This window comes from Monodelphis domestica, chromosome 1 (genome assembly GCF_027887165.1).
Source record: "Monodelphis domestica isolate mMonDom1 chromosome 1, mMonDom1.pri, whole genome shotgun sequence".
Classification (NCBI taxonomy): Eukaryota; Metazoa; Chordata; class Mammalia; order Didelphimorphia; family Didelphidae; genus Monodelphis; species Monodelphis domestica.
The window spans coordinates 63,784,840-64,073,197 of record NC_077227.1 but is presented as its reverse complement, the minus strand read 5'-3'; the positions used below and the strand labels follow the sequence as shown (position 1 = coordinate 64,073,197).

The 288,358-nt window shown below is 37.3% G+C and overlaps 2 long non-coding RNA genes across 4 annotated transcripts; one reads left to right on the top strand and one right to left on the bottom strand.

The window, feature by feature from the left end:
- Positions 1–75,652: 75,652 nt before the first annotated feature.
- On the top strand, positions 75,653–148,674 carry LOC103095017 (uncharacterized). Of its 3 annotated transcripts, XR_008912379.1 has the most exons (5): positions 75,653–75,849; positions 91,895–92,103; positions 93,213–93,359; positions 102,128–102,284; positions 133,660–148,674. It is a non-coding gene; the product is annotated as an uncharacterized LOC103095017 (long non-coding RNA). The 3 variants fall into 3 exon arrangements; XR_008912384.1 differs by lacking the exon at positions 91,895–92,103; XR_008912383.1 differs by lacking the exons at positions 75,653–75,849; positions 91,895–92,103; positions 93,213–93,359 and adding an exon at positions 101,443–101,976.
- On the bottom strand, positions 142,685–194,805 carry LOC103094766 (uncharacterized). Its single transcript, XR_001626599.2, has 2 exons — positions 194,470–194,805; positions 142,685–143,098 (listed from the first exon to the last, which is right to left on the bottom strand). It is a non-coding gene; the product is annotated as an uncharacterized LOC103094766 (long non-coding RNA).
- Positions 194,806–288,358: the final 93,553 nt, after the last annotated feature.

Here is a 288,358-nt window from a genome sequence, read left to right as displayed (position 1 = left end):
GATATAAATACAATAAATGAAAAAAATCACATTTACAAGGAACTCAGGTTGAAATGGGAGACACAAAATCATATATAATTATATGCAGAATAAATACAAACTAGATGAGTATGGGGGGAATTGCTGACTTAAAGCTAGAAAGGATCTTAGAAGTCACAAAGTCCAACATCCTTGTTTTACAGATGAGGAAACTGAGATTAGGGAGATTAAATGGCTTGCCCAGGATAACACATTTTTTGTTCTTGTTTTTGAGTCATTTCAGTCATATCCACTCTTGGTGACTCCATTTGGGGTTTTCTTAGCAAAGATACTAGAGTTGTTTGCCATTTCCTTCTCAAGCTCATTTTATAGATAAAGTAACTGAGGTAAACAGGATGAAGTGACTTGCTGAGGGTCACACAGCTAATTAAATGTTTGTAGTTGGATTTGAACTCATCTTCTTGACTCTAGCCAAGCAGGAAAGCTTCCAATATGAGCCAGCCAATAAACTCCAAACCCATTGTTGCAGACCCAGCCTAGCCATCTTCAGAGAGAAGCTCATCACCAGAGAACTAGCCTCAAGGTATGAAAATCCTCTCCCCCCATCCCAGGCAGGCTAAACAAGCACAGAGGGATTGTGAATTACTAGTGAAGTGTCCACATTGATGAAATCTCAGATGCTCCCGTATTGATTTTTTGTTTTTTTTTTTTCCCAACTGGGCTGTGAAGATATTGCTACCCATGCAGAGTGGCATTTTCTCTGCAACTTATATAGCTTTGAGAGTTGCCTGAAGCCCCTGAGAAATGATCTGCTCAGGATCACAAGTCAATATGCATGCTTTAAAATAGATTTTTTATTCAATTCAAAAAATATTTACTAAATTACTACAATGTACGAGACAGTATGCAAAGCACTTCTTGCCTTCAAGGAGTTTAGAACTGACTGGAGGAGCCAACATGTAAACAAATATATACAAAGCAAACCATATTTTATACACACACTTATATGTACACAAACATATATGATAAATAAGAAATAATTAACAGAGAGAAGGTACTTGAACTAAGAAGGGTCGGGGAAAGTTTCTTGTAGAAGAAAAGATTTTATTTGGGATGAAAAGGGTGTCAAGGAAGTCAATAGTGTGAGTAGAAGAGGGTGATCATTCCAGACATGGGGCCAGCCAGAGAATATGCTTGGAGCCAAGAGACAGAGTATTTTGTTCCCAGAACAGCCAGGAGGCCAGTCTTGCTGGATCAAAGAGTATGTGTTGGGGGAGTAAGGTGTAAAACGACTGAGGTAGGAGTGGATTAGATCATTAAAGGCTTTAAGTGCTAAATCGAGTATTTTGTGTTTGCTACTGCAGGCAATAGAGAACTATTGGAGTTTATTGAGTGTGTGCCTATGAGGGGGAGTTGGCATGATCAGATCTGAATTTTAGGAGCATTACATTAGTGATTAAATGGAGGATGGATTGAAGTAGGGAAAGACTTGAGGCAGGCAGACATACCACCAAGCTATTATAACAATCAAGGCATGAGGTAATAAGGGTCTATGTCAGAGTGGTGGCAGTGTCAGAGGAAAGAAGAGGGCAAAAAACAGAGAGAAATGACCCCAAAGTGAAATTGACAGGCCTTGGCAACAGCTTGGGTCAATAGTTGTAGAGAATATCCCAAATATGGAGGACAGCAAGAGAAAATGAGTTGAACTCACTATTAACGGACACTAAAGCTTGCTTTCTAATCATCATGTTATGCTACTTTTTAAAATATTAAATAATTAAAGCAAAACATTGATAGTAACAATAATTATATCAGTGAAAAAGATCAGACATACACAAACAATAATAATAGATTATAGTAATCTTCCATTTGACAAAAGTATAGATCCAAGTTTTTAGTGTAATAATTCACTATTTTTTAAAATTTGCTGGGACAGTCAGAAAGTAGTTTGGGAAAGACTAGATATAGATCAACATCTTACATTTTTTGCTCAGATAAGATGAAAATGGATACATGAACTAGATATAAAAGGAGATAACATAAACAAATCAGAAGAACAGGGAACATACTACCTATCCGATTTATGGATAGGCAAAGAATTTATGAGTAAATGAGGTGGACCATATCGTAAGATATTTTAAAAAGGATAATTTATATTACATTAAATTAAAATGTTTCAGTTCAAGTAAAACCAATATGGTTAAGATTATAAGGAAAGCTGAAGCTTAGGGGGAAAATTTTGTAGACAATTCCTCAGATAGAGGTTGTTACAAGGGAATCACTTTAAAAGACTGATATATATTAATTTAAGGTCGCCAAGGAATCAGCTATGTAATTCCTAAATGAAAAACTCAAGTCAGCCGTCAGCCTTTTTTGGAGTTTAATTACAATAGGAGCAAGAAAGGAATTAGAGATATATATAGAGAGAGAAAGGGGAGAGAAGGGAATAGGGCTTAAATACCCCTTCTGTTTAGGCTGGGCCAAAAGGCCCAAGCCCTTAGATAGCTGGGGCAAAGAAAAGAGATCAGTCCCTTTCACTCACGTGTCCAAAATGGAGAAACAGTCTCAGAGGCCCCCACCTTCAGCTTCCTTCAGAGCAAGCTTCCTCCGAGACCAGGAACCACCGACCAAAAACTCAATCCTCCCCTCGAGTCTCCAGACCCTCCTATCTTTAAGGAAACCATCCAAGTTGCCTCCCCTCCGTCCTCACATCTACCAATCACTCTTCATCAATTTCCCTGTCAATGGAGGCTCTCGCTTAACCCAGGACCGCCCAGAGGTTTCTGGCTTTTGCACATGTCTGTTGAAGGTCATATTTTCAAATGATTAAATCTATACTCCTTTGCTACAGCCCTTTCTAAATCCTGTTAACTTGAGTATGGTAGAGATTGGAATAATTAAATTTTGATCTAGGCTGCAGCCCTTACTCAATCCTATTAGGACTGAATAGGGTGGAGTATCTCCATTGTATCAATTCTAAAATCAATCAAGACTCAAAGAAATTCCTGTTCTATGCTTAAGCATAGATCAAAGTCCTTTCCATTGTTCAGCAAAGGGTCTCTGTCCTAAAGTAATCTTAAGAAGGGAAGAGAAAGAACCTCCCATGCCAATGGGGTTCCCATTCCAATAGACTATCAGTAAGAAATTTTCCAAGTATGAAATATCCCAATGGTGAAATTTTCAACAATTATAAGTCTAAGGAAATTTGAGGTTTACAATTCCCCCTGATGATCATTGGGAGACTAGTCTCCCCATTGATCATTTAACATAATCATTTTGTAGTTCTAAATTCACTTCTAACTAAAGATATACACAATATTCAATTTTCTAAGAGAAATTAGAATAGTGAGAGAGGAAATAGAAAAGAAAAGAAAGCAAAACCAATGTTTGCTAGGCGCATTGACAGAAAGCCAAATTAGGGGCAGTCCCTTTTGGCATAAATGTTACAATAAATGTTCAATCAAAAGTTCAGTCCAATCAATCACATCGAAAGTTCATTCTTAATCTTCTTGATGAAGTGTAGGTTTTTGGCATCTTTCTGCAACAGTTCATTCTCTGGATATAAAAGTTTCAAGCTTCTTTCTTGAAGATCTTTTCTCGAACAAAAAAAAATTTTTTTTTTATAACAGTAAAATCTTAAACAAAAGTCTTGGATTTTTATAAAAATACAATCTCAAACAAAAAAAAATTCAAAAATTCTTAGATTTTAAATTAAAATACAATCCCCCCTGAAGTAAGTATTTAAATATATATATATATATATATCAAGTTTAGCTCAGAATGCAATGTTCAGTTATGGGGGTGTATGTGTCAATTATCAAAAGAATAGAAAAATAATCAAAAACATAAGAAAAATTCAAAATAGGCCTTGTATAGGTCCAGTTTAAAGTAATTTCTATCCCACAAGTATGTAGGACAGAATACAGTAATATTTCACTTAGCCATTTGTAGCCAAGACTACAGGAAGTTGCCATAATATAAGAAGGAAAGAATTAGAATTCTATTTTGATGGGGAAATGTCATTCCCTTGTCTGATTTTTTCCTCAGGGATATAGGGAGCCAGCATGATAGTCAAGCTTTGTACTTGTTTGAGTATTTTGAAAGGAGTGTAGATACAAGGAAGTCCTACGACTTAAACATAAGTTAAGCGTCGCAACCTTGAGTCTCACTTTAATATTTCATGTGTGCTCTATTGGCACTATTCAGGTTTAGTCTGTGCTCCTTGTTTTTATCCCTTTTCCTGGAATCAGACACAAACATTAATCACAGTCCTATAATATTTTATCAATAAATGGCAGGTTCCCATAGTTTAAAGCTTTTAGGCATATATTGATATTATAGCAAGAGTATATATATTAACATGTATTACTGCAGGGAAAAAAATAATATTAATATTAATTATGTGTACCTTCAGTACAAAAATGAGAAAAAAATCAAATATTCTGATAAAAAATAAAAGAAAAGAAATAAGAAAAAATAAGAAAAAAATCAGTAATTCAATATATTCTTGAAAAAAAAATATCCATTTGTCTATGGATTATTATCTCCAATTCTTATGATAAGATAGAGTCACAATTCATATGATAGGATAGAGTCAATCAGTCTCAGCAGAAGATGCTTTCTTCACATGTGAGCAGTGAATCCAAGAGTCTCTTTCTCCAATCTTTATAGATGTTGGAGTAGTTAATAATATTTGGAATGGTCCTTCCCATGAAGGTTCAGTTGCTCCAGTTCGCTTGAAATTCTTGATATAAACTTTATCTCCTGGGTTCAGGTCATGCAGAGAAAAGTCTAATGGTCCAGCTTGTACTGCAGCTCCGGATTCATGAAGTTCACGTAGTTTGTGCTGTAACTCCTGTATATAGGAAGCAATAGTAATATCTCCCCCTAATAGCGATGTATAAGCCGGGGAGAAAGGCTTAGCCTGTATAGGCGGATGTCCAAAAAGCATCTCAAATGGTGAAATATGTAAGTCTCCTCTAGGCCTGCTTCTAAGATAAAATAGGGCCAGAGGGAGAATTTCAGGCCATTTTAAATGGGTCTCGTTCTTTATTCATCTTTCCTACTATTTGGAGAGGAGAAAAAAAACTGAAAAAGGTTAATTAATATCAACAAAATCAATACAATCTAAGAAGAATCATCTTTATTATACTGGGAAGTTCCCTGGGCACCCTCCTGAAGGGCACCTCTCTGAGGATCATTAGCACCTCGAGTATTTTTTGGACGAGCTCCATTTCTCATATATTGTTGTTGTTCATTTTCATTATAATTTTCTTTAATTGGAACATTGTCATTAAATTCCCAATTCCTATTTCTATAATTCTGGTTTCTAAAGTTCTTATTTCTATATTCATTATAGTTATTTCCATAGTCATTATTATAATTTCTAGAATTCTGGTTTCTATAACCATTATCATAATTTCTATAGTTATTATTTCTAAAACCATTATTAAACTGTGTATTCCTTCCAAACATCTTAAGAAAGGTTCTACATTCCATCATTTTGTGGCCCTTCTTCTCACAGAAGTGGCAAGTAATGGATTGATAATTGGATTTCTGGAGAGGGGCAATTGTCGTTGGTTCATTATCATGCCCACTTTCTAATTTAGTTATCCTATCTATTACACATCTCATTTTTTTCTTCATTTCCTCCATGTCATCATTATTCTCTTTCTCCTTTTCTTCGTTTCCCTTAAAAACATATATAGCTGTTTTTCGCAATTCTTCAAGGTCCATATCTGACCATCTTGGGCATTGTGTTTTAAAATAATTTTTAATTACTTTGCAAGAATTATTTACAAAGATTCTTCTAACTTGTCTTAAACTATTCTCTTTATTTAAGTCCCAATCTAAGTATCTGTCCCCAAACTCGATAATTCTGTCCATAAATCTGGAGGGTGTTTCGTTTTCCTTTTGCTTAATTTTTTCCAGTTCCATCCACTTATCTGTACTGTCCGCACATTCCTTCATGGCCGTGAGGATGGCCTCTCTACAACGGTATAGTTGTAGATAGTCCTCAGGATTATTATAGTCCCATTCGGGATCCTGAGATGGCCAATGTGCTGCATTACGCCCCCGGGTTTTGTTGACATGAGCAATTATTTTATTTTTTTCACGTTCACTTAAAAAAGCCTGTAGTAAGCTCTCAACGTCCTTGTAAGACGGATTATATTGAAAAAATATGTCTCCCATCTTTTTTGTTACTAGAAAAGGATCTTGTTCATATGTGGGGATATTTCGTGTAAATTCATTTATTTCTTGGGGAGTAAACGGTATCCTATGTCTTAAAGTCACCACATCCCCATTTCGTCCTATTTCAGGTACTTCTCTTAGAGGAAACAGGCCTCTAGTTGAATTTTGCACCTGTGGGTCAGTTTGACAAGGACAGGTTTCTCTAGGAGGACAAGATCTCCCTTGCATTGGAATTTGGTTTTCTGTAGGAGAAGGAACATGAGAAGCTGGGATTGCAGGGGAAGGGTTTTGGGGATTAAATTCAGACAAGATTTGCACTGCACGAGAGAAGCAGTCTGTTAACTGGGCTATAGGGAAGGTGTTTTCCATCTCTATTTCAGGGAAGGAAATTTCCTCATTCAAAGGTTCAGAAACAGGTCTGTTTCTGGTAGAGTGGGTGTTTGCCCATTGATCCTGTAAGAAACATTTTAGATCTTCTAATTGGGCTTGCATTTTTTCCTCAATTTTTCCTATTTTATCTTCCATATCTCCCATTTTATCCTCAATATTTCCTATTTTATTCTCAATATTTCCTATTTTATCCTCAAGTTTTTCTATTTTATTCTCAATATTTCCTATTTTATCCTCAATTTTTTCTATTGTATCCTCAATTTTTTCTATTGTATCCTCAATTTTTTCTATTTTATCCTCAATATTTTCTATTTTATCCTCAATATTTTCTATTTTATCCTCATTTTTTTCTATTTTATCCTCAACATTTTCTATTTTATCCTCAATATTTTCTATTTTATCCTCATTTTGTTTTATTTTATCCTCATTTTGTTTTATTTTATCCTCATTTTGTTTTATTTTATCCTCAATATTTTTTATTTTTTCATCTCTAAATATAGTATTGAGGAGTACAAAAATGACAGTACCTATTAATATAAAAATTTGGAGGTATCCTTCATTCCTCAATGCCCCTACTTCTTCAGCTGCCATATAATTGTCAAAGAATGTAGTACTCATTTTTATATGTATATTTTGTAATTTCACAAAACACGTGGGGAGCAGGGCAAAGCAACAAACTTTCCACAGGGTTTTTTTTTTTTTAATCCAGGAAGTTGTTCCTTAAGGGAAAGGATATTTAGAAACAGTTCTTCCAGCCAGGACTTTAGAGTCCTGTTGCTGAGATTTAAAAACAGCTGTTTTCTGTCTATCAGAGTCACACAGCTGGGAAGTATCTGAGGTCCGATTTGAACCCAGGACCTTCTGCCTCTAGGGCTGGCTCTCAATCCGCTGAGCTACCCAGCTGTCCCTTAAGATTAAAGGGAAGAAAAAGAAAAAACTGCTGATTCCAATTTAACTTAAGGAGAAAAGAGAAAAAGTTTTTTATACTCACGTGTTCTAGCAGCTGTGTCTTTAAGCCAAGTTTTTTTTTTTTTTAAAAAAAAGGACTAAGTGGTGAAACAGTATAGTAAAAAGGCAAGGAAAAAGTTTTATTGAGAGGATTCTTTAGACTCCCGTGTGGTCAGCCACAATGTTACAAGGGAATCACTTTAAAAGACTGATATATATTAATTTAAGGTCGCCAAGGAATCAGCTATGTAATTCCTAAATGAAAAACTCAAGTCAGCCGTCAGCCTTTTTTGGAGTTTAATTACAATAGGAGCAAGAAAGGAATTAGAGATATATAGAGAGAGAGAAAGGGGAGAGAAGGGAATAGGGCTTAAATACCCCTTCTGTTTAGGCTGGGCCAAAAGGCCCAAGCCCTTAGATAGCTGGGGCAAAGAAAAGAGATCAGTCCCTTTCACTCACGTGTCCAAAATGGAGAAACAGTCTCAGAGGCCCCCACCTTCAGCTTCCTTCAGAGCAAGCTTCCTCCGAGACCAGGAACCACCGACCAAAAACTCAATCCTCCCCTCGAGTCTCCAGACCCTCCTATCTTTAAGGAAACCATCCAAGTTGCCTCCCCTCCATCCTCACATCTACCAATCACTCTTCATCAATTTCCCTGTCAATGGAGGCTCTCGCTTAACCCAGGACCGCCCAGAGGTTTCTGGCTTTTGCACATGTCTGTTGAAGGTCATATTTTCAAATGATTAAATCTATACTCCTTTGCTACAGCCCTTTCTAAATCCTGTTAACTTGAGTATGGTAGAGATTGGAATAATTAAATTTTGATCTAGGCTGCAGCCCTTACTCAATCCTATTAGGACTGAATAGGGTGGAGTATCTCCATTGTATCAATTCTAAAATCAATCAAGACTCAAAGAAATTCCTGTTCTATGCTTAAGCATAGATCAAAGTCCTTTCCATTGTTCAGCAAAGGGTCTCTGTCCTAAAGTAATCTTAAGAAGGGAAGAGAAAGAACCTCCCATGCCAATGGGGTTCCCATTCCAATAGACTATCAGTAAGAAATTTTCCAAGTATGAAATATCCCAATGGTGAAATTTTCAACAATTATAAGTCTAAGGAAATTTGAGGTTTACAAGGTCTCATATTTAAATATATATAAAGAATTATTTTGGATTTATAAAAATAATAGCTATCCCCTTGATTGATAAATGGGAAAAAGATATGAAGAGATAGTCTTTTGTATAAAGAAATCAAAACCATATATAAGTATATGAAAAAATGATCTAAACCACTATTGATTAAGGAAATGCAAATTAATTTGGAAATATCATCTCATATCTATCACATTGGCTAAAATGACAAATAAGTAAAATGATAAATGTTGGAGGGGATGTAGAAAAATGAAGACACTAACTATTGATAGAGCTGTTAAATGATCCAACCATTTTGGAGAACAATTTGAAATTATGTCCAGAGAGCTATATACATAAGAGTGTATATCCTTAAACCCAGTAATACCATTGCTGGCATTAGTTTATTTGTGTTTTTACCTTAGGGTTTTCATTTTATATGAGTATTCTCTTAAAACAATGACAAAATAGAAGTATATTTTGCATGATAATACATACATGATACAGATAAAATTCCTTACCATCTCAGTTAGGAGAAAAGGAAGGGAGGGAGACAATTTGGATCTTATAATTTTAGGAAATGTATATTGAAAATTGTTATTACATGTGACTGGGAAAATATCTTTTAAAAATACTATTTCTTACCACTACTGGGTTTGTATCCCAAAGAGATAAAAAAAAAAACCCTGGGCAAGGACTTGTTTGTACAAAACATTTAAAGCTGCTCTCTTTTTGGTAGCAAAAATTTGGAAAATGAAGGGGTGTCTCATGATTGGGGAATGGCTGAATAAATTGTGGTATATGATAGTGACAGCATACTATTGTGCTATAAAGATGATGCATTGATGGATTTCTATAGGAACTGAAAAGACCTACATGAACTGTTGCACAGTCAAATGAGCAGAACCAGAAGAACATTACACAGAGACTGAAACATTGCGGGACAATCAAAGGTGAGTAACTTTGCTGCTAAAAGCAATGTAATAACCCAGGACAATTCTGAGGGACTTATGAAAAAGAATGTTATCCATATCTAAAGAAAGAACTGTGGGAGAAGAACTCCAGAAGAAAATATCTGATTTATGACTTGTTTAAATGGGTACATGATTTAGGGTTTTTGTTTTTGTTACTCTTTTACAAAAATGAATAATATATAAATAGGTTTAAGTGATTAAATATATATATATGTATATATATATATATGTATGTATGTATACATAACCCAGTGGAATTGCTTGTCAACTCTGGGAGAGGGGGAGGGCTGAGGGGAGGGAGAAAACATGGGTCATATAACCACTGAAATTTTTAAGAATTAAAATTAAAAACTAAAAATAAATACCATTGCTGGCTCTGTTTCCCAAAGAGATCATGTTAAAAAAGGAAAAGAATCTATATGTTCCAAGAGATTTATAGAAGCTGTTCTTTATGGTGACAGAGAATTAGAAATTGAGGGATGACTATCATTTGGAGAATGGTTAAACAAATTGAACCATATTGCTATGATGGAATACTACTGTGCCATAAGAAATGTTGAACAGATTAATTCTAAAAAAAACTTATAAAGAACTACATGAGATAATGAAGAGTGAAATTAGTAAAACCAAGAGAATGTTATATATAGCCATCTAACTGATATTTGGAGAATATTTGTGAATATTCACTTCCAGATAAAGAACTGTAAAATAGAAACACAAAAGACTATATATATATATATATATATATATATATATATATATATATATATATATATACACATATACGTATATTTTTGTCTTTTTGTTTGATGTTACTTTCTGTGGTGTGGGGAAGGGAGAGAGGGGCTAAGATACCCTTGAAAAAATTCAATGAAATAAAAATTTTAAATCCAATAATGATAATTGTGAATAATATATAATACATTACAAAATGATTACTAAAATGTGTGCTCTGTATTTTACAGGTTGTGGGAATTTAGGGCTTATATGTGATTTGTGTACATTTCTGCCTCCACATCCCTTCAGTTTCTAACTTTGTTTTCAGGTCTTGCCTCTTCATTATCAATTGGATAATCTTTGTTGTTGTTTCATCACATTTCAGTCATGTGGCCTCTTTGTGATCCCATCTTTTTTTTGGCAAAGATACTTGAGTGGTTTGCCATTTCCATTTCTAGTTCATTTGACAGGTGAGGAAACTGAGGCAAATGGTGTTAAATGACTTGCCCAGGGTCACAAGACTAGTGAGTGTCTCCAGTCAGATTTGAATTCGGGAAAATAAGTCTTTCTGACTCCAGGCTTAGCACTCTATCCACTGTGCCATCTAACTGGCCTTGACTATTTTAATTGCTAATCTGTGAAGGTCCTGTTTTCTTTTTCTCACCATTTCTCTCCTTCTTATCAGTCCATTCTTATATAAGGCTAAGTCTCCTTTCAGAGCAATACACACTGACTGCCTTTAATACTCAACCTATGTGTGCTTTTCTTTTAGTTCCATATCACTTCGGTTCTTTGTAAAATTCTCCACGTTTCTTTCACAATTTGGTTACTGGGTCATAGGACGGAAATTCCCTTCTGATGCTCCTAACTCCATTTTTCAATTTAGTCTCTCCCTCACAGGATGGCCCTTTCTCTCTCTACCCATTTGTATTCCTTTTTTTTCTGTTCAAATGTCTTTACCTGATTCCCACAAGAGACTGGACATAACTAACTTCAATCCAATACATAATTCAATCCAACCAAATCATTCTTTTGTGTTTCCTCATATGGTCAGGCAAGTTAAATTTTCCAACACTAAATTTAAATGAATGACCAAAATTCACAACCCTGTCCAGGTTTCTACTGTTAAAAAGGTAAATCCACATGTAGCTTTAAATAGGAGAGACAGACACAAAGAGTCACAGACAGAGGTAGAGATACACAGAGAAACAGAGAAATGGGAAAGAGGAGGAAGAGACAGACAACAAGGCAGAGACAGAGAAAGAAAGAGACATACATAGAGAGGGAAACAGAGACAGGGAGGCAGACATAGAGAGAGAGAGAGCAACAGAGGGAGAGAAATAAAGACAGGACAGAGAGAGATAGCTACAGAGAGAAGGAAGAAAAAAAGAGAGAAAAAGAGATAAAGAAAGACAGAGAGGGATAGAGAGAGACAGACAAAGACAGAGACAAAGACAGAGAGAGACAGAGTAAAGAGGGGCAGAGAGAAAAAGACTGAGAGACTGAGAGACAGAGACAAAAACTTCTTTTCATTTCAGGGATAGTTTCAAAACCACAAAATATCTATAGCCACTTCCTGGCTAATCACTTACCAAGAAAAATAAAACCAAAATGAAGGTCAAGAAGTAATTAGGTACTGAAAGGCAACTTGGTACAATAACCTCAGGGTTGCCTCTGAAATGGTAGAATCTGAGTTTGGGTCCTGTCTTTGCCATTTGCTCTCTCTAGGATCATAGATTTAAATTTAGGAAAAATCTTTGAGACCTTCTAGTCCAATGCCTTCATTTTGTGGAGGATAAAACCAAAGCCTAAAGAAGTTGTGACTTACCCAAGGTTACAAAGTTACTAACTAGAAGAGTTGGAGACTTGAATTCTCATCCTTTTCTGCCAAGTCAGTAGAATTTCTATCATATTACTCTCCCTCCCTCCATGTCCCCTTGAGCAATCAATCAGTTCATTTAGAAGCACTTTTTAAGTGCCTTCTGTGTGCCAAGCATTATGCTAGGAGGCTTGATGGACACAAAGGTGAGGGGAGACAAAAATGAAGTAGTCAGCTTCCAAAGAGCTTACATTCTATTGAAAGACATGTCCATATATAACATATATAAATATGTGCAAGATAAATAGAAAATTAATATCAGGTAGTTAAATGCAAAGTAGTTAGGGAAGGAGGGCACTAGTAACTGGGGGATCAGAAAAGATCTCAAGTAGGATCTAAAGGAAGAGGGAGATTTTATGAAGTGAAGGTAAGGAGAGAATGTATTCCAGTTATAGGCAAAAGCCCAAAGAGACAGGAACAGAAGATAAGAGTCAGTTGAGAAAACTCACAAAGGCTGGGTTGGACTATATGAAGTTGAAAAGATAGACTGAAAAGGTTTTAAAAACAGAGGAACTAATTTTTTTTTTATCCTGGGGGCAAAAGGGAGTTTATTGAGCAGTGCAGTGACCTCTCATTTCTAGTACATAAATCAGTAATTCATATCTAGGGAAAACTCATTTGCATTTGAGTTTGCCTCAGTAATTCTAGCACTACTATTCTTTCTAGGAACCTTTGATATTTCCTTCTTGGAATGACCTTTAATAAATGTTATAGTCTTCTCTTTGGTCACATCCTGGTAAAACCACTCAGAAAATGGGCTAAATCAGTTCAGAGTAACCAATAGGTATCAAAACTATGAGTGAGTTAGAGAGTATTTACCTCAAACAAAATACTTACCCCTGTGGAATGGGGGAATGAGAATGATTTGTTTCAATGACCAAGAAGGCAGAAGTACTGTGTAGTACTTAGAGCTTAGTTAGACACCAAAGAAACTGAGCTCATCCACTGCATCACCAGTCTTCCCTACTTTTGTCTGGCCACTGGACTTTGATGACTATGGAAGAAAGAGTGAAGGTGATGAATTTGGGCAACTCTGCCTCACTGAAATCCAATTCACGTGCAAGTCAAGACATCACCCTGAGATGTCATTGGTCCTTTTCCAAAACAAAGGATGAACAAGTAGTCTCTTTGGTGTTCTGCACACCTGAATGCTCCATCTCTGTACCTTTAGGTTGACTGTGCTCCGGACTTGAAATTCACTTCTTCCTCCCATTTGCCCTTTAAAATCTCTGGTTTCCTTCAGGACTCAGCTCAAGCATCAGTTTTTATGGAGCCTTTCCCAGGCCCCCAGAGCTCCTAGAGCATACATTCCCCAAACTACCCTGTAAACATTTCACATGTATCCCATATATAGGAACATATATAATTGTTGTGCTTCCTACTTGAATGTAAGCTCCTTGAGGGAAGGGATTTTCATTTTTGTTTTTGTATCCCTAATGTCAGCTCACTCTCTTTCAAACCATGGGTACCTCATCAATGCTTGTCTGTTTTCTTGCTTGCTTGATAACTTTCAAAAGGCTCTTGAAATTTTAGCCAACTACTCTCCAGTATATGAAGTAGAAACTTCCTTCGTTTTCCCAGAGGTTCCAAAATCATTTTTCTTCAAGACAAAACAGAATCAAGGGAGGCTCAGCCTAGCAAAAGGCATTGGACAAACACAATGTCACTGGAGAGCTGACAAAGGGCAGAAGTAAGTGTAATGAATGAAAATTACATAAAGGCAGATTTCAGCTTTAGGTAAGGAAAATCTTCCTAGTGATATTAGCTATCTAGAAGTTGCAGGGCCCTCTCAGTAGAGGTCTCTAGTCAAAAATAAAAAATGATGTCCTGGTGAGAATGGCATTCTAGGACAGTTTGGCCAAAATGTGCTCAACCAACCTTCCCAACTTTGAGATTCTGTGATTCCATGGGATTATCTGGATATGTTGCTTTTGCCTTATCCACCAGATTTGTTAACAACAGTGCTCTAGGCAGTGATTTGGAGGAGAAGGGGCCATGATTAGCTCCCAGTTCCCTCAGAGTAACTCTTTGGATCTTTGAATTTAGGAAAATAGGACAGGAGGCTGACTGAACCCCATTGGATGAGCAGAAAAACTTTGCTCAACTGAGAGGGGGGTGGTTAATGAGAATTTTTTAGCATATGAACCTTAGCTAGAACACATTAGAAACAATATTTATAAAGCCCACATTTTAATACTATATTCCCTTGATGATATATACTATGACAGTGAATCATGTATTCTTATGATCTCCGAAAAATTAAATTTTTGAATGACTCAAAGGGCAATGTATTCATTCAGCAAAGACTTGTTAAGTGCCTACCATGTTCCAGGAACCAAACTAATGCAAAGACAAAAATCAGAATTTCTACCCTAAAGGAGCTCATTTTCCAGTAAGAGGATGATGATGACAATGATGATTATACAGAGATATCTGATGAATATAGGTAAACTATCATGTGTCATTAATGCCTGGAGCACAAGAAATAAAGTACAAAAATTAGAAAAGGAGGCAGGCTGGTCATATAGCAAAACTGAGGGATAATATACAAACACCCAGAGTAGTAATTGGTATACACTGTGAGAATTTGTTTTTCATATGCTGTTTTCATTTTTATATTAAAGCCCTGAAGTAGAAAGGACCCAATCTCTATATATTAGAGAGAATTACTGAATCAAAGTCTTGGACCTCACACATCATCCTGGCTACAGATGTTTGCATTTTCTTTATGCTCAGGAATGTGTTCTTTTCACAAAGTCTGGCTAACAGAAATATTTTATAGTGATTCTTTCCCTGTCTATGTGTTCCCCAGCACATGGGAACAAGGAAGGGCTGAGGGTATGATGGGCCACTACCTAATTAGTTATTTGCCAATTAGAGATTTCTTGGTATGTTCAATAGTGAGTTCCCCAAAGTCCATACGGGTACAAGATCCAGGACCTTTGAGGTCTCTGATTGTTGAGAGGGCCATTGATCTATCACTTTGTTGGTTATAATGCTGACCTAATCAATAAATTGATATTCTTACCCAAAATCAGTTTCCTAAAATAATTTTAGTTATAAAAGCATAAAACATTAAAAGACCTAAAAGAATAACTTCATCATCATATTGGAAAGATTCTACTTGAAGGATCTTTTTAAAGGTTTAGACAAGAGTTGCACAGTATGTGATGTCTTGAATGTTTTGTAATCAATACTATGGAAAGAAATGCCCATATCAGTAAGAAAAGGAATCCATCAAATTTATTGAGATAATTCTTAATAACAATCTTAAAGACACAGACATGCAAATACTATTGAAAATAGTACAGAATTAGATTACCTTTCTGGGATCCAGTTGTGCCCACTTTGATTTGAGATCATGCAGAAATCCCTGCTTAAAAAGCATTGGGTGGGGAAGGGAATGGGGTTGGGGAAGAGGAACAGAGACAGGAAAAAGAAAGAGAGAGGGAGAGAAAGAAACATACTTCCATATTCTCCTTTAGTCACCTTGTCTACTCATATAACATTATCTTCCTTTATTTTAGAATTTCTACTGCCTACTCCTTAGTATTCCTGGAGATTTAGAGGCAAAAGTAAATCTTTTGAGCTCTAAATGCTATGCCAGATCTGAGGACCATTGAGAGGGACTGCTACCTCTTAAGTGATACATTAATTTTGAGTCAACAGAGCCAAATCCTTTACAAAGTCATATGTTGCATTGTTGGCCTCACTGAAGATCCATATTGTTCTTTCTGGCTAAATCTGAGTGGGAAGAGACCATTCCAAATGTCTAGAAGGTAATGAGATGTCCATGACAAATGGATAGGGCTAAGGATAAGTCAGTAGGCAGGTCCCTATCAGTGTGAGCATTTAAGTGAGGGGACATAAAAATTCAGAACCTTGACAGCTCTGCTTGAGTACTATAAGATGAAAAGAGAAATAGGAAAGAGAGCAGAAGCTAAAACTGATTAAGGAACAAAAAAGGTTAAGGGAGGACAGTGTAGGTCCTACACACATAGTTACTACATTTTTATTTAAATGGTATGTAACAGACACTGAAATCAAGGCCTGCCTGGATTTCAAACTAGTCATCAGGCTCATGGACCAAGACATCAATTTAAACCAAGCTTAATCTTGCTCGGGTCTATTTTCTGAAGTCCTGATCTGGAAAGAGGATAATGAGAGCAAGGCTGATCAATTCAAGGTTACTCAGAAAGAAGACCTAGTTTCAGTGTGTTGAGAGCCTCAGTGTTCCATAGAATAATCTTAGCCAGTACCTGGGTATTGTAATGATTAAAATAGTGGAAGACATAAATTGTGGCAGATACAAGAGTTGGAGAGTAAATTGTGACCGCAGAAAATATGGTTTCAAGACAGTGTCTTGTTTTTTATCAAATATAAGGTGGTAGCCAGGGGAAAAAATCCCAATTATTAAATATACCCAAGTCAGCTGGGTTTTATAGAGATTTTAATTAATACAAATGAGGAATTGAGAGAGAGAGAAAGAGAGAAAAAAGGGAATAATGAAAAAAGGATAAGCTGGCCCAGGCCAGCCCTGGCCAACCCAGGCCCAAGCCCTAAGAGAAAGATCAGTCAGTCCTTTATCCACTCACCACAAGATTTGTCCCAAGCAAGATTCTAGTGTTCAGAGAGGCACCAGGCCAGCTCCATCTCAGCTGACTCCACCAGCTGAATGTCCTCCAGCTGTTTCACAGCTCAAAGATCCCCAGCTCTATCTGAGCTCCTATTTAAAGGGAATTTTCTCCTATGTCACCTCCCCTAAGTTCTCATATCTACCAATCACAGTAGACGTTTTCCAAAGGACAGACCATTCTTAATTCACACCTAAGAATGCTTAAATTTTTTATTAAGTTCACACCAGAAAACCTCTGAGTAAGTTTCTCACCTCTTTGCTCCTTGTAAATTCATAAGTTGACTGACCTTTATAGGTACTTAGCACCCTTTTGTATTAGATCTAAAAATAGGCACAGCTTAAGAACTTTTGTTTTACTATAAGTATGGGTTTAAGTATTTTTCATTGTTCAGCAAGGAGTTTCTTCCCCTAAAGCAGACTTAAGTAGGGGTGGAGTAGAGGTCTTCACATTCCTGATCTAAGTTCCTTCATTGTTTAAAATGGGGAATGGTCTTAACCCAACCTTATAAAGTAGGGTCTGAGAATTTTTAAGGTTCACAGTCTCCAGGCAGAATATTACAAGATTGTGGTTGCAATATAGAGAAGGAAAAGACAGTGAAAGCTAAAGAATCACATAATTTCAGCATTGAGAAAGACCTCAGGTATCAATCCAGTCCAACCAATGCATGAAAAATAATCCCTCCTACACCTAGGCAGACAAGCAATGAAGCAATGTTTTCTGGAATACCTTTGTGGAATAAAGCCCCTTTATGAACCTCCTTAGGCAGCCTTCCACTTTGGGCTAGTATTAATTGAGAAAACATCAAGTCTAAAGTGGTCTCTTTGCAACCTCTATTCAATGCTCCAAATTCTATTCCTAGGGGCCAAACAGAGCAAAAACCTAACATTTCTCCAGACTAAATATTCTGAGTTCCCCTTTTTGGTTTAAACCCTTTCTTTCTGTCTTAGTAGCAACTCTAAGACAAATGCACAAAGGCAACACACTCAGACTAAATTGATTTGCCTAGGATCACACAGCTAGGAAGTATCTGAAGCCAAATTTGAACCCAAGTTCTTCCAAATCTGGTGTTCTATCCACTGTGCTACCTAGCTGCCCCTTAACCTCAGTTCCTTTAGACAATCCTTTGCTTTAAGTTGAGATCCTTCAACAACTTGATCACCTTCCTCTGGATTGGTCAAAAATCAATTGAATCAACCATATGCAAGGCACTGTATTAGTTTCTGAGGCAGTGTGCCCATATTATTGGGACTGATAACCAGGTATCTTGAACTCCCCATTTCCTTTATTTTTTTCATATTTACTATACTATATAAAACTTGGAACCTGTCAGAATTAGTGCCTATAATAATAATAATAACTACACCACATGAAGCTTAAAACTTGTCAGAACTGGTGCTTATAAATAACAATAACAACAGGTCATGCTATAAAAGCACTTGAAGGTTTTCAAATTATTTTCCTCACAACAACCCCTTTGAGTTAGGTGGGGAAAGTAATTTTTTTTTGTAACAACCAAGTTGGCTTTCCCTAAGAGTTTACCTGTACAGAAAATGGAATTCTGAGGGGAATTCTTAGAAAAGAACCAGGAGAGAAGAAAGAAAAGGTCGCAGTTGTCCCATAGTGGCTGGTATCTGAGAAACCTGAAGTTCCATTCCTCAAGATCATGATTGGAGACTCCTAAAGGGACAATTGGAAGGGTGTTCTTTCATGCGTGTGTGTTTTAATCAAGGATGCTTACTTCGATAGCCAGAGCTCCTGGAGAGAAAAACAGCCATAAGGAAGAAATCTTTGTCCTAACTAACCCTGCGTTACTTACACTCCATTGTGTTTTTTTAAATTCTGTTAAAATACCTTCAATGGATTTAATATTATTTCTCATAAACATCCATGGCCAGTCTTGCCTTTATGTTGCTTGATGTCCTTTTGTTTATGGCCTGAGAGAGTGATGGGAGTCACACAGGGGAGTGACCTTTGTAGTGCAGGGCTCAGATCTCATCTTCTTTTTCCTAGTTACTGGTAGAGAATTTTGCTTTCTAACTGGGGGCATATCATGGGTCATTTCATAACCACATTTCTAAGGGGAAGAGTATTATGAACACAGGCTTTTTCTTATAGATCTACTCTGTAGACAAGAGCCTAAGAATAAATGGATATCACATTTTCATTTTCCAGTTATGGAAACAGATATTCTGATGGCCAAAGTGGCTGCTATTAAAGATTATCCAGCTAATGTCTGAGGAGAGATCCAAACTCTGGTCAATCTACTCCAGGCCAGCAAGAAGTGTTTAGATGATTTTATGAGCATCATATTTTTTTTAAATGAGTAATTAAGGAAAATCATACTATTTAGCTATATTATAGAAACTTTCTTGAAAGTAGCTTGGTGTAGGAGTAAGAGCTCCAGTTCTGCAATCAGATGACTGTGACTTCAAATCCCAATTCTTCCACTTTCTCCCTCCCTATGTAACCTTGGGTAGATTGCTTGACCTTCCTGAGCCCCATTTTTCTCATTTGTAATATAAAGGGGTTAGACTACACAAGCTCTATCTAGTTCCTTTTGGTTGTAAACCTATGATCCAATTAATATAGCTTTTAATTCCTTGCAATAAACAGAGCCCAGTAATAGATGGACTATGGGGGGGCAAACCAGGGGAACAATGCTAAGGTATTTATGATGGGATTTCTCTCTGATTTATCACATTTTGTGGGTAGGCTGGCTGCAATGAATTCACAGATTGGACCTTCTTGTCATGTGCAATTTGGTTACACGTGAGGAAGTTGAACCAAGAGGATTGAGAACTGTTAAGATACAAAGGGAGACCTGGTCCTTGACCCACCTACTAGCATCATATCTGATTTCACCCTAGTGACAGCCCTGCTGTTGAACATTAGAATAGTTTCCCTTCCTCCATGCCCCAAAGTAATGAATATTGGGAAAAGATCAGCAACTAAATTGGATGAAGAAGTTGGAGAGTTTGGGGTATGGGGAGACCATCTGCCCACTTCAGGTTACTGTTCCCATCTCCAGAACTATAATTACCTTCTACTCAAAAAGATCTTTCCTGCTCTTACCGAGTTAAAACCTAAATCCAGTTTCCTTGAATTAAAAAGAAAAACAAAAACAAAAATAATTCCCAGCCCTACAACAACAATAAAAAACCTAAAGCTGAGAATTTCTGTCCCAGAAAGCAGAGTCCAAAATCTCTGCAGCAAGAGTCTAAAGATTTCGTTTACAATGGCAAGCCGATGGTACTTATAAAATAGAGTTAATTTAAAATGGTGATAAAACAAAAATGAATCAGGCTAGTGACCTGGAGCAGTTCCAGGCCACCTGGTTGTTCTACTGAGGAAGGGCTGGTGCTTCCTCCAGCAGCAGAGGTTGGGAACTTTAGTGCATTTTGCCAATCCTCTTCCCTCCCAGGAATGACTAGGAGCAGAATGAATCCTTTTCATGGCTTCAGTTTCAACAAGAGCCTTTAATTGTCCGTGACTTATGGCTCTTCCATCTGCCAGGTGCCCAGAGAAACCCCATTATGTAAGAACAGGTCAAAGAACAGTGACCTGCCAGTGATCTTGATGAATAGCCAGAGGACAATAGGAACAGGAGAGAGGAAGAAAATGATGCTTCAATATATTCCTGAGAAATAGATCATGTATAGCTAGGTAGTACAGTGGATAGAGTGCAGAGTTTGAAGTCAAGAATAGTCATCTTCCTGAGTTCACATCCAGCTTCAGGAATTTCCTGCTTGTGTAGGTAGTAGGTAGACCCTGGGCAAGTAACTTAAATCTAATTGCCTAGCCCTTGCTGATGAAAGAAAGAAAGAATGAAAGAAAGAAAGAAAGAAAGAAAGAAAGAAAGAAAGAAAGAAAGAAAGAAAGAAAGAAAGAAAGAAAGAAAGAAAGAAAGAAAGAAAGAAAGAAAGAAAGAAAGAAAGAAAGAAAGAAAGAAAGAAAGAAAAAGAAAGGAAGGAAGGAAGGAAGGAAGGAAGGAAGGAAGGAAGGAAGGAAGGAAGGAAGGAAGGAAGGAAGGAAGGAAGGAAGGAAGGAAGAATTCTGACTTTTTTAGTTCTGTGGATGTTTAGGGCTATCAGGGATCTTAGAGGAATCTAACCTAATCCCCTCATTTTATACAAGTAGAAACTGATACTTAGACCTACAAGAGAACTTGGCCAAAGTCATAGAGCTTCTAAGTAGGGGAGTCAGGATTTGAACCCAGATCATCTGGTACTAAGTCTAGTTCCCTGAAGATATGGGTTATATTATTTCTGGTTTTGTTTCCACAATGCCTAACACATTGCTTGGCATATAATACATGCTTATTAAATGGCTACTTGCTTGATTTCTGCTATATGATGCAGCATGTCCTATTGTCAGATATAGTCCAATTACTGACTTATAGGGACTTTATCAATTCCTGATATAGCAAGCCAGATTCCTGTCTGGGAAAATGGTTTATTTTATTCTGTAATAGCATTTTCTCCTTTATCTAGTAAATCCTACAATGGAAATAAATGTTCTTTTTAAAATGAACAACATAATTTCTATTCTAGCCAACAGAAGATGGATACTACTGGTATAACTTTGTAGATTCAGAACCAATTGAATGACTAGAATCAAAATGGTTATGGTTTGATATCAGCTTGGAAACACGTCTCTAGTGTGTGCCTAAGATTCATGAACTTTATAATGTGTTTACCAATGATTTGGATAAAGACATCCATGTTATATTCATTAGCATATGACATATTTGAAGATGACACAGAGCTGGAAGGGATAACTAGTAGAATGATAGGATTTAGGGAGATATCAACACATTAGCACACTGGATTTAAACAAATAAAATTAAAATTATAAAAATACACAAAGTCATACTTGGGTTCAACCAATTATCTTTGCAATCTTATAGTTTGAAAAATAGTTTAACAGTCACTCATCTCAAAAAGTCCTCAGGGTTTCATCTGATTGTAAGTTCAACATGAGTACAAAATATGATATGGAAGCCAAGAACTCAAATGTGATATTAGATAGTATTAAGAGGATAGTCAGGAATAAGGAGGCAATAGTTCCACTGTACTCTGTACTGGTAAGATCACTTTCATGAGTAGGTTCTACATTTTAGAGAGGGATATTGATAAAATGGGTAGTGTTCAAAGGAAAGCTATTGGCAATTCTTGAGTTTATTGCATATGAGAATTAGCTGAAGGAACTGAAGATGAAAAGACTCAGAGGGCAATAAGAGTTGCCTTCAAGTATTTGAAGGGTTATTCATGTGGAAGAATATTTTGATTTCATAGAATTATAGATTTAGAGATGGAAGGGACCTCAAGTGTCATTTAGTATAATCCACTAATTTGATATGCTAGGTGAGGAAACTGAAGTGTTGAAGTAAAATGATTTGTCCACAGCTTAGAAGTATTACGTGCAGAATCTGAAGTCAGGTCCTTTGACTTAAATAGTCTTTTCACTATGCCATCCGTCTTGTTCTACTTTACCCTCAAAGGTAAAAGAAGGAACTGTGGGTAGACATTTAAATTAGTCACTCACTGAAGTTATTAAAATGAGAGCTGTATACTGACAGATATTAACAACTGGCTCTCTGAGGGAAAATATATGCAGAACATATTTTTAAGGGAATCTGCAATGTTTAAATTTTATCCATCACTTTCCTATGTATAGGAATTTTTTTTTTAAAAAGTGTAAATCAAGCCCTGATTGATAGTTTGTTCTCCATGGTATAAATGCTCACACTGAAAATTTAATCACTGGCTCTCTATAGCAAGTATATGCTGGCTTCAATACACTCCAAACACTCTCTGTTAATTTGAGGAGTTGTAAAAAGGGATCATTTGATCAGTTTTTACTACTCATTTCAACTCCTATGTTTTGCATCAAATTCCTCTTCAAGTGTGATAACCTCAAATTCACAAATTATAGGGAAAAAGGAGAAAATCTAAACACAAGATTCTTATATCCCAAAAAGATGTACTGGAGGATATTCTTTATTGCTGAGTGGAGATGGGAAAGAGAGGGAAGGAGGAAGTGAGGGAGGGAGGAAGAGAAAGAGAGAGAGAGAGACAGAGAGACAGAGACAGAGAGACAGAGAGAGAGAGACAGAGAGACAGAGAGTCAGAGAGAAAGAGAGAGAATTTGTGTGTGCTGCTACTGTCTAAGTATTTACGTGTTGCATGTTGCATGGAATAAGGGAGATATGAAGTCAACTCGAGATTGAATTATTAACTTACTGTGTGTGATCCTGGACAACTCACTTAACTTCTATCTTCCTCATCTGTAAAATGGGGATAAAAATAATATATACTTCACAGAGTGTTGTGAGGATCAGAAAAGATATTTGTAAAATTCTTAGCGCAGTACCTGGAACATAACAGGCACTTAATAAATGCTTATTTCCTTCCTTCTTTCCTTCCTTCCTTCCTTCTTTCCTTCCTTCCTTCCTTCCTTCCTTCCTTCCTTCCTTCCTTCCTTCCTTCCTTCCTTCCTTCCTTCCTTCCTTCCTTCCTTCCTTCCTTCCTTCCTTCTTGTAATAATTTAATGGCAGAGCAGCCCTTTCAAAGACGATTTCCCAGATTTCCATTTTTCTATGAGAAAAATTTCCCTTATCTGACATGTATTTGCATTGCTCTTTCCTTTTTTGGAAGTTCCTGGACTGTGATTGGAGGGGATCAAATTGTTACCTGCTACTTCTGCTTCCAGATCTATGCCTTTTCATCTTTGAAAGCTGTAATTGATCAAGGTGGCCAGCTGAACAATTGCTCAAGGGCTGATTTCCAAGAGAGGTATAGAAGATCCTATTTCTAATTCCAGTGCTAAGGGCTGTTTGAACCCCTAAAGACTAATCTATGAAGTTCTTTGATTTCTTGAGTGAAAACAAATAATAATACATTAACAGTTGAAATTCCCTAGATACACAGGATAGTAGATCATTATTAATAGGAACATGGCTCTTTCCAGAAATTCTACCTCTTTAGGTACCTGGCCAGTGCTAGAAAAGGATCTATGGATCAAAACCCTTATGGAAGTATGTATGACTTTTCTCCTGAGATTCTACATGGAAGTGCTCACTGAGATTCTATAGAAGCATACCTAGCAAGCAAACTTCTAATATACAAAGATCTCAACAAGGGAAAAGTTCTTAATTATTAATATAGTTATGCATGAATGTGTTTACATATATATGTCTTCTAGCTAGCATTCTCAAGTCATTTACATTCCTCTCACTTTGGGAAATGATATTACACAATTCCCTTGCAGTTATAAAATTCTAAACAACAAGCATCCTTCCACATAAGTAAGATGGGCCATAGAAAGCAGAAAGTAGACACTAAATAGTGAATAATGCTGGTCTTCATTTAACAGTTTGTAATAGTAAAGTTGCAAATTTAGACTTGATATAAGAACATCCTAACATTATAAGACTATTCAATAATGGAATGGGCTGCTTTGGGAGATGGTGGGATCTCTCTGATGACCTTTTGTCAGGTGGATGGTTGAGGGAATTATTTTTCAGGCATGGGGTGGTCTGGATAATCATTGATGTTTTTTCTAATGTTCTTTCCTTGGGAGCCCCACGGAATTGGTGATGCTCCAAAATTTACATAGACAAAGGAGAAACAATTATCAATAAACTCCTTTATCTCATTTCTTCCCACACCATGCCCATTAACCATCTCTTCTCCATAGTGGCACTCCCTAATCATTCAGTCCTCAACAAATCTCTAGCCAGGAGGAAAGCCATATTGTCATCAACTCATAAATCCATCCTTTGCCAAAAGAAGTTAACTACAGCTATCCTTGGGCTTAACCCTGTTTGCCTCAGTTTCTCATATGTAAAATGAGCTGGAGAAGGAAATGGGAAATAACTAAAGTATCTTTGCCAAGAAAATCCTATGAAGAGTTTGATGATTGAATTGAACAACTGGTTGACCTTTGGGTTATCCAAGCCTCTAAGACCTTAACTTAATTCCTATAACTTCCTGTTTGGTGTACCATTAAACCCCAATGGCCAATTGCTTTGGTCAAACAAAGGCCTTATTGAGTAATAGAATGGGAGTAGGTTTCTTGGTTTTCCTAATTAGTGTCATTTGTCCCTAGAGATGGCCATAGTGATTCACAGCTCCTCCTACTATCTCCCTACAGTTTCTCTAAGTCTTTCACATATCTTGTCAGGGGTACGCTACCTGTTTTCATATATGTCTGCCTCTGAGTATTACAGTAGATTTTAATGCCACAGTAAGTGGTTTAGGTCTGGAGATGCTCCCCAGGACTCTGAATAGCAATTTTTGCTCCCAGAACAAATGACCCCAAACATGCCCAGACTGAAATCAACTTCTTATGCCAAATTCAATTGACAGGAAAAAGCTTTTTCTGTTGAGAGATCATCATAGAGTGGGAAAGATGATGATACTTTAATTTTTCTTACTAACTAAGTAGCAAAATAGGATGGATTTGAATTACTGAGGAACTGCAAGTATTCATAGCACTATCTATAGTTTGGCATTCTAGGACAAAGTCCTAGTTACCCAACCATAGCTATGTTTCTGTTGCTAAGTAGGAATTAACTGGGAACTTTTCATTTATGTTTGTTTATTCAAACTAACATTTGGAGGCAGCAGGAAGGAAAGGACAGCTGATAATCCCAAGAGAACAATTCGGTGACCAAAATAATTAAAACAGGTTTTCATTTAGAGTTTTAAGGTTTCCAGGGCATTGTGTATTCATATACCATATCTTCTGAGCATTCCATCTACCTTACAGGTAGTTACTATCTGTATTAGCATCTCAGTTTTACAGATAGGCAAAACGGGGTTCAGAGAGAGTGAATATGCTGCCCAGAGTCACATATCTAGTGTCAGGAATGAGATCCAAACCAAGGCTTTCTTTCCTAACTCTAAACTCAGGCATTTTATCCACCACCTCTCTCTGCCTTCTAGTGGGATAAAGGTTTGATGCCTTTCCAAAAGGTCTTTTTGGAAAATCATTATGTGTGATTTTGGCCCTGAGAGAAGCAATAAAAAAAAGGCAACTTTTTTTTTTAAACAGCTCAGGATGATGTTAAAAATCCAAGGCAAGAGAGAGGCAGTCAGTATCTCCTATCAGGCTTCTAATCACTCTCTCTTCACATCCATCTCCTGCTCCCTGATGGCCCCATCAGAATACAGACATTGATTGAGTGCAAAGTTAATTTTTCACATATCAATAAATAACAACACTGAAGCCAGCAGTCTCCCAACAGTGTTCAGAACAGAACTGAAAATAGAATACAGATCTGCTCTCAGAGGGGGGGAAATGCCCAGGGATTGTTTTTCCCTCCCCCTTGAAAGGTAATTTTGAACAACAGCTCTTTCAAAAGTACATTCCATCATAATGCTTATTGTTAACAGTGCCCCCAGAAGAAGGGAGTGGAGAAACTGGGAGGGCACAGTAATGCAGTCAGCCCTCCAGACAATGGGTTTCGAAATCTTTTCAGGAACAGAATGTAAAAAGCCTTGAGGCTAGTTAAAAATAAATAAATAAACTAACCAATCCGGAAAAAAAAAAAAAAAACAGGATACCAAGCCCTCCCCCTCAACCAAAACAAAACAGGCAGAATTCATCATAAACTTGGCCTCTTGGATCCATAGGGGATAGGGTTGAGAGGGTTCCTTTTCATTTATTTATTCCAACACTGAAGAAAAGACCCTAGAGATATCTGTTCCCTATTAGACTTTATTAACTTCTCTCAAGGGAGTTGTTCATTGAGTCAATCAGTCAACAAGTGGTTTATTAAGTGCTTACAATGTGCCTAGAACTGGGGGGAAAGCTGGGGAAACACATAAAAAGCAAAATCACCTCACATTCTAATATGGAAAACAAGATGTTAATAATTAGCTCTATCTCAGAGAGAGACAGATTGAATAAAAGTTGAGTTTTATCTTAGTAGTCTTTTTTTGAAAATTTTATTTAATTAAATGATTTAGAATATTTTTCCATGGTTACAAGACTCATGTTCTTGCCCTCCCCTCCGCCCAAGCCCCCTTAGTTCTTCTTAAATTCCCACTAGAAGGTGATTTGTGGAATGGGAAGGAAGTTGAAGAAGAAATCACATGCAAATCCTTCTTTTCTTTGAAGATTGGGCCCTCATAGTCCTTGATATATATAGTCTTCCAGGAAAATAGAAAGAGAAAACATAGGCATTATCTTGAAGGCTTCAATAAAATCAGCAAGTTAGAATTTACTGAGTATTTGTTGTGTGCCTCAACTGTGATAAGTGCCATTGGGAGTGTAAGAAACCATCCCAGTCTTTGAGATGACAACTTTGTCTTCAACTAATCCCCAGAATGACTCTTTTCCAAAAGAACTCAAAAGATAGCTTGGTAAATCTTTCTTTTTCAGAGGAGTCTGGGTGGTAAACCCATATGAAATTATTTTGTATGTGGTTAGTGCTTAGAAATACTTTCTCTTTCATTCATTTATTCAGACCCACCACAAATCCTGCTCCCAAATTCAATTACTCACTAAGTTCTCAGTCATTTGGGTTTCTCAGGTACTTGCTTTTCTATATGGGACAGCTTGGCCCAATCAGATATTCACACTCCAGGTAGTTATCATCATAGTCCCCCAAATGCTAATATCACACCACAGGACCAGTATCTGATCTAGGACTTTGAGGCACTAAGGAGAGCCTGTGAATTTCTGTCTAATCGCTGCACTCATTCTCTCTGCACTCCCAGACTTACCATGGAGATAGATGCACCTGAAGTCTTATTAAAAATCCTCAAAGTGTTCAGGATTAGGAAAAAAAAAAGAAAATCTTTATTCACATACTGGCTGGTACCATCACACTAACTTATAATGGCATGATTTGTATACACGTTAATGACATGGTTTTCATTTTCTCTTTTCCTATACTCAGGTCACATTAAGTTCATTATAATGCATTAGGGACCAGCTTTGAAACAGGGCTACTTCCCCAAAGGCCAGCCTCGGGAGATGCCCTGATATTTTCATATAACCTGAGGTGGGGAGGGAGGAGGTGGAAAGTCATCAATTGTATTATAGGCATCTCTTGAAATAAAGTACCTTTTAGGATGCCAAAAAAAAAAAGAAAGAAAAAAAGGAAAAAACCTCTACACTCTACCTTGTTAAGGAATTATTTGCCTTTCAAAGTAGCTAGGTTGGTACTATGCTGGGTGAGGAATGAACAAGCAATTCAAGTCAGAAAGACTTAAGTTCAAATCTTTCCTCAGATACTCACTAGCTGTGTGACCTAGGCAAGTGACTTAAACCTGTTTGCCTCAGTTTCCTCATCTGTAAAATGAGCTGGAGAAGGAAATGGCATTATCTTTGCCAAGAAAATCCCAAATATGATCAGAAAGAGTCAGACAATAACAACAACAATAAAAGTGGGATGTACTGTTTAACTGGTTCTTCCTCAGTGTAGGCCCTCAGGAGGAGTCTGGATAATCAATTCTCAGGGATATTTGTACTAGGGATTCCCATAGAGGTATAGTTTGAATTAGATCATTTCTAAAATCCCTTTAACTGATTATGAAGCAAGGTGACATGACTGTCACGCATCCATATGGAATGTATGTATTCTTCTTCAGTTTTTAAGCCATCTACACTCTCTCACTTTGGGATCAGTATCATGCATTTGTAAGATGATTAACTGGGAGCAGGATGGATTTTTTTTCCTATGCAGACCTGCAAGGTGGTGTCATTGGCACTAGATTTCAATCATTGGAGTTCAGACCCTTAATGAGAGAAAACCATCCTATAACATCTGTGGCTCCTGACTTGACTCTTTGCTCATGAAACATCTGGATTCTCTGGACAGAAGAGCAAGGCAGTCCACATCTGCTTCTTCTTCTACCCCTTTGGATAGAGAGCACTGGCAGCCAGCAGCCAGCAGCCAGCTTTAAAGGGCTTTTTAGCCCCTTGAAGGCAGCATTTCATTAAACACTATAATCCTCAGCCCCACAGGAGTTAGCCTGACCTCTCAGCTGCCTTGCTACAGTCTGCAAAAGAGCCCAAACTCCTCAGAAGAGATTGGCAGCCAGCATTAAGGTAAAATTAATTCTGAGGAAAGCATTGGGGCGTTCAAGTGGACATATTTTTAATATTCTCCCATAAGATTGCATAATGTTATGTATGACTCACAAGGACCACATGGCTTCCTGAAAAGGACAGGTCCCCAGGATGTGGGCTCTGGTGGAGAACTTGAAAACTCCCTCAGGTTCCTGTGGCCTTTCCCACAAAGACTGGGGCACTTTCCCTACCCCCAAAGCAAGAAAATAAGAACAAAGCTGAATTGTGGCTTGAAGAAGACCAGTTCAGCTGCTATATTTGTATGTGTTCTGGCTGATAGGCATTCCAAAATGCCTGCAGGAAAAGCAGCATTCTGTTTATTTCCTGGGCTCCCTACACCACATCTTGGACCCAGAGCAAGGTGTATTCCAGGAGATAATAAGCCTGAGAGTTATCTTCCCCGGCTGTCTCCACTTGAATTCCAGAGCAGAACAGCAGGGGATCCATGCATATCCACTGGGCACCAGGGGAAATTAGATGCATGTGCTTTCCTCATGGAAGATGTCTGAGGGGGGGCCAGGCAACCCAAGCTTAGAGGGGCTCAGAGGAAGAAACAAGCAGCAGCAAATTACCCTTAAAAGTGCCAATGACTGATTGGTGTCCCTTTTGCTCCTTTTTCTTAAAAGCACAGCACCTCAGAGACAGTTTTTGATGCTGGAGAAGTCAAAGCTTTGCTTTCTTCATTTCCCCAAGAACTCAAGTGTGGTTATGAGGTATAATGACAAGAGAGCTGAATTCAGTGTCAGATCTCAGAATAACAACAACAATGACAAAAGCTAGCACTTATTTAGAACTTTAAGGTTTAGAGATCACTTTTTAAAAAACCCTTATCTTGTGGCTTAGAACCCATTAGTAGGTGATGGTTCCAAAGTAGAAGAATGATATGGGATGGACATTTGGAGTTAAGTGACTTGCCTAAGGTCACATAGCTAGGAAGTATCTGAGGTCAGATTTGGATCCTGGACTTCCCATTTCAAAGAGAAATCATTTTTTACAAATATTATCTCATTTGATCTGATGACAATAAGGGATATACAATTATTATACTCTTATCACAAATGAGAAAACAGAATAAGAATGGTTAAGTGACTTCACATGGTCACACAGTTAGCACCTATATGAGGCAGTATTTAAACTCAGATTTTCCTAGCTCCAAATCAAATGCTCTACATTCTTGACACCACCTAGCTGTTGTTTGCTACCTTTGTGACTTTGGACAACTTCTAGTTTGGGACAGTAAGAAAGATGTCCTGATTTGGAATTAGATGAGCTGTGTTCAAATTCTGTCCATTATGGGAACAACATAAGAAAATTAGGGGCTTCCATTCCAGCAAGGTTGTGGAATGTCCAATGCACCCCAGTTTGCAAGATCTCTGGGAAACCATGCATGACTCTTACTATCTGTGTATACTTGGAGCAAGCAATTATTTTTTATAACCCCTTGCATCCATCTTAGGATCAATACCATGTATTGGCTCCAAGGCATGAGTGATGAGGGTTAAGCATTTGAGGTTAAGTGACTAGTCCAGGGTCACATAGCTAGGAAGTATCTGAGGTTACATTTGAACCCAGGATCTCCTATCTCTACACCTGGCTTTTCAATCCACTGAGCCACCTACTTCAGCAAGGACAAGTTATTTTAACCTCCCTGGTCTTTAGTTTCCTGATCTTTAACTGATGAGATTAGCTGGTCTTGGAGTTTCCTTCAGGGTCTAGATCCTTTGATTTTTAAAACTTTTTTAAGCCTCACTTTTATCATCTATAAAATGAGGACAGTTGGACTAAGTGGCATCTAAGATTCCTCCCAGCTCTAAATTTATAAATATAATTGATACTGAATTTAGCTTCACAACTTTTATAATACATGGTGAGAAGGAAGATTTGCCTCATCAGTCAGAATACTTCAGAGAATATCTCAAATATTCTGAAGATAGCATTATATAAGACAATCAGTCTTGTCCCTTAATTGTGCCTTGAAACCTCTGTTAAATACAGGACAGACAAACTAGAGGGTTTGTTGGCTGTGGTCTTACTGATGTCTTCACATTCATACCACTGGGCTGGTCTTTTCTCTGCTGAATTTATTCCTACTCTATTTATAGCTATTTAACTTGTTCTGCCAGGGTTGAAAACCTGTACTGTGACTGTCCTTAGCAGTCAAGAAGGTAGGTCTAATTAGTTCTTTAGCTACAAATATCTATAGCTATACACATACATATATTCATATAAATGTACCTGCATAAAGTATATTATATCCATAGGCACACATATATGTATATGCATGTTGGTATAGTCTGCTCCAGCTTCCCATCCTCACTGTCTCATTCATGTTATACTTATTCAGAGTTCTCTGCTTCTTCTCTTGTTACCACCAAAAAGATATCTGACCCCAAACAAAAAAAGAAGAAAGGATCTCATCCAAGAATCCATCCAAATGTAAGCTGACCATTTATATCCTTCATAATAGCAACTTTGATTCACTTCAGTCCAATTCTTCCACAAATCATATGGATGTCCTTGGTCTTCTATGAAAACCAAGGCTGAACATGGAAAAGTCATGGAATGGTTAAATGCCTTTGAGCTCTTCTCACAGAAGGGCATGAATCATTTCCCCCTAAATTTCTCATCCTCCCTTCTCCCTTTTTCCCAACTCTTCCTTTTCTTCCCCACCATTTGTTTCCCTTATGGGAAGCCCATATGGGAATTACCTTATGGTATCCCAAGGAAGCTGCTTGGGGAATTGCTCATCACACTGTCACAGGTAGAAATGGTCATATTCTATTCTTTACCCAGTTCACATCCATTCATCACTCAAAAGTCTATTGGTATGAAAAGCTGAAAATTTGGGGGAGCAAGTTCCTTTAGATAGTTAAAAATTATTCACAGGTTAATTAAAAAACCAAATGGAGGACTTCCGGGTTAACATGGCTGCAATCTAGACGCGAATTGCTTCCTCTCCCTAACACCGAACGAAATAGACTACCTCAAAAGAGCATAAATATCACCTTTGGAAGAACAGAGAGACTCTCCAGTACCCCACAGAAACGAAGGTACTTGGAGCTTAAACATTTCCACACTATAAGGAGGAGGAAAAGCTTGCACAAAAACGTGAACTGAGCCGCCCCTCCCCCCACCCCACCAGAGTAAGGTATCAGAGTTCTCACTGGGACAGTGAGTGAGTGAGGAGCATCTCTGTCTGGGGGGGCACACCAGGGTCCTTGGGATCTAAAGACTGCAAGGAAACGACCTCTCAGGGCGGTTTCATGGGAAAATCCTGCACTGAGCAAAATGGCGGCCGCACTGAGAGGCTGCGCTGAGCAAAGGGGCAGCCATGCTGAGCAAAGGGGCCGGCGCTCTAAGAAACCTCAGAGGCTGGGAAGAACTAGTCTGAGGCAACCTAAATTCACAGAAAACCCGCCCATATCATCCAGACCCCAGACCAAAAAGGAAAGGGGAATAAAACCACCAAAGGGATGGCTCACATGGCCCAAAATCAAGCCTCCAGGAAGAAAGGGAAAAAGGTGACTATTGAAAACTTTTATGGTGGGAGTACCCAAGGAAAAAAAGAAAATGAGGATAAAACCCAAACAAAATCAAAACATGCCTTACAAAATGGAAATTATCCACAAGCTCTGGAAGAACTCAAACTGGGGCTTACCCAAAAGATGGAAACCTTCTGGAAAGAAAAATGGGAGAAAGAGATTAGCAGTCTGATAGAAAAGACTTCACAATTGGAGAAAGAGCTAGAAGCATTTAATAGAAGGGCAGACAAAGCTGAAAAGCAAAATCAGTCCCTAACAACCAGAATTAAACAACTGGAGGACAGTGTGCGTGCAAAACAGCAAGAATTAATAAAGCAAAGCCAAAAAATTAATGAATTAGAAGAAAACACAAAATATCTCACTGAAAAGGTCACAGACCTGGAAAACACAGGAAGAAGAGACAATGTAAGAATTATTGGTATGCCCGAAAAACCAGAGATAAACAAAAATCTAGATGCTATACTACAGGAGATTATAGAAGAAAATTGCCCAGATGTTCTGGAGCAAGGGGGCAAAATAGAAATAGAAAGGGTTCATAGTACACCCTTTATACTAAATCCCCAAAAGACAACCCCCAGGAATGTAATTGCCAAATTCAAGAGCTTCCAAGAAAAGGATAAAATCCTACAAGAAGCCAAGAAGAGGAGCTTCAGATATAGGGGGCTCCCATAAGGATCACACACAACTTAGCGGCTAACACACTAAGAGCCCGCAAAGCATGGAACATGATATTTAGAAAAGCAAGAGAGCTGGGTCTCCAACCAAGAAACAACTACCCAGCAAAACTGACTATATACTTCCAGGGGAAAGTATGAGCATTCAACAAAATAGAAATGAGTAGAACCATGAGAACATTATATACAATAACAGAAATATTGTTTGAAGAATGACTTGTCCACCTCTAGAGAAAGAATTGATAAATAGAAATAAGCAAAACATAGTTTATATATACATTTATCTTTTTGTCAAATGAGGCCTTCCTTAATGCGGATGGGCAGGACAAAGATAATTTCCTGGGTATTTTAATGTAAAAAATAAATAAATTTAAATTTAAAAATTATTCACAAGAATCCAAACATAAGGGAAACATATGGTGGGGAAGGAAAGGAAGAGAAAAAGAGGGAGAAGGGGTAAAGATAAGTAATATCTAGGAAATTGATTCAAATTCCCTTCTTCATGAAGAGTTGTAAGTCATTTAACCCTTCCAGGATTTTTCTGAGTTGTTCATCCTTTGTTTACAAAGACAAATGACATCATCATGTCTTGACTTGTGGAAGGTTTGGATTTAAGTGAGGCAGAATTGCACAAAGTTACCAACCTCATTCTTTCTTCTATAGTTATCAAAGTCCAGTGGCAAGTCAGGATGACTGACAATGGCCTAAGGACTTTTTGAGCAGAGGGCAAATTAGATTTTAGCCCAGGGTACTGACATCTTTGGGGTTCTCTGCATCCTTAAGGATGGGGTGCCCCTCCCTGTGGTAACTGTTGTTCTCATGCTGGGCTATCTCTGAGTTCTTTCTCAGCATACACTGCCCTGTCACACAACCTCTGGGTTATATAGCTGTATCCAAGACTTGTTTTCTTCCATGATTCCAACAACCTTCACGAAGACTCTAGATGAGTTATTCCCTCTTATAACATCGGACCTCTCCCTCCTCTGCCTTTCAATTCAAGTTAAAGAAAATTCTCAGTTTTATCTCATGGGATGCAGGTAGGGATTCTTGGTGGATCTGCAGTGTATTGCAGGATACAGGGGCTGTGTTGGAGACATTTGCATCTTGGGCATAAGAATGTCCCACTGACTATTCATAGGTAGCATAGAAAATAGTAGTAAATAATATCTTTGGTCTTTGATCAAATTTAACTGAATTCAGTTAAGTCTAATTCAATATAACAAATTAAGTAAGATCCTACACAGAAAGTACCATGCTAGGCCCTGTGGGGAATGCAAATAAGTATAAAATTAAATCCCAATCCCCATAAAGCTTTTGATCTAGTAGGAGGGATAATATCTATAAACAAATAACTAGACTAGAAAGAATAATGTGAAAGTATGGTAAAAGTACCATGGTTAACAAGAGCAGTGGCATCAAACTCAAAAAGAGGCAGTATCACTCAACCATACATAAGGATTCCTGCAGGAATATATTGACTTTGAAAACCACATATTGACATTATCCATGGTGGATTTTTTTGTATTTTTGTTTATTTTCTTAAATATTTCTCAATTACATTTTTAACACTTACCTGCTATCTTAGAATTGATACTAATCATTGGTTCCAAGGCAGAAGTAAGGGCGAGGCAATTGAGGTTAAGTGATTTGCCTAGGGTCATACTGCTAGGAAGTGTCTGAAGCCACATTTGAACCCAGAACTCCTGTCTGCAGGCTCTAGCTCTCCACTGAGCCACCTAGGTGCTCCTCAGTTACATTTTAATCTGGGTTGGACTGGGCTTGAAATGAATGTGGGCCATGAGGTTTAGACCCCTTTGTTCTAGCAGAAAACACAAATGGCTTCCAAGCTCAGGGAATAAAGTTTCATGGAAGAAGCTGAATTTGAATTGAGACTTGAAGTCTAGTTTAGTATAAAAAATACAGAAAAAGGATAGGAAGAGCTAAGGGTGATGGAAAGGTCATTTAAAAGGTAAGGAGGCTATGTCATATTTAGTTTAAGCAAATAGTCTAGTTCAACTAGACTGTAGAAATAAGTAAGGGAGTAGGGACAAATAAGATTGGAAAAGTTGATTGGAGTTAAATCATGGAACTTTATAGGTTTTATTCAGCAGTGTAAACCTCAAATTTCCTTAGACTTATAATTGTTGAAAATTTCACCATTGGGATATTTCATACTTGGAAAATTTCTTACTGATAGTCTATTGGAATGGGAACTCCATTGGCATGGGAGGTTCCTTCTCTTCCCTTCTTAAGAGTACTTTAGGACAGAAACCTTTTGCTGAACAATGGAAAGGACTTTGACCTATGCTTAAGCATAGAACAGGAATTTCTTTGAGTCTTGATTGATTTTAGAATTGATACAATGGAGATACTCCACCCTATTCAGTCCTAATAGGATTGAGTAAGGGCTGCAGCCTAGATCAAAATTTAATTATTCCAATCTCTACCATACTCAAGTTAACAGGATTTAGAAAGGGCTGTAGCAAAGGAGTATAGATTTAATCATTTGAAAATATGACCTTCAACAGACATGTGCAAAGCCTCTGAGCGGTCCTGGGTTAAGCGAGAGCCTCCATTGGCACAGGGAAATTGATGAAGAGTGATTGGTAGATGTGAGGACTGAGGGGAGGCAACTTGGATGGTGTCCTTAAAGATAGGAGGGTCTGGAGACTAAAGGGGAGAGAATTGAGTTTTTGGTCGGTGTGGTTGCTGGGCTCGGAGGAAGCTTGCTCTGGAGGAAGCTGAAGGTGGGGGCCTCTGAGACTGTTTCTCCATTTTGGACACGTGAGTGAAAGGGACTGATCTCTTTTCTGTATGAAATAACCTTATTAAATAGTGAAAATATTACCTTGAAACGCTGTTCAACTCTTAACCCTGCCACCTTGCTTCCAGATTTACCCACTTCAGGAGAACCACTACATAACTGTGAAACATTAGTGTCCATGGCAGAAAAGCCTCGAGATAATCTCTTGGACACTCCCTTAGAAAATGCAGATCTGATTTTATTTACCGATGGTTCCTCTTTTATGAGGGATGGCATACGTTACACTGGAGCTGCCGTAGTCTCAGAATTTGCCACTGAATGGTCAGCTTCACTACCTTCTAACATTAGCGCTCAAGGAGCAGAACTCATAGCTCTAAAACAAGCTTGTATAATTGCCAAGGATAAAAAGGCAACAATTTATACGGATTCTAGATATGCTTTCGGCATTTGTCACTCAGTCGGGATGCTATGGCTCCAAAGAGGATTTTTAACCTCAGCTGGAAAATCCATAGCTAATGCAGAAATTATTAATGAAGTTCTTTCTGCTCTCAAACTGCCTAAAGCCCTAGCTGTAGTTCATTGCTCTGCCCATACAGGTGGCTCTGACCCTGTCTCTAGAGGAAATGACTGAGCAGATGCCGCTGCAAAACTAGCAGCCATAGAAGGACCTGGATTAATTTTAACATTAACAACCACTGATAATTTAAATTTATCACTCTCCTATAATGAAAAGGAAGTGGAAAAATGGAAACAAAAATTTAAAGCAAAACAAATTAATGGAGTATGGGTGTCACCTGAAGGAAAACCCCTGCTCCCTAGAAGTTTCTATAACCAAATTTGCCAATCTATTCATAAAAATGGTCATTTTGGCACCCAGGGCATCGTGGACTCTGTCAAGAGAGTATGGATAGCCCCTGGTATAACTACTGTAGCCTCTAAAGTATGTTCAGCCTGCCCTATTTGCCAGGCATATAACCAACATGCATATCGTGGAAAAGCCTTTGGGGGACGTCCTCTGGCTTACACACCTTTTGAACATCTACAGATAGATTTCATTACAATGCCAAAAGCTGGACGTTATAAATTTTGTCTAGTAATTGTAGATCAACTAACCAGATGGCCGGAAGCATTTCCTACGACCCGAGCCACAGCAGATTTTGTTGCAAAGATACTTTTAAAAGAAATTATTCCTCGTTTTGGCCTACCAGCACGTATTGACTCCGATAGAGGGAGTCATTTTACCGATTCTGTCTTAAATCAAATATATTCTTGCTTGGGGATAACTCCAAAATTCCATGTTCCATATCACCCCCAGAGCTCAGGCCAAGTGGAGAGGATGAATAAAGAACTTAAGACTATGATTGGCAAATTATGCACTGAGACCCATTTAAAATGGCCTGAAATTCTCCCTCTGGCCCTATTTTATCTTAGAAGCAGGCCTAGAGGAGACTTACATATTTCACCATTTGAGATGCTTTTTGGACACCCGCCTATACAGGCTAAGCCTTTCTCCCCGGCTTATACATCGCTATTAGGGGGAGATATTACTATTGCTTCCTATATACAGGAGTTACAGCACAAACTACGTGAACTTCATGAATCCGGAGCTGCAGTACAAGCTGGACCATTAGACTTTTCTCTGCATGACCTGAACCCAGGAGATAAAGTTTATATCAAGAATTTCAAGCGAACTGGAGCAACTGAACCTTCATGGGAAGGACCATTCCAAATATTATTAACTACTCCAACATCTATAAAGATTGGAGAAAGAGACTCTTGGATTCACTGCTCACATGTGAAGAAAGCATCTTCTGCTGAGACTGATTGACTCTATCCTATCATATAAATTGTGACTCTATCTTATCATAAGAATTGGAGATAATAATCCATAGACAAATGGATGCTGTTTTTCTTTCAAGAATATATTGAATTACTGATTTTTTTTCTTATTTTTTCTTATTTCTTTTCTTTTATTTTTTATCAGAATATTTGATTTTTTCTCATGTTTTGTACTGAAGGTACACATAATTAATATTAATATTTTTTCCCTGCAGTAATACAAGTTAATATATATACTCTTGCTATAATATCAATATATGCCTAAAAGCTTTAAACTATGGGAACCTGCCATTTATTGATAAAATATTATAGGACTGTGATTAATGTTTGTGTCTGATTCCAGGAAAAGGGATAAAAACAAGGAGCACAGACTAAACCTGAATAGTGCCAATAGAGCACACATGAAATATTAAAGTGAGACTCAAGGTTGCGACGCTTAACTTATGTTTAAGTCGTAGGACTTCCTTGTATCTACACTCGTTTTGAAGTACTCAAACAAGTACAAAGCTTGACTATCATGCTGGCTCCCTATATCTCTGAAGAAAAAAAAAATCAGACAAGGGAATGACATTTCCCCATCAAAATAGAATTCTAATTCTTTTCTTCTTATATTATGGCAACTTCCTGTAGTCTTGGCTACAAATGGCTAAGTGAAATATTACTGCATTCTGTCCTACATACTTGTGGGATAGAAATTACTTTAAACTGGACCTATACAAGGCCTATTTTGAATTTTTCTTATGTTTTTGATTATTTTTCTATTCTTTTGATAATTGACACATATACCCCCATAACTGAACATTGCATTCTGAGCTAAACTTGATATTTTTTTTTTAATACTTACTTCAGGGGGGATTGTATTTTAATTTAAAATCTAAGAATTTTTGAATTTTTTTTGTTTGAGATTTTATTTTTATAAAAATCCAAGACTTTTGTTTAAGATTTTACTTTTATAAAAAATTCAAAGATTTTGATTTTGTTCAAGAAAAGATCTTCAAGAAAGAAGCTTGAAACTTTTATATCCAGAGAATGAACTGTTGCAGAAAGATGCCGAAAACCTACACTTCATCAAGAAGATCAAGAATGAACTTTGGATGTGATTGATTGGACTGAACTTTTGATTGAACATTTATTGTAACATTTATGCCAAAAGGGACTGCCCCTAATTTGGCTTTCTGTCAATGCGCCTAGCAAACACTGGTTTTGCTTTCTTTTCTTTTCTATTTCCTCTCTCACTATTCTAATTTCTCTTAGAAAATTGAATATTGTGTAAATCTTTAGTTAGAAGTGAATTTAGAACTACAAAATGATTATGTTAAATGATCAATGGGGAGACTAGTCTCCCAATGATCATCAGGGGGGATTGTAAACCTCAAATTTCCTTAGACTTATAATTGTTGAAAATTTCACCATTGGGATATTTCATACTTGGAAAATTTCTTACTGATAGTCTATTGGAATGGGAACTCCATTGGCATGGGAGGTTCCTTCTCTTCCCTTCTTAAGAGTACTTTAGGACAGAAACCTTTTGCTGAACAATGGAAAGGACTTTGACCTATGCTTAAGCATAGAACAGGAATTTCTTTGAGTCTTGATTGATTTTAGAATTGATACAATGGAGATACTCCACCCTATTCAGTCCTAATAGGATTGAGTAAGGGCTGCAGCCTAGATCAAAATTTAATTATTCCAATCTCTACCATACTCAAGTTAACAGGATTTAGAAAGGGCTGTAGCAAAGGAGTATAGATTTAATCATTTGAAAATATGACCTTCAACAGACATGTGCAAAGCCTCTGAGCGGTCCTGGGTTAAGCGAGAGCCTCCATTGGCACAGGGAAATTGATGAAGAGTGATTGGTAGATGTGAGGACTGAGGGGAGGCAACTTGGATGGTGTCCTTAAAGATAGGAGGGTCTGGAGACTAAAGGGGAGAGAATTGAGTTTTTGGTCGGTGTGGTTGCTGGGCTCGGAGGAAGCTTGCTCTGGAGGAAGCTGAAGGTGGGGGCCTCTGAGACTGTTTCTCCATTTTGGACACGTGAGTGAAAGGGACTGATCTCTTTTCTTTGCCCCAGCTATCTAAGGGCTTGGGCCTTTTGGCCCAGCCTAAACAGAAGGGGTATTTAAGCCCTATTCCCTTCTCTCCCCTTTCTCTCTCTCTATATATCTCTAATTCCTTTCTTGCTCCTATTGTAATTAAACTCCAAAAAAGGCTGACGGCTGACTTGAGTTTTTCATTTAGGAATTACATAGCTGATTCCTTGGCGACCTTAAATTAATATATATCAGTCTTTTAAAGTGATTCACTTGTAACAGCAGGCACTGGGGAGTCATTGAAAGCTTTTGTGGAAGAGAGTCACAAAATCAGAACTTTGTCTTAAGTAGCAGAATATAGGATGATTGAAGAGCAAAGAGGTCCAAGGAAGATCAGAGGTTAATATGTGGAAACCTTAGGAGTATGACATAGAATTAGTTCTATGGTCCATTGATCTAGTCTTTGACAGAAGTTCCAAGGCACAACTTGGGGATAGGAATAATCATTCTTCGTCTTGAAATGTTTTCTTCCCATTTTTCTTTTTAAAAAACATTCTTTCTTTTATAAGGTAGCTCCTAGGGTGAGAGGAGAAGAGGTAATTTAAGTTTTGTAAAAATAAAATTATATTAAAATAAAAGTGAATATGACCAACAAAGAAATATTAGGGACTCCTTATGAGGAGATCATGGTTAAGGTACAAAGAAGGAATATAAGCACTCAAAGTTTCATGAGTCAGGTAATTTATTACCTCTCAGACACACAAGAAACAAGAATAGGCATCTCTATTGTTTTCCTGTGCCGCCAAGGGATATTTAATTCTGTCTAGAGGAGAAGATAGAAGGAAGGGGGCTAGAGGCTAACTATTCTGCTCTCCTCAGAAAAGAAACCAGTCTAAAATTATTTTACATATACATATATATTTATTCCTTTTAATATTATTAGTATAAGGTAAATCATTTTAAGGTTCAAGCTAAACCCCTGATCGATATTCATTAATGGGAAAGGGAGACCCCAAGCATCATATTTAAGACTTGATTCCCTTCTCAACAAATACCACTTCCACAATGAATACCCATTTTTTTACAAATCAAAGGCAAATTATAAATTAGGGAAAGCATTCTATAAAAAATATATTAGACAATCTAGATTGAAACATTTCTCTCATTGGATTAAAAGGATATGGTTACCCATATAAATGACATAAACTATATCATCATTTATTTTGCTATGGAATCCTAAAGACCATGGTTCCTTTTGTATGACTTGCAGCTGAAACCTCTTATATATGTTGTCTTTCTCATTAGAATGAGAACTCCTTGAGAGCAGGAACTGTCTTGCTATTCTATTTATATCCCTAGCACTTAGCATAGTGCTTTTCCCATGGTAAGTCCTTAATAAATGCATTTTCATTCCATCATTTATAATTTCCATGGATAATTCTATTCCACTGAGTGCCACATCATCATTTATGCTCTGAAATCCTTAGTTCACTTAGCTCCTTCTGCCTCTCATCTTTTGCTTTGCTAATTTAATTTTTTTTCTTTTAGTCCTTCAGTGTTTTTATTATCTACTTTATTGCAGCTTGAGAAAATTCTAACTTTGCTATTTGTGTGGTTTCAATATCTTTTTCTTCTTCTAAGAAATCCATATATATATATATATGTGTATATATATATATATATACACATATATGTGTATATGTATATGTGTGTATATTTTCTTTTTTTCTCAGTTATTTTATTGGTTCATTTCTTTGAATAATTTTTAAATTTTAGGGATGTTTGGCAATTTCCTTTTAGAATTCCTTTTATTGTTTTTAAAAGGATATTGAGGATATAGTGAGTCATAATAGAAGTAAAGAAGGATTCTAATCTTATCTTGTCACATTCTAGTCATGTGGGAGTGTATAGGGTATAAAGGGTGGAGTAGCATCTTTTGTGTGATGGCTTTTTTAGGGCCCCTTATCTACTTTGGTGTCCACCTGTCATCCAATTCTAACCTGTGGCCCCAAGAAGCCAATAAACCATCTCAGCAGATGGGCTAAGTCATATTGAGGGTAACCAGCAGGCTTCAAACCTACCAGTGATATAGGGAGGTATATACCTCAAGCATGTGAAGACTTCCTCTTGTTAGATTTAAAATAGTTTGGAGCGTTAAATTGTTGTAGATAAGAGAGTGGGAGCCATGAACTGTGATAATTAAAATGTTTGGGAGCAAGGGAAATATATATAACAATTATGACCACTGAAATATGTTTTCTACAGTCTCTTGGTTTTATCAATATAAGATGGTCGCCAGGGAATATATTCCCAATTTATGAATATGCCCAAGCCAACTGGGTTTTATAGAGAAATTTAATTTATAATACACTGATTAATCAATAGAAAAAGAGAGAAAGGAAGAAAGGAATAAGAATGAAGGCCTCAAGCCAATAAGGCCTAGACCTCAGTCCTAAGAGATAAATCAGTCAGTTGGTTTTATCACTCACCCAAGATCTCTCTAGGTAAGGCTTCTCATGCCAACCTCAGGCTCCACCTTCAAGAGAGCCTCCTTTCAAGAAATGTTTTCAGAGAATTCTCCTCCTGACTCCTCCTGAGTTCTCCTTCCACCACCTCCTTCAAGACCTCTCCAGGAGCTCTCCCTCCAGGACCTCTCTCCTCTCAGACCTCCTTCAGAGCAAGCCCCCTCTCAGACCTCCTTCAGAGCAAAACCTCCTCCCAGTCCTCAGACCCCGCTATCTTTTAGGAAACAAACTAAGTTCCCTCCCCTCAGTTCTCACATCTACCAATCACTGTCAATGTCTCCCCTGTGCCAATGGTGGCTCTAGCTTAACCCAGGACCGCCCAGAGGTCTGTCCCCTTTGCACATGTCTGTTGAAGGTCATACTCTTAAATAATTAAATCTTGATCTTTGCTGCAGCCCTTCCTAAATCCTGTTACTCTGAGTAGGGTGGAGATTGCAGTTTCCAAGACCTGGTTCTATCATTCCAAGTATCTCTATTGTATCAATTCTGAAATCAATCATGACTCAAAGAACTTCCTGCTCTATGCTTAAGCATAGGTCAAAGCCCTTTCCATTGTTTAGCAAAAGGTTTCTGTCCTAAAGTAGTCTTAAGTAGGGAGGAGAAGGATCCTCCCATGCCAAGGAGTTTCATATTCCAATAGAGTTCTTACTATCAGTAGGAAATTTTTTTCAAGTATGAAATTTCCCAATGGAGGAAATTTCCAACATTCATAAGTCTAAGAAATTTTAAGGTTTACACTCTAGAGGAATGAGCAGATAAGAACAATTTGTTCCAACAGCTGTGAAAGTGGGTGTAGAAGCAGATGCTGTGGAGAGCTTGGAATATGGTCAGACATCAAGGACACCAAGGTCATCCACTGCATCCTAGGCCATTGTCATCATCTTGACTTTCATCTTACCACTCGACTTCTTGATTCTGGAAGAGAGAATGACACTAATGATTTCATGTAACTCTTTCTCACTTAAAACTAATTAACTCCCAAGTCAAGACATCATCTTGTGATGTCATTGGGTCTTTTCAAATTGAAGGGTAAACAATAATAATTGTTTTGTGGTTCTGTGTAGCCTTAAGTAAATCACTGAATCTCTAAGTCTCAGTATCTTCATCTGTAAAATGGGAGAGTAGGATTCAATAACTTCTAAGGCCTCTTACAGTTCTAAATCTATGATTCTATGGTCCTTTCAGTTCCTTAGGCAATCAAGTCTATAAGTTGCAAGAATAGAGGTTGATATGCTTAGGTAGAATTCTCTACATCAATGAAATCATGGGTCTAGCCAAAAAAAAAAAGAAAGAAAGAAGAGGTGAAGTCATAATCTTTTATTATAATATCTCAGAAGTCCCTTCCTTCTTTTTTATAAATTTAATCAATAATAAAATTATGTTACAGAATATAAAGCATAAAATTTTAGCCTAATATAAAATATAGAAATACACACGGGACACATATATACAGATGAAATACAATAGTAAATATGCTTTCAATATGAGGAAGTTATGATAGTTCCTTCATTAGTCATAAAATTGACTGGAAACCTGCTATTAAAAAGAACTACTCTGGGTTTTTATGATGGGGCTTCTTGCGGAAGAAGGAAGAGGGCTATTTAAATTGAGAGAAAGGCTGGTGTTTTAGATCGAAAAAAAAATAACATATTGATTGGACTTGAATTTAATTAAATCTGATGGGAGTATCAGAAAAAGTGTGTGTCTGTGTATGTTAGTCCAGTTGTTTATAGAATTCAACCCTAATTTTATCTAGTAAGAATAATCAAGATTAGAATTTTCATACTTCCAGTAGAAAATCCCTGGTCATTTTTGCCACATTTAATGTCAGGGTCAAGAGATACATGTATACCTTCAGGCTCTAAACCCATTGGCATAGGAGTTTCCCTTATTGATGGAGATCAATATCTCATACTTGTGTGAGGGGTAGGGCACACTTGGCAAGAACAAAAATCAGTGGAGATCTTCACTTTTCTTTGAGTCCCCAAGTTTCTTCAGATTTCAGGCACTATTGGCTTCTAAATTCAAGAGAGAAGATAAAAGATGCCAAAGGAAAAGATGCTGGGAAAAAGGCAACATGAGATGAGTATATGCCCATTCCAACTAGAGAACTCTGGGAATTTCCCTTTGGTTTAGAAGAGCTAAATGATCTAATTTCCAATAGGAGAGCTCTTTCACTGTGTGTTGTCTAGTCTATATTCTCCTATGCATATTTTCCTATTTATTTTCCTTGACTTAAGCCTTGACACTATTTCTTGAGAGATGACAGATACCTTCAGTTCTCCTTAACACACATTGGTACTGAAGGAGACAGGTATTGTTTTGGGAAATCTCACCATGGTAAATCCAATCCATACAGTCATTAAATATGAGGAGAAACTAAAAATGATCTAGTCACTTTAATCTGAAAAGACAAAAGATTTGTCAGAAGTAGTAATAAAGTCAATAAAGACTTGGAAGTTATACTCAGTCTTAACTTAGTCTGGTTCACCAACTTCACATTTGCAAATAATCCTCCAACTAAGCCTCTTGGAGGAGATGGTTTAATAGAATCTAAACTCTGAGAGGATAGGAATCATTTTTTTGGTTTTAGTTTTGTATTGGTATTGCTGTTACCAAGTACAATACATTGGAGTAGAGGAAGAGTATAGGTAGTGAGAGAAGGGGAGCATAAGTGGTTCAAACTTCTGATTTCAATGATTATATGGAACTTCTGCTGTGGAATCTCCATTCACACATTTGGATTGACAATGCCCCTATAATTTATTAACTTAGATTGGCCTAGAGTACTGAGAAGTGAAGGGACTTAACAGTATGTGTCAGAAGCCAAACATGATCTCAGGCCTTTTTTTCCCTTTTAACCCTTACCTTCTGTCTTAGAACCAATGCTGTATATTAGTTCCAAGGCAGAAGAGCCATGAGGGCTAAGCAATGGGAGTGAAATGACTTGCCCAAGGTAATAAAGCTATTAAGTGTCTGAGACCAGATTTGAACCTAGGTCCTCCAGACTCCATGCCTGGCTCTCAATCCATTGAGCCACATAACTACCCTCAAACTCAGATCTACTTTTAAAATTTTATTTTTATTTTTATTTTTATTTTTTCCATTTTTATTGCCATGCAAAACATGATTCCATATTGGTCATTATTGTATGAGCAAACTCATCCATAACCAAAACCCCAAAATAAACTGATAAATATACTGATGTGAAAGAGGACTCCAACATGAACTCAGACCTTCTTGACCATAACACCTCTCAATACTGCCTCTTCCTTTGTTCATGGTAGGCATTTATAATTGTTTATTGAATGGATATTTGGAGTGGGGTGATGAAAGATAGGTTCAGTTTACCTGAAGTATAGAGATCTCAGAGGGAATGAAAGAGATGAGGTCAGAATGGGGACAGTTGAATTTCTTCCTTAAGAAATGTTAAGCAAGAATTTAAGGATATGTGAGGTATGGTTCCTAGTCTCTGAAAATGGGATCAGGGAGCAGCTAGGTGGCACAGTAGATGGAGTATCATATCAGGAATTGAATTCAAATTTGGCCTCAGGCATTTCCTAGCCATGTGACCTGGTGAAATAATTTAAATCTTTTTGTGTATCCCTTGTCCTTCTGTCTTAGAGGGGTTTTCCCCCCCTAGGACAGAAGATCAGTTAAAAAAATAAATGGTATTAGAAAAAGCAGTTCTGAAAGTTTCTATATTATTCCTTTGGACACCAACAGAGGCAGACTCCAGGGCTGGAGGAATCATATGGTGGACCCAAGGGGTCTATTTCTAATATATTCCCCCATCAAATCTGTAAAAAATACCTAAAGCCTGAGGCTAGACCACCTTGCCTGACACTCTGATGTGCTTTGGGTACCATACTCGATGCTTCAGTGTAATTTCTTTTTTGCAAATTCACAGTCTGGGAACTGAACTTAGCATCCCTCAGCTAATACAGCTCCTTCCCATATGGTCTCAATTATCCTCTATTTTACAAGGATTCTACTAACCTTTGGTGTGTTTCCAAAGGAACACATGGATGCTGTGGCAAGAGACTTTATCAAAATATTGTATTTTTCCATCCAAAATCTCACCATGGCTACTTTCACCGGTCCCCAATGAGTGGCTCTGCAGGGTACAGGTTGGGGGAGTGTAGTCTGCTAGACTCTGACTAATAAAATAAAAAAGCAACCTTTAAAGACAGTTCTCCCCCTCTAAAATCACTTATCTTAAACTTCAGGCAAACAATGCATTTCAATAACTGGGCAGAGCTGCTGAGCTTCCCTTCTCAGACCTGCCATGGGCTTCCTGGCTTCTAACCTTGGCTGCATGAGACTCTGGGGGAAGGGATACCAAATCAAATCAAATGCACTCAAAGTGCTATTCTTTTCCAGACGCCTAAACAAATGAGAATATTAATAGCATGAGACATCCCTGGGTAGGAGTAATTTTGGTTGCATGGAGACCATCATTTTTTTAAAAATAAGGTTTTGAGCTCCCTTGAAATTTAAAAGCAATCAGTAGAAGTTTAGCAGTGTCAATGACTAAGTGCAATACCACTAGTGATTGCCTTACTTCTTTCTTTTGTTATTAATGTCTTGGGTTTGGGATTTGTAAACACAATTTTTCAAGGTGTTATTGAGCAAAAATATGATGTCACTTAGAGAATTGCATTTGCAGATGATTTCATAAGTGCAGAGAAAGAAAAGATGTCTCTGGTGAGAAGAATGTTGGTTTTTTTTTTTAATTAAGAAGAATGTAAAGCTCTACAAGGAAAATGGACAGAGCCAAGACCAGCCACAGAATGGGGGTTGGAACCTGTCATTTACATTTAGACATTCAAAGGAGTGATATGCCCATGCCTCTCTATGGAGAAGTCTAGTCCTAAAAGAAAATGGGTTCAGTGCCCTTTGGTCCCCACTCAATAAATGTTTTATTAGTATCTACTGTGTGCCTATATTTTGCTAGATGATATTATGAATAAAAAGGAAGAAGCCATAGTCACCATATGACTTCAAGTCCTTAGGATCTTAAAGGTTGTATTCAGCTCTAGGAAAGGATGAAGTATGTTAGATAGACCTTAGAAGTTTCAGAGGTAAGGTGGGTATTTAACTGGGCTCTGAAAGATAGAAAAAATTCAGATGAGCAAAAATAATGGGAGAGGACATATGGAGAAATGATAGAACCTCTGGAGCAAAAGAGAAGGAAGGATCAAGGTAATCAATTATGTGAGAAGAGGGATGTAAATAATTTATTTTAAAATGTTATAAAGGATGGTTAATGAATGACTTCTCTTTCAAAGAGGAGTCTGGGTGTAGCCAGGACCCACTGTCAGTTTTGCTTGGATGCATGGTATTAACAGGGATTGTTGTCTATTCAAAACCATAACTCTAAGCCCCCACCAATATATGTCCTTTTTCTAGATCAAGTCAGATGACATAGGAGGGAATGGAATTCTCACAAGGAAGCCCTGAAGGGAGAGGTCAAGGACAGGAGCAAGAGGTCATTGGAATGCTGAAAGAGGGGGCAGTTGGAATTTTTCCTAACAGCTCTGGAAGACTCTTGTCTTGGACTAGAGTGAGCAGAGCTCCCTGAGAGACTCACAAGAGACAAGAGATCCTTTCAGCCATGGTCCTCAACTAATGAAAGAAGCCATTTCCTGATCAACCTGTCATCTTGTACCTGAGGAAAACAGAGAATTGGATTATCAGCCAGTTATCTCAAAGGGATCTCTGGAAGAGAAACTAGGCTTAACCAAAGAACCTTCTCCATCTGTTCCAGCCATTCTAGAGACTAAAACATGTATTTGATTAGCCTAGGGTAGCCTTTAAGATCAGAACAGATAGGGAGGGTCAGACCAGCTCAGCTAAGCAATGGCTGAGAGAAACATTCACAGAGGGTTCAACCACCACGAGTTAGGGGCCTCCTATTTCCCTCTTTCCCAAATAACCTGTTCAATAAATATTTCATCATTTGAGTAAAGCAGTCAGATAAATCTCAAGGAAGCAAAAGGAAGAAGGGAGGGTGGAGGATTCTGAAGGGACAGTTCTAATAGATTCAGGTTAATGTAAAGCCTGAATCAAAAGCCATTACTGTCTCTCTAACAGGAGTCCTGATGAAAGGACATTGAGGGGTGCTAGGCACTTTGTAAAGACCTAGCAACACACTTATACTCAACCCCAGTGGTATTTCTATCCATTTACAGACTCCTGTTTCCTCTGTTCCTTCAAGTTTCCTATCTACGATCTTATGAGTAACCCTTGACCCCCTGTTAAGGAAGGGAGAGTCACTCTAGCTAGTTGGCTCACAAACACAGGACCTGACTAGCCAGTTATTTGATGTCCTTGGGAGTTTCCCTGTTTCCCCTTTTCTTCCTTTTAACACATATACATTTAAAGCAAAAGTCATTGAATGAAATAGAAAGGCAAGACCAATTTTAAAAATCATATTTGAAATATTCTCTGCACCCATTTCCTGCTTGCCTACCTACAGTGTTGATTCAATCTCCCCATAACAGTGCAGGGAATCAAATAAGAAAATAATTTTAAAGCATTTAGTATATAGCTTGGCACATAGTAATACTAACAAATGTTAGCTAGCATTATCATTGTTATCTTGTGAAACTACTGCCTGGAATATTCTCCAAAGAGCAATCAGTTCTGTGATAGAATTGTGGGCAAACTAAAACCATACTGGAAAACATCTACTAAGAAAATGCTTATTAAAGACACAGGTAAATTCTGTTCCTCTGTCCATGGCACAATTCAGCAGCAATAGAGCAGATGCTCTGAGTGTCAGGAGGGAAAAAGCACTTGGAAAAGCCCGGAGCATCTTTCTGCATGTTAGGGTGCCTCTGCTAAAACGATTTATTGTTACCCTGTTGGCCAGGAAGTTTATGGCATTTCTCTTTGGGACCTGTGGAGTCCCTCAGACCTTACTACAATTTCACTTCATCATGGGTGGCCTGAGCATGAGATAATATGAAGCAAACGGAAAACTGCTGGTGATTATAGGGTAGAAAAGACTGGAAAATTGTCAGTTTAGCCAAAGCTGATCCTTTTCTTCCAAAATCAATCACGTCACATATGTACTCGTACCATTTTCCCTTTTATTAGATATGTATCAGAAAGAATATTGGATAGAATAACCTCTCTGTTTCATCGGTAAAAATGAGGACTTTGGACTGAATAATTCTTAAGAGGGTTTCCAGTGCTAATACAATATGATTCTGAGCTGGATTCTAGCACCAATTATGCCATTAACTCACTGAATGACTCTGGGGAAGTCTCTGATTTTCAATTTCATCATCTTTAAAATGGGGTGGAGACAGTAGAGCCATTGGACTAAAAGATCTCTAAGGATCCATCTAGCTTGAATATTCTTTGCTTCTCTAATTTAGTTTGTGTACAAAGTTACAATGTATACATTGCTTCCTGGGAGTGGATAGAGCTCTAGACCTGGAGGTAAGACTACCAAGTTCAGATCCAGGCTCAGAAGAAACTTAGTAACTAAAATGTTCTAGTCACTCCACTTGTCTGTCTCAGTTTCCTGGTCTGTAAAATTGTGACAATAACACTACCTATCTCTCAGTGTTGTTGGGAGGATAAAATGAGATGCTTGTAAAGTGCTTTGCATATTTTAAAGGACTATATAAATATTCTTCTTATTATTAAACTGTCTAGGGAACCATAAACTTTTAGATTTGGAAACCTTACCAGCTTAGAAGAAATTTAGTCTCTCTCATTTTAAAGATGGGGAATTAGAGGTTCTGAAAAGTAAAGAGTCTAAGGTCATGAAACTAGTTATGAGAAGAGAACCAGCACCCAAGAATCCCACAGCTAATCTAGTCCTCACTTTCTACTATACTAGACCGACATGGGGAAGGAACCTTTCCTTTTCTATCTTCTTCCTTCTTTCTCTGACCCTCTTTCTACTTTCTGCATGTGCATAAAACAGACAGAAGTATAAATATATTTGTCTCTGTCTCTCACTCAGTCTCTGTCTCAGTCTTGCTCTCTGGGTCTGTCTACTTCAATATTTGTCTCTCTGCTTCTATATAGATCTCTGTCAGTCTCCCTCTCTCAGTTCCTATCTGCCTGCCTGTCTGCCTGCCTGTCTATCTGTCTGTCTCTCTCCGTCTCCTTGTTATATGAACATGGAGGGAAAAAATTAAATGCCATTGACCTACATTTTAGATAACATGGATTCGAAGAATACACATGAATAACTCAGTGAAGAATAGATGATTTGGGGAATGACTAACAGATTCTAAAGTCCACAGCCCTGAAATACTAATGAGTAAGAATAAATCAAGTGGCTGATGGAAGCAGGAAATATTCAATGGCATGTGAAGATTGGACTGGGCATGCATAGAGAGCTATCTGTAATCATGCTCTGTTTGAGATCAGGACAGGCATGAAGATGTGCAATCCCACAGCAGCCCCTGGGGAATTCACTGTGCATCTCGCAATTCCAGGCAGGTGTCACTGCCTCTGAGGCAGGTAAAGCAGACTAATTAGTGGCTGAAAAATTCTGCTTAGAAAACAGTCTTCCGAAGGGAAACTACTTAGAGAAAGAACTCTAAGTCCTGAAGAGGAATTCCAAACTCTTCTTCAAAATCACCTTTGGTAGTTTGGGAAATCTGTAGATGCTTTCTCCAAAAAATGCTTACATATAATATACATATTATATATGTATGTCTATATTTATATATATATATATATATACATATATTCTATATCTATATGAAATTAAGAATTAGAAAAGAAACCCAAGGTTAGTGGAGGGGGAAAAAGATCTAATTTTCCCCCCATCCAAGTTTATGGAACCTTTGAGGGTCCAGGCATCCCAGGATACCAGAGAATGAATGTTTGCTCCAGGGTGTTTCAATTGAAATTGATAGGTTGAGTTCAAATCTCTTTCTCTGTTTCTCTGAATTTCTGATATTAATAGTTTCTGAGAAAAAGAAAAAAGAACTAGGAAAGTCAACCAAGTAATGAGTAAAATAATGTAAAAGTAAATGTAAATAAAAACAACTTTAAAAGTCAAATTTTGATTGAATGAACCAACCAACCAACACTTCCTTTTTCTCATAAAACTAGGTGATAGAATACAGTTGCAGAAAGTTACATAACAGGAAAATTGGCTATTGTGTCCATTGGTTAGAAATGTTTTTCTTTGTTATGAGGAAGGCTGGGTTTGGGTTTATTTGTTTTGGGTTTAACTTGTTTTGAAGCAATGTGGGACTAGGAAGTGAAAACACTGTAAAAAAAACAGTAATTAACACACAAAAAAGACACAGGCTGACTGGTGTATCAAAGTCAATCTTTGTTCATCTATTCATTCTATCTTTCAACTAAGAGTTTACAATCAATCACTCAAGAGACATTTATTGAGCACATACTTATCTTGAGCCCAACACTGTGCTAAATAGAGGTGATAACAAAGAAAGACAAAAAAAATCCCGGGTTTCAAGGAGCTAATCGTTTAATGGAGGAGACAATACAAAAACAATTATGTACAAACATGTTGTTCAGTCATTTTTCAGTCACGCCCAGTGCTTTCTTGACCGCTCATAGGGTTTTCTTTGCAAAGATACTGGAGTGGTTTGCCATTTCCTTTTCCATCTTAGCTTACAGATGAGGAAATTGAGGCAAATAGAATTAAGTAACTTGCCAAGGGTTTCAGAGATAGTAAATTTCTAAGACCTTATTTAAACTCATAATCTTCCTAACTTCAGGCTAGAAACTATTTATTGTATCACCCAGCTGCTCATAACCATGAGATACATAGTATGAATTAGAGAGTAGACACTTGAATTTCGGGGGTATCAAGAAAGGCTTTTTGTAGAAGAAAGGAATTAAGGAAGTATGAAAACTGGGAGATAGAGATGAGGAAGTAAAGAATTCCAGACCTGGGGTGAGCCAGTGAAAATGTTAAGTAGGGTGTCTTATTGCTGAATAAGTTGGTGAGAGCCAGGTATAAGAACATTGGAAAGGGCTGGGTTGTGAATGAGAGAATGGTAGTTCCCTCAATAGTAACAGGGAAGTTAGAAAGGGAGAAGAAAAATGAGTCAGTTTTGGATGTGATGAAGATGTTTACAGAGCATCCAGTTTGAGATGGCACTTGGAGATGCTCCTAGTGTGCCAGGTTCTGGGTTAGAAACTATGATAGAAAAATCATCAGCATGTGTCCCTTGTCATCATGGGATTTCTGTTTGTTTGTTTGTTTTTTTGTAATTAGTTAATTAATTAATTTAGAATATTTTCCCATGATTCATGTTCTTTCCCTCCCTTCCTACCTCCCCCCTCCCAGAGCTAATGAGCAATTTCCCTGGGTTATACATACATCATTGTTCAAAACCTATTTCCATATTATCAATATTTGCAATAGAGAGATCATTTAAAGCCAAAATCCTCAATAATATCCCCATTGAACCATGTGATCAAACATGTGCTATTCTTCTGAACTTCTACTACTACAGTTCTTTGATTCCTAGTTTTAAGAGTCATTTTTGACTTGAAAAAAATCACTAGATTGCACAGATTGGGCTTCTGTTTAAATTTCTTCAAATCAAGGTTCACTTGATTGGTTTGAAGACTCCATCCTATACTAAAATCTAAGCATCACTAGAAAGTACAATGCACAGATCATTTTTAGTCACTATCAACTTGGTGCGAGGAGTTTTTCAGATCCATTCTAGAGCCTGTTTTGATAGTCTAGGAAGAGATTTTTGAGGGAATCATGTCTGAAGGAAGACAGGAAGAAATGTGCAGAGAGGCAAGACTTTAGCCACCTTTTGCCAGCTTCACAGCTCCAATGAAGGCTAAGTCTTAAAACCAGCTAAAAAGAAGCAGCACTGGGCATGTGCTATATGTGAAATCAGCACTGTGCAAAAGTTATAACTCAGCTTTCCTCTTTCCTGTGCCCAAACCACTTCACTTTGGGGATCTTCCCATTGGGAAGTGGTTGTTTTCTTACTGCAATGATGAGATGAGGGCTGCTACTGCTAGGATCATGCTACGCTTATTTCTGGCAATAAGGCAACTAAATTTGGGGGCAATGTCTTTGTGACAATGACCAGATACTTTTTCTAAACCCACAAGAGAACTTGCAGTGAGGTACCTTATTTTATTGATGGGTCTAGACTATTTTAAAATGCACAATTTCCAAGAGGAGCTAGGGGGAATAAGAATTAAGTGACTCTGAGGACCACACACCCATGGTGTGTCTGAGGCAGGACTGGACCCTAACACAAAAAATAGCACTTTATTCACTTCTCCACACAGACAGCACTCACTGGAAAAGACCCTGCTGTTGGGAGAAGGGGACAGCAGAGGATGAGATGGAGAGATAGCATCATGAAAATAACAAACATGAACTTGAATGGACTTTGGGAGATAATGGAAGTGTAACAGAGGGAGTAAAGGGGGGGGGGAGATTTATGACAAAGGAAGAAAGAGTAAAAAGGGAATAGTGTCTTTCTTCTAGGCAAGGACAGAGTGAGAGGTGATGTTGAAAAGCCAAGGGAGAGGCACTCTCTGACAACCCCCCACACACACACACTATGACTGCCTTCAACTCTTAACTGCTGGGTTTAATTTTATTTGAAGAGGCTTTAATGATAAGCCTCTTCTTTTCTGGGGAGAGAAATATCACTTCTCTCCCCCTCAATCTCAAGCTTCCCTCTAGTAAATGTTTGAGTCAGTTTCTGGGTCCTATTAACTGAATTGATTTGAGGGAAACAGAAAGGGAACAGGCAGATGGAGGGTATGGAATTGAGGTTCAAGAAAGAAGGAGGGAGAAGGGGTCCTTATCTAACTACTACCCTTCCCCCTAACGTCAGGCAGAACAGGTTTTGGGTCACCTGACCCACTTGGGGTCAGAGTAAAGAAACTCTGGTTCTTGGCTACACAATGAGTGTCACCAAGTTCAAAATTCAAGGAGGTAGATGGAAATCTTTTTTTCTTTAGTGCACAGCTTGTGTTTCAAAGTCCTGTCCAATTGGCTTGTCTTCTTGTGAGGATCTGGGGTCAGGGATCACAGGGAAAGAAATCAATGGATCAGAGAATTAGCCAGAGCCAACCTCTCTGGTGTGTGATTCCTGATAGAAGTCCATTTTCATCTCCTGGATCAGGTCACTACCCTTTCTCTTTCCAAAGTTCTCTGTTCCTTTTTGCTGATCCCCCATTGCTGTAGAAGCCTTCAGATCTTCTAAGTTCATTTTCCTTCCAAGATCTCAAACCTTCTCTTACAGAAGATAGAAAGGCCATTGGGTTACAAAAAGTTGGACATGACTGAACAACAACAAAGACACTGGCTATGGTAGGAAACAATGAAAGGCTAGGCAGTGGGGGTTGCAGCATGCTCAGGGTCACACAGCTAGAAAGTATCCAAGGCCAGATTTGAACCCAGACCTCTCATCTCTAAGCCTGGCTCTCAACCCATTGAGCCACCTTACTGACCCAGGTAGGTAATATAATAAAGAATCAGTCATTTTAATTTGTCTAGTATCATATAACTAGCATTTGGAAACCTCAAACCTAGACCTTGGAATTCTGATCCCAGGACTCTTTCCTCTTTTAACCTTTCTCAGTCTCAGTTTCCTCATCTGTAAAATAGGGACAAAAATAGCACCTATCTCATGAGATTGTTGTGAAGACTTGATGAGACAATATCTGTAAAATTTTTGCAAACCTTAAAGTGCTATACAGTATAGATATTGTTATTTATTATCATTCTTATGATGTCCAATACTCTGAAGCAGAAGGCCAATTTTTCAGACATTAGATAAAGTGGCATACAGTGGTAAATAAAGGATTATTTAGGGGGAGAATGGTGTATATTTGGCATCTGAAATACTTTGGTCATTATAAATTAAAATAAAATTAGGATATCTTTTGATTTTAAATCAGAAATACCAAGCTAATATCTGTCCTAAATCAATCAAGCAATAATCATTTATTAAGAGCCACAAGCCATTCTACTAAGCACTCAGTATATATAGACAAAAATGTAATGGTCTCTCCCTGCCCTCAGAGTTCTGGCATTAAATTTCTTTTTAATTATACATTTTTTTCAGATTACATGTACATAAAATTTTAATAATTGTTTTGATATTTTGTGATCCATATTCTCTCCCTCCCTCCCTCTCTTCCCCCCAACCTGAGATGGCAGGTATTATAATATAGATTATACATATGCTATCATGCAATATATATTTCCATTTTCATCATGGGAGCTGACATTCCATGTGGGAAAAAAGAACCAAATCATTTCCCTATAGATGATATTAATACCTAGAACCCCAATTATCTCAGGTGAAACTTTACTGGAGGCTGACTGCTTTTGCTAAAATATATTTCTGAAAATTAATTTTTGAGATGTTGGCAGTTAGGTGTCTCAGTGGATGGAGCATTGGGCCATCTAGCTGCCAACATCTGAAGATGGTGCCTGGTGTTAAGGATATCTGAGTTCAAATTTGTCTTTAGATAACTTAGGAGCTATATGCCTCTGGCCAAGACTTTTGGATGTGTTAAATTTAAGGTTGGGCTGAATATTTAATTGGTTGCCAGGGATTTAAATTCTAAATCCCAAAAATGAATTACTAAAGTAAAATGGAATTTATGGTAGTTTCCATAAATTTCACAGCTTCCTCTGAGTCAGGTAGAAATTCTAAGGCCCCAGCCAGGAGAAAGGAGTCTTAAGACAATGGGCCTTTCCCAGGGGTTCACACCTCCTGAAAGGGCAAGGAAGGAAGTCAGCCTTTACACTCTCTACATTGTCAGTTCAACCAGCAGATCCTTTTATCAGCCTCAACTCCAGCAGGCTCCACTCCAAGTATGTCTCTTTCAAACTCCCAGAAGACCAACCACCAACAATTCCCAGAAGACCAACAACCAATCAAAAGACCAACCTTCAACCACCCACCTTCTTCAGGCCCTTGTCTCTTTCTTTTAAAGACCCTTTTTCTTGTGTCACTTCCCCTCATTCCATGTCTACCAATCACAGCTGATGCTTTGTTCTAGGATTGCCCAGAAGGCAATTGGTCAATTCTATTTTGTTACCCCTATCCCACATGTGTGTCACAGACCTCCCACCTTATGATTAAGTGGGAGATTTACACCCTTGGTAATCAGATCTAACATGGGCAGATCTTCCCACTCAACTTCAAGTACTGTGCTTACATTTCTGGGGATTAAATCAACAAATAAACAGGGGATTACAATTCAATCTTCAAAATCAAGGAAGAGCTAAATACCTTCATTGTTACAGTCAGGGGAGAGCCAAATCCAATCTTCACAGATGACTAAGAAACCATAAATAAAACTATAGAAGGAAACAGTTAGCTCAGCAGTATTTAATTCTAATATCAATTAAATACCAATACCACCTCTGTCTACCTCCATTTGTTTATCTGTAAAATGGAAATAATAATAAGCATCTACAGTGTGAGGATCAAATGATAGGTTCCTGGCATGTAGTAGGTTCTTCATTAAGTGCTTGTTTCCTCCCTTTCCCCTTGCTACTCTGTTATCATGGAGCAAAATTTAACACAGCAGGCCCCATACATAATCTAAATAATTGATACTTTAATTTATAAAGCTGAAGATTGGAAACAGTTTAGTCAGATTGTTGCAAAGACCAACCAACTGAAAGAAGGCAGTCCTGCTATGAGAAAAGGACATCATCCCTTCAGAGACCATAAGGCATACAAGCCTTAAAGCAGAAGCAGAAGATGCTGGTGAGTGTTGGGAGCCAGATTTACTAGCTCCTTCTGGGATTTCTGACCACGTGAACCAGAAAACAAGCAAACGAAGGAAACTAAGCATCATACCCAAAAGATACGAGCTAAGACAAACATTAGACTTGGAACTAAGCCTTAGAATGACACTGGAAGGGAGACAACAGACCTAAGGAAAAAGGAAAAACTTGACCCCACAATAATCTAGGTCAAAATCATGGAGTCAAATAGTAACCGAGAAAATAGATTACTCTCTGCTGAGACAAATTGTCCAGGGGTAGAGTGGGATGTAATGGTCCTCGAGTCTTTTAGGTTCAGTATGTCAATGCCTGTTCTAATAGATTTAAGAGATCTGTAACTCATTGGTGTTGGATCCTAACAAATAAAATTTAAGATAATGACTGGTTCCAATAGTTTTCACCTAAGCAAAATTATGGGGGAGCTAGGTGGTATAGTATGTAGAGCTGAGCCTGGAGTCAGGAAGACCTGAGTTCAAATCTAGCCTCAGATACTTACTAGGTATGTGACCTGGCCAATCCTGTTTGCCTCAGTTTTCCTCATCTGGAAAATGACCTAGCATCCAAAGGAACTGGCAAACCACTCCATTATTTTTGCTAAGAAAACACCAAATGGGATCATGGAGAACCAGACTGAAAGAAATGAACAACTACAACAACTAAACAAGAACAAAACAAAAATATACCTCTAGTGAAGGACCAGAGTTCAATTAGATAGAGAATAAAGCAGAAAGACTCCAGACACTCATATGGTCACACAAAACATCGAGCTTGGAAATCATTTCATTCAGATGTCTAGGAAGCCCATAAATAAAACTATAGAAGGAAGCAGTCAGCTCAGCAGTGTTTAATTTTAATATCAATAGGCATATTCGGATTGAACTTGCCATGCCCACAATTTCCAAGTGAAGCATTGAATTAGCTGTTCCGCTGATGGGGAAGCGCTGACAGCTAATGAAGACTAACACTTTACTGTGCAGTATCTGCCACTATATATTATCCCCCTATTACCCAACTATAGAACTTAAGTTGACGTTAGGGACAGACTGATTTAATTTCAGTTTAAGGAGAGAATATGTAATTTTAATTCCATTTACTTATGTAGTGTCTGTTAACTCAAATCTGCCAGAAAGGAAGTCAGGCATTTGGACAAATGAGGTGGGTTGATTGAATATTGATAAGCCAATTTTTAATTTATCAAGGTTATAGAGGCTCCCCATGCTTCCCCTGCATGCTAATGAGCAGCCATGGCTTGTCAGGTGGATTTGAGTACAGCCAAACAGCTCTTGGGTCAGGTTTGGAAAGTGTAGGACTGGCAATGTTTAGACTTTATGAAAATGAGGTCCCTTGGATTCTGAATGTGAAGCAGGGAAGAGAGACAAAAAAGACGGGCTCAGAAAGCATCTCAGATGGGGAAGTAGGCAGTTTTGCAAATCATATCAGGAGAGCTGGAGTGAAGACAGACAGAGAGCCCATTTTAGACCCTGTAAAATACTTCTTTCTTCCCATACTCCATCTATGCCCCGCCCCTTGCCCCCGCCTTGTTCTTTCTAGAAATCAATGCTATGACTAAATCCAGACCACCAGGTTGGGTACTATTTTGTAGATTTCAATAAGGAGGCATAGCTAAGAAAGGAAACCCTACAAGTTCAAAGAAAAGGAGGTGGTATATATTTAGCAAAATTTTTCTAAATATATACCACCTCCTTTTCTTTGTTCCTTTCTTGTTCCTCAGGAACAAGAGGACACTGGCTGTACCTTTGGTCATTCTTACAATCGATGTTCAAGAATCTGAGAGTCTATGGATTAAAAACGTCAGGCCACTATGGGGTTCCAATTCTTCCTCTCCCCCTCCCCCAGCTTCAGGTTGAGTGAAGTAACACTTATCCTAAGGACATGCCAGTCAGTCAGGGGATGCTAACTGTTAAATTTCAATCTGGGTGAAGCTCATTTCCAAATAGAAGCCCAGGGCAATGGACCCTTTAATTCCTCTCCATTGGCATCTCTCATGCCATCTCTTTCTAAACTCCTTGTTTCCTTTGCCCGGGCTGCATCCCATAAATTATAAACAAGGCCTGGAAACATTTGGGCAGTGTGGACCCACTCTGTTTAATTTCCTCTGGGTATTTGTCCCCTCCACCAATAAGACTATGTCAGTTTTCATCAAGCTTAGAAAGAGTCGGACAGAATTAAGGAGGTGTCTCCACAGGAGGAGATGGAGGGTTTGAGTGATCCAGTCTATGTCAGGCACCATTAGGACTCGAAGACAATCATTTGTATGACTAGTAATGAGAAATCCGTATCCTAAAGAGATGGCAACTCCTATCCTCTAGAAAGCACATTATTCAAAGCAGAAATTACCCTGCAGTGGGACAAAGTTATCTGCAAAGTTATCTTATGGAACATAGAGACATCCAGGCTGTTTCTCTTAATCAGCTGGTCTTGGATTGTGTGACACTATATATCTATATATAAACATGCCTATACATACAACATACAGATCAGATCTCACTGAACTTAATTGTTCTGAAACACAATAGATTGGAAATTACCCCATGATGATTTGACACTTCTGCCACCCTTAAAAAAAAAAATCAAAAGCGGAGGAAAGGGCCAGAAATTCATTTCATTTCATCAATCCAATCTTCTAATAATAAATGAGCCATTGACTTGTTACGCCACAGATCCAGTTTGCCGGAATTCTCCTACCACAGACTTTGCAGCTGCCAAATCAGGGTCAAAATTGAAAAATGAACTATTACACCATGTAATTTTTCTTCCCCTTAAGGAGACAGCTTCAAAAGCACCAGGAGCGGTTAATTTGCATCACAATTCAGGTTTTAAATTCACCTCCCCACCTGGCTCAGGCACATTTGAAGTTAATTTGCCATTTCTTGCTTCCTGGAGGAATTGGCCCTTGGAAAATATATACTTGGCTGATCCAAAACCTGAGAATGGATGCAGACCCACAAAGGCGGAAAGATCATTGGTTTAAAAAGAATATATAAAAAAAAAATGGAGCCTTTCTTCTTATCCTTTAAAGAGACTCCCCAGCCTTTCCCCAACTACTGAGCTCTAGGAATTTGTGCAATTCCAATAGTAAGAGAATGAATTCCAAATAGTGAGATTTCTATTCTGGGGAATGGGACTGAATTAATGTGTGATAATGAATGTTATGGGCTATTTAATTACACCTTTCTGAAAACACCGATGATGTTGATATGCTGAAAAAATTCTTTGTTAGGGCTTCACCCTAAAGAAATCAGGCAGACTAAGGAAAAAATGTAGCAGAAGGAATCTATTATTACATAGAAGGCAAACACTTTGATGGGCCTGGCCTCAAGACAAACTTTCCTAGAAAAAGGAACCAGCTCAGAGAAGATAAAGGTAAAGAAGGGAAAGAGAGAGTATTGCATTGCAACTCAGGCAGAAGCCTCTTGTCACTCACTTGACTTGTGGCTGGAGAGGATTGCCACATTTATTTGTGCAGCCCAATTCTAAAGGGAATGGAAATTATGAGTACCCTTGGATTTACTGGTGGTAGTAGAGAAATTCTTTAAAAAAGAGTTAACATTAATATAATGCTTTGTTTTGCAAAGCACTTTACAGATATCTTATTTGACTTGATGACTTATTTTTGATGAAAATGTTATGGAAGTGTCTTAAAAGACACACTTCCAGCTATGACAGATAGGTTCATTAAGGACAGAGGCTAAAAATCCCAACATCAGGGAAAACTGGAGTAGGTCTCCATTTAGATACAGAGCTTACATTAACAAGAAGTACCTCCATCCAGGTAAATAATACCAAAAGGTGACCTACAAGGAAAATGAAATAAATAATATTCCTGGAAGCAATTCAGGCCAAGGAACTGTACTACAATTTCCTGAATGAATGAATGAATAGTCAGAATGCATGACTTTGGGCAAGTCACTTTCTTTCTCTTTACCTCAGATTCCTCATTTGTAAAACAAAAGATTGGGACAAGACAACACTCTTTTTTCTTTTCTTTTTAAATCTTTATCTTCTGATTTAGATGTGGGACAAGATGACTTTCTTTGTTTCTTTTCTTTTTAAAAATCCTTACCTTCTGTCTTAGAAATAGCAAGATGACTCTTTTCCATCCCCCCTCCCTCCCTCCTTCCCTTCCTTCCTTCCTTCCTTCCTTCCTTCCTTTCTTTCTTTCTTTCTTTCTTTCTTTCTTTCTTTCTTTCTTTCTTTCTTTCTTTCTTTCTTTCTTTCTTTCTTTCTTTCTTTCTTTCTTTCTTTCTTTCTTTCTTTCTTTCTTTCTTTCTTTCTTTCTTTCTTTCTTTCTTTCTTTCTTTCTTTCTTTCTTTCTTTCTTTCTTTCTTTCTTTCTTTCTTTTTCTTTCTTTCTCTGTCTCTCTCTGTGTCTCTCTCCCTCCCTCTGACTGTCTGTCTCTCTCTGTCTCTGTTTCTCTTTCTGTTTGTTTGTTTTCCCTTACCTTTTGTCTTAGAATCAATACTAAGTACCTGTTCAAAGGCAGAGGAGCAGTAATTAGGGTTAAGTGACTTGTTCAGAGTCACACAGCTAGAAAAGTGTCTGGACCAGATTTAAACCTAGATTCTTCCAACTCCAGGCCTGGTGTTCTACCCACTGAGCAACCTATCTGCCTCTGACTAGATGATTTTTCAAAAGTCCTTCCTCTAATATGCTTTGATTTTATAGTTATTAGAACAGAAAAGAGAAGAATCATGAAAATAATCATAATGATAACATTTACCATCAACTTTTAATTATTCCTAGATTCTGTAATTACAAATTTGTGCCCCTATCATTTATTTATAACCCCAAAAATTCATGATGCTTTTTCAGGGATTTGTGAATATGAATAAAGAAATGAGAATTTTGACTTGCCCTACATGCAGCCGAGGTCTAACAAGGCAATGCTCTGCCTTCTTTTCTCAGCTCTCATATTGAAAAAAAAATGTCCTTCTTATGGTCTATTTAGTGCCACTTTTTCTAATTTTTGTGCTTTTTCCCTGTGATTTGACTCTTTAAGATGGTCTCTAATTGTACATTAATAAATCAACAATGTCGTACATCCAGGAAAAGGAAGAGGAACTTCATTGATTTATATGTGACAGGGACATTGTGGAAAGTACTTAAGTAAATGTTATGATTACCTTTCTAGGAACCAGACTCTGTATGTCCCCTAGGGCAATGGTTCAGTATTCCCTATAATGTTTACAAAACTTTGTGGGAAAATATGATGAGAATTGATTGTATATATCATTTTAAAAATTCTCAAAGCCCCCTATATGTTATGACATTTGATTCTTTTTTTTTTAAACCCTTACCTTCTGTCTTGGAGTCAATACTGTGTATTGGCTCCAAGGCAGAAGAGTGGTAAGGGCTAGGCAATGGGGGTCAAGTGACTTGCCCAGGGTCACACAGCTGGGAAGTGTCTGAAGCCAGATTTGAACCTAGGACCTCCCGTCTCTAGGACTGGTTCTCAATCCACTGAGCTACCCAGCTGCCCCCTTGATGACATTTGATTCTTAAGACAACCTGTGTTGCCAAATTTCTATGAGCAGAAACACCAGAAAGAGAAACAAAGTCTCCAAGCCAAAAAGAAATGTTTATTGAGAGAAGGCAAATGTCACAATAAAGCCATACTTTGGTCAAGACCAAAGACACAGAGCCTTGTGAGTGGTCTCCTTTTATGCTCAAAGAATAATCACAACTTATATACCAGGGTAAAAATAATACAGGAAATGGGAAGTGAAAATCAGTCACCTGATGTGATATGTACTTAACATGTCACAACAGAAGAGATGATGTATACAAGGGTGAAGTAGGGATCCTAAGTACCATTCCATAAGAAAAAGACAATCATATGATTAATACTCAGAGAATAAGGTTACAAGTTCAAAGCAATAGTTACTAGATAAAACGCTACTAAAATCATAAGGAGTAGAATAATATTAATTACTTATGCTAACATTATTTAACTATGCTAAAACTGCAATTTTGATTAAATCAAGACTACAGCTAACATTAAAATCTAATCATAAAAGGGGGTAAGGGATTTCTCACTCATGCCTGTAAGGTAGGGGCTATTATTAACCCATTTTAGAAATGAGGAAATGGAGACAGAGAGAGGGTAGTGACTTGTCCAGAGTTACACAGCTAATATCTCCTGAGACAAGATTTGAATCCAGGCCTTATTGATTCTAATTCCACCTTCTCTTTACTTCACCACCTGACTGACTCATGAGAATTTTATGGATGAAAGAATTGTGACCTCTTAGTCATAGAATTAAAGATTTTGAAGACCCCTAAGGAGGCTAGCTCATTCAACTCATACCTAAACAAAAATACTTTCTACAACATATCCAAAGACTCATTGTGACTGCTTTTGCTTGAAGACTTCCAATAAAGGAAAACATTAACTCTAGGAGATGCCACTTAGACTTTTTCGTAGCTGCCCTTTGGGGACAAACATCTCTAATGAGGCATTGAAGAAATATGGGTCATTGTAGGGAATCAACTTGCCTCTTCTAACCCCATGCCACCATTAAGATCCCAGAGTGATTTCTTGAGTAGTATGGAGAACTTCCAGACAAGGAGGAAGTTTAACCTTTCAGTTCTTCAGTCCTGGAGTACTTGGAGTCACAACTGGTCACTCTGAAAGCGGATTCCCATTGCCTTGCCCATCCACCTAAGCACCAGGAGCTGATTTAAGTATAAACATATCCTAATAAATAAATAACTGCTTCCTTGTTATTCTTAGTGTTGGTTATTCCAGGAAAATTAAAATCTTAAGAACTAACTGGAAAGGACCTTAGAGATAGTTTGGTAATGTTAGTTGTAAAAGAAAGTCTATCACTCGATAAAGCACCTAAAAGCTTTAAACTTGCTGACTGTGACAGTCTCTTAACATTAAAAAAATGCCATTTAAAGTTGATAAAAATGTCTCTCACTCATTCCCTGGTCTTTTAAGAGCTCCTTGGAGTGATTGCTTCTGAAATGTCACATGTGATACATAAGCTGACTGGAGGTGATATAAAATGAACAAATGTTTCTGTATCAGAGCAATTTGCTTTCTTGAAGCTCTAATGGCTCCATAATCTCCCAAATCTGCTTTTTAAAGGTATTTGTCAAATTAATTAGGAAAAAAATCTAATGGACTCAGGAAAGACTGGCTAACTCCAAGATATGAATGAGTCCTAGGAAAAGATTTCTGGGGAAAAAAAGGGTTATTTGATGGAGAGAAGATATTTTACAGACCAAATAGATAAGGTTGAATAAAAGACTTTTCTCAGATAGCATTCAACAAATATTTATTAAGCAAGGTGTGGCACTATGCAGAATGTAAAAATTCTCACATAGGTTCCTGTCCTATTCTACTTGGATGATATGTACACAGACAGATATAATAGAAGGTTAGGATGGAAGACTAAGTAGAGTTCCAGACAAAGCCTCTAGGAAAATCTGAGGTAGAGACTTTACCTCTATTTCTTTATGAGCCCATTTGGGGCTTTATTGGCAAAGATAGTGTAGTGGTTTGGCATTTCCTTCTCTAGGTCATTTTACAGAGAAGGAAACTAAAGCAAACAGGGTTAGGTGACTTACCCAGGGCCACATAGCTAGCTAATACATATCTAGGGCTAGATTTGAAGGAAGATGAATCGTCCTGACTTCAGGTCCAGCACTCTATCCACTGCACCACCTAGCTGCTCAACTTTTAGCTAAAGAGACGAGGAAAGTATTCAGGCAACAGGAAACACTTGAACTGAGTCCTCAAATCAATGCTTCTGAAAAGGAGAAGAGAATATATGACAAGCTGACCTGTATTAAGGTGTTTAGGTAGGAGATGATGAGTTGAATCTGATGAAGAGCTTTTAATCCAATTTGGATAGAATATAGAGTATATGAAAAGGAGTGCTGTAAAATAAAGCTGGAAAGGGAAGTTGGGATAAGATCACAGAGAACCTTTCTAGAAACAAGTTTACGAAACCTTCATTGGATTATAGGGAATCCTGCTCATTTTCTAAGAACTAGGTTCTAATTGGCCCGTTATTTTATTATATCTAGATTTTAATGAAGAATTTGCCCAAGTCTTTCACAATGTTCTTTTGAATATGGAGAGAGACAGTATAAGCAAATAGTGGAGTGAATGGTTGAACCCAAAGAGGAGTTATCTATAGCTTCATGAATGCAAAAACAGAAGACTTTAGTGGAGACATTGATGGTTCCACGCTACTTACCATTTTAATTAATGGGTTGAATGTGAAGGCATCAATCACAACAGTAGATGAAATGGCTGGATTGGATAATAGATTTGCAACTTGAAAAGATCTCAACAGGTTAGAATTCATAAAGATAAAACCTTATAGGGACAAATGCAAAGTTTTATATTAGGATTTAAAACATCACCTTCACAGTTACATGATGGACAAGTACAAGTAGACAATTCTTTTAAAAAATATTTTTGGGACTGAAGAATCAGCATAAGGCAACACCCCACCTCTCCCCACAAAAATAAAAAGCCCAATGATGTCTTAGGCTATATTTAATAGAAGTATAATGCCCAGAGTACTGTAATGTGTCATTCCAAAATGGAATGAGTTTCCCTTCCTTGAACATCCTTAAGAAGCAGCCTAGATGGCCACTTTTTGGTAAGTTACAGTGGGATTTACTTTCATTTATGTAATGGAATACATAGTTTCTGAGATCCTTCCTAACTTTTAAATTCGGAGTCTATTATCTGGAGTATTATGTTAAATTTGATGATGTAGATTTTAGGATAGAATTGGATAGCATATGAAGAAAAACTAATAATATACAAAGTGGTCATGTCATGCAAGGGTCGGAAGGAATTAGAGCTATTTGGTCTGAAGAAGCAACGACTTGGTATGTGTGTGTGTGTGGGGGTGCAGTTAGGAATGATAATAGTGTTCAAGTGTTTAAAAGTATTGAGAAAGCAGATCAGATGTGTTCTGTTTAATTCCAATGTAAGTAGAAGTTGCAGATATTGAATCAATATATAAGCAAAAAATATCCCAGTGATTAGAACTATCCTAAAGTGGAATGGGCTTCCTTAGAAGGTCATAGAATCATAGAATTGGATCTAGAATATGATTGAGTCCAAATGTTTCATTTCATAGATGAGAAGACTGAGACCCAATCAAGCAAAGTGACTGACTAGGGTCAGACAGATGTAAGTGACAAGGCTAAAATTAAAAACCAAGTCTTATGACCCCTAACCTACCATTCTTTTCACTGTGCTAGATTCAATTTTCCCTTCCCTAGAAGTCTGCACATGAAAGTTGGATTTCTAATTGTCAGGGTTATTTTTTTTACATATAATTGCATTTAGGATTTCATTTAAATTTTTTAAAATTTATTTTTATTTGAACTGAACTCTGATTATTATTGAACATTTTCACATACAAAATAGGAGAGAAAAAGGTTATATGTAATGCCACAAATCTTGATTATGCATAAGTTTTGTTTTATAACTATTAGACCAGATGTTCTCTGAAGTCCCTGCCTACTCTAAGGTTCATTAAGTGCCTAATTCCTAAATGGCAAAAGATAATTTCACACTTAACAAATATTTTGATACTTGCTTTGTATCTTTTCTTTGATGACATTGTACAGCTTCTAGGTTGATGAAATGGGCATGTTCTTCTGCTGATATGTCACAGGGAAGATACAACGGAAAGTACTCTGGGATTATTTCATTCTTCGTATTTATATACTCAATCCAACACCAACTGACACAATGAGAAAGAAGGGGCTGGGAGGGCATCAATAGCCCTACTTTTCTGGTGAGGAAACTGAGGCACAGATTAAATGATTTGTATAGAGTCATGAAGCTAGTAAGAGACTGAGTCAGGACTGGATCATAGTAGGAGTTTGGCACAGAGTAGGAGTTCAATAAATATTTGTTCATTGAAAATTGAGTCAGAGGACCTTGTTTTGAATATCACCTCTGTCACTTATTATATTTGTGATCTTGAGTTCCCCTTTCTGGGCCTCAGTTTCCTCATCTACAAAATGGCAGCTAGTGGTGGGATTGGGCTCAGTGGCTTCTGAGGTCCTTTCTATTCCTAAATCTGCAATCCCACTTTCCTAGATAGGCCAGATGGAATTCCCATGAATAGCAGAACTGTTATTTCCCAGTTTCCCCAGAGTTCTATATGTTTCCTCCCACCCCCAATTCCCTTAGGTTTCCCTGGTCTATTTCTGCTTCATGCTTTGGCTGTGCTGACTAGTTCCAAGGGAAATCACTCAGCCTATAATGGACTAGAAGAATGAATCCTCACTCAGCAAAACCTAAACCTGGCTGGGGAAACAGCAGCCCAGCCAGTGGCCATGATGAGACCATACACGCTTCAATATTGAAATTATATTAGAGGTATCTAGGGCTTTCACTCCAAACATGAACAGAGAAATGATAGAGGAACCCTGTAGGAAGAGAAAAAGAAGAGAAGAAAGGAGAGAACTCATGTAAAGGAGAAAAGAACTCTCAGCTTTTCTCTCTTATTTCCCTGTAATTGACTTTTCCTTCTCTTTAACCAATAAGACTTCTTATTAGATAGATTATTATTATATTATAATGATCTTATTATTTAATTAATTTGTATAGCAGTTTACAGAATGTTTTCACTTCCATCATTTCACTTGAACCTCCGAATAGACACTATGGAGGACATTTATAAATTCATTTTTATGGTGAGGAAACTGAGGCCAGGATGAATTGTCTTATCCAAGATCATAAAGCTAGTAAGGATTGAATCAGCCAGATTTGCCAACTTCTAGTTCAATCCTTTCCCCTCCATTCTAAAATGATCCCTACTTTTTGCAGTATCAATGCTAGTATTTCTGATCCCTGATTTTCTTGGGCATTATTCAGATAAAGTTTTCATACCAAAATGAGGACAATGACTGCAAAGTTGTTTATGAGAAGTGAGGAAAAGTGTAGTCTTGATGGGGAAGGAACAGAAGGAGGCAGCATCACTTGATTTCATCCCTGGTAGTAAGGAGATACAGAAGATTCAGAGCACTGGTAGGGCTTACATGCTATAGTGGGAAACCAGTTAGTCAACAAACATTCCTTAAGGGCTGACTATGTGCCATGCATGGTGCCAAGTGCTTTACAAGTGCTATTTTATTTGATAATATAAGTTCCCTTCTCCCCCTTTCCTTTTTCACTTACAGAACCTAAGCCTAAGATGTTTTCTCTCCTGACTTTTGCTTCCTGACTTCCTACCTAGTCTTTAAAATTCAGCTAAAAGGGGAAGTTGAGTGGCTCAGTGGAATGAGAGCCAAACCTAGAGATGGAAAGTCCTGGGTTAAAATTTGACTTCAGATGCTTCCTAGCTGTGTGACCCTGGATAAGTTACTTAACCCCCATTGCTTAGCCTTTACCACTCTTCTTCCTTTGAAGAAAGATTGATTCTATGACAGAAGAGAAAAGTTTAAAAAAATAGCTAAAATCCTACCTTCTGTAGAAGATCTTTTCAGGTCTATTCCCCACTTCCCACTTTTACTACTGCCCCCTCTTCTTACCTTATGAACCATTTAAACTTAAATTTACAAGAAGTAGCTGTGGTTCAATGGTTAAAAATATAGGGCTTGGAGTCAGGATAGACCTAAGTTCAAATCCAGTCTCTGATACTTCCTAGCTGTATAACCTTGGACAAGTCACTTAACCTCTGTATGACTAAGGAGGAGACTCAGTGGATAGAATGCTAAATCTGGAGTCAAGAAGACCTGGATTCCAATCTGCCTTCAGAGACTTTCTTGCTATGTGACCCTGGGCAAATTACTTAACTCCAGTTACCCAACTTTTACCTCTCTTCTATTTCAGAATTGACAAGTAAAGAATTCTAAGATAGAAGGCCAGGGTTAAAAAAAAAGGTAAAAAAAACGACTGAACAAGAACAAACTATTTACATTGTATGGATCTTGTCTGCATGAGCTCTTTGCATTGTCAGAATTTATTTTTCATATAGTATATTAATTCTTATATCAGGACCCTGAAGTAGAAAGACCTCAATTAATTCCCACATTTTATAAAGAATTTCTGTGTATTTCTGTGTTTTGGGACTGGGCCAGAGAGACTATTCAGTCTGCTGTCCTTTGCATTTGCTTTGCTCTTTGGAATCCCCAGGAAATGTGTACATTATCACAAAATTTGCTTATAAATGAAAGAGAAAAGGGTTCGTTTCCTGTGTACATATTTCCCAAGACTTGGTGATCAGAATGGGTGAATAGTTTGATGGACCACTTCCTAAATTACCTATTTACCAATTAGAGATGTCTTGGGATGTTCAGTGCAATGGGTGGGGCCTGAATAATAAGCTCCTAAAAGTCTATTTATTGATTCACATCACCAAATTTCAGGGTCTCTGGTCATTGGGACAGTGCCATTGACCTCTATGTCACTCTATTGGTTAAGATGCTGGCCCAATGAAAATACTGGTATAATCAAGAAATGGATATTCTTATCCAGAAATCAGTCTCTTAATCATAACAGTGTTGTCTCTTCCATTAGAATATGAGGTCTTTGAAGGTGTTGTTTTTGTCTTTCTTTGTATGCCCAGCACTTACTAAATGCTTGTTGATCAACTGATCTCTGCTTCCTTCCAGTTTTAAATCTGTGATCCTATGAGCAAGGAGGAGGATCATCATCCATTCCCCTGAACTGGAGAATGGAAATGAAACTATTGAGAGGCTAGAAAAATACTAACACATACACTGTTTATTCCCAAGTTCCTGCTTTATTGAGATCACTGTCCATGAGAATGCCTACAGAAAAGGACTGAAACATTGCAAGTATCCTGCAGCTGCGAGATATTTAGATGTTCCTTTTCACCTGTCAGAGCCCAGTGACTTAGCAGAGAATTGCTGCCCCAGAGGAGGAGAAATGACATCAAAGAAGGAACAAAGAACTGGGCATTGGGAAGTCATTCTTGTTTCCCAGGCAGATTGTCTATTCACTGCCTTGGCTGTTCTCATAGTGCTAAATAGATGGACTGAGGGCCATCCCACTGCTGCTCTCAACAGGAAACATGAATGTAGACATGAATATGTCTCCAGGGAGTCTGGTAAACCCAACCAAGGACACAGAACACAATTATACCAGGATGAAGAAAGATTTGTCAATATCAGAGGGAAACTGTTCCTCTTTTTCCTAATTAATTAATAAACCTACAAGCATATTTAAATATTTTAAATGCTTAAAACTTTTGTACTATTTGATGAAATCAACAAATATCAATTGATGTAAAAATTTCCTTATTTTTCATTGTTGTTAAGACTTTTAAAATCATATCCAACTCTTTATGTCCCATTTGGAGTTTTCTTGGTGAATAAACTGTACTAGTTTGCCATTTTTTTCTAGGCTTATTTTACCTATGGGGAAATTGAGGCAAACAGGGTTAAATGACTTACTCTGCATCACATAGCTAATAAATGTCAGAGACCAGATTTGGACTAAGAAAATTAGTCTTCCTAACTTCAAGTCCAGTACTCTATCCATTTATCACCTAGCCACCCCATTTCTATATTTAGAGAACTGATGAGTATGCCATATGAAACTATGAATCACTCCTACAAACAGATTGTTCTTTAAAGAACACAATAAATTTAACCTTACCTTCAAAGATCTCCTGCTTTTCCGTGTCTTTCTCTGACCTTTTTTTCCTTTGATGCATTTAAAAAAGCCTCAATGGCCTTTATTCCTTCTTTTATTTTATATAACTCTAATTCTCTCTCTTCCCTCCACTCTTCAACAAATTCCTGTTGACCAGTTAACCAATTAAACAATCTTCCTTTATGATAGCTAACTATAGTCAAATAAATACATTGGCTATGTCCAATAATGCATATCTCATTTTTCTTTTCAAATACATAAACTCTCTATTGGGAAGTAGATAGTATATTTATTTATTATTTTCTGAAATCATATCTTATATTTCATTTATTAGAACTCAAGTTGTTTTTCTTTTTCTTTATTTTTTTCCCATTTGAATTAGTTTATTTAGTCAATTTAGAACATTATTCCTTGGTTATAATAATCACTTTATTTCCCTCCCTCCCCTCCACCCACCCTTCCCGCAGCCTACATGCAATTTCATTGGGTATTACTTGTGTCCTTAATCAGAACCTATTTCCATGTTGTTGTTTGCACTAGGATGTTTATTTGGAGTCTACATCCCCAACCATATCCCTTCGATCTATGTATTCAAGCCGTTGTTTTTCTTTGGTGTTTTTATTCCCACAGTGTTTCCTCTGGATGTGGATAGTGGTTTTTCTCATAGATTCCTCCAAGTTGTTCAGGGTCACTTCACTGCCACTAATGGAGAAGTCAATTACATTTGATTGTACCACAGTGTATCCATCTCTGTGTACAATATTTTCCTGGTTCTGCTCCTCTCACTCTGCATCAATTCCTGGAGGTTGTTCCAGTCTCCATGGAATTCCTCCACTTTATTATTCCTTTGAGCACAATAGTATTCCATCACCAACATATACCACAATTTGTTCAGCCATTCCCCAATTGAAGGGCATCCCCTCATTTTCCAATTTTTTGCCACCACAAAGAGCGCAGCTATGAATATTTTTGTACATGCCTTCTTCCTTATTATCTCTTTGGGGTACAAACCCAGCAGTGCTATGGCTGGGTCAAAAAGCAGATAGTCTTTTATCGCCCTTTGGGCATAGTTCCAAATTGCCTTCCAGAATGGTTGGATCAATTCACAACTCCACCAGCAATGAATTAATGCCCTCACTTTGCCACATCCCCTCTAACATTCATTACTTTCCTTTACTGTCATGTTAGGCAATCTGCTAGGTGTGAGGTGATACCTCAAAGTTGTTCCGATTTTCATTTCTCTGATTTCAAGAGATTTAGAACACTTTTTCATGTGCTTATTAATAGTTTTGATTTCTTTAATTGAAAATTGCCTATTCATGTCCCTTGCCCATTTATCAATTGGAGAATGGCTTGATTTTTTGTACAATTAGTTTAGTTCTTTATAAAATTTGAGTTATTAGACCTTTGTCAGAGGTTTTTGTAATGAATATTGTTTCCCAATTTGTTGGCTCCCTTCCAATTTTGGATACATTAGTTTTGTTTGTAGGAAAACTTTTTAATTTGATGTAATCAAAATTATTGATTTTACATTTTGTGATTTTTTTCTAGCTCTTGCTTGGTTTTAAAGTCTTTCCTTTCTCAAAGATCTGACAAGAATACTATTCTGTATTCGTCTAATTTGCTTATAGTTTCCTTCTTTATATTCAGGTCATTCACCCATTCTGAGTTTATCTTGGTGTAGGGTGTGAGATGTTGATCCAAACCTAATCTCTCCCATACTGTCTTACAATTTTCCCAGCAGTTTTTATCAAATAGTGGATTTTGGTCCCAAAAGCTGGGATCTTTGGGCTTGTCATAGACTGTCTTGCTGAGGTCATTTACGCCAAGTCTATTCCACTGATCCTCCTTTCTGTCTCTTAGGCAGTATCAAATTGTTTTGATAACCACTGCTTTAGAGTATAGTTTGAGATCTGGGACTGCAAGTCCTCCTTCCTTTGAATTTTGTTCATGATTTCCCTGGATATCCTTGATCTTTTGTTCTTCCAAATCAACTTTGTTATATATTTTTTTCTAATTCAGTAAAAAAGTTTTTAGTAGTTCAATAGGTATGGCACTAAATAAGTAAATTAATTTGAGTAGGATTGTCATTTTTATTATATTAGCTTGTCCCACCCAGGAGCAATCAATGTTTTTCCAATTGTTTAGATCTAGTTTTAATTGTGTGGAGTGTTTTGTAGTTGTGTTCATATAGTTCCTATGTTTGTCTCAGCAGATAGATTCCTAAGTATTTTATATTGTCTAGGGTGATTTTGAATGGAATTTCTCTTTCTAATTCTTGCTGTTGAAATGGGTTGGAGGTATATAGAAATGCTGATGACTTATGTGGGTTTATTTTGTATCCTTCAACTTTGCTAAAATTGTTGATAATTTTGACTGGCTTTTTTATTGATCCTCTAGGATTCTTTAAGTAGATCATGATCCTCTAGGATTCTTTAAGTAGATCATATCATCCCCAAAGAGTGATAGCTTAATTTCCTCATTGCCAATTTTAATACCTTCAATTTCTTTTCCTTCTCTAATTGCTACTGCTAGTGTTTCTACTACAATGTTAAATAATAGCGGTGATGATGGGCATCCTTGTTTCACTCCTGATCTAATTTATCCCCATTGCAGATGATATTTGCTGATGGTTTTAGATATATACTGTTTATTATTTTTAGGAAAGGCCCTTCTATTCTTATACTTTCTAGTGTTTTCAGTAGGAATGAGTGTTATTTTTGTCAAAGGCTTTTTCTCATTTATTTGTGGTAATCATGTGATTTTTGTTGGTTTGCTTGTTGATATGGTCAATTATGTGAATGGTTTTCCTAATATTGAACCATCCTTGCATTCCTGGTATAAATACCACCTGGTCATAATGAATAACTATTGTGGTCACTTGCTGGAGTCTTTTTGCTAGTATCCTATTTAGGAATTTTGCATCTATATTCATTAAGGAGATTGGTCTATAGTTTCCTTTCTATGTTTTTGACCTGCCTGGCTTTGGGATCAATGTCATTTTTGTGTCATAAAATGAATTTGGTAGAACTCCTAATTTGCTTATTCTGTCAAATAGTTTGTATAATATTGGGATTAGTTGTTCTTTGAATGTTTGATAGAATTCATTTGTGAATCCATCTGGACCTGGGATTTTTTTCTTAGGGAGTTCTTTGATGGCTTGTTCAATTTCTTTTTCTGACATGGGGTTGTTTAGGTAATTTATTTCTTCCTCTTTTAGTCTAGAAAATTTATATTTTTGTAAGTATTCATCCATATCACCTAAATTGCCATATTTGTTGCCATATAATTGGGCATAGTAGTTTTTAATGATTGCTTTAGTTGCCTCTTCATTAGAGGTGAGGTCTCCCTTTTCATCTTGGATACTATCAATTTGGTTTCCTTCTTCCCCTTTTTTAAGTAGACTGACCAGTACTTTGTCTATTTTATTTGTTTTTTTTTCAAAGTACCAGGTTCTAATCTTATCAATACTTCTTTGACTTTCAATTTTGTTAATTTCTCCTTTGATTTTTAGGATCTCTAATTTAGCCTTCATCTGAGGATTTTTAATTTGTTCACTTTCTAGTTTTTTTTTTCATTTGCATGCCCAATTCATTGACCTCTGCCCTTCTTAATTCCTTAGTATATGAACTCAAGGATATAAATTTCCCCCTGAATACTGCTTTGGCTGCATCCCATAGGTTTTGAAAGAATGTCTCATCATTGTCATTTTCTTCAATGAAGTTATTGTTTCTATGATTTGTTCTTTAACTAGTTTTGGAAAATCTTATTGTTTAATTTCCAATTAATTTTTAATTTACCTCTCCATGTACCCTTACTAATTATTATTTTCATTTCATTGTGATCTGAGAAGGTTGTATTTATTATTTCTGCTCTTTTGCACTTTTTTGGAATTTTTTAATCCCTAAAGCATGGTCAATTTTTGTGAATGTATCATATGCTGCTGAAAAGAAGATGTATTCCTTTTTGTCCCTATTTATTTTTCTCCACATGTCTACTAACTCTAATTTTTCTAAGATTTCATTCACTTCTTTTACACCTTTCTTATTTATTTTTTGGTTTGATTTATCTAGTTTGGATAGAAGAAGGTTCAGGTCTCCCACTGATATAGTTTTTCTATCTAATTCATCCTTGAGCTCCACTAGTTTCTCTTTTAGAAATTTGGATGCTATGCCATTTAGTGAATACATGTTGAGTACTGATATTTCCTCATTGTCTATACTGCCTTTTATCAGGATGTAATTACTTTCCCTGTCTCTTTTAACTAGATGTATTTTTACTTTGGCTTTGTCAGATATCATGATTGCGACCCCTGCCTTCTTTTTATCAATTGATGCCCAATAGATTTGGCTATATCCTCTTACTTTCATCCTATGAGTATATACCTTCCTCATGTGTGTTTCTTGTAGACAGTATATGGTAGGGTTTTGGATTCTAATCCACTCTGCTATTTGCTTGCGTTTTATGGGTAAGTTCATTCCATTCACATTCAGAGTTATGATTACTAGCTGTGTATTTCCCAGCATTTTGATTTCTACTCCTGGTCTTGCCTTTTCTCCTTTCACTACTTCCTTTTATACCAATGTTTGTTTTTATTCAGCCTGCCTAGTTCCCACCCTTATTTTACTTCCCTTTCTATCCTCCTCCCTTTTTAATCCCCCCCTTATGTTCCCCATAGTATTTCTAAAACTATTCCCCCACCCTCTCCCTCCCTTGTACTGCTTCCCTCCCCACCAGTCTGTTTGTTACCCTTCAACTCCCCTATAGGGTGCAAATCTATTCTCTGCCCCAATGGACTGTATTGTTCTTCCCTCTTTGGGTCAATTTCAAAGCATGTAAGAGTTGAGTATTGTGGAAGAGGCATGAAGAGAGAAACGTTTTGAAGGACAAGACAAGATGTAAGAGACTAAGCTGGGGACATGTTTTGTCAGTCAAGATGAAGATTCTAAAACGGAATGTCCCCATGTAAAAATGGAGATTTGAACACTGGACTCCAATCCCCAGAAGTCCTTGGCCACTTCCCAAAATGCTTTGTAATCTCACTGAGATCCTCACCTGGGCAAGATCAAAAACTTCTATTTAAACTGATTGTAAAACCTACCGGCTCTCTTTTTACTTCCTCTTCCAAGGAGATGAGGCTCTCCACCTAGCAGGCAAGATGTGAGTGGTTGTGGATGGGCTCTCTGGGCCTAGGCATGCACTTTTCTTATTTTGTATTTTCCCTATTTCTTAATCTTTAAATAAACCTCATAAAATATAATACTTCTAGAGTAAAACTAATTTTTACCTGCCACAGTTTGGTCAAAATTTTAATATTAGCACCCAGGAGGAATGGCAGTTGAGCTGATGAGGGGGAGGGGCTGAAAGTGTCACTCTCTCTTTCTAGAAATTGAGGCTGGCAGTTGGGGCTGGCTGAAGACCCTAATTGTGCTGGCTTGTTTTTTGGGGTTTTCTGATCAAGGGGAAACCCTTGTGCTCTCTGAGATTTTGACTGACCAAGAGTTGGTGTTGTTCTGGCCACAGAGAGAGGAGAAGAAGGAGAAACTTGTCTTTTGAGTTGGTTGTCTCTCTGAGAGTTTAAGCTGATCAGGAGAAACTGAGAGACCTTGATGGTGTTATAAAAGAAGAAAGAAGATCTTAGCTGTTGTCTTCCATTTATCTAACTATTCCTCTTCTCACCTTTGTTACTGGACTATTTCCATAACCCTCTAAAATTCCCCTTGTAGATTAGGGAAACACTCATCCCACTTTCCTCAGTTTCCCTTCCTGTTATCCCAATAAACCCCTACTTGAAAAAGAAAAGAAGATCTTTATAGTTCACTTAGGGAGGAGGGAAGAAGCAAAATGCTTCAAGAAGTATTGGGAGGTGGGGGAGGCAAGGGAGGAGAGAGTTGGAAAAGGGAGGGAGTGAGGGAGTAAGAAGGTTAGGAAGTAGATTGATTTTTGGTCATCCTTCTCCTTCAGGTCTGATTTTCTTTGGAGGTCATCTTTCATCCACTTTATCTCGTCTTTTATCTTCTTTGTCTCATCTTTCATCTCCTTTGCCTCATTTTCCAGCTGGTTGATTTTGACTTTCAAGACACTGTTTTCTCCTTTTAGTTCCAGTGCCTCTGTTTCAAGATGACTTATCTTAGTTTTTAAGTTATTTTCCCAATTGTCTTCAGCCTCTCTTTATTGTGTTTTGAATTGCATTTTGAGTTCTTCCAAAACCTGTATCCAGTTCCCTGGGATTTCTGATTCATCATTTGCTAATCCCTCCCCCTCTGTTTGCCGAATAGAAGCTGTCTATTGTAATTTCTTTCTTCTTTTTCTGTTGTTTGCTCATATTTACCCCTTCTTTGCTCCCCATATTTGTCTGTGCTCTTGCTCCTCTCATTTTTTTGGCTTAGGGGGCTTCTGTCAGTCTCCCCTCTTGGAACTTTGAGAAAAGATCTCTCAGTGCAGTCTGGGGGGGGGGGGAGGGTTATTGGAGTTTGAGCTTCCCTGTCCTCTGGAGGATTTTGATTGGATTAAATAAAGTCCAGCAGTCAAAGAGGGAGGGGTGTTGGGCCTGGGCTTCCCTGGGTTCTAAAGATTTTTGATGGGATTAAGTTCAGCTGGTTGGGCTGGGTGTGCCCTTAGGCCAAAACCTCCTGGGAGGCTGGAGCAATATGGAAGATCTCCACAGCTCTGACCAGCCTGTCAGCTCTATAGCTCTCTAGCTCCTAGAACACTATCTGTGTTCAATGCTCTGAGCTTGGCACAGCCCTGCCCACAAGGTACACCCTGCAGACCAGCACCTTTGCCCGCCCATAGGTCTCTGCTGCTGCTGGGGTCTCAGTGCTCTAGGTGGAGGGAGGGGTCCTGGGACCTTCCTTCTGGCTTCCCCTTAAACCCGAGTGTTCTTGAATTCTGCCTTTTGGGAGTGGGGGGGGGGGCGTACCTTTTGAATTAAGTCCAGCAGAGAGTTCCTTGGCTCTGTCTTGTTGTTAGGTTTCATTTTCAGTCCCCTAGGAGCATTTAGTTTGTGATTGGTAAGGAAGGGTATTCAGAGGTCTGAACTTCTGCTCCTTCTAGGCTGCCATCTTAACTCCACCTCCTAAAGTTGTTTTTCTTTATGATATTATAGCCATTTTATAAATTGTTCTCCCGGTTCTATTTAGTTTGCTTTGCATTAGTTCATATAAGTCTTTCGGGGAGGGGGGGGGGCTTGAGATGAATCCCTGGGGATTGGGACAGGTACCCTTTGCAAAAATGCAAGGCTCCATAACTTAGCTTAGAAATAAAAAGATTGATGTATTAATTTGGAATTCATGTTGAAGTGGATCAGAGGACAGGCTCAAGAGTGGTCACTGCCTCCTTGGGGGTATATTCTGGGTTTTTTATACCCTATTGACAACAGGTGCTATGGTGACTGGAAAAGGCACTGTGATGGCATGAGTTTTAGGCAGAAGTGGAGGCATGAATTTTAGGAAGGAGTTGGTCATTTTATTTGGTCTAGAGTGGTCTCTTGTGTCCCAAAGACACAGGGGTTGGCTGGGTATAGTTTAGGGAACAAGTAGATATACTAGATTACAGCCTGATGGTATCAGAGCATAACCAGATGTATATCTGTATCTATCTTGAAATCTAGGGGAGAATCCAAGGTGAATCTTTCTTTTCTCTCAGGGATCTTATCTTGAGTCTCTGATGTCCAAAATCACATTTTCCTTAGCATCTCAAGAATACAAAGAAGGGAAGGAATTTTCCTGCTCTCTTTTTGACCTGAAATGCTTCTGGAGTTTGGGGTGTCAAAAAGGGAACCCCCACATCCCATGTCATTCCTATTTTTCTCTGAATCTTTTCTTTTTATCAATTATTATAACTAAATAATATCTTATTATATCCATATGCCATAATTTGGTGAATTATTCTCTGCATTCCACCATTTTACAATTTTTTACTACCAAAAAAATGATGCTATAGTTTTGTACACATGGGTCCTTTAGTTTTGTATTTGATCTCTTTAATATAGTCAAGTAGTGGCATTCCTGGGTCAAAGGTGGAAGGAAGTGGGGAAAACATGAATTGCAAAATGTCAGAAAATGAATATTGAAAATTTTTGTCCATGTGCAGTCAAGAAAAAATTAAAAAATATATATCTTAAAAGCTATGTGTAGGCATGACTTTTGGGGTAGAGTTCAAAATTGATATTTTAGGATGGCTGGACCAATTCACAGCTCCTCCAAGTCTATTAGAACACTTACCCTCCCAGGTGGCCTCCCACAGCAACTGTTTTCCTTTTTTATTATTATCTTTCTGAATCTAATGGATGTGATGTAAAATCTCAGAGTTATTAAAAATTCACTTTTCTGGCTTATTATTGATTTGAAGCACTTTTTCATTAGGTTATTAATAACTTCTCTTTCTTCCATTGAGAACAAACTATTTGTATCCTTTTACCATTAATTTACTGGGAAATGCATCTTGTTCTCATGTATTTGAGAACACACATACACACACACACACACACACACATATCCTATATAACCTAAAAGTTAGATTTCAATCAGAGAAATTAGTCACTGAGTTTTCCTCCAAGTTAATTATTTGAATTTTAATTATAACTAAATAAACATAAATTTTCTGTAAGCAAAATTATCCATTTTGTTTCCTTTAATCCTCCTGATTTATTTTGCCAAGATTCTTTCCCTATCTGTGTCTGTCAAAGGCATCTCTGCTCCACCTCTGGTCAACAGCCATGTCTACCTCAAGATGCCTCTGCTCTAGGGGATTATTACATATACATATTATATAGATATATAGTAGTAGTAGTAGTCTCTCGGTAACAGAGGATAACGATTGTCTTTGTGAGCTTTCATCTATGATGCCACTTAAATCTCCACGCACAAGTGTTTTTGCGCACGCTCATCTACATAGATATATAAATGAATGCATAATACCAAATACTGTTCTTATTTTATATTATTAACAAGATATGTTTCAAAAAACTCAACTTTTTTTAAGTTAGAAGTTTTCATCTCCATATATTCTCTTTTTACCTCTCCCTTCCTTATTTCCTTGCTTTTTATTTCTCCATTTATAATACCTATAATCAACCCATTCTTTGGCTTCCTCTTTCCTCTTTATCCTCTCTCCTGTCATTAAGCAGTTAACCAAAATAATACTAGCATTGTTTTTAAACTCCTTATGGTAATTATATTGAAATACCAAGATGATGACAATTGTATTTATTCATTAAAGCAGTTAGTCTGATTATCCAAGTCTGTTTCAGAAGCTTTGTATTATTGTGGGTTTTATATGTTGAAACTTCTTTTAAGACTGAATTATTTTTCCATGAATTGCTCAAGAACACCTGAATTTTTGTTTTCAAAAAGAATGTGTATCTTTTTTTCTTGAAAAAATATTTTGGGACTAAAAGACCTATTCCCCTACCTTCTCCCTTGCCTTGATTTTTAGTATATCAGAGCCAGATTTCTCTCATTCCTTGGTTTTATAGAAAAATACTATGCAACAACCAAAGGGATGCTTCAAAATTTACTTCCTTCTTTGCTATTTATAATATAATTTCCTTGTCTCTGTATTATTGAAGCTTGACATAATATGTCTGGCTGAGTTGAAATCTTTTCCACCCCTATTAGCATCCTGTGAATTATGTCTATGTGCAATCTATTCTTCATTTTCAGTGTTTCTTAGAGTTCTACTCATGCATTTTCTTGAAATATAGTAGTTAAATATTTTTTTTCTTAAATTTTCAGGCAATTCACAAATTCTAGAAGTTATCTCCATAATCTGTCATTCAGAGCCAACACTTTTCTGGCCAATACTTCCACTTTTTCAGTTGAGTAATTTTCTGGGCTTGTTTTCTGCTTTTGTTGTTCCCCTCCCCCCACTACTCCTTCCTCTAGTAAAGTTATTTTAACTTTTAATCCAATGATTACTGATATTTTCATTGTTATTTTTAAAACCATTTCATCTGAAACTGTTTCATCACCATTTGTTCTGCTAATTCTGGATCACAGTTCTTTGTTGAATATTGTATTTTGTATAATATATTTGGTCTAAATTTGTTACCCTAAAACCGAGTTTATTCTACATCTTCACATCAAAGTTCTGGAGGTACCCTAAAAGCCGGAGATATTTTCTGCTGCTATTGGCTCGAACTTCCACCTGGATGTTGTAACATTTAAAAGAGTGATTGTATAAACTGTTACAGATAAAAGAGTGGTTGGTTAAACTGTGACTGCAGAAATATGGTTTCAAATCAAAAATATAGTGGTCGCCATGGGAAAAAATTCCCAAATATGAAATATACCCGTCAGCTGGGGTTTTATGGAGAATTTGATTAATAAAAATAAGGAATTAATGAAAGAGAGAGAGTAAGAAGAAACAATGAGAAAAGGGCTAGGCCAGCCCAGGCCTGCCTAGGCCAGCCTAAGCCCAAGCCCTAAAAGAGATATCAGTCAGTCTTTAATCCACTCACCATAAGATTTGTCCCAAGCAAGATTCTAGTGTTCAGAGAGACCCACCAGTTCAGCTCCTCAGCTCAACTAAGTTCAGCCACCAAGCCCTTCAATTCAGCTTTGGCAACTGCCTCTTCAGAGAGAGTTCTCTCAGAGAGAGTTTTTCTCTCTCAGCTTCTGACCTCCTTTTAAAGAGAATTTTCTCCTATGTCACCTCCCGTAAGTTCTCACATCTACCAATCACAGTAGATGTTTTCCAAAGGATAGACCATTCTTAATTCACACTTGAGTAGACTAAACTTTTGAGTAAGTTCACACCTCTTTGCTCCTTACAAGTTTGCAAGTTTCCTGACCTTCATAGGTACTTAGCACCTTCCTAAAAATAGACTTAGCTTAAGGCTTTTGCTTCACTATAAGTATGAGTTAAGTACTTTTCAGTAAAGAATTTACAACTTTATCTTCCCCTAAAGTGTGCTTAAGTATGGGTGGAGTAGAGTTCTCACATTCCTAAGTCCCTTCATTGTTTAAAATGGGGAATGGTCTTAACCAAATCTTCTGAAGTAGGGTCTGAGAATTTTTAAGATTCACAATGTGTTTTCCTCACTGTTAGCCAATAGCAACTAGAATCCCAATTACTTATTAAGCAATTAACATCAACTAGCTTTTACAAAGGGATATTTACTTTGAACATAAAGCAAGAACAAAGAGAGAGAGAGGACAGCATTGTTTCTTACAGGAACCTTTCAGTGAAGGAGTCACAACCAAGACCATAGTAGATCAACCAAGAGAAATGACCAAAGAGAATGAACTTTTGAAAGTGCCCCCACTTCCATTTCTATAACTTGTCAGCCAAAGAGGCAGCTGTCCACCATGTGGTTTGCAGACTACAATCAATTACAGAATGTCTTCACATGCACCACTATTTCTCCAATGTCCTTCCATTATTCATCATCATGGCTCTTTCAGAAGTAGGATCCCCCAGGCTCTTCCATGTAGGAATTAGTTTCAGAGATGCTCTGCATATGTTTAAGACTGTGTTACATTGGTTAAATTCATTTGTCCTTTAATTATTTCAGTATGTCTATTGGCAATTATGTAGCATCTTGAGAAATTTTGTTTCTGATGCTACTTCTGGTATAATTTCAACAAAGATTTATTTTTTTTACTCCTTTTAATCCACATTTTAAAAATCATTATGTCAGACCACTTTGTGCATTTAAATGATCTCACATTTTCCTTTTGATGGTTTTTGGTGAGTTTGCTCCTTTTTTGTTTCTATTGATGTTTTTGAGGTGATAACTTTCATTGCAGCCATTCACTCTATTATCTTCCCATGACTCCCTCATTCCTCTCATCCCACAAAGAAATAGAGGCCAGAGGTTTTGTTGATTTGCTCAAGATCACAGGTCTATTAATAACAGCTGGAACTTAAACAACTAGCCTCCAATTACAAGTCTTTTCCCCTCCATAATAATTCTCACATAATATTCCACTTTTCAAACGGTCAGTCAATATACTTGTTAAGTTACAGTAAAACTAAGAGAAATGCTAACCAGCTAGGAAAAGCATCAAATATTCTGCATGATAAGATTCTTCCTTCTCTGATCTGCCTGGGGCTAAGGAAATACAATGAGGAGGAAAATATTAGTTTGTCAGCAGTTGAAAAATAGCCTGGATGAATTGTTGAAATAACCCATTCCCCAGTCACCCAGGCACTAATCCTGTCATAAAACAAAAACAAACAAAATAACCTAATGTAGAAAACCTGGTAATGTTTCCAATTCAAATGTACAGAATTTGATTACAATAAACATTTGGTAATGATTAAGGGGCTTTTTGGAGATTGCTTGCTTCTGTTTAAATGCAGATCTTAAAATAGATTTTTGAGAAGATAACATCTCTGGGGCATCAGCAAAGTTGTGTATTTTTACCAACTTTTGGAAGTCCAATTTCAGTTGTCATTGACTTTGTTTGGGTCTGAGTAAAGAAAGAGCTCCATTCCCAATCCTTTCAGTTGAAAAGGAATTGCTGATTTTCCTCTGGTATTGGGGCATACTTCCCTCATAGCAGGAAAGCTTTCCAATAATTTTACACATCCTGCTGATTTATTTCCTTTGAAATATTTTTATGTATATTTTTATACACCCTTACCTTCCATCTTAGAATCAACACTGTATCTTGATTCCAAGGCAGAAGAGTGGTAAGGGCTAGGCAATGGGGGTCAAGTGACTCACCCAGGGTCACACAGCCAGGAAGTGTCTAAGGCCAGATTTGAACCTAGGACCTCCTGTGTCTAGGCCTGGCTCTCAATCCATTGAGTCACGCAAATGTCCCAATTTTTATGTATTTTCTCTCCAATCCTGATTCCACTAGTGTAAATAAGATTCTTAGTAGTTTATGACTATGATGCTCCCAAATCTTCCTCACTCTACTCTCCCATCTCTTTCTCATTCCTCCCAAACCCAGATTTTGAATTAATCTTCTTAAAATGCAGCTTCAAGTTTGTCCCCTTAGCTTAAATACCTCCAATAGTTCCTCAATGACTACGACTTAAAATCCTAACTCTTTAACCTGGTTGGCAATCTAGACCTTCTACAATCTAATTATCATCTACCAATATGCCCCTTTAAGGATCTCTCCATCATCCAGTATAACTTATACTCCCATGTGCCTCAGTATCTTTGTATATATTTGTTTTCGACACCTAGTATAGTTTTCTCATTCTTTTATATTTGTTTATCCAAATTCTGCCCACCCTTCAAGGCAAACAGATCAACTTCTGTCTGAAACCTTCCTAAAATGGTCTGCATAAATATATAAAGTCAGAAGAAAAGTCAAAATGAGGAAAATCGTTCAAGTTCTGATTTTGTATTTTACTTGCAAAAAAAAATTACCTTCAACCAAAATGATTTGGTTTACAAAGTGTTTTGCCAGTATTATCTCATTTAATCCTCACAACAACCTTGGAAGGTAGGTGCTTTCATTATCTTCATTTTACATATAAGAAAGCTGAGGCAGACAAAGGGTATGTGATGGGCCCAAGATACACAGCTAATAAGTGAATAAAGGACTTGAATTCAAGCCTTCTTTACTCCCAGTCCAGTATGCTATCTCCTATACTGCCTAGCTTCCTTTAGTTATTAGTTATAGAAGCCAAAATGGAAAAGACTTTAGAATTTGCTTTTTCCAACCCCTTATTTTACAGATGAGGTCTTGAGGGCTTCAATGATAGCCTCTAGAGTCACAAAACTCATAGTACTGAAAACAACTGTATCACCACGAAATATTTGAGCTTTGGTTTTTTACACTCTTCTTTCCCGATGTCCCTGTTTTCAGAAGGAAAAAAAAACAAAACAACGCTATACAATGAATACTTTTTTCAGTATATAAAGTCTGACGATAAAAGGGATGGTAGCCTTGAGCTCCATGGATTCCTGCCTAATATCATAATCTTACTCCTTTCCATATAAGATCAGTATCTAGAAGCTGTCAGTGATTATCTTTACCAACCTGAGGCAGAGACATTCTCTTTTCCCCTCTATACCTGAGATAATCAGCCACCCATCCTTTCCAGTAGTTGGGGGTATACTGGTAAACATTTAGCAATGGAGTCTCTGGGGAAAAATACAAACTACTCACTTTTAAATTTAATCTGATTATCAATATTTTCTCTATCACTTTCTTAAGCCTTGACAAACAACAAAACAATAAAGTCTTGATTTGTAGCTTTTGCTGATTTCTGAGGCATAGATGGTTTTCAATGAAAATTCCGAAATTGGTTCTGGGCTCCAGTATTCCCTGGAGAACTTGGAATAGTGATAAAATTTCTTGGTGCTATGGTTCTCTATTGTCTACCAGGCAGTTAGGTTGTGCAGGGAATAATCTGAAAGGAGTTGAGAAGACCTTGGTTTGAATTCTTCCTCAGATATTAATTATTGAGGTAGCTTGGTGGAGAAGTGGGTAGAGCACTGGGATTGGAATCAGTTCTGAGTTTAAATCTGCCTTCAGATATATATTAGCTATGTGAATGTGGGCAAGTCATTTAACTTTTATTTTCCAGAATTTCTTCTATTATGAGATGGAAATAATAAGAGCACCTTACAGAATTGTAAAAATCAAATGAAATAAGATTTATAAAAAGAGCTTAGTACAATAACTAGTACATAATAGGCATTCTCTAAATGATTATTCCCCCCTTCCTCTTATTAATAGCTGGGTGATCCTGGGCAAACATTTTATTAACTTATTGATTAGGCAACCAGCCATGGTGATATTTCTGGCTGATGAACTTGGTGGGAACCTTGGTTTCCAAGATTCATTTTCTTTATTCCTCTCCTCTTTTCTTTCTATTTTTCTTCCTTCCTTCCTTCCTTTCTTTTTCTTTCTTCTCTTTCTTTCTTCCTTTTCTTTTCTTTCTTTCTCTCTTCCTTCCTTCCATTCTTTCAAATCATTCTTTCTTTGTCTCTTCCTTCTTTCCTTCTTTACTTCCTTCCTTCTTTCCTTCCTTGCTTCCTTTCTCCCTCCCTCCTCCCTCCTTCTCTTCCTCCCTCCCTCTTTCCTTATTTCCCTTCTTCCTTCTTTCCTTCCACCTTGGAATTAATACTAAGTATCAATTCAAGGTAGAAGAACAGTAAGGGCTAGGCAATGGGAATTAAGTGACTTGCCCAGGGTCATACAGCTAAGAATAACATGTTGTACCTGGGGAAACTCAGAGAGAGCTAATGAAATTCAAGCCTAATAATGAAATCACACCTCTTTTCAGTATAGTGTCCTCACACCCTCATCCCCATTCCTTCCCAGTAAGGAAGCATCTAAAGTGGAATATAGAAGGAAGAGTGCTAGGATTCTGCATTGGGGAGGACAGAACCAAGGAAGAAAAAGCAACCCTTTCCTTTATTGACTGGTGTTGGAGGAAAGGGAAATCCCAGAGTCAGGCTCATGTGAAAAGGCCTGATAAATTGGTAGTGAGTAACTCACTGTTTATGAACTGATCCAATACTAGCCTTTACAGAGCAACAATAAGTGACCTCTGATCTCATCTCCCTTCTATAATATGCTTTTCCACTTTCAGACCTTATTCAGTAATCAGATTTGAATTAAGGGGCACTTCAGCTGGAGTTTGCAAGGATGGGGAACAGGACATAAGGTTTTGTTTATCTAGGATGAAATCAGTCATCAAATAGGGCTTCCATTGAATTTATTAACCACCATGCACTGCCTGGGCTGCTCAGAAAAAAAAAAATCAGTCTGGACCAAAGCTGAACAAGACCTTGTTTATCAAATAAATCAATGTATTTTTCATTCCACTTCATTTGCACTGATTTAATATTCTTCCCTTCCCTTTTCCAAGTTGAACTATGGGTCTGACTAGGGCTTGCTAAGTAGGCAGAAAGTGTGTGGAAGGCTCAGAGGAGACTTTCTGTGTATGTGAGGGATGAGGACAAAGTAAAGGGGGGAGATGGACGGAGTGCTCTTTCTTCTCCATCTTCCTGATAGGGTAGGGTCCCTACTCTGAAAACCTAAAAAAGGGATGAGAACCTACTTAGTCTGTGCCCAACCCTGATTTTATTGCCCAAGAGAATAATTCTTGAATGAATGAAGAAAAACATTAAATGCTTACTATGGGCAAAGTACTGTGCTAAGTGTTGATGGTATGGGGTGGGGGTGGATAGCAAGGTAGACCCAGCTCTGAAGGAATTCTACATAGAGGAGACAACACAGAAAATAAATTTGAGTAACAGAATTGATAAAAAAAAAAGTCCAGAAATCCTAAGGCTTCAGCAGAGGGAGAGGCCCTAGGTTCCTTGGGTTACATTAGTAAGTAAGAGTGCCAAAGAAGGGATCTAGAGGGCATAAAGATAGGGCAGATGGACCATAAGGCCCTTTGTTCTTTGATCTCATTGGAAGGAATAGATATTGAAAGGTCAGGAACTCTTGCCTTAGTGCTGGCTGCTGATGGGAGGTAGTTCTTACAATGCTACTATTTATCAGAAATTTTTTACCATTGCCAGGAAGATGCAACAGCAGAAAAGAGCTAGTCCAAGCCATAACTGGCTTATCTCAGTACTGATCAAAGTAGATGTAAAATGTATTTTCAACAGTCAACTAGTTATATTTATTTCCCAGGAGAATAAAATAGATCACAGGCTATAGTTTTAGAAGTTTCTGTTGATGCACACTCAATGTGTCTTTTGAATTTTAAGCACTTATTTCAGAGAAGGAAATAAATAGCTGTCCTATAACTAACATTATTTCCCACATAAAGTACCTCTTTTGAAGGTATCTTTATTTCTTCTTTTTTAACTTAACACATATTAAAGTGAGCATTTCCATATATATACATATATATATATATATATATGAACAGAAGAAAATCATACATTAAATTGTGAATCTTTATCATGTACAGTTTGTTTTGCTTTTTAAGTATATAATAAATTCAACATATAACTTTCAAAGCTGTCGTGCTTGCCTGTGATTCCTTCTGGACTTCCTTCTGTTCTCTTCTGTGCATTTAAAATATTTAAATGATCTTTTTTCCTTCTTTCTTTTTTTAGGAAATCTATCATTTGCCTCACCCTTTCCCAGCTCTCTTTTTCTCCCCTCCACAACAAATGAAAAAAAAAATATAGTGAATCACAGCAAATTCCTATATTGACTATGTCCAAAAATACTTTATTCTGCATCTTGACTACAATACCTTTTTGACAGGAAGTGGATAGTATATTTTATCATCAATACATGGAAATCATGGGAAGACATTGTATTAGTCAGTTCCTAATGTTTTTCATTTTTACTTTAAAATAAAATTTTATGTATATCTTTTGTTATTATGTACTGCCAAAAATTTCCCATTTCCCTTTCATCCCTTAGAGTCATCCCATATAACAAATATAATTTTTAAATTTTTATTTTTATTGTTATGCAAAGCACACTTCCATATTTGTCATTATTGTAAGAGCACACTCATACATAACCAAAACAAAACCATAAAAACATTGATGTGAAAGACAACTCCAACTGTTCTTTCTGTGGAGGTAGATAGTATTCCCTGTTACAAGCATAATGTTAAAGAGAAAGTAATATCAATTTTTGCAGATGACATAATGGCAAACTTAAAGATCCCTAGAGAGTCAACCAAAAATTAATTGATACAATTAATAATCAGCAAGATTTCTGATTATAAAATTGATGTATATTATTGGCATTTCAATGTAATGTCAATAAAACAACAAGAGATTGCAAAATAAATTCTATGTAAGGTAACTACAAAATCTACAGAATATATAAAATATTTGGGAGTCTACCTACCAAAATAGATACAAGAACCATGTAAAAACAACTATAAACCATAGTGCCATGAATATTCTGATATACATGGTAACTTATCAATATTGTCCTTGGAGTATAAATCTAATAGTGGAGTTTCTGGGTCTATGACTATTTTAGTCACTTTATTTGAATAATTCCAAATTGTTTTCCAAAGTGGTTGTTCTGTTTCCCCAATAATATGCAAATGCCCTTATCTTCTCATTGTTTTCCAGGACTGCGTATATTTAGCTATTGTTGGTTTTTACAATATGCAGAGTATGAAGTGATCTCAGGGGTATTTTGATTTCCTTCTTTTTTGTTGATTATGTGGCCAGGAAATTGGGTTCTTGAGTGTTCCAATTCTGTTTATCTTTGCAATTTTGCTATCATCTAGTATTTTCCTGGTTCTGCTCATTTCACTCTGTATCAGTTGATACAAGCCTTCTCAGGCATTACTGAAAGCATCTCTTTTATCATTTCTTACAGTAAAGTTACCTAATCTCTAAGTCCCCCAGTCCACCACCCTTTGAGATTGGAAAGTTTTAGATAAATTGTTATCTCCATCAGTATGAATCTTCACTCCAGAAGTTCCCTATACTGATGGAATCACTTCTGGATACCACCTTAACCTTCCTCCCAAATATAGAGGATTTTAAAGTATGAGATCACTTGAAAAAAGACTCATTTTGCTTTCTCTGACATAAATTTCTCTGACAAAAATTCTCTGACATACGTTTGTTTACTGGAGTCACAAATAGACCTATCCTCTGGGGTGGGAAAGGATTAAATAAGAAGAGTTCTCTTGTAAGGGTTAGACTTGTCTCATTTGTAAAAGGCAACAAGTCCAGTAAAAAGAACACTTCTGAGGGCCCTTCCATATCTGAATTTATGATCCTCTAATTCAATAGTGATAAATACCATGATGACTGGGACCTTTAGAAGGCCATCTTTCTTTGTCTCTGCCTTTGCTTCTATTTATGCTTCTCTGGCTGTCTCTATCTCTTTCTCTGCATATATGTGTGTGTGTGTGTGTGTGTGTGTGTGTGTGTATACACACATATATATTTCTCCATTTATCTATCTTTTTATGTATACATCTATCTCAATCTATCTCTCTTTGTTGTTTAGTCATTTAGTCCTATCTGATTCTTCATGATCCCATTTGAGGGTTTCTTTGAAAAAAATATCAGAGTGGTTTATCATTTGTTTCTCCATCCCATTTTACAGATAAGGAAACTGAGACAGAAGTAAGCAACTTGCCTGGAGTCACACAGTCTCATAAGTGCCTAAAATAAAAAACCTAGGTCCTCCTGACTCTAAAGCCAAAAACTCTATCTACTGCACATGCACATATTTTTAAGCATCATATTTGTATATTATATATGTATATATATATATTTCAACATAATTGATTTAGCCATTCTTCCACTGATGGGAACCTCCTTAGTGTCCATTTATTTGCCTTTACAAAAAACAAAAAGATGCTAAATATATATATACATGTATATATATGTATATATATATATATTTTTTTTTACATAAAAGTCATTTTCTAGAAGGAGATCATGTTAATCCCTTTTAGGGAAGACCCTTGATATGAGCCATACCTAAGCTTTTAAAATAATTTTCCCCAGAATTCTGAGATGGAAGCTTGAGCCAAATAGTATGAGAAAAACTTGATCCCCCCTCTCTAGGGTTAGGTCACGCCATGTATGAATCTAAGCCTGTTTGAGTACAGAAAAAAAGCCCTTTTATGGTATGAATCACCTCCATTCTCCCCAACATCTCTAACATTTAGTTACACCTCCATTTGACTACCATTATCATTCTCTCCTAGATATTCTTTTTTTTTTCCTTTTTTTAAAAAGTTTATTTATTTAATTTAGAATATTTTCCCATGGTTACATAAATAATGTTCTTTCCCTCTCCTCTACCCACCCCCTTTCCATAACCAATGAGCAATTCCACTGGATTTTACATGTGTCATTGACCAAGATCTATTTCCATATTATTAATATTTGCACTAAGGTGATTGTTTAGAGTCTACATCCCTGATCATAACCCCATCAACTCATGTGATCAAGTAGTTGTTTTTCTTTTGCGTTTCTACTCCCACAGTTCTTCTGAATGTGGTTAGCTTTCTTTCTCATATGGCCCTCAGAATTGTCCTGGATCATTGCATTGCTGCTAGTAGAGAAAAGAGTCTATTATATTTGATTGTACCACAGGGTATCTGTCTCTGTGTACAATGTTCTCCTGGTTCTGCTCCCCTCACTCTGTATCAGTTCCTGGAGGTTGTTCCAGTCCCCATGGAATTCTTCCACTTTATTATTCCTTTGAGCACAATAGTATTCCATCACCAACATATACCACAATTTGTTCAGCCATTCCCCAATTGAAGGACTTCCCCTCATTTTCCAATTTTTTGCCACCACAAAGAGCGCAGCTATGAATATTTTTGTACATGTCTTTTTTCTTATTATCTCTTTGGGGTATAAACCCAGCAGTGGTATGGCTGGATGAAAGGGCAGACAGTCTTTTAGTGCCCTTTGGGCATAGTTCCAGATTGCCCTCCCGAATGACTGGATCAATTTCTAGATATTCTTAAAGAGTCAACTGTATATCTCATTCAATCCTAAGTCTCTTCCCAATGGATTTGGCTTGGTCAAATGAAATGCATCTCAGTTCTTGTATATTCCATTCTTCCCTTTCCTCCACCCTCCCCCCCAAAATCTGTTTCCTTCATCTCATTACCTCTGGGTACAGAAGTCCCTGATCTTCACAGAATTTCAACTTTTCTACTCCCTAACCATCCTCTACCCTAGAAGGATTGATAAATATGTGAGCAAGCATGGCAGAGAAAAGACCCCAAATTTAGAGTTGGATCTGTATTTTAAACCTAGTCTTGATGCTTGTTATCTCAATGATCTTAGCAAATCACTTAATTTCTTTAGACATCTTTCCCCCCTATTTTTAAAATGATGGGGCTGGATAAGAATGTCTCTAAAGTCCCTCCTAATTCTAGATTTAGAAATCATCTACTGTGGCTCATTTTTATAGCTCACTATCAGATTGTTTTTATTTTTTTTACCACACATTTTTTTTTTTACCATCTGAAGTCTACATCCTTGGGTGGCCCTTTGTCCCTGGACAAACAGGTTCCTGTTTCCAGTCTTTCCTGATTCTAACTTAGAGGTAGTTTGACAACAACAGGCACACCTTCATTCCATTCAATAATGGCCACTTTGTTTTGACCCTTTGAGCAACATCTATGGCTTTGTCTTTTCCTCTGGAGTATGAATTTTCATAAAAACAAAAACAAAAAGAAACATATCTTAACTACATAGTGAATAATATCAAGCAACTTACCTTCACCTCTCCCCTCCTCCCCAAATAATAAGACCCACTGGCATGGGTCTACAACTAGTTTATTGAATTATCTTCTACTATAGAAAGCAAAGAGCAAGGCACTGAGGATACATGTCACAGAATGAGTAAATTTGGAGGAGTGGAGATGGGGCTCAGGAACACTCTGGAGAATGAGAAGCTCAACAGAAAGGGAAGGCCCAGATGGTGTTAGTACCTGCTGATACTCATTTATAAATTGCTGCCATGGAAAGAGATTGAGCAGGATTGAGGTATCAGCTGCTCCCAATATTTTGTGAGTATTCAAGGCATTTCCCTACTACTCTGAAGAATCCAACCTAGATTTACAATTAAATTCCTTTGTTTCCTGAAACCCTCCTTAGTTAATCTGTCTCTGCTCCTGGTTTGCTCCTTTCTCAGTCCTTGTTCTCCTCATTCCTTCCATGCTCAATTATAGACAGATCCCTTTGAAAGTGATTGTGTTGTAGAGGAGAAAAAGCCCCAGGTTTCAAGTCAGAGGCTCAGGGTTTGGACACCAGCTCAGTTGTTTATGTATTGTCAACCTCTTTGAGACTCAGTTTCCTCTTCTATAAAATGAGGGCTTGTACCAGAATCCTTCCAAGGTCTCTTCTAGTTGTACATTCATCTCCCTTGGCTTTGTAGAGACTGTCCCATATGCCTACAAGACACATCCTCTTTATCTCCACCTCATTAACACACAACTTGAGTACCATCTTCCTACCTGCTAATGCTCTCCCTTCCACATCACCTTCCACTTCACTACTTTTTTCTCTCCCCAATATCTAGCACAGGCTCTAACAATAGCTAGCATTCATGTAGAGCTTTAAGGTCTACAAGATGCTTTCATCTCATTAAATTTTGATCATAACAGCCTAGGGAGGTAGGTGCTATGAATATTTTTGTTTTATAGATGAGGAATTTAAGACTGAAAGAGGCTGAAGGACTCTCACCCAAGGTCACAGAGTTAGGAAATATCTGAGACCAGATGTGAACTCTGTTCTTCATGCCATCGGGCCAAGATGGCTATTCTATTCCATGTCTCACTCAGTTTTCAGGGTAGGGAGATCTGTTCTGGAGTCCCTAATCAGTTGATAATTTGGCTTTTTGCTTCTATTCTTCTCATTCTCATGGCATCTGCTTTCTTCATTATTTGAACTAAGACAACATGGGCATTCATAACTTGCATATGAGGTGTGCCATATTAAAACTAGTGCTATACATATGCTCACCACAATCCTGCTTATGCAATGCCGTACTGGACTCTCTCAAGCCAAATATAAACACTGGGTTGGGGAAAGACACAATGATGTCTTCTTAAATGAACACACCATTTGAGTCTTTGGTTGGCATAACTTTAAGGGAATAATATCTGTTCATTTGTAGGGTCAAGGTATCAAGACAAAAAGATAGACAATGCTCTCTGCTCAGTGGCTTCAACATATGTATGGCAGATGTTCAGGAATATGGATGTACCTGCATCAGGGAGGAGATACATAAAGCATATAACATACAGTAGCTCTTTTGGCAAAGGTAAGGGCTTTTAAGAGGGATAAGCTAGAAAGGAGGGGAGGGCTTTAACATGTAGCAACTAGGGCATTCCCTGTTGTACATGCTCCCCACTCCTAGAAAAATTGTCCTACATGCAAAGTACTCTGGGTTTACATCCTCACAAACCCGTAATTCATGAGTCTCCCCTCTCCCCCATCTATGTGTTGATCAATTAATTGAAAAATATTTATTAAGTATCTCCTTTGCACCAATCATTACGTTAGGTTCTAGGGTGAAAACTGAAAAGTAAGACAGTCCTTGCCCTCAATGAACTTGCTTAAAAAAAAACATCCAGAGAATCTGGGGACACAGTTAGTTCATAGTAAAGATATTGAATGAAATAACAGAGCAAAATAAGTGACAAGAAGTATTTCTGTCCTACACATACACATACATTCTGTTCATTCTCCCATAGGCTACTACAACATCAAGGGGGAGGAGACACACACAAGGAACATGAGTGTTCAAAAGTAATTTGTTCTCTATCATGGATATTTTGCTAATTGGGACGTTTCCTCCAAACATGGAGAAGTTGCATTTCCTATAGAACTGAAATGAACCATAGAAGTGCTCCTGACCAACCCTCTCATTTTACAGATGAATAAACTCAGATCTACTTAGATTAAATGACTTACACAAGGCCCCACAAATAGTGGGTGACAGAACAAAGATATATACCAATACAAGTAGCCCCCAAATCTTCTTACTATCCACCTTAGATGGATTACCCATTTTAGAAGGTGGAATTAGACAGTCTTATTCTGAAACAAATCCTGGCACTTAACAAAAAGTTATCACAGACACCTAAAGGGGCAGGGGGGACATTTTGCCTTCTGACTCTCAATAAAGTCCACTTTTGTCTGTTTTAGGCTAGTTTTACATACTGCTTTCAGGCAGTCTTTCATAGACTCTCTGGATTTCCTCCATTTTATGAGAAGCTTGATCATCCCTTAATTAGAAACTGTAAGACTTACTTTTGTGGAATGCTTTTGTAGTGGGCAAAATTAACCCATGGTCTTAAATTTTAAAGGAAGGGAGAAAGTGACTATGAATTCCTCTATTTTTAACAGGTTCCCAAGATGGGCTCTTTTGGACTGCCTCTATTTTCATCTGCTCTCTATAGAGTCCAATAGAAAACCCAAAGCAGAAAATGCCAGGACTGGCAGGTGCTGGAAATCCCTGACCTGTGGGAAGCAGGACTTTTAGCCTACTTTAATCAAGCAATCATTCACTCAAAGTTCACAAATATCCATTTTACCCTCCTGAAGGCAGCTAAAACTGTCTTCAGGCTATATAACCTATTTCTTTTATCTACTAATTCCCAGAGCCCGTTTCTTAAAATATTTTAACTAGTGTAGGAGGAGGCAATAAGCAACAGAAGAGTTATCCAGCATCCTCTAAATTTATTATTAACCTAGGGGGGCAAATGCAAATCTTTATCTGAGAAAGGATAACAGAATTAGAATATACAATAATCATTTTGGAGAGTTATGGATGTTGGGAGGTAAGGGTTGAGGGGATATGACTTCACGTCTTTTGGTAAGGAAATCAATTAAATTAACCAATGGATTAAATAGGGTCTATTATGGAAAGCTCAAGATCTTTACACCATCTCCACTGCCACCTTCCAAATGAATTTCTTTGGCCTGATTTGAAAAGGAATATTTTAAACATTGCTGCTGGAAAGGCTTCCTTATTGCACAAAAGTGATTTGGGAAATTAGCCACTGTCACCATTCCTCATTTGTCATCTACTTCTCAGGGCCTTGCCCCACTTCAAGTTTCTCTGCATGCTGACCGCGTATCTCATGTTTCAAAATCATACAAACCTTTTGACCAAGTCACAATGGTCTCCTTGTTGTCCTATGTACAGGTAAACTTCTTTGGACTGTTTGAAATATTCTCTCTCCCATCCTTTCTAATGCCCATCCATTCTCCTAAATCACTTCTTCCATGGATGCTTCCTTTATAATCCCATTCCATAGACCTAGAGCTAGAAATGATCTCAGTGGCTAACTAGGGCAAGGCTTAGAGAGGGAAAAATAAGTACCAGGGATGTAAAATTAATGCCACAATGGAAAGAAGCATGGTTTCAATCCTGGTCTCCTGCCACTATAGCCAATGATCATCTTACTCTACCCTACTCCCTCTCACCAGTCTCCACATCCTGTCAAATCCTAGAGTATGTAGAACTTGACCTATGTGATCTCACCTCAATCAAAAGTTCCAAAAGGTTGGGAATTATAGCTTATACTTGAGAACTTGTAATGAAAAGAGCCCTGGACCTGCAGTCAGCAGAGAACTGGTTCTAATCCTGTTTCTGATACTTGGCTAAACTTCTAAACTTTCCTTAGCCTCAGTTTTCTCATCTGTAATAATATGGAGTGAGTTTCTTTAGATGGCCTCTGAGATCCCTTCCAGCTCTAGAGTGATATTCCTTTTTATCCAGGGACCTTCCACCTTTGATAAACCTCAGCTTACTCATGAGCAGAATGGGAGAGACAATAATATCCCTGGCATCTATTTTTCAGTGTTATTATGAGGATCAAATGAGATAATATGTGCCAAGTTTTATGAAAATCTTAAAATACTACATAAATGTGAGCTATTTTTATTTGTCATCTTCTTATTGTATCCTTCTCCCACTCATCCCCCAGTGTCTTACAAAAGGCTGCATTGATGTCCCATAGATACTTTTGATTTATCCAGATTATTGGAACCATGAGAAGAATCGAATCCTTATCACAGGATCCTCTGCATTTTAAGGAATAACTATAAAAGGGTCATCTCCTTAATTAGTTCTTGAGTCAGATTTCCTCTACCTCTTACCTAGATAACTCCCACATTGAAGGAGCTTCTAGACATGAAGGGTGGTTCCTAGGGATGGAGATGGGGAGGAAAAGCATGATATAACTTCACTCATTTCCCTACACAGACAAAGGACAATTTAAGTGGTGAACTGTAGTTCAGATGAGACAAAGCTAAGGGACTGGTTAGAATGTTTGGGGAATGGGGCAGATAGATGGTTCAGTGGCCTGAGAACCAGATCTAGGGGTGTGAAGTTGTGGGATCAGATATGACCTCAGACATTTCCTAGCTGTGTGACCCTGAACAAGTCATTTAACCCCCATTGCCTATCCCTTATTACTCCTTCTACCTTGGAACAGATACTTAGTATTAATTCTAAGAGAAGTTGTTGTTTTTTTTTTAAGAATATTTGGGGAAGTATTCATGGAGGGCTGTGACTCAAGTTGAAATTTGAAAGATAGTTAAGATCTGAAGAAGTGAAGGAAAGTGTTAGAATGGGGAGGAATGAAAGCTATTTTGTCCATCTGCCTTCTCCAACAGCATTGAGGACAGGGGCAGGCTTCTCACATATTTTTGCCCAGCAACATGGAGGCAGCTTCAAGAATACAAGTCAGGGATAGGAAGATAGGTTTTTGTTGTTGGGTCATTTCTATCATGTCTGACTTTGTGACCTCATTTGGAGTTTTCTTGGCAAAGATACTGAAGTATTTTGCTATTTACTTCTATACTTAAGTGAAAAGGCTCAAATGGCTTGTCCAGGATCACAAAGCTAGTAAGTGTCTGAGGCTGGATTTGAACTCAGAAAGATGAATTTTCCTGACTCCAGGTCTGGTGCTCTATTCATTTTGCCAAATAGGGATATATATACATATATATATATATATAGAGAGATAGATATATGTAGATAGAGATAGAGAGATATAGATAGATAAATAGAAAGATGGATGGATGGATGGATAGGTAGATGGACGGATGGATGGATGGATAGATGGATAGAGGCAAAGCCAACACTTAAGTAGTCACTCTGTATCAAGCACTATGCCCAGAACATAGATAGATGGCCTAACATACCATGAGTAGGAATATTTTGTTGCAGAATATCCTTTTTCCTGCATCTGCATAAATAAAGTACACTTTGGGGACATGAGCTGGGGATCCTGGTTGTCCCTCCCTGTTTATCTTCCACTCCTTTGCTTAGACTCATGACGCATCTGAAGAAGCAAGATTTCTTTAATCATTGCTGATAAGCAGCTTCCAAAGCTGCCTTCCCTGCCTGAAAAAGTGAGCCAGCTTGTTGGTTGTTGCTATGGAACAGGAGCTGAATAATGGGGACCAAAGGTTGTCTCCAAGGTACCATGGGCCATAGGTAGAAAGGGCTTGTCAATAAGCCATAATCTTGCCTTAGCCCAGCCCAGATCAGGAAAGATGGAGACAAGAATGACAAGAGGCAAGGCTTATTCAGTGATGACAGAGAGAGAAATGGAAAGATGGCTTGGGATAAAATGAAGTGGGGAATTGTTATTGTTTTCTGAAAAAGGTCTTCTAGGGAGGGATAATTTGACAGTACTAGTTGTAACAGACTGTAACAGACAGGAAGTATGCTGATTAGTCACTCTGTCTCCTCTCTGTGGCTCATCTCTGGGAAAGCTGAGTGAACCTTCCCTGTGCTCTGGACCGGCTCTCCGAGAGGCCAAGTTAATGAAATGGACCTGGAAGGGTCAGAGGCCAGGGTTTTGCAGCATTCAAAGGACACCACATACATTCCTGTAATAATGAAGATGATTATGATGATAACAGCTAACATTTCTATGGTACCTTAACATTATAGAGTACTTTTAAAATGTTATTTCACTTGATCTCCTTAACAACACTGGGAGGTAGGTGGTAGTAGGAACTCTGTTTTACCAAGACTGCTGGCATTTCTTAAACACCTTCAATGTGCCAGGTACTGAGTTAGGGACTGAGTTTCCAAAGTTTCCAAAGAAACAGAAAACAGTCACTGCCTTCCAGCAGCTTACATTCTATTTGGGGAAATAATATGTGTGAATATTTTTTCTTCAGACATTTCGACATTTTTGACTCTTTGTAATCACAGTTAGGATTTTTTTTGGCAGAGTTATTGGAGTAGTTTGCCATTTCTTTCTCTAACTCATTTTACAAAAGAGGAAATGGAGGCAAATAGGATTGAGTGACTTAGCTAAGGTCACATATCTAATGTCTGAAACTAGATTTGAATTCAGGTCCTTCTGACTCTAGACCTAGGACTCTATCCACCCAGTTACCTCACTGCACTTTAAATAGAAAAAAGGGCTACTTAACCATATATAAAAATCCTTAGGGGAATCTTATTGACTTAGCAAACCACATATTAGCATTATCTGTATTCAATTATGTTTTTATTTATTTTGTTAACTATTATATTTTCATACCTTTTGATTGAACTCAGGAGTATTCAACTCCTCTGCCCTAGCCCATCACCAGTCTCTCAATAAGTATTGATTAAGAATTTACTATGTGCCAGGCAGAAAGCTAAATGCTATTTATCCCTTTATCAAAACAAAAACAAAAACAATTTAAGCAAGAATATTATTCGAAAGGGGGGAGGAAAGAGACATCATTGCAGATTCATAAATGAATATATACCAGGTAAATACAGACAGATATTATTCCACTCCTTTTTCTCCCTTCTTTTATTTCTTCAGTCCACCACCAAGGGGCTAGTGAGGCAATTATACCTGCTAAGAGAGGTTTGGCCTCTGATTCTTGATGTCAAAAATCTAAATTTCCCCTGCTGCTCCTACTTACTCCTATTCCCTGGTTTTCTGAATGGGAAAATAAGGGAATTGGGTGAGGGTGGGAGAGAGGTGACTGGTCTCCAAGGAAGGATAAACTAGCATACTAGGGTAGAAAGAATACTGACTCTGAAGTTCTAAGAGACCTGGGTTCAAATTCTGTGTGACCATGGGCAAATTTCTCTTTTAGAAGCAATCTTCACATATTTAAAATGGGGATAATACCATCCCAAATACTTACCCCATGGACTCTTGGGAGACTCAGATGCAAATACATCTAATAAATGCAAAGCATATCAGGAACCTTCATTGTAAATTATGTGAGTACGATTATATGAGTACGAGTAGAGATCCAGAAGTATTTCAATAAGCCTTCCTAGTCATCAATTCAGAGGAATCACAAAAGAGAGAATTTTCTTTTTTCTTGTTTCCCTTATTTATTTGGAGCAGGGACAATTTGTCCCTTTGTTCATATGTCCAATGATAACACCTTCTCCCAGATCCTGGTCCTCAAGGGCACATTGGCTATCTTTGTCCATTAGGATAACCTTATGTCCCAAAGTATCAGAGGCTATCAGTGGAAAAATGGAGAGAATGACTGAATATAGGAGCCTGGAAAGAATCATAGGATCTTGGACCTGGAATCAGGAAAGCTTGAGTTCAAACCTAGTCTCATAAACTTACTGATTGTGTGACCCTAAGTAAATCACATAATTTATGCCTGCCTCAGTTTCCTTATTTGTACATTTGGAATAATTGTATCTACTTCCCAGGGTTGCAATGGAGATCAGATGATATGATATTTGTTAAGTACTTTGTAAGCCATAAATTGCTATATGAATGCCAGTTATTATTACTAGTAGTTAAGTAGAAAACCTGGAGGTCTTCTTATTCAAATATCTAAATTTATCAATGGATACATTGAGATCTGAAGAGATTAAGTCATATACTCAAGATCACACATGTAGCATATGACAATTCCAAGATCATATCCCTGGTCTTCTGACTCCAAACCCAGTTCTTTCTCCATAGAGCTCAATTTTAGCTCATCTGTATCATTTTAAAGAAAGTGAATGATTTACCCAAGATCACATATGTGGTTAGTGCTAAAATCAAAACTACAACCTAGAACTCAGGTTCCTGGATCTTTCCACTACATTTTGCATCATAAATTCAAGCCAATATCCTCATCCCCATCTCCATGTAGGAAGTGCTTTGAGATTCTTAGGAGCCAGGCTTAGAGAACAAATGATGTTTCAGTCTTCCAGGTGGTATAGTGGATGGAGTGTTAGATTTGAAGTCAAGAAATCCTGAGTTCAAATCCTATTTCAAACACTAGCTGTGTGACATTGGGCAAATCACCTGATCTCTCTCAACCTCAGTATCCTCTTCTGTAAAATGGGGATAAAATAGCACCCACCTCCCCTAAGTTTGTTTTGAATCAAATGTGAAATTACCCAGTAAAGCACTTTGCAAACCTTAAAGCCCTCTACGTAAGCCAGCTATTAGTGTTGTTATCTTTATCACTTCCTAAGAGCTGGCTTGGCTATCTATGAGACCCAAAAAGCAATCAGCTACAAAAATTCCAAGCAGCATCCTATCTGAATCCTTCCCAAGGGCATCCTGAGCTCTAGGTCTTGTTCATTTGGCCATTCAGATGACTTCTTTCCAATGGATGTTCAAAGGATTCTTCCCCAACCCTCCTACCCTTGCCTAGTCAGTAGCAACCAGAGAAGTTTTCTTGTACCAAGATGAAAGACTGTCGTTAAATCACTGAAAGCCTTTTTCTTCCAGGCAGATCTTTTTGGACCAATTGCCTCTGACATCAGCCAGGGAGGGAACAGAAGTTCAATCCTAGATTCAAAGAGAATAATAGAGAAGGAATTCAAACTAGAATGGGCTCTGGGAAGGGCTTTGGCATTTGCCTGAGAAGTGGGGGGAAGGAGCACTACAGAGGATGTGCTTGTCTCTGAAACCCCTAGACTCAACAGAAGCCTCCAAGGGGCAGGAGGATCAAATGTTGTATGCATCTTCCCACTGGAAAAAATCTCAGCTTGGGCAGAGGAGGATGCTGGACCCAACCAAACACTGGATTCCTACCTATATCTAAGTCTCTATTATTGCCTGACAGATTCAGTCATCTAGTATTCATGAGACCCTTGGGGAACTGAAACCTGGTGAATTATTTACAATTTCTAGAGATGGGGAATTTCTTGTGAGTAACTCTGAAGTCTTCTTCAGTCTGGTGATGGGGCGGCTGTTCTCCCCACAGATGTGAAGGGAGGAGAATGGTACATGTCCATCTCACCCTGCCTCTCAGCACCTAAGGAGACTCAACAGACAATTCCAGCTCTCTCCATCCCAAGAGCATTTCATCTTGAGGTCTCCCTCTAGGTCCCTGGAACAGAAAATCTATAATCACTACTAAAAATCACTGACAGGGAGCAGCTAGGTAGCTCTGAAGAGAGAGAGCCGGGGCTAGAGACACAAGGTATCAGTTTCAAATCTGGCCTCAAACACTTCCGAGCTGTGTGACCATGGGCAAGTCATTTAACCCCCATTGTCTAGCCTTAGTACTCTTCTGTCTTAGAACCCATTGCTTCTAAAATAGAAGGTAAAGGTTTTAGAAAAAAAACTCACTGGCAGAACAGTTTCAGGTTTACAAAGTACTTTACACACACACAGTCTCACTGTGAGGTTGATATGTTATAACAGATGTTATTATCCTCAGGCTATAGTTTAGGAAATCAAGGTCCAGAAACCTGGTCACACTGTAGCAGAGGTAGAATTTGAACCCAAATATTTTTGACCACTAGTCCAGTTTTCTGTCCACTACATGACATAATCATTGTCTGCCATGGACATCCCCAGTTGCTAGGTTAGCTTCAGGATGGTGATGGCATAAGAGGATAGGATATAGACCAACCAGAACTTTCAAGGTGTCTATAATCTGACCTAAGTATGGGATAGTGACAAATAGAAGACTTAGTGCCAGCCTTGGTATTCCCAGTTCCATTCTAAGTATACTGTAATATTCTTTGAAATAGTATAAGTACATTATACTTAGGGTGATCAAGGTTCATGAATGATATCTTCCAGGACCTGCTAGGTTGTACATTTTCATATATCTTTTGTACTCATCTATTTTCAGAACCTAATTCAGCATGTCGCACGTCTCATTGGTCATTGCTCCCTCTGAAAGTCCCACTTGGATACCAACTTTGGAAATTTCATTTTTCATCTCACCAAAGTCCAATTCTTTGGATACATGAACTCCCTTAAGGGATATCCACATAGACAACTGCAAGGTAAGTACCTTCCTAAACTGGCAACAATAAAATGTTCGTGTTTATAGTTTATATTTCATATTTATAGTATTTTATGATTTATAAAATTCTTCCCTTGAAAGGCAGCTAGCTGGTTCCATGGATAGAATATTGGGTCTAGTGTCTTGGAAAACCTGAATTCAAATCTTGCCTTGGACACCTCCTAGTTGTATGACCCTGGAATAATCACTTAGCCTCTTCCAGTCTCAGTTTCCTCCTCTGTCAAGTGGATATAATAATAGGACCTATTTCATAAGACTATTGTGAGGATCAAAGGAGATAGATAATATCTGTAAATTTGCTGTGCAAACTTTAAAGTTTTCTATAAGTGTTAGCCATTATCATTCCCTACAACCCTGTGAAAATAGATCACACAAATAAAACAAGCAAACAGATGGATAGAGATGATAGATAATAAAGGAAAAAAGCAGCTCAACAAAACTAATGAATACATCAATTGTGTTGGGAAATGTGTGCAATATTCTACTCCCATGACCCTCTACCACTGCAAAGAAGTGAGGCATCTTTTTTTTTCTCATTTCTTCTCCAGAGACAAACTGGATCATTATAATTAATTATCTAGATTTCAGATTTATTTTGTTGTTTTTCTTTTGTTGGAGTCATCAGGTACATCACTTTCCTGTTTTTGCTATTTCTGCCTCTCTCAGTTCATTTGTCTTCCTTGTTCCTTTTACAAATACCTTTCCAAATTTATCACAGAAGAATTCAGAAAATTTGGTTGGCATATAGGATAAGGAGGAATTCCTGGAACTGGAAAAGATCAAAAGATTACCTTCTGGAAATTAAAAATAAATGCTTTTCCACTGAACATTATAGAGACATATTAAGAGCTGACCTCAGAGTGGGAAAGATCTGAGGTCACATCCTCTCTCAGAGCCATATTGACTGTAAGACAACTTCTCAATACTTCAGGTAACTCTATATTGCAGAACAGGGGTTGATTTGGATTGAAAGAGGGAATTTTAACCCTGGGAACTCTCTCCCCAATGAAATCACATATCTGGAATGTTACCTGACCCCCATTTCCCCCTCTAAAAAAGTTGAGCTAAAATATTTCTTTTTTTAATTACTGAAGTCCTTTTATAGGGGCACTCTTGGAAAGAGGAATTGGTGATATAAGTAAAAAATAAAACACAATAGAAAAGTATGGTTATGAGAAGCTTGGTTTTCCTGAAGAGGGCAGAGTCAGGCCTGAATTGTGGGTATAGCAATAGACCTTGTTTAAAACAAAAATTCCCTTTTCCCCACTGCCTACAGGATCCATGTATTGAGATGATAAATTAGGAAAGACAATGGCCATCATGTGGCTCAAACCCTTCATTTTCAAATAGAAGAAACTTAGCTTTTGTGGCTAACCATGGTTAAACAGGAAAAAAAAAAGTAAAGTGAACCATAATATGCAAAACACACTCATTATTCTTTCCACTAGAATACATGCACAGACTGCTCCAAATACCAACACCTAGTTTTCAAGACCCTCTATTATGCCCATTGCCACCCTCTCCCTGCCCCTCTGCAAGTGTTCCTTCTATACCAGTCTGATTCATCCTGAGTCCAGCTCAAGCTCCCTATTCTTCATGAAGTCTTCCTTAACCACTGATGCCCACAGTGCCCTCCATGTTTTATTTTTATCTCCCAGGGTTTCTTATGTATACCACTCCCTCCAAGCCTTTTACTTGTTCACACAGGACTTGTATTGCTATGTAACCATTGAATGTATATATCTACTTTTCCCCTACCTTAGATTCTTAAGTTTCCTGTTGGCAAGCTATCTTTTCTGACTCTTATATTTTTAGAAGTTAAAGATTTCAGAGATCATCTTCCCCTATGCTAACCACTCCCAGTATTTTCTGCACAAAATTATATAACACGATGTTAATAAGACACTTTACAAATTTATTAAGAGTCTGCTAGACAGAAAGTGCATGTGACTGTGCTAGGTATCAAAGAGAAAGAATCCAAAAGCAAAATAGCTCCTATCCTCAGGGAGCTTACATTCTTGTGGGGGGGGGGGGATAAAACATGTAGATAAATAAGTAAGTAAAATATGTACAAAGAATTCACAATCATTCCAACAAGGAGAAAGTGCTGGGAAGATGATGAAATGGAGTAAAGACCAGTTAGAAAATGAAATTAGTCTGGTGTGGGGATTGAGAGAACCAGTTAGATTCTATTTCATGAGTACTAACTCCATCCTGCATCTTGTTTTCCACATGGGAAACTAGATGGTATGAGCCATTTATTATTTCATGAATGCAGATGGATACAATTAATCAGTCTCTTTCAACTCTGGAAAAAGAGAGACCCTGAAACCTATTTGCCCCCTTCCCAACTTGACAAAACTCACTCTTCCCTTCTCACTTCAACTTGAAAATCCCCTAATTTTTCCTCCAAGTAGAACTATATTTCCTAATTTTGTATCCTGTTAATTGTTTTCTTTGAATTTATTGCTCTTATTCAGTTGTTTTTAATATATAAATCTTTCTCATTTTATATTCAGGGACTGGGAAGTCCAATGACCCACTTATTATGCTAATTTTGCTAATAAATCATATACCTGAGAGTGTTTCCTTAATTATTATTAATTACTCATCACAGAGTACATGGGGCATTAGTGTAGAAAGTAGCATCTGAGATGTATTTTAATAAAGCTCAGGATTCTATCAGGACCAAGAGGGATGGAAAAAGGGAGACATTCCAAATATGGGGCACTGAGCACTTAGGCAAAGACATGGAATCAAAACATGGGATTTCATGTCTGGAGAATGGAATGGACAGTCATCAAAGGAAAGGAATATGATATGAGTATAGTTAGGTGAGAACAATCTTTAAAGAGATTGCTTTCAAGATCTTGTTGAATTGAACAGAAGGTTCAATGGGGAAATAAGCTACTAATTAGTTTACTAGATAGAATGTTGGGCTTGAAGTCAAGAAGACCTGAATTTCCTCAGAGACTTACTATCTGTGCCACCCTGGGCAAGTCATTTAACCTTTCAACCTCCTCCTCCTCCTCAACAATGACAACAATAATAGCATTTATATAATGATTAAAGGTTTTCAAACCTTGCTGATGACAATGAAAGGTTAAGTGACTTTCCCTGGGCCACATAGAAAAGATTTGAAGCAACTTAAATCTTCCTGACATCATAAGACTAGCCCCTTTGGACAGCTAGGTAGCTCAGTGGATTGAGAGCCAGGCCTAGAGATTGGAGGTCCTAGGTTCAAATCTAGCCTCAGACACTTCCCAGCTGTGTCACTTGGCCCCCATTGCCTAGCCCTTACCACTCTTCTGCCTTGGAACCAATACACAGCATTGATAAGATGGAAGGTAAGGGTTTAAAAAAAAAAGACCAGCCTCTTGTCCATTTTGCCACCCAGCAGCTTCAGTTTCCTCATCTGTAAAATCTGGGGTAATAATAGCATTTACCTCAAAATGTTATTGTAGAATCAGATGAGATAACATATAGAAAATGCTTTTCAAAACTTGAAAAGCTATATAAATTATATTTATTATTATTACTTATTAATTAACCATATTAAGGGATCTAATCCATTCAAGGGCTCTAGGTTTAATCATCACCAACCAGGGTCCTGTGAAAGCCCTTCACAAACTGCCATGGGTTCATTAGAAAACATCTATATTTGACTTCTTTCAAACTGGAACTTCTGGGAGAGAAAGGCTTCATTAGGAGCCTTTGAGATATTCCATGCAAAAAGATGAGAGGCCACTGATCAAAACCTTGCCGATTGTTGATTAATGGAAAGGCAGAAGTGAAAAAGTATGGCTGTATTAGAAGGCAATGCTGTCTAGGAAAGGAGGGAGCTGGAAAAGCCGATCCTGACAGATAGAGCTAAACAGCTTCCTTAATGTACCTGTCCTCTAGTGACTGTTCTTTTCGATAAGAGACCTTGGTCAGAGATACTGCTGTCTCCATATATCACATGGAGGGGACAGCCCAGAAATCTCACCTCTGTGCTATGGTACCACATGCAGACACACCCATGGTAAGTACCCCCAAACTGGAAAAAGGCAAATCTATATTTGAGGAAATTGACTTTTTGTTTTTTGAATGAAGACACTAAAATTCTCAAAGTTTAAGTGATTTGCTCAAATTCTGGGGTTCTTTTTTGTTTGAACCTGTTATTTCATGGGTGAGTGGTACTACCCCTATGAAGAAATCCTTCTATCAGTCATTAACTACTCTACAAGTTATCATTTTAGAAAAATTCCTGAGGATACAGAGAGGTTGGGATGTGCTCAGGATCATCCAGTCAGCTGGTGTCAGCAGTGGGATTTGACCTTAGATGTTCCTGGTTTTCAATGCTGGCTCTCTTTGTTGAGACAAATTGCTTTAAATCAAGTTCTACGATAAGGAAGAGGAGATGTCCTGCTGTCCTACCTACTGGCCTCTACCATCTTACTCTCTCTTTATGCAGCCTGTCCACTGCTGATCATTTCATTTTCATTATATGAAAATCTCATTGCTATGCCACATTTTCTGGGGTATATAGGAGGACGTGGTTCTCTAGGGTTTTGTTATCTTTTAGAGAGAGAAAACTAATGAACTTTCCAGGAATCACAACAGCCTACTCAATAGAGCTAGAAACTTTCAGCAGAAAGTATATTTCTTGTTATTATGAGATGTTAAGATAAGCTCAAATGTATCTAGAAGATGCAATCTAATTACAAACTATTTATATCAATATTTATGCCTCCTATATTTTTGTGGTTGCTAATGAGAATAACATTTTTGGGGCAGGTAGATGGCTCAGTGGACAGAGAGCCTTCCCTGTAGAAGGGAGTTCCTGGGTTCAAAATTAACTGCAGATTCTTCCCAGTTGTGTAATACTAGGCAAGCCACTTAATGCCAGTTGCCTCACCCTTATCTCTCTTCTTCCTTGGAACTGATATTTGTATACATTCTAAGACAAAAAGTAGTTTTTTTTTTAAAGAATTATGTTCAATTGATAGAAGCCATTTTGATAAATAAGCTTATACTAGGAAAAGGGTCTTAGCATGGGATTTTATTGGTACAAGAAACTCCCAGGTAAGGAAATACCTACTAATGCAAATTGGTACTTTCTAGTTTTAAAAAAATTACCCAGAATACTTAGAGGTGAAATGATTTGCCCCAGGCCACAAAGCTAAATGTATATCAGAGGTAAAAAAATCTTTCTGTTAGGATGTCTAATCTCTATCAAGTGTGCCACATTATTTCTCTATGTCTGTGCTAAACTGGAGATTTCTTCAAAAGTCCATTTTCTTTCTAGAACTTATTTATTGCCACTATTTCTTTTGAACAAAATTGTCTCTTATTCAGTGGTTTTTAGGATTCTGAGCATCCTATTTTGATTATCTTAAAAGATCCCTAATCAACAACCTCAGAGATATTTGGCAAAAGAATGAGAACATTCATTTTTTAAAAAATTAATTTTATTGATATCTTTTTGTGTTTATACCACCTTCAGTTCTAAATACATCCCTCCCTGCTCTCCTCTCCATTGAGCTATTCCCTTTAGCAAAGAATAGAGAGAAAAAATCAATTCAATAAAAGAAATAATTATATCAGCCAAGTATCTGACAGTATGTACAATGTTTTACACACACAATCAGTCCCTCCCTACCCCACATCCACCTTTACAAAGAAAAGAAGGAGGAGCATTTTCTCATCTTCAGGGTCAAGTCTGGTTGTTATAATTACATAGCACTGAGTTTCTTTTGTTGCTCTCATCACTGTAGTCTTTGGGTATGCTTTCCTCATTTCTATTTACTTCACTCTCCATCAGTTTATGTTAGTCCTTCCATTTTTCTCTGAATTCTTCATATTCATCATTTCTTACAGCACAATAATGCTCCTATTCCATGGTTTGTTTAATCATTCACTCCTATCCCCACCCCTGGGTCTTGCCACAACATGAAGAGCTTCTATACATATTTTGGTTTATATGGAATCTTTCTGTCTTTACCTTTTTTGGGAGAGGGTTCACGTGACGAGGTCCCTGGCTTATAAAAGATGGACATTTTAATGCTTTCTTAGCATAATTCTACTTTGTTTTCCAGACTGGTTAGAATAAGTGACAGCTTTCACCAAAATGCATTAGTGTGGTGCTATAGAGCTCAAGGGACAAACATTTATAATATTTCTGGTTTATAATATTTTTACAATGTAAAATAATTATACTATAATATATTTTTCTACTATAATATTTGTGGAAGAGAAAAACAAGATAAATTAGCACCAAAGATGACAGAAGCATTGTAAAGCACTGTAAGGGGTAAATTTAATGCTTGGACAATAATTTAATGAAAATATGTGGTCAACAATATTTATTATATCTTTAGTCAGAAATTTATTTACAAATATATACAAATAGAGAAGAAACAATAAAGAAGAGAAATGTGAGGGGGTTAGGGAGGTTATCTATCCTGTCTTAATCCAGGCAGAGATTAATTAGCTCTCAACAAGGAAGGCCAGTAGTGAGTAACCACAGGGCCTCCTCCAAGATGGAAGCTAGTCTCTACAGAAACTAGGAAAGGAGTCAGCCTTTCACTTACCCCACAAAGTAGTCCAGAGTCAGAGTCCAAGTTGAAGCTGAGCTCCAAGCCCACAATCCAAGCCACAGTATCCAGTGAAACTCCCTTGAAGACTGACATTCTACAATTAGACATTCATTGCTTTGAGTGCCTTTCTTTGTGGGTCCATTTTAAAAATATTGATATTACCTGAAAGGGTAATTTTTAGATTAATTCACAATGTGATATCACACCCTTTATCTCTGTGAAGATATTGGGAGCATTAAGTGCTTAGAGGGGAGAAAACAATAGGGTTAGAGGAGAGAAAGTCAAGAGGGAAGACAGAAACACCAAAGACAAATGACAGTATTTCATACTACTTATAGGATGACTCTCCTTCAAAGGGGTATTGCCAGGAATAATTTTTTCACATTCCAAGAGCTATTTGCTTATTTCTGACATTTCAAAATTCTTTTTGAATACATTTATTGAAGACTAGATATGGGGAAGATTTTAGCTCCTTAGAGGGGTATAAATTTTGTTTAGGACACAATGCTTACTCCTAAGGAGGAAAGGAGAAAAGAAGGGAGCCAGGTTTATCAGGAGAGAGACCACAGTAGTAGAGGACCATGAAGTAGAGGATCCCAATATTTAGAAATAGAAGAAATTTTAGAGATTATATAGATCAGTCACATAACTTTATAGATGAAGAATTTAAATCCTATTCCATATTAGTTGGATGATCTATAGAGGCATTATACTATCTTCAGGGAAGGTTATGTTTGCTCATCTTCTGCCTATCCAGTGGTGGAAAAAGAATAATGCTTGGGAGGAGAGACTGCCTACTAAAGGAGTTTTTGTTACCATGATTAGGGAGGCAATTGAACTGTGGGAGCAGAATGACTGTAGCTATTGCAAATAACCCTTACACAGGGTTTCAATTTGTGTATTCTGATTTTTTTTAATTCCAATTAGGAAGAAATATGAAAACTACCTAAAGTGGCCAGTGTGGACACATAGAAAATTCAAACAGTGAATAAGTTTCAAAATACATGTACTATAGATAGATATAACTATGAGTCATTGGAGATGAATATGATAGATTGTCATGATTGTGTGAGAATGTCAGAAAGGAGCCAAGGCTTGAAATGAATGCTAAAGACAACAAAAAGATCTTTTTTTCACTCATGTGGATGTCAATAGGGGGATCAAAGAAGGGATAGGACCATTGTGTTGAGGTAGATGGATGTGTAAGACAGATGTAAGAATAGCTAACTCTTATTTTGGAACATATATTTAGAAACCTTTGAGGCCATCTAACCCTTTAATTTATAGTGACAAAACTAAAGCCAGGATTCAACCTGAACATTTGGCTATAAATCCTACCCTCTTTCCACTACACTATGTTGCATTTAATTAATTTTTTTTCTGCTAAGGAGAATGATCTTCAGACTGATAGATAGAGAGCAAAAATGGCTAATAAGGAATTTAAATTCAAGATAAGTGAAGTATAAATACAGACCATTGCTTTATTCAATGAGTTCAAATCCTTAGGTCTTGAAAAACTAAATTTTAGGAGTCTCCCCAATCCTACCACATCAAAACTTGGAGATGCAATTGCTGAGTCTCTGGAAATGATTTCTGAAAAGTAGGAGAGGTATTTGTTGAGTCATGTCTGACTCTTTATGAGTCTGGGGACCATAGTACAGCAGTACTGTTCATATTTCTTTGTTTGTTTGTTTTTTGTTTTGGCGGGGCAAAGATACTGAGTCATCTGCTATTCCTTCTCCAGTGAATTAAAGCAAACATGATTAGTGTCTTGACCAGGGTTAAACAGCTAGTAAGTGTCTGAGGTTGGATTTGAACATCCTACTCCTAGATCCAGCACTATATCCAATGAGTCACCCAGTTATTTCCAAAGGAATAGAGACAGGAAAATGTACTAATTATCAAAGAGGTTATAGAAGGGCCTCCTGTTAAGATGTTTCACTCTCAACTTTACTATTAGTCTATTAATTTTTCATTTAATTATTCTAGGAAGGAATTAAAAAGCAGAAAGAGTCCAAATATCTACATTGCTCTTTCTAAAATGGTCCATAAGATATGGTTTTGGAACTGATTATGTTTTTATTTTTTAAAAAGAAACCCTTATCTTCCATCTTAGAATCAATACTGTATATTTGTTCCAAGGCAGAAGAGTGAATAGAACTAGGCAATGGGAGTAGGGGCTAAGTGACTTGCCTAGGATCACATAGCTAGGAAGTGTCTGAGGCCCAAGTTGAACCCAGGACCTCCTGTTTCTAGGCCTCGTTCTTAATTCACTGAACCACTTACTTATTCCCAAGAGCTGATTAAATTAATCAGGTTGGTTGGTTATTGTCCTTTGTACTCAAAGAGAACCAAAATGGCACCTGTATATTGGGTTTGATAGACAGTGTGTCTGGTTGTGGCTGATCAGGTGAATATGAGCTCAGAAGACTCTCCCCCAAATTGGACCCAAATAGAAGATGTCTCTAAATTTGTGTTTCACATTTATTTTGAGCTATCACAATTATAGCTTGTAGCACCTTCTTTGATAGTCTGCATGCCACTCTGTCCTGTAGCACTGATACCAAAGTTCTTCAGGAGAGACATTGAGAGTGTCCTTATATCACTTCTTTTGACCTCTCTGTGATCACTTGCCTAGTGATAATTAGGTAAAACCTACTAATGACAGAGCATTATAGCTCAGAGGGTAATTCCTTGAGGCTCTTTCCTGAGAGTCTTTGTATCTGACCAAGTTCTTCTCTATGTTCCTGGAGAAATTTTCTGTATTATTCTTTTCTATGAATTGCCCAAAGCCACGTACACAGAAAACACAGAGTTTTGATGAAGACAATGCCAGGATTAGCTAAATTTTTTACAATAGTTTATAAGCCTTTCCTTGTTCTCTTGAGCATATACAAGAAATAGTAGGGACCTAGTGCTCAGAGGTCTTGTGACCTTATATTTTAACACCACATGTCAGAATGCCAACACCCAACATTCAGTAAAGTGTGCTGAATATGGCCTAACCTGCTTTCCACCTGACCCATTCCTTTTAGCATAACAGTTCTATCAATTCCTCTTAGTTTATAGTCAATGCATTATACCAAATTAGAGTTCAGAGCAAAGGGGAAGGATCATGGGAAGGCCTAAAATTCCTTATTTTTCTCAACAACAATTCAATTATTTTTAATTATTAGAATAGCTCCTGCTTATTTTATCTTTTTTTTTTTTACAATGAAAAGACCGATAATTTTGTTGTGTTATATGAACCTGTTTTAAAGTACAATCATCTTCCTACATCCTTCCAGAACCTGAATTTAATTATGTGGCTCAGTCAGATATTTGTGAATGGGCAAAAAGAAGGAAATTCTTAATGAACAGACAAATATCTTTTCTGGGAGATTCTGGCCTTTTGGTCTTTCATCTGGGCTGAGTTTGGACAGGAAGGTTTTGCTAGTGGGCTTTGGATTGACCCTGCTGCAACCCCCATCAAGTTCTGGTTCTTTAAAGAGAATTGGGATGAGGAAATACCCATAGGGCAATGGCAGAGTGGAAAATTAACTGTGAAAAACTGTTATAAAATAGGGAATGGGGAGAGTTCCAAGACATGTAGCCACAAGCCACATCTTGTTTTGACAGTCGACTCAGTGACCCCAAGCTGACTTGGCATCCAACATTTGGAGGATAAAAGCCATTTGTTGAAAAGGGTTTATTATCACGTCCTGAGAAATGGTGAGATCCTCACAATTCCAACAGTCTGCTATCAGAATTTAGGATGAGTCTCTATGAGGCCAGGGGGAGGTACAAGGTGCCATGTCTGACAGCTACTGCAAATAATATTGGGTCTAACTCTTCATCTTGTATCCTTAACTGAAAATGTTCCTATATCCTTCAATGATCTTGGTAAAAGTATAATTAACACCATTTTTGTGGTCTGACTGTCATTTTAGTCAATCTGAAACCTAAGATTCAGGATGGCTAATTCAGGCCTTTAGTAAAAATCATCTTTCCTTCCCTATGCTTTCTTCTTTTCTCTACCCCCCCCTCATTTAATAGCTTAAAACCCTTCATCTCTGTAAAAGCTTCCTTTCCTCCAACTGTCACATTGGAGAGAACCCAAATAACTAATTTTTAGTAAAGGATTAATATCTGATCATGTAATAATGCATTATCACTAGAGTGGGGAAGGGTTGTATTTTAATAGGGGACTAAGCTTTAACCCAAAGAATGTGCATCTTTATTGGTAGATCCCTGACCTGGTGAGGGTGAGAGTGGCCTTCCCTTTAGTCCCCACATTAGATTCACCTGGTCTGCCTGGGTATGAGTCCAACCTTTTATTTGCCAACCCAGGAAAGTTAGAATGAGCCCCTTCCTCTCTGACTACTCAGATCAATTTGATCAGAATTCCCAAACTGCAGGATTGAGAACCTGCTGAAGCCAGAATCATTGTTGATTTTATAGAGACTGTCCTATAGTGGGAACAGATTTCCCTTGTCACATAATAACTGTGACAGGTTTCCATAAAACACCCCTTTAGAGTTTTGTGAAATGCTTCATTTCATAGAGTTGACATTTAGAGCCAAAGGTAAAGAATCATGGAAGATAGGGTGACTTCTGACCCAAAGCCTGATAATAGGTGAGTAAACATTTACTATTTGCCCCAGCTAGGCCTGATGGTTTAGAGAAATGTTATAAGAAAGCTATTTCAGACAAACTCATAATTTTTCTTTCTAGGGCCTTACACAGCAGAATAAAGATAGGTATTCATTCTTGGTACCTCTTCTTATAGACTTATAATTTATCTTATAAATCCTTAGAAACTCTTATTTCCTTTGCTCTTCCCAGGATCCCTTGTGCTCAAGGAGTATTTTACTTCCATTACAATATCATTCAAAGATTCTGATATTGAAAATAATGAAGTAGTTTTGCTCTAATGAAGGTGATTATAATGGAATATAGCTATAAGGCAGGCATTATATCAGTCAGAGAAAGGAAGAGACATGTGCAAAGCTTTGCAATATGATACATGTTATAATTTGGGGAGAAAGTTAATTTAATTTCTCTTAAAAACAATTATATTTGAAGCACTTTTGTATTCCCTGAGCTGGCATACATGCTTTGTTCTTGTCTCTGTGGTTAAAATGGTGTCTGGTACTCTGTTGGGAGAGAGACACACATGGAAACCCAAGAGGTATCCAAATAGCCAAGGTTAGTGACTCTGAATGCTATAATACAATAAATCTAAGATTACATTGATGAATTTTCATCTTTTATGAAGGACTGGGAAGAATTGGATAAATAGATGAAGGGAGAAGGACATTCTAGGCAGTAAGAACAAGGTGAATAAATATATGAAGGCTGGAAAAGGCAAATTCTGTCTAGGTAATAGGCAGTAGTCCATGCAAAAGAGAATTAGTTGTATATAGAGTTTGCAAAAGTTTGAGAGTCCTAAATGGTAGGTTAATCTCAGATTGAATCTGTAGACCATGGGAAACTGTTGAAGATCTTTTAGTGAGGAGGTAATGTGATAGGGATTATACTTGTAGATATATTATCTTGATGGTGGTGGTATGGTTGGTGAATCACAACAGGAAAGTCTAGAGTTAGGAAGACCAGTTAAGCAGTGATAGAGATAAATGCAAATGCGATTTTTCAGGATCTTGACTTTAGGTGGTGGCCTTTGGAATGGAAATTCCCAAGAAAAGATATGGAAGAAGTGATAACAACAAGATGTAGCAACTTATTGGTTGTGGAAAGCAAGGGAAAGAGAGGTCAAAGATGACTCAGATTCCAAGACTGGATGACAAAGATATAGCAATCCCTTGAACAAAAATAGGTAAAGACTGAGGAATGTTTTTTTTTTAAACCCTTACCTTCTGTCTTGGAGTCAATACTGTGTATTGGCTCCAAGGCAGAAGAGTGGTAAGGGCTAGGCAATGGGGGTCAAGTGACTTGCCCAGGGTCACACAGCTAGGAAGTGACTGAGGCCAGATTTGAACCTAGGACCTCCCGTCTCTAGGGCTAGCTCTCAATCCACTGAGCTACCCAGCTGCCCCCTGAGGAATGTTTTAACTGGAAGTTCATTATAGTTTGGGCCACATCAGGCAGTCAAACATTTACTTAACACCTATTTGGTGTCAAACACTGTGTTATCCTCAGATCAAAATTGAGAAAATGAAAGACAGCTCCTGCCTTCAAGGAATTTACAATCTTATGGAAGAAGACAATACACAAAAACACCTTAACCTTAATACATGTTCACCTTAAATGCTAGCAGAACCCAGTTGGAAACATTGGTCCAGTACTTAGGGAGTGAGAACAAAGTAAAGATGTGGGGATTATCCCAATAGAGCTAGCAGTTTAATCTCCAGGAGTAGATGAATTTGCCAAGAAAGAAAATGTGTATAGAGCATCAGCTACTATTGCGCTGGAATTGTGAGGAGAAAGGTTGTAATTTCAGTTTTATTTTTCTGCTCACCCTTCAGTCCTCCTTCGGTTTTCATCAATTCCCAGTAGATAACAGACTGTTCCACATCACAGTCCCTTCTGCTATTCTACTCTGAGGAGTATGGTGCCATATATGGTGCCATTCATTTTAGGCTGCTCATTCTGTACCTCTGATTCTTCAGCTCTCAGCAACAAATGGCTGGTAAACCTCCCTTAGAGGAATCCAGCTCTTCCTCAAAACCTGTAGAGAAAGAGAATGTCTTGGTCTTTATTCTTGCAGAATGCATTTAGAGTTCATTCAGACTGTGTAGACCAGGATGTCCAACTTACATTCAAAACAGCAAGCTTTTATTAGGCATGTAATCAGCAGTTTTACCTCTGGGGGATTACATTCTATCAGAAATGTTCCTTATGTTGTAGTTCTTACAAATTTGGACCTCAGAAAAAAGCATGCCCAAGAGTCAGAAACTCTTCACCCCTCATGCCTACTACCAGGACTGTGTGGAAATGATATCACGTCATTGATTGCCCAATACCTTGTTGATGTTCCTCTTGCCCATATCTATGCCTCCTAAGAAGTATCTAATGACTCAGAAGAATAACCTAATTCTTCAATTGTTTCTCAGTCCTCCATAGTTTTCCCTGAAACAGCTTGGTGTGAGTTATTCAAACTACCTGGGGCTGCTTCCTGAAGCATGTATTAATTGGATAAGTGGGGGCAGGAGAGTGACACACTCCAATGGAATTATTTCTGTAGAGAAAGAAGGATTTTTACTTCCTATTACAATAGAATAAATGTTTTAGGGTAACTAGGGGGCTTAGTGGATAAAGAACCAGTCCTAGAGACAGGAGGGTCTTGGGTTCAAATCCATCCTTACACATTTACTAGCTGTGTGACCCTGGGCAAGTCACTTAACCTCAATTCCCTAGTCCCTGATCACTTTTCTGTCTTGGACTGAGCACTTAGTATCTATTCTAATTCAGAAGGTAAGGGTTATTTTAATGTTCTACAAAGGTTTTTAAGGACAATTTAGTAGGGGGAAATGCAGGGGTAAGCTGAGAAAGAATGAGACTGGGGAGGAGGAGGATTGAGCAAGATGAGGGTAAGAATGAGAGTTGGGAGGGGGATAATAGTGGAAAGAAATTTGTGTTTTGGGTAATGATGGGATAAAAGAGGCAGATATTGGACGCACTGATTTGAGGGGAGAATTGTTGAGTGGGCAGCTAAATTTTGTTGGAAGAGTTTATAGACCCAGCCAGATCCAGAGTCCCAAAAGGAATGATTTCAGTGTGATTTCCACAAATAAGAGAATATCATCCAAAGATCAACTCTAAACCAAATATGGTAAACCTGTGTTAAACCATGTCAACCTAATTATACCACGAATGCCCAAAGTATCATTAGAATCAATCCTCAGTAAAATTGCAAAAGCAGAGAAGATGGAATTTGTTCTTCTCTCCTATATCTATCTCTTGATGTATTCTTTGCCTCAGCTGTCAATGAAGGTGTAAGCTGATAACAGTTTAATGTTTGATGTCTCCCTAAAGGTTTTCAATTATAAAAAGGGACTTTGGAATGGAAAGTCTTCCTTCCTCTTATTCTGGGAAGACTATGTTTGGCATGCCACCTGTGAAAGGTTGCCAGGCCCTATTCTTGGTCTTCCAGGGCTCTACCTGGACAACAAATTGCCAAAGCCCCCCTCCTCAGTACCTTCCCAACTACTCTACACCTCAGTCTTCCCCTTCCCACTTCTGAGGAGCATCTGCCAGTTAGATAGTGCTCTCCTTGGGAGACACCATTGACAAGTACTTATCATACCAATATTCTAGTTTAAAACCAATTTGACCTGAACTTTCTCCTTCTGTAGCTAGAAAATTCTTTCCCTCCTGGTTTTCTAATCATTGCTTCAGAACTGCCTTCTACCTACATGCAAATTCCTTTTTCCTGTTGTGTTTCCTGTGACATAGTGATGGCCAAATGGCAAAGTGAATAAAGCATTGGGTATTGGTTTCAGAGTTCATATCTGACTTGACTTTGATACTTAATAGCTTCGTGACCCTGAGTATATCACTTAATCTGTCTGCCTCAGTTTCTTCATTTGTAAAATTGGGTTAATAATAAAACCACCTAACCCCAGGATTATTGTTAGGATTAATGAAATGATCTTTATAAAGCACTTTGCATAGTGCATGGAATATTGTAGGCACTTAATAAATGTTCATTTCTCCTATTCTGTCCTATCCCTAGAGCCTTACCTCTTACAGTATCTATCTTCCTCCTCCTCATCTCTCTCTTTTCATCATGTCTCTATCTTCCTCTTTTGTTTTTAACAAATTTCCTTTCATCTTAGCTCATCTCTCACATTAATTCTCCAGAATTCACCAAAATCAGCCTTTATTTTGAAGATACCTCTTCCATTGCCTAATCTATGTAGCACTGACCATTCTAAAAAGACAAGACTAAGTGGAAGAATCTGAATATTCCTCACTTCTCCTACTACCATTTCCAGACTCTCTCACTACCACCATCACTGAGTACCTTCTCTTCTTTTGAAGTTTCCTTCATTTGGCTACATCATTCTATATCCATCTCCTTGTTACTATAATTTAGCATGCTCTCAGTCACTTTCTTTATTGGTTATCTTCAGTACCTGGCTCACAGTTTTCCTCTCCAACCAAGTCGCAGCTCTTATTCTTTGTTACTTCAATGATCATACTGAAACCCACCAGGTTCCTAGTTCTACTCTACTCTATTCTAGACATTGGAATGTCTCTCTACTCTAATAAACCCCCACCCCCACCCTATAATCTCACAAGCAACCAGAATTATTCAGCCTCCACTTATATTCTTAACAATAGGACGGACCTAATTTTACTCAAACTCAACACATGCTAGTTCATATATATGTGATTAGCAATTGAAAAAATAAAGGCAGAAAATATTCCTTCTTTCCTTCCTTAGATGTTTCTTTCTTTCTTTCTCTCTTTCTTCCTTTCTTCCTTTCTCCCTTTCTTTCTTTCTTTCTTTCTTTCTTTCTTTCTTTCTTTCTTTCTTTCTTTCTTTCTTTCTTTCTTTCTTCCTTCCTTCCTTCCTTCCTTCCTTCCTTCCTTCCTTCCTTCCTTCCTTCCTTCCTTTCTTTCTTTCTTTCTTTCTTTCTTTCTTTCTTTCTTTCTTTCTTTCTTTCTTTCTTTCTTTCTTTCTTTCTTTCTTTCTTTCTTTCTTCCTTTCTTTCTCTTCTTCCTTCCTTCCTTCCTTCCTTCCTTCCTTCCTTCCTTCCTTTCTTCCTTTCTTTCTTTCTTTCTTTCTTTCTTTCTTTCTTTCTTTCTTTCTTTCTTTCTTTCTTTCTTTCTTTCTTTCTTTCTTTCTTTCTTTCTTTCTTTCTTTCTTTCTTTCTTTCTTTCTTTCTTTCTTTCTTTCTTTCTTTCTTTCTTTCTTTCTTTCTTTCCTTCTTTCTTTTTCTTTCTTGCCTAACCTAGATCCTACAATTAACTTGTTCAATAAGGTGCTATACTCTATTGTTTTTCCATTTTCCCTTTCCATTTCTTGTTCATTTGTCTTATCTACTCTTCAATTTAATTTGCTAAACATTTATTAGGCACCACCTATATGTCAGGCTTTGTTCTAACTCTTGGGGATATAGAAAGAGGCAAAAGACAGTCCCTGCCCCAATATGCAAACAAATATAGACAGAGCAAGCTATATACAGAATAAATAAGACAATTAACAAATACAAGGCACTGGAATCAAGAGAAGTTGGAGAAGGCTGCCTATAGGAGGTGGGATTTTAGTTGGGACTTAAAGGAAGCCATATTCTGTTTTGTATCCTAAATAGCTTTTTGCCTTTTTATGAAATTGCATTAAATTTCATCCATCCAAGTAAATTACTCCTCCATTTTCCTGACTAGACCTCCTTCCATTGATTCCTGCTTTGTTCCTTGACTTTCTCCATCATGCTGAATGACAGCTTGCTTTCTTTCCCTTTGTAGTTACTGCCTCCAGACTGTTTGATCAGTAAACTCTCTGCTCTCTTCAGGTCATTTCTGAATTGACTGCTGTCCAGCAAAGATACAAGATGATTACAAAGCCCTCAATGTCTTTAGTTTTCTCCTACCATATATACACAGTCTATTTTATTCTGTAACATTCTATTTCTCCTTTTTAAATATTAGGAAAAGTCCCATGACTGCAGGTTAGTTACAAAATCCCATTTTAGAGCTCTAAAGAGTGCTTCTGGGAAGCTAGGCTGGGTGCCAAAATTCTACCATGATCTGAACCTCATGGGGTTTTTGAAACTCTACCACATATAATATTTCAATCCTATTGACCAAATCATCAGGAAGATGGGTGTATGTGTTGTCCTTTTTAAAGTAAGGGTGAGGTGCAGCTAGGTCACACAGTGGATAGGGGCCAAACCTGGTATCTGAAGAAGATGAGTTCAAATCCAACCTCACAGACTTTTTAATTGTGTGACCCTGAATAAATCATTTAACCTCAATTGCCTAGCCCTTGCTGCTCTTCTGTCTTATAATTGAAACTAAGACAGAAGGCAAGGGTTTTTTAAAATAAAGCAACCAAAGATAGAAGAAGGTTCAGTGATTCCTAATAATCTGGTATTTATAAAGGTCTGATTTGAGAGGTCATATATACATAGTCTTAAATCACCATAGGAAGAAGGGACCTTAGCATTCATTAATCAAACAATAAACATATATTAAGCACCTCTTATGTACCAGGCATTATGCTGAATGCTAGGGATTAAAAAAAGAAGCAAAGGACAGTCCCTGCCCTCAAAGAGTTTCCAATCTAGTCCTCAAATTTAACTCCCAAATTTTATAGATGAAGAAATTTAATTCATTCTTTTTTCTCCTAGAAATTAACCAAATCATATACTTTTATGTCTAGAAGAGATGACCTATATTCTCAAATATGGCAGTAGTCTCTTGGTAACCAAAAATGACTTTTCTTTGTGCTTTATCATCTTTAAGATAGATGAGTGTGCACAAAGATACTTGTGCGTGAAGGAGATTAAAGTGGAAAAGTTGATGCACTGAGACAGTCACTTTCTCTCGGCATTGGAAGCCTGGGTCCATTGGCACAAAAAGTCGTTACACCTGGAGGCTTCCTCAGCTACATTGGATGGCCGTGTTGTCCTTTGTGCTCCAACATGCCCTAAGCTCTCCACAGTGCCTTGCTGCATCGCCATCTCGGCCATTGAACCTTCTTATTGGTTTCTTCTGCCTGTTCGGCTGAAGCAGTCTTCACATGCTGGCTGAGCAAAGCCCTGGTTCACCAGGGGTCTACGACCCGATGGCTACCCTCACAAGGTTTGGCCAGCCTGTTGAAGCTGTTGCCTGGGGTGTGGCCGTTGCCACATGCTAGCAGCTACTGGGAGCCACAAGTGAGAGTTGGTGTCAGGTGGGGGTCAGAGGCTGGAGAGCTGCCCTAGGAGGGCATGACAAGCCCTCCATATCAGAGGTACTACCCCTCTCTGAACACCCCATACACCCCTCAAATATATTGAAGGCCAATTGCAAGAACTAAGGTTCCTAGATGAATACACTTTTCTATATAACTGGAGAGCATAATATCAAAGGCCATGGGAATCATCACCAATAAACCCAAATAACTTTATTTACATATCACATGCTCGGTTATCAGCAACCTGTAAGGCAGGTGCTTTAAATATTAATATACTCATTTCACAAATGAGGGAGCTAGGATTCAGAGAACTTTAGTGTCTTCTCCATGGCCACAGAAATAGAAAATTTTAAAGCTGAGATTAAAATCCAGGTCTATCTTGACTCCAATATTGTCAGGTTTTCTAGCATAGCATATAATTCAAAATAGTTCAAAATCTTGATGATGTGTGACCCTGGACAAGTCACTTAACCCCAAATGCCTAGTCTTTGTCTGTTTTCTGCCTTGGAACTGATAGTTAGTATTGATTCTAAGACTAAAAGTAACATTTAAAAAGCATTGATGTGATATGTGTGTGATCATGGAATGGTATAGTTAGAGGTGATCATATAGTCTACTTCATTCATGAATGGGCTGATAAATGTTTAAAAGGAGATTCTTCATGAAAAAGTGCTCATAATACAATATTAGGTTTTATCTAACTTTTTGAAATCACTTTCATGAATTTAGATAATCAACAAAATAAGTCAACTTCTGTTTTGTAGTATTTGCACATTTCTGCAGTGTAACTGTTCACAATAAAAATTGATGAACTCATGGACCAGTGCAATCAATTGAAAAGTTCTGCTGTTTCTACCTTCAGCATATCTCTTTTCATGCCCCCTTATTTCCTCTAACATTGCTACCACCCCAGTGCAGGTCTTTATTACCTCATACCTGGACCATTTCAATAGCATGCTGTTTGTTCTCTCTACCTTGAGTCTCTCCCTACCCCAATCTACCCCCTACTCATTTGTCAAATTGATTTTCCTGGAGTGCAGATCTAGCCATATTCCTTCCTCCCATCCCTGTTAAATAAACTCCAGTGGCTCTCTTTTACCTCCAAGAAAAAAAATCCTCTTTGGTTTTTAATATCCTTCCTAACCTGGCCCCTTCCTATCTTTCCAGTAGTATACCTTAATATATCACATATTCTACAATGCAGTGACGCTGTCCTTCTTGCCTTTCTTCCTACAAAACTTTCTATCTTCTGACTTTAGAGACTTTCACTAATAGTTTCTTTGCCTAGAATACTCTCCCTCTCTTTCCCTGGACTCCTTTAAGTCTTAGTTTAAGTCTCATCTTCTTCAAGAATCCTTTCTCAGGTTTTCTAAATCTTTGTTTCTTTTTTTTTTAAACCCTTACCTTCCATCTTGGAGTCAATACTGTGTATTGGTTCCAAGGCAGAAGAGTGGTAAGGGCTAGGCAATGGGGGTCAAGTGACTTGCCCAGGGTCACACAGCTGGGAAGTGTCTGAGGCCAGATTTGAACCTAGGACCTCCAATCTCTAGGCCTAGCTCTCAATCCACTGAGCCACCCAGCTGCCCCTAAATCTTTGTTTCTTTCTTCCAAGATTCCTCCCATTTTATCCTGTATATAGTTTGTACATAGTTGTTTTTGTTTAGTCTCACCCATTAGATATGAGCTCCTTAAAAGTAGGAACTTATCTTTCATCTTTATATTCTTATGGCTTAGGACAGTTCCTGGTACATAGTAATTCCTTACTAGAACTAGTTGATTTATTGATTTCTTTTCCCTATTCAGAAACTATGAAGAATAGAAGTTCTAGTTCTCAACAAAGAAGCGTTCATGCTTGGGTCCAGTTTTTATTCTCAAGACCTAGAAATGGTTGTGTTGGAGACAGAGGTGCATGACAATTATATGTGGATGCCTATGATCTGAAAAAAGAGTTCCTGGAAGTAGACTTTCCCAAACCAAGAGATGACAGCAACTGAAACATTGACAGTTATCTTAAGAATCACATAGCAGAAAAAGACACATTCATGCACACTTGGACCAGGAGTAATTAATAGATAATGTTCATGAACCCAAGCTCCTGGGTAGAGAGGTATTAAATTCCTTAGATAATGTGATCTTGAAATTTAGTCTTCTAGCCAGAGAAGGAAGATATCCTGGCCAGTGCCAGTGTTCATAGATAACATCAAATTCAAGTTTCTGAATTTGAGGGTGTAAGAATAGACTTTTGTGGTATGGAGGAAGTGGTGGATATAGTAGACCCCCTGACGATACATCATTTCCCTTGCAAAAAGGAAAGGTATCCAGTGTATCCAATATGGAAAGCAAATCCAGTGGGGAAAAAGTCTGATATTTCTTGTTCAGTAGCCGGAAAGTGTGTTTGGCTCTTGGGGACTCTAAAACATAGGGATAACTCTATGATTATGGGATGGCTCTTTAGAATGTTCCAAGTCTGATACAGAACCACCAAGATATTAAAAAAGTATTGCCGCAATGCTAACATCAAGTTCAGTTCTCATTTAAAGGATACTACTGATGGACTACTCAAGGGCATTATGCGTTTTTGTATCTTTTTATTAGTTCATGTGTGTACTTTGTACTTCAAATATTGGTGGTAGGGGGTAGAAAATAAATACTGTCCTAAATATCTACATTGTTCCCTTCAGTGCTTATATGGAGATAAGAACCTTATTGCCCAACTTTAAGGAACCCCATATCCAAGCTAAATTTAGGTTTATTTTGGAGATTTCCCCCCTCAATTCACTACGGATAGGGGCAATAAGCCAAATAGAGCAAATTCCTCTTATGGGTCAACCCCAGAATTAGAACTGATCCATGGGAATTCAGAAGCTTGGATTGCTTTGGGTCATTATTTACATTGTTTAAGAAAACTAAGACCCAGACATGTAAAGTTTCTTGTCCAAGGTCTCTAGACTTCCACATCTTATATTCTGTCCATTTAAAATGCTCTATCTCTTTTCACATTTATCCTGTCACTCATACTCTACTGTAGTATTATTTAGACTATACGGTGTATTTACTAGAAGAAAATAGAAACTAAATTGGCTTATTATATAATTTTATTCCATTAGATGAAAGGTCTCAGTAATTTATTCTCCCTTATTACTTTCTCCTAGGCTGTTGGCTTCTAAATTCTATCTATTTCAAACCAAACTGCCTACTTTGAAAAACCTGGACTGGAAATGGAGAACATAATTAATTTTTTACCAGATCTGTGTCTTAACTAATATTTAGGAATTTTCCTTAAAAAGTGAGGCCAGGAAATAGATGACACAAGGAAGTTCTCTGTCCATGTTTACATAAGGAGCTATAGTGCTAATTTCAGATTCCAAGATCCAGTCACCTCTTTCATTCTAATGGTCACCTTTTGGGATCATTGATGCCTCTTGTAGGGGCAAATGAGAATCACTGCCATGGAAAAGCACAAGGTAGTGAGATATAGCAGAGAAAAATATGGATAGGCAACTCAATTCTCTGGATCTCAAATTCCTCATCTAAAAAAATGTCATAATATGTAGGATTATAGCAAAGAGTTGTTAGGATAATAAAATGATCTTAAAAGAGCTTGAAAAAGAACCCAGGTTCAAGTTTCAACTTTGCCACTTACTATCTGTATGACCTAGCTCAAGTCTTGTAACCTTTCAGAGCCTTGATTTCCTCATCTGTAAAATGAGGATTGAACTAGATGACTTCCAACGTCCCTTCCAACTCTGAAGCAATTTGAAAGGGCTTTCAAAATATATAGTGTCATTCAAAAACAAGACATTATTAAGAAAAGGAAGAGGAAGATAGAGGAGGGAAAAGGCAACTAGGGAAGAAGAGAAATAGGAGGATAGAATAAGAGATTATGAGAGGAAAGAAGTGTCCAAAAGGGGGAAAACAAACATTTCTCCAACTTGATTGTAAATTTCTTGAGGACAAGGTAAAGGTCTCATACATCTTGTTATTTGCCTTGCAGATGGGGGTGCTTGATTAATATTTGTCACTCTTTAATTGATGAGTTGACAGCCGCTGCTAACACCAATTAGGAAACAATGAGAATAACTTCAAGTTGCTTCTACCTTTTTTCCCCATTATCTCCCCAGTATCTGAGAGGGCACAAGCTTTCTCATCAAGCCTTAATGGTGTAGAAATTTCCCTGACTCTAGAAATCTAAGAGGCATGTTTTAATTTATTGCATGTAGAGCTATAAAACCATGTTTTACTACTGAAACTAATTGTATCTGACACTTTCATCACATTAACACACATTAGGCATCATGACCTTTGGATGATCAAGGAAGTTTTAATTTAATAACTTAGAGACCATGGGAGGTCTCAGCAGGCTCAAAGGGGAGGGAAATGAAGTAGAGAAAATGATCCATTTTTACCCAAGGGTATGTTTATTTCCTAAATGTGACAGGTTGGGGTATCTTGCCATAATACCTATTAGTCAGAGACTGCAAGTCTTACCATTCTTGGGTTCTAGGATGAAAAGGAAATATTTACCTTCCTTTTAAAAGGTAACGTTATCCTCCCAGGCAACCAGAATACAAGGAGAAGGAAAGCTAAGGCACAGTCATTTCTTATTCCACTTATGACAATGCTAAATTTCAATTTCTGCAAAATGGATTCTAAGAAGTCCAATGTAATCATTCAGACTACATGACTGGTCAGGCAGTGTAGCTTAGTGAATAGAGCAATAAGTCTATTAATATCAAAGGACATTCCTTTCCAATCCAGATTTTTCATTTACTACTTGTATGACCTTGAGCAAATGACTTAACCTCCCTTGGCCATTGTTTCTGCATCTAAAATGAGCTGATTAAGTGATCTCAGAGACTCCTTCTAGCAGCAAAGTTTATGGTGTTGAGATTGATTTAAATCTCTTCTGTAAGCATCTGCCAAGAGTCCATTCAAGAAGACTCAGGAATTAGCACTAGGAATGCAAAACCAAGATGAGTCCTGCCCTCAAAAAGGTTAAATTCTTCTTGGAGAATACAACATGTGTTGTTGTTTAGTTGTTTCTAGTCATGTAGGACCTTTTGTGACCCCATTTGGGGTTTTCTAAGCAAAAATACTGGAGTGGTTTTACATTTCTGCCTCCAGCTCATTTTACAGATGAGAAAATTGAGGCAAACATAGTCAAGTGACTTGTCCAGGGTCACATAGCTAGTAAGTGTATGAGGGCAGATTTTAATTCAGGTCCCTAACTCCAGACCCAGTGCTCTATTCATTGTGCTGCCAACCTATCTGGCTCATGTATAGAGAGGGAAGCACATACAATTGTCCTGATAGCAACCCCAAATTTGGTTAGATTCTGAGGTTAATTGGTGAGCTAGTTGAGGACCTACAACAATGTGTGTATGAGTGTGTGTATTAAATCCCATAAAAAATAGAAAAGATGCAAAACTAACATCTCTATATATCTATCTATATATATGTGTGTGTGTATATATGTAGACAGGACATGGAATATTATGTAGAGGGAACAACAAATGGAGCTCTATGACTAGGACACAGAATGTGCTATGAAGAACAATGTATGATAAGTCTGTAAAAATTAAAATAGTGAAGGGCTTTAAATGTCAAATAGAGGTTTCCTCTTTTTTCCCTTTTTTATCTTTTCACTGATAATTTTTGATAATTTTTTGACATTTTAGAATTCTGATTTTCTCCCTCCTCATCCCACCTCCCAAAAGCAGTCAAAAGTCTTATATAGGTTATACTCTTAATTTCATGTAATACATATTTCCAGATTGTTTATGTCACGATAGAAAACATATATCACACATACAATAGAAATTGAATGAAGGAAAGATAGTGGAAGATGACATGCTATGATCTGCACTCATGCTCCAAGAGTCCCTTTTTCGGCTGTGGAGAACATTGTCATTCTGAGCGAGAAATTTACCTCTCTAATAGAGATGGTAAAGAGGAAGTGTGTTATGGTGGAGAAAGAGCCTTGGAGCAAGGAAGACCTGAGTACAAGACCTGCCTTGGATGTATATGGTCTATATGATCCTGGTGTAAGTCAATTACCTCACAGTACTCCTGGCAATTTTCTAAGTCTATGAGTTACAAAGAAGTGCCATCTTCCACTGGTCAAGGGAATCCCTTACTAGTGCCTCCCTACATCAATGAAATTGCAGGCTGTGTCAGCATCTCTGTATTCAAAGAAGTAAGTAGTCAATGAAGTGACTTAAATAGGTCAGCACTAAGGCCAGAATTGTGCTTTGAGAGGATCATTTTGGCAGCTGTGTGGAGGACAGAGTTAAAAGAAGAGAGGCTAGATGTAGGGAGAATAATTAGCTGGTTCCATCCCTCCCTCCTCCAGCTCTCCTTCCAGAAATGAGCTGTTGGCTCTTACTAGGTTCTCTTGGAAGTATTTAAGACTCCCAATCTTCCTTGACTTTGATGCCAGAGAAATTCCTTACAAGAACACTCCAGAACTCTAACCCCCAGGCAAAATGAAGGCAAAAATATTGACCAGATTAACTATTTTTTAAAACTCCCCTTCTATCTTTTTTGTTACCATTTATATATATATATGTATAAATATATAATTAATATGTAATATAACTATAATATGATATATGTGATTTTAATAAATATGTAATGAAGATAATAAATATGCTTAACCAAGTAACACAAGTTCTTGTATTAGTTATGTCCAAAAATCTATGCCTCATTCTTTTTCTTCTCCTCTCTCCCACTCCTTCCTCCTTTCCCAAGAAAGCAGGTAACATGATATATAGGTTGTAGGTTGTGCAACATTTCAGGTAAGCAATTATGAGGGCCTGAACAAGGGTGATCATGGAATGAATGGAAAGGAAGAAGGGTGAATATGAGAGGTGTCATGGAAGCAGAATCAATAGGAATTAACACATGATTGAATATTGGTAAGAAGTGAGAGGGAAGAGGCAAAAATGATCCTGAGTTTTGTGATAGAGACATGAGAGAGAGAGAGAGAGGTTTTTAGGAATTGTGGACCAAGATGCAAGAGAAAGTTTCAATGGAATGTCCCCGATTTTGGTGGCAATTTGAGCTGACAAGGGGGAGGGATTTGGGGACTTTGTCTCTGACTGGGACTCACTCTCTCCTTGGAGATTTGAAGCTGGCTGAAAGACTTTTGTGAGGCTGACTTGGTTTTGGGGGTTTCTCTGACTCTGAGCTGTTAAAATTGACACTGAGAAGATAAATTTAGCTTTTGGGGACTTGGTCTCTGTTTTTCTGACTCTGAGCAGTGGAAGCTGACCAGGAGAGAAGCTTTTGAGTTGGTGATCTATTTGAGAGTTGAGCTGGCCAGGAGAAACTTAGAGACTTTGAACTTTGTTTCTTTCTGGGGTTAAGCTGACAGACTTGGCTGATTTGTGAAGAAGAAAGAAGATTTTAAACTGCTGTTGTCCTCCATCTATCTCCCTAACTGTCTAAGAGTTACACTTGTGACTCCCTAAACCCTCAATTTTACCTCATTTAGATTAGGGATTTCCTCATCCCTCTTACCTCAGTTTCCCATCCTGTTATCCCAATAAACCCCTTGACTGAGAAAGCAACTGGAGTATCTTTATAGTTCACTCAGGAGGGAGGGAAGAAGCAAAGGCTCCAAGAAGATCTGGGAGGTGAGGGAGGCAAAAGGGAGAGGTTGGTTAAGGGAGGGAGTAAGGGAGGAAGGGAGTTAGGAAGTAGATTGATCCATCAGCAATCAATAGGGATCAATAGGCAAACCCCAGAGTAAACCCCAGGGCAGTCCCTTATAAGTAGTCCCCTGTGTGCCAGCATCTCTCTGTGTGTGGCATCCTTCAGCATTTCTCTGTTCTACATCAATTACCACCAAACAGTTTCAGGTCCCTGTAGCATTCTTCTCTAGTCGCAGCCAGAGAACAACAGTCATTGTAAGAGGAAACAGGTTCCCCTCAGTTTACCTCTCTATTTCAATAGTAGTAGTTTCCAGTCAGTTTACATCTTTTATTTCAGTTGTGAACTAGAAGGAAAAAAATGTCCTAATAGTAACAGGGAAATGAGTTGAGTTTAAGGGGAGAAATGATGAGGTCAATTTAGATAAGCCAATTTTGAAATGTCAAGTAGAAATTGAGGAGATGTCCAGCCTTCAGTTAGAGATATGGGTGAGGAGCTCAGGAGAGAGAGGAGATCTGGATATGCAGAGTTGGCACTCATCTGGAGAGATGATAATTGCATCCTTGGTAGCTGAAAAGAGCATTGTGGGAATATCAAGAGAAAAAGATGTGACACTGCGGTATTACAGGGAAGCTACTGAAAACTGACTTGAGTCATCTCTCAGTAGAAGAACTATCCTTTGTCAGCATCCTTATATAGCAGCTTACACTCTGTGGAAAATTTGGTGGTGCATGTGTTAATGGGGTATCTTAAAAAAAATTAGTTGCCTAATGGTTGCCATTTGCCACTGCAAAGATGGCTATAGAAGATGTTTCTGGCCATATTTTCATTTATTCACCTCTGTAAAGGATAATTTTAGTGTTGTGACTTAAAAATCTAAATTTAATTTGGTCACCAGGGAAAATCCCAAATAATAAAATAATTAAAATATAAGGTTTTGAGTGTGAAGGAGGAAGGAATCAGCCTGACCTCCAAAGAGGCTCAGCTAAGATGCCCGAACTTGAATCAGCTCAAAGGAGAAACTCACCATCAAACCCAGACAAATAACTGCCTCCATTCCAAGATGTCGGAACACCTAGTACTCTGCCAGCCAGAGTCACCTCTCCAGGGAAAGAGGAAGAGAGAGGAAGTGATGTGCCTTATATAGACAGTTTTACATCACTTTTCTGCATCTCATCTGTACCAATAACAGTTAAGCTTGATGTAGGACAGCCCAGGGGTCTGTCCACTTTTTCTGCACATGTCTATTGAAGGCTATTTCCTCAGATAATCAAATCTTGAGTTTGGTGCAGACCTTCCTAATCTTGTTAAACTAAGGAGGGTGGAGAAAATTCAGGGATCCCAAGACCTGATTCTGTTAGTCCAAGTATCTCTATTGTTATTGATCAAGAAATAGCTAAATCAGATCTTCTAAAGTATGGTCTGATTAGGGTGGAATAGTTTTAAAATTCACACCTCCAACATCAACTCTGAGCTTCTCCTAAATAGCCTTGGGAGTATGAGATTATATAGCCCTAGCTGATGCCACCCATCCCTCCTTCAGCTCCCTATTCATTAATGAGTCACTAGCTCTGAGTTCTTTCAGAAGCATCTGAGCTTCCTCAGCAAAACAAGAGTAATAAAATGTGTTAAGCTTTCCTGAACCCAGGGGATAGTTGTGAAAATCAAATAAAATGAAATACTTGGGTAGTTGTAAAACTAAAGAACTTTAACCACAGCCCAGACAAATAGAGAAAGCAAAAGAGAAACTGACTTGTCTACCTTTGCTTCCCCAGTTATACTAATAAAATCTACATTGGCACATCGATAAAATAAATTAGATTGACTATTAAAATACTTTCAGTTTGCATGGTCTAAAGGCAGGATTAGATTGTTCCAGACTTGTTGCATTAGACTGTGCTAAATACTTTAAACTCAAGTCAATATGCTATTAAAGTAAACCAGTATTTGGCAAGGTATTTACTATGTACCCATTACACTTTTGAGAAAGCATAGCTAAGGGCTGTATAATAAAAGTAACATATTTATATAGAACTTTAAGGTTCACACAGCACTTTCTTTGCAAAAACTCAGAATGGGGAAGCTAGGTGGCTCAGTGTATTGAGAGCCAGACCTAGATAAGGGAAGTCCTGGCTTTATAACTGGCTTCAGACACTTCTAGCCTATGTGACCTTGGGCAAGCCTCTTACCCCCTGGTACTTAGTCCTTATCACTCTTCAGTCTTGGAACCAATACACAGTACTGATTCTAATGTAAGATAAGGCTTTCATAATAGTGTTTTTTTAAACCCATGTAGGTAGGATGAACAAGTACCATACCTATTTTACATTTGGAGGAACTGAGGCTCAGAAGGATATGGTGATTTGTCTAAGGTCAGATTAGCTAATATGAAGCAAAACTAGCCTTGGATCTCATGTCTTTTGGTTTCAAATCCAGTTTCTTTTTCTTACTCCATCCTCTCAAAAACTACCTCTCAAAAACTCATCAGGGCCAGTAAACTATGACACAGATCAATTTTTAAGCCCATCCCATCTGCATATACTCATCTCAGGTCAACAGGAAATCTTTGAAAGGTAGAGTGGTCATAAATTCTTGACACAAGATGGGAATAACTCAGTTTTCCTATTGACCTTCTAAGATGAGTATATGCAGACAGGGTTGGCTTAAAAATTGATCTGTGTCATAGTTTACTGGCCCTGATGAGTTTTTGAGAGGTAGTAAGGATGGAGTAAGAAAAAGAAACTGGATTTGAAACCAAAAGACATGAGATCCAGGGCTAGTTTTGCTTCATATTAGCTACTCATAGTCATCTTATCAGGAGCAGCTAGGTAGCACAGTGAATGAAGCACTAGGTCTGGAGTTGGGAGGTCCTGATTTCAAATCTGCTCTCAGATACTTCCTAGTTGTGTGGTCCTTGGCAAGTCACGACCCCAATTTCCTAGTCCTTAGTATTCATCTTACTTTGAATTAATAATTAATATTAATTCTAAGGCAGATAGTAAGGGTTTAAAAACAATAATAAAAAATAAAACAATGATTATATACTTGCTTTAAGAGACAATAGCATCTCAGAGGAATCATGTGTCCATTACCATGTTGTTTTATAGCTATCAAAGTTTTAAATTTTATTTGATTTTTCACAAGTGCCCTCTGTGTACAGGTAAGGTTGGCATATTTCATCACCCTTATTATAAACTGATGTTATATATTGATTCCCAGGTCCTTTTCCTCCTTCCTCATGGAGTTTTTCTCTCTATACCCCCCACCCCTCCTGTCTTTATACTAAGGGATAATAAAGTAGATTTTGGAGTTCCTTCAAATACTATTCTCAGTTTTTCAATCTACTCAATTCTCTTGACCTCTATCTACTCTACCTCAGTTCCATACTGACATAGTGAAACCCTTGACACATTGATATCATTCCCAAAATGTTCCACTTTCAGGTTCATGAACTTCAAAATTCCTTTGTCTGACCATAATCTTTAGCAATTCTATCTTTTCCAATACATGTGACTGCTAAATCTAACTCTGATTTTCATCTTCACTAGGACCTTCAATCCTAACCCTCAATACTTTCCTAGGCATTTACAGTCTTACCTACATTGACTTCCTAGTGAGTATGTTCACCCTCTATTTGTGAATACCATGGCCACTTCTCATATTAGTGATCAAACCCCAACTCTTGGACTTTTCTTATTATTCACCTCCTTCACTCCTATTCACAGGTGGCTGACATTTTGATTAGGTCCATTACACATTCAAGTTCTATCCCTCTGATGTCACACCAGTAGCTCTTCCTTCTCAGGTTTTAGATGAGGAGGAGTCTCTTCTCCTGGCCAACTCCACCCCATCTATATGCATCCTTGATCTCATCCTCTTCTCTTTTCCTTCCTTCCTTCCTTCCTTCCTTCCTTCCTTCCTTCCTTCCTTCCTTCCTTCCTTCCTTCCTTCCTTCCTTCCTTCCTTCCTTCCTTCCTTCCTTTTTAAAACCACTACCTTAAGTCTTAATATGAATTCTAAGAGAGAAGGAGGAAAGAGCTAGGCAATTAAATGACTTTCCCAGGGTCACACAGCTTGGAACTATCTGAGATCAGATTTGAGCCCAGGTCCTCTTGACTCTAAGACCTGGTGCTCTATCCATTGTACTACCTTCCTTCCCCCCCTTCCATCTTTTTCAGCAGTTTGCCAACTATGGCCTTCACACTCTCCCTATCTTTTGGTACTTTCCTGGATACCTAAAACTCTACTTATAAATGTTTAGATCTCCACCATCCTTAAACAAACAAACAAAAAAAAACAAAGAAAAAACTATTTCTTGATCTCTACTACCATCTCTACTAGCCATTATCCTATAATTGTCTTCTCTTCTGTTAAACTTCTTGAAAAGGCAACTAAACTCAGTTTCTTACTTTCTCTTTCCTAAAACTATTATAGTCTGGCTACTAACTTCATTGTTCAATTGAAAGTATTCTTTCCAAAGCTATCAATGATCTCATAACTGCCAAATCCAATGACTTTTTTTCTATTCTCTTCACACAACTGACTTCCTCTCTATGATGCAATGACACAAGCCTCATTGCCTGTTGCTTACACATGACATTTATCTCTGTATTTCATCTCTCTTCTTTTGCACTGACTACTCCCTGGGCCTCTAATGCCCTCCCTCTTTATCTCTGCCTCTGGATGTTCCTGGCTCCTTTAAAGATTCTGCTCAAATGTTACCTTCTGAAAAAGCAGATCTTTCTGATCTGCTCAGTCATTTGAATCTTCCCCTCTAAGATTCCTCTGTATCTATCTGTCATGTATGTACTTTTTATTTAGATATTGTCTCCCCAGATTGTTTGTAAGCTCCTTGAGGGTTAGGATTGGTGTATGTATGTATTTTCTTTCTTTGTATTTACAGTGCTTAGAAGAGAACCTAAGACATAGTAATTACAAACTTAATAAGTTTTTCTAGATTGATTGATTAAGTTGTCCAAGGTCAGATCATCTGATTGGTAAGTATGTAGAACTTGAATCTTCTGGTTTCTTGTCCATTGGTTTTTCTATTAAACACCATTCTGTCTCTCAAATAAAATGGAATAAAAAGGTGGCTTGCTTATGGAATGGGCATCACAAATATATGGATATCAATGAGACCAAATTATCTGGACCAAAAAGAAAAGAACAAAAACAAAAAGCTGGCTGAAAGGAAGGCTCTCCCTTTTATTCTGCCATTTTTTACCTCTCAAGTTTCTATTAATTCTGGCCATGTCCACTTTCTTTTTTCCTTTTAGCATGAAACTTCAGGCTCATTTAGACTAGAAGTCTGAGATTTGCTTTGCTTCAAGCCTAGATCCACAGTAATTAGTGAAGAAAAAAACCCCAAACTCATCACAACCATGAAGGAGGACTTTGGCTTAAGTACGATAAGCCTGAGGATTTGCCTGTTTGGAAGAAACTGACCTACATACCTGATTGGGCTCCATCTCCACTTTATTAAAGTTTTGTCATGCTTGCCCATGGTAAACAATTTTGTCTGCAGGCTAGGTTGACATTATTCAGCGTTACAGGAACATTCATGAAGAATTTATGCTGTGTTGACACTGGGATTTAGTGTAACCCTCTTGGATAGGGTACATAATTCACACAGGGAAAGGAAGACATATGTGCCTAAGCCTAGGGGTAATCATTCTGGACTGACAGTTTCCTTTACACCCCCAGGGACCTTAAGCCAAAGTGGGACATCCAGGTAGCCAAAGTGACATGCATGGAAGGGCAATCTCTAAAAAGAATGCTGGTTAAATCCCCTTGGCTCAAACTCACATAGCAGAGCTCATAAAGATCTCTGGTTTTTGATACTCATTGCTTTAATAATTCAAAAAAGAATCATGATTTTATTGATTACAAGTGAATTTTGTCTCTTCCCTCCATTGGACCAGATCTTAACTCCTCCACATCTCAACAGTGAGTTTTATGAGTTGCTGTTCCCCAAAAATTCAATTTCTGGTGATCAATTTTTTGATGAACCCCTCCATACTTAATTAGTCTTGACCCTAGGTGGTACATACCTTAATCCATCACTAGTCTTGCTATAAGAGAGGCCATGTCATCCCAGACTTTCAGTTTGAGAGTTATATGTGCTTCTTTTCCTGAGTTCAAATTATGTTTCGCATGAGTAAATAATAACATGAATATTAAAAATACTAATGATGATGATTATAGTAATAGTAGTTGTTATTGTTATTTTCACCCAAGGAAAGAGGGAGAAGAAAGAACAATAATTTGAATTTTCCTAGAGGATTTTGGTCTTAGTTGGGAAAGGAAGATTCTCTAAGGTGAATGACTAGCTTTAGAATAGCTTCAGGGTAATCTCATTACTGAAGGTAATGATCTTTATGGTCACATATAATGTGACCCTTGAAGACTTCTCTTATGGGTTTAAATTTCACAGATTGTACAACCTCTGACACCCTGCTTAGCTTAATTTTCTTCTCATTACTCCAATCCTCTATTCTACTCCTTATTGGGTAACTGGGTAGCACAATGGATAGAGAGCTGAGCCTAGGGTTAGGAAGACCTGAATTCAAAACTGGCTTCAGACACTTTTAAGCTGTGTAATCTTGAGCAAGTTGTTTTAACTCTGCCCCAGTTTTCTTTATCTGTAAAATGGGTATAATTATATTACCTGTTCCATGAAGTTGTTGTGAGAATCAAATGTGATAATAATTGTAAAGCACTTAGCACAGTGCTTGGCACAAAGTGCTTTCTAAATGTTAGCTACTATCATCATTACTACCGATAACATTAGCATAAGAACATCAGACTTGTATCAGACTTTCTTACAGAACACATCAGAAAATATTCAATATAATCTGATCAAAGAAGGAGGAGGAGGCAATTTTATTTCACATGTGATAAAGTTTATTTTTGTATCATTAACCTAAAGCTCTAATCTTAGACCATCCAGCAGTCTCTTGTTGTATACTTACTATTAAGCAGTTAGTATGCAGTGATGGCTGGATGGCAGCTAGGTAGTGGCATAGTAGATGGAAAACTGGACTTGGAGTCAAAAAGAACTGAATTTTAATCCAACCTCAGATACTTACTAAATGTGTTACCCTGGGTAAGTCACTTAGCCTCCATCTGCCTCAGTTTACTCATCTATAAAATGGTGACAATAACCTCCTATGATTGTGGCGAGGATCCAAGGAGATAATATTTGCCAAGTGCTTTTCGAACCTTAAAGTACTATGTAAATACTACTAATATTAATAACTAATATTTGCATAGTTCTTTAAGGTTTTCAAAGGATTTTATCATGTTATCTCACTGGAGCCTGTGAAATAGACACTCCTTATATGTTTATCCCCAATTTATAGATAAAGAGCTTGAGGTTTATGGAGTTTAAATGATTTATTCCAGGGTCACATAATTAGGGAGCCTCAGGGATAGGATCTTCTCTGATTCCAAATGTATTCTTTTTGCCATACTATTCAGTTTCAGAGTGGTGTGATCTCAGGGAAGTCATAATCGAACCTTAGTTTCCATGCCTATAAAGTAGGGGAAATACAAGGCATCTCAAAAGTCTTAGTGCAGCATTAAGCTATCAAAACACAAAACTGCACTAAGACTTTTGGGGCATCCAGTAATATATTTCCAACTTTAATGGGAAACTGTTAAAAGCTAGGCAAAAAGGAACTACTGTTATTATCATATATTAGACTCTGAAGTGAGTATAGACACCCTAGTCCAGTAGAAAGGGAGCTAAATTTGGAACAAAGGGACCTGTATTCAAATCCCAACTTTTCAAACTAGGGTAACTGACATGGTTTTTTTGAGCCTCAGTTTCTTCATCTATAAAATGAGAGGTTGGATTAAATGACCTCTGGCATTCATTCAAGGTCTACAACTATAATTTTTTGGAGAAATATAGAACCACTTTTATCTTTAAAGGGTTTATGGTGTAGTTCAAGCAATGAGATATATGCCCAAACAATGATATCATAAAGCAAATCTATGATGGTGAGCACTGATGCTTTAATAATATTTTCTTGATGTTATGAGGTGTATACATCATAAACATAGTAAAGCTTATTCAGCAGCCCAGAATCTGAGAATTAGAAGGGACCTTAGAGGTCATCGAGTCCAATCTTTTTCATAGTGTAAGAATCTTTCTTATATCTCTGACAAATAGCTAGCTAATTTTTGCTTGAACAGTTCCAATGATAATGGAGATCATTAATTTCTATGACTTTTTATTCTATCATTTGACAATTCTAATTAGGGCATCCTTCCTCATATGGATCCAAAATTTGCCTCACTATGACTCCCACTCATTGTTTGCAATTGTCCCTTGGAGAGAGAAAGAATAAACTCAAGCCCTCTGAACTGGGTGACAGTTTAGACATTTTAGATAAAGTCAGAGTAGTGACTTTGAATGTACTTTAGAGCCTCTTCTGAAATTCTGTTTTCATAGAAAGAGTAGAGATTGAACACAAAGCCATTGAGTGGCTTAAAATGGCATCCATGGGTGAGATCATTTATGGGGCATGCCAAAAGGAGAGAAGAGAAATAATGAAGAAAAACCAAAAGACATACCTTTGCCTCATAAGAAATGATGAGCTGATTATTTTTTTTAAAAAACATAGAACTGCATGAGATAATTAAGAGTAAAATGAGTAGAACCAGAAGACCATCATATATAGCTACATATTTAATATTTGATGAATAACTTGTGAACATTTATCTCCAGAGAATAAAATGACAAATGGAAACACAAAAGACATAATCTATATATATACATATCTGTTTCCTAGATGATGCCTTTTATGGTGTGGAGAGGAAAAAGAGAGACTGAGATAACACAAATAAATTCTATTAATTAAAAATATTTGAAAAAAGTCAGACCTTTCCTATTTCCCAATTTTCCATACTTGAATTCAGACTTGGAGAAAATCAAGAAGTATTGGAATTATCCTTCTCACAAGTAGAACAATTTGCATCATTCCTGATAGGTAGATGTCATTTATTAGAATTGAAGCCCAAACCAACTTGGTTGGCTCCCCATAAAAATGATTATAGTTTCAGCTCCTGATATAATTCAGTAGCTTTGCCCGGTAACTCATTTAAGTTTATTAATTTGGCAAATAAGTGATATGGACAATTGAGCCAGACATAGTGTCCGGAAGGGCTTCCATTCCATCAGAACAATGGGGTGAACCTGGGAAGAGTGAGGCTTTCACATGGGATACCATGCCTCCTCTCCACTCCCTCCACATTAGCACAGGTCTCAATCCCACTTAAGTTCTAATGTAAGTGCTAGCTTTCAAAGCTGCTTCATGCCTTTTCTGCTCATAGCCAGGTTAAACAGAGTGTTTGTAGGCGAGGTGGGTATTTTTAGCATTAGAGGAGTGCTCTGCTTTTCATTATTGGGAACTCACGGGTCTACACCACAGGCAGAAGAGAAAAATCTAACAGCCTGGTGTCCTAAAAGTCGGAGTTCTACTCACTAGTCATGAAGGGATCTCTTAACTAATGCTGAGTCAATGAAAAGAAGAGGTTTAAAACCTAGCAGGAAAAGATGATCTTTGGCACTTTTACCAATTCCAGTCTAGAAAAAAAGTCAACTTCTCTAGGCACTGACCTTCCCAGTGATCTTGGATTCTGGGAGTTGAGGAGAATTTCAAAAGCATTGTGAAAGGACATCAGGGCTTCTCTTTATCACTTCATCACCAATATATTATAGATCCCCCATGTGTTGAAGTTTTCCTGCTCCACTATTAGTGGATGAAAACATCTGGATATTTTTAAATTAAATTAAAAGGCTATGGTCCAGATATTGGCCACCTACTGGTGAAACAAATACAACCAACAAGACAATCCCTCCTCTAAAGGGTCTGATATCCTAATGGCCTTAGGGCAGCTTATTGGGCAACCTGAAATGCCTTAAGGTGCTGTCTACCCCAAACTTTGAAAACCTTATAAGGCCAACAGTTACACTAACATGAATATGTGAATTGATGTGGTTTTTGTGTAGAATTGTTGACATTATTTAATAAAATTCTCCTTCAGGAATAATTAAAAAATGGAGATTAAGGTAAATCAAGGGCATTTGTTATTGGTCAGCCACATGACACTGGGTCCAAGGATACAGAATAATATGGTTAGCCTCATACACCTCAAATAGAATGGGGTGTGGGATGGAAGGAAAGACAGAGTAATTCCAGAAGTTTGTGATGCTAGACTTTCCCTTAATGTTCAGAGATTTGGAGATGAAGGCAATCTTTAAAATCATCTAACATATGGGAAAATGGAGGCCCAATGAGTTGAAGCAATTTGCTCATGTCCAACACTAAGTATCAACCATAAAAATTCAAACTAGCCCTTCCCTGGCTCTAGATCAAGAATTTTCTCCATTCTGCCATACTGCCCAAATGGGTGACATCAGAAGAAAGTCTACCTAGTTCCAAGATTTACGTATGGCATCTTGAGAGCTTAAGAAAATCCTAAGGCTTAAGGTTAGTGGTCTCAGACTTGCTCAACCCATGTGAATAGAATTGGAACTAGGAGAATTTGAAGGCTGAGACTGTAAAGAAGAAATTTAGAAAAGAATTGGCCAGATGTCCTATAGCTGGGGGTTGAGGACTATGGTTAAACTATAAGACCATCTGTGAAATGTTAAATTTTTATCTGTTACTATCTGCTCCCCTTCTCTCCTTGTAAGCTCTCTAGAAGTGTTCTGTAAAAAAAAATCTACTTAAAGTTAGCTAAGAGACTGGTAAATTCTCATCAGTTCATCTAGGGTTTATAGAACCATATTAAACAAGGAAAAGTATTGGCAGCTAGAATGGGACACTGGTGAGAGAAATGGGTCCACTGATGGGGAAAAGAGAAACAAAAATAAAATCTAAGCTTGGAGGATGCAGGAGGCTTATTTTATCCATGACATCCTATCTTATTTTGGGTAGCTGCCAACTTTCACAGTGGCACTGCCCTGCTCAAAGTCCTGTAATGACTCTGCTGCCTTACTGGATAAAACCCAAATTCCTTAAAATGACATGAAAGGCTCTCTCTCTCAACAGATAGACATTAGCCATCATATTATACCTCTTAAACTCTTTCTCCTATACCCAGACTCCCCTAACAATAGACTGACTTGCCAATCTTCTCCCTATTCTTCCTCCTTAACTCCCATCACTATACCATTGGCATGTCTATATGTACACCTTGGTTAATGCTATTCTCTAGACACTCACCTTCCTTCTCTCAAAATTATACCTAGAGGGGAAACTAGGTAGCTGCTATCTTCTAGCACAGTGGATAGAGCACTAGATCAGGAGTCAGGAGGACCTGGGTTCCAATCTAGCCTCAGATACTTCCTAGAAGTGCAAACCTGGGCAAATCACTTAATCCCAATTTCCTAGCTCTTGGTGCTTTTCTGTTTTAGAATTGATATAGACAGAAGAGTTAAAAAAATTATACCTAGGCTCAAAGCCAAACTGAAGTCCCATTTTCTTTATGAAGTTTTCTCTAACTAGACACTTTATCCCTCTTGGATCTAACCTTTAGCTCCTATAATCTCCTGTTCCATTTATTTTCTAATATTGGGCATGCCTTTGCACAGGATCTACTATAAGTCTAGAATGCACTCACCCCTCATCTATGCATGAATCCCTATTTTCTCTCAAGGCTTAGCTCAAAAGCCATTTACTACATAATTTCCTTTCCTTCCTTATACTAATTCCCTGCCCCCCATTAATTTGCATATACTTATTTTTTTTTACATATTTGTCTCTCTTTAGAGAATGTAAACTCCTTGTGGGGAGGAAATTTATATTACAATTACCTAGCATAGTGCCCTGGCAATTAACAGGAGCTTAAATATTTGTTGATTGATTAATATGTAATATGTTGCATCATTGCTAGTTTTGTAGGTCTTAGTTGTTTCCACATGGAGAAGGAAAATGATCCCTCCAAGGCAGAGATCAAATCCTCACCTCTTTAAGACAACTGTGCCATACATTGTAGAAACTCAGAAAAGAGACTCTTGAAATAGAGATAAAGGGGAAGTTAGATGACTCAGTGAAGAGAGAGCCCAGCCTGGAGACTTGAGGTCTTGGGTACAAATCTGATCTCAGACACTTCCAAGCTGTGTGACTGTGGGTAAGTCACTTAACTCCCATTGTCTAGTTTTTAATATTGATTCTAAGATGGAAGTTAAAGGTTTCAAAAAATTGAGATAACATGGTATAAAGGATATAATTCTTGATGGGGAATCAGGACACCCAATGTCCAGTCCCTTAGATATTTGTTCCCAACCTGTGAACTGTAGGGTCATAGTTTGGGGATAGAACCCACCAACAGCATCCAAAGCCTTTGTAACTCTGGGTTAAGTCACTTCTGTAAGAGGAGGGAGGTTGGATTGATGATTCTCTGAGTCTATGGATTTGCTGAATCATAATAACCATTTGTTGTGAGTGTCATTTGCACAGCTTCATTCAAAGTGTGTGTGCGTGTGTGTGAGAGGGACAGACAGACAGGCAGAGACTGACAGAGGCTGATAGTGACTGGGTGGATGAAAGGCGTTACTTACTTGCTGGTCAGCCACATGATTCTGGGCTCAGGTGGTGCTGAGTTACAGAGTGGGAAGGCGGTACTTATACTTCTCAGAAAAGCTGGGGGTGGAAAAGAAGGACAAAGTGACTGGAATGAGTTGAAAATGTCAAACATTAGATGTAAATGATAGATAACTTATGGATCCAAGTTCTTGTGGGCAGAAATGCTGCCAGGAATCTTGAATTAGAGGACATCCCAGCCATAATCATACACAGCAGAAAGGCTCCTGAATCACCCCTTAGCTTCCTGCACAAAACTAGGGCTGCCTTCACTTGGCAAATTCATGGGGCATCCTCTGGGACTTTCCCCTGTGAGACAAAGAGGACAAATTAAATAATTATTCAATTAAGCCTGATTGCTAAATGCATCACCATTGTTCTCTTGCCACTTTAATTTACTGGGCCCTAGCTATTCATTTGGTCACATGCTGGGCAGATTTTATAGTTGTTCATTTATCACCTTGGACTCACCATTCAACAAAATGAAAGAATTAAGGTTGTATTAGTTCAAACTGCAGCATTGTTCAAACCTTTTGCTAAACTGAGAGGTTGTAGTGCTTGGGGCAAAGGAGAGGGAGTCATGAATGTGCTTGGGAGTAAGCAAATTTTGCTGGGGAAAAAAAGTCACTTGGAATGAAAGGAAGTGTAATATAGTGGAAAGAGTATTGGATTTGCAGGCAGAGTACTTGGGTTTGGGTCCCAGTTTCTGCCAATTACCGTATGCATGATTATGTGTAAGTCACATAGCTCCTTTGGGACTTAGTTACTTCATCTGTTAAAAAAAAGAGTGGGGGTCAGGCCAGATAATTTTTCTGGTCCATTAGAGGGCTAAATTCAATGATCTCATGAATGAAGCTCAAGTTAAAGAGATGATTAGTAGTAGGAAAAATTAGTGAGAACTGATCAGCTTCCTAATAATAATAACATACCTTTATATAGTCCTTTAAGGTTTTCAAAGCTCTTTATAAACTTAAATACATCATCTCCTTGATTTTCACAACCTTGTTGATTAGATACTATTGTCATTGTTTTTTAAAGTTAAAGAAACTAACTGATTTATCCAGGGATAAAATTTTTAAAGGCAGGATTTGAACCCAGGTATTCTTGGTTTCAAGTCCAAGAAATCTCTGCAATATGTTGAACAGAAAGCCTTCTCACCATACAGTTTTTGTCATTCTAGATGATATCTTTGCTCCTTCACCTCCCTTTTGATGAGTGCCCAAGTCAGCCCTGCTCAGTACCTCACACTTCTCCCAGCTAAACTCCTGTTCCTGCAGACTTCTTTACTATGGCTACATGTAGATGGATACCTTCCCTCCTTCCACTGATTTCCAACTTCTTTTTACATGCTGTCTTCCCTCAGTAGCTTACAAACCCTTTGAGGCCAAAGTCTCTTTATTTGTACTTGTATTTGTATCCCCAGGACTTAGCATTTTGCCTGACACCTAGTAATTTACTTAATAAATATTTCTTGAATTGACAACTCGACTTGAACCAGACAGACACTCTCAGAGGAAGTCCTGGTTCTTTTAGTCATTCCTAACTGCCCCCTTACCCAACAAACTGCCTCTCATGGGATTTATATGTACATGATCAATCAAATTAAATATTTAAATAGAATCCAATGTATTGTAATTTGTTTGATTGGAAGCATAAGCGGCTTAAAAATATTACTTGACAGGAGATGAGCATGAAAACTAAAAGGTGGGAGCAAGAGAAGACAATAGGATTTTTATTTCAACATTGGCTACAATAAAAACAGTTGCGCAGGTTGCTGGCTGGTTAGCTGGTACCTGGGTATGCAAGTCCTAGGCTACACCACTTCCGTCTTTCATCAGAACTCATCAGCATGCATCTCTTTATTGCCTTGTAAATTCAGTGACTAGAAAATGGATCAGCAGATTTTAGTGCAGTGCAAATGGAGTAATTGAGTTTATGCTTTGACGGGTTTTGCTTTGTTCTACTATACGAGGCTAATGGAAGCAAACAGAAGATGAAAGCGGCATTTGGTGGTTGATGCTTGAAGATGCAGGAAGGGAGTGCCTGGCCTTTTAACAGAAAGATTTCCAATCCTCTCACAGTACTTCTCTTTCAGTCTTTGGATATTTTCATTTACCCACTGTAAAATCAAGAGGAGAAGAGTGGGGGGTTGAGATACAGGCTCAGATTTTTTTCTTTTCTAACTCTAAGGCTGGTCATACAATTCCCTAGCATATATTGGGTGCCTATTATGTGCTCAGCATTTGTGGGATATTTGATTCATGCATTCATTCAACAAACATATATAATCCATCTATTGTGTACAAAGAACTAGCTTAGGTACTTTGAGAATTATACACATTCCAAATAAGATAAGAGAAAGAGGTATCCAATATAACTCTTGGGTTGTAAGCCTAAGAGGCAGAGTAGATGGTGTTGATTTCTAAAGTAATAGGAAAGGTAGGAAGTAGAATGGGGAGGATTTAGGGGAAAAGATAATGAACTCCATTGTGAAGTTGCGTTGAAGTACTAGACACCCAATTCTAGATGTTTAAAAGGTAGTTAGAGATGTGAGATTGGAGGTCAGCAAAGATATTAGGACAGAATAGGTAGATTTGAGAATCATCAGCAAAGAGATGGTAATTAAATCCATAGAAGCTGATAAGATCACCAAGTCAAGTAGAATAGAGGGAGAAAAGAAGAGGGCCCATCACAGAACACCAATGAACACTTGTGAATAAAGCATGTGATCTGGAGGAGGATCTGGCAATGGAGATTGAGAAAGAATGGTCCCAGAGATTGAAGGAAAGAAGGTGATCTGTCTTGAAAATCTAGGGAGAAGAGAGTCTTAAGAATAAGCTGCTCAACGATGTCGAAGGCTGAAGAGAGGTCAAGGAGAATAAAGATTAAGAGAAGATCATTGGATTTGGCCACTAAGAGATCATTAGTGATTTTGGAGAAAGTCATGAAACCAGATTGTAAGACCCTAAGAGGAGAGAAAGTATCAGAAGATATATAGGATGGTAGTTAGTGGGGATGAAGATCAAATGAGGATTTTCAGGAGGGAGGAGAGATATGAAACAAATGAAAGAGATAGCTGAAAGATTCTTCTTTTAAAACTCAATTTCCTCTAAGCCTGGGACCAGAAAAATAAGGAAATGAACTTCCCCTCCTTCTTTGTAGAAGTATGGGATATAGGTGTGGACTATTGAACATGTACTCAAAGACAGTTATACCTTTGATCTTACCATCACCCACAAATATATCACCTTCATGTTCAAGAAATCAGAAAACAAGTGAAAGAGTGGGGATGAATGAGAGAGCAACCTATTGGGGAGATAGAATGGAATAGATCACTTGCATGTAGTTGGCACAGTGGATAGAATGCTGGACCTGGAGTCAGAAATATGAGTTCAAATCTGGTAATAGACACTTACTAGTTGTGTGACTCTGGTCAAGTCAATTAACTCTATCTGCCTCAGTTTCCTTATAACTCAAATGAGCTGGAGAAGGAAATAGTAAATTACTCCAGTAGAAAAACCTCAAATGGGGTCATGAAGGGCCCTACATGATTGGAAATAACAAGTCAACAAGAACAAAGATCACTTGAACAAATAAAAAGGTTAGCCTTGGCAATGTGTAAAACCACTTCTTATGTAAAACTGGAATGAAGAGAAAGAAAATGACAGAAGACATGATAGGAGATGAGAAAAGGAGGGCAAGAGGGCATTTACAGAGAATGGTCAATTTTTTTTTCCTGTCAAATATTAGACAAAAAGGGTCAAGGGAGAGGGAGTCATGAAAGGTTTGAATAGGGATGAAAAGTTTTGAAAGAACTCTCTTGGAGACTGGAAGAATGAATTGGCAAGATTATCTGATAGTAGTAAGAGCCCAGTTAAGGTTATGCAACATAAATTTGTAGTGGACCCAATCAGAACAGTTGTGTGAATTCCCTTGCCTTCATTTAGCAGCATCTATGTAGGAGCAAAGGTGATAAAATGGTGGGAGTAATCCAAGGCTGAGGCTTAGCTTGGTATACTCAGTAATAAAACTTCAAGAAAAAAGGACACTGCAGAGTTGAATTGGTTCATCAAGGAGTTAAGATCAGGACAAAAGGAGAAAGTGGCTAGTGCAGAGGAGATGGCCTGGGAGAGAGAATTAAAGAATAAAAGGACTAAAGGTCATGGTGTGAATGAAGAGTAGGATTTTGTAAGGGAAGGAAGAGAAGTGAAAAGTCAGTAGATTCTGGTCTGATTTCTTGAACATAAAGGTGATATATATGTGGATGATGGTAAGATCAAAGGAATAGCCATCTTTGAGAGAATGTGTGGTAGGTAGTCCCCACCCATGTCTCCTTTTTCTACAAAGAAGGAAGTGGAGTCCATTTCCTTACTCTTCTGATCCCAGGCTTAGGGGAAACTGAGTTCCAGCCAGAGGCATCTTTCAGCTATCTCTTTTCATGGAAAAAGTAGCAAGCTTCCAGATGGCACTTGGAGTTCCTTTAAGTCCACAGATGCAAGACTGGTTTTTGAGAATATAGTCCTGTCTTCAAGGATTTTATTGATGCTCCCATTGTAGAGTGGAGATTTAGATGAAAGAAACAGTGATCAATGCCAGTAAGTAGATAATAAAGTACATATCAGTCCTTTAGAGTCAGTCCTCAACTACCTTGCCAACTTTCCCACCCACTCTTCTCTGTGAACTCTCCACCATAGCCAAAATGGTCTAGTCATCATCACTCCTTGAATATGCCTTGTACACGATTTTACTCATACCATCTGCTCCCTCCCAGATTCCCACTCACTTTGCTTTTTCAAGCAGTTTAGTAACTGGCACATAGTCTATCTTTCCACCCCAGATCCTTGTCCTCATATTTGAAGATTTAGGTGTACACATAAATATTTCTGTCTTCCTTCCATCACGCTTAACTTCTATGATTTATATTCCCACTGTGTCTTAGCCAGCCACAATGATGGTCTACAACTTAAAAGTCACCATCACACTACTGTGTTAGGTGGTTTACACCATAGTTTATATTAAGCTTAGGTAGAGTACATAGTTTAAACTTTATAATAGCAGTGCCACAGAAGACACAGAACTAAGAGGGATAGCTACCCTACTGGATAGCATAATCAGAATCTTATATAAAATATTATATATAAAATATATATTATAATAATGCAAAGATCTGGACAGATTAGAAATTGGGCTAAAATTTAATCAAACAAAATCTAATAGGAGCAAAGTAAAGTCATACATTGGAGCAGCCAGGTGGAACAGTGGGTAAAGTGCTGGGTCTGGAGTCAGGAAGACTCATCTTGAGTTCAAATAGGGCTTCTGACACTTACTAGCTGCATGTTCCTGGACAAAGCACTTAACCCTGTTTGCTTCATATATAGAATGAGCTGGAGAAGGAAACAATAAACGACTGCAGCATCTCTGCTGAGAAAACACCAAATGGGGTTATGAACAGTTGAACATAACTAAAATAACTGAAAGTCAAACATTTGGAATTAAAAAAAAAAACCCTTCACAGGTATAGGATAGGAATTGAAAGTAGTAGTTTATGGGGAAAAAATCTGGAGGCTGGGTTGCCTAGGTAATACAGCAGACAGAATATCAGGCCTGGAATTCGGAGGACCTGGGTTCATATGTGGCTTCAGATACTTCCTAACTGCGTGACCCTGGGTAAGTCACTTAACCTCCAATGCCTATCCCTTACCGCTTTTCTGCATTAGACCCAATACTTAGTATTGATTCTAAGACAAAAGGTAAGGGTTTAAAAAGAAAAGAAAATATCTGGTGTGTACCTCAAGTTCAATTTTATTCAACACAATGAAGTGACAGCCAGATATCCCCCAGAATAAACAGGGATTGTCTTGTGAATTCCTTCCACTAGGGTACAAGACAGAAAAGAGTAGGTTGGTAGATATCATGAACTCATGCTCAGGAAGGAGGCTGGAAACTAGCTCTGGCACACATATATCAAGGCTAACTATTTAGAGCTCAGTTAGACAATGGACTAGTCCAAGCTGGAGATCCACAACAGAGGTCTGAGCTAGCAGGTGGTCTGAGTGCCAGTTCAGAAGCTAGGGCAGAACACACAAGTGGGAAATAAATTATGGAAGCTCAGAAGACTGGGAGGACTACATAGGTGGTGGGACCTGTTCCTATACCAATGGGAGAACAGACAGGTGTGTATGTAGTCAACTGACTAGGTCATGAGCAAGGAAGTCCTGAAGTTGGAAGGCAGAAATTGCTCCAAGATTGGTGGTAATAGCTAGTGTTTCTTTCAGAAGGGCAGGTTGTGTAGAGATCAAACTGTAACAAATGCTGCCATATAACCAGACAACTCAATGCTTTTCTTTAGGGAAAGAGGAGAAAGTCTGGCCTTAAAGGACCTGCGGTCACTCAAAAGGGCTCAGAACCTCTAGGACAATAGCTTCTCCTTCCTTGTCTTGGGAATCCTTTGAATTGATGCTGGAGGCAGCACTTCTTCCTTGCCTGGTGAGTGGAGGCCTCAGCCGGGCCTGGCCAAGGTCATTGTTCTCTGATTGATCTGATGGGAATAGAGCTGAGGGACTTGTGATGGGGTATTTGCTTGGAGCCAGAACTGAATAATACCAAGAACTAGAAAACCTAAATACCTTGCATTCTAATGAGAGCTCTTTGCCTTTGGAACTAAGGTCTAATTAGTCTGCTGCTGCTGCTGGAACATGAGGGCACTTCAGTCAGAAATGGCAAGACCAGGACAGAAATACAAGCTGCTCAGCCCTTGGCAATAACAAGAATATGGGATCATTATTATAGAGAGAGTGATTGAAAAAAAAAACAGTTTACATAGTGTTTTCCTCACACCCCCTGAAAGTGAGTGGGATTGTTATTATCTCCTTGTTACAGATGAGGACATTGAGGTTCAAGGTGACTTAGCCAGGGGCACAAAGCTAGTTGATAGTGAAGCCAGAACTTGCACTCAGGTCTTGGGACTTTGAGGAAGGTACTTTTTATCACTATATGAGTGCTTAAAGTCATAAGAAGCAGTGGTTGTGAAGAAGACAAAGGTGAGCAGGGAGGATAAAAAGCATCCCTAAATAAACTAAAGAACATACGGTGACTGGTGATGACTGAGTAGGGTATATAAGCAAAATCTCCTATTTCCCTTCCTTGCTAATTTATGCTCTAGACAGGCTGATTTCCTGATTCCCTGTTCACTCTTTGCTCACCCCTCCATCCTTGTCATTCCTGAACCTTTATTCTATTCTTGGATAACTCTCTCCTTCTTCTCTACAAGTCTAAATCCCATTCATCCTTCAGGGCTCAGCTCCTGTCCCACATCCTCCATATAATCTTCTGTGACCTCTCCAATTCTCATTTAATTCTTCTCTCCTTAAACTCTTGGGTCTCTTATGAGCTGAACTCTTAGGTGGTGGTAACCATACCCTGTCCCATGTCAGCTGTCTTTTCAGCTGTTTCTGTCTTGCCTCTCCAGCTTCAATGCAAGCTCCTATACAGTAGACCCTTTTTTAAACCACCATAGCACATAACTTGGAACTTGGTGCAAAACAGAAACCCGTCAAAGTAGTAACAATAGTTTTAATTTATAGTTTATAGTTTTATGGTGAGCAAAGCACTATAAATATTATCTAATTTGATCCTTAAAACAACCTTGGTACTATTGTTAGTATTAGTAGATACTATTATTAGATTCATTTTACATATGAGGAAAATGAGGCAGGGAGTAGTAAAGTTACTTGCCCATAATCACACTGATAAGTGTCTAAGGCAGGATTTGAACTCAGCTCTTTCTGATGCCAGGTCTAGTTCTCTATCTGCTATGATACCTAGCTGCTTCAAAGTAATCATTGAATGAGTGATGGAATAAATACATTCCTAAAAGAGATATAAATAAGATTTTTCATGTCTTGCATCTGTTGCTTTGCATTATCAAATCATAGTTGGGATGATTCATGACCATATCTCTCCAAACTCTAGCCCTGGGTTGTTACCCCAATCAATCTCCTTCCCTCCTTAAGACTTGCTGAATGTGCTGAAATCATTCATACAATTTTGTGGACTAGATCGACTACAATTATAGGTTAAGTATTTTCAACTGTTTCCTTCCTCCTGGATGACAAAATTGACTCTCCATCATATTTTCCACAACATCATTCTAAACCTGTTCTTCTCTCTTCAAGCTACTTGCATGACCACCTATTCTATTCTCTCTCAGCAAAGGTCTTTTCCACCCTCTTTACCAAGTAAACATAGGACTCTCTAGTTCTATACCACAAATCTCCTCTATAACATTTTGCATTCCCTTCTCCTTTGCTGTAATCTTGGAAGAAGATGCGAGCTTTCTTGTCAAAGCCAAATCCTTTCTTCGTAGTGCCTTTATCTCATCTCCTTTCCATTGCATCTTGGAATTTTCTACTTTTATCATTTTCTCTGCCTAATCTCCAGCTCTCTTTGCCTACTAATTTCGTCTCTATACTCCCTGATCTACCTCATCCTTAAAAAAATAAAGAATCCTTCACATGATCCTGCCATCCCCTCAAGTTATTATTCAAAAATCCCCTCCATTTCTTAATCAAACTACTGCAAATATCCATCACACTTGCTCCCTAGACTTCCTCAAGTGTCACTTATTTGCCCACACCTTGCAATCTTTTTTCTTTCTCTATAATTCAATAAAGACTCCTTTCTCCAAGGTTACTAATCAACTATCTGAAAAATCTTTTCTCAGTTCTCATTATACTTAACTTCCCTATAACATTAGACTCTCTAGACCTTTATATTCTTTAAATCATCTCTCTTCCTTCAAGTTCCATGCTACTTCTTTCTTTTGGTTTTCTTTGTCCTCTCAATCTCCTATTTTGGACTGTCATTCATATTCCAACATTTATACATCCTTTGTCTCTCTGATTTTTCGCATAGAGTTACATCAAGTTTCTCTTGATGATATAATCAGCTTCTATTATTTTTAAATTTAAATTTAAAGAATTATCATCTTTATATGCAGATGATTCTATAACCTATTCAGTAAGCCCTTACATTTCTCCCAAATTCCAGTCCTACATTATCTTCATGTACATATTAACCACACTCTACCCAAGACTTCTCCAATTCAAGAGAAAAAAAAAACTGATTTTCTCCCTTTAAATGTCTCCCTAACTTTATTATTACTCTCTAGGGTACCATCATTGTCCTAGACACTTGAATCACTAGACCTCAATGTCATCTTGGATTCTTCAGTCTTCTTTTCCCCACATTTCCATCCGTCATGTTTGTTTTGGTGTCTAGCTATTTCATTCAGGTCCAATTCTTCATGACCCCATTTGGGGTTTTCATGGCAAAGATACTCGATTTATTTGTCATTTGCTTCTAGAACTCATTTTTATAGATGAGGAAACAGGCAAATAGGGTTAAGTGACTTGCCCATGGTTATACAGCTAGTAAGTAACCACGACCAGATTTGAACTCAGGTCTTCTTGACTCTGTGCCCAGCACTCTATCCACTTTTTGCCAACTCACTACATTCATTTTTTTAGATTAATACTAATGCTTCAGAATCTCTTATTTGACTCACTCAAAAGCTACCATCTTGGATGAGACCAGCATCACCTTTTGCCTGAACTATCACTATCATCTCTTAATTGGTCTCTGCTTTTGGCCCCTTTCCTCTTTAACCCCTCCTGTACCCAACTTCTAAACTGATATTTTTCAAGCATAAATTGAGGAATGTGTGTTGTCTACCCCAATTAGGATTTGAACACTTTGAGCAAAGGGATTATCAAGCTTTTCTATGTATATTTCTAACACTGAGAGCAGTGTTTGGACCATAGTAATTGCTTAATATACATGTTTTCCTTCATTTAATCATTCTAAATCTAATCATATTATTCCACTACTCAAGGAACTCAGTGGCTCACTATTACCTCTAGATTATTAAAACCCTTCACAATATGTGTCCAACCTATTTTTCTGGGCTTACCTCCTATGATTCCCTCTTACACACAGACTAGATGACTTACTGTGGCCATGTACAGTAACATAGTATTGTTGTACAAGATTTCCCATACTTTCAATGCTCTCCCTTCTAATTGACACCTCTTGGAATCCTTACCTTTCTCCCAGCTTTATAAGCTTTCTCAGAAACAAAGCCTTTCCTGATCTCCTTAGTTGTTAGGGGTCCTTCCACTAAAATTGATTTGCATTCACTTTGTATATATTTGGCATTTCCTTATCTGTATTTTTCCTTACTGTAGAATGTAAACTCCATCAAAGAGGTGTTGTTTGTTTGTTTGTTTCTATATTCCTAGTGCCAAGTATAACACCTTGGACATATTAGACACTTTATAAAATACTTCTTCATTAGAATAGAATTATTAGAATAATAGAATTGCACAGATAACTGAGAATTCCTTATACCATTAAACCTCCATTTTAAACAGACAACTAAACAACGATGACCAAATTCTGCTCTCTCCTCCCCTGGGCCAACTCAGAGATCTCTGCAGCTGGTTACCCTGTTTGTCCTTAACCACAACATCTTTGAATTTTAGACCTTAGAATACTCTGAAATGACTGAACAAAAAAAAAAAGTCCAACTTTTTTTTTTTTGATGAAGAAACTGAGGCCTGGCACAGAAAGGTAACTTGACCGAATCACAAAGATAGCAAGTGACCAAGTTGGGATTTGAATCCACATTTTCTAACTCAAATTTGACTTTTCCCTTTCTTCATATGAAACACTTGCATGATAAAATGATAAGGGATACTGCTCATATACTGTCTTGCTGCATTACAGTTACATCAGAGCAGGGTACAGATTTGCCTATTCATTGATAAAATATTCAGGAGCAATTGGGTATCAGAGCAGCGTCTTGAATTGAGATCTGGTGACTGATAGGATTTCAGAAATATCACATTCATCTTCGAGTCAGTGAGACAGGATAATCACAGTTGCTTGCCATCCTATTCCAGGAGTGACCCAATGATGGGGAACTCTCTGCAGGGTGCAGGGGAGGAGAAGTCAGGAGATGAGAGAGAGAGAGAGACAGACAGACAGACAGACAGACAGAGACAGAGAGAAAGACAGAGACAGAGAGAGAGAGGGAGAGACAGAGAGAGACAAAGAGAGACAGAGACAGAGAGAGTGTAAATTTGTTTGTTTGGATTTAGATTGTGTCCTCTATTAAAAAAAACAACAACAAAAGAAAAACAGATCCCCCTGGGAGGGGTGACAGATTGAGGTGCTATCAATCATTAATATCCTGTATGATTAGTTTTCTTAATTTCTTTTTAAATACTGGTTCCCAAAGAACAGTTTTTAATTGGGTATTCAGAGATGGGAGAAAGGGATGGAGAAATGAGATGAAATATACTGACATCTTTTGTGAGGACTATAGATAATCAGTGCTCAGCATGAAGGCAGTTGATATCTAGAAAACACATATAGTGTAGTCAAGGTTTGAAAAAGAAAAAAGAGAAGTGAAAAGGCTAACAGTGGTTCCAAAGTCAAACTTTTTAGACTCTCAAGTATTTTTTACAGTGTGTCCCATTGGCAAGCAAAGTAGCCCTATGTTTTTAGAATGCGTTTTTATGCATAGAAGTCTAGAAATTTTTTTCTCCCTTCTGGACCATATGCATCTCTGGGGTATTCAGTCCCACTTATACCTGAAAAAGGATCCCTATTTCAATCTATGTAATAAATGGAAATGACACTTCTACTTCTAAGAGGATGAATTCATTACCCCATAAGGCAGCCTATTTTAATTCTAGATGGCTATAATTGTTGAAAAGATGTTTTGTTTTGTTTCCCCCTTGATATCATGCCTAAATTTTCCACTTGCAAATTCCTTCAATTGTTCTGAATTTTGCCCTGAGAAGTAAAAAAAAAAAATCCAACCTCTCCTCCTCTTGAGAGCCATTCAAATACTTGAAGGCAGCTTTTGTGTGTGTCCCATGAGTTTTCTCTTCTCCAGGCTAAGCATCTCTAGTTCCTTCAACTGATCCTTTCACAGCATGGACTCAAAGTCCATTTCATTACCCAGTCTTCCACCCCAGGCTGTTCTCCACTTTCTCAACATCCTTTTTTTTTACTGTGGCTCCCAGAACTGAATGCCATGCTCCAAATGATGTCTGACTCCTGGGCAAGGCACAGTCAAACCAAATACTGCCACCTTTGATAGGATTTAGATCCCTAGGCACCCACTAAGCCCTGTACACTGGATGATCCAGGATAGGTAAGCTCAATATGCAGGGGGAAGGGCTCTTATTTAATTATCAGGAATATGAATAAGGGAATGATAATTAAATTATGACCTACTGCAGGGCTGGGAATGTCACATCACAAAGGAATTCATGTTGTTCCAATGTAATAAATCAAACTTATTGTGTCATTTTGAATTGCATTTGATAGGCTTTTTATTAACTGCCATACATCTCAAGGTCCCTTGAAACCCAGTCAGTGGCTCTGGCTAGGACTTTCATTAAGGATGGAAGGAGGGTCACCGTCGTGCAAAGCAGATTTAAACTCCTCATAAATATTTTTAACAGGCTTTCTGGCAGAGACATGTTATCGTCAAGCTCCATGCCATTACATGTTACACTGATAAAAATTCTATTTCCAACAGAGTTGTCGACAATGGATGTTTCCCATTTCCGCTGTGGCAACATCACCACGATGGAACTATTATAGCAAACTCTCCTCTCCAGCCCAGAAAAAAAATGAGTTAAAAGGAGTTGAAGAAAACTGCTCTGATCATCAATGTTCCATAAGACTGATTGGGCAGTACTTTTTTTAAAAATAGGAATAGTTTTCAAGAAATTTCTAATACATTATACCTATATGACTCAAATCAATTAATATAGTTTCTTAGTGCCTTGGGCAACTCTCTAAAACTAGAAAAGGCAGAATTTAACTGTTAGGAGTGTCCTTGCCTACCAGTGAAATCAATTAATCTTACTGGATCTCAGTTTCCTAATGTATAAGCTGAAAGTGTTGGAAGAGATGACCTCTAGGGTCTTGTCTGACTCTAAAGCTATGGTTGTAATTTTTGACAATATATGGAAAACCCCATGTGTGCAATGTCAAGAGAACCTAAGGAAGGACCCCAGTGCATTGGAAGTGAATTTATGGAAGGACACTGATGAGCCTTGCAGAACAAACAAGTATGATTGAGTCATATCCTGAGCATCATTGAAAGCAATGCTCACTTTAATGTGACCACAATATTCTCCCAGTGATGCTATTGTTGTGAATAAATGCAATAAAGATAAACTGAGGTGCATAACTGAGAAAAATCAGTTTACTAACAATGGCACATATAACTGTTAACAAAGTGGGTCAAACTGGCCTCCTTAGGAAGACCAGCAACCTCAGGAAGACCAATGAGAAGGAGGAGACCCTCATTATTGACCCATAGGAAAGGAAGATGTCAGGGTAATTGGGAAATAATAGAGTTGGCTATACTAAGAAACGTGGGTTGGTGTTCAGTGGTTAATCACATCCCTCTCTGACAATTAAGGAATGTTATTTGTTTTATGGGACTCATATACCTTTTATAATCTTTGATAGAGAATCAGTACCACCAACCTTGGACATGAATCTTCTTTGGCTACACAAGGATTGGCATGGATGGAAGTGAATCCCTTTTTGGGGATAGCACCAAGTTAAGCTAGATGGGCCTCAAGCAAATGTCCCAGGGTCTGACAGTATGAATGATAACAACTTTTCCTTTCCACCACACCTTAAACTAAAACAGAGGGAAAACGGCATTCCTGAGCTTAATTCAAGAACAGAGAAATGTGGCTTGACAAAATAGGGTAGTAATACAGAATAGGGTCAATTACAGAATAGAATTAATTATTAAATGATTTAGAATAAATTGTAATTTCCTCACCATAGCACTATAAATAATGGAACACTAGAGTCTCAGAAGAATCAAAACTGCAGGGGATGCCAAGGGAATGGAAAGCTTCGTGGTGGGTACAGTGTGTTGCCAATGGTGCCTTACATTCAAGAAGCACAAGAGACAAGGTTTTGACTGGAAAATAAAATGCAGCAAGAATAAAGAATGACAGAAGTATTGTCCACCTGTGAAATATTACAAGAATCAGAAGAAAATGCCCAATAAATTGAATGGATCCTCTCTGGAGCATTTGCAGAAAGAAATAGACAAGATTTACAAAGGATGAGAGGGTGTGGGGGTTGGTTGTAATCTGCCCCAGTGGATGGATTACCCAAATGGATAGGAGACTAGATCTAATTTATTATTTAAATGGTGCTCTTTGAATTTACTTATTGTCTTTATATTCACATACACATGTGTATATGCCTATCATATAGGTATAAAAATATGTCTGCCCATATTTGTGTATATTTAGAGCCCTATACTAAAAGTCCCACCTGGTCATCCCAGAAGCATACAAGAGCATCTCCAGAACAATGGCAAATCTGAGGAATACATAATAGATTGTTTATATTCTCTGAACTGAGCAAAATGAGATATTCACTATAGAATCAAGAATACTCTACATGGTCTGGTTATTAAGCCAAGCAAGAGAATCATGAGTGAGTATGCTGGGAAAAAGAAAACTGGCTTGAGCTGTGGAAGACTTGGGTTTGAATCCTACCTTGGACATTTATTAGCTGTGTGACCCCTGGCAAATCACTTAACCTTTCTGGTTCTCCATTTTCTCAACTGTAAAATGAGGTATTGAACTCAGTGACCTCCAGGGTCCCTGCCAGCTTTAAATCTATTAGCTTTTAAGACTCCACTTGAATGTCCTACAATTTTAGTTTCCAGCCTATCTCTTTTCAGTATTTTCCTCCCTGATTTTGTTTCAAGAAAATGTAGCTAAGGAACCATGACTTTGGAAGACCTGCACAATTCCTTGGTGAATAGCCCTTTAAAAGCTGTCTTTGCCAGTGCCAGTGGATATGGGAAGCTGCTTCAAAATGATGGCCACTAAGACCTTGTCGATGAAATTTGCCATTGCCTTGACCTGCTTCTGTGATTTGACCTCAGTGAATTAGCCTTCTAGACCTCAGCCACTGTTCATTACCCTGGCTGTTGACCCTGCTAATGCTGCTGTCTCCGGCTTGCTCTCTACAAGCATTTAGAACGTATGCTCTTGACTGATACTTGTGAACAGTCCCTGCCTGAATAATTTATTTTTATCTTTACTCACTTCGCTCCTGCCCAGGTTTGCTACCCCTCCTTTCCTTACTGGGGATCTCTAGGATATACTAACTTTCCTACATTCCTTTCAATTATATTCCTAAAATGACAGCAATAATAAGAGCTAGCATTTAGATAATATTTTAATATTTACAAAACACTTTGCAAATGTTATCTCACTTTATCCTCATAACAGACCTGTAGAGCAGATGCTATAACTGTCCCCACTTAACAGATGAAGAAACTGAGTCAGTCAGTGATCAAGTGACTTATCTAGGGTCACACATCTAGTAAATATCCAAGGCCAAGTTTTAACTTTTCTTTCTGACTCTTGGTCCAGCAATTTATCTACTTATGCCACTTACCTGCCTCTCTTGTCTTTTATCATTTTTTAAAACCCTTACCTTCTATCTTAATATTAGTTCCAAGACATAAGAAGAGCAAGTGCTAGGAAATTGGTGTTAAGTGACTTCCCAGAGTCACACAGCTAGGTAGTGCCTGAGGTCAGATGTGAGCCTAGGTCTTCCTGACTCCAGGCTGGCACTCTATCAACTGTGCCATCTAGATGCCTCCTTTTATCTTGCAAGAAATGGTACCCATCCAAACCCCTACATCCCTCCAGTGGACCTTTTCATTTCATTCACCTCAACCCCTACTTCATTAACAATTTCAGGGCCTGTTCCTGCCCCTCAGCTGTTTCCCTTCATATCCTCTCCATTTCTACTTGTTTCCATGTTCCCATTGGTCAAGCTGTTGGATGCTTTGACACTGAGGAGCAACACAAGGAACTGATTATGTTCAGTCAGTGCCACAAGGTTAGCAAAACCTGCCCCCTTGAAAGTTTCTTCTGAGTGATTATGTCCCTTTTCAGATGTATTAGTATGGAACAAGTAGTTTCTGCTTTTGGAAAGAGGGACAGCACTGATATAGACAAGAATTACAATTCCTAGCTTTTCTCTCTCTATTTCCCTGTTAACTGCTGCTCCCTGGGAACTTCTTCCCCTCTGATCACTAAGTTTCCGACATTAACCTTGGACTGGCCCAGAGGTGGGTCTTTGATGGCCGAACTGGCAGTGTCAGGGGGAAGGGGCAGGAAGATGTTCCTTCCTCCTCCTTTCAATCTCCAATGTCCACTGCTATTCAAACCACAATGCGGATCTTGTCAATGGTGTGCTTAGCCCTACCACCTTTAATTCATCATCACCCCCAAGAGCAGTTGTCTCCCCCAGGCTCCCCAGCCCATTCCTACCCCTAAGAGAAAACTCTCAGACTAGCCTGAATTCAGAAACTCTTGTAACAGAATATTTATGCTGGCTTACATTGATTTCTATTTGGATATGTTAGAATGGGTTCTGAACATATTATTATACCCTGTTACTCTCTGAAATGTAGAGTAACAATTACATCTTATATTTATAGAAATCTAAGCTTCAAATTTTACAAAGAACTTTCTTCCTAGCAACACCATGAAATGATTGGTGTGCTAGGGACAGAGGAGAACCTTGTCTTATGATTTCACTCACATAGGATATTCCTTCTATCAAGAGGGGCTAGCATCTTTGAATCTCAAAGTCTTGGAAAGTTGCTTAATATATTAGGTACTAAATGGTTTGTTCAAGGTTACAGTCAGGATTTGAACCTCTTACACTCCCTCTCTATTGTACTGCTTCTCCATATAAATCCTATATTTCCTATTCACTGATGATAAGACTGAGGCTCTTAGAGACTAAGTGACCAGCTCATTCAGACCATTCAGTATTGACACTGAAATTTGAAACTGAGATACTTGACTTTATATTCCATACTCTTTTTTACTTTATTCAAAAACATTTCACTTTCCCAATTACACATAATAACAACTTTCAACATATGTTTTGTGAAATTATAAGATCCAAATTTTCTCCTTCCCTCTCTTCCCTCCCCTCTCTCAAAAAAGGTAAGCAATGTGATCTGGGTTATACATATATTATCATGCAAAACATACTTCTATATTAGTCATTGTTGTAAGAGAATCCTCATATGAAACCCAAACTCCCAAATAAATCCATAAATAAACTAATATGGGAAATAGTATGCTTTGATCTGAATCCCACTCCAACAGTTCTTTCTCTGGAGGCGGCATATCCAATATTCTTGACCTCTTCTTGGAGATTAAGGTAAGGAAAGAATTTTTGTTAAGAAAAAAAGTTTGGAATAGATGGCCTCTGAAATCCCTTCTGATGCTAAGAATCTGTGATTCTTCCCACTGAGTCACTGCTACCTCCTTTATATACCCAAAATAGCCATCATTATATATCTTCTCCAAAGTATGAGAAAGCAGCAGCTAAAGTAAGGGCCCTGACTATGATAATTCCTCAAGATTATCCAGTAAGATCCCTAATTTAGGGCCCAAGGCCTCTGGTGCTCATGGTAATGGGATCATTTGTCCACCTAGCCTGTATGATAGGAGGAGCATAGCTGTTAATAGGCTAAGAATTACTAAACTCATTAGTTATGGGATAATCAATGCCTCAAATGTCTCTAAGAACCAAATAAAGTGCCCATTCAGTTATTTATTTATTTATTTGCCAGAAAGTCAATGAATTACAAATGATAACTTTGCTCCATTAACTTCCATCTCTCTGGCATGGAGAGGCAAATATTCTGTTGAAAGAAAGCCAATGTTTCCTCTCTCCAGGGAAATAGCTGGTCTTTCCTTTTGTTTCTACTTCTTGCTTGGGAAGATGAAATTCCAATGAAGAATGGAAAGATGGTGGTGGGAGCAGGAGAGGGATGTAATATCTTGATGATGGAAATAGGTATGGCATAAGTAACTAGAGATGGGAAGCATATTTGGATGAAACACATTAGGTCTGTTTAGTAATTTTACAGTCTAGCAGGGAAGCTTTTCTGGGAGTATAAGATCTGCTGAGAGTACTCAGAGAGAGCAATTATTGGAGAAAAGGGAAGGGGAGGAAAGCGAGGATATTGTGGACTAGAGAAAGTATCCTCAGGCTCAAAGAAACATTGGAATTAGGTATAATCTGATTGTATTAGACATACTACTGAGACCTAGAGCTATCTTTTTGTAGAAGAAACAAATAAAGGAAATGGGACTCTGGCCCTGTTGGTGAACCTATGGCATTCATGCTGGAGAGAGCTGTTCCCTCCCCCTCTAAACATGCACTTGAGGACATTTATTACATTACCTGCCACTCTGCCCAGCAGCCCAATGGGAGCACTACCTCCCTCCCCTCTCTGGGGCAAGGCAGGGGATTCACATGCTGTATGAGAGTTGCAGTTTGGGCACTTGGTCTCTAAAAGGTTCACCATCATTGGGTTAGGGTATCAATGATGAAATCAGTCTCAGTATAGTGTTCAGGGAATGTGTGGTGAAAATGTAGTCACAGACCCTGGATGAGACCAGGAATGGAGGTGGAGTGACATGATATTGGGATTCCTGGGATTCTTACATCCTTGAGATGAATATGGGGTGTTTTTAGGATTCTTACAGAGGCAGGGGTCCAACATATGCCATATACATCAGATTAGGGGGAATTGAATGATATGCCAGCCTTGTTTCAGATGGTTTTGAGTTCATTCCATCTACAGATTACTTGGCAGAATGGATACACATTATCATCTATTTGAATCACTACACAGAAGAGTAGAAGTAGGAAAAGCTAAGAATGGAGAATATTAAAGGGAATTCCAGAACCTGTCCAGAGAATTCTAGAGCTCATCCCAATGAGGATCAGCCAGAAAAAGCAAGGTTTTCAGTATAATCCATTCTGAGTTCAGCACAGCTGATGTGTATAGTGTGATAATCTTAATAATTGATATTTATATAGTGCTTTGGAATTGTTAGAGTCTCTTTATATGCATTATTTCATTGTTCACAATGGGGCATATAGGTTGTATAGGGAGAACTAGTAACTCTGGTATGAGGGCATGCTGAGCCCTCATAGGGATACTCATCCACCTTTGTTGTCTTTCTCTCACCCAACTCTCACCTGTGACTCCAAGAAACTGTAGTATGTAGAGTGGCCATACCTCTGTAAAACCACTTTAGCAGATATTTTATACCAGGTTAAGGGTAACCAACAAACCTTAAACTGGTTGTTGAGTTGTGTTAACAGTTTAAATTTTAGGTAAGCTGAGGCATGTGGAAATTAGTTTCTCTCTGCAAGAAGTATTATTTTTATGAGGTTTATTGAAGATTAAGGATTAAAGAAAATACAAGCAAGAGAAGCACGTGCTACGTGGGCCATGAGGCCCACCCAAATTTCACTCACATTATGAGACACTTCTGTTTGCCAGCAGAGCCAGGAAGAGAAGAGGGCCCGCTGTGGGCAGAGACCCTCTAAATAATCATTTTGCTCTCTGCCCATTTGAGAATTCAGTGAGATTAGAGGACATTCTGGGAGCTAGCAAGGACTCCTGGGAAATGGAGTCCAGAGTTCAAATCTCAATTTTTACATTGGGGGGGTGTGAAATAAAAATTTTTCCTAGGAAGAGAATAACTCATTCCAATGACCATGAAAGCATTTGAAGTAGGCTTTTGAAGTGCTTGCACAGACATTAAAGATGCCAAAGTTATCCATTGCATCCTGGGCCATCACCAGTTATCCTGACCTTTATCCTGCCACTGAACTTCAATATTTTTGGAAAAGAGAGAGAGGCTGATGACTGTGAAATTTTGCCTCATTTAAATCCAACTCACATTCAAGTCAGAACATCACATTTGTGATGTTGTTGGCTTTCTTCAGAAGTATGAATAACAACACCAACCTCTCATTGGATCCTCATACTAGCTTTGTGAATTAGTTAGTATTTCCATTTTATGGGAGGGGAAATTGATTCTCAGAGTGACTAATTACCTTGAATGTTTCTGGTGATACATATTAAGCATGGAAGATGAGATTTAAAACCCTATCTCAAAAAACTCCCAACAAGTACTCTTTCCATTATAGCATGTTGCTGGTCACCAAACAGCTTGTCTAGTCTACTAAGTGCCAGTTGGGTTTAGATCAAGATAATGGGAGAGGAAGCAAAAGCATGGGAACAAAGAGAATTATAGTTGCTAAGTCAATTTTGCACTGGCTTAATTAGGACCATGAATATGGTTCAGAGATCCCAGCCAATTGACTTGATGGTAAAGGCCAGATTACTTTCATTTCCACAGCAGACCAATGTAGTTCTTCATTTCCTTTGCATCAGATCTATAGGGATATCTAGGAATGCCTCTACAACTCATCTATAGAAGAAGAAAGCTGTTACTAAGTTCACTTATAAAGAAGATGCTAAGATTTGGACAAGACCAGAGGCAGAGATGAACATAGCCAATGTCATCCCTACTGTGCATGAAGGATCCTTCAAGAGAAGTGTGGGATAGAAGAAAAACTTGGTGAACGTGAACTTTAATTTCAGGCTTTAATCTTACTTGAAGAGGAACAAGAGCAAGAATAGATAGTCTACCAATCTTCAAGGAATTCTGACATTGCAAAAGGAGGAAAGGAGATTCTAGGAATGATCCTCTGTACTGGCAACCCTTTTGGGAGGCAGAGGTGTGATATGGTGGCAAGTAGTCGCCAAAAGAAGAGTAACATGACACTAGAAACCTGGGAGTAACAGACTAGGGCCAGAGGAGGAATCAGGACAAATAAATCATAAATTACTCATTTCCCAGGATATCACTGAGGATAAATCCCAATTATGGTTCTGAGAAGAGGCATTCCCTTTGAGGAAATCATACATCTTTGAATTACAAAGAATATGGATAGAGACAGAAAGTCACAGATATAGACAGAGACAGAGAGAACTTATTTCTCATTGGATACTAGGAAGCTTTTCTAGTATTGAGGCTTTTTAAGGATCCTTACACACATACACTGTTATTCTAACCTTTTACTCCAATTATATAAGCTCCAATTATAAGCTTATAGACCATTTATATAATAATGACATGGGGAATTGCAACAGATTAATCATAGGAGGAACCAAGAGTGACTGGTCAGATCAGTGAATTCAGAAAATTCTCCTTACTATTCAAGGGAGTAAATTTTGTCAATCAATAGATCTTTCCAAATACTTTACATTCATTAAGTCAAATTTTTGATATCAACCTGGAAGTCACTGAAACGAGGAGAGAGAGAACAAAGAGAGGTGTGATTGTAATTCTCTCTTTTATCTCCTACTTCTCCTTCTCTTTTTCCTCCTCCTCACAGACCCAACCCTCTATCTTTAAGAAGTGTAGAAAGAGTATTGGTCCAGGAATCAAGAGCCTCAAATTCTATTCCTATTTCAGTAAGTGTATGACCTTGAGCAAATTGCTTTCCATCTCTATGTCTATGGTTTTCCTCCTCATAAAATGAAGCACTCATTTGCATTCCAAGATTCCTTTCAGTCATAATATTTTCTTTTTATGAAATTTTCTCCCTCTCAGCAACCCAGCCCTGAAAGCTTTTGTTATGCCACTGATTGTTCTCTTTAGAACCCTCTAGTCTCCTAATAGGCCTTAAGATTTTGACCCATAAGATACCTTAGGGATCATTTAGTCCTATTTCCTAATTTTATGGATGAGTGAACTAGCATACTGCATAAATACCCAGTTACTTCTCAGAGAAACAGTAGTGTAGTGCTTGCAACCCAAAGTAAAATGAGACTTGAGTTCAAATCATGCCTCTGATACTCAGATATGATACTCTCATCTGAACAAGTTACAAAATCTTAAATCTAGACCTAGAAGCAATCTGAGCAGGAAGGGCAAGGGAAAAGAATAACCATTTATAAATCTCCTATGTGCCTACTAAGCTAAACACTTTACAAATATAATTTCATTTAACATATTCCAAAGATCTCATTTTTAGATAAAAAAGACTAAAGTCAAGGAAGCTAAATCACTCATCTCAAATCACATAGATAGTAAGCAATTTGAGAGGTAAGTCTACTAAATTTCTCTGTTCCTCAGCTTCCTCAACTGAAAAATGGAAACAAAAAAAAAATAATACTTGTGATATTTACCGCATGTATGTAAAGTGTTTTGTAAAATTTAAGAGTACTTTAAATAAAATCCATTTGCTAACTTTATACCTCATCAGTCAGCAGACCTTTCCAAATACTTTGAATTTAGTAAGCCAAATTTTTGTTCCAACTTGGAGGTCACTGAAATGAGGATGGAAAAAACAAAGAGAGAAGTGATTGGATTTTTGATATGTTCCTGTAATCCTCAACCCATTTTTTTCTTTTACTGTGTAATTATAATCAAACTGACAGAAGAATAGGGAGATTATGGGTTTTAGAGTGGGAAAAGATTATTGAATGCAATATATCTATATCTATATCAATATATATGTATATATTTACAGTTTAGGAAATCAAATCAGGAATGAATTGGGCAACAATTGCAAAAAGGCAGAATACTTTGCTCAAGGTTACAGGGGAGTTAAATTAAAAAGCTGGAACTGGAATCCTACTCTTTTGAATTCAAATTCAGTCTTTTCATCACACCATGCTGCCTAGTCCTATCAAAACTTATGCTTCTTTTCCTTCAGTCTTACGCTTTGACTACCAGACTACGGTAAGATATTAGTAATCAGCTTCTCAAAAGAGAGGCATTTGGGAAGTAGAATGACTGTTACTAGTCTGGAAAAAAGAATCAATTCAATTTTCATTATGTATTAACTGACTCATTCTATTCTATACACTATAAGAGAGAAGATAAATTCCTTTCCTTCAAGGGCTATCTTAACTGGGAATAAAAGACACATACCTGTGAAATAGAAGATACAAGATATAAAAGACAGCATTTGCCTTGGGGATAATGGAGTATAGAGGAGAATTAAGGTTAGTTTAAGCCCCTCTCTTAAGAGGGTCCATGGGTATGGATGACTGCAATCAACTTATCAATGAATAATCATTTATTAAGAGTCTACTACATATCAGGCACTGTCCCAGGTACTGATACAAATACAGAGAGTGAAATAATTTCTTAATTTCAATAAAAAAATAAAAGCATCAGGGCCATATAACTGATTAATTAAATGTACAACTGAAAAAGAAGATGCTGCCATATGCAGAGAGTGTTGAATGGACTGTTCCTTTGACATCTTCTCATTATCAAGAGAAAGTGAGAAAGGTCCCTAGCACAATAGGTAGATGCCTTCTGGTGAACTTTTGGGAGTTCATGGACAAGAATCCCACTTACTCTACAGACAGACATTCCTTGCAGTCTGAATTGCTAGAGGAGACAGTTACATCATTGAGATTACTGGTCCATTTGAGGAAACTGAATATAAGACATGGCCATGGTGCCCTGCGATGGATGTAATGCTGGAACTAAAATCAAGAAAAACTCAATTCATTCCTACCATTGACACTAGTTCTGTGATCAAATGCAAATCATTTTATGTCCCTGGCCTCAGTTTCCTCCTATGAAAAATGAAGGAGTTGAATTAGCTGACATCTGAAATTCTTTTTAGCTGTTGATCAATGATCCCATGGTCCAATTCACATGTCTTCTATTTACATCCACACATCTCCCCAGAACTTATTTACTAAGACACAGTTAGGTCAACATCTCATATTTAACATGCCTGATATAGAACTCTTCTTCCCCCAAATGCTCCTTTCCTCAAAATGTAGCTATTTCTGTTAATGTCCTTTTAGTCAAGCAGGTCACAGTCTCAGATGCATTAACAACTCTTCCCTCTTCTTGAACCTTTAAATTTAATTGGCTGTAAAATCTTATCAATTTGATGTAAAAAAACATCTCTAGTTTTTAAAATTCCTTCTCTTCATTCACATGGGAATCAACCTAGTTCAGAAATGGAATACCTTGCCCCTTGACTTTTGCAAAATCTTCTTCCTAATTAGTCTCCTGTTTTCAGTCCCTCCCCTTTCCATCCCCTTTCTCACACAGTTGCTAAACTTCTCTAGTCCTAAAATATAAGTGCACCTATATAAATCATCTCCTCAGGAATATTCACTGGCTTCCCTAATGCTTCTAGGATGAAATACAAACTAGACAATTTACCATTTAAAGACCTTCACAAATTTGCTTCAAACATTATTCCAGCTTATAAATAATAACTAGTAAATAGTAATAAATAATTAGCATATATAGAAAGCTTTAACATTTGTAAAGCTCATTATCTTTTCTCATTTGAAGTGTACAAAAACTTTGGGAGGTATGCGCTATTATTATTCCCATTATACAGATGATGAAATGGATATAGAGGAATTAGATAATTTTCCTATTGTCACATAGCCAGTAAGCATCCAGGGCAGACATTGAACTCATGTTTTCCTGACTCCAAATCTGATACTTTATCAACTATGTGATATCATGCATTTTTAAAAATTAGGTTTCTTTATTTAATTAATTTAAAATATTTTCCATGGTTACAAGATTCATGTTCTTCCCCTCCCCTGCTCCTCCTCTCCTCAGCCAACAAGTAATTCCACTGGGTTTTACATGTGTCATTGATCAAGACCTATTTCCATATTATTAATATTTGTACTAGTGATCATTTAGAGTCTACATCCCCATAGAACCATGTGGATATCATGCTTATTTATAGCATGCTTCCTCACATGTTAAGGAATTATTAATTATCCATTTCAGAGATAAAGAAATTGATTTTGAGAGATTAAGTGACTTATCTATTTAACCAACTCTTAGAATTGAGTCTTAAACCCAGTTTTCTTTATAACAAGTCTAATCACTTTTTCCCCCAGTACAGAAGAACACCAAAGTGTAAAAGAGGATGAATGGGCAAAAAGTTGTAGACAGAAGCTAGATGTCTTCAAACAGAAGCTAGTTAGTGATGTTGTTGATGTGATTTATGCCTCTGGCAAGAATTGGATTAAATGAGAGAATCTAAAGTGGTTCCCAGCTTTGGGCTGCTGGGAGACTATAGTCTTCATCTTGTTATATGGCATTTTGTTCTTTCTTTCAGACCAATGGGTAATCACATCAACAAATCTTGAAGAGAAACAAAGATTAGACAGTAGTAATTCAAATAGATGAGTGCAATAAACTTAAAAACAAACATTCTCTAGACTAGACTCATTGAATTAGATGACCTCAGAGTTCCCTGGTAACCCTGCAGTTTTATGATCTAATGATAATAATACTTATATAGAATTCAAAGTTTTATGAAACACTTTTCTTAGAATTTTGTGAGACAGATAGTAGAAGAGTTATTCTTCTTGATTTATAGAGGAGGTAACTAAGGCTAAGAATGAGTTGTCCTTGGTTACCTAGCTGGTAAATACAAAAAGAGAAGTTTAATCACAGAATCTGACTCCAAGTTCAGAGTTCTTTTTAATACCCCACAATGATATAAATATTAAAATGTCTATAATGAAAAAAATAAGTGCCATTGAGTAGTCAGCTAAGGGAGAGATGGATATAAAGGAGAATCTAAAGAAAGGTTTCATAGATTAGTTAGAATGAGTCAGAACTCAAAATAACTCTAGCTTCAGTCTCTCCCTCTTCCTTACTATCCTCAACTTTATGTGAAATTAGAGAGAATCAATGTTGCTCCCTGTTTCTCCTCTTTACCTATAAAATGGAGGCAATTCATCTATCTATTGATCTTGGTAGATTGACACTCTCAACAGTACACTGAGCTTGGAGTTAAGAAGACCTGAGTTCAAATTGGGCCTGAGATACTTATATTAACTGTATGATGCTGAATACGTCATTTAAGGTCTATTGGCTTCAGTTTCCCCATATATAAATGGGGATAATAATAGCACCTATCTCCCAGGATTATTGGGAGGATCAAACGAGACAAAAATTGTAAACCGCTTAATATAGTGCCCAGCACATAATAAGCACTATGTAAATGTTATGTATTAATTGTTATTATTATTAATATTTTTAATTGTATAGTTAAAAATATATGAATTTCATGAGAGTATGGACACCAAAATGTCCTTTCAGTTTTCAAGACTGTAGCTAAAGAATCCTGGGGTAAATATATGGAGCAGTAAGGGACAAAACCAATTTACCACTTGATGGTTCTGTGAATATGTGCATTTTCCCTCTCTGACCTTAGTTTTTTCACCAATGAAATAATAAGAATGGACTAGATGGTGAATAAAAAATCCCTTTAAGCTCTCCCTTTCAAAATCATTTGTTGCTCTTGGAATTACAAAATGTTCTATCTTTTCCAAAAGCAATTTAGCAGAAGAGTCACAAAGTCACAAAAATATATGAATCCTCAAAAGAATGTGACTTGGATGCAATAATTTCACTATTAGGAACATACCCTAAGAATGTTACCTAAACAAAGAAGCATCTGTTCAATATATTTAGCCTCATTCTGCATAATTGCAAAGAATAAGACACAACCCTAGTGCTCAGTATTGGATGAAAGGTTTACAAGACATGGCATATCACTTGGAATAAATTTGTGGTTCTTCATATACTTGTTAGCTTTGTGAACTTGGACAAGTCACTCCAGTCTCTGAAGATCAGAATCACAGGATTGTTGGGAGGTTCAAATGAGCTAATGTAGCTGAAGTAATTTGCAAACCTTTAAAAAAACTATATAATCATCTTTTGTTGCTATTATCATCATATTCCCTATGCCACTACCATAGGAAATAAACCTCTAATTTCATTAATATAAGGAACTCCTACGTGAAGGACTCCTGTACCAGTTCAAGGCAGGGCCATCTTTGAGACCACTGGTCTTAGAAAGTTGCTTAGAGGAGGGGGCAGCTGGGTAGCTCAGTGGATTGAGAGCTAGGCCTAGAGATGGGAGGTCCTAGGTTCAAATTTGGCCTCAGACACTTCCCAGTTGTGTGACCCTGGGCAAGTCACTTGACCCCCATTGCCTAGCCCTTACCACACTTCCAAGATGGAAGGTAAGGGTTTAAAAAAAAGTTGCTTAGAGGTCACTGATAGGTTCTATTTTTTCTTTGATCACACAGTTATTATGTTTCAGAGTAGGAATTGAAGTGAGTTTTTTTGCCACTAAAAATGATAAATATGAGCCATATAAAAATATTTGGAGACAATGAAGAAAGCAAGGATGAGTGTGCATGATAACTATGATAATTTTGGAAAGAGAGGTCAAAGGGAGCTAGACTTCTGATTTCAGATCTCCCATTATTGAAACTCCTTTTATCAGTAGATCTGAAATTAGTCCATAATAGGTAAAGTTAAAGAGTTATCTGAGGCATTAAGATGTTAAGCATGTACTTTGTAATCACAGAGCTGGTATGTGTCAGAGGCAGGACTTGGAACTCAGATCTTCTCTTAGCCCTAGTCAGAACTGTATCTGTTAGAGAAGTAATATCAAACTCACATAGAAATGAGGGCCACTAACCAATTCATACACATCCCTGGGAACTGCAGATTCACTTAGAAACAATATATTCACATTATTTATGTTCTATTTTTTATTCTGTTAAATATTTCCAAATTACATTTTAATCTGATTCCTGATTTGGGAGTTGCATAAGGCTCACTGCCATATGTTTGGCAGTTACATCTGAATTCGACCATGCTCCCTCTAAATTATGAGGACATAAAGAAAACAGTATGTACAAATGCAGAGATGAATTAACGCACAGAGACCAGCCAGCAATAGAGAGAGAATAACCAATGAGATGTTATAGGCATATTATCAGAAGAAATCAATGCTTAAATGTGAATAGTCCTAAGTATATGTTTATTTGGTTTTGCTGCTGTTTAAAGTTAAGTGCATAATAAATTATTTAAAAGGATGCTTTAAGAAGCAGCTATAGCCAGGCTTTATAAATGGAGCTAGAAACCATTGCAACCTGAAATCACCAGGTAATGTCCATAGAACACTCAAACGTCATTAAAGATCATCTGGATTGGCCTTCAAGAGGAAACATTTCTGAGCTTTGCTGAGGAGGTCTGCTTTTTTTCTAATAAATATCTACATGTTCTCCTTGATCTTCTCCTGTACCAACATGAGAGGACTCTGTCTTTCCCTAAACCAAAGCATCACCAATTTGCTCTCCCTGAATAACTGAATCATCTTCAAATGTAGTAGGGAAACTAAAAGAGGTGATGGTTTACAGTGAGAAATTCTACCTATAGTCTCCCTTTAGCAAAATAAGCAGGTTAAAATTGTCTTCAATGCTTTCATCTCCATTTTTGGTGTCTATCTATTTCTGCCCACTCCCTTACCTCTGGTATTGGGAATCAGAGCACATAGTAAATGTTTGCTGAATAAAGTTGAGTTTGGGGTCTCTTTATGTCATGTTTACTCTAACCCTCCTTCAGTCTCCATTTGAATCTCAGCTGATTATCTATTATGTTCTTCCTCAAAGGTGTTTGTTGAAAACATTTTGAGCCTCTCAGCTGTCCCTTTCAACTATACAAAAGGCACAAAAACTTCTTGGATATGGGATGATCTTGAAGACCCAAAGAAAAGTGGCAATATCATTTTGGTAATAATATGGTATTATTAGTGAAGGAAAATTTGTTGGCTGGTAAAGGAAATATTTTGGGGCAAAACCAATCTACCTTATGAGCATTATATCATGAAGTTGCCTACTTTTTCATGGGCAAGACTATACTTGCCATGAGTTGTGGTATAGATCACAGTCCAGAGATCCAATGAAACATATTGAAATAATCACCAAGGACTTTCCTTAGTTAAGGGATCTGAATCTCTCACTTTCATGTGGTTTTAGTTAGGTTCTCTTTTTTAGAAATGAACAGGTAGAGATTTATGACCCATTTTTCTATCAAGTTTTTCCAATGCACTGCCTTTCTTTCTCCTTTACTGACAGGAAGAAGCAAACCTCCTCCAGGAAGTCACTTACTCTAGCAGGTGTCACTTCCAAACTGTTCCTCCTGTGTCTTCTGCCTGCTAAAATCCTTTCCCAAGAGTTCCTAGTATGTGCTTTAAAAACAGCCTTCCACTTCTCTTAAATCTTTTCCTAGCTCTATACTTTTTCCCATTACAATGCCATCTACTCACTACTTTTCCTGCTTCACAAACAGTCATGGGAACTATAGCCTATTTCCTTGCTTTCATGTCCCTGCACTCCTACAGTCAAAGGAGTTGGTTTTTATTAAAGAAAGTGTGGAAGCAAAATCTATCACTTCACAGGTCCTTCAGGTCAGAATGATCAAGAGCTTTTGGAAATCCCATATAGCTGGCTTAGATGTCAGTTTGGGGGCAAAGAGGAATACAGACACTGAAGGGGGATAGAACCATTTATCTGGCTATGAATGAGTCTGTAGAGATAGGATCAGTCTAGGGCATACATGTAGTTTGTTTCCACCATGTCACATTTTTATATCTTTTATGTTATGTATCATGTGTATATTTTACCCATGTAAGTTTATGTGTGTGTATGTGAATATGGTTTAAATTTGTCTAATGGGGAGGTATGAATTGATATCAATGAAATCATGCCTACTCATTTCCAAAGGGAAATTTGATTTCTGCCTTGAGGGAAGCAAGAAAAAGGAGCATGGTACTCACCTCACTGCCCACCTTAGGGACAGGATGATATGCTATAATTATAATAAATTGCCCCACACACACATATTGCCAGTCTAGGGGGAAACAATTTGTTTCTTTGTTTCAAGTTGCTTCTGGTTACTATAACTCAAAGAGAAAGGGGTATCCCAAGTTTCTATCCGAAGGGTTGATGCACCAAATACTAGTCACAGAAAATCTATCAGAAAGAGTAAATAGAGTAAACCCATTTAACTAGGCAGGTAGCAAATGTTTATATATAGATTAGGATGTATACAATAATACACTGAGGAACTGAGCTCCCTGGGTGTGAGTGAGATGTATCAGCTTAACAGAGTCCCCTGTCTCATCTAAGGAGAAATTCCCTGAAGTCTCTAGGGAGGTACACTGAAAATTAGAGACATGTTAAGGCATTTCTTTCTCTACAAAACTCTCTCTCTCTCCCTCTCTCTCTCTCTCTCTCTCTCTCTCCCCCCCCCCCCCCCCTCTCTCTCTCTCTCTCTCTCTCTCTCTCTCTCTCTCTCTCTCTCTCTCTCTCTCTGTCTCTGTCTCTCTCTGTCTCTCTCTGTCTCTTATGAAGGTATCAGGGCTAGGCCTATATATGTACCATGGTTATTGAATAGTATGATTTCACTGGCAATAAGATTTTTGGGCAAAACCAGTCTACCTACAAAACCAATCTCTCTCTCTCTCCCCTCTACAATATCTTAATCTATGTGTTCTCTCCTCTAGCAAGAAGAAAAAAGAATGTTTCTACCTGAGCTTTCTCAACAAGCTGCCCCTTACTCATGTATACAAAGTAGAATAATAATTTTTCCATTAATAAAAGACTTAAACATAGGCTTTAGGCATAAACTCATGGCTATTTACCAATTCATCAATAACTAAATCAACAAACACCTACTAGATGACAGGAATTGTGCTAGATGCTAGGGACACAATAAAAACAGGGAATTCTCTGCCCTCAGAGTTAATATTCTCTTCTTGTTGTTCAGTCATTTCAGGAATGTCCAAATTTTCATTAGCCTATTTGAGATTTTCTAGGTACTAGAATTGTTTGTCATTCCTCTTCCAACTTATTTTACAGATGAAGAAACTGAGGCAATTGAGGTTAATGACTTGCCCAGAACCACACAGCTAGGTCGTGCCTGAGCCTAGATTTGAGCTCAGATCTTCCTGATTTCTCACCTGACATTCTATCCACTGTGCCACTTAGCAACCCCCTATATTTTATTAGGTGAGGTAATATGCATGTAGGCAACAAGATTGGATAGTGGATAGTACTGAACTTGGGATCAAGAAGACCTAAATTCAAATCCTGCATCAGATACTTGCTAACCATTTAACTCTGGGCAAATCGCTTACCTTCTCTGGGTCTCTATTTCTTCATCTTTAAAATGGGAATATAAACATTACCCACTACACAGGGTTACTGTAAAATTCAAGCTAAATAATACATGTAAAAAAGGTAATTTGCAAATCTTAAAGTACTATGTGTAAATATGCATAAATGAAATAAAGACAATTTGGGAAGGGAAAGGCATGTGCACTAGCAGCTAGAGGGATCAGGAAAGTATAACATAGAGGGTGAAGAACTTTGAAGAAAAGCTGTGAGGTCGAGGTAAGAAAGCCAGGCATTCCAGGAATGAGGGACAACTTATGCAATACAGATACAGAAATGACCGGCTTGACTGGACTCTAGAGTGTTTGAAGGCAAGTATTATTTAATAAGCCTGCAAAGGCAGTTTGGGAAGAAATTTAAATCTGAATAAGAGGAGTTTGTGTTTAACCCTAAAGGGAAAAGGCAGATGCTGGAATTTACTGAGTACAAGAATGAAATGGAAAAACACTTTGTCAGCTGAGTGGAAAATGGACTGGAGTGGGAAGAGACATGGGGACAAGACCAGTTAGGATGAATCTCTTTCTTACTATTCCTACTAATTCTCCTTATTTATCTCTCCCTAAACTATCTTGTAGTGTCATTTGTCTCCCTGTTTCTAGTTTCTAATTTCTAGTTTCTAGTTCTTCTCATCCTCTCCGAGCTATACTCTACATTGATGTTGTTTTTTTAAAAGATATAATTATTTTATTTTATTGATTTTAACTTTTTTCCAGATTACATTGATGCAATTTTCAATATTTGTTTTCTGACATTTTGCAATCCATGTTCTCTCCCTCCTTTTTACCTTTTCCCCCTGTCCAAGAAGGCAGTCATAGAGGTTGTACATATATTATCAAATAATACATATATTCCCATGTATCACATTGTGAAAAAAAGACTCAGATTACTTATGCTAGAGAAAAAACTCATGGAGAAAATAAAGTTAAGATTGATGTACTTCAATCTGCATTCAGACTCCCCCAGTTCCTTCTATGGTGGCGGATGACCTTTTTCTTCATGAGTCGCTTGGAGTTGGCCTGGATCCTTGCCTTGTTTGTGATAGTTAACTCACTCACATTGATGTAATCATTAATACACAACTGTAAGCAAATCATTTTTTTTGCCAAAAGAAAAACATTCAAAGGACTCTCCATTGCTTATATAATAAAATCCAAAGCCCCAGCTTGGCATTCAAGGCTCTCCGCCATCTAGTTCCAATCAGCTCTAAGGTTATCATCTTCTCCCACATTTGACTTGCACTGATGCCTACATTCATTTGATACTTCAGCCCATTCTAGCTTGTCCTCTATTTCTAGAGAATTTCACAATTATTAACAATATATTTTCTCAGTACACTGGAAAACTCGTTTCTAAAACCAGGCCCAGAGTGGGATTTCTGCTGACAAGTTTTAAAGTGGCATGAGAACTCACTCTGTGCACTACCTTGAGAAAGTCAAGGGAGCAAAAGCTATTTACAAGGTTTAGTGACTAGTACCCTGAAGGTGACATAACCAATAAAATCAAAATCCATCTAGGAACAAAGACATTTTTTAAAATGTGTGTTTTAGCTGAGCAAATGTCTACTGAAATCCAGTTTATTTTTAAGATCTAATATGCTGACAAAAAATGAGTCAATAGTTCTTATAACTGTATTATTAATGCTTATACCATTAATATTGTTGTTTTAATGGTCCCTGGGTTCCAAATAGAATGTTTCCACTGTTCATTGTGTCTGTCTGTGAGAGAGAAATCCAGTGAAAGAAAGAGACAGAGAGAGAATGGTTAATAAATGATAGAGGCAGAGAAGAAGTTTGGCATTATTTCTCTCCTCCATACTTGGAAATTCAAGTTCTTAGCCTTTTTGGTTTAAGGAGAGGCAAGTCTTACTAGCTGAACTTGAAGTTGGGATTAAAATAACCAAATAAAAACTTATTATCCTACCTTCCTCTTTTCCCCCAAATAACATCTTAGGTCAGGTAGGTTGTGAGTTCCAGCATTGCAGAGCTCAAGGTGTAATATTACAAAGAGAACCACTTTAGAAGCAGAGGACATGGGTTAAAGTCCCAGTTCTGCTCATTACCTTTTGGACCATAAACAAATCACCTGTTTTTTTTTTTCTGGATCTCAGTTTCCTCTTGAATAAAATGGATGGGTAGTAGTAGTGATGGTGGTGGTGGTGGTGGATTAAATGAGTCATTTCAGGCCAGTCTCAGCCCTAAAGTCTATGAAGCTTTTCCAACCTTCATTCCTCTTCTATTCTCTAACAAAATGAGACAATTTTCTATTTCTAAACGTGCTTCTTGCTTCCTCATCTCAATATTTCTTCATTCTTTCCTCTATATTTGGAATATGCTATCCCTTCCCATATTCACCTGCAAAATATTATCAATTTTTAAAGACAAACTTCAAATACTACCTTATCTATGAATAAAACCTTTCCCTATTTTTCCATTCTGAAGTGAACTCTGGTTGGCAGTGTAGTCTACCTCACTGATACCCTGAGAAAGTTTAGCCCTAAGGCTCCCCTTTCCTCATTGATGGCTCCCCTCCTTAGAATAATTTTTTTTAATGTTTTTTTTTTAATCCTGGTTCAACTCACTCTCACCTGGACTCTAGCCTCTTTCACCTTGTTTACTGCATTGCTTCAAGAAGCTTTCCCCCTACTCTTATAATTTACCCACAATCCTTCTCATTAGCCTTTATATGTTATCTTCCTCCATTAGAATGTAAGCTCTTTAAGGAAAGGATTGCCTTGCTTACTGGTATTTATATCCCTACTGCTAAGTATTTGGAATGTAGGATTTAAACAAATACTTTACTTCTCTTTTGGCTTTCAATATATTTGTAACCCAAGTTCCAAAGACCATTGCTATGAGACTTTCTCTGCATTGTCAGTACTATAGAAGGGGATGGAGTTGGTCAGAACTGGGGAGAGAAGAGTCTCTTCAGTTCTTCAGACATTTTTTGAGGCCTCATCAAGTCTTTTTAGTTATTTCAAGTCAATGAGCCTCTTTGGACTTTGGGTACATTTGACTTCCAGCTTCAAAGAATGAAATAAACCACATTTCAAGTTGCTGAAAGAAAAAACTCTGAACATGTGAGAGGAGCTAGCAATCTCCATCACATTCCCTTACACAGCTTGGTACACTATTTCCCCTTGTGTGAGATTTAGGATTCTCTTTCTTTGTTGAGCAGAGTTCCTTTACTCCCTTGGGTAGAGCTTCCTTGCTCTGCATTGCCTGGTTTATATTACCTTATGCATATTTTTTTCTTATTTCTGTTTTGGCACTATGTTACTTATATTAGAGAAAAATTCATGATAGAAATAAAGTGAAGAATGGCAGGTTTCAATTTGGACAAACAAGCTTCTTAGCTAATTGCTATGTTTACTCATCATGAAACTTGTATTAGGTGGGAAGGGAATAATGCTTTGGACATAAAGCTTGGGTTTGTGCTTCAAGAACAAATCAGTGATTGTAAGTTAAACATAATACACTTATATCCCCATCTATAACAATATTTAAGGAAACATATCGATATAATTCTAGCCTGGTATCCACACTCTCTGAGGAGAATAAAATAAACTTTAGCCACAGCTTCCTATTTCCCTTCTTGGTGGAAATTAAGTTCTCTTTTGGAAAAGGATATGGGTGGGTGGGTGGGAGTTGGTGAGAGGAGAAGTGACAGGAGAGATCTATTCTTCCTCCAATCAAGTTGAACAACTATACTCCCATTCCCTGTAGAGGGAGATAGCTCTCACAATACATAGGATCTCACAACATTCTGGACCTCCTCATGTGTTATATTTCATATTATAGTTAGTTGTGCACTATTATTTCCCCTAGTAGACTGTGAAATTTCATGAGGGTGAGGATCATGTTTTATTATTTTGGTATTTTCCATTGTATGTAGCATGTAGCTGGTATTCAACTAGTGTTTAATGGTTACTTCAAGAGCCATCACTTTTGATTTCTTCTTATTGCCAGTGAAATCATACTATCCAATAACCATGGTACATATACAGGCCTAACCCAGATACATTCATAAATAATAAAATATTTCAGAATCCTAAAATTAAATCCCCTCAACTGAGTGGCACCCAACTTGACTATCTCTTCTTCCTATGACCCTTAATGGATTGAAGCAACTGCCTTCTCTTCAGAGCATGTAGCTCCCACTTCTTTAAAAAGACATATGTATCCTTCTTGAATAAATGAACAAATATTTATTAAGCACCTTCTCTGTACCAGACACTGTGCACACAATACTTAGCTCCTAGAGTTTAGTGGTCCTTCTCTTTCTTCCCTCTATGACATTCTTTCATGAGCCAACCTCCTGACACAGATGTTTCCCTTTGCCTCCTTTTCCCCCCTCTGTCTTCATGTTAATTTTTTTTTCATTTTTCATTTCATTTCATTTATTTTTCAAAATCAACGCCTCATCCTCCCAGATTGCCTATAGAATAGTGAGGTATTCCTTGGTACTCAGTCTTCTAGGAGAGAACCAAGTCTGAACTTTGAGAACTGAGAGCAACTTCTTAGCTTCCAGAAATGTAAAAATAACACATTCTATGCAGGTCACTGTAAAATTTTGAAGATTTTCAACCTTTTCCATTCTTGGAATAGTTCACCCCTAGGGAATACATGTGTGGGGAAAATGCTTTTTGGGATCTTCATCTCTAGAATGGTCATTTTTCTTCTCCTAAGAACTTTGATGCTAAGATTCAACTTTCAGTTATTTTTCTTAACATATCCTAGTTACCTTGCCTTATTAGCTTCTTCTTGAGTTCTTCTATATATTCTTCCCCTCTTCTAATCCCTATATTCAAGATCTTTTCTTCTTTCTCCTCAACTTGTCCTCTTCCTTCCACTTCTTCCCTAAAATTTCCTGCCTTAATGCAATCTCTGGCCTTCAGGTTCTCCAAGCCCCTTTCACGATTCCCTGTCTTTCTTCAGTCCAAATCTTGATGTTTCCACTCCCATAAAATGTTTACCCTATAGAATATACACACAACTCTTTGAAAAGACTAGGGAAAGATTCATAGAGAAGACATTTGAATTGAGCTTTAAAAGTTGGTAGGAATAAGGCATAAAGAATGCCTTTAAGACAGAATAACTTAATGTGGTTGGAATATAAACTCCATAGGATACCAAGTATGATATGAGAGGGTATAATTAAGGTGCCCAGGAGCCAGAATGTTGAGAGTCTTGAATGAGATGGAGAGGAGTTCAAACTTTACTTAGAAGGCAATAAAGAGCCACAAAAGATTTTGGAGTTTAAGAGAAATGGCTGAGGAATGAAGAAAACTTCAGTGATTCATCCAGGAATACACAAATCATGGTTCATTTTTATGGCAAAAGCATCATCCACTTTAATCTGGTTCAGGCCACATATAGGAGTGTTGTGGATTGCAAAAGGCCTGGAGACCATACATTTGACACCTGTGTTCTAGACAAATCTCTAACACCATTTTTTTTCAGAGAAGGTATTGAAACTTTATTACCTGACCTGTGGTTAAAGAAATAAGGCATCTACCACTCAAATCCTCTCTCAGTTAAACATTTGGAGCCCTTTCAGCTAATTTCAAAGAGAAAACCTTTTTGAATGGGGGAGAGAAAATACTCTTATTAGTACACTCTAAATGTTCATGCCAGTATATAATTGTAAGGCCCTGAAATTCTCTGGAACTCAATCTGCCTTAAAAAGATGCTGATGCCAATGTGACTGCAGAGGAACAACAATTTGGCTTGATTTTTTTGTTTTAATGGATTTGATTTGTGGGAAAACACCTTTTGGAAGCAATGGAAATAAGCCTCACTGAAGAGCAGCAGTTTGCTTCTTGTCTTGACTCTCACAACTTTTCAGGAAAAACCTATGGACCAAAATCAATAGGAGGGACTTCAGAGAAAAAGGAAATAAAGCAAAAGACAAAGTACCTTCCTCCTCCCCATGTCTAAAACAACTTTGATGAATGAAGAATCAACCATGGACCTGAAGGATTTCAAGTGCATCTGAGGAATGGTAGGGTTTTGGTTTACCTGGAGCATAAGGTAAAGCAAATAGTATGAGATATGTATAGATGGAAAGATAGGTTGGGAGCACAACTAGAGAACTTGAACAATGATAGGCTAAGAGCTTTTTTTCAGTATTATATCTGTTATAGTAAAAGTGGACATTTATTTTAAAATGGATGAATATGATTATAATCTCCTGGATTATTAGATATGTCAGCATTTTGCTCCTTATATCCCCTAACACCTGACATCAGGTTTTTGTATATCTCTTTCTACACAGAGGAGGTGGCCAGTTCCAATGAAAAGAATTAAGAAAGGATCTGATTTCCTCATCCTGTGGCTTGTTTCATGTCTATTCTTCCATAACTTTGTCTATATTTAATTCTTTGGGGCCATGAAAATACCACTGAGCCAGACAAAGATCCCAAGAATAAGCTTCTTTAGTGGCCTGGAATATTCAAAAGATATTCAAAATGAGAAGCTTTGACTCAGTTCTCATTGGTAAAATCTGTTCCACAATTTTACACTAGGACTGAAGAGATCATTCTATAAAATAAAGTTACTTTTCTTGTTTTACTTATATTATTGACCTCAATGGATGTCACATAAAATAATCCTGGGACAAGTTGTCTATTATTTTTATTTTATCATCAATATTTGGCAGGTACAGAAAGGTAAAAGCAATCAAATTTTGTAGTTGGATAAAAATTTGTAGATAGGATTTCATCTCATGTAGGCTTAGTGAAAGAATCTCTGGGATAATTCTCGCAGCAAATGAGATGACTGAAAGGATATATACTCTCTCTTCTTCCCACTTGTTTTGATTTCTTCCACTTAGTTATTGTATATTAAGGGATTTTTTATTCCATGTAGTTTAAAAACTGATTATTCATTATGGTGGACACATTTACTAAAAACCTTCTAAAAATTTATGAGTCCATATTATTTTCAGGAGATGGATGGTGATGATAATGACAATTTATGATAATTAATAAATATGGATGAGGGCTGAACCTTGGTTTCATTGGAATATAAAACTCTAATGTGATGAAACTACGACTACCAAAAGAAGTCAACATATTCTCTGTAACTTATAGTCTTGGAGAATCATCTAGAGCATAAATGTCAAGCATGAGAATTGCAGGTAAATGTGGCCCTCAGTACTCCTAAGTGTGACTTGAACCAGGTTAAAATCTATTTGGGAAACATTTAACCAAATAAATAAAAATACAATAAAACACAGATATCACATTTTAAAACCAAGTCAATATGAGGCCCTCAGGCATCATTATATATAAATTAATGACTCCTATTTCTATTTGAGTTGGACACCACTGGCCTAGAGCACTGACAGATTATCAGAATTTTCAGGAATCACATGGAATACACATGTCAGAGACAGGACTTGAAACTAAATATTCCTAGCTTTGTTCCTTTTCCACTACTGCCTCTCACAGAGATAATAATTCATGTCTAATATCCATAGTTTTCAGCATAGAGGTACCATTTTAAACCCCTAACTTAAAAAGAATTCTGCAAATTATGACAAGAAGGATGCCTAAGATATTTTATCTGAAAATCCATACAAGATCCTTGGAAAAGAAGTGTAATTTCACATCCCACATGAAACATTTCAGGAATGAGTTCCACCTTTCTTTATCCATATGGACACTGATCGCAAGTCCTGACTTTCATTTAAAATTCACATGTCCCATTCTAGGTGTTTTGTCAGCTTGAGATAATTGGAACAAGTCCTTGGGTTCCAGGTCACTGAGATGTGGAAACAGAGATATTATGAGTCTACTCCCACTTCCAAAGTGATTTTGAGAGGATCTGCTACTCCCCTTAAAGATGAACTCAGAGGAATTAGAGCCTGAGGTGGTTTAATGCAGTGAACAGATGAATTGGCTTCCAAGTTAAGGGATTTGGATATGAATCCAAGCTTTGGCTTTCATCTACTTGCCCATTTGAGGTTCTTCCTATTACTTTGCACTCAGAAGTGTCCTGAAGGATCATTCAGGAGGAGACTGAGATAGAGGAGTTTTGGGAGATTTTTTAGCATCGATGACTTTGAGTTCAAGGACCAGCTCTGATACTCTCTATTATGGTGGGTAAAATATGAAATGATTGAGGAGACAGAGGTTCAAGTTTCTGATCATATTGCTTTATTAAGCAATGGAGGACAACTGCTCAACAAACTTGAAACAGGTCCCCTTAGTTTTGTCACTAGACTCCAAATATAGAGGAAGACAGGATTTTGTAAATTAAAAACAATTAATCAAACAGTACCATTTAATTAAATGAAAACAACCAGGGTATAAAATTAGGCAATCTGATTTCTCATTGCAGGAGAGATTAGGGACTGTACAAGTTGAGAAGAGAAAAGCAAACTGGCACAATTCCATGAAATCAGAAAAAAGGTGTCCTACTTTCCCCAAATTTCTATAAACAATCAAAAGAACATGGAAACAATAATGGATTCACCAATATGGGACATATTTTTAGATAAATCATATAAGTTGCTTAAAATGTATAATTGTGAAAACATTCCTTGTATCAGTCTTTGCATCTGATTGGGTTTCTCTTCAGCATAAACTAGGTCCTTAGTTAAGGATCTTCAAGAAATAGGTATGGGTAGTCCATTTTCCCAACTATACAAGACTAGGTTCAAACAATGCAGTAACATTTTTTTCACAATTCCAAAAACTGAATAAAATTTCCTCACAAGACAGAAAATGGCCTACACCTATAATCAAATAAGGGAGGAATTGAGCTAGCTCCAAAAATGAGTAACAAGATGAAGTCTGTATAGTTCACTCAATTCCCACTATTTGCTGTTCTAATCCCCACAACTCCCTCATTAATGTGGCTAGGATAATTCACTTTCAATCTTTAAGCCTCTGTTTCCTTTTCTCACAAATTGCTTGTATTGTAATTAGAGCATTTAGGTCAGACAATAGTAAAAATAACTTGTATGGAACTTGAAAATGTTAGATAATTTCTTCATTTGGAATTTTTTTCTAAAAGTAGCAAACTTGGGCACACTAGAAACTTGGAATAAAATAGCTCATTAGAAGGAGGGAGAACAGCAAAGCTATGTTTAATAAATTATTGACTTAAAAATTAAGTACTGACCTAAAATAATAGGGGGGAAATCTGCATAAAATAAACAGATAAAACAAAAGCATATTGATCATAATTTTAAATGTTAATGTGTTGAATAGTCCAATAAAATGAAAACATGGCATAGAGAATGACAAAACACAAAAATTTACAAAGCAAAAAAAAAAAATCTAAAAATAAGGGTCTGTTCTTGAGTGCTTAAAGTATAGCCATAATTCAAAATTTTTGCATCCATGCATTTTGTATCCATGAGAACTCTTAAGGTAGAAGACAAGAAGTATGACCCAGGAGATACTATATTGTTGGGGAAGAGAGAAACCTTAATGCATCAATTCAAGACTATTACTGCAAAGGCTTAACAAAGAGGAAAGAGCTTGCTGGGGCAGGGAAGGAACAACTGCCTATAGTCTGAGAGTTTTCTATTTTAACTAATTTTTCTCACTAATTTGATACTAAACTGTTGTTTCCATGCTGTTAAAAAACAAACTATAAGTGCAGTTGATAACTTTTTTAGTTGGTGCACTGTAAAAATCAAATTGGTGAGTTATAAAAATAAAATATTTAGATGGAAAAACTGTTCCAATATAGGTTCAAAATTGTTCAGAACCTTTAACTCGCCAATCAGGTTCAAACTGTTTGGATACTTTTGATAGACGTAATCAAAAGTATCCTCAGTGATGAAATGAAGCTCAAATGTGAACTTCCCTTCAGGGCCAGGCACAAGGATGCTAAAGAGACTCATTATAAAAATAAAATGTTTATTGAAATGTAAAAGGATAATTAAAATATTTCTAATTCTAAGGGATTCTAAATCCACCCAAATAAACTACCTGGTTCCATAAGGAACCACTTCTCATGTATTTCACAGGCTACATTACACAGTATTACTCATGTATTACACAGGTCTCCCTGATATGACTAACCCAAATTTATACTATCTAAATTAAAACTACCTCTATTATCCTTATAAATCTTAACTTCACCTTCAAATTATAAAAAAGCAAAGGCTAGCTGGTTGAGTCTCAACAAGCATCAAGTTAGGATTCTGAGTTTTTCTTTGATCTTCTCATAGTTAAACAATCTATAAAACCATAATAGGTATTCAATAGTGTTTCCCAAGTTGGGAAAGGAAAACACTGAGCTCTTTCAGATCTTTCCCTCAGACAGAGAGAGAGGCAAAGATGTTACCTCCTCCAGCCCTAAGAAAAGTCTCTGAGAGTGTGTCTCTGCCAACTGCCAGAGAGAGTAAATGACACAGAAAAATGGTTATAACTGTCAACATCTGAAATTAACATGCTCTCTCAGCTTCCCTTCAAACTCCAGTTCTTTTTCTCAAGCCAGCCACTTTACTTCTTATCCCTAAACTAATAAAATAATATCTATTTTCTCATATCATCCTTACAGCACTGAGTCAAACTCCTGGTTGCAGTACCCTAATTATAGCTTTGGGGTATCAGAGGAAGGACTAGATAGTCTTTCTAGGTCATTTCCCATCTTAGGATTCTGTGATTCTCCATAAATATATAGGATGTATGTTAATCCTGATGATCTATTTTTATTCCATGTAACATTCTAAATTCTACATTTCTGGTGACATAGAGATAGGAAGACCTTGGTTTCAATCTCACCCCTGATACTTACTAGTTGAAGATGTTCAGCAAATCAATTACATTCTCTGGGTCTCAGTCTCTTGGAATATCATATGCTATATTGAGATAATAAAGTATCAATTTAATTATATATATATGTAAATTTGAAAATACGCTGTATTCATCCACTTCCTCCTCGTCCTCTTCCTGCTGCTGCTTCTGCTGCTCCTCTGCCTTCTCCAGATATTTTGAGTTCCTTATCCTAGTGCTGTATAGGGAGTGGACCTTAAACGTCTCTTCCATGGTTGCCAAGAAGGCCAATTCACATTCACTGTAATGAACTCAGAGTAGAGCATCTTCTAGGACAAGGCAGAAGATTTTTTTTTCTGCTTAAATTCCCTAATATTATTAGGTTTCCTCATAAATAAGAAGCCAGAAAAGGAGCCATGATATGGATCTGTGTTTCTGACAAGAAATGCTGCCAGGTGGCTCGTGTGTTTATCTTATGACCATCTGAGCCAGTAACTGAAGGTCCCTAGATCTGGACACTTGCCACCCTTTCAGTGTCGCCACCTCCAGGCTCTGATGCCACCTTCCTTGCCTTTATTCCATTAGTCTGTTGTCAGAGCAGCTGCTTTGCCTGGCAATGTCTCTTTTTATGACTCTATCAGTTTATCATCCATACCTTTTAGTTGCTTAGAGGTGCTTTTCAATGGCTTGGTAGGATATGGAAGCGATGAGGTAGAGGCAGAGAATGAAAGGCCATTAGATGCTATCACCAACATGTTCTTTATTCTTTAGCAACTCTGAAATGAAGCCTATCGCTATTGATTTTAAGATGTTAAAATTGTTTTTACTGTTTCAGCAAGGAGGAAGGGGAGGGAAGGAAAGAATTCAAGACACCAAAAAATGTTCAAATGAAGCTTATTTCTGTATGGAAATAAGGTAGAATCAAGTACATGTCCTCATTTCTTTAAACTGCTTTTTTCCCTCTCTCCTTCTTCCTGGCCCAACCCAGATTTAAAAAAATATTACTCTCACTTCAGACAAAGGAAGAGTTTGCTTTTGTAAATGGGGGATAGAGAAAAATCATCATATAGCATTATTTTCACATATTTATATAATCAGTCAATAAATCAGTTGGTAAGAATTGTATTGGGAGTCACAAAGAATGAGGATAGGAATAGGCCTCTAGGGGCCCCTTATTTGGTTGTTTCTTATTGGTTAACAAATTTCTATTTTTCCTGATGTTAATTATCCTTGCAAACAAATCAGAAAGTGCTGCATTAATATTTTGAACATATAGGTTGAAAAAACACTGAAATTCTTTTTTTTGGAAGAAAAAAATTTCAGTAAGTTATAAAATTCTTGTTTCCTGGGAATTTTTTGTAAGTGTCAAAATTTAGTTTTCATAGGTGACATACATGTTGTTTTCAACAAACAAAATCTTAATTCATTAACCATGATTGCTTCATCCTATTATTTGCTGTTATCTCAAGGTATAAATTCCACTTAGTGTAAGTTTTATGACTAATAGCAATGGATGTAAATGTATATATATATATATATATATATATTTCAAATACTCTTCTGCATAATTTCGATAGTCTTTGACTGGCCTTGTCTGTAGAGATCTAAGTAGAAAGTCATTGTTTTTACCTTGTTATAGTATGGCTCAGGGAGAGTGTGTATTAGTAATAATAAATATCAGTTGTACCATTTTCTTGTTGTTCCATTGTACTCACATTTTTATTTTTAACTATTATTATTTTTGAATAACACCTCCTATCTTAGTATAAAATAAAATCTAAGATAGAAAAGTAGTAAGGGCTAGACAATTGGGGTTAAATGACTTGCCCAAGGCCAAATAGCTAGTAAGTGTCTGAGACCAGAAGTAAGTCCAAGTCCACCTAATTCCAGCCTGATGTTCTATCTACTGTGCTACTTAGATGTTCTCATCTTCAATTAATATATAATTTCTTTTCAGGAATCATCTTACTTCACTTGATCATTTTGAAATGGTTAGTTTATTTAAAGTTAGATAATAGAGATAAGGTCTTGACCTGTTATTTCATTAGAATAGTGAATTCCCAAGGTAAGGAAACATTCTCTCTGGATGCAGATTAGTGCCTTCTCTGAAATTTATAGTCTTAATGAATTGCCTAGACAATGGAGAATTTAAATGACTTACTCACAGTTGTATAGCTACAATATCAGTCAAGATATAATCCCAGCTCCTTCTGGGTCCAAAACTTTATCTGGAAAACAAGTTCCCTCTATTCATGTCTGCAGAGAATAAAATATCTTACTGCTCCTAGTTCAAACAAAGACCAGATGGCCATTTATTCAGATTATTACAGAGGTGATCCTTTTTAAGTTTGGAATCCATGTAATCTCTTTCTATTCTGAAGAAACTATAATTCCTGAATCCTAAAGGAATCCAGCTAAACCAAACACATTAAAACATGCTAAAGTGCTCTATATACAAGAAGGAGGCAGCAAATAATGCAGTGGCTAGAGCCCTTTGCTTGGAATCAGGAAAATTCCTTTTCATGAGTTCAGATCCAACCTCAGACACTTATTAAATGTGTGACTCTGAGCAAGTCACTTTACCCTGTTTACCTCAGTTTCCTCATCTATAAAATTAGCTGCAGAAGGAAATGGCAAGCTGCTCTAGGATCTTTGCCAAGAAAACCCAAAATGGGGATACGAAGAATTGGATAAGAATGGACAAGAACAATAACAACATGAGTTATTAATCTTCCATCATCAGGTCTCATGCATCAGTGCACTGTAAACTTTCCTCTCTTCTACTATACTTATCTCTTCTTCATAACAGTGTCTATGTACATCCATATGTAAATAGGCATACTCACACATGTAAAGTGTGTACTCATGTGTGAAAGTGTCTTACTTCCAGTACTGTCATGGCATATTGGGCACCCTATTTTGGATTACAATGAAGTTCTATATAAGACTTTTCAGCTGTAAAACCAGTGCTTTCCTATTTCTCTGCCTGGTGTAGTTCAAAAATAAAATCAATAGGGATGCCCCTTGTGGGTCTTATGGGAATATCCCTGGAAGGCAATACTTATTCTCAAATGTGCTCTTAAAATTCAATTAAACAAACACCTATGGATGATCATTGATGTTAACATGTATATGGAGGGGACAGTTTGGGTGATAAGAAGCCTGAAAGACCTTGCAAACTCCAAGGCTATCTTACCTTGTTGAAATTTTGTTTTTAGTGACATAGCCCCTGGATCAATCAAACCAATAAGATTTTTTTTTAAAAATAACTATGAGCTTAATATTTTCCAGTAATTTTAAAGGATCCAAGCTAGTTTTCAGGGCTCATCTAAGCCAAAGTTGAATGTTTTTTCATTTAATAAGGTAAAAATAGTGGGATTCCAGAGTTGGAAAGAATCTTCAAGATCTTGCCCAATCCCCTAATTTTACAACTGAAGAAACTAAGATTCACAGACTTTAACTCATGATTACAAAGGGGCAAAAATATTTCAGGAAGACAGTGTTGTACAGTGGAATGAGTCATTTGGACTGAGAAAAAGAGCCTGAGTTTATGTCCCACCTTTTATACATTCATACTGGGGGACCTTGAACAAATTACTTAATTTCTCATGACCTTGGTGTTCTGATCTATAAAATGAGGGACTTCAATTGGATGGTCTTTGAGATCCCTTCTAGGACTAGACCTATTAACAATGACCCAAATCTAGCTCTTTTGACTCCAAATTCAGGTTTCTTTCCCTAACATCAAGCTTAATTAGAATGTGTATTCCTAGTACTGTATAGTGAGCTCTTTAGAGAGTTGTTCCCTTAACATAGAAAGCCAATATTAGAAAGCACACATAAATGCTTAACAGCATAAAAAGCTATTATAGAGACCTCCATTTGAATACCAGCATAGTCATTTACTACTTGTAAAATCTAATTTTTATACTTCTGGGCCTCAGTTTACCACTTCTGAACAACCAGTGGGAATGAGGTGGATTTATCTAGATGACTTCCAAGGTTTCAAATCTAAATCTCCCATCCTCTGGCACTTATTGGGTGATGTTAAGCAACAGTTAATTTCACCTTGCCTCACTTCCCTTATTATAAATCAGAAATCAAGGAAATGAGGGATTTGGAATAGATATTCATTAAAGTCCCTTCTAGCTCTAAATATGTGATTTGCTGTTAGGTTGATCAATGCTAGTGATAATTGCTGCCTCTACTTGCCAACCTAGCATTCTCTTTCTCAATTCTTCCCTCCTAGTATGAAACTAAGTAAAATAAATCCCAGGAGAGCCAAATTAACAAGCATTTATTAAGTTCTTACTATGTGCCAGGCTGTGTGCTAGATACTGAATATTTAAGAAAGATAAAAGACATCCCCTGGTGTCAAGAAGTTCATAGTGTAATGGAGAAGCAAAATAAACTATGCAGAAACAAGATATATACAAGTTAAAAGATAATCAATGGAAGGAAGACACAAACAATGAAGGGGATTGACAAAAGATTTTTGCAGAAAGTATTACTTGATGGAAACCAAGGAGAGGTACCAGGATTTGAAATGGAGAAGGAAATAACTTCAGTTATGGGAGACAGCCAATGAAAACAGACAGTCAAAAGATGCATTGTTTTGTTCAAGGAATAGCAGGGAAGTCAGTTATTGGATAGAAGAAATGAAAAGAAATAGAGTGTAAGAAGATTGAAGAGGAAGAAAAACTCCAGGTTATGAAGGGCTTTAAAATCTAAATGGATAATTTTGTATTTGATCCTAGAGGTTATAGAAAAAATTGGTGTCTACTAGGGGTGGGGAGATGAGAGATGATATAGTCAGATCTGTACTTTAGGAAGATTTTTTTTTTTTGGCAGCTGAGCATGTACTAGAATGAGAAGAAAGTTGAGTCATGAAGACCAACCAGGATATTATTGAAATAGTCTGGGCCTAAGGTGGGGAGAATTTATTTTAAGATAATGACAGGGTTAAAAGATCAGTGTTTGAGCAGAATTCTATATGGTAAATGTAGAATTGATGGAATTGAGCAACATATTAGGTATCAGGTCATGAGAGAGAGAGAGAGAGAGAGAGAGAGAGAGAGAGAGAGAGAGAGAGAGAGAGAGAGAGAGAGAGAGGAATTGAGAAGGATATCTATGTTGGCTTTCTACGGTAATAGAAGAGTGTAGAAGAGTGTGAAAAAGATAAGATTTATGATTTATTTTGGACATATTGAATTTAAGGTATCATTTGGACAGCCAGTTTGAAATGACATAGGCAGCTGAAATTGTGAGACAGCTATCAGGAGAGAAGTCAGGGTTGGATACATAGATTTGGAAATCACCAGCATAGAGAAGATAATTAAATCAATGAGAGCTAATGAGATCACAAAGGGAATTATAGGAGAAGAGAAGGGAGCTCAGAGTGGAACCTTGGCAGATTCCCATGGTATGGGGGCATGACCTGGATGAAGATACAATAAAGAAAACTGTGGAGTAGTCAGACTTGTAAGAATAGAATCAGAAAAGAACACTGACATGAAAATTAAGAAGAGAGTATCAAGAAGAAAGTGATATGTTCAGTGTTCAAAAGCAAAGAAATCAAGAGGGATGAGAATTGAGAAAATATTATATATAATAATTAATAGATTGTTGGTATCACTGGAGAAATAAGTTTCAGTTAAATGATAAAGTTAGGAGCTATAATGAAGATAGATAAGAGGAGGATTAGAGAAAAGGAAGTAGAGACTGAGTTATTGGCAATTTTTCAAAAATCACATTTTTTTTCAGTCAGCTGGCAGCCAACAATATAGGAGCTGATTTGACTTCACTGATGACTCTGAATGCCCCTGCCTTGGGGAAGTTTTAAGTAAAAATTAATCTTGTTGGTTTATTACTAGATTTATAAGCACTTATTAGTACAGAAGACAAAAGAGAGAAATAGGGTCTCCAGCCTTTTTAACTTACGGTAAAAATTCAATCCCCCATTGCTGCCCCTTGTCAGAGATGGCCAGAGCAGATAAGATGATTCAGGGAGAGTCTGCCCAGAGAGACAGTATGTTCATAGACAGGTACAGAAGCAGAGACCTTCTTAGCTCCTTGAGCTGGTTTTCTAAACCTCCCTCTCAGCCCCAAATCTTTCCTTTGGCCAACAACTTGCCATCTCGCTTCCAGGATGCCGTCACACCAGGCCTTCTCTGGGACACTGGGGTCAGACTGTCAAAAATGTGACTCTGTTACTCTTCTGCCCCTCCAATTGGGTGAGTCTTTCAATACTGATATTTAATTCACATAGACATCACAACCTACCACTGGCTCTATATCTTGCAATGCCAAAAGTTCTGAGGTTCCTGAAGTTATCATCTGTCTTGGAATCTCACCCTTTTAATACTCCATATACCCTTCACACTGTTGGATTTAAGTGAGGCAGAGTTGTGTGAAATCATTAGTCTCATTCTCTCTTCCAGAGTCATCAAAGTCCAATGGCAAGACAAAAGTCAGCATGAATGGTGATTGTCCAAGATGCAATAAATAACCTTTTATGTATGACTAAGTTCTAAGCCTTGCATAGTCTTTGTTTCAGCTGCCTTCATAGTCACTGGAATGAGTTGTTCTCATCTGCCCATTCCTTTGCAGAAAGTCTTTACATGCTTAGAGTAGACAAATCCCCAAACACAGTGAAGGGTTTGAGTCCTATCAATTATCCTTAGCCTGATTTAGCCAACTGCTGAGACAGTTTTACCAGGTTATAGTTGCTGCACAAACTACAGCTCTTTGGAACCACAAGTGTTAATTGAGTGAAAATGGACACCAAAGGTGGATGAGCCACTCTGGAAAGAAAGGGCTCTGCAAGCCCTCATACAATGCTAGTCCACCCTGAACGTCCCATACCCCCCCTCTCTCCTCTCTGTCTGTCTGTCTGTCTGTTTGTCTGTCTCCGTCTCTGTCTGTCTGTCTCTCTGTCTGTCTGTCTGTCTGTCTCTCTCTCTCTCACACACACACACACACACACACACACACACACACACACACACAAACACCCCCCAAGTCAATGAGTTACAGACCTCAAAGGTGATGTTCATTAGACCCAGAGCTTGAACTAAAGATGGAATCTTATGACTGCTCATTTTAGGTTATTTCTACCCCTTCAGGTAGCCTGCCCTAATGAATTTGTCCCATTTGTTATCTTGTTTTCTTTTGTCTTATCTACAGGCAATTTTTATAATTTTATTTTTTTTTATTTTTAAGATTTTTCATTCTATGACTACTTTATTACTCTCCCCCCTTTTTATCAAACCCTTCTGTACCCTTCCCATAGAAGACATTATCCTGCAAAATATATACCTCGTGTCTTTCATTTTTCCATTTCTCAGTTCATTTTCTAAAGGTAAATATTTACAAGTCATTCTTCAAATATTAAATCTATAGTTATACACATTGTTCCTTTAGTTTTCCTCATTTCACTCTTCATTATCTCATATAGTTCTTTCCAAGTATTTAAATTTTGATCTTTCCTTATTTTTTCATGGAGTAGTAGTATTGTATCACAATCATATGCCACAATTTGATTACCAACACCTTTCAATTAATAGATATCTCCTCAATTTCCAGTTCTTTGCCATCCAAAGAGAGCTGCTATAAATATTTTTGAATATAGAGGTTCTTTCCCTTTTCCAATGATTTCTTTGGGAAATAGACCCCATATTGGTGGGGTCTACTCATTTGTTTTTTAATGGGGCCATGTTGTAGGCTACAAAATTCTAAGTGGGAGTTCTTAAAATTTTGAGCCTCGTGGACATCCTTGGCAGCCTAGAAAAGTCTATGCACCTTTTCTCAAAATATTTTTTAAAATAAAATCCATTGGATTACAAAGGTAATTATTCATGTTGAGTTTCAGTTATCAAAATATTACAGGAAAAAATTTCAAGGCCTCACATTAAAAACCCTTGGTTTAGAGGAAGGGTTCCTTCCTTGGATAGTATGGCCAATACAAAATACAAAAATATAATTAGAACACTAAATAAATGCACAGAAAATATTCAATTTTTAAGGAATTGTCCAGGAGATATATCAGGGTCTGTGCCAGATTTTATCCCCTTGGCTATGCTGTAGAGCATCTCTCTATGCTTGCAACCTTCTGCCTTTAAACTCACAGTTCTAGTAATCTTTACTTCTTTGATTCTTTCTGACTGTGAGATGAGGAGGAAGTGTTAAATTAAAAATTTACCAGACTTTAATAGTTTCTTGACCTTGATGAAATAGGAGCTCAAACAGCTATAGCTAGGTGGGACAGTGTGAAGTTATCTGTTTTTCACCATTCTAGGCCCTTGCCCTCACCTGAGAATTCAATACCAACCAACAGTATTTGCTGTTGACCAAACCAGGACTCCCTTTCTCATCACTGTCTTTTCATTCCCTCTTCCAAATATGCTACAGCTGCATTGAGTCATTGAGAAGCACTGTCTCTCATTTGGTTAAACTTGGACCCTAGTCAAAAATCCTTCTCCATTCTCATTTAATTCTGAGATACTCTGGAAGAAATGAAATAGTTTTCTAAATATTCAAGAACTTCTTGATATTTTTCATATTTAAAATATCTCAGTTCAAATTTACCTGGTCCATATTCCACCAAGGGTATTTATCTTACTGATCACAATAAATCTCTGATGCCTCATGAGAATTCATTAATCTAAGAACATTTGAGAAATGGACTCTGGATTTATCAATTACCTAAAATTTTGGTTTCAAATTTGTGACTTTGGAAATACTTCAAAATAATGAAACTGGACTATTCATTAATAGAGTATTTATATTAGACTAAAGAAATATAGGAATCTTAAAGAACACCTCAGTGTTTTGTTCAAAAGGGAATCATATAAGTTGGCAAAAATGCAAGAGATGGACATTCTGGATGCCAAGACCTTTAGGTCCAGGCAGCAAGAGAAACCCAGCAACACTCAGGAAAAAGCTTAATCTTAGAAGGTAATAGAGATTATCTACTCAGGTGAAATGACAGCACTATATGGAAGAGACAAGTTGGAAGATAGCTCTATATGTCTGTATGATTTGATGGACATTATTCCAAATTCCTTCCCTAATTGGTCTGCCCCAGATGTTAAATATCCTATTATTATAGATTATGGCATTGTTTCTTCTGCCATTTTTTTTTGAAAACCCAAATACCCCCACGCAAGATACTACATTAATCTTTTGTTAGACACTCATACTTGAGTACACATTTATTATCAGAGGCAGTGTATTACAATAGAAAGGACTCTGGATACAGAGTCCGTGGATCTGGACTCAAAATCACAACCTTGCTGTTAATTGATGAGCTATCTTGAACAAATTACCTCTTTGGGCTTTGGCTTTCCAATCTATAAAGCAATGGATTGAACTACATGAGTGGAAGTTATGGGGTGAAATATATCAGCTAAATAGAAGGAAAACCTTAACAAATAAAGTCATTCAAAAGTGGAAACTTTATTAGTAAATATTCTGTATCACGGAGGACCATTAGTAAGAGGCTGAAGGACTATTTGGGGGGATATTATAGAAGGAATTTATGCTGATATATAGGTCAAACTAGATTATCTCTCAGGACCCTTCCAAATATGAGATTTTATGATTATGTAGTTCCTTCAACTTTAACATTCTATTATCTCATCATTCTCCTCATTAAGTGCTAGCAGGGATCAAAATAGTGAGTGGATGAGAGGGGAATAAAGGATAATTTCAAAACTTGGGGCTTAGAACAATCTGAGATGAGGAAATCAAAATAAGTCCCTGGGTACCTGCCTGTTTGGGTGGTGGTGTGGACAAAGATCAAGGAATGAGCACAGATTTCAGAAACAGGAGGGGAGTTACTGCTGAAGAGAAGACTGTTAAGAAATTCAAATCAACAAATCTTAAATGAGTTTCTATTAAGTTGGAGGCACATTTACTTCCATTTATGCTCACATAATCATCCAAATGCATTCATTAAGCACCCAATTCTGATGCTATATAAAAAGAATACTACAGATTCTGTCCTGCATTTGAGAAGTTTTTAATCTAAGCTTGTCCCTCAATGACCTCCTTGAAAATTCAGCTGAAAGCCTAAACTACTTCTTAAAAATTATATTCAAAGAAACCAACCCCCCCCACCTCAGCTTTCTGTGTTATCAGTTCCAATATTTTAAAATCCTCACTTTGAGGAGAGTATTCTTGATGAAGAGAATAGTAGTATATAAAATAGAAACCCTGAATTCAGAATCAGGATGCATAGGTCAGATTTTTTTTTCTGTGTTCTTGTGGGCAAACTTACTTAGTTTCTATAAACCTGTTTCCTAATCAATCAAATGGGGATAGTGATAAGTACTTCCAAAAGCAAAGGGCTATTGTGAAGGGGCAAATGAGAAAGTGCCTTATAGTGGTAAAGTACTATAAAAATTAGCATTAGCTGTAATTATTATGGCTAATCTAAAAACCTCTTGCTTTGATGCTCTTCTATAACCTTTCAGATTGACCATTGCTGAAATCACAAATGAACACTTTCTTATCTCTTTTCCTATTTTTAATGGCAGTCATCTATCAGGAAAAATTATTCCCCTAATATCCTGACAGATTATGGCCATCTCCTTATCATCTTCCACATAGTGTCATCTCAGTGCTTGTTTCCTTCAAAGTATTATGCCAATAATTCCCTTACACAGTAAGCTTGAGCCCCAAAGCAGTGTTCTGAATAAGAAGCAGGTTATATCTGGGGCAAAGGGAGGAAAAAATGAATACATGAGAGTGAGAACATTTCAAATGCACTATCACAGTAGATATAAAATTTTTAAAACCTTTAAGTCAACCATGAAATTAGTGAAGAACAGTAATCTATGTTCTTTTAAACTCAGATCTCCATTGCTGAACTTTCCATTTACAAAAATAAATATCCCCCTACATGAAGATTACCCCAATTCCTCTAAGGATATGGTCCTTTCTTATAGATAATATTCTCATTAAAATAATATAAACAGAATGCAGGCTCCAATGAAGGCATACAAGCACATCCAATCTCTGCTTTTTAGAAAAAAAAATCCATCTCCTTGTGTCCAAGTAAACACATCTGCAAGGTTGCCTTCCAATTTTAATTCTGCAAAGCATGACCTGTATCAGGGCACATAGCATTTGAATCCTGATGGCTGGAGAACATACATGAGCAATAGATGTTTGTGTAGACATAGGCAAAAATTGACTTCAGCAGCTGTTGGCAATTTTCCTCTTTTCTCTGGGCTTATTTCCAAGTCCTGGAAACTCAGGAGGAGACCACATACTTTTTGACATAGGACCTGCTATACCAATCAATCCCTCAGACCGCTATACCAATTATGAAGGGATTCTAATTGACACTTTCTCTCCCTCTCTCTGGGCCAACAAGAACCAGCCCTATTGGAAATTATTTAACATACCTTCTCTCATACATTACCACCTGTCTCAAATGCCCTTCTATTCCTCTATTTAGCCAAATCCTGCCCACCCCCCAGCTATTAGTACTACCAATCACTGTTAATGTCTTCTCTCTAATATTATTTTCAAACTATTCTGCATGCATCTTGTTTATACATAGATATTTACATTTTGTATCCCCCATTGAACTGTGAGTTCCTTGTGGACATTTTGTTTTTGGTTGCTTTCTTTGTATTCCCAGCATTTAGCACAATATCTAGCACATAGTAGGTGATTAGAAAATGTTGATTTATTTGAATTCTATATGTCTTGTACTTACTCATCTGTAAACATGCTGTATTTCTTCATTATAGCACAAGTTCCTCAAAGGCAGAAACTGATTCACTTTTACATTTGTATCTCCAACATCTAATAGATTCCTGGCACATGATACTTAATAAATTTATATTGATTCATTGAAGTCCTACTCCTTCCTCCCCTATAAGCATTTCTTTGTCTATCTCTGTACATTTTTTCAATTCATTTCAATAAAAATCCAACATATATTCATTAAATACTAACCACATACAAAGTATATAGGGCAGAGTACTTGGTGTTAGCACTATTCTGAAGAGGTCAGTACCATGGCCAGGGGCAGAGGCAAACCTGAGAACTGTGAGCTCAGTCAGGACTAAGACAATGAATAACCCTGGAGTTGCTTTGTGCTGTCATTATGTACACTTGGGAATAGAATGTAGTGGGATATTAAAGAAGAAGGAAAAACTATATCAATAGACTTAACTAGACAGGCTGACTTTTATAGCTATATACAGTTTGAATTTTTTACATTAAGTGCAAGATGCAGGTCAACCTCTGGGACTTGAGAATGGAGCTACTGAATTTTCCATTCACCAAAGTCAAAATTATATTATATGTTTCTCTTACATGGGAATGTTTTCTATTTATCTTTCCCATTCTGATAATCAGCAAGGAAGCAGTCAAAGAATAACATATGTTTCTGAGTGCCACTTCCCCATGTGTCTAGTGTTTTTTAGCAATATCTAGTACAATCCCTATCTGACAAAGGGTGTCATGATTGTTCAGAGGACTCAATATGTAATGAAAAAAAGATCAGTTATGGATACATTTCCAATATAACATTTGTTTTTAGATTCTTCCTCAAAATCTTCATAGCAAATTCTGAGACCCAATATAACATTCAGGAGACAGAGATGAAATAAGATCTCCTTGATAAGACACTGACTATATTCCTAGTATTACTATTAAATGGCCAAAGAATATTTCTAATTATTTTATTAAAATGTATGTTTTAGGTAGAGTTTTTTCACTCAGTAGTTATAATATAGATTCATTCAGGACAAGAACTCTGACATTACTTTACATTTGACATTAGCAAATTCACATAGTAGTGTTCAATAAAAACAAATGATTCATTGATTTCCTGAGCTGCTTCTCTTCCCTTGAATTCAGCAAACATGTATTAATTGCTTATTTTGTATGATGTAGTCTCAAGTCCCATAATAGTTTAGCTTCTCTTCTCCAGATGTCACGTAAATTTCCTTATATCCTCCCTAAAATGTGGTGGCCCAGAATTACTAGAATTTTCTAAAAATCAAATAATGACTTGTAATAACTATCACATTGTTGATGTGAGAATCAAATGAGGTTATATGTAAAATTCTATGTAAATATCAGCAGTTATTTCTATTTAATAAAAATATTCAGATTAAATGTGATGAGGCTAAAGTATGTAAAAATTATCATCTCTCTTGTTTGTGATACTATAGTTCTTTTAATTCTGAATGCATCTTCTTAACTTGTCATAATTGAATTAAATTCTATTTGCAGTTCATGTAAAGTTTATGCAAAGATTATTGTCTAGCTTCCACTTTTTAAGCTAATATTTTGAATCTATACATAGGATTTCACATTTATCTCAGTTTAATTCGTTATATTCTGTCCAATATTTTAGCCTTTTTATAGCATTACAAAATTAATAGATCTGATGAATTTTATAGACATCATTTACCTATATTTCAGTGTGATAATTTACAGATCCAATTTTACATTTAAAGAATTTGCAGGTTTTCAAGTGAAAATTCAGTGAACAGAAGGTGAGATGAGTGTTGTACCTTACCTTGTCTCCATTTTAGAGCTCTGTGATATTCAAGGGAATTGTTTGTCCTATATCCTAGATAAGAGTCCTTAAAAGTCCAATATTCAAATTTGAATTTAACCAATTAATATATGACCTTGGGCAAGTTGGTCTCTGATTCTCTGTTTACTCATCTATAAAAGGAACTGATTAGACTAGCTGATGTCTATGTTTCCACCTAGCCTTAACATGATAAAATTCAATTTAGTTGTGCTGATGATAAATATGCTCTCTATTGCATTTTTCAGTGGGATAACTCAGTCTACATATATGACTTCGGTATATGGACTGTCTATCTACATATATGTGTGTATATGTATGTGCATGTGTGTATGAGATCTTGGATCAATGAACCTTAGTTTCCTCATACATAGGGTATCCCAAAACTCTTAGTGAAATTTTAAGCTTTTATGTTTAAAAATATGTCTTGTATAACAGAAATATAGTAATAATTTGAACTGTCTTCATCATAAGATTGTTGTGAGAATCAAGAGATAATGCACAAAACCCTCATTTTATTATGGTAATATGGTATTTCAGTGGAAGCTGTCAACCCTATTTTCAGAAAGGATATAGGATCATAGATTTAGAGCTGCAAGTAACTTCAGAGCTCACCTAGACCAATCCTTTCATTTTATAGATGATGTAATTGAGACCCCAAAAGAGGGGGACATAGCTAAAGACAAACATCCAGAATCTGAACACACCTACTAATTTTACATCTACTGCTCTTTTTTATTTGTTTAAGTAACAGTTTGCTTTTTCTTCCATTTACATATAAAAACAATTTTCAAGATTCATTATTTTTTTAATTTTGAGTTGCAAATCCTCTTCCTTCCTCCTACTTTCATTGCCTTCCTTCCTCCCTGAGATGGTAAGCAATCTGATTTAGATTTTACATGTGTAATCATGTGAAATATTTTTTCCATTTTAGTCATTTTGCAGAAGAGATCTCAAAGATAAAAAATAAAAGAAGAAAGGAGGCAAAATATAGTGTGTTTTTGTCTACATTCAGATTCCATTGTTTTTTTTTTCCTTTGGAGATGGATGGCATTTTTCATCATGAGTGTTTGGGATTGCCTTGGATCATTGTATTGCTGAGAATAGCTATATCATTTACACTTGTTCTTTGAACAACATTGCTATTACTTTATAAAATGTTCTTTTGATTCTGTTCACTTCACTGTGCTTCAGTTCATATAAGTCTTTCCAGACTTTTCTGAAATTGTACTTTTTCTTCATTTCTTATAACACAATAATATACCATTACAAACATACATCACAACTTGTTCAGCCATTCCCTAATTGATGGACATCCTCTCAGTTTCTAATTCTTTGCTACTATAATCTAATACTCTTTCTATGGCACTATATTCCCTCCAATCTAATACTTTTCATGGGATATGAATGGGAATTTCAGTAGTATAGGGAATTTGCAGATGAGAAAACTTCCTTGATCAATGTAGGTTGGAAACTTCTCTCCACCCCACACTTTCAGAGAATCACCTAGAACAGTAAACATTTAGTGACTTGGCCAGGATTACACAGCTAGTATTTATCAAATGTGGGACTTGATCCCAGATTCTCTTGGATCCAAAGTCAGCTTTCTATCCACTATCACACGAAATCTTAAATTACCTTCATAGTGAATGAAATGCTTATCATTCAGACCACACAAAGAGTGGATGGCCACTTCTCAATAGTATTAAAGAGAATTCCTTTTCCAATATGTGCCAGACTAAATGCCCTCTGAGGTTATTTTCAACACTGAATTTTTTGATGCTGTAATCTTCTGAGAGCACAGTGTGGTTCAAAGTAGTTGTAAGGGCCTAGACTTTCAACTCAAGAAATATAATTTAGCAAGTCTTTATTGAAGATGTACCTAGCTAAGTGCATAGTTTATGACATAGCTGACATCTGAGAAACAGAAGGATAAAACATGATCTCTATTTGAGCCTACTATGATAGCACTGGTCCAGGGGGGACGACTGCTAAAACTAACCCAAGAGGTACGAAAGCATCAAAACAAAGAACTATAGCTAGCACAATGCTGCTATGTAAAAAATGTGATTTAAGGCAAAGAAGTTGCATGGGAGAAAATATTTCTCTGGCACCCATTGCCCCCCCTTAGACTGAGTACTTCCTAATCCTGCATGTTGGTTCTGGCTTTAAACTACTACTGGAAAGTTCCTTCTAAGGAATTTACATCCTAAACCCTTTTAAACTTTATATCCTGGCAAACTCTGATTTAACTCAGTCAGGTCAATGGTTTCCTTTCTTTCACTATAGGTCCTCTCCCACATGATTTATTCCCTGGGTCTTGCTGATTGTCGTTACTCAATAATTCTTTGGCTACCTTTCCCTCTTAGGTCAGGATTTAACAGTTCTTACCTTCCAGAACATATACACAAAACTCTAAGAGGGTAGGTAGGTGGTTGCTTTTCTTCCTAGGTGGCATAGCCATTTGGAGAGCTACAAGAGAATATAGAGGACGAGCAGGGTCAACAACCTCCCATTCTTCTTCAGAAGGTGAGCCCTCATGCTAAGAAAGATGATAGAATTTTAAAAACTCCTTAGCTAGGGTGGCAGTTTTCATCTTTTAAGTGTATACAAAAATCACTCTCAAAAACCAAGCTGCTATAAGGATTTGGGTTTTTAGCCTTATCCAACTTTACTTGTTTTAATTGGATCTTAATGTATATTTATACTTACATATCTCCATACTCTGCATGTTTATTATAACTGGTTAAACTCCACACTCCTAAGCTCCAACTGCTCCCTGATTAATATGTGATAGCTCTCTTGGATCAGTTCTCTCCAGTCTATATTAAGCATATCTAGGTCACCAGATATCAATCACTTCTTGTGGTATATTAGGAACTTTCTCTTTTCTTATTGGCTTGGGCCACATCTTTCCCCTTTCTTGTTGCTCCTCTATCATACAAGTGAAAACCTGACACAGCAGGAACTTTATAAGTTGAAAGAAGTGGCTTGTTGCTGCCTAGAAGAAGAGGGAATGAGGGAATGGCATGTGTCTTTTTTTTTAAGTCCTTTCTTCTCTTAGAATTGATATCATTTATCAATATTACATTTGATTTCTAAGAGAGAAGGACTGTAAGGGCTCTTGGGATTGAATGACTTGCCAAAGGTCACACAGGAAGTATCTGATGCCAGATTTGAACCCAGGTCCGCCAGGCTTGGCACTATTCACTGGAGCATCTAGCTGCCCCTGGCATGTGTCTTTAACAAGTCAGCATAATGCATTAAGAAATTTATATGTGCAAAAAGTTTGAGAATCACTACTGATCAGTAGGCACTTCAAAAGCATATGTCAAAGAAGAACTCAATGTCTTTCCCACCCCTCAAACCCATACTTCAATTCCTTTCTCTCTTTTTGAGTGTACTATCATCCTTTTAGTCATCCTCGTTCACTCTCTTTGAAGAATCTTGCAGTCCTCATTCTCTCATCTCACATCTCAAATCAGGTTCCAAGTCTGAGGATTCTGCCTCCATGCCATATTTCATATGTGCCTTCTTTCTCCACTCAAATGAACAGCATGGTAGTTAAGGCCCTCATAACCTCTCACTAGGGCTGCTGCAATACTGGCTAATAAATCTTCTAGCCTCTAGTCTTTCTCCTCTCTCCAATGGATTTTCCATATAGCTGTCAAATTGATATTCCTAAAACAGAAGTTTGACCATTTCATTCCCCTATTCAACAATGTACAGAGATTCACTATTATCTCTAGAGTAAACTAAAACTTCTCTTCTTTGGCATTAAAATACATTTTTATATAAAATATGTACATATATTGATATATTTTGTCTTTACCTTGCCTAATGCCTCACTCTGGAATTCCTCCCTCATTAAGAACTTTATCCCTTATGAAAAAAGAAATTCTCAAAAAATGAGAAAGAAAAGATTCAGCAACCCATCAATACATTTTTTAAAAACTGACATTAAATTTAATGTTTTATATCTGTGGACCATTCTCCACAACCTATATAAAGGAGTAGGAAGGTATCTTAAAATATCTCTTCTTTGGAACCAAGCTTGTTTTTGCTATTTCACAAAATTCATTTTTTTTAATTGTATAAAATGCTGGTCTCCTCAGTTGATTATAAAGGACCCTTCCTTCCTGCCTGCAGAGGACACACACACACACATACACACACTTCCATTAAGTATAAACTTCCTCCTTCCAGGGGCTATAAAGAAATATGGCATTCCATCAGAGACCTGTCTTCTCACTTGGCCTCTTTCTGCCTTCAGGGAAGTCAGAGAAAAGTCATTCTATCAGCTCTTCACAGTCATCCCCTATTTGAGATTCCCAAGGATTCCACCCTGAAGTTAAACTCCTATAGATGTCGATACCCTACGTGAACTCATCCTCAATAATTAACAAACTCTCAGCATATCATGTCTTCCCCTTCCAGTGATTCGGTACTCCAGACTCTGATAATTCAAATTACTTTCTCCACCTCCTACTTTCTATAACCATATTCCCATCCTCCTAAGTCCAGTCTCCAAATTGTGCAAACTCTCAAGCTTCCCATCACTCCCATTGTGTTCTCAGAAATGCCTAATAGAGATGTTAAACTTGCTTTCATCTTACATTTTTTTGCTTTTTCTACTCTTTCCATTTTCTGGGTCTTATTGAGATCTAATTCCTTCCGAGTGAATGACATCCTCCATGGCTACACTTTCTAGTATTGTTTGGACTTTCATTTATTCCCCATGACTCACTGATTGAAGTTGGGAGTTGGAATATTCCTTTCCTACCCTACCCATTGTCATTTCAAAGCTGTCCCTCTACCTCCATCATTCAGTAACTTCTCCTCCACCCCTCCTGACAACCAGTCACTTTTATATACAGGACACTCTCTTTCTTTCCTCAGTCACTTCATTACCTGTCTCACATTCTTTCTGTTCTTCCCAATACTTGCCCTCATACTAGGAGACTTCAACACACAAACACACACAAACACACACACACACTGATACTCCCTCAATCACACTCACCCACCAGTTTCTCACCTTTTTCTTAAAATGGAAAGTTACTCCTAAGGGCTACTTCAGCTACACAAAGAAATACCATATCCTTGAACTTGTCATCATCTATGCAATATCTCCATACTTAAAAACTCTGAAATTCCTTTATCTGATCACAATCTATTATTATTTCACCTCTCTATTTTCTCTGCAATCCCAAATTCTGCTCTAATCCCTTGTTATAAGAAATTCCAGAGAGCGTTAGCTCCAATGGCTGCTCAAACACTTGGTGCCTTCCTCTGCCCCTACCCTGTGCCCACTCCAGTCTCTCAAACTCATTCCTTACACTCTATACACATCTCTACTTTCATGATACTTCCTCAGGGCAAGGGCAAAGTAACACCATCTCTTTAAGAAATTGTCTCTGGGGGAAGCTGGGTAGCTCAGTGGATTAAGAATCAGGTCTAGGGGACACTTCCGGGTAATCATGGCTGCAATCTAGACGCCACACGCTTCCTCTCCCCAGCACCGAACGAAATAGACTACATCAAAGGAGCATAAAATCACCTTTGGAGGAACAGAAGGACTCCCCAGTACCCCACAGAGGCAAAGGTACGTGGGGCTTGAACATTTCCACACTAAAATAAGAAGGAAAAGCTTGCACAGAAAAGTGAACTGAGCCGCCCTTCCCCCACCCCACCTCCCCCACTAAACCAGAGTGAGCTACCTGAGCGCTCACTGGGACAGCAAGTGAGTGGGGAGCGTCTCTGTCTGGGGGGGGCACTCCAGGGTCCTTGGGATCTGGGGACTGCCAGGAAAAAACGTCTCAGGGCGCTTTCACTGGAGAATCCAGCGGAACTGTACTTGGGGCAGGCTGCGCTGAACACCTGGGCGGGCTGCGCTGAACACCAGGGCGGACCAGGCGCTGATTATCTGGGCGGAGCTGAATACCTGGGCAGTGTGCTGTGATCAGGGACCCAGCACTCTAACAAACCTTGGAGGCTGGGAAGAACTAGTCTGAAGCAACCTAAATTCACAGAAAAACCACCCATATAACCCAGATCCCAGACCAAAAAGGAAAGGGGAATAAAACCACCAAAGGGATGGCTCACATGGCCCAAAATCAAGCCTCCAGGAAGAAAGGGAAAAAAGTGACTATTGAAAACTTTTATGGTGGAAGTACCCAAGGAAAAGAGGAGAATGAGGAAGAAATCCAAAAAAATTCAGAACACGCCTCCCAAAATGGAAACTATCAACAAGCTCTGGAAGATCTCAAACTGGAACTTATCCAAAAGATGGAAACCTGGAAAGAAAAATGGGAGAAAGAGATCAGCTGTCTGACAGATAAGAATGCTCAATTGGAAAAAGAACTCAAAGCATCCAATAGAAGGGCAGACAAGGCTGAAAAGCAAAACCAGTCCCTAATGACCAGAATTAAGCACCTTGAAGAAAGTGAGATGATAAAACAGCAAGAATCAATAAAGCAAACCCAAAAAATTAATGAATTAGAAGAAAACATAAAATATCTCACTGAGAAGGTCACGGACCTGGAAAACAGGGGGAGACGAGAAAATCTCCGAATTATCGGTCTCCCAGAAAAACCAGAGGTAAACAACAAATTGGATATTATTCTACAGGAGATTGTAAAAGAAAATTGCCCTCACGTTCTGGAGCAAGGGGGCAAAATAGAAATAGAAAGGATTCATAGAACACCTTCTATACTAAATCCCCAAAAGACAACCCCTAGGAATGTAATTGCCAAATTCAAGAGCTTCCAAGTAAAGGAGAAAATCCTGCAAGAAGCCAAGAAGAAGAGCTTCAGATATAAGGGGGCTCCCATAAGGATCACACACGACTTAGCGGCTAACACACTAAGAGACCGCAAAGCATGGAACATGATATTTAGAAAGGCAAGAGAGCTGGGTCTCCAACAAAGAATCAACTACCCAGCAAAACTGACTATATACTTCCAGGGGAAAGTATGGGCATTCAACAAAATAGAAGATTTCCAAGCATTTGCTAAGAAAAGACCAGAGCTCTGTGGAAAGTTCGATATCCAAGCACAGAAAGCAAGAGAAACATGAAAAGGTAAATATGAAAGAAAGGGAAAAGGAGATAAATCTTATCTTTTTCTTTAAGTCAAACTCTCTTCTATAAGGACTACATTTACATCAAATTATATATATCAATATGTGGGGAAAATGTTTTGTGTAACTCTCATAAATTGTATCATCATAAGAGTAGTTAGAAGAAACATGCATAGGGAAAGATTGGGGCATTAAGAAGATTTGGGGAAAGTTGGGGCAAAGAAAGGAAAAGGGAGGGGGGAACCGCGATAATACTAAGATTAACTTCAAGAAATGGGGGGGGGAACCAATAGAATAAACTTTCCCATATAAAGATACACATGGGAAGGGGAGGGGAAGAACTCCCATATGAGAAGGAGAGGAAGAGAGCGTGAAGTGGAATTACTTAAAACTTACTCTCAGTGAAATCAAATCTGAGAGGGAAGAACATCTAGATCCAGTGGGATCCTAAATTCTATCTTATCCATTAGGGCAAGAAAGAAAGGAAACCCAAGGAGGGGGAGAGGGGAGGTAGTACAAAAAGGGAGGGAAGGAGAGGGGGGAGGGGAAGGGAGCATAAAAAGGGAGGGGATATAAAGGGAAGCATCTCAAGGGAGGGGACTAGGGGGACTGACCTAAAGTAAATCACTGGTTCAAAAGGAGAAAGCTAAAGAAGAAAGGTCAGAACTAGGGGAAGATATCAAAATGCCAGCGAATCCACAAATAACAATCATAACTTTGAACGTGAATGGGATGAACTCACCCATAAAACGTAGACAAATAGCAGATTGGATTAGAACACAAAACCCTACCATATGTTGTCTTCAAGAAACACATATGAGACGGGTTGACACTCACAAGGTTAGAATTAAAGGTTGGAGTAAGACCTTTTGGGCCTCAACCGATAGAAAGAAGGCAGGAGTTGCAATCATGATATCTGACAAAGCCAAAGTAAAAATAGACCTGATCAAAAGGGACAGGGAAGGTAAATATATTCTGCTAAAAGGAAGTATAGACAATGAGGAAATATCACTAATCAACATGTATGCACCAAATGGTATAGCATCCAAATTTTTAATAGAGAAACTAGGAGAATTGAAGGAGGAAATAGATAGTAAAACCATATTAGTGGGAGACTTGAACCAACCACTATCAAATTTAGATAAATCAAACCAAAAAATAAACAAGAAAGAAGTAAAAGAGGTGAATGAAATCTTAGAAAAATTAGAGTTAATAGACATATGGAGAAAAATAAATAGGGACAAAAAACAATACACCTTCTTTTCAGCACCACATGGCACATTCACAAAAATAGATCATACACTAGGTCATAGAAACATGGCACTCAAATGCAGAAAAGCAGAAATATTAACTGCAGCCTTTTCAGATCACAAGGCAATTAAAATATTGATCGGCAAGGGTACATGGAGACCCAAATCAAAAATTAATTGGAAATTAAATAACATGATACTCCAAAATCGGATAGTTAGAGAAGAAATCATAGAAACAATTAACAATTTCGTTGAAGAAAATGACAACGGCAAAACATCCTTTCAAACCTTATGGGATGCAGCCAAGGCAGTACTTAGAGGAAAATTCATATCCCTGAGTGCATATATTAACAAATTAGGGAGGATAGAGACCAAGGAATTGGAAATGCAAATCAAAAAACTTGAGAATGAACAAATTAAAAACCCCCAGAAGAAAACCATACTAGAGATCCTAAAAATTAAGGGAGAAATTAATAAAATAGAAAGTGACAGAACTATTGAGCTAATAAACAAGACTAGAAGCTGGTACTTTGAAAAAACAGACAAAATAGACAAAGTACTGGTTAATTTAATTAAAAAAAGGAAAGAAGAAAGGCAAATTAACAGCATCAAGGATGAGAAGGGGGATCTCACCTCCAATGAAGAGGAAATTAAGGCAATCATTAAAAACTACTTTGCCCAACTATATGGCAATAAATATACCAACCTAGGTGATATGGATGAATATTTACAAAAATATAAATTGCCTAGACTAACAGAAGAAGAAATAGTTTTCTTAAATAATCCCATATCAGAAAAAGAAATCCAACAGGCCATCAAAGAACTTCCTAAGAAAAAATCCCCAGGGCCTGATGGATTCACCAGCGAATTCTATCAAACATTCAGAGAACAGTTAATCCCAATACTATACAAACTATTTGACATAATAAGCAAAGAGGGAGTTCTACCAAACTCCTTTTATAACACAAGCATGGTACTGATTCCAAAACCAGGCAGGCCAAAAACAGAGAAAGAAAATTATAGACCAATCTCCCTAATGAATATAGATGCAAAAATCTTAAATAGGATACTAGCAAAAAGACTCCAGCAAGTGATTAGAAGGGTCATCCACCATGATCAAGTAGGATTTATACCAGGGATGCAGGGCTGGTTCAACATTAGGAAAACTATCCACATAATTGACCACATCAACAAGCAAACCAACAAGAACCACATGATTATCTCAATAGATGCAGAAAAAGCCTTTGATAAAATACAACACCCATTCCTACTAAAAACACTAGAAAGCATAGGAATAGAAGGGTCATTCCTAAAAATAATAAACAGTATATATCTAAAACCATCAGCTAATATCATCTGCAATGGGGATAAACTAAATCCATTCCCATTAAGATCAGGAGTGAAACAAGGATGCCCATTATCACCTCTATTATTTGACATTGTATTAGAAACACTAGCAGTAGCAGTTAGAGAAGAAAAAGAAATTGAAGGCATCAAAATAGGCAAGGAGGAGACCAAATTATCCCTCTTTGCAGATGACATGATGGTCTACTTAAAGAATCCTAGAGATTCAACCAAAAAGCTAATCGAAATAATCAACAACTTTAGTAAAGTTGCAGGATACAAAATAAACCCACATAAGTCATCAGCCTCTCTATATAATTCCAACACAGCTCAGCAGCAAGAACTAGAAAGAGAAATCCCATTCAAAATTACCCTAGACAAAATAAAATACTTAGGAATCTATCTCCCGAGACAAACACAGGATCTATATGAACACAACTACAAAACACTTTCCACACAACTAAAACTAGACTTGAACAATTGGAAGAACATTAACTGCTCATGGGTAGGACGAGCCAATATAATAAAAACGACCATCCTACCCAAACTCATCTATCTATTTAGTGCCATACCAATGGAACTTCCAAAAATTTTTTTTACTGATTTAGAAAAAACCATAACAAAGTTCATTTGGAAGAACAAAAGATCAAGGATATCCAGGGAAATAATGAAAAAAAATACAAAGGAAGGGGGTCTTGCAGTCCCAGATCTCAGACTATATTACAAAGCAGCGGTCATCAAAACAATTTGGTACTGGCTAAGAGACAGAAAGGAGGATCAGTGGAATAGACTGGGGGCAAGCAACCTCAGCAAGACAGTATATGACAAACCCAAAGATCCCAGCTTTTGGGACAAAAATCCACTATTTCATAAAAACTGCTGGGAAAATTGGAGGACAGTGTGGGAAAGATTAGGCTTAGATCAACACCTCACACCCTACACCAAGATAAATTCAAAATGGGTGAATGACTTGAACATAAAGAAGGAAACTATAAGAAAATTAGGCGAACACAGAATAGTATACATGTCAGACCTTTGGGAAGGGAAATACTTCAAAACCAAGCAAGAATTAGAAAGAGTTACGAAATGCAAAATAAATAATCTGGATTACATCAAATTGAAAAGTTTTTGTACAAACAAAACCAATGTAACTAAAATCAGAAGGGTAGCAACAAATTGGGAAACAATCTTCATAAAAACCTCTGACAAAGGTTTAATTACTCAAATTTATAAAGAACTAAATCAATTGTACAAAAAATCAAGCCATTCTCCAATTGACAAATGGGCAAGGGACATGAACAGGCAGTTCTCAGCCAAAGAAATCAAAACTATTAATAAGCACATGAAAAAGTGCTCTACATCTCTTATAATCAGAGAGATGCAAATCAAAACAACTCTGAGGTATCACCTCACACCTAGCAGATTGGCTAACATGACAGCTATGCAAAGTAATGAATGCTGGAGGGGATATGGCAAAGTGGGGACATTAATTCATTGCTGGTGGAGTTGTGAATTGATCCAACCATTCTGGAGGGCAATTTGGAACTATGTCCAAAGGGCGATAAAAGATTGTTTGCCCTTTGATCCAGCCATAGCACTGCTGGGCTTGTACCCCAAAAAGATAATGGACAAAAAGACTTGTACAAGAATATTCATAGCTGCGCTCTTTGTGGTGTCCAAAAATTGGAAAATGAGGGGATGCCCATCAATTGGGGAATGGCTGAACAAATTGTGGTATATGTTGGTGATGGAATACTATTGTGCTCAAAGGAATAATAAAGTGGAGCAATTCCATGGAGACTGGAACAACCTCCACGAAGTGATGCAGAGCGAGAGGAGCAGAACCAGGAGAACATTGTACACAGAGACTGATACATTGTGGTACAATCGAAGGTGATAGACTTCTCCATTAGTATCAATGCAATTTCCCTGAACAATCTGCAGGGATCTAAAAAAAATACTACCCACAAGCAGAGGATAAACTGTGGGAGTAAAAACACCGATGAAAAACAACTGCTTGACTACAGGGTTGGAGGAGATAAGACTGAGGAGAGACTCTAAATGAACACTATAATGCAAATTCTAACAACAGGGAAATGGGTTCGAGTCAAGAACACATGTGATAACCAGTGGAATCATGCGTCGGCTATGGGAGAGGGAAAGGCGGGGGGTGGGGGGGTGGAGGGAGGAAAAGAAAACAATCTTTGTTTCCAATGAACAATGTATGAAAACGAACAAATAAAATAATGTTTAAAAAAAAAAAGAAATTCCAGTCCCTTAACCTTTGATTCCTTCCCAGGACAACATCCATGAATTGGCCATATTCTCCACCCTTTCCTACATTAATATCTTTGTGACCTAGTTTTATTCTACACCATCCTTTTTATGAGTCCCTTGCCCCTTTATTATATCACTGATCTTCCCGTGCCAAGTCTCAACCTTAGATGAATCCATATATCAACCACTTTTGCTCCTACTCATGTGCTCTTAGAAGAAGCCTGAGAAAATTATTCAACAATATTGACTGGAGCCACTACAAATTTATGTTATACAACATATTACATAATAATATGTATAAATAATAATATGTTATGTAATTGGTTCTCACTGTGGCAAGACAATCTTTTCATATATCCCTAATCACCTCCTATCCCACTCACCACAGCAGTTTTTTCAAACCTTTTCATCCCTCCACAAATCTCCCTTGGCTTCTCCACCACTCCCCCACTATTCTCTCAGCTGAGAACATTGCCTTATATTTTACTGAAAAAAAATATGATTTGCCAAGAGTTCCCTAATTTCCGTGTACTCAAAGTTGCCTTCTGAAATTATCTACTTGTTCATCCCTGTCTCAAATAAAAACATGACTCTTCTCTTTGGTGAAGGAAATTCCTTTATATACACAAGCAAATCCATTCCATTCCATCTTCTCCACCAAATTGTCACCCCTAACATGCCAACTCTTTCATTTATTGTCAAAAAATTTCCCTATCTATTGATTACTTCCCTACTTCCTACAGATATGCCTATGTCTCCCCCATTAGTCAACCAATAAACATTAATTATCTACTATGTGCCAGTGACTATGCTAAATGCTAGGGATAGGAATGACAAAAACAAAGATATTTGGGAAAAACTCACCTAATCCCCCTATGCCTGCTAGTAGTAATCTTATATCTCAATTCTCTTTTGGGCTAAAATCCTTGAAAAGTTTGTCTTCAATTGCTGCTTCCATTTGCTTTCCTTTCACTATTAACTCTCAAGTGTATGGCTTCTAATCTTCCAATCATTCAATTAGAAGTACTCCATCTAATATTACCAATGATCTCTTCATTGCCTAATCTAGTGGCCTTTCCTCAATCTTAATCTCTCTAGACCTCTATGTACCTTTGACAGTGTCAATTATCCTCTTCTTGCTTTTCTCTTTTCTATAGGTTTCACTGACTTACTCTCTCCTAGTTCTGTTCCTACTTATCTGACCTCTCCTCAATCTCCATTGGTGGAATTTTATCCAGGTCACTCCCACAAAAAGTAAGTATTCTCCAGGTCACTGTCCTGTGCCCTCTTCTTTTATCCCTTTACTTCCTGTGTTCAAATCCAGCCTCAGACATGCATCTGCTAAGTGACCCTGGTCAAGTCACATAATCCCAAATTCTAGTACTTTTGACTCTGCAGCCTTGAAATTGATACATTGAATCTATTTAAGTCAGAATGTAAAAGTTTAAAAAGAAAAAGAAAATCTTGAATGAGTCATGAAAAGTCAGAAAAGACTAAAATGACAGCAACAAGAACAAAAATGCTGATGATCCTTTAATCTATTTACCTGGCTCTAACCTCTCTTTTCATCTCTAATCTCAAATTTCTTCAAATCATGCTGTTGGAATTGTCATCCTGAAGATTCTGGGTGTAATAGAAGTAATGGAGAAGAAAGGATTGATAGGGAGATGGGTAGAGATGGAGAGAGAAGATTCTTCTTCCCCTCTCTTTTTTCTGGGAGAGAGGTAGCCAAATCTTGTCTCCCTGTCAGAGGGAATATGTCTCCTCAGAGAATAGTTCTGGGAGATGGAAGATACCCACTGTTACTTCCCTTCAGAAACCTGGGGTCACCCCACAATTAAGGAGAGATGTTGTTCCTTGGGTTAGGCAGTTTGGATCCCTGGGACCCTGAGCTAACCTTCCCCTTTTGGGGAAAGATGTGATTCTCCTCAAATCTTCTGTTCCCTTTCTTAGTGTCAGAAACCAACCAGACCAAATCCTAAAGTAGTAAACAATTTATTTGGGTTCATACAGTGAAGGAGAGGTAGGGGTGTCAAACAAGGAAAGTGGAGAGTAGGAAACCCTAACACTTGTCCCCTCTGGTAGACTGACCTCCCCTAAGTTCTTGGGGTTCAAGGCTAAGTGCCTTGAATTCTCTTCCAACCAGCTGTTGGTTGATCCCTATTCTTCAGCTAACTAGCTTATAATTCAGGAGTCTAGGAACAGGTCAGGAAGAGAGAGAAATCTCAGGGAAAGATCAGAATGGCTCTGGCCAGCATGAGTCCAAATCCAAAACCCTCTTGAGAATTCCAGTAGTTATTCTTGAAGAGCCTTAGTGAAGGTGTTTTGGGGTCCCAGAAGGAATAACAGGTCCCAAACCAATGGAATCTTTCTCAGTTTTCAGAAAAACCTCCTTTCCTCCTCTACCTCCCAGGCTGGAAAACTGTTAACAGTTGGAGCTTCTCTCTCTCTCTCTCTCTGTCTCTCTCTCTTTCTCTCTCTCTTTCTCTGTCTCTCTCCCTCTCTCTCTCTCTCTCTCTCTCTCTCTCTCTCTGCCCCTCCTCCACTGCTCTTCAGCTGATCTCTCCTTAAGCTTGGCTTCTCATTGTTACCCCCCTGGATCTCTCTTTCTTACATTACACGTGATTCTATTGAATTAGACCTTAGAGGTCATCTAATTTGGTGCCATCATTTTAATTATGGAATCTGAGACTCAGAGAAATTGTGACTTGTCAATGATCATCCAGCTAATTAGAGGTAGAAACAGGATTAAGCTTAGGTCTCTAGCTTTTGCTCTGTACTATTTCCAGGTCACAATGATGCTTCCTCTTAGAGAAGTAAATTTGGCTTAAGCAAGATCCAGTGGAAACAGAATGTGATAGTCAAATGATTTTGACCTCAGACCCATGGGCCTGTTTCCTATGACATATATTTTAAAATGATGATAGCCTTGGGCACAAGAAAAAATGCAGTTCTAGTCTGGCCCCCCTTCCTTGATGCTCTTATGCAAAGAGGAAGGATAGAAAAAGGAAGATTCAGCCACTAGAGATTCATGTGTCAATGATTTTTCTAGAGAATCTAAGAGATATCCAATTCCTATCTCTATTTTCTGCTTTCCATCCAAAACATAGCCTCTATTTTCTCAATGAGAATCTAAAGCCCAAGAGAGGATTCCAAATACCCTCTCTCCCCCTCCTACATTGGCTGCAGCCACTGGTAGGTTAGCAACAACCAGAGAAAAATTCCAGTTGCTAGACAACCACAACTTGTCTTATTAACCCTCCCTGTACTGAGTATGACCCCTACAAAAAAAGAAGAGAGGAAAAAAAACATAGCACTTGGTTTCAGAAAGCTCTTTATGTTTCACCTTCTTTAGATTTCCCTATCACCTTGAACTTGGTTTATAATTAGGTGGACTCCCAAGCAATGGGAACCCTGGACTCTGAGATTCAGTATCCTATCCATGAAGATTAAATCCCCCTATTCTTTTCTGCCTACCTCCTTCTGGGGGCCTTTCAACAGGATGTCTTTGCTTTACAAAGCAAACAAAAAACTGACAACAGATGTCACCACAAATATAAGGTTAGGATCTTAGCTCTTATTCCCTGCTGGCTTCCAGGCAATAAGAGTTTGTCTTCATCCCCTTTTTATCCTCCTGTCATCCCCACACGATATGCTTATTCCCATTTCTGTAAATTTGCTCATGTTGTTCCTGTTTATTATACTCCCTACTCCAAATGACCCCCATCCAAGAGTATTCATCCCCAAAAACTTGGCTCAAGTCTCAAAGGTCGTCCATGGATCATTCTTCAACTATTCCTGCCTCAGTGAAGTCTGGTTTTCTGTGGTTCTTTTCTTATATGTTTTTCTTCTATATTAAATTCACAGGAACCCTTGACTTTTGTGTTGGTCTCCAATGGTTTCACATCTCTGAGATGTATCATGAGAGTTATCATAAGATTTAGGGCTAAAAGACAACTTAATGTTCATCTCATCCAATCACTTGCATTTTACAAAAGAGGAACCTGAGTCCTGTAGAGGTTAGCTAACTTCCCCATAGTTACAGAAGTATTAAGTAAAGCCCCAAAATGAAGCTCATGACAGAATCATAGGATCATAGATTTAGAACTCGAATGAACCTTAGAACATCTAATCCAAATTGCTCCTTTTGCTGATGAGGAAAATGAGATCCAAAGAAGTTATTTGCTTGTCTAAAGTTATACAAATGATTATCCTTGGCAAAGCCAAGATTTTAACACTAGCCTTTTGATTTCAAATATTTTTCCAGTGTACCAGAATGTCTCTCTTTCTTTTTTAACTAAATCTAGTGCTCTTTGCTTTATCTTCTCCTACTTTCCCAATTAGACTGTCAGCTTCATTAGGAAAAAAGCAGATCTTTTCTATATCCTCTGTTCCTCACAACACAACCTTAAGTTGAGCATGATAGAGAGCATGGTAAGGTAAGAACACTAGATTTGAATTTAGAGCAAATTTACAGAAATGGCAATGAGCAAATTATGTGGGGATGATGGGAGAAGAACAAGGGAATGTAGATAAATGCTCATTGCCTGGAATGAGAGCTAAGATTCTATCCTAATATTTGTGGTGAATATTGCTTAGATCTAGTGACTTAAAATCATTGAGGACATCTAAATAGGTGAGGATCACGAATTCAGAACTCAATGAAAGGATTTCAAAGTTCATCTTGCTCAACCCCTATTCCATTTTACAGATTAGGAAGCTGAAGCATGTAGAAATTAAGCTCTTCTTTTACTATTATACCTCATTTGTCTCCAGAACCCTTTCTCTTAGCCATCTTAGTTTTATCTTTCTAATTCTAAAGAATCTGCTCTTTGGTATTGAAAACTGAAACAAAAAGTTAATTTAAGTAATTCTGCCTTCTTTATGTTAAGAATTATAATACACAATCAACCCCAATCAGTAGTTCTATCCCTTCCCAGATATCCCTCATAGCCCTAACATAAATTACAGCAATAATAATAACAATTAAAAATCAAATGCATTTATGTTATCCTTAGCCTTTCTAACCAGATTCAGCTCTTTCTGGGCTTCAGCATTCTAAGACTATTTTTATATTTATGGCAAAATCACTCTTTTGTCTCCATCCTTACTCATTTGTCCATTCTTCTATCTTCTACATTTGTATTTTTAAAATCTACTCCCTGGTCATCCTTCTTCATTAACATTGGTCTCTCCTTATATCCCACTTTGTTCTTCATCAAGAACTTCATTCCTGAAAGTACTTTATCCTTCTAGGTTTGATAACTTAGTCTTTGTTTTCAAGCCATGAGATCCTACCTATCCCTTCTGTGATTAACTGAAATATCTCTTCCTAGAAAAAAAAATAAGGGCTTCTTAGACTGCCTACTATTCTTTTTATTATTAGTGTCAAATTTTGGTATTAAAGTTGCTTCCTCCCAAAGTTCCAATTATTTATACTTTGATGATCAGTTCCTCTTATTGGCCCAAATCAGGGCCAGAACAGGAGCTTTCCTTCATTATTTTTAGCACATAAAAAATAAATCATCACTGTGCCAAGAATGTATTGGCTGATTTGCTCTTAGGGGAGAAAGGAAACTCCAGAATATATTGGCATAGATGAAGTTCCCTACCAGTATTTTACCATGCAACTGTTGCTAACTATGTGATCTGTTTCCTGATAATTCACTTCATCCTTCTGACTATGTGGTCTGCAGCACACTTCAGCCACATTATCATTTCTATTGATCATTCTAAGAATCCTCATTCAAATGTTCTCCACCATCTTTTCTGCCTTTAATGGCTAGATTCTCCACATGAGTATTATTTCAAAATGTCATTGCATTCCTTTTTTTAAAAGCCTTTGAAGAAACTATAGTCTTTTAATTCAACTCTATTGAACAAAAACTTTTTAAACGTTTATCATGTGCAAAGCCTGAGATCTAAACCCATAACCATTGAAACAAAGAAGAGAAAACTGAATAGTCCCTGACCTCTGGCAACATTCTTTTGAGAGAATGTAGCAGGTATATATATAAGAAAAAAGAAAGAAAGAAAACATAAAACTTTCAGTAATAATAGTAAAAGTAATGAATTTATTTAGCATTATAAGGCGCTTAAATGCTTGATAGTTTTACATTGAAACACTTTAGCATAATGATTTAAGGTTTACAAAGTGCCTTTACAAATATATCATTTTATCTACTTAATAACCCTGAGAGGTAGTTACTATTATTAACTCCATTTTATTTATTGGGAAAATTGAGTCTGAGAGAAGTTCAGTAACTTGACCATATTTTCACAGAGACAAAAAATATCTGAGGCAGGATTCAAATTTGTGTTTACCTGGTTCTATATTCAGCACTGTCTCCTCTCTGCCACCTAGCTGTTCCTTTCAAGGATAAAGAGAAGAAAGAGAAAAAAGTATAGTAAAGGAGGTGATGATTGAAAAGCTTCAAAAGAAAGCAGGAATTCTAAGGGATGAAACTGAGACAGCAGTATAACAAAGTATATGTTACATACATGAGTATATACAAAGTCATGTACAGGGAACAATTAGGAGGCAATTATGTGACTCAGTGGATAGAGTGCTGGACCAGGAGTGATGAAGACCAGACCCAAGTTCAAATCTAGCTTCAGACAAGTACTAGCTGTGTAATCTCGGGTAAATCACTTAAACTCTGTTTGCCTTAATCCCCTGGAAACCACTCCAATATTTTTTCCAAGAAAACTCCATGGACAGAATTGTCATGTTACTGTTCATGGGGTCACAAAGAGTTGGATGTGACTGAATGACTGAACAGCAATAACAAGAGGAAACAACTAGAAACATTTAATTGAGATATAATTGTAAATAAGAATACTGTGAAATAGATGATAAGGTGGGTAGGAACCAAGTTGTGGATTATTTTAAATGTAAGGTTGAAGAATTTGTATTTTATCTGAGACGATAAGAATTCAGTCTGAAGTCATATTTTCCAAATCTCAGAAATACCTATGAGATCAAATATACCTTTTCCTTGAAAAGCTCTTATTTATTTTGTTTATTACCCAGTTTTTACACATCTATGCAAAAACATTTGAGACTGTGAGCTTATCACTACTGCTCCTCTTGAATATTCTTTCTTATGGATTAATGGATCTAGTTGATCATATTCTTCTTCCTGTGTCATACCAGCTAATCTTTGTGGTATCAGGCTTAGCAGACATATATCTCCAGGTAGGTGCTGAAAGTGAAGATGACAGACAACTTCACAGGGGAATTGTCCTTTGAATTGGTCCTTGGAGGATGGATAGGAAAACAAGCTATGGGGAACTTTATTTGAGATGGATAAAAGTGTGTGTGTGTGTGTGTGTGTGTGTGTGTGTGTGTGTGTGTGTGTGTGTGTGTTGGAGAGACAATAAGGCACAGTGGATAGAGAACTAAGGACCTAATCGTGGAGCTAAGATTGTCTCAATTTAAATTCTACCCCTGACACTTGCTAGTTGTGTGACTCTGGCTGGGCAAGTTATTTACCCTTTCAAATGCTCTAGGCAATGCTCTAAATTGTAGAGAAAAAAAGTCTTATTGAGTAAAAGGAAATTTTTCACCTGAGACTCCCTATATTGAGAAGTGCCAGACCTAGTCCCTGTTCTTCCTCCCTCCCTTTCCCTTCCATGATCTTTCCCTTCTCTTTTTTTCCCCTCCATCTATTCTTCCTTCTTTCCTCCTCTGCTACCTTACTCCCTCATGCTAGCTATGAACTCTCTCTTTTTCTTCTCTTAATGAACTGACACTATTAGCACAGTAGGGAAGATACTACAGTTGATGTATTGTGGTAGGAGGGTAGCAACTGTGGCACTGGAATCTGAAGAAAGACAGGTCAATGCTTTAGGCTGTGTCTGTAGCCAGTAACCTCAGTAGAAGTCCCAACTTTGCCATCCCTACCTATGTGACTTTAGGCAAATAATATGTCTTTTGGGGGTATCAAATACCTCAATGGTCAAATGAGGACAGATGGTCTAAAAGCCTTTTAGTTTGAGTGCAGGAACTCCCATGCTGGAGCTGCTTTCAGCTATCACTTTTAAATAAGAGCTAGGGATTCCCACACTTAGTGTCTGGAAATTAGCTGTCATTTTATAAGCATGTGCACGTACACACACATACGCACACACGGATATACTTCAAGTACTTCAGCAATGCATAGAGAATATAGAAATAAAGCAATGAAAGACAGATCTCATTTCAATGGGGGTAAGATTATTATGGGAGTGTGTGTTTTTCTTTTATATCTGCAGATGTGTTTCCCTTGTCCCAAAGTCCTAAGGGCTTTGTCATAATGCTAAATTGCTTGAAATCTTCAAAACATGGAGAGTATGAATGGGATTTGCTCAGGATGAGTCTGTTTCACAAGGTCAACAGAACCTGATTCATTGAAAATCATCTTCTTAATTATGTCATTGCCAAATGCACATTTGTCTCAAAATCTATAATACTCTGAAAGAAGTGTCTGAAGGTATTTCTGAAGATACTTACAGATGACTTTGACCTAGGATCCTATCAATAGCCTTGAAATCACATGGTGCTCATCTAGCATCTCTTAGAAAATCCTTAAGATTGGTTAATTGTGGAGGCAAGGAGGATTTCATTAGAATCTCAGATCTCGCAGCTGGGTAGCTCAGTGGATTGAGAGCCAGGCCTAGAGTTGGGAGGTCATAGGTTCAAATCTGGCCTCAGACACTTCCCAGTTAGATGACCTTGGGCAAGTCACTTAACCCCCATTGCCAACCCCTTACCACTCTTATGCCTTGGAGCCAATAAACAGTATTGACTCCAAGACAGAAGGTAAGGGTTTAAAAAAAATAATTGGGTTCAGACAAAACCTCCTTCCTGGGATGAGCAAAACTGGGAGGCTGGAGGTGGTTGTAAGGGAAGAAAGACTCAGATATGAAACTTCACTAAGTTTCTCTTCCCTTCAACCTTGGAGTCTTGGGTCAAAGCCAAGAGAGTAGTATAATCTCTTTCTCTGGGATTTTCTCATTTGAGAGTATTTTTTTTTTTCTGAAGTGACAGGTGGAGTCAGAGAGTTAAGCCAGCTGATCTGGAAATATCTTTGTGCTTAAGAGGGAGCCTTCTGGAGGAGTTGCCTACTGAACCAATCAGAACTGAATACTGAGTTGCAGCTACACTAAGAACAATTCTTCATCAGTGGGCAGCTTTATTTAAGCCATAAATGTCCATTAATTATGGATTAGCTGATTCCTGCTGACCTGATTGTATTTGCAATTTTTACATCTGCAATCATAGGTTATTCATGTATCAATTTGGCTGGTCTGGCTCACAGTCCATTTAGCCTAATGGGTACTTTCTCTTTCTAATTAGGTGTGATTATGTGTGGGTGTGGATGCATGTGCAGCTTGTCTGTATATGTATGTGTGTATGTATTCATAAGTGTATTTAATGTGAGGGTTCTGGAATATACTGTCTAAGAGCACAGTAAAAAATAAAATAGATGAGACTGGTTGTGTAACTTTTTTCTATTTTCTCCATTTGCCCTATTTAAACATTGGTATCAAATAAGAAAGATTAGAGGACCCCAGCCCAGTATGCATGAAAAATGTCCTAGACAACCAAAGTCCAAATGACTCTCCCCCTGTCCCCACACTAATTTCAGTTTGGGCTATCTTTCTTAATCTTTACTAAGTCTTCCAGGTAAAAAGAAATGGACCCAAGACTTTCTGGAATTAATGCCTAAGGCATCCATGCTCCTTGATTCTCTCTGCCTTTTTAACCTCTCATAAACTCCATATGGTCTGCCTAGAAACCTGATGAGAACCACCATGCTCTATAATGTGTAAAATGAGGCATATTATATGAGGTTCTCTTATATTTCTAATAAATGACTCTTCCCTAGAATTTCCGCTCTGCAGTCAAATCATGTTGCTGAAACCAAGAGATAAGAACTGCTATTTTGGATCTGCCTGTGTTCCTGCTGCACACTCTCAAGTCTCAGAGAAGATATTCTGGGAGCCTTCATTTGAGTTCACTGGATTATAAATATAGAGTTGAGAAATTTCAGAGGTCATTCAGGCCAATTCTTATTTTTTTTTAAACCCTTACCTTCCATCTTGGAGTCAATATATGGAGTCAATAATACTGTGTATTGACTCCAAGACAGAAGACTGGTAAGGGCTAGGCAATGAGGGTCAAGTGATTTGCCCAGGGTCACACAGCTGGAAAGTTCCTGATGTCAGATTTGAACCCAGGACCTCCCATCTCTAGGCCTGGCTCTCAATGCACTGAGCTACCCAGCTGCTCCTCCAATTCTTATTTTACAGATGAATAAAGAAATGCTTGGGTCATTCAGTGACTTGCCAAAAGTCCCACAGATACTAAGCATCAGAGTTAAGGTTTTGAACTCAGGTCTTTGACAATCATGATTCTTTCTATAGTATCTATATTATCTATAGTATCTATGGTAGCTATATATAGTGTATATATATATATATATAGTATCACACTACATAGGATCATAGAATTTAAGAAGGGAGAAAATATAATGACTCTAGAAATGGCCTCCTTATTGTATTAGGTGGTTGTTCTTAAGGATTATGGTAATGAGAAATCATATCTGCCACCATCCGGCCTCTCTCTCCCTCCTCCCTTCTCCCTTCCCCTTCAATTAGTCTCTTCAGTTGGTGACAAACTGGAATTCAATTCTGAGTAAGTTTCCTGATATATCTAATAGATAGCTCACTCTTTGAATGGTTGGAAAAAGGGGTTTATTTAAGGAAAGGGGGAGGAAAAGGAAATTGGATAGGAGAGAAGGTTTAGGGTTTCCCTGATCTTAAATAATCCTAAATTGAGAATAATATTCTAGAGTCTTGAATGAGGGATGTGGCTAACAGGGTTGAGGATCTTTGAGTCACTTCCTGATACAATAGAGATAAATCAGTAAGAAGAGGATCTTCTAAATCCTTACTCCTTCCTGTCTCAAAAGAAAGAGAAACCTCCAATAGTTTGGGTGTTTCCTTTTTAGCAGTCACATTGTCTTCCGGAGTGCTCCTTGATTGACAGCTTCTGCAAACCTTCATCCATTGCTTCTGTTTGCAGGTTTTCTTTAATTTACTCATCCATATTATGAAGAAGTCCTCAAAAACAGTCAGAGGAAAATCAGTGAGCATCACCAACCCAATGTTCCTTTCCTCCATGCTGGGGGGTTTTAGTACCAGCTAGATGTAGCATATGCAATTGTGAATTTCAAAACTACTCCACCCTGTTCATACCATTCTTTGGAGGATGGGATTTAGCTATTTCCTGATCAATGACAATGGAGATACTTGGAGTAACAGAGTCAGGTCTTGGAAACTGCAATCTCCACCCTACTCAGGAAGAGATTAGGAAGAGCTGCAGCAAAAAGCTCAAGATTTAATTATTTGAGAATATGGCCCTCAACAGACATGTGCAAAAAAGGACAGACCTCTGGGCAGTCCTAGGTCAAGCTAGAGCCACCACTGGCACTTGTGAGGCACAGGAAATGAGGTAGGGAACAGCCTCTGGAATTCGCTCACTTCCTGTGGAGGGGGAAGGAGGGGAGGCAGTTGCTGCGAGGAGTTTGAGCAGAGAGAAGGCCCACAGACAGCTTCTTTCAGATTGGTCACGTGAGTCAAGGACTGATTCCCTTCTTTACCTTGGCCTTCCAGGCCTAAAAACTCCCTCTGACTCGATCGGAAGGTTGAGTTAACCTCTGTCCCTTTCCTCCTCTCTCCTTCTCTCCCTCTCCCTTTTCTTACTCCCATTGTGATTAGTATATATAGTATAGTGGTAGTCTCTCGTTAACCGAGGATGACGATTGTCTTTGTGTGTTTTCATCTATGGAGGATAGATGAGTGTGCACAAAGACACTTGTGTGTGAAGGAGATTTAAGTGGAAAAGTCGATGCACAGAGACAGTCCCACTCTCTCGGCGTTGGAAGCCTGGGTCCAGTGACATGAAAAATCATTACACCTGAAGACTTCCTCAGCTGCATTGGGTGGCCCTGTTGTCTTTTGTGCTCCAATACGCCCTAAGCACTCCACAGTGCTTTGCTGCGTCACCCTCTCAGCCGTTGAACCTTCTTATTGGTTTCTTCCGCCTGTTCCGCCGAAGCAGTCTTCACATGCTGGGTGAGCAAAGCCCTGGTTCACCAGGGGTCGACGACCCGATGCACAAGGTTTAGTCGGCCTGTTGAAGCCGTTGCCCGGAGTGTGGCCGCTGCCGCATGCTAGCAGCTACTGGGAGCCACAAGTGAGAGCTGGGTGTCAGGTGAGGGTCAGTGGCTGGAGAGCTGCCCTAGGAGGGCACGACAAGCCCTCCATACCAAAGATGCTACGCCTCCCTGAGCACCCCATACCCCATAAACCACCTTAAACTCCATTCTGACTTGAGTGTTTCATTTAGAGAATTACATAGCTGATTTCCCTGGTGACCATAAATTAATATTTTTAACAACCTTTAAAGGTGATTTTCACCACAACACAATGACCACTCCCTGGTAAAACCATCTAGGGAGACAGGCTAAACCAGATGAACAGTAATGGGTGAGCCTCAACCCTTTGGTGAGTAAGAGGTTTGTTGATCTGCCCCAAGCAACTGTAGCCTCTCTCCTCCAACAACTCAATCAGGCAACAAGTGCTATGGAACCATTAAAGGTTGGTAATATGTCAAAGACGCCAAGGTCATCCACTGTATCACAGGCCATCACCATTTTCCTGACTTTTGCCCTGCCACTGGACCACAATGAGTAGAAAAGAAAGTAAGGCTGATATTTTATGCAGCTCTGCCTCACTTAAATCCAATTCAAGTGCAAGTCCAAACACCACCCCATGATATTACTGGTCCTCTTGTGAAATTAAGGACAAATGACAGTAGTCTCTTCTCTCTGCATCAGATAGTTCTGATGCAGACCAATCAGGCAGTTCTGGTCCTCAGGCTCATATTCCTTCTCCCCTTTCCCTAATGCCTGGTGCTGTTAAACACATATATAAACCTTATAAAAACCCACTAGATTTTAATGGTTGTGAGGGGTGCCTAATCCCCCTGTTGTCTTAGAAGAGTGCCTAATTCTACCCAAGGTCTCTCCTTTCTATCTCTCTGATTGTCTTTCATATTCTAAGTATATACCCTCAATAAGATAGTCTTGTTTTTTACTCTCCGGTTCCATGTTCCACACTTCCTTTCTATACATTGTTCAAAATCTTTCTAAATCTTCATTAAAACCCAAGGCATTTAGTTTTGACTCCACATCAATGTCTCATTTTACAGACAAAGAAACTGAAGTTCAGAGAAGAAAAATGATTTGTCCTAGATCATGGAGCAAATTAGTAGCAAGACACAGCTTCAAACCCAGGTGAAAATTTAATGTAACTAAATTTAATCACTTAGTTATTTAGACCAGGTCCAGGGTCAGAGCCCAAACTTTACAGCTCCCACTTCTGAAATGAATATCATCAAAGAAAAGGTGAAAATACTTTACATACAAAATGAGGCCAAGAAAGTGTCATTCCTGCTAGAGTATGTTTACTAGACAGAGAAGTTAAAGGCCTGTGGGTCTAATCTGCAAATGACAAGCAATGTCTAGGGATCTAGAGGTTTAATATTCCACTTTCCTCCAGTCTCTCTTGGATTTCTTTCTCTGGAAATTCGGTAAAAAAACATCAGCCTCACTGCAAATGGTTCAAAACCAACCAACCAACCAACCAAACAGGTTGTCCCTATTTCCCTGCTGAAGCCTAGTGTTCTGAACTCATAAGTGGATTTGTTGGCGACAGAAATTTGGTGGGGGGTGTTATGAAATGGCAGTTCTCATCTGATTGATTTTCCTTTCATCTCCTACATCAGAAATAGTTCATTAGATCCAGAAATCTCACTCCATAGGAGGGAAGAAAGAAGCTTTGTTCTTTGACTTTTGATTGTAGGCAAGGGTCTCTTTCTGCCAAGGTACTTGGAATAAGAAATATAACTCACCTATAAACCAGTAATTATGGCATCTTAGAGTTGTGAGAGACCTCAAAGGTCATCTAGTTCACCTCCCTATCCAGTGAAAAAATTCAATTCAAATTTGAAAACATGTATTAAACAACTCCATACAAGTACTTCCTAGGTGTTATGGATACAAAGAAAAAATAAAATAGTTCCTGCTCTCAAGAAGCTTATTTTTCCATGAGGAGAGGACATAGAATTACAAATACACAGATAATTCAATTAAAAATACAAACAGGGGAGAGTACTAACAGCTAAATGGATAAATTAAAGCTTCGTGTTGATGATGGTAACTGAACTGACTCTTGAAGGAAGTGACGACATAAGGAGGAGGAATCACATTATGGACATGGAAGACCACAAAGTAATGATAGAAACTTTGAGGTGATAAATGGAATGTCATATATGGGAGCATCCCTTACTTTAGCCTCTATTTTAACATCTTTATTTATGAGGAAACACCTACCTAATAATGTCACCCTTATACATTAGGCCCCTTTCAAAAAAAAAAAAAGAAGAAGAAGAAGCTTCACTAGAATCCCCTTTCATAGCTTTCATTCCTGCCTTCTGCATTAGGGTTAAGATGAGTTGAACAAATTGAACAGGCTAGTCCTTTTAAAGTGTCTAAAATTAACCATCATGTCCCTCCTTTAATATATGATATAGCCCTTCTATTATATGTATTAAACTATGTTTTCAGATTCCCTTCTATTTCTAATAAATAATTCCTTCATAGACTCTTTAAGATAAAAATCTTCAATTCCTTTAACTAATGCAGTTATGGTATGGTCACTACTAGTTCCCTTATCTGATCTTACTTTGATCACTTTCCTCTAGATGTGGCCTAACTTTCCAATTTCCTTCCTAAAATATAGTGCCCAGAACTAAGCAAAATGCCCCATATTTCCTTTGGTCAAGGCAGAGAGCAGGTCTATAACTCATCATTTCTATATAGAGCAGAGGCTCAAAACTCCAAGAAAGTATGAAATAAGAGTAGGGCACAATTCCATTTGCAATTCCCCTAAGACCAGAGATATATTTCTGTACTACTTTGAGAACCTTGGTATTTGTGTTCTGCCCTTTTGCAGAACTCCATTTATTCTTTAGTTTGATTAGCTAGCAATAAATACTCTGAAAGGCTAAAATTCAGTTACCCTGGCTTGAAGTACACGACTGGCCAGGTTCCTGTCAGGGTCTGAGGCCTGAGTTCTGATCCCTTAGGACAAAGTCACAGAAGAAAACCAACAATAGGAAATATTCAGCAGCGACTACAAGATGAGCAAGTTCAACTCAATTCACTGAACACATGATTGTGATTATTATTATTAACAACAATAACAGACAAGTCTGTAGCCTAAACCACTTTGTATACATTTGATTCTTAAAACAATCCTGGAAGTCAAGTACTGTTATATCACTATTTTACTATTGATAAAACCGAGGCTCAGAAGAACAAAGTTAGTTGCCTAGGGTTACACAGCTATTAGTTATTTGATAAATATTTAAATATAGTTCTTCCTTTTTTTTTTCAGGGAAAATCAGACCTGCTTTATTTTTTTTATTTTTAATTGAAATGTTTTATTTAATTAATTAATTTAGAATATTTTTCCATGGTTACATGATTCATGTTCTTTTCTTCTCCTCCTCTACCCCCTCCCATAGCCAATGAGCAATTCCACTGGGTTTTACATGTATCATTGATCAACACTTATTTCCTTATTATTTATAATTGCATCAGAGTGATTGGTCTACATCTCCAATCATATCCCCATCAACCCATGTGATCAAGCAGTTGTTTTTCTTCTGTGTTTCTACTTCCACAGTTCTTCCTCTGAATGTGGATAGCATCTTTCTCATAAGTCCATCAAAATTGTCCTGGATCATTGCATTGCTGCTAGTAGAGAAGCCCATTACATTCGATTGTACCACAGTGTATCAGTCTCTGTGTACAATATTCTGGTTCTGCTGCTCTCATTGCATCACATCCTGGAGGTTGTTCCGGTTCACATGGAATTCCTCCAATCCATTATTCCTTTCAGCACAATAGTATTCCATTGCCAACAGATACCACAATTTGTTCAGCCATTCCCCAATTGAAGGCATCCCCTCCTTTTTTTTTATTTTTTGCCACCACAAAGAGCACAGCTATAAATATTTTTGTACAAGTTTTTCCTTATGATCTCTTTGGGGTATAAACCCAGCAGTGGTATCGCTGGTAAATATAGGCTTTCCTGATGCCGAGCTCATACTGTACTATATTCAATATGTTTAAATCAATCAATGTTAACCATCATTATGTGAAACATACTCTTTTGAAAACTAGGGATATGGAGATAAAAAAAAAAGATGTGGCCTTTGCCTTCAAGGAACTTAAAATCTAGGAGAAGTCCAAGAGAAAACTATGATTCTGGGGACCTGGCCTAGCTACAGAAGCAGAAAGAAATCATAGTGTCTAGAGCTAGAAGAGATTTTAGAGATTACCCATTTCAACCATCTCATTTTATTGGTAACTTGAATCCAGAGAGGCATAGATTAATAGAGGCAAGATTCAAATCTAAGACCTCTGACTCCAAACCCAGTATCCTTTCCACTGTAATATGTTACTTGTCAATGGCTCACATTAAAGAACAAAAGAAAGTTATCATTCCAGACATATAGAGTCATTCATTGAGAGATGGGGGGGGGGGGGCTTATACCTCAATTTACCACCCATCCAGAGCTTGAAGGGGTGGGGGAAAGAACAAGTAGACAATTTGACTAGTCAGTCATAAACAAAGGATTACTACTCCAAAGTCAATGTCATATAATGTACCACCTAATAATTCTAATCAGTTACAATTTCATCACTTTCCATGGTAGAATTTCTCCCAAACTACCACCGGGTACCATTGGAACCAGTTCAAGTTACCTTAAGAAGCTTCTTTAAATCCAAAGAATGACATCCCCAAACTATTATACAAACATCTGACTACAAAGAATGGGTATCAACAAAAGATAAAAAACATGACATTCTTCTTCATATAGTATAAGTATAGTGGTTGATTATTATTGCATAATATTGGTCATGATAAAAGATGGTATGGTATAGTGGATAGAAAGTCATCCTTGTAGTCAGGAAGACTGCTTTTCAAGTATTGCCTCTGATCTTGAGAAAAATCATTTAACCCCTCAGCACCCCCAGGCAACTCTTTAAGATTCTAAGTTACAAAGCAAGTTCTAATCTGCTTTAGTAAAGGAAATTTCCTCACTGGGAGTTCCCTATGGCAATGAAATCATAGTTCTAACTTAAAAGAAAAACTCAATTCAATTTGACAAACTTATTAAATGTTTCTATATGCAAGGCACTATTGTAGGTACAATGATATACAAATTGAAAGAGTCCCTGTTTGTAATGAGTGTTTATATCCTATAGTGGAAATAACACAAATAACTCAACACAAAGAATATACAAAATAATTTCAAGAGACTGATAGCAATGATAACTTTTGGGGTAGGAGCAAAGAACTCCTGATGTAACTGAGTTTTTTCTAGAGCACCTGCTTCCTATTAGTCTCTTATAGATAGTGGTTTGTTGGTCTTATAGACACCAGTGGCCATAGATTTGTTGATAATCACTACTAGGTGATGTTCTATGGGGATCTTCTTTCTGGTTTCAAATACTGGCTTCAGTGGGAGTTCTTCACCAAGATGTTGTCCTTCATCTATATGAGGAAGAATGAATATCTCCATCTTTCTGTAAGAAAAGAGGTAGATCAGGAAAACTTATGCTTACATTCCTGGTGATAGTATCTCCAAATAATCTTCCATACTTTGTCATCTTCTCAGGTTGATTAGGGAAACTACTCAAATTAATCAGTGACTCCTCTAATACATCCTGCCCCTTACATTTTTTGGGGGGGTTTATACACAGAGCTGTCCCTTCACACAGTCAGTATCAGACTGATGAAAATCCCTAAGGGATTTGAATATCACTGTCCTGCTCAAATACTTTAGGGGGCTCACAAGTGTCTCTATGATGAAATATAAAATCCTTATCCTATAATTTAAACTAGCTTTTTTATTTTATCCTAGAAATAGAGGTAACATGACAAGATGTGTATATGGGGAGTGGTCTAAGTACCATTACTTATAACAAATAGCAATAAAATGAAAGAGGAATGAGAAATATTGTCATCGAGTTTAGGATAAGTTCTAAAGAGAACACTGGTAACATTGGAGAGGAAAATTTCAGTTGAATGGTAGTCACAAGACATTACAAAATATTGTGAGACATACAGATGTAGAGGCAATAAGTGTAGACGATCTGTTGACTGTGAAAGGAAAAAGTTATTGAACAATAATTTTAGGAAATGGCAGGGTTAAAGATTAGATTTTTGAGGATGGGAATTAGTGGCTTGGGGGAAAATTTTATTAATAATCATATCTGAAATGTGATCATACATTATTGCTTTGACAGTATTTTTATGGCAATTATCTAATTTGGCAGCATAGTTTAATAGAAAGAATGCTATGAGAGGAGAATTGAATGACAGAGTAGATAGATCACTGGGTCTGGAATCAAGAAGAGGTGAGTTCAAATCCACTCTCATATACTTATTAGTTATGTAATCTTGGCAAGTCATTTAACCACTATTTGCCTCAGTTTTTTAAACTGTAAAATGAACATAATAATGCTTCAACCTTCCAGGATTTTGTGAGGATAAAATAAAATTATATTTGTAAAGACTTAGCATAGTGCCTAGTCCAGATTAGGCTCTATATAAATAATTTAGCAAGCTATGATGATGATAATGATTATGGGCATGTCACTTAAGCTCATCTATGTAACTCTTTTGTTTTCATGGTATAGTAAAAAGATTTCCGACCTGAGAGCTGGAAGCTCTAGTTATAAGTTTTCTTTTTTAAAAGTCCTATCTTTTGCCATGGAATAAATACTAAGTATCAATTTTAAAAGCAGGAGAGCAGCAAGGGCTAGGCAATTGGGTTTAAATGATCTGCCCAGGGTCACAGAGCCAGGAAATGCCTGAAAACAGATTTGAACCCAAGTCCTCCTGACTCCAGACCTGGAGCTCTATCTACCATGCTATCTAGCTATCCCTTATAAACTTTTTATTAATTTGCCATGAGGGTGATCTTGGAAAACTCATTTCCCATCTCTGAACCTAAATTGTCCCTTATGAAAAATTTAGAGTTCAACTAGATGAATCCTGAGGATTCTTTTAGAGCTAGTATTTTATGATTCAATTATACTATTGTTAACCTTGTTAGGTCGAGGAAGAAGAAAGGATGCTTCCCATATTTCAGCTTTAGGAAAGCAGAAAACAAGGCAAAGAATGATAAAGATCATGTAAATTATGAATGGTTTATGTAGGGACAGAATACAGATCTCTTTTTTTCTGCATGATATTCTTGGCCCTATTTCAATAGCCTATTTGTTGGTCTATTTGCCATAAGTCTTCCTCCATTTCAGTCTATTCTTTATTCAGCTGCCAATGTGATTTTCTCAAAGTTTTGTTCCAACAATATCATCCCCACACTCAATAATCTCTAGTGGCTCCCTATTACCTCCAGGATCAAATATAAAATCCTCTGCTTCATAATTGAGCCCCCACCCTTATATTTTCAGTTATCTTACCCATTATATGTCCTGTGTTCTCTTCCATCTAGTGACATGGGCCTCCCTGATGTTCCCCAACAAGAAACTCCTCTATTTCTTGGCTCTGGTCATTTTCTCTGACTATCTGCCATGTCTAGAATGCACTCCATCACCATCATCTCTGTTTTATGGCTTCCTTGGACTTTTTCAAGATCCATCAAAATCCTACCTTCTATGGGAATCTTTTCCCTCTTTTTCTTAACTCCAGTGACTTCACTTCCTTCCATTGATCATGTCATTAGTTCTGTATTTAGCTTGTTTGTACACATCTGTTTTCATGTTGTTTGTCCCATTAGTTTGTGAGCTCCTTGAGTTTTGTCTCCAGTGTTTAGCACAATACCTGACACATAGTTGGCATTTAATGTTTCCTTACTGACAGAGCAGGATGAAAACAAGAAAATATATCTTTGCGCTACTACTGATATGAAGAATGGTGGGAAAGGAAAATGGTCTGAAGAAGACCATAGATTGTCTGTCTGTCTGTCTGTCTCTGTCTCTTTCTGTCTCTCTGTCTGTCTCTGTCTTTGTGTCTCTCTGGCTCTGGCTCTCTTTATCTCTCTCCCTTACTCTGTGTCTGACTGTCTGTCTGTCTCTCTAGCCCTTCTTGAAATTCCTGTAGGAAGACCCATTACTCCATGAAACACAATATAGTGTAGTAGACAGAGTCGAAGGATTTAAATTCAATATCTGGTTCTACCACTGAATAGCTAAAATAAGCTTGAACAAATCACTTAATTTCTTTGAGTCTCAGTCTTCTCATCCACCAAATGGGGACAATAATAACCTATAAATACCTTGTGTTAATATTGCAAGGATCAAATGAGAATGCTTTCAAGTGCTACATGAATTCGAGCAATTATAATCATGTATAACCTCTCCCAGCCTGAGGCCCAAGAAGATAGGAATTGTCTATTTATTTGAAGCTGACATTTAAAAGCAGATAAATCAAGGGTAGAAGGGAGAGAACTTTTTAATTAGCTAATTAACTGATCTGTTCAGATTTAAAAATTGGTTTTAACAGCAGCACCCGCAAATGAACAAGCTCTTGAAATGTGTTTTTTATCTAAATTAGAAATGTATCAATTAATTCATGAGGCGGGGCAGAAATTGGTTTTTGACATACATAGGAATAGCATGAGGGGGAGGGGAAAGCAGCACTATATATTCCCTTGCAATTAGGTGAAAAAGATCATGTTTCATTCTTATGTGGCTTCCTTTTTTCCTCTGGGGGAAGAAGCAAGAGAAATATTATTCTTTGGTGGGAAGAAAGTTCGAGCTGAAGGACCAGTGTTACAGTCACATTTTGCTCATTAGCTTAAAGAGGATTTGCTCAGCCTGCAGTAAGTACAAGGGTTTAGGTGATACCAATTCATTTTACAGAAACAACTATCATCCAGATCCTTAGGGATTGCTAATTGATTATATCTAAGGCAAGTCATTGGCTAGGCTGCCCAGGAAATGGTGGTGTTTTCAGGGTTCTCAAAATATTCATAGTCTTTTTTAACGATTAAATATAAACAAAAAGCACAGAGAAACTAAAATGCCTTATTGAATTGGTCCAGCTAAACAGAGTCCAAGGCAATGGTATGAGTGTTATATATGATCTCCTTTTTTTCACTTTCCTGCCAGACATAGGTTCAGGAAAAAACCATTATCTACAAAAAGGAATTGGATTGAATGGAGATGTCTCTAAGGACCCTTCTGACTTTGGAATGTGATGATACTTGAGTCTACAGACTAGCTTGGGATCAACTCTGAATAGTAGTACTTCTCATTGGTCATGTGATCAACTCCTGCTGTGCCTCCAAATCCCTGTATTTTCACAGAAGTAAAAATAAAGATCTGTACAGAGATATTATGAGATGAGGAAGAGGAAGAAGAAAGATTGCCCTAGTCCTGAGAGCATAACAGTGGTGAGAAGGAGATATATAGATTCATAGCATGAGAAAAAGGGCATGTGACCCCCAGATTCTACTGTGAAATGTTATATGATAGAAAAGAATGATAGTATACTGAATCAGAAAGAATTTCAAAGACCATTTGTACCAATATAGAATGAAGTGAGCAGTTACGAGAACAATTTACACATTGGTTATAACATTTTATAGACTAAAACTTTGAAAGATGTTACGACTCTGATTAACATAATGATAAACTACAAGTTCAAAAGAATGAAGATGAAATGCACCAGTAACCTACGGCCAAAAATGATGAACTTAAAATGCAAGAAGAGACCTATACTTTCAGATATGACCAATGTGAGAACTTATGTTCCAGAACTAGGTAAATATGTATGGACAGTTATTTAATTTTTTTTTCTCAATGATAAAGAAAGGTAGTAGATAGAACAGATTAATTTAAAAAATAATTTTACTTCAAAAACAAAAATAAAAATGTTTTTTTTAAGTAGAAGAAAAAAAAAGTCTTTTAGATGAAACCCATGTTTGAAAAAAGAATTCTTGCTATGAAATATCTGACATGTGGTTACTTGGTTTTGGTTGAAGACCAAAAAGATCTATGGAGTCCATTCTATTTGGAGTTAATCCTGATTGATAAGAAGATTTTTCTTTATATAAAGCTAAAAACAGCCTCTTGGCAGCATACAACTATTACTCATGATTCTGCCCCCTCGGGCCAAGAAAAACAAGCCTAATCCACTTGTGCATGACAGATCTTCAAACACTTGAAGACAGCTGTCATGGCCCCCTCCCAATCTTCTCCTCTCTAGGCTAAATATTCCTAGATCCTTCAATTAATATTTACATGTCAGAAATCTCAAGGTCCTTTAATCTTGATATCCGTACTATTACTCTCTCCAGCTTCATTATACTACCTATAACGTGACACTCAAAACTAACCTCTGCACATGGTTAGGCCAAGGAAGAGTAGAATGAGACTATTGTCTTTCTAGACCTGTATATTATCACCAATTACATCATAACACATTATGCTTCCTTTAATACAACCAAAGCTTTAAGCAGATTGTTTGGCTGCCATGTCACATGGCTAACTCATATTAACCATTATATCTACCAAAATCCCAAGATCTTTTTTTCTTCTTTCAAACAAACTGCTAGGTAACCATGTAAAGAGTTTTAATTTTTGATGGGTAAACCCTAGTGTAAGACTCTTTATATGTCCCTATTAAATTTCATGTTACTAGGGACAAGCTAATGTTCTAATCTGTAGTGGTCTTTTAAACACCAACTTAATTATACTATAAGTTCTATGTACCGTCTAACTTTCTGTCATTTATAAATTTGACAAGTGAACTGTCATTTATGTTTTTAATCAAATCATTAGTAGGACCAAAGAAAGATCATTAGGACCTCTAAACAAACTTTATTCCAAGGAGACATCCATCCATTAAAAGCTACCCTTTGGAGTCAGCCATTTAACTATTTCTGAGTCCATCATAACTCTCCTATTGTCTAATATGATTTGTGACCACTCTGTGTATGCTATTAGTATGAGATTGGTCAGATACTTTGTCAAAATCTAGGCAAACAGTAACCATTGCTCTCCTCCAAAGTGCCCATGTAGTCAATTTGACCAAGAAGGGAATGAGGTTAGTTTGTCATGTCTTGTTCTTGACAAAACCCCATATTAGCTCTATGGAACATAATTTCATTTTCTAGGTTTTTAGCAACCCTTTCTCAGTATCTAGTCCAATCTTACTTGTACAAAAAACATTTTCTGCAATGTCTTTGACAACTATTTATAGTACTTCTAAGTGACTTTCAAAGATGGATAATCTGCTAACTCCCAAGGCTATCCAATTTTTATACAGCACTAATTGTTGGGAAGATTTTTCTATATAATTGGACTTGAAGTCACTTAGAGGCAGCTAGGTGGCACAGAAGATAGTGCTTGGAACATGAGTTAGGAATGCCTAAATTCAAATTCAGTCTTAGATACTTATAAGCTATGTAACCTTGGCCAAGACACTTATTCTCTGTCTCAGTTTCCTCAACTGTAAAATGGGAATATAATAGCACCAACCTCACAGGGTTGTTATGAGGACCAAAAATGTTAATATTTGTAAAATACTTAGTGCAGTCTCTGGAAGTAGTTGGCAACTTAAGAATTTATTATTCTATTCTTTCCCTTCCCTTCCAATGATCTTGATTATATTGCTCTGGGCATTTTCCAAATTATCAACATCTTGCATGTGTAGCTTGAGAACTGACAATACTTTTTTTTTAATTTTTATATTTTATTTGATCATTTCCAAGCATTATTCATTAAAGATATAGATCATTTTCTTTTCCTCCCCACCCCCACCCCCCATAGCTGACGCGTAAATCCACTGGGCATTACAGGCTTTCTTGATTTGAACCCATTGCTTTGTTGATAATATTTGCATTAGAGTGTTCATTTAGAGTCTCTCCTCTGTCATGTCCCCTCAACCGCTGTGTTCAGGCAGTTGCTTTTCCTCGGTGTTTCTACTCCCACAGTTTATCCTCTGCTTATGAATAGTGTTTTTTTTTCTCCTAGATCCCTGCAAATTGTTCAGGGACATTACACCGCCACTAATGGAGAAGTCCATTACGTTCGATTATACCACAGTGTATTAGTCTCTGTGTACAATGTTCTCTTGGTTCTGCTCCTCTCGCTCTGCATCACTTCCTGGAGGTTGTTCCAGTCCCCATGGAACTCCTCCACTTTATTATTCCTTTTAGCACAATAGTATTCCATCACCAACATATACCACAATTTGCTCAGCCATTCCCCAATTGATGGGCATCCCCTCATTTTCCAGTTTTTGGCCACCACAAAGAGCGCAGCTATGAATATTTTTGTACAAGTCTTTGTGTCCATTATCTCTTTGGGGTACAGACCCAGCAGTGCTATGGCTGGATCAAAGGGTAGATATTCTTTTGTCGCCCTTTGGGCATAGTTCCAAATTGCCCTCCAGAATGGTTGGATCAGTTCACAACTCCACCAGCAATGAATTAATGCCCCTACTTTGCCACATCCCCTCCAGCATTCATTAATTTCCTTTGCTATCATGCTAGCCAGTCTGCTAGGTGTGAGGTGATATCTCAGAGTTGTTTTGATTTGCATCTCTCTGATTATAAGAGATTTAGAACACTTCTTCATGTGCTTATTAATAGTTTTGATTTCTTTATCTGAGAACTGCCTATCCATGTCCCTTGCCCATTTATCAATTGGAGAATGGCTTGATTTTTTGTACAGTTGATCTAGCTCTTTATAAATTTGAATAATTAAACCTTTGTCAGAGGTTTCTATGAAGATTTTTTCCCAATTTGTTGTTTCCCTTCTGATTTTAGTTACATTGGTTTTGTTTGTGCAAAAGCTTTTTAATTTGATGTAGTCAAAATTATTTATTTTACATTTTGTGTTTCTTTCTATGTCTTGCTTGGTTTTAAAGTCTTTCCCCTCCCAAAGGTCTGACATGTATACTATTCTGTGTTTACCCAATTTACTTATGGTTTCCTTCTTTATGTTTAAGTCACTCACCCATTTTGAATTTATCTTGGTGTAGGGTGTGAGGTGTTGATCTATTCCTAGTCTCTCCCACACTGTCTTCCAATTTTCCCAGCAGTTTTTATTGAATAGTGGATTTTTGTCCCAAAAGCTGGGATCTTTGGGTTTATCGTATACTGTCTTGCTGAGGTCGCTTTCCCCCAGTCTATTCCACTGATATTCCTTTCTGTTTCTTAGCCAGTACCAAATTGTTTTGATGACTGCTGCTTTGTAACATAGTTTAAGGTCAGGGACTGCAGGGCCCCCATCATATGTGGTTTTTTTTTTTCATTATTTCCCTGGATATCCTTGATCTTTTGTTGTTCCAAATGAATTTTGTTATGGTTTTTTCTAAATCAGTGAAGAAGCATTTTGGTATTTCAATGGGTATGGCACTAAATAAATAAATAAGTTTGGTAGGATGGTCATTTTTATTATATTGGCTCGTACTATCCATGAGCAGTTAATGTTTTTCCAATTGCTCAAGTCTAGTTTTAGTTGTGTGGAGAGAGTTTTGTAGTTGTGTTCATATAGTTCCTATGTTTGTCTTGGGAGGTAGATTCCTAGGTATTTTATTTTGTCTAAGGTGATTTTGAATGGTATTTCTCTTTTTAGTTTTTGCTGCTGAGCTGTGTTGGAGATATATAGAAAAGCTGATAACTTATGTGGGTTTATTTTGTATCCTGCAACTTTGCTAAAGTTGTTGATTATTTCAATTAGCTTTTTGGTTGAATCTCTAGGATTCTTTAGGTAGACCATCATGTCATCTGCAAAGAGTGATAACTTGGTCTCCTCCTTGCCTATTTTGATGCCTTCAATTTCTTTTTCTTCTCTAATTGCTACTGCTAGTGTTTCTAGTACAATGTCAAATAGTAGAGGTGATAATGGGCATCCTTGTTTCACTCCTGATCTTATTGGGAATGCGTCTAGTTTATCCCCATTGCAGATGATATTAGCTGATGGTTTTAGATATATACTGTTTATTATTTTTAGGAATGACCCTTCTATTCCTATGCTTTCTAGTGTTTTTAATAGGAATGGGTGTTGTATTTTATCAAAGGCTTTTTCTGCATCTATTGAGATAATCATGTGGTTCTTGTTGGTTTGCTTGTTGATATGGTCAATTATGTGGATGGTTTTCCTAATATTGAACCAGCCCTGCATCCCTGGTATAAATCCTACTTGATCATGGTGGATGATCCTTCTGATCACTTGCTGGAGTCTTTTTGCTAGTATCCTATTTAAGATTTTTGAATCTATATTCATTAGGGAGATTGGTCTATAGTTTTCTTTCTCTGTTTTTGAACTTCCTGGTTTTGGAATCAGTACCATGTTTGTGTCATAAAAGGAGTTTGGTAGAACTCCCTCTTTGCTTATTATGTCAAATAGTTTGTATAGTATTGGGATTAACTGTTCTCTGAATGTTTGATAGAATTCACTTGTGAATCTGTTGGGCCCTGGGGATTTTTTCTTAGGAAATTCTTTGATGGTTTGTTGGATTTCATTTATTGATATGGGATTATTTAAGAATTCTATTTCTTCTTCTGTTAATCTAGGCAGTTTGTATTTTTGTATATATTCATCCATGTCACCTAAATTGGTGTATTTATTGCCATATAATTGGGCAAAGTAATTTTTAATGATTGCCTTAATTTCCTCTTCATCGGAGGAACTGTCCCCCTTTTCATCTTTAATGCTGTTAATTTGCTTTTCTTCCTTCCTTTTTTTAATTAGATTGACCAGTACTTTGTCTATTTAGTTTGTTTTTTCAAAGTACCAGCTTCTTGTCTTATTTATTAAATCAATAGTTCTATCATTTTCGATTTTATTAATTTCTCCCTTAATTTTTAGGATTTCTAGTTTGGTTTTCTGCTGGGGGATTTTAATTTGATCGCTTTTGAGTTTTTTCATTTGCATTTTCAATTGATTGATCTCTGCTCTCCCTAATTTGTTAATATAAGCATTCAGGGATATGAATTTACCTCTGATTACCGCTTTGGCTGCATCGCAAAAGGTTTGAAAAGATGTCTCACCATTGTCATTTTCCTCGATGAAATTATTAATTGTTTCTATGATTTCTTCTTTAACTAAATGATTTTGGAGTATCATATTGTTTAATTTCCAATTAGTTTTTGATTTGGTTTTCCATGTACCATTACTAATCATTATTTTTATTGCCTTGTGATCTGAGAAGGCTGCATTCATTATTTCTGCTTTTCTGCATTTGTGTGCCATGTTTCTGTGACCTAATGTATGGTCAATTTTTGTGAATGTGCCATGTGGTGCTGAGAAGAAGGTGTATTCCTGTTTATCCCTATTTATTTTTCTCCATATGTCTATTAATTCTAATTTTTCTAAGATTTCATTTACTTCTTTTACCTCTTTCTTATTTATTTTTTTTATTTGATTTACCTAAATTTGCTAATGGTTGGTTTAAGTCTCCCACTAATATGGTTTTACTGTCTATTTCTTCCTTCAATTCTCCTAGTTTCTCCATTAGAAATTTGGGTGCTATATTATTTGGTGCATACATGTTGATTAATGATATTTCCTCATTGTCTAAAGTCCCTTTTAACAAAATATAATTACCTTCCCTATCCCTTTTGATCAGGTCTATTTTTGCTTTGGCTTTATCAGATATCATGATTACCACTCCTGCCTTCTTTCTGTCAGTTGAGGCCAGAAGGTCTTACTCCATCCTTTAATTCTGACCTTGTGGGTGTCAACCCACCTCATGTGTGTTTCTTGAAGACAACATATGGTAGGGTTTTGGATTCTAATCCATTCTGCTATTCGTCTACATTTTATGGGTGAGTTCATCCCATTCACGTTCAAAGTTATGATTGTCATTTGTGGACTCCCTGGCATTTTGATAGCCTTCCCTAATTCTAACCCTTTCTTCTTCGGCTCTACCTTTTAGTCCAGTGATTTACTTTGAATCAGTCCCCCTTGTCCCCTCCCTTGATGTTTTCCTTTTTAGTCCCTCCCTTTTTGTTCCCTCCCCCTCCCTCCTCTCTTTCCCTCCCTTTTTGTTTTCCCTCTCCCCCTCCCTCCCTTGGTTTTCCCTTCTCCCTACCCTTGTTGGATAAGACAGAATTCAAGATCCCAATGGATCTGGATGTTTTTCCCTCTCAGAGTTGATTTCCCTGAGATTAAGGTTTAAGTAAATAACCCTCTTTTCCTCTCCTTCTTACAGGAGTTTTCTTCCCCTCCCCTTCCCATGTGAATCTTTGTGTGAGAAAGATTATTCTATTTGGTCTTTCTTTACCCCCTATTTATACATTACATTTTCCCCACGTTAGTATACATAGATTGATAGAAATGTAGTCTTTATAGAAGAGAGTTTGAATAAAAGAAGATAACATTTTTCTCTTTTCCCCTTTCCTTAATATTTACCTTTTCAGGTATTCCTTGCTCTTTGTTTTTTGGCATCAAACTTTCCACAGAGCTCTGGTCTTTTCTTTGCAAAAAGTTGGAAATCTTCTATTTTGTTGAATGCCCATACTTTCCCTTGGAAGTATATAGTCAGTTTTGCTGGGTAGCTGATTCTTGGTTGAAGACCCAGCTCTCTTGCCTTTCTGAAGATCATGTTCCATGCCTTACGATCATTCAGAGTGGAACTTGCAAGGTCTTGTGTGACCCTGATTGGCACTCCTTTATATCTAAATTGTCTTTTTCTGGCTTCCTGTAGGATTTTTGCTTTTGTTTGAGAGCTTTGGAATTTGGCAATTACATTCCTGGGAGTTGTCTTTTGGGCGTTTAGTGTAGAAGGTGTTCTGTGAGCTCTGTCAGTGGCTGTATTACCCCCTTGTTCTAGAATCTCTGGGCAATTTTCTTTGATTATATCTTGTATCACGATGTCAAGTTTGATGTTTATTTCTGGCTTTTCTGGAAGTCCAATTATTCTTAAATTATCTCTTCTCCCTCTATTTTCCAGATCTGTCACCTCGTCGGTGAGATATTTTATGTTCTCTTCTAATTTCTTGGTATTTTGGCTTTGCTTTATTAATTCTTGCTCTTTTACACGATCGTTGTCTTCCAGTTGCCTGATTCTGACCTTTAAAGCCTGGTTTTCCTTTTCAGTTTGGTCACACTGGTTTTGTAGATGCATGAATTTCTTTTGCATTATTTCCCACTTTTCCTCCCAGAAGGCTTCCATCTTTTTCGTCATTTCTGATTCAAATTCTTCATGGGTTTGTGGAGAGTTTCCATTTCCTTTGGAAGGTTTCGGAGCATTTTCTTGTGTATCATCTTTTATCTCCTCTGTATTTTGTATTTTGGCTCCATAGAATGTGTCCAAAGTCGCCCCTTTCTTCTTATTTTTCTTGGGATTTTGGGGCTTCTGTGCTTCTGTGGAGTTTGCCATCTCTGAATGTAGAGGATTAGCTTTTCTTATCTCTGTCTGGTGTTCAGAGGTTTTAGTCCTGGGCAGATTGTCCATTCTATGAGCTTTCCCTGAGTTGAACTGAGTATGCCTTAAGGCAGTGACTTTCACTGGAACTGGAATGCAAGGATCCGGCCAGGGGGTTACACTGGCCCCCGGCTCTCTCTTTTTCCCTGCTGTTTGGGTGCCCCCTCGACTGGGTCCGGTTGCTTTCCAGAAGTTGCCTTCAGAATAGCTGGCTGTGAGGCTCTCTTGTCTGCCCTGAGGGTTACTGTTGTTTCAGAGGACCCTGCTCTCTGAGGGGGTAGGGGCCGCGGTTTCCCGGAGCTCCGAGGGCAGTGACTTTCACTGAGACTCGCATAGAAGGATCTGGCCCTGAGGCTGTCTTGCCATTCCTAAAGGTTACTGTTGTTTCAGACGACCCTGCTCTCTGAGGGGGGAGGGGCCACGGCTTCACGGAGCCTTGGACTCTGAGCTCCTACCCCTTAGGTCCAAGTGATCTCGGGTTCTGGCTTTTGAGGGGGGCCATACCTTTTGATCCAGGTCCAGGTCCAGGAGGAGGATTCCCAAGGTCTATGCTGTTGATTGTTTTCAATTTTGGTGCCCTAGGAGCACAAAGTTTGAGGTCGGTAGGGAAGGGTTTCCGGAGATCTGAACTTTAGCTTTCTCTAAGCCGCCATCTTGACCATGACAATAATTTTTATAGAAGATTTCTAACCAGAGCAAATTGTCTTTTATAAATGGTTATTCCATTAAAGATAATAACAACGAGACAATGTATTAAAATTTTTTAAATATATTCAACGAAGTACTCAGAAGAAAATTTATATCTCTCAATTTCTTCATCAACCAAAAAAAAAAGAAAGAAAGAGCACATCAATGATGTGGCCATGCAGCTAAAAAGATGGAAAGCTAGCAAATTAACTTTCTGTCATTAAAGAACAAAAGAAAAATCCATTAGAGGAGGTACTTATGGGTGATCTGTCTAATTGGGACCCCACTGATGTAAAGCCTGTCCAATCAGAGACCCAGAAGAAAAGATGCCACTGACCTCATAAAAAAGGGAGACTCTCTTGGTCAAGGGTCTCTTTCTGAACACAAGGTGGAGCTGAATCTCTCTCCCTTTTCTGGAGAGCTTACTGTTCCATGCGAACCTCAGCTGGGAACGGGATCCTGGAAAGAGTTGGATGTGTTTTGTTTTTTTTTCAAGGATGTGTTTTTTGAGCTGGGAAGAACTGATGATTTTCTCTCTCTCTCCAACTTTTACTAATGAAAAATTATAACAATATACAGTCTCCAAGAAAATTTTAATCATTACATTGGGAAGGGTCAAAAAGGTTCAAATGGAAGGAAAGCCTCCAACTTCAAATTCAGTCAATATCATCATCATCATCATCAACAGCAGCAGCAGCAGCATAAACAACAACAACATCAACATCATCATCAATATCAACCTCATCATCTACATCATCATCATCAACATTATCATCAACATCTAACTATCCATCTTGTTCTGGCCCAGGACAGATTTTTGCTAGGTGGCCTAACCTAATAGCATACTATGTAGGGTAACTGAATGAGAGCCTAAAGATGTAAAGTCTAGGCTTGAGTGCCTTTGGGGGTAAACAAAGCCTTCTTTTTCCTGGAATCAGTTTCCTCATTTATGTATGAGTGAAGCTTACATGGACTCTGCATTAAGTTATCAATTAAATCAAATAATAAACCAAGTATAAACAAGGCTGAGGCAACTATATTGAATCAATCATTAAAAGACATAAAATAGATATCAACAAGCTAGCAAAGAAGTAAAATACTAGGAATCAATGGATGAAAATGAATGATTCCATATAGGAAATGTCTTCTTTGAGAAGGATTAGTAAAGTCCTGTGGGACATGAATAAAATGGCAAGCCAAATGGGAATTTAAAATCCTAATAGCAGGCCAACCTTATGGTGGAGCAGTTCCAGCTAATCTCCAAAGAGATCTCCTCTAGGACCCACACTCACAAAGTACTTTCAGCATCCAGGAGAAAGTAAGTGCAAAATTAGAAAACAAATCTAGGTTATCGAAATTGTCCCATTTACTATCCAAGTTTGAACTGCCTCCTGGATGCTATATGTTCTTGTGGAAGTGTGTCCTAGACTTTTGGAGAAATTTTTTCTACTTTGGTGTTTTCTTTAGCCAAGTGATTTAACCTTCCTGGACTTTTGTTTCCTCATCTCAAAAATAAAGTGGTTGAACAGGATGAAATTTAATTTCATTCTATCCCTAGATCTATGATTTTATCCTCTAATTAATATTTTGGAAGCTTTTCCCTACTTGTTTTAATATTTCAAGAAGAACAATGATGCACTAATGCTATCCAGTTCTCATCCCTTATTTTTACTCCATGATCAGCTCAGCTCTTTTTCTGGTCATGTGTATCTTTCATTATGTCTTTCACATCACTTGTCATTTTCAAATCACCATTGCCAATATGCTTTAGCCTGCTTATATTTCTCATGCTTTTTGCCCATTATTATTTGGGTCTGCTGAAGTTTGGATTCTTCTGAGATCCTGGAGTTAAATTAAGTTGGTCAATCACCTTGCCTTACCTTCTCAGTAAATATCTCTGCATAAGATAAGTGATTCCTATTAAGTGATAGTAGATAGATATTAACATGTTAAATGTTATTAGGGAGCTCATGAGTCACTTTGCTAGAATGCCTCAGAGCACTTATAATTCTGATGAAAATTGTCATTCTCAGGGGATCTAACCCACCTATGGGAGTCAGGAAAGAGTAAGAGTTTGGGAAAAACAAGTTCCCAAGAGGTACAACCTACAAAATCAGGAATTTGGGCTAGCTAGATAATCTCTAAGAAACTCTCCAGAAATACTCTTGTTATTCCTATCTTTTAAAGACTTGTACTATGCACAAAATATCCAAAGATTCATATTGTATAAGGAGAATAAGAACTTAATTTGGAGTAGGCAATATTTATTAAGCTCCTCTAAGACTTGGGGTCAGAAATGAACCCCACAAGGGATTTCTTCTCTTGTGACCTTGAAGGGACTTGGGAAGTCCAATGCCATAGTCTTAAATGAAGCAGACATAAATGAGGTATGCAGATTTGCTATCTTTTTTGTCTTTTCTGTCAGCGATCAGCTGACAAAAGCTGGGAATTGAGCTTCCTGTTTCTGGAACTAGCCCTGGAGCTTCATTACCTGGAGCCTAATGATAAGAGAATATCTCATGTTCAGTCCTGATCCCTGTCCCAGAGATGTAATTCTCTGGAAGCCTTTCTGTCCCTGCCCTTGCCAGGGCCTTATAAGATTCTGATTCTCAGAGTCACTAGTGTGAAAAGAACAACCCTGAGCAAGAGAACAATCTATCCAAAGCCAGATGTTTAACCAGTGACTCACAGCCAGTTTCCTAGAAAATTTTGTGACCTTGTAGGAAAGGAACTGAAGTTTTCTCACTTCCACTTAAAGGATGACCACCTTCTATGCAAAATTTTGTATTTCCCTTCCATACACATTAATCTTCCTCCTCTCCCTCTTCTCTTTCAAATTTTCTCTATCCACTATCCCCCACCAGTATTGGTTTCCCACCCAAATGCCATGATATTTCATTGTGCTTAAGTTACATGAATTTACAAAGCCAGGGTAATTCTTTCAAGATGGTTAATAAATTCTTTTGGACTGACTGGATGAAATATGAGACAATCGAGCATAGTGGAAAGAGCAACATATTTGGTGTCAAACCAAGGCTTAAGTTAAAGCTCTTGACAGGTCTTAAATATACCATGAAGATCTGGTTATACTGCAGTTTTGAAGACAAGTGACCTTGTGCCACTGACAACATGGGGTTATTGTGGGGAAACTGAATCACAAAGTGATGTGCTTTATAAATGAGAGCTATTACTATTTACATTAGTATTTCAATAGAACTGTTTTCTGAACAGTGCTGGTGTTCACTCTACCAGATCACAACCCATCTTCCAGTTCAGTTCAGCTCTTAAGCTTGCTCTTTCATGAATTCTCTATAGGGTACCTCCCATATTTACTCTATGTGATCTTGGGCAAATGATTTATCTTATAGGGCCTTAGCTTTATCATATAAAAAAGAGGGAGTCGGACTAGATGAAACCTAGTTTCTTTCCAGTCTCAGATCTATGATTCTACCATCTACTTAATACATTAACATTGTTGTTCTCTGTTTCTTTTAATATATCATTAATGCTGTCCAATTCTAAACTCTTGTTTTGTGGGAAAAACATAAAAAGATTAGGGGCTTCCATTCCAACAAAGCTGTGGAATGCCCAATGCACCCCAGTTTGCAAAGTCTCTGGGAAATCATGGCTTAGAAATTTCCAGACATGTAGCCTATTTCCTAGCATGAGAAAAACAAATACTGTATGTCCAGCCAAGAAAATAATAATACAGGAGTTCTGTGAGAAGAACATACAGAACTAGGTCATACATTGATATGCTGGCATGTTACCTTTGATTTATTATTATCCTATAGAAAAGTCTGCTTAGAACCACTGAGGAAATCTAAATCCATTGTTTCCATCTTGCAAATCATTACTAACCATTGTTCCTGCAAAAGACTTGCCTAATCCCTTAGCCTACATCATTTTCCCTATAAATTGTGTACCCCAAATCATTAAATTTTGACACCACCCAGCAAGAGGATGTCTGCTTGTCTGATCTGTCAATTGGGTGGTTTGACCTTCCTGTAATCCCAGAACAATTTTTCTCATCCCAGTTCATTGAACCACAAATAATTCTTTGAGCAGGACTTGACACTGTTCCTCTTATTTTTTTTAAACTTTATCTTCTGTCTTGGAACCAATACTAAGTATTGGTTCCAAGACAGAAGAGCAGTGAGGGTTAAGCATCTGGGGTTAAGTGACTTGCCCAGAGTCACATAGCTAAGAAATGTCTGAGACTAGATATGAATCCAGGACCTCCCATTCCAAGCCCGACTCTCTATCCTTCATTCTTCATCCACCATTTTTACTATGTGATCAGCTTGCTTCCTCTTTAGGTCATGTTTGTCCTTCATTATGTCTTTCATATGATTTCCCATTCTTAAGTCACCATTATCAACTTGCTTCATTCCATTATCATGTGTCATGCTTTTTTCCATTGTCATTTGCATCAGCTGAAGTTTTGATTCTGAGATCCTGGTGTTAAATTAAATTCATACTCTCTTAGCCAGTCACCTGACTGTGGAGATGCTGCCTGCTCTGAAAATTTATCTATAAAATGTTTATCATATTCTCATCAAGGATACTATTTGGTGTATAAATTGAATATTTTTTATCATTATTTTATCAAGATGAGAATGTAGACATATGGGTTGGACATGGCTGGTTTCTTTTCAATCACTTTTTTTTTCAATCTTTTCAATCACCCAAAGGCATCACATAATGTTGTAATTTATACCCTTTTGCATTTTTGGAGACTAACTTGAGCAAGTATTTAGACTACTATACTATATTATATGATAAAGATTCTATATATTCTATGTATGTTTATATGTGTATATACTTATGTGTTCATATATGTGTATATATACATATATAAAATCCTTTTATATCCAGGTGTTAACCTCACTCCTTAATGACTCACCTTTTCTTTTTTTTTTTGAAAATATTTATTTAATTAATTAATTTAGAATATTTTTACATGGTTACATGATTCATGTTCTTTCCCTTCCTTCCTCCCTCCACCCTCCCATAGCCAATGAGAAACTCCGCTGAGTTTTACATGTGTCATTGATCAAGACCTATTTCCATATTCACCTTTTTTTTAATTTCATTAAATAAATGAAATGATTCCATATTTTCCAATGATATAGTTAGGAACTTTCATGTGAAAATAACTCAGTTGGGCAGCACCCAAGAGCTGCTTGTAGTTTGGTTGGAAGGAGCAGAGGAGATTTAGGGTTGGAAGGGAAGAAGGGAAGGGGAAGAGAATGAACAAGCATTTGTTAAATAGCTATTATATGCCAGACTCTGGGTTAAGTGATTTATTCTTATTATATCATTTCATTTGAAGTTGGAAGAGAAACTAGGATCTTATAGTTAGAGCAGGAAAAGATCTTAGAGATCATCTAGTCCACCCCTTTCCTCATAACCTTGTTTTTCTACATGAGAAAGCAGGATCTGAGACTTCACACATAGCTAGTAAGTGAGAGAGTCAGGAGTGCACGTTGAATTTTTAAGGCCATTAACTTCTGCCTTCTCAACTCTTTATCCCATTCAATAGGAGAAAGAAAATATACTGAATGATCATGGGAATAGTTTCTTAGACCAGTTAATAAATAGGATTCCAAGGCATAGAACTTGCTGAAATAATTGCGAAAGCTGATTTTTTAAATATTGAATGTTACAGGTAGAAATATCCCCGTGAATAATGTGGCTGTCCTTGTATGTTGTTATGAACTGCACACCAAGTAGGATCTCTTGTCCATTAAGAACAAGAGGATACATAGCCAGTGAAATCTGGGTCTCAGCTATGCAAGGTGAAGACTAATTGGTTTGGTGGATAGAACATTAGACTCTACCAAATATTCTGCATCTCTGTTCCTCTCAGGGCCTCAGATTCCTCATCTGCAAAAGAAAGGATCTGGGTTAGCTAACCTTCAAAAGGAGCCTTTCAACTCTAGTATTTATTAATCTGTAGCATCTGCTTCTGTCTCATCCCCAAATATCCTTTAATTGTAAATTAAGTTGTTCAGTTTATCTTCATTAATAGGAATTGGACTCAAACAGCCAGAAGGACACCTACAGGAAGATTTCTAGAATTGATGTGCTGCTAAATCTTTCAATAACAATGTTATGTGTAAGACTTCTCACTGCTTTACATCACTGATTCTTCTTCTCTAAAGTTTTTATTTCCTTAAAAGAAAGATTGATCTCATGAGTACAAAGTTGTCTTCAAATAAGAGGGTGGCACTTAATAACAAAAGTTGAAATACAATTGGAATTGAGGGTTATGGAGGCCATTGGGCAGACTCTAAGGCCATTTGTAGTTCTAAAATGCAATTTATTCAGAGATGGTAAGTTCAAATCCTGTTTTTGACAGTGATTAATCTAAATGACCTTGGGCCAATCAGTTAATCTCTGTGATTTTACATTTCTTCATCAGTAAAACATGGATCTACCACACAGGGCTGTTGTAAGGAAAAGCTTAGTAATTTGGTCATTACTAGACACAAAATCTTTGATGAGCTATTTTTGCATTGGTTCCTTTCCATCTAAAGCACTACATGGCCTCTTGCAATTGTCTCCACAGCAAATGAAACAGTAAATTTGTTCTTCTACTGGCCCAGTGGTCCTAAGACATTCTGGGTAGGTAGGAAAGAATTCCTAATGACAATCCTGGGACCCAGCAGGAAAATCTTAGATCCTGGAAGTAAGCCCTTTGAAAGTACAACCTGAATATCTTCCACCAGAACTGCCCTTTCCTATTAATTTGTTGGCTCAGCAGCACATAGTGATATAGTCCTTGCTGTCTCATCTAAGCAATCTCCTGCTTTACAAGGGCTGTGGTTATATGGTTCCTGGCATCATTGTCCCCACACATTAATGACACGTGGAGGAAAGTGGATGCAAAGGTCTAATTGAGCTGATCTCTCATCACAGGCCATTTAACAAAGTTAATAACACAGAGAACATCCATTAATATTTTAATTAAGTACCCAGGAACACCAAGCCCACACACTGGAGGAGAAATTTTTGTACCAGAGAGTCTGCTTTCTCTCCAAACCGCCATCTCAAAACTAAAAGGGGACAGTTTTTATGCTGAAACAGGTACAGAAATACTATATTCCTTACTGTATCACCTTGTAGTTGACCTCAGGAGCATGTGTTGGCACACTGAGAGAATTTTCTTGTCCTATAATCTTCTAGGAAGAAGAAGCTATATAGAGTCTGTCCTCAATGTCCAGGAACTTACAATTATGTCTTTGAAACATTATATTACCAATTCAGAATTACATGCCACTTGTTTTCAAAGTATAGCACCATATGTGTGGAATGACCTTTATAATCATAATCATATATCAACTCAATCATAATAATATATCAGTGAATTTTACAAAGCACTTTCCAATCCATTAACTCTTTCCTTTCCTTACTTTAAAAAAAATCCCTGTCATTTCCTAATGACTTTGTTCCTCTTCTGTCCTCACCTTAGAAACATTCTTTGTAACAAATGAAATGTTTTCTAAAATGTCTGACTCTTTCCACCTCTTTAATTTCTAGCATTTTTTTGCTGATAGGCAGGAGGCTGGCTTCACCATCAATCCTCTTAAATCACTTAACATTGTGTGATGATCAGAGTTCTGAAGTTAGTAAATGTTATTTTTCTTTTTAATGACTATAATATCTATTAATTCTTTAGATCTTAATATTGAATTTGGGTTGAAGACCAGATGACTGTTGTTATCCCCATTTTACAATTGGAGAAACTGAGGAAAACAGATGACAACTGTCTGAGGCATGAGATCACATATTTGTTTATATGGCAAGGACTCAGATCTTATCTTTCCACCACAAAATGAGACCATATACCAAAGACTAGGATACTAAAAATATTTTCCTGTATTTTGGTACACAAAATGCTCCTATCATTCTACTCTGACAAAGTATTGAATTATAGGTTTCCATTCAAAGTACTTCTTCTCCTCTTCCCAGAACCACTATTCCCAAGTATGAGTCTCATTGCATGGTGATAGAGTCTACTCCTTCTTAATGAGTAGGAGGATCCTAAGCATCAGTCCATAGTTATCTATATTTTGATATCATGAATCAGATCACAAATTCTTACATAGAATTCTTGATGAATATAGAATCTCAATCTCAGGTTGTAGTCCAAATTAAGGTTCCATACAATCAAAATGTTTTAGACCTACAAAGGAAATGAACTTATGATCAGGAAAGAGTTTCATAACAAGTTGAACTCTATTTCTCTGATGAATGTGGAGTGAAGAAGGAACCACCGTTCCATTCAATATAATTCAATTAAATATTGATTAATTGACTCCCATAGGCCAAGTAGTGTCTTACATTCTGGGCACATAAAGGAAGCAATGAAAAGAGCCCTGTATTCTAGAGCCAACTTTCTATTGGGAATATACAGGTAAGCAAATGAATAAATGCAAAATTATATGAGGAGGGAGACCCCTAAAAACTAAAGGGATCAAGAAAGGCTTCACATACGGATTGGATTTTGAGCTGATTTTTATAGTAAGCTAAAGATATTAAAAGGAAGAGGTAAAGAAGTAGCAACGCCATCACCAGGCATGAAACACAACTTGTGAAAATTTGTGGCAGTGGGAGATGGAATGACAGTTTTGTTATGAATTGACCAGATTGAAGAATGAAAGGGATAATGTGAAAAGCATCAAGAAAGTTAGTCTTAGCTGGCAGCTGGGTGGCTCAGTGGATTGAGAGCTATGCCTAGAAACAGGAGGTCCTGTCTCCAAATCTGCCCTAAGACACTTCCCATATGGCCCTGGGCAAGTCACTTAACCCCTATTGCCTAGACCTTACCACTCTTTTGCCTTGGAAACAATATGTAGTAGCAGAAGGTAAGGAGTTAAAAAAAAAAGAAAGTTAGACTGGAGCAAAATCATGAAACATTTTGAATATTAGGCTGAGTAGTTTGTATTTTATCCTAGAGTCAATAGATCTGAGCTTTAGTAAGAGTATTCTGGCAACTCTGTGGTTGATGGATTGGAGAGGGGAATTAGTAGAGGTAGAGAGTCCAGTAAGGAAACCATTTTAACTAGGCAAAAGATGATGGATTAAATTAAATTACAGTATGGAACAAAAGCAATGACCATGAAGTCATGAACTTAAAGTTATGTGAATGGAGGTTTTTGGAATGGGATTGATATGAGTGACTTTGTGGAGGTGGAGTCAAGAAGAAGTCAATTGGTTGCATGTGGTGGGGTAAGGAAGAAGGCAATCCTTGAAGGGAAAGAAAATACATTCTGTTTTAGACAAGCTGAGTTTCAAATGTTGGTGGCATACTCATGTAGATATGTTTAGCATGTAATTGGAGAAATGATACTAGAGCTCAGAAAAAAAGATTAGGGATCCCTCCATACTAGCTTTGGTAGTCAACTATGAAGAGATAACTGTGTCCAAAGGAACTGATGTGATCACCAAGATAAAGGGTATATGGGAAAAAAAGATTAAGGACTAAGAATAGAACTTTGGTTAATATCCAAGGAATGGGGAGATGGGTGATGATACGGCAAAAGAAACTGAGAAGAAGCCATCAGATAGATAAGAAAGGAAAGAAAGCTCTGGCAAAGAAGCCAAGAGAAGTTTATTTGGAAGGAGGGCTGGTCAACAATGTAAAGAAATAAACACTGGTCAAGATGAAAAAAATAAGAAAAGACAACTCCAGTCAGAATTTTAGAAATATTTGGCAATGTTGTAGAAAGATGCTTTGATAAAATGGTATGGTTAGATGCCAAATTGTAAGAGGCTAGGGAGTGACTCCCAGTGACTGGGAGGTGAGGAAAAAGAAGTGATGATTATCAGTAGATTTTCTCCTAAGAGTTTGCCTGTCAAAGGGAGGAGGCAGGGCTATAGCTTGAGGAAAGTGGAGGGTAAAGCAAGAACTTTATATAAAGATCCTAGAGATTCAAACAGTAATGAAGGAGTCACAGATAAAGAGAGGTTACAGATGAGATAAAAAGACAGGAAAATGGAAGAGATGTTCTCTTCTGAGGAATTGGAATAGATAAGATCAAGAGTAACTAGAGAGGTTGCTATGAGTAAAAGAATGGCTAACTTTTCCTCAGAGACTACAGCAAAGAAGAAAACAAGATATAATGCATTCTGAGGTTAGGAATAGAGGTTAAGAGAAAGCTCATGACAGATCACCTCAATTTTCTCAGTAAAGTCAGAGTCCAGGTCATCTGGTGAGAGGCACAGAGTTTGGGGAGAGGAGAAAAACTATAGAATTGTTACTGTGGGAAATGAAATAAAAAGTCAATCAGGGCAGAATAAAAAATATTGCCAGGGAGCAGGGAAGTTCCTGGTGAGATTAGAAGCCATAAATTTGTAGTTCATCTGGTCAGCACAGTTATGTTAACTTCTCCACTGGTGTTCAGTAGCATGCAAGTAGGAATAAATAAAATGGGTCAAGAGTGGAAGTAACCTATTGGTATCTGTCACAGAGTAGCAGCAACAGGACAAAGGGACCTGGGATATGAGGGTAGAATATACTGGGTCATTAAATGAGCTAATTATAGCACCTAGATTTTGAGAGGAGATGAAGCATATGAAAGGAAGATGTCTCAGGTAAAGACACATATATTATTCAGTGAAGTTAGACTTAGCAAAATAGAAGAGAAGGGCAAATTGGCACAGTCACTCAGAGGGATAGGGATAAGTTTAGTGGAAATTAAGAACCATATGGTAGCAGGGGAAAAGAATATGGTGATGGTGGTGATGATGATGATGATGTTGATGATGATGATGATGATGATGATGATGAAAGGAGAAAGACCTTAGATGTCAGCAAATGACACTAAATAGGATCTGCATGGGAGACTTGGTAGCTGATTCCCAGAGATTAGGGGAGGTGTAAGTAGTTAGCCATAAGAAGGTGAAGTATGAATTACCTTGGACTCTAGACTTCGAGTCTGATTCATTACACAGTTCAGTATTAGTTTGTTATCTCTCAAAACACCAAGAAAGAGGGCTATTGATTTGGGATTCTAAGTCAGAAACTTTCTTCTAATTCTACAGCATGATTCATTATTAAAATATTTTGTAATGGAGGAATATACACTGGGTCCCTGGTTGGGTTTGGTGCCTGGGATTATATACCTAGACAAGACTCTAGCAAAAGGTCTTGCATCTAGGTTCTCACTAGTTATAAGTTCTGAAGTATTTATGCTTTTCCTAGGAAATGTAATAGATGACCATGACAAGTAGGCTCTAAATCAAACGGACATCCAAATGGTCCCTGGATGCTCAATTGTTAAGCTAAACAATAGCTTTGTTGAAGTGAAACGAGAGAATATCTGCAGCTTCCAAACAATGGTGAACAGAAGAGTCCTTTAAATCTGTCAAGAATAGGACTAGACATACCCCTTACCCACTTTTCTAGGACCAATGATAGAGAAGGCTTAAGAATACTCTTGGGCAGGGACCTTCATATTAGAGACCATTTCCTACACATCTATTGGAACAGAAACCAAATAGCTACACTGTCAAAGGGACTCGGGATAGAAACTGTACAGTAAGTACATAGGAGTGTTCTGTTCCTAGGAAAGAAGACCTCTAAACCTAGTCTTTGGGTGGTCTGGGATAGGATTATTTTAATAGCCACTTAATTAGTCTATCTATGATTTATTCTATTGTAATGATGGGGAGTAGGACAAAAGAACCATTGGGGGAAAATGGAAGTTGAGAGTTCTACAGTGCATGAGCCAAGAACAGCGATTGGAAACTGAACAAGGACTTCTGAGAAATTCTCCTGAGGAGGAGATCTTGCATGCAGAGACACAGAAGGGAGTAGAAAGAGGAGCTGTTTCTATGGGCCATTTTCAAGACACCTGTAAAGATTTCTGACACTGACAGAAATCTTAACATCACAGGTTCCTGTTTAGGACATCACTAATTCCTGTCAAGAAAATTTAATTTCTCTGAAGACTTTCATTCAATGAACTATTTAGTTACTGAACTCAAATCAATGAGTAGTACTCTCCCCTTTTTTACCTCTCCCATGCCTATGAGAGTACTTCAGTAATTAAATTTATTTAGAAAGAGATTTATGGTGACATACAACCCCTCTAACCTCTACCCTTTGCCCCAATCAACAATTAAATCAAACAAGCAGTCAGAGAATTCAATCGCTTTAATTTACATCTATAGAGTAAGCCTATTGGCATACTTCATCTTGTTGCCAGATTTCAAGAAGACACAGGGGGGAGACTTGTGAGATCCCCAAAGCAGCGCATATATGGATTGAGGTCCCACATTCCTCATCTTGTAGAGAAAACTTACCCCTGCCCTTGAAGGCAAGCCTTCACCAAGGGGAGATCTCCATTTTGTCTCCCTCAAGGAATCTGGGGACTCCAGGAGGGAGTAGTGAGGGAAGCCATTTTCATCAACCCTTTCCTCACTGCCTTCAACCCTCATTTCTCCATCTAAAGAGTGTGACTCCATCAAAATTACACTAACCTCCACACAACTGCAAAAATAATCTTCCTAAATTATATTTGACCAAGTCACTCCCCTGTTCAAAAATCTTCAATAGCCCCCTTTTGCCTCTAGGATAAAATAAAGACTCTTTAGCCTGTTTTCACTTAGATACTTTATAATCTGGGTCTTTTCTCACATTAGTTGCTTTCAAGCATCATTCATTCCATACAAACTAGACTAGTACCTTTTTTCTAGTCATTCCATACAAACTAGATTATTAGCTTTTCTCTAATCATACCTGATTTTCTGGATTTAGACACCAGGCCTCACTTGCCACCTGAATGATCCTGAAGTCTTCTTCTTCAATTGATGAATTTTTTTCTGGTGCCTCTGTTTTAGGGAAAGGACTCAGGTAAGTCATTGTAACAGTTAAATTAGTCTTTAGTAATAAAAGTATTATATTTTATGAGGTTTATTAAAGATTATTAGAAATCAAGGATAAAGAAATACAAAATAAGAAAAAGCACATGCAACCTACTCACTATATCTTGCTTGCCAGGTACAGAGACACATGTGCTTAGAAGTGGAAGCAAGAGAGCAAAGTAGGTGTTACAGTCAGTTTAAATACAAATTGTGATCTCGGCCCGGGTGGGGATCTCAGGTGATATTATAGGGAATTCTGGGAAGTGCCAAGGACTAATGAGAATTGAAGTCTGGAGTTCAAATCTCCATTTTTACATTCCCCCTTTGATCGTTATTGGGAAAACAGTTTTCCCAAAAAGGATCATGAAAATATAACCAACTTAAAGATTACAATAATTCAAGGATAAGAGAGAAAAAAGAACAAAACCAATAACTTCTAGATGCATTGACAAAAAGCCAGTTAGGGGGTAGTCCCCTTTGGCATGAAAGTATACATACAAATAAATGTTCAATCAATAACACCCAAAGTTCATTCTTGATCTTCTTGTGCAGCTTGTGGTCTGGAGGCATCTTCATGGTGTCTTCTCCAAATAGTTCAGTTTCTGGATTCAAAGAGGTAGCATATTTCTTAACCTAAAATTTCTTCTCAAAAGAAATTTAAACTTTGCAATTTAAAATAATAATATTTTTACATCATCTTTCATGTTCAGGAGTTCCATTGTGCCGTCATTCATGTACCTCTTTTCATCTGTTCTTAGCATCCTTTCCCCAGCTTTTCAACTCCCTTTTTATGTATTGTTTTCCCTCAATAAACTGAAAGTTCCTTGAGGGCAGGGACTATTCTTTTGTTTATATTTATGTTTATTATATAATAGAATAAAATAAAATTATATTTATTATATTTACATTCCCAGCACTAAGCATAGTGCCTAACACTTATTAAATACTTTTTGACTAAGTCCAAACTTAATATATCATCTCCTACCTCCATATATTTGCTCAATCTTTCCCCAATGCCTACAATATGTTCCTTCATCATTCCCACCTTTAAGATATCCAATCTTCAGGTGTCACCCCATCTGTGAAGTATTACCTGCTCTGCTCCTGTCCCATATTTACTAGGGACCTCTTTTCAAAATATCCTAGAGCACTACATTTAATATCTCTATTTTTTGTTCCCCATTCCCTCTTGTATTTTATTCCTTTACCCTTGTATTTTAATTATTTGCTTACAGTTTGTGTCCCCCAGTAAAGAGTATGTTCCTTGAAGACAAGCATTACTGGTATTTTTTAGAGGCTTGTACATAGTGGTCTTACAATAATTTCAAAATTGTCTTTATGTCTTTGGATCATTGATTTGATGTCCTTTTTAGGTTACCAATTGGAGAAATACTAGGAACTTAAAGAAAATTGAGTCAATCACCCTCATTTTACAGATAAGAAAAACTGTGATCCAGAAAGGATAAATGAAATGCTCAGAGGCATATAGCTAGTAAGTATTGGATGCAGAATTTGAATTCATATCTTCCTGACTTAAGTTTTCTATTCTATCCTTTGGTCTTCCTTACTGTCTCCTGGGATTCCCACAACAGGTGCCACAATATGCTGTTCTGTTCAATTCTTGCCAAATTTCCCAAGTGGTCTCTTGGCCAGTGGAGAAATGCCTACCCAACAGTATTCAATTAGGGGAGGTTAGAAAGGTAAAGAAAGGTTTCTCCCTAGCTTCTAAGTTATACAGTAAAGAGATGCATACAGAGAAGCTGGAAGCATGGAGCAAATGCTCAGCCTTTGGCTAGAAATATCACCTGCCAGTCGTCCTCGGGCTTAAAAAGAGACTTTGTAAAGAAAATGAAATACAAAATGACTGCCATGTCATGATGCGCTCCATTTCATCAGTCACTGGCAGGCAGGACATGACTTATTTTTTATCACACACAGTATTTCAGAAGCTCTTTAGCATTTTCTGAAGAGCAATGCCATTTGTCACATGGAGAAAGACCATACAAGAATCAGTACTCAAAGGAAGTAGACCTATATATACCCACTAAGGGTCTTCCCCAAATTCCTAAACCACTGAGTGAGGGTAAGCCCATCCCTTGCTCTTGGGAGTATGGCTAAATCTTGGTAAAATTCTGGTGTTATAAAGTCAGTTTTCAATATTTGCCCCAAATCAGTGAATTCTTTCCCTACCAATGGCATCTCTTCCCAACCTTTCAATGGTCCATGGCTTGGGTTTTCTTGTAGTAGCTCTTCTGAAACCTGTATTCTATCCCTCAATTTGAATTCAAGTTGTTCTGTCATTTCCTCTTCAAACATTTGTATTTTTGGTCTTGTTATTACTATGGAATAAAGGTCTTTATTCCCCAAGTAAAGGGATTTGTGGCAACACCCAATAAACAGGCAAGTTATTTTGGGGAACAGATACATATGTCCAGAATTTTAAAAATCATACTATGTACATGGCCTCAGCTAGGCATATCAACAAAGGAGAGTGGAAATATTAGACTAGACCCAGCAGACTTAGATTTAAAGCCTGAGTATACTACTCATCTTAGCCCTTCTGAGCTTCAGATTCTACATCCTTAAAATGATAATGATACCCAGTCTGTCAATCCTTCACATTACTGTGAAAACAAAATGAGATAATAGATGTAAACTGGAAAGCCCCAGGTGGAATACATTATACCTACACGTTGTTCACCCTCCCTTATAGAAACTAATTTACATCATCCCCTTTATTCCCAGGAAGACAGTGTAGGCAAGCTTAAATTCTAGACTCTAAGCAAAACTTGGGAACCTTCTTGGCTAAAATTTCCTCACAATACCCCATCCCCACAAAAATCACAGAATTCCATTGCCCAGAGGGTCCTCAGTGAACATCTATGCAGTCTAACCTGAATACATTACAAGGATCCCCTCTATAATATCCCTAACTAATAGACATCTAGCCTTTTCTTGAGTACCTTGAATGAGAGGGAAGTCACTACCTATCAATACATTTTTTTTATTCTGTTTATTTTTTTTTAAACCCTTACCTTCTGTCTTGGAATCAATACTGAGTATTGGCTCCAAGACAGAAGAAGGGTAAGGGCTAGGCAATGGAGGTCAAGTGACTTGCCCAGGGTCACACAGCTAGGAAGTGTCTGAAGCCAGATTTGAACCCAGGACCTCCCATCTCTAGGCCTGGCTCTCAATCCACTGAGCTACCCAGCTGCCCCCTCTTTTTTATTTTTCAATAGCAATAATTGTGAGAAAGTATTTTTCTTTGTATCCTTTTCTCTTGAAATCCAATGTAAATTTGCCTCGTTTGTTTGCAGTCTTCTAAGTTCTGCTTTCTGAGGCCAACAGAACAAATCTACTTTCCACTTTCAGCAAACACACTTAAGGATATCTATTCTAGCTCTTCTCCCTTCCCTTCACTACTGCAGTATTTACTTCTCCAGGCTAAACATCATCCCTGCTCCATCCCATTCCTTGAATAAATCCTCTTATACCCTTTTGCTGTTCTGGCTGCTCTTCTCTGCAAGGTCACTGGCTTTGCAGTCTTTCCTAACAAGTGGATGCCAGAACTGAACACATAATTCCAAATGCAGCTGAAGCCTGCTAAGGTCACAGAACAGACAGATGATCATCTCCCAAATCTGGGTCACTCTAGCACTCTTAATCTAGACTGTATTGATCTTTTTTGGCTTCCAGGTTTCACTGTTATTCCATTTTAAGGTAGAGCTATCTATCAAAATCCTTAAATACTTTTCAAATGAGCTGTTATCTAGTCACATCATCCCCATTTTGTAACTGTAAGGTTGATTTTTTAAAAAAATATGTATGTCTTTGCACATATCCCTATGAAGGCATTTTTATTCCATTTGACCCTGTGTTTGAATCAGCTGAGATCTTGATTCTCAAATTCTTCTTTTTTCCTTGGGGCTCCTTGGCAGGCAGATAAAACATAAGCTCAGTTCCTTCCCATTTGGATGGAAAAAGCTATCTGCAAAGATAAAGTTCACTACCTGAAGTCCTTGAGATTTTTTTTTCTTTTTCTTTCCTACATTTGACTTGAAGAAGGGATAGTTGAACTATGAAAAAGAAAGTAAAATCTTCAAGAATTTAAGCTTTAGCTTTGAGCCCCAGGACCAGCTTTTATAATTTTCACATGCATAACAACAATAATAAAGAAGGACTTCCACATCCAAAGCCTTATTCACATGCCCCTCCCCACAATACCATGATTTAAAGAAGGTATTAATTGCCCATTGAACAGAACAAGTTGAGGGCCAACATTGTACTGCTACCTAGTGCTAGTGACAGTATTATAGATCAGACGTTTCTACCACACAAAAAAGAAATAATAAAAATGGGCATTTATCGTTCTTTAATATTTGCAAAGTATTTTCTTGTTATTCGGTTGTTTTTCCCTCCTGTCAAACTCTTCATGACTATATTTGGGATTTGCTTGTCAAAGATACTTTGCTTGTTTTACAAATAAAGAAACGGAGGCAAACAGGACTAATTGACTTCCCCAGGGTTACACAGTACCTGTCTGAGACTAGATTTGAACACAAGAAGATTAGTTTTCCTGACTTCAGGCCTGGCACTCTGCCCATTTAACTTCCAATGTTTGCAACAGGTAATGTTATTCTTAATTTAGAGATGTAGAAAGATTCAAATGTTCAAAGAGGTCAAGTTATTCATCCACATCACTAGTAAGTATTAGATGAGAGATTTGAACCCAATTCTTTCCAATTCTAGGTCCAGTGTTCTCTATCTTCTTTGCCACAATGGTTCTTTTTAGGCAATTACAGTGGAGGACAATAAACACCATTGATTTATAAAGGACAAGCAAGCAAAACTGAAAGCTAATGATATCTTCCCTTTGGGGTGTATATAATTTTGGTGACAATGACTGTTAGCCATATTTATTGTCCTTTCCTTTAAATTCAGAGGCAAAATGATCAGAATCTATCCTTAGCTCAAAAATATATTAGTTCAGAACACATCATCAAGATAGATATATGTTTCTTGATATCTACACTGATAGTCAAAGATAAGTTGCTCTGGGGGTTATATTGTATTCTTTATTCTTTCTCTAGGAAGGACTAAACATGACTTAGGAAAACAATTACTCTGAGGATTTCATCTTACATTCAACCAAAGATCATAGCCAGAATATGAAGTCCAGAACAATTGCATCATCCTTTTTTTCTATTTTCAAATATTTTATTTTATCCAATTACATGGAAAAATAATTTTAAACAACTACTTTTTTTTAAATACGAGTTCCAAATTTTCTCCTTCTCCCTGAAATGAGATGGCAAGAAATTTGATATACGTTATACATGTGCAAACATGGAGAACATATTTCCATATTAGACATGTTGTGAAAAAAAAGAGACTCTCCCCCACCCAAAAAAATCCCAATACAAATAAAGAAAGTTTTAAAAAGTATGCTTCAATCTGCATTCAGACTCCACCAGTCCTTTCTCTGAAGATGGATAGAATTTTCATCATAAGTCTTTCAGAATTATTTTAGAACATTGTATTGATGAGAATAGCTAAGTCATTTACAGTTTATAATTATACAATATTGCTATTACTGTGTACAATGTTCTCCTTATTCTGCTTACTTCACTTTACATCAGTTTATATACATCATCCCAGGAATCATTTTGCTTATGTCTTAAAGCACAGTAGTAGTCCGTCTCAATTATATACCACAACTTATTCAGTTATTCCCCAATTGAAAGGCATCCTTTCAGTTTCTAGAGTCCCATCCTTCTGTGACAAGGGAATCACTTTAAAAGACTGATATATATTAATTTAAGGTCGCCAAGGAATCAGCTATGTAATTCCTAAATGAAAAACTCAAGTCAGCCGTCAGCCTTTTTTTGGAGTTTAATTACAATAGGAGTAAGAAAGGAATTAGAGATAGAGAGAGAGAAAAAGGGAGAGAAGGGAATAGGGCTTAAATACCCCTTCTGTTTAGGCTGGGCCAAAAGGCCCAAGCCCTTAGATAGCTGGGGCAAAGAAAGAGATCAGTCCCTATTACTCACGTGTCTAAAATGGAGAAACAGTCTCAGAGGCCCCCACCTTCAGCTTCCTTCAGAGCAAGCCTTCTCAGAGCCCACAGGAACCACACCGACCAACTCTCCTCTCCCTCCCTCCCTCTACCAATCGCTGTTCATCAATTTCCCTGTGTCAATGGAGGCTCTAGCTTAACCCAGGACCGCCCAGAGGTTTCTGGCTTTTGCACATGTCTGTTGAAGGTCATATTTTCAAATGATTAAATCTTTGATCTAGGCTTCAGCCCTTACTCAATCCTGTTAGGACTGAATAGGGTGGAGATTTATTCCAAGTATCTCCATTGTATCAATTCTAAAATCAATCATGATTCAAAGAAATTCCTGTTCTATGCTTAAGCATAGGTCAAAGTCCTTTCCATTGTTCAGCAAAGGGTTTCTGTCCTAAAGTAATCTTAAGAAGGGAAGAGAAGGAACCTCCCATGCCAATGGGGTTCCCATTCCAATAGACTATCAGTAAGAAATTTTCCAAGTATGAAATATCCCAATGGTGAAATTTCCAACATTTATAAGTCTAAGGAATTTTGAGGTTTACACTTCTGAATAAAGTTTTGTCTCCTAAGCTTTTTTATAATGGAATCTGATATCATGAGGTTTAAAGTGAAAATGTTCTTGAATTATATTTTTAATCTATAATAAAATAATTATGGAACTATGATAGGTTCTCAATAGTACTGAATATTAGAGTCAAGACATTTAGGTTTAAATCTTGGCTTTGCCATCTTGTCACTAAGTGATATTAAATGAGTTATTACATCCTTCTAGGCCTCAGTTTCTTCATGTCTTACAAATGGGAATTGGATTAGGTAATTTCTAAGGTCCCTCCTAGCTCTAAACCTATGATACCTTGAAACAATAATACTAAAAATGAACTTGAGAAACCATCTGATTTAGTATTCTGTTCTCAAATAGGTGTATGTGTAAACCATCTGTCTGAGATATTCCAGATGGTTAGCTCTCCTCTTCCTAAGAATCCTGAAGGATAAAGATGACACACTGTCCTTTCACCTCCTGTTCTCATTTTCAATACACGCGACTGTCAAGATCTTCTGTGCTGAACTCTGGGAAATTGACTAAATCCAATATTGTTGGTTGTCTCTCCAACCGAGGATGACGATTGTCTTTGTGCATTTTTGTGCACAAAGACACCTGTGCATGAAGATTTAAGTGGAAAAGTCAATGCACAGAGACAGTCCCACTCTCTAGGCGTTGGAAGCCTGGGTCCATTGGCACGAAAAGTCGTTACACCTGGAGACTTCCTCAGCTGCATTGGATGGCCAGTTTGTCTTTTGTGCTCCATCACGCCCTAAGCACTCCACAGTGCCTTGCTGCATCGCCATCTCAACCGTTGAACCTTCTTCTTGGTTTCTTCCGCCTGTTCCGCCGAAGCAGTCTTCACATGCTGAGTGAGCAAAGCCCTAGTTCACCAGGGGTCGATGTTGACCCGATGGCTACCCTCACAAGGTTTAGCCGGCCTGTTGAAGCCATTGCCTGGGGTGTGGCCACTGCCGCATGCTAGCAGCTACTAGGAGCCACAAGTGAGAGCTGGGTGTCAGGTGAGGGTCAGTGGCTGGAGAGCTGCCCTAGAAGGGCACGACAAGCCCTCCATACCAGAGATACTACCCCTCCCTGAGCACCCGTCTGAAAAAAGACAAAATGGATATCACACTGTTTCCTACATACCCAGTTTTGCTTCACTAGTAGTGTTTACTCAGTTTTACCTGGTTTCTGTGCTGAAAACTAGGAATTCTGTTCTAAAACAGCCAGAGAAATTGGTTTTTAAATATTTACCAAAAGCAACATGGTGTTGTGGAAAATGTTTGATTTAGAAAGATAAAATCATGGTTCCTATATGTACTGCCCTTGTAACCTTGGGCAAGTCATTCTCAATTCTTGGGCCTGAAGTTTCTCATCTATAAACCCACAGGTATTCTCTTCAGGATGAACTCTTCCACATCTAAATCTATGATCCAAGTAGGAAATCGTCTTTCATATATATTAGAGAGAGAGACAGAGAGAGAGAGAGAGAGAGAGAGAGAGAGAGAGAGAGAGAGAGAGAGAGAGAGAGAGAGAGAGAGAGAGAGAGAGAGAGAGAGAAAGGAAGAGAGGAAGGAAGAAAGGAGAACATTTATAGCATCTTTTTGTTATACCAACATTACTAGAGACTAAAGGATGCCCATCAATTGAAGAATGGATGAATAAGTTGTAGTACTAACTATATAAGCCTGTAAGTCAATAAGCATTTATTAAGCACCTATTAATACCAGGCACTATTCTAAGACCCAAGAATACAAAGAAAGGAAAAGACAGCCCTCACTCCCAAGGAATGAAGGAGACAATGTGAAGACAGAATGCTATGCATATACCACAATCTACAGACAAAATAAATTAGAGATAATCAACAGAGGGAAGGCATGAACATTAATGGGGGCTAAAAAACTTCTGTAGAAGATAGGATTTTATCTAGGTCAGGGAGGAAGATGAGGGGTAGAGATGAGGAAGGGTGGGGATCAGTCAGTGAAAATGTTCATTCAGGAGATGATGTGTCTTCTTTGAGGAGCAGCAAAAAAGCCAGTTACTAGATGGCAGAGTACTCAGTGGGAGTAAGGTGTGAGAAAATTAAGGCAGAAAGGGGTCAGGTTATAAAGAGCTGTGAATGGTAAACATGATTTTATATTTGATCCTAGAAGTAATAGGGAGTAATTGTAATTTTACTGGATAAGGGGGTGACACGGCCAGATCCATATGCTAGGAAGATTAATTTGGTACCTGGCTGAATACTGGATCAAAGTAAGGAGAGTCCTGGGCTAGGGAGACCAATCAGCAGGCTATTTCAATATTCTAGACAGGAGGTGAAGATGGATTGAGTCAGAGAAGTGGCAAATTCAGAGAGAAGGAGATTGTTACAAAGGTAAAATTAACAAGATTTGGCAATAGGGTATGGCGGGGGTAAGAGAGAGTGAGAAGTTGAGTATGGTACCTAAATTGTGATCTATGTTTGGGAGAATAGTGATACCTTTAACAGTAATAGGAAAGTCTAGAAGGGGGAAAGGTTTGGGGTAGAAAGAATCTCTTCCAGATACAGACCTAGTGCTGATATTACTGGATTAAAGGGTATGCATTGTTTTATAGCCTTCAGTATTGTTTTAATTTGCATTTCTCTAATCAAGAATTATTTAGAACACTTTTCATATGATTATTGATTTCTTTATCTGAAAATTTTGTGTTCATATCCTTTGACCATTGTCAATTGGGAAGTGGCTTGTATTCTTATAAATTTGACTTAGCTGTATAAATTTGAGAAATTGCATCTTTATCAGAGATATTTGTTATAATTTTCCCCCAATTTATTGTTTCCTTTCTAATCTTGGTCATATTCATTTTGTTTGCAAAAAAAGCTTTTAAATTTCATATAATAAAAATTATTTGTTTTATGTCTTATCTCTCTACCTCTTTTTAGGCCATAAATTCTTCCCTTCTCCAAAGATCTACCAGGTAAACTATTCTGTATTTGCCTAATTTAGTTAAGTATTTATATATACATGTATATAATATCTGTCACATATGCATTTTTACCTTATCTTAATATAGAATCCAAGATATTGATCTCTACCTAGCTTCTGCCATACTGTTTTCCAATTTTCCCAGCAGTTTATGTTAAATAGTGAACTCATTTCAAAAGCTGGGATCTTTGGGTTTATCAAACACTAGGTTGCTAAGGTCATTTACTCCTATCTATTATGATTTAATCTACTCCATTGATCTACTATTCTATTTCTTGGCTAGTACAAGATTGTTTTGATGATTGCTGCTTTATAGTACACTTTCAGATCTGGTACTGTTAAGCCACCTTCCTTCACTTTTTTTTTCCATTAGTTCCCTTGACATTCTTGATCTTTTGTTCTTCCAGATGAATTTTATTATTATTTTTTCTAGTTCTCTAACATAATTATTCGGTACTCTAATTGGTATGGCACTAAATAAATAAACTAATTTAGGTGGAATTGTCATTTTTATTACATTAGCTTGGCCTAACCATGAGAAATTAATGATTTTCCAATTATTTAGATCTGACTTTGTGTGAAAATTATTTCATAATTTTGTTGATATGATTCTTGTCTTTCCCTTGGCAAGTAGATTCCCAGGTGTTTTATATTGTTTAGAGTGATATTCAATGGAATTTCTCTTTCTATCTCTTGCTGATGAAATTTGTTGATAATATATAGAATTGCTGATGATTCATGTTTATTGATTTTTGTATCCTTCAAATTAACAAAAGTTATTATATCAACTAGTTTTTTAGTTGATTCTCTAGGATTCTCTTAGTATGCCATTATATCATCTGCAAAGAGTGATAATGTATTTATTACCTCTTTACCTGCTTAATTCTGTCATTCTTTTTCTTTCCTTATTGCGAAAGCTAGCATTTCTAATACAATATTAAATAATAATGTTGATAATAGGCATCATTGCTTCACTCCTGAACTTGTTGGGAAGACTTCTAACATCCCCATTGTAGAAGATACTTGTTGAAGGTCTTAGGTAGATTCTACTCATCATTTTAAAGAATTATATAATTAATCCTATGCTTTCTAGGGTTTTCAGTAGGGATGGGTACAGTATTTTGTCAAAGACATTTTCTGCATCTATTGAGATAACCATGTGAGTTCCATTAGTTTAGTTATTGATATGATCAATTATGCTGATAGTTTTCCTACTATTAAATCATCCCTACATACCTGGCATAAATCTCACCTGGTCATCGTGAATGATCCTTGTGACATATTGCTATAGTCTCTTTGCTAGTATCTTATTTAAATTTTTTGCGTCTATATTCATTAATGAAATTGACCTGTAATTTTCTTTCTCTGTTTTTGCTTTTCCTGGCTTAAGTAACAATACCATATTTATTTCATAAAAAGAATTGGTAGGATTTCTTTTCTGCCTATTTTCCCAAATTGTTTGTGTAATATTGGGATTAATTATTCATTAAATGTTTGATACAATTCACTTGGGGATCCATCTGGCCCTGGGGATTTTTTCTTAGGAAGTACATTGATGGCTTGTTCAATTTCTTTTTCTGATATGTGATTTTTTAAGGATTTTCTTTCCTCTTTTGTTCATTTGGTCAATTCGTATTTAATATTCATCCATTTCATTTAGATTGTCAGATTTATTGGCATATAATTGGGCCAAAAAATTCCTAATGGTTGCTTTAATTTCCTCTTAATTGGTAGTAAGATCACCCTTTTTTGTTTTTTATAGATTATTTTCTTCTTTCCTTTTTTAATCAAATTAGCCAATGCTCTGTTTATTTTGGGTTTTTTTCCCATAAAACCAATTATTAACTAGTTCAATGGTTATCTTACTCTCAGTTTTATTAATCTATCCTTTAATTTTTAGGATTTCTCATTTAGTTTTTAAATGAAGATTTTTATGAATAATGTGGAAATAGATATCAAGTGACAATATTTGTACAACCCAGTGTAATTGCTAGTCAGTTCTAGAAAGGGGAAGGAAAGGGGGGGAGGGAAAGAAAATGAATCAGATAAACATGGAAAAATATTTAAAATAAATAAAGACATCCAATAAATAAATAAATATTTTTAAAATTTGCTACTTTTCTAGTTTTAGTTGTATGCTCAATTAATTGATCTTCATTTTCATTATTTTATTAATGTAAGCACTTAGAGATATACATCTTCCCTAAGTACTACTTTGGCTGTGTACTCTAAATTTTGATGTGTTGTCTCCTCATTGTCATTCTCATTAATAAAATTATTGTTTTTTATCATTTCTCTTTGTCCCACCCTTTTTAAAACATCAGATTGTTTAATTTCCAATTAATTTTTAATTATCTTTCTATGGAGCTTTATTGATTATTATTTTTATTGTGTTGTGATCTGAAAAGGGATGTGTTTAATATTTCTGCTCTTCTGCATTTGGTTGTGAAGATTTTATGCCATAATACATGGTCAGTTTTTATGTAGGAGCCATGTACTACAGGAAAAAGGTATATTCCTTTCTATTTCCCTTCAATTCTCTACAGAGATCTATTAGTTCTAACTCTTTAAGATTTCATTCATTTATTTTACTTCTTTCTTATTTATTTTTTGGTTTGATTTGTCTACATCTGAAAGGGCAAAGTTAAGGTCCCCCACTGGTATAGTTTTACTCTCTATTTCCTCCTGAAGTTCATTTAATATTCCCCTTAAAAATTTATAGTCTATACTGTTTGATGCATATATGTTTATTATTGATATTGTTTCATTGTTTATAGTACATTTAAACAAGATGAAATTTACTTCTTTATCTCTTTAAATCAGATATATTTTTGTTTTACTTTGCCTAAGTTCACGATTGCTATTCCTACTCTTTTTTTTTTTATTTTAGATGATGAACAATAAATTCTGATCCAGCTCCTCTCCTTTACTCTTTGTGTGTCACCCTGCCTCAAATATGTTTCTTGTAAACAACATATAGTAGGCTTCTGATTTTTTTTGAAAATTTTGTTTAGTCAATTTAGAACATTATTCCTTGGTTGCAAGAATCAGATTTCTTTCCCTCCCTTCCCTCCCCCATGCTTTCCCTTAGCCAACAAGCAATTACACTGAGTTTTACATGTGTCCTTGATTAGAATCTATTTCCATGTTGTTGATATTTGCACTAGGATGATACTTTAGAGTCTACATCCCCAATCATATTCCCCTTGACCCAAGTAATCAAGCAGTTGTTTTTCTTCAGTGTTTCTTCTCCCACAGTTTTTCCTCTGGATGTGGATAGTGTTCTTTCTCACAGATCCCTCCAAGTTGTTCAGGATCACTTCATTGCCACTAATGGAGAAGTCCATTACATTTGATTGTACCACAGTGTATCAGTCTCTGTGTACAATGTTCTCCTGGTTCTGCTCCTTTCACTCTGCATCAATTCCTGGAGGTCATTCCCGTCCCCATTCCTACATGGGGAATGTAGGAATTCCCTGTGGAATTCCTACACTTTATTATTCCTTTGAGCACAATAATATTCCATCACCAACATATACCACAATTTTTCAGCCATTCCCCAATTGAAGGGCATCCCCTTATTTTCCAATTTTTTGCCACCACAAAGAGCACAGCTATGAATATTCTTGTACAGATCTTTTTCCTTATTATCTCTTTGGGGTATAAACCCAGCAGTGCTATGTATGGATCAAAGGGTAGACAGTCTTTTAGGGCCCTTTGGGCATAGTTACAATTTGCCCTTCAGACTGGTTGGATCAATTCACAACTCCACCAGCAATGCAGTAATGTCCCAACTTTGCACATCCTCTCCAGCATTCATTACTTTCCTTTGTTGTCATGTTAGCCAAGGATTCTGATTTTTAATCCAATATGCTATCTGCTTCCATTTTATGGGTGAATTTATCCAATTCACATTGACGGTTATGATTACCAACTGTGTATTCCCCTCCATCTTTTTTCCTCTTTTGATCCTCCTTTTTTTCCTTTTACTCTGTCCCTGCTCACTGGTGTTTTGCTTTTTTATCACCACCACCCTTACCTCTCCTTCCCTCCTATTAACATCTCCCTTCCTTTTTTCTTATTCCTCTCCTACATCAGGGAAGATAGGATTCTATACTCCATTGAGCATTGTTGCTATTACCTCTCTGAGTCAGTTACTATGGCGATAAAGTTTAAGCATTGCTGGTCACCACTTTCATATTCTTCTCCATTTTAATAGTTTTTCATGCCTCTTTAAGTAAGATAGTTTACCCCATCCCATCTCTCCCTTCCATATTTTTCTCAGTATAGCCTTCTTTTTAATTTTATTTTTTTTATATCATACCATCCTAATCAGCTTACTTTCACACCTCTGTCTATGTATACTCCTTCTAACTGCTCTACTAAACTGACAAAAAAATTTTAAAGTCTCATAAATATCCTCTTTCCATGTAGAAATATATACAGTTTGACCTTATTGAGTCCCTTAAATTTTCTCCTTCCTATTTACCTTTCTAGGCTCCTTTTGGATCTTGTGTTTAGACTTAAATTTTTCTGTTGAAGTGTGGTCTTTTCCTCAGGGTTACTTTGAAATCTATTTCATTGAATAGATAAAAGAATATACTCAGTTTTGCTGTATAGGTGATTTTAGGTGGTAAACCTAAATCTTTTATTTTCTGTAATATCATATTTCATGCCTTCTGATCCTTAATGCAGAGGTTACTAAGTCCTGTCTAATCCTGATTATAGCTCCATGGTATTTGAATTGTTTCCTTCTGGCTCTTTGAAGTATTTTCTCCTTGGCTTGGGGGCTCTTGAATTTAGTTATTATGTTCCTGGGAGTTTTCATTTTGGCATTTATTATTGGAGGTGATCTCTGGATTCTTTTAATTTATATTTTACTCTCTGGTTCAAGAATATCAGAGGAGTTTTGTTGACAATTTCTTCTATTATGATGCCTAGGATCATTTTATTATGATTTTCAGGTAGTCCAATAATTCATAAATTGTTTCTCCTGGTTCTATTTTCTAGGTCAATTATTTTTTTTCAATGAGACATTTCACTTTTTCTTCTGTGTTTTTTCATTGTTTTCATTTTGTTTTATTGTTTTGTGATGTCTCGTGTTCCTAGTTGTTCAATTCTAAATTTTAAGAAATTATTTTCTTCTGTGAGCTTTTGAGCCTCCTTTTTCATTTGGTCCATTTCTTCTTGTGGTAGTACTATCTTTACTCTTCCTCATTTTTCCTTTGCCTCTCTTAATTGATTTTTAAAATTCTTTTTCAGCTCTTCCAGAATCTAAGTCCAATTCATATTTTTCTTTGAAGCTTTGCATGTATTTGCTTTGCTTTCACTGTCCACTTCTGTGTCTGTGCCTTGATCTTCCACGAAAATTTCCTTTGGTTAGGTAGTTTTTAAAATTATTATTTGCTTATTCCCTCAGCCTTTTTCTTCGCTTTCACTTTTATTTTAAAGTTAAATTCTGTTCTCATGGAGGAGAGGGCACTCTTAAACTTAAGTTCTCCCTTAATGTTACCCTTGCCATTATTCCTGGGTTTCTGCAAGTTTCAGTTGTCTGAAGTGGCATGATGTTTTGTGGGCTGGGAACTCTGAGAGCCACCTCCAACTGATGATTCAATCACCAACAACCACCCCACCACCTCACTGCTGATGGTTCAAATTCTAGTCTCAAGCTTGGGCAGGAGCTTTTGGTCTCACTCTGGGCTTGAACTGATCAGACATACCTCAGACTTCCCTCCCCTGGGACTCCACCTTAATCTTTGGCAAGGGTCAGCTAGACTATGGACTGCCTCTGCCAGGGTCCAGAGGCCCAGCTCTGGGTCTATACTGACCCAAAGAGATGCACAAACTTCACCAAATTAGGATTCAGATTCTCACCACAAGCCCAGGCTAGGATTCCTAGCCTTATCCTGTGTTCACATAGAAACATAGCCCAAACTACCTTGGACTAGAATTTTCTTGGAACTTTATGGGATACATGTGAGGTTACACTGCTATTGGCTTAGGCAAGATCTTAACATCTGGATGTTGGCTTGGGCCCAGTTTCAGAACCTAGAATGGTAGATATGGGGGGAGGGGAGTTGGCTATTGGTGTGCTCTTCATTCCTTGTTGTAGTCATTCTCCCCTCTCATTAAAGTGATCCAGATGTTCTTTGCCTACCTTGCAAGTTGTTCCTTGAATGAAAGTTGCTTCACTCTATCTCCTTATTGGTTTCTTCACTCCTTTACTCATTTTGTGGTATTATTTTAACATTTATTGGAGAGTTTCCTCATGGTGGTTTCAAGCTTTTCTGCTTTTACTCCACCATCTTGGCTCCACCTCCCATTCTTATCATAGCTTTAATTTCTTCCTCTGAAAACTACTTATTCACGTTTTTTGACCATTTGCCAATTGGGAAATGGCTTGTATTCTTATAAATTTTCCTCACTTCACTATATCTTTGACAAATGAGATCTTTATTAGAGAAATTTGTAGTAACATTTTTCTGCCTTCGTTGTTTTCCTTCTAAAATTGTTTTTAAGAGACATTTTGTACAGATGTGATCTAGATGAAAGCCCTACATAAGAGACTAAGAAGCAGTCTGACAAATAAGAGGAGAACCAAGAGAGAAGAGTGTCAAAGAAATTGAGAAAGAAAAGGATTTCAAGAAAAAACATGTTGATATAAAATGATGATGACTGCAAAGACATAAATAAGGATAATGTTTGAAAAAAAGGATGATGTTTGATAAAAAGACCATTAGATTTGGTCATTAAGAGGTCACTGGTACCTTTGGAGAAAATAGTTTTTCTTAAGTAATGAGGTGGATGAAGAGGAGGCATTGATTATAAAAGTCTTCTCAAGAAGTTTAGCCAAAAAAGGGAAGAGAGAAATGAGTTAGAAACAAATGGATCAAGTAATAGTCTTTTGAGGATGGGGGAGATTTGCACTTATTTATAGGTAGTTGGTGATCAATCAGTAAAAAAAAAGAGAAATTGAAGATGTCAAATGATTAGGAAGATGGAGGGGATCATCTGGAGAAGACAGGATACAATGAAATCACTTGTGAATAAGGAATGATTTGCATTGGTAATAGAACAGTCATCTCTTCATTTGAGCAGGAGTGAAGAAGACCAATACGGTGGTAGAAAGCATCTAGACAATGTGAGATAAAGAAGAGGGAGAAAGGAAGCTCATGTCAAAACTCATGCTATAAGAAATCTAGAAAAAAATGGTTTCAGAGAAACATGGAAAAACATATGATGTGCTGCAGGGTAAAGTAACTATCTGAAGAAACAATTGATATTATAACATCAACATTATAAAAATGAATAATTTTGACAACTTTTATAAACTGATATAATAAAATGAGCAGAACCAGGAGAAAATACAATAAGAAAAACACTGGAAAGACAAACAACTTTGAAAGTTGTAAGAACTTTGATAAATACAATGATCATCCATGATTCCAGAATATTGACATTGAAACATACTACCCAGTTCCTGACAGAGAGATGATGAATTTAGGGTTTGAAATAAGATGGATTTTGTTTGGACATGTACAATGAGAGTGTCTATTTTGATTTACTATGCACATTTATTGCAATGAATTTGTTTTATTCTCTTTTTCCCCAGTGAACAAGTGAGAATGGGAAGAAAGAAAGATAAATTTCTTTTAATTAACCTCAGTAAGGACAGCCAGTCATATGGGCCTACTACAATTCAAGACTTCCAGGCTCAAGTCTTCCTAGAATTACAGGTGCTCCATCACACTTGGCTACAATTTCCAGTCCTTTGACACCACAAAAATAATTTTTCCCCTTTTCTTTGTTCTCTTTGGGATATAGACCCAGTCATGGTTTGACTAGAATAAAGATGCCAGTATGCATAGTTTTATTATCCTTTGGATAATTCCATATTGTTCTATAGAATTGTTCTACAGAATCTACAGAATCTTTAGTACCTCAGAACTATTTTATTTGAATTTTCTAATTTGTAGTGATTTAGAGCATTTTTTCTTAAAACTATTGATACCTTTAGTTTCTCATCTTGAAAACTACCTGTTCATATCCCTAAACTATGAATTTAAAATATTTACTAATGTAACAAAGTCTAGTAATCAAAGAGAGAAAGTATGTGGAAAGGCATTTTAGGAGGTATGGTACAATGGAAAGAACCCTGCTTGAAGTCAATTGATCTTGGGCAAATCACAATCTTCTTGGGTCTCAATTTCCTTATCAACATGAGGGATTAAACTAGGCAGCATCTAAGGTTCCTTAATAATACTAAGTATATGATCCCATTAAAATGTCAAGGAAGTATATTATAGCCCGCTCAGACAAAAGAAGTATACTGATATGTAGTTACTAGCCTTTTGACTATGAACAACTCTGACTTCATCCCTATAGGTCTATGTTCTTTATCTGCCACACAAAGGAATCTAAACTAGCCACCTCATATGACTATTGTGTTGAAAAAACTTTTATAAATCTTAAAATACATGCAAATGTAAATTTTTATAATTAGGCCAATTCTCAATTTGGAAAGCTTTCTTCTGGTATTAGTATCCAATACTATAAATGTTACTTAGACTAAATGTAAATTCTAGCAAATCATTAAATGTTTTTAAGTCTTAGTTTCCATGTTTAAAATGAGGAAGTTAGGTTTGCTTCCATCTCTAAACCCAATGCTCCTGTGATTTCTGGAAACTGATCAGAAATCTGGAAGAGAGTGATAGGGGATTTCAACTATTTGCATGTCTGTTGGAGTTTGCCTTCTGCCAAAAACTGCCAGCTGCTAATTTCCTGAGTTCCTTAATGATAATTTTATTCTTTAAGAGGTGGCAGAAGTGATGAGGAAAACTGCTACTTTGGGTCTGATTCTGACCAATTAGCAAGAACTAGTTGATGAAGTAGAAATGAGAGGAACTTTGGGAGGAAGCAGCCATACAAATCTCAGAGCTTACTATAGAAAACAAAGAAAGCCAAGCAGTGTGACATGGAACTGAGTAATTATAGGAAGTATCCTGTGGCTTAAAATGTTATAAGAGAAACCAACTAAGAGGAATAGAAAACAATGGAGAATGAACTCCTAAAAATACAAAGCAAATTATTTTGATAAAGATACCTAAGAAAGTCTGTCTAATAAGAATTGTTTGAATATAAAAGGAGAGCATACTTGTGCACATATGGAGTGTTGTATTCAGTTTTTTATATACCTTTACCTTCTGTCCTGAATCAATACTAAGTATTGGTTCCAAGGCAGAAGAACAAAAAGGGCTAGGCAGAGTTGTGGCTTTCCCAGGGTCATATAGCTAGGAAGAGTCTGAGGTAAAATTTGAACCCAGGACATCTGCTCTCTAGGCCTGACTCTATTCACTGAGCCAGTTAGCAGCCCTTAAAGTTGTATGATATTAAACTCAATTAGTAGAAACAGATTGGCCAGCATGAGGAAGATAAAACTTTCATTGTATTCATGTTTGACAGAGTTTACCTAGAGTATTGTATTTAGTTTTTTTCCCAGATACATGTCAATTAATTACATTAAAATTTTTAATATTCATTTTCTGACATTTTATAATCCATCCCTCTTAGCCCTTCCTCTTCTTCAAGAAGTCAGGTAAAATGTTATACATAAAATACATATTTCTCTTTGATCATGTTGTGAAACAAGACATATATTGCTTATACTAGAGAAAAATTCATGGAGGAAATAAAGTGAAGAATGACATATTCCTTTTTAAAATTTAATTTAATTTTTCTCCAGTTACATGTAAGAAGAGTTTCCAATATTTTAAAAAGAATTTTGAGTCTCAAACTGTTTCCCTCCTTCCCTCCTTCTCCCTCCTACTGAGATGGTGAGCAATCTGGTATAGATTTTACATGTGCAATCATGTAAAACATTTTTTCATATTCATCCTTTTGTGAAAGGAAATGAATAAAAAAATTAAGGAAGTAAAAACAGTTTGTTTTGGTTTAAATTCAGATTCTATCAATTCTTCCTCTGGAATAAAATGGTATTTTTTTAAATCATGAGTCCTTTGAGATTGTTTTGGATCTTTGTATTGCTGAGAATAGCTAAGGAATTTACAGTTGTTCATTGCACAGTATTACTGCCACTGAATACAGTGTTCTCCTGTTTCTACTTACTTCATTCTTCCTTGATTATTGTAAGTCTCTTCAGTTTTTCTGAGGTCCTCCAGCTCAGCATCTCTTACAGCACAATAGTATTCCTTTAAATCATACACTATAACTTATTCAACCATTCCCTGATTGATGGGTATCCTCTTACTTTCCAATTCTTTGCCCCCACAAAAAGAACTGCTTTAAATATTTTTGAACATATAGGCCCTTTTCCTTATTTTTAAATTTTCTTTCTGGTACAAACTTAGTAATGGTATTGTTGGGTCAAAGGGTATGTTCTGTATCATAGCCCTTTGTTATAGATCCAAATTGCTCTCCAAAATGGCTGAATAAGTTCCCAGCTTCCACCAACAGTGCATTAGTATCTCTATTTTCCCACATTCCCTCCAAGTTTTGTCAATTTCTTTTGCTCTCATAATAGCCAATAGGTGTGAGAAGAAAATTTTCAGCATTATTTTAATTTGCATTTCTCTAATCAATAGTGATTTAGAGCATTAATCACTTTGTCTAAGAATTGCCTGTCATATCTTTTGACCATTTATCAATTGGAAAAAAAAATTGTGTTCTTATACATTTAACTCATTTCTCTGTTTTTGAGACATGGGGCCTTTATTAGAGAAACTTACAAATTTTTTTTCACCATTATGATTACTTCATATTACTCTCCAACCTATTCCCCTACCTTGTTTAACCTTTTCTCTCTCCTTCCTTTCTATCCATCTTCAAAAGTATTTACCTTCTGATCACCAAATCCCTAAATTTGTTCTCTTTATATTGGTTGTCCCCTTCTCTCATTCCCTTTCCTGTAGGGTACATAGATTTCTATAGCCAATTGATTGGGTATATTCTACTCACTGACAAAATTCTTATGAGAGTAAAGTTCTCGTATTTCCTTCCTCACTTCCCCCATCTTTCCCTCCACTGTAAAAGCACCTTCGTGCCCCTTTTATGTGAGATAATTTGCCCCAATCTGTTTCTCCCTTCTCCCATGCATTCGTCTTAGTTTATTTTTTAGATATCATTTCATCCATAGTTAACCCACAGCCTTGTCTACTGTCTATGTATACTACTTTTAACTTCCTAATAATGATAAAGTTCTTAGAAGTTACAATAACTATCTTCCCATGTAAGTATGTGAATATCTTTTGATTTCTATTTCCTATTTATCTTTTTGTGCTTCTCTTTTGTCTTGTATTTGAAAGTTAAATTTTTCATTCAACTCTGGTCTTTTCATCAGGAACATTTGGATTCAGAACAGTAAGGGATTATGCATTATATATATTGACAACAAAAAGTATATCCACCACAATAGAAGCAACACACCGAATGCAGAATCTTGCCTCATTGATAATAGTTGACATTCAAAATTGGTCATCATATATTGTTACTATTCTCTTGGTTCTGCTGAATTCACTGGACATCACTCCATATATATCTTTCCACTTCTTTTTGGTCATTGTGTTTGTCATTTCCTATGGCACAGCAGTATTCTATTACAATCATATGCCATAATTTGTCCAGCTGTTCCCCAAATCAGGGATAACCCTGCAATTTCCACTTCTTTGTCACCACAAAAAGAGTTACTACAAATATTTTAGAACATATAGTTTCTTTTCCTTTGTCCTTGATCACTTTAGGAAATAAATCCAGTAGTGGTATTGCTAGGTCAAAAAATACACACAGATCTATAACTCTTTGGGCATAACTCTAGATTGTTCTCCAAAATGGTTGGATCAGTTCATTATCCCACCAACAATGCTTTAATGTCTGCATTTTCTACATCCCCTTCAATATCTGTCATTTTGCCTGTTTATTATTTTAGCCAATCTGATTTTTGTATTCAGTTTTGAATGCCATATTTTAGGAGAATCATTGTCACAAGGAAAAGACCCAGAAAGGATGAACATGATAGTAAGGATCAATTAAGGCAACTGGAAAGGAGATTACTTCAGGTGCAATATAAGAGTTGTTTCTAAATGAATCAGGGTCCATCATATGGAAGAAAGATTTGAATTATTCTCCTTTGTCCTAGAGGAGAAATAGAAACAACATGGAGAAGTTAAAGAGTGATAAACTTAGAAACAATGAAAGGGAAAAAATAGCAAATAGAGATGCTTACTAGTAGAATGTAATATTAACCAACAAGCATTTAGAAGTGATTTCTGTAAGTGCTGGTTAGCATATGACCACGTGTAGGAGGCTGGATAGAGAGAATTCATATTTCAGAAAGGAACATTAGATGAGCTGGCCTCTGATGTCTATTCCTTATAATTGTATAATTATAAATTCCAAATACAATTATATATTCATAAATATACAAAAAGGAAAGCCAAACAAGAGTCCATATTTCAAGTTATATTAAAATATGAAATATAATTCTTGCATCAATCAACTACAGTCATTAAATTTCTACTATATGTTGTTGCTATATTATCCAAATGGTGATATAAAGTTTCAAATGAACCAAAGCTTATCCTCAAAATGTTTATAGTCAGTGGGTGGGGGGATAAATCAAATCAAATCAACAAACATTTATTAAATGCTTACCATCTTCCTGGCACTTTGACAAGTGCTTAGAATCCAAAGAAAGATATAAACAGTTACTTCCCTCAAGAAACTCACATTCTAATGTGGGAGAGAGCATACAAACAACTGTGTTCATACAATACACACATATACCCCCATCTCACTTCATCCATAAGGTAAATTGGAGGTAATCTCAGGGGGAAAGCACTAATCTTGTGGTGGGGAATGAAAAAAGGCTTCTTTAAGAAGATAGGTTTTGAGTTGAGTCTTGAAGGAATCCAGGAAGTTCAACACAAGAAAATAGAACATTCCATATATGAGGAACAGACAGTGAGAGGAAAGATATGGAGTGTTATGTGTAGAGGAATGGTAAACATACCAAGTTTACCGAGATCATAGAGTATGTGAAGGGATGCAAAGTGTATAAGCACTGGAAAGGTAGGAAGGGCCAAATTTTATGGCCTTTCGACTTAAACAGGATTTTACATTTAATCCTAGAGGTAATAGTGAGCCACTTTAGTTCATTGGTTGAAGAAATGATATGGTCATATTTATACTTTAGGAAGATCACTTTGTAGCTTGTGTCAGAGGTAAGAAAGGACTGTATATCAGAGAAGATAGGAAAGTAAAAAATGAGAATATGTGGCAACAAATTGGAAATGTGGAATGAGTTAGATTCAGGAATTAAGGATGGCATCTAGGTTGTGAGCTTGAATGACTGGAGAATGATGGTTCTTTGAGCAAGTAGTAAGGATGTTTAGGAAAAGATAGGGTTTTGCAGGAAGGCAAGAATTCAGTATTAGGCATGTTGAGTTTAAGATGCCTATAGGACATGCAGTTCAAGATATCCAATATGCATTTGGAGGCACCATATATACATATATAGACTTAGACAAAATAAATACAAGATAGGGTATAATAAGACTAGAAAAGTGAGGTATGGATAATTTTTTTTCAATAGGGGTCAAGTGACTTGCCCAGGGTCACACAGCTGGGAAGTGTCTGAGGCCAGATTTGAACCTAGGATCTCCCATCTCTAGGCCTGGCTCTTAATCCACTGAGCTACCCAGCTTCCCCCTGAGCTGTGGATAATTTTTGAAAGCCTTTGCATGCCAAAAGAGGAGTTATTTTTAAAATTCTAGAGGTAATAAGGAGCTGATGAAGTTTATTAATCATGAAAATTACATGTTTTTAGAAATGTTACAGTGGTAACTGGGTAGGAAAAGGACTGTAGAGGGGCAAGATTTGAGTAAAAGATCCAATTGGGAGATTTCAATAATCTAGACATAAACTCAGCAATTGATTGGATGCATGAACTTTTGGAGGTTAAGAATTAAGGTTGACTCTATAACTGTGAACTTGGGTGACTTAAAGAATAATGATGCCTTGGAAAAGGAGGGGATGCCCTTTAATTGGGGAAAGGCTGAACAAATTATGGTATATGTTAGTGATGGAATACTATTGTGCTAAAAGGAATAATAAAGTAGAGGAATTCCATGGAGACTGGAACAACCTCCAGGAAGTGATACAGAGTGAAAGGAGCAAAACCAAGAGAACATTGTACACAGAGACTGACACATTGTGGTACAATCGAAGGTAATGGACTCCTCCACTGCTGGTAATGCAATAACCTTGAACAACCTAGAGAGGTACAGGAGAAAAACACTATCCACATCCAGAGGAAAAACTGTGGGAGTAAAAACACTAAAGAAAAACTACAGCTTAATGACATGGGTCAAAGGAGATATGAATGGGGAAATAGACTCCAAATGAACACCCTATTGCAAATACCAACAACATGGAAAGAGGTTCTGATCAAGAATACAGGTGATGCCCAGTCAAACTGCGCATCGGCTATAGGAAGGGTCAGGGAGGGGAGGGAAATAAAATTATTTTTGTAACCAAGGAACAATGTATGAAATTAAAAATAAAAATAAAAGAATAATGATGCCCTTGATAAAAATAGAGAAGTTCAGAAGAGAAGTTTATATAAGAGGAAGGAATTATTTGGACATTTTGAATTTGATATACATATAGGACATTCAGGACATCCTACTTTTTTAGTATATTGGAGATGCATGGGGATGTTTAAAGGAAGAAGGAAATAAAATCTCTAAGATTCAGAAACTGAAGATAAGAGAAAGAGAAAGGATAAGTGTGCGAGCATTTTGCTGGAATGCCCAATAGTAGATGATTTTATTGAGCCCAGTAAAGGGAATACTGAATCCAGAATCATAGATAAATTTGGCTATAGTCAATAATGAGATGATAATTTAAGCCATGGGAGTTAATGACATCAAGGGTAAAAGAAGTGTAGTAAAGTAAAAGGATAGCTAAGGCAGAACCTTGGAGAGTTCCTCCAGTTAGGGGGCAGAGTATGGATCATGATCAAAAAGAAGGAAACTCATTGAAAAGAGAGTGCCCATGGAGAGAAGAGTGGGTAAAAATGCTAAATGCTGCAGCAAGGTCAAGAAATATAAGTATTGAGAAAAAAGGACATTGGATGTGTCAATTAAGTGATCACTTGTAACTCTGGAGAAAACTTTCAGTTAAATGTTGAAGTTAGAAACCAGACTGTAGGAAGTTGAGAAATGAGAAGAGGGGAACAGAAGGAAAAGGGTGCATACCTTTTTTCAACAGTTTATCTGTAAAAGAAAAAAAACATGTTGAATATTACCTTGAGGGAACAGTGAGGTCAAACTGGTGACTACAAATAATATATTTTTATGTATTGGAAATACTTGGGCATGTTTGGAGGAAGAAGGAAATTAAGTTAGAAAGAGCCAGAAATTGAAGATTAAATAAAGATAAAGGATGATTGTAGGGGCATTTTTCTGGAAGAAAAGGGAGGCAGTAGGATCAAAGGTACCAGTAGAGAAATTGTCCATATCTGCATTAATAAATCCAAACTACATTTATCATCTACCTACTACAGTCTAGGTACAAGGGAGAGATAAAAGGATAATTAAATAAATGTATTGCCTCAGGAAGTTCACATGCAACTAAATAAAATATAAATTTGAGTACAGTAAGTGCATAAAAATATTGATGAAATAATCTCATTATGTGGTATGGTTGAGTCTAGATGAATTTTGATGGAACTTAACTTACCAGGAATTCTAGCATTTCTTTATCACCAATCCCTTTCACAAAGCAAGAAAGAAAAGGGTAATGGCTAATGACTGAGAGAAAAATGGAGATCCAGAGAGAAGGTTTACTGATCTCCTGGGGCTTACAGAATTACCCCAAGACCAGAAACTTGAATGTTCTTTTGACCACTGCTCAGCTCTAAATAAAATAAGTAGACACAATGATAAACGAAACACTATGGTACACCCTCTTGAGACCCAATTAGAGAAAAGAACTCATGGGACAGTTAGGTTAGTCCCTGCTACATACAGTCTCAGTATTCTATCCTCTGACATCTTGATTGATTCTTACATTGATCTTTTGTCTAAAATCAAGGCCGGCATGAGAATGGGGAAAGCCCAGAGAGTAGAATATTTTTTGTTGGGGTTGAAAACTGGCTATCCAAATGAAATTTGGAATCCAAAATTCACAAGATTAAAAAAATATATAGTAGTAATTTTCCTGTTAAAATTAAACTGATGTATATGTATAAAGATATAGATATGTGACATAGAAATGATATATAGTATAGAAACAAGATTATTCTGGTTCATGCAATGAAATAGGAGGCAGGCTGCCATAGTAGATGAAGTTTAGTCTCATAATTAGAAAAATTTGGGTTCAAGTTCTGCTTCTGACACATTCTAGTTATACCATCCAGGACAAATCCTTTTTTCCTTTCAGTGATTCGCATAATTCTCTCTAAGTTACTGATCACTTGCAGTCTTAAACAGTAGAGGAGGTATTCTTCACATTTACAAAATATGCATGTGAGTGTAAATGTGTATATTCATGGATTTATCTCTATTACTTCTCTATCATCTATCTGTGGATCAAGATGTGTAAATATATTTGTATGGCTATATACTCCTACATGAAATACAGAAACATACATGTAGGGAGTATATGTATAGTTATATTCAAGCACTTACATGCACATACATATATAGATTTATAGGAATAGATATGTATATGGGTGTATATCTATATTTCTATAACTACATGTGCCCATAAAAATATATAGGGAATGTATACATGGGCATATTGAACACATAATTACATATATATATGTGTTTGCACATATATCTCTATCATGTATCTCTATCTACATATACATGTAGGGAATATATTTAAGATGTATTTGAACAGAAAAATACACATACATATATAGGTCTGCAGATATACATGTGTATGTTTTTCTCTGTATCATATATATCTATATATATGTGCATGTAGGAAGTATATATACAGATATATTTGAGCACATATATACATATATAGGTTTTTATGTATATAGGTATATATTTCCTCTATATCTATCCTATATCCATATATGCATACATACATACACATATGACATATGATTCTAGGGAATCTAATAAAATGTATATAACAGGGCATATCAGCACATGTTCTACCACTTAAATTGTAACAGACATGATTGGGCACATATACTTTAAGTGACTTGCAGAAGAACATACAGCTAGTATGTTTTAGAGACAGGACTTTCATTAATCCTAAAATCCATGCTCTACTACAGCAGGCAATTGCTCTCTCCTTATCTCTCTTTCCATGTTTCTGTCTCTGTCTTTGTCACTTTCTGTCTCTCTCAAAAGAATATGCAAATTAAACACAATAGCATACGGCATAATCAAGTCCAAGAAGAAATGGGCGAGAAATGGGAAAGTCTTGATCCAGATCTCAAAATTGACAAACACCATTGTGTAGAACAATTTCCACATCATCACTGAGCAGAGGAAGAAAGAGCACAGGACAGAAGGGAGAAGTGCAGTGAATAAAAAATTGTACTTACTCAATTTTTCCACTAATAATTTAATTCAACAAGACTTTAAGTGTATAATGTGTCCCAGGTGCTATGCTAGGCTCTGGGGGAATATCATAAATACACCTTTCCAGAAGGCAGAGAACCCTATGGAGAAGTCTCACTGGGAGGTTACTCAGTCCCATTGACTTTGTCTTCAGTAACATCAGTAAGTGGATCTTCTCTGATTTATCTGTCACAGGAGAATCGTCTGAAACAGATCAAGCTGTCAACATCTCTAAGTGAGGACAGTCCTAGTCATAAAAGAAGAGGGAGAAAAAACAGCACAGAACACCCTGTTGAGAAAGCTGTTTCATGCAGGAATTAAATCCAGCACACTTGAATTGGAGGCTCTTCCATCCAAGGAAGACAAGGGGATCAATAAGAGATAATGTAACTACTCTATCCCTGAGAAGATCCAATGAAATAATTGTTCCAACTTGAGAAAAAGTAAATCAATGAAGAGAAGAAAATATTTATTAGTCTCCTCCTGTATGCCAGGCATTATTCTAAGCACTTTACAAATCACATGTCACTTCATCCTCACAACAGCCAGGGAAAGTAGATTCTATTATTATTTCCATTTTAGAGTTAAAGAACCTACAGAAGCCAGAGGTCAAGTGGCTTGCCTTGAGTCCCACAGCTAATAAGAGTCTGAGACCAGATTTTAACCTGAGATAAGTCTTACTATTTCCATGTCTGGTGCTCTATTCAATGGTGCCACCTACCTGTCCCCATATCTATGAGGTCACAGGCTACAAAGTGGCAAAAAGAACACAGAGAAAAGAAGAAAACTTTGGAATTGATAAATTTCTTTAAAAATTTGTCTGCATCACTTTTGGTGGACCCAAATTAAAAATAACAATAATTATGATAATAATAATGCTTGTATTTGTATAGCACATTAAGGTATGTAAAACTCTTTCCATATATTAAATAAAACAATACAAAAGATTTCAATTGAAAAAAGTATTTAAAATAAACAAGGACTAATGAAGAGATGTTATAGGGATCATATCTTAGCCTAAAGGAGAGAGAAGATCAATATACCAAAGACTTCAAGGGAATGAATAGTATTTACCAAATATATATATATATATATATATATATATATATATATATATATATATATTATGTGATCCATATGATAATTGCAACCGCATAAGACCCCAGTTTTCAAAAACAAACCCATCTATTATCTGGATGCCTCTTATAGTCCTATAAGAATTCAATCTTAATGTACTCCCCTCCATTACCTCTCTTCCATTTGTATTCAGGTTAAGATACAGATCACTCTCCCATATATTAAGAAAAAAGATTTTTCAACCAGTTGTACATAGTTGGGTTCTCATATTGTTTTTTTTCAACCATCTACCATATACATGCTGTAATGATGGGGAGTGGGGAAAAAGAACCTTTGGGGGAAATGTTGACAGTGCTACAGTGAGGCAGGGACAACAGTTGGAAACTGGACAAGGACTTCTGGGAAATTCTCCTGAGGAGGGGGTCTTGAGTGCTGAGACACAGAAGGGAGTGAAAGGAGGAGCTGTTTTTCTAAGCCATTTCAAGACACTGACAGAAATCCTAATATTACGGGTTCCTGTTAAAACATCATTGGTTCCTGTCAACAACCCTAATTTCTCTGAAGACTTTCATTCCATGAACTCTTGAGATACTGGATTCAAATCAGTGAGCAGTGCTCTCTCCCCTTTTCTACCTATCCCCTACCTACAAGAAAACCTTTTTTCTTCAGTAATTAGATTATTTAGAAAAGTAGTCTTAGGATAGATTTGGGAAGGGAAAGTGGACTTTGATACCTGGCCAATTCTGCCCACTCAGAGGGAAGACCTTTGAAAAGGAATTCAGAAATTAGGGTGACCTACAACCCTCCTAAACCTGACCCAATTCTTCCTTTACCCCGATTACAATTAAATCAAAATAAGCAGTCAGATAGCCACTACAGCTTGTTTATTTGCATCAAGGGAATAAGCTCATTGGCAGACTCCATCTTGCTGCCAGTTTTCAATAAGACACAAGGGGGAGACTTGCGAGCACCCCAAAGTAGCTCATAGTAGAAATTGGGTCCCACATACCATTTCCTGTGGAGAAGACTTCCCCGTTGCCTTTGAGGGCAGGTGTGGCCTTCAAGGGTCAATCCTTCACTGAGGGGAGGTCTCCATTGTGCCTCCTTCAAGTAATCTGGGGACTCTGAGAAGGAGTAGTGAGGGAAGCCAGTTTCATCAATCCTTTCCTCACTGCCTTCAACCCTTATTTTTCCATCTAAGGAGTGAGAGTCCCTCAAAATTTCAATGTTTATGTGTTCATTCTTATAGGCTTCTAAAATAGGGTTGCATTATTATATGTTTTGAGAAGATACCACTTTTATTATGCTATTGTTCAGCCACATCTGATTCTTTGTCCTATACTGTCCCTGGGGTTTTCTCGGTGAAGATACTGAAATGGTTTGTCATTTCCTTCTCCAGTATTTTAAACCCAACAGAGGTTAAGTGACTTGCCCAGGGTCACACAGTTAGGATGAGGCCATATTTGAATTCAGATCTTCCTGACTCCAGGTCCAGAGCTCTAATCCACTGAGCCATCTAGCTACCTAACTATTTTTAGGAAAGAGCATTTTCCATCTCTTGCCCTCAGACAGAGGCAATAGTGACCTAACCTATATGCTTAGGTAGGAAAGGCAATTAAGCCCACCACTGAACTCAGGCTTGTCACTTTTACTCATGTTTATCAGTCACCTAGATTATTCCTTATAGCAACTATTCCAAATATTTTAAAGCCCCCACCAAATTCCAACACCCCTACATGTATCATCCAACCTGACATTCTCACTGAGAAGCCTGAACCCTTAGAATATATATAAATATATATATATATATATATATATATATATGTATCCTCAACATCCTATTACTTTCATCTTTACTATTTCAAATAACAAAGAACAGAAATGGGACAGAATTGGGAAATAAATAACAGGGGGAAACCGATTAGAGGTCTCTCTCTTAGTCTGGTCCCAGGAGGCAGAATGGGGCTATAATTTCCTTCAGAATTACTCACCCCAAGTAAGAAAGGTTTTCATCATAGTTGAAACACTTTCAATGTCTCTGTTTCCAAGCAACTGACCATGACTTGCTGCTTCTCCATTCTGCCTCTCACAGCTCTCCTTGTCATGGTCCTAAAGTTCCTCTTATCAAAAATAACTCCCAGGCTGCTGTTTGTTGCTTCTCCATACTAAAATAGTTGCTGATGATGCTGCCTTTGCTTTCACAGGACAGAATATTATCACTTTTGTGAGACTGCCCCCTGAGCCAATGGGCATTGAGGTCCAGTCAACACATTTTCAACTCTTTTGTTAGGTAGGCCTACGGGACTTGGAAAACACACAAAAGAGAGTTCAAGCAACTGTCAATACCTTGATGATTAACTGTTGTCTTTGCTCCCCCTCCCCCAAGGATTTCTCTCAGCCCTTACCACTATACCTAGATTAAGGAGAATGAATTCATTTTAACTCCCATTAAGCTCTTGACAGCTAGCAACTGGCCATTCATATTGCCCTAAAGACTGATTTAGAAAAATTGGACCTTCTTCCATCTCTGAAAATATCTTCCTATCATCACCCACCATCTCCTCTTTCCCTCTGTTTGCCAAACAAAAACAGAAAACAAAAAAGCCCTCTCATTCCTCACTTTCACCACCCTGTATCTTTGTCCTTGTTCTCTCCTTGCACCAGCAGTCATCTCCTTTCTATCATCCACATTCAATGTCAAATCTTAAAAATCTCCAATAGAACTTTCTACCCCATCCAGCTACTATTGCATTTCTCTTTTCCCTTTACTACTAAATTTCTGATGATATTCCCTTCTCTGTCCCAACTAAATACACACACCTTTTTATTGAAATTCTCTCTCAGAACCCAACATTTTCTGTTAACCAGTGTTTTTCATCTTCTTTGATGATGTTAAATATTCTTTCCTAATTGATAGCTAACCCTTCCTTGGCTTCAGAAGTACCAGTGTCTTATGGATCTTCTACTTCTCTATTTACACATTCTCTGCTCATTCATTGGTTCTTTTTCCTCTTCTTAAGGGACCATGCTCCTCATTGTTTCAATATGATTCCATTCAGTTTTTTTTATACATTTTCCCCCACTCACACTATTCCATTTATTTCCATGGCTTCAACTATACAAATGACACAAACCTTTATCTGTGACTTGCTTCTAAGATCCAGATCTACATTTATAGTGGCCTACAAGGCCTCTCTCCCCATGGCTATCCAGTAATGATTTCAAATTCAAATAGAAAATGAAGCAAATTATCATCCTTCCAATGAATTAATTTTTGTTTTAATTCTTTTAAGTTTTATTGATATTTTGTCTTTATATCACTGTGGTTTTCCAGTTATGATAATCCCTAGGAAAACCTTTTCTTATTACAAATAAGCATAGCTAAGTAAAAAATGAACATGAATATTGGCCATATATAAAAATGCAAGCTTTAGTTTGCACCCAAAGTCTATCATATATCTGACAAAAAGAGGAGGCATATGCTTTTCTTTTTTTTTAATTTAAATTTTATCATCAGCCCTCTGAAGTCATAATTAGACAGTGCACTGATCAATGTTCTGAAGTTTTTCATGTTCTTAACCCATTTCTCTTTCTGACATCATGGATTCTATGTGTAGAATCATCATTTGTCATATATCACAAATTTAAAACCTTAGTAATGTCTTTGAATTTTTCCTCCCATCCCTCTAACATCTAAGCTTTCATTGTTGTTGGTTTTTAGTCATTTTAGTTGCATCTTACTCTTTGTGACTCCCTTTGGAGTTAATATCTTGGCAAAGATATTAGAGAAGTTTGCCATTTCCTTCTCCATTTAATTGTACGGATGAGGAAACTGAGGCAGGCAGAGGTTTGGTGACTTGTTGGATTTGAACTCAGATCTTCTTCATTCTAGGTTGGACATACTATCCATTGTGCTACAAACCTGCTACCAAAGCTTTCAATAATATCTATATAATTCATCCCTGTATCACTGTTGCCTCAATTTCCATCTTTTTTATCCCACTAAAATTACCTTAAGATATGCCTCCATAGCTAACCTCTTACACTATTTCAATAGACTTCTAAGAGGTCTTCCTCTAGTCATCTCCTATATTCAATCCATCTTTTATCATGTTTCCAGACTAGACCTCCTCATGCATGAAACTTGTCACATCACACCTTTAGTCAAAGAAATCCAAAAATCTCAAATTGCATCCTGTGACCAACTAAATAAAGTCCAAACTTATTTGCTTGATATTCAAAACATTCCAGTTTAATCTTCTAACAGTTTGATCCATATATGTTATTCCCAAAACAAATACAGTGATGCCTCTTTAATGTGGATTGCCTTTTTTTGGTCTTCATGTCTTTACTCATGCTATTCCTATGTGTTGAATATCCTCTTTCCCCATCCTGATCCATTAATTCCTGTATACTAATCCTTTAAAGACCAATTAAAAAACCAACCCCTACAAGATAAATTCTCCCTCAACAATAATCTTTCCTCTCATATGATAGGTGCTTAATAAATTACAAATCAGAGCAGAAGCTTTTGATAGAAGATGCCATTCTCTTTGAGGACATCCAAGGAGCTGTATGTTCCAGGCAAGAACAGATCATATTCCAAATAAGGACAATTGAATTACAGCTGGAAAAAAACATAGAAAACTAAGGCAGGACCCAGTCAGAAACTAGACAATTTCCTTAACTACTCTTTCTAAAGATGTGTATTATTTTTTGGAATAGGAGAAAATTATAGCAAAAAAAGAACTCTAGGTGTCGAATCAGTGGATCTTCCATCCTCTACTCACATGAGCACTACCCTTCTTTTAGGCTTTTATTACTTTTCTTTTGAACTATTACAGTAGTATTTTAATAGGTCTTCTTAACTTCAACTTCTTCCTTCAATATATTCCCTACTCCCAACTACCAAAGTTATTCTCCATAAGTACAAATGTGACGTCTCATCAATTCAATAAATCCCCCAAACTCTGTATTGATTCAAGGTTAAATTTTAAACTCCTCAGCTAAGCATTTCAAACCCTTCACAACCTAGCCTCAGCTTATCTTTCCAGCACTTTTATACATTATTCTCATTCTCCCAATATGAAATTCAGGTAGCCTGACCATATTCTTTTTCATAAGCAGAACTCTCCACCTCTTGTTGTCAAGTTCTTGCACTGGCTGTCCCTATGTCTAGTATGCACTTTATCTTCATTCTATCCTTGTGGCATATATCCATTTATATAAAAGATATTTGCAGAGTAAATTAGAAGTAACTTTGAAGGGAAAGTACTAGTATTAAGGAGGACCAGGAAAGGCTGCTTATAGAAGGTACAATTTGATCTGAAAGACTTGAAGGAAGTCAGGGAAACCAGAAGGTAGAGACAAAGAGAGAGAATATTCTAAGGATAGGGGGGCAGAGCCAATAAAAATTCACACAATTAGAAATGTCACTGAATATGTGGAAGTGAGTAAAGACTAGGAAGACTAGAAAAGTAAGGAGAGAACCAGGTTGTGATTTTTTTTTTAACAGAGCGTTTTATATTTGATTCTAAAAGTCATGGGGAGTTATTAGAGTTTATTGAATGGTGGGGCAGGCAACTGGATCAGCTCTGTACCTTTAGAATATCACTTTGACGGCTAAGTGGAAGATGGAATGGAGTGGAGAAGCTTGAGACAGAAAGACCAATTCAATAATCCAAGCATAAGATGTGAAAGACCTAAAACCAAATGGTATCAATGTCAGAGAAGAAAAAAAGGTATATATACATACATACATATGTATACATGTGTGTGTGTGTATATATATATATATATATATATATATAGAGAGAGAGAGAGAGAGAGAGAGAGAGAGCTGTTTCAAAGATAGAATTGGAAGGGATTTACCAACAGATTAGAAGGGCATGGAGAATAAAAGAGTGAGGAGCCAAAGATGACACCTAGGTTGCCAGTCTTGGTAATTTGGAAGATAATGATGCCATCAATAGTAATTGGGAGTGTTGAAGACTGGAGGGTTTGAGGGAAAGCTAATGAATAGTATTGGACATGCTGAGTTAAAGATGTCAATGGAACATTTAATTCAAAATGACTAATAAGCAGTTGGACATATAAGAGATTTGTGCTAAGTAAATAGATCTGAGAATCTTCTGCATAGAGATAATAATGGATCCATGTGAGTTGTTTAGAATACCAAGTGGGGGAAGAAAAAAGGACCCAGAACAGAATTTTGAGGTGGTTCCAATATTAGCAGACATGACTTTGATAAAGATTCAGCAAAGGAGACTGAGATATCAGACAAAAAAGGAACCAAGTGGGAGAACCAAGAGAAAGTAAAACCAAGAGAGAAAATAGTATACAGAAGGTAACATAGGTAGAAGAACCAGGAGAGAACAGTGCTCCAAAAATCTAGAAAGAAAAGGGTAATAAACAGTATCTAAATCTACAGAATGGACAAGAAGAATGAGGATTTTTTTTAAAGACCATTAGATTTGTCACCTAAAAGATCCTGAGTCACCTAAAAGATTTTGAGTAACTTTGTAGAGAGCAGTTTTGGTGAGTGAGAAGAAAGTGGGAGCATCAACTCCTTTCTCAAGGAGTTTAGCCTCAGAAAAGAGAAGGGATTTAGGAAAATTGCTAGAAGGAATGGATTGATTAGATAAAGCTGTTTTATTTTTAAGAACTGTAGAGTCTTTGGAATGCCTCTAGGCAGAAGAGGTAGTACCAAAGATTAGTAAGAGAGTGGAGATGAGAATGGAGACAATCTGCTGGAGAAAACAAGATGGTATTGGATCATGGATATGTGTGTAGCAATTTGGTGAATCTTTCCTTGGATTTCAACCAGGAATATTGCTTCAGATATAAGTGAGAATTACAAATAAAATGCTCTGCTTGGTGTGGAAAGAGGAATGGGAGAGAAGGAGAAGACATGGATCTATCAACATGTAATTTGGAAAAACATTTTTTTTTCAATTTTAAATGCTCTGAGATTAGATGAGAGGTCAAATTTGAGAGAAAAGATATATGCATACATACTAATACACAAAGATAGTAAGAGAGTATATTACTGTATTTATATGCTGCTAATTAAAAAAGTATTCATGTTAAGTGTTCAAACAATAAGTGAAAAGTTGTGGGAGGAGGATGGGAAAGACTTCACTGAGGAGAAGAATAATGTTAGTTGGGACTTAATACATGAGTAGAAGCTAAACAGAGCTGAGGGAACAGACAGCAGGGAACAGTTGAAAGGCATTTATTAAGTACCCACTATGGGCCAGGCACTATGCTAAGGATTTGGTGATATAAATCCATGGAAGAGTAAAACCACTGGAAATGAGGATGATTAGCACAGAGACAACAAAGAGGTGGAAATCAGCATAGCAGATCAGAGATAGAAGAGGAAAACTTAAAAACATAAGAAAGAGGCTTTCAGGAGAAAAAAGAGAGAGGGGAGAGGAGGGAAAGACTAAGGGACTAAACAGGATTTTTGTTCAAGCAGAGGTAGAAAAGAGTCAGGCTTCAAATAAATTATTAGACTAGATGATTTATCATACTTCCTTCAAATCTTAGGTTCTATGAATCTATGAAGAGAGAATTCTGAAGGGGTCTTCCATCTGGGAAAAAGGCTTTGTAGGCATAGACACCTATCTTAAGATCAAATGGTTGAGCCCAGCTGTCATCTAATAATAATCAACCAAATATTTTGTCTTAAGATATTCCTGACTAAATCAACTCTCTGGCCTTCAGTCTTTCTCTTCATGGTGTCTCCCTGGATGCTCCCAAGCACACTGATTCTTATAGAGCAGAATCCTTTCCCCTTGGAAAGTCAGGACAAGCTTGCTATTTTTTGGCCAACATCTGGCAGCTGTGCCTGCTGGCTAAGCCTCCTGGTTGTCAAAAGCAGTGATCAAAGTGATAGTGACATATTTGAAGAGTTTCTTGATGACATGCTATGAGATGAGTTTGATTGTGGCTGAGTTGAGTTCTGTGAGGATGTTTGGGATTTTTGTTTCTCCCAGCTCTGATCCAGAAAACACATTGCTGCAAATACCCTAGAGACACTCACAACAGAAACTCCACAAACCAACAACTCTTAGGTAGAGAGAAGAATACATCTGCAAAAGTCATCTTAGAAAGGCGACCTTCCACTCCTCCCACTTCTCTCTTTCACTGCGTCTAGACTATTTCACTAACCCTCCCTGCCAATAATCTCCCTGCCTCATGTCTTCCCACTCCAGACTATTTTCAACTCAGTTGCTGAAGTGATTTTTCCTTGAGGGCAGGTTTGCCCCCATCATTTCCCTACTTCATCAAAGCCAACAATGTCCTTTTACTTCCCAGATCAATTACGAAATCCTCATCTTGGCATTTTCTCAACCCAACAAATACCTCTAGAACCTTGAATTCTAGACTTAGGACCCACCTTGGTTTCTGAGTTTAAAATCTACCTGTTCTGGGCAACTGTCCTATGCCAAAGCTGTCCTTCGCTGCTCAGGACTAAAAAATTACTGGGTTCTCATTCAAGTGGGCAGACTCTTTAAGTGGCATTTTAAATGTAGTGGTCAGAGAACCTTTTAATTTGCCTTTAAAGAAACTTTTCATTTCTCCACAATGGATGGGAGCAGCATTAGCAGGAGAGAAGAGCTTTGAATGGTATCTTCCTGTCTCAGCAGTACTCTTCCTATCATTAGTGCTTGCGCTCTCTCTCTCTCTCTCTCTCTCTCTCTCTCTCTCTCTCTCTCTCTCTCTCTCTCTCTCTCTCT